Consider the following 288,358-nt stretch of genomic DNA (forward strand, 5'->3'; position numbering starts at 1 on the left):
AGTGAACCAAATGCTACTGAGAATTCAAAATGAAAACAGAAGTACTAGAAGTACTCATTGGTGACCCTCACAAGAATGGTTTCAGTGGAGAGTGGTGGAAAAAGAATCAGGATTGGAGTAAACCAAAGAGTGAATATTGAGAGAGACAGAGACAGCATGTATAACAACTATTTTACAGATGTTCTGCTAAGACAGGGGCAGAGAAATAGAGCAGTAGGAGGAGGGGCATGGAATGGGTCAAGAAGATGGGAAATACTAGAGTATGTTCCTGTTGTGATGGGGATGACCCAGTAGAGAAGAGATTTGTGAAGCATATAAAAAGGAGGAAACCAAAGGGTGGGAGACCTTGAGTGGATGAGGGCAGAAGAAACCCAGAACACAAAGGGAGGGTCGGCCTTTGGTAGGTGGAGGGGCAGGGTCTCCATTTTAGCAGAAGAAATGGGGAGAGATGCGGGTTGACTTTTAGGGAAAGGTATAGGAAGACAAGTGAGTTCACACCAATGGTGTTTACTTTTCTTAATGAAGTTTGAAGTGAAGTCATCTGCTCAGCAGGAGGGAAGATAAAGGGGTATAGGGAGTTTGAACAGAGAGAAAGGAATCTTAAGGAGTGGGAAATCAGAAAAACTCTCCAAAATGAGTGAGCAATACTGAGTGCCTGTTAAAAGTCAGAAGTAAAGTCAGCTCAGGTATGTGAATTTCTCTAGCAGCACCCACCTTCTCCAGAACTGGCATGATTAGGTTCATCCTTGAGTTTGCCAGACAAGAAGGACAGAGGAAAAAGACAGGCACTGAAGTTAGGGATATTTGCAAGGGAGTGCATGTAACAGTGGACCGTGGAGTCTAAATTGTACGGCATCCACCACAGTGGCTGGTGCACAATGGACCATAATGAACAAATAGAAAGCATACATCTCTCCTGACAGGACTTCCACAATTCATTTATGTTTCCTTAACAAGGTTACAAAGTGTAAGTTTGTGAATGGAGAGAGTATTTCCACAGAAACTGAGGTTCTGTAAATTCTTGAGTCTTATCCAGTCGCAGCCATCTAATCAATTGTTCACGTTCTTTTCCCCATTATGGTATTTGATGTAGTTATATACCAAATATATATACAAATGCATGTTTTTACATATATATACACCAAGTCCCCTACATACATATAAGTTCCATTCCAAGAGCGCATTCGTTGACTCCAACAAAGTAAGCCTAGGTACCCAACTAACACAATCAGCTAGTACTGTATTGTAATAGGTTTATAACACTTTTCACATAAATAATCCATGGAAACAAACACAAAAAATAAAACATTTTTAATCTTACAGGACGGCACTGTGAAAAGTACAATAGCGCCGGTCACATCATCACTGCTTTTACTGATTGCTTCTGGACATTCTGGCCTTGAAATAAAGATACTGAACTACTGTCCTCTATACAGTTCTGTACTAAAGTACACAAAAGCCCAGCCACTTGTAGATGATCCATGTACCTAACAATGTACACCAGACACATGAACCTGCTTATGTGATTGGACATGAGAATGCATGTTCACAAGTTTAAAAGTTTGTAACTTGAAGGTTCATGTTACATATACATATATATACACACATACACTCACACAAGAGACAAATAAAGGACATTTTTTACTTCTGTGAGGCCTTTGCTTAAATGGCTTCCTTGAGGGATTTAAGGTCTAATAAGGGTCACATATATCATAAGCTGCTTGTTAAGAGCTATAATAAAATAATGTGAAAAATATTAATACTTGGAAGCATAACAGAAGGAGCAATTTGATTTTGTTTGGTGGGTGGGGATGTCTTCACAGAGAAATTGACACATGAGCTCAAACTTAAAAGTCAAAAGGTTTCACTTAAGCTTTGACTATTCACTAGAAACTCACTTTTGTTGTTGTTGCTGTCTAGTTGGCAACCCTATGGACTGCATCATGCAAAGCGTCCCTGACTTTCACTATCTCCTGGAGTTTGCTCAAATTCACGTCCATTGAACTGGTGATGCCATCCAACCATCTCATCCTCTGCTGCTCTCTTCTCCTTTTGCCTTCAATCTTTCCCAGCGTCAGGGTCTTTTCCAACGAGTCGGCTCTTCACATCAGGTGGCTAAAGTATTGGAGCTTCAGCGTCAGCAGCAGTCCTTCCAGTGATTATTCAGGCTTGCTTTCCTTTAGGATTGACTGGTTTGATAGCCTTGCTGTCCAAGGGACTCTTTTTTTTTCTCATTTTACACATCACTCTATTTTCAAATTAATTGTTCATATGTCTCCCTGCAAGGGACTCTTAAGAGTCTTTTTCAGCACCACAATTCAAAAGCATCAATTCTTTGGCGTTCAGCCTTCTTTATGGTCCAGCTCTCACATCTGTACACAATTACTGGAAAAACCATGCCTTTGATTATACAGACCTTTGGCAGCAAAGTGATATCTCTGTTTTCTAATATGCTGTCTAGGTTTGTCATAGCTTTTCCTCCAAGGAGTAAGTGTCTTTTAATTTTGTGGCTGCATCACCATCCACAGTGATTTTGGAGCCCAAGAAAATAAAATCAGTCACTGTTTCCACTTTTTCTGCATCTATTTGCCATGAAGTGATGGCACCGGATGCAGTGATCTTTGTTTTTTGAATGTTGAGTTGTTTTTTTTTCCATTTATTTTTGTTAGTTGGAGGCTAATTACTTAACAATATTGTAGTGGTTTTTGTCATACATTGACATGAATCAGCCATGGATTTACATGTATTCCCCATCCTGATCCCCCCTCCCACCTCCCTCTCTACCCGATCCCTCTGGGTCTTCCCAGTTCACCGGGCCCAAGCACTTGTCTCATGCATCCAACCTGGGCTGGTGATCTGTTTCACCCTAGATAATACACATGTTAAGGAAGCTGTGGTACATATACACCATGGAATATTACTCAGCCGTTAAAAAGAATGTTGAGTTTTAAGCCAGCTTTTTCACGCTCTTCTTTCACCCTCACACCCTCACTTGCTTGCCACTAGACTGGTATCATCTGTTTGTCTGAGGTTGATGATATTTCTCCTAGCAGTCTTGATTCCAGCTTGTGCTTCATCCAGCCTGGCATTTTGTATGATGTACTCTATGAATAAGTTATGGAGCTATTAGCAATTGCCCTCCACTCTTCCCCAGTAGCATATTGGACACCTTTTGACCTGGGGAGTAGGGGCTTATCTTCCAGTGTCATCTCTTTTTTCCTTTTCATACTGTTCATGGGGTTCTCACGGTAAGAATACTGGAGCAGTTTTCCATTCTGTCCCGCAGTGAACTGTGTTTTGTCAGAACTCTACTATGACCCATCCGTCTTGGGTGGCCCTCCATGGCATGGCTCATAGCTTCATTGAGTTACGCAAGCCCCTTTGCCATGACAAGGCTGTGACCCATGAAAGGGAGAAATTCACTTAAGAGAATAGGAAGAACTTATAATAATAGCTAACATTTATTGAGTGTTTACTATGTCTGAGACACTGAGCACATCACACATTTTAGCCATTTAATCTATTAATAGGTTCTGTCTTTATCCCTATTTTTCTAGTGAGGATTAGGGAGGTTGATTATTGTGCTATTGAGAGGTGCAAACAGGATTCACATTTGGGTGTCTATGATGTTCAAGCCCAGGAAGAAGGATTAGCACTAGCAAAGGCCCAGGGAATGTGAAAGAGATGCCCATGAAAGACAGCAAACTGGATGGGGTCGGGGGAGAAGAGAGGAGCATGGCAGAGGCAGAGGTAGGAAGAACCATGGAAGGTGAGCCAGAAAAACCAGGTTATGCCGATTCTAGTCCTCAACTAGTAGTGAGTTCCAGTTATCTATTTCTCTGCAACAAACTATCCCAAACTTAGTGGCATAGAGCAACCAGACCACGTGAACACAACAAATTTGCTCATGGATTTGGGGGTAAGGAATTCAGAGAAGACACAACACAGTGAATGACTCATCTCTGCTCCATGACGCGTGGAGCTACGGTTAGAAATACTCAAAGCCTGGGGGACTGGAATCATGTGAAGATGTACTCACTCACACGTCTGGTAGGTGACGTAGTTATCTGAGACCTTAGCCAGGGTTGTTGGCCAGGTCTGTGGGGATACCCTCCTATGAACTCTCTGTGTGCCTCCACTGGCTTCCTCACAGCATGGCTGCTAGGCTGTCAACACACATGTCCCAAGAGAGCATCGAGTAAACGTGGCATTTTACTGCTGGTTGAGGCAGTCCCAAAGGCCCATCCAGGTCCTAGGAGAGAGGGTGTAGACCCCACCACTCAGTGGAAGGAAGGTCAAAGGATTTGTAGCCTCTTTGTTTTTCATCATCTTCAACCATTTGATAAAGGTACAGTTCAGGTTTGTTATTGTTTTTTTTTTTAATATTTATTTACTTGGCTGTGTCAGGTCTTAAGGTGGCATGAGAAGCCTTCGTTGTGGCTCTTGGGTTCTCTGTTTTGGCTTGCTGGCTTCTCTGTAGTTGTGGCAGGCTCAGGGGCTAAGTTGCCCTGTGGCATGTGGGATCCTAGCTCCCCAGTGATGGATCAAACCAGCATCCTCTGCCCTGAAAGGCAGACTTCTAACCACTGGACCACCAGGGAAGTCCCTGTAGCCTGTTTTAAACCTACCAAAGCATCAGTAAATCAGGTCATTAAATAAGGAGAGACCTTTAATTTTGTGGAATGCCAGTCTACTAGCACTAAGGTGATGTCTATTGCAATACAACTTTTACATGTAAAATGTATGGAATTACACTACCTGCTCTTCCAGAGTTCTCCCTGAATCCTTCTTTTGCTCATTTTGTTTTCCATTTCTGTAGTCTATCTTACTTCCTTTGTTTACAATTTTACAGGAGAAAAGTCAAGTTTAAATGAGTCATATGAAAGTACCTCAAAGATTTTTATTTTTAAAATTTTTATTTATTTATTTTTAAAATAATGACTAATACTGGTTTATTTATTTACCTCTGCAGTGGAAGTTTGGAATCTTAACCACTGGACAACCAGGGAAGATCAATTGAAGATTTTTAGACAAAACTAGCTCTAAACTTCTAACAAATAAGTAACAAGAAATGTTTGTATTCAAGAGAATTACCTTCCTAGTGCCTTAATAGTTGGCTGAATTTTTTGAATTAACCTTATGTACAATTTAATTGCACTCAGTGTTATTTTAAAATTGGTGTCATTTTTTAAAATGACGTATTCACAGAGTTCAGTGGAGCCTCCAGAGGTAGGTGAGCAACTAAACCTTTCAAAACAGATGGATACCTATGAGCGATATTTAATCTTAAAGGAAAGCCAAGTTTACCTATGACAAGCTCCTGGCTTGGAAGCAATGCTTACTGTGATACAACTTTGCTGAGCTAAACATTTACAGAGAATAGAGAACAACAGGGCAGCCAAGTAGCTGCTTTATTGTGAGCCCAAAATAAACATGCCTCGGAATATTTAAAACATGCCTCAGAAAACTTGATTAAATATTTTTATGCACCCTCAATTGAGTCTCCAAGTGGTTCTTTGGAGTATAACTCAATAATACAATTAGTAGTTGAATTATGTTATAATATTATTAATTAATTCATTTATTCCATCAATTTTGTTGATGAACTATCACGGCCAACTCTTGAGCTAGTTACTGAGTGTTATCAGCACACTATAGATCTAGAAGAAGTATGTCAATTTTAAAGAGATTCCCCTTTTAAATGATTAATCCTTACTGGAGAAAAATGACTTGAACATGCATAAAATTTATCTTCAGAAGCTAAATGAGTAAATGCGCGAAAAGCTAAGAATAATATGTGGCTCTTAGCAAGACCTCATTGCAAGTTTAGCTACTATTATTAAGCTCACTAAAATTATCTCAGTTCCCGTATCTATTCACACAATATTTCTTGCATGAAGTCAGAGATTAGTAAAAATTCCAAGATCTCTCATGAACATAGGTGCAAATACTCAACAAAATACTAGCAAATCAAATCTCACAACATACAAAAAGAATTATATTATACACCTGGTCTACTCCAGGTATGTAAGGCTGGTCTAACATTTAAAAATCAATTAATGTAGTTTTCATTGTATGGCTCTTTCATATCCTTGGTTAAATTTACTTCTAAGTGTTTTATTATTTTTGGTGCTATTGTGAATGGGATAGTTTTATTTTTTTCAGATATTTCATTGCTAGTGTATAGAAACACAACTGATTTCTGTGTGATTTTATATTCTGCAACATTAATGCATTTGTTGATTAGTTCTAACAGTTTTTTTGGTTGAGTCTTAGGAGTTTCTATGTATCAGTTAAGTTCAGTTCAGTCAATCTGTCACCTCCGACTCTTTGCGACCCCATGGACTGCAGCAAACCAGGCCTCCCTTTCCATCACCAACTCCCGGAGCTTGCTCAAACTCATGACCATCAAGTCAGTGATGCCATCCAACCATCTCATCCTCTCATCCCCTTCTCCTCCTGCCTTCAGTCTTCCCCAGCATCAGGGTCTTTTCCAATGAGTCAATTCTTCACATCAGGTGGCCAAAGTATTGGAGTTTCAGCTTCAGCATCAGTCCTTCCAATGAATATTCAGGACTGATTTCCTTTAGGATTGACTGGTTTGATCTCCTTGCAGTCCAAGGGACTCTCAAGAGTCTTCTCCAACACCATAGTTCAAAAGCATCAATTTTTCGGTGCTCAGCTTTCTTTATGGTCCAACTCACATTCGCACATAACTATTGGAAAAACTATAGCTTTGACTAGACGGACCTTTGTCAGCAAAGTAATGTCTCTGCTTTTTAATATGCTGTCTAGGTTAGTCATAGCTTTTCTTCCAAGGAGCAAACAACTTTTAATTTCATGGCTTTTAATTTTCTATGTATATGATCATATTATCTGCAAATAATGACAATTTTACTTCTTCCTTTCCAATTTTGTTGCCTTTATTTTGAATGATTGTTTTAGCTAGGACTTCTAATATTGTGTTGAATGAGAGAATGGGTACCCAACTTTTCATTGTTGATATAATATTAGCTGTAGGTGTATCATTTTTATTTATTTTATTATATTTATTTATTATATTGAGATATGTTCCTTACATGCCCAATTTGTTGAGGGTTTTTATAATGAAAGACATACTTTATCAAATGCTCTTTTTTGCATCTATTGAGATGATCATATGATTTTTATCTTTCATTCTATTAATATGATCTAACACATTTATTGATTTGCATATGGTGAACCATCCTTGCATCTCAGGTGTAAATCCCACTTCATCTTTGTGTATGATCCTTTTAATGTGCTGTTGAATTCAGTTTGTTAATATATTGTTGAGAATTTTTGCATCTATATTTGGCATGGATACCGGTCTATAGTTTTCTTTCCTTGTAGTAAGCATCCTTAACTGACTTAGGTACCAAGGCAATTCTGGCCTTGTAAAATAAGTCTGGGAGTGTTCCCTCCTCCTCACATTTTTTGAGAAGGATTGTCATTAATTCTTTTTTAAATATTTGATAGCATTCAACAGTGAAAATTTGTGGTCCTGGGCCTTTTGTGTTGGGGATTTTTGGTTACTAATTCAACCTCCTTGTTGGTCTGTTCAGATTCTCTGTTTATTCATCATTCAGCCTTGGTAGGTTATATATATCTAGGAGTTTATCCATTTTATGGGGGATAAATTTATCAAATTTGTTGGCACATAATTGTTCATAGTAGTACTCTTGCCTGGAAAATCCCGTGGATGGAGGAGCCTGGTAGGCTGCAGTCCCTGGAGTCGCTAAGAGTCAGACACGACTGAGTGACTCCACTTTCAGTTTTCACTTTCACGCACTGGAGAAGGAAATGGCAACCCACTCCAGTGTTCTTGCCTGGAGAATCCCAGGGACGGCGGAGCCTGGTGGGCTGCCGTCTATGGGATCACACAGAATCAGACACGACTGAAGTGACTTAGGAGCAGCAGCAGCAGTCCTTTATGATCCTGTGTATTTTTGTTTTATCTGTTGCAATATGTCCTCTTTCATTTATGATTTTAGTTATCTGTGTCTTCATTCATTTTTTTCTTGCTCAAACCAGCTGAAGCTTTGCCCATTTTGTCTATCTTTTCAAAAAAATCAGACTTTAGTTTTCTTGATCTATTGTTTTTATGGACTCTATTTCACTTATTTCTTCTCTGATCTTTGTTATTTCTTTCCTTCTGCTAAATTTGGGCTTAGCTTGTTATTCTTTTGATAATTCCTTGAGGTGTAAAGTTAGGTTATTTACTTGAGATCTTTCTGATTTCTTGAATATGCATTATCACTATAAACTCCTTGTAAGAATTGCCACAGGTGTTAGTGTACTGTGTTTTAATTTTCATTTATTTTAAGATATTTTAAATTTTTTTTCTTTGACTCATTAGTTATTTAGGCTGTGTTCTTTAGTTTACACATGTTTGTAAAATTTCCAGTTTTCTCCTTGTTGATTTCTAGTTTCATATAATTGTAATTAGACTTGGCATGAGTTCAGTCTTAAATTTGCTAAGACTTGTTTTGTGGCAAAGAAATCTATAAGAGGTGATGAAAGAAACTGAAGAAGATACACAAAAAATGCAAAGATATCCTGGGTTCAAGAATCAAAAGAGTTAATATTGCTAAATGTCCATATTACCCAAAGCCGTCTGTAGATTCAACTCAATCACTTGAAATTCCAGTGTCATTTTTCACAGAAACAGAAAAAAAAGTCTTAATATTTGTATGGAATCACAAAAGACGGAATAGCCAAAGCAATTTCAAAAAGAAAAAACAAAGCTGGAGGCATCACAAGTCCTGATTTCAAACTATATTTCAAAGCTATAATAATTAAATCTTTTTCTATAACTTACCAAAACTGATGCAAGGAGAGTAGCAAAAGTTGAATAATGCCTAACTATGAAATAAACTGAATCTGTAATTTAAAACTTTTTATATAAAATATTCTAGGTCAAAATGACTTCATCAGAGAACTCAAACAATCATCTAAGAAATAAATAATGCCAATATTACACAAATTTTTGCAGGGAATAGAAAAAGAGAGAGTACTTTTCAATTAATTTTATCAGACCAATGAGAAAAAGACAGACAAACTCAGCAGAAAAAAAAGGGCCTGTACTGTTCATGAAGAAGAATATCAATTGGCCAATAAACATAGGAAAAGATACTCAACCTCCTTATCACTGTGTGATCAGTTGCTTTAGTTGTGTCCACCTCTTTGAGACTCCATGGACTGTACTCTGCCAGACTCCTTTCTCCATGGGATTTTCCCAGCAAAAATACTAGAGTGAGTTGCCATGCACTCTTCCAAGGGATCTTCCCAACCCAGGGATCAAACCCGCATCTTCTGTGTCTCCTGCATTGCAGGTGGATTCTTTACCGCTGAGCCATCAGGGAAGCCCTCTTTATCATTAAGAAAATGCAAATTAAGCCAAAATAAGATACTACTATATGATCATCAAAATGGTTAAAATCAAAAAGATGGGCAATACCAAGTATTGATGAAGATGTGGAACAAATGTAATTCTCATACACTGCTGTCGGAATTGTAAATTGGCACAACTACTTTGGAAAAATGTTTGGTAGTGTTTTCTAAAGCAGCACTGTCCAATATTGTAGTAGTAGTAGTGGTTAGTACCACATTCGTTTATTGAACACTTGAGCTGTGGCTAGTCCAAACTGCAATACATGTAAAATACACATTGAATTTTGGCAATTGAAAATGTGAAAAGAATGCAAAATATCTAATTAACAATTGTGATATTGATGACATGTTAAAATGACAATAGCTCGGACACATTAAAACAAAAAAGTCAATGATTAATATTCATTTTTTAAACTTTTTAATGTGGCTACTAGAAAATTTTAAATTACAGATGTGACTTGACTTGCACTATATTTCTATTAGACAGTGCTGATCTAAAGCTGTGACCCATCCATTTTATTCCTGAGTATATTCCCAAAGAAATGGGTATGTATGTGCACTAAAAATCAAGTACAAGAATGTTCACAGCAGCATTATGCATAATAATAAAAAATTTGAAACAACCCAAACATCCTTCAATAGTGAATGGATAAATAAATTATAGTGGCTCATCATATGAAATACCATTTAGCAACAAAGATTTTATTCAGCTATTTGAAAAAATGTAGAAGATTCACAACGTCAAGTGAAGGAAGTCACCTCGTTTGATTTCATTTATATAAAGTTTGGGCTTCCCAGGTGGTGCTAGTTAGTGGTAAAGAACCTGCCTGCCAATGCAGGAGATGCAAGAGACATGGATTCAATCCCTGGGTCAGGAAGATCCCCTGGAGGAGGGCATGGAAACCCACTCCAGTATTCTTGCCTGGAGAATCCCTTGGACAGAGGAGCCTGGTGGGGTAGAGTCCACAGGGTCACAAAGAGTTGGACATGACTAAAGCCACTTAGCACACACATACAAAGTGTAAAAACAGGAAAAAATAAGCTACAATATTAGAAGGATAGTCAGTAACTTTAGGGAGAATGGTGGATGTAGTGACTGGGGGAAGACTGGGAAACTGGCCTTGTACTATGACTCGACAGGCTGGTGGTTATATGGGCTTTTGCTTTATGATAATTCATTGAACTGTTCATATATGTACACTGTGTATGTGCAGTTTTCTGTGTGTAAATCATACATACAGAAATATAAAAACTAAGAGGGTTTAGTGAAGTTTCCAGCAATTTGAAGCAAACAATCTTAATAAAGGTAAAGCTTCCTTGATAATTAAGCTTCTTACAACTGATCCATTTATGTTCATCTCAGGAAAGCAAACTGAATTTTTTAAAAAAACTATATTCTGTCCAGTAAAAAAATCTTGATACTTTCTAAATAGTTCTAGATATGAGTCTCTAGTTTAAAATAAAAGTATCCCTGCTCTTTGCTTGGTCACTGAGCTTGGCATGACAGTTCATTTTCTGACAGAGACATCAATGATGTCGACAAAAATAAAATACAGAATCTCAGAACTGCAGAATTTAAAGCTATAACGTAGCCTATAAGTTTTTTGGGTAGTGATTTCTTTGGGAATCTTATGGAAACTATGGCACTTCCGCTTGAAAATACATATATGTAAAATATTCTATATATTCACCATGGCAGCTTATTCAATTCAGGTTATCTGATAGATAAAGCTCTAAGGCAGAAATAGAGCAAGTGACAAGGCTGGTTAGTGTAAAAACCAGGACTAGTATTGCAAACTTTCAATTTCTAAACCAGCTGTTATTCTTTCAAGGGAAGCAGTAGCTTTTCTCTTCCCCTCTGTTCCCATCTGTGTACTGATGTTGTTCACACTGAATTCCCATATGATTCTGTCCTTATCCTTTGCCTACTTGGGAGAGGTCTTTAGCTAAGAAGATGACTCCCTAACCCACCCTCCTTTTAAAATGATAGATATTTAACTGTCCTTTACCACTGTTATTTGGGTATAAGCATTATCTTCCAACTACATTTTAGGAACAATGCCGTATCCATCTTTGTTTTCCCCACACCACCTAGCTAGATGCAAGACATATATCCATTACAAAATAACCAGTTATTGAATTAGAAGAGCATGCAAAAATCTGACTGAAACTTCTTGTTGAATTACATCTCATCACTGCAGTGTTACTGTGTACTCAGATTCTGGTGTCAGACTGACCTAAAAATGTATGAAGCCTCTGTCATTGACTAGCTGTATATTATTAGGTATATCATTTCTCTAGAGTCTTAACTGGCAAATCTGCTGGCACCAAATGTACTTCATAAAAATCACTGTGAGGATTAAAGGAAATAATCTATGTGAAATAGCTTCAGCATGTTCGGCACATAATAAAAACTCAAGAAGTAGCTATGATTATTGTTATGGCATACTCAGTTTTGAAATAAAGAACTGGTTGGAGGACCATAGACTTAGAACCTTAGAATTTGATTGGTTAACCAGTCCAACTGATCCAGGAATTATTATTATTATTATTACTATTTTTACTTTTTCTTGGCTGCACTGCATGGCATGTGGAATCTTAGTTCCCCAACCAGGGACTGAACCCATGTCCCTTGGATTGGAAGTGCAGAGTCTTAACCACTGGACTGCCAGGGAAGTCCTGATACAGGAATTATAGCAGAATTCTCCTTTGCCTAACCTATCCAAGTAACAGGGAACTCATTGGAATGAATTCCAAAAGCAATCCAATTCTTCGAAAGTTCATTCTTATTATTAGCTTGAACCATATGAAATTGTCATTTGTAGGTCAAAACGATCAAATTACCAACACTTTCTAATAAAATGACCATCTTTCTGTTACATCCTCTCATTTAACTTCCCTGTCCGCCATCTCTTTGCATATAACAGTCCTTTAGAGATAATGGGGAAACCAGGATGAACACAACGGATCTATCTCCTACCTTCATGGAGGCTTAAGTGCTTGTCAAGGAGACAAGAAAATAAGCAGTTAAATATCATTTTCAGTCTCAAGGAGGTAGAAGAAGAATGTCTGAAGCAAAGGGCTTAGCAGAGCAAATTCTCACAGAACATAAACATGAGGGATTGAGAAAGGGGTAGAGCAGCACTAACAGACCTTCTGTGATCATGAAAATGGTCTCTGTGGGCGCTGTCCAATATGTCAGCCCCAGCCACACACAGCCACGAAGGTTTTGAAATGCGGCTAGTGTCATGTGACTTATGAAATGCGATTTTAATTAATTTAAATAACCACACGTGGCTAGTGCCTATCAGATTGAACAGGGCATGGACAGAATTAGAACAGAGAGAGAACAACATGATCACACATGAGGTTTTTTTAAAAATTAATAGATGTCCTGTGTGGGCTCTCCAGTTGTGGTGTATGGTCTTAGCTGCCCTGAGGCATGTAGGATCTTAGTTCTCCTACCAGGGACTGAACTCACATTGGAAAGCTGATTCTTAACTACTGGACTACCAGGGAAGTCCCTACACATGAGTTTTAGAAAGATAATTTTGTCTATCTTGTGGAGACAGACAAGGGATGGGTAGAGACATTGATCTTGTCTTTAGGAGTATGCTCTACAAGGGGAGAGAAGGGAATGAAAGAAAAGTGAGTCAAGGACATCTCAAAGAAGCAAAGTATATATGGTCATCTCTTGGTACCCACAGGGGATTGTTCCAGGCTCTTCCTAGATATCAAAATTCACAGATGCTCAAGTCTCTTATAGAAAATGGTGTAGTACCTGCATATAACCTGTACATATCCTCCCATATACTTTAAGTCATTTCTAGATTACTTATAACACCTAGGACAATGTAGCTGCTATGTAAATGGTTGAATATGATATACATGTAAATATCATGTAAATAGTTGTCTTCTCCAAGGCGGTCTAACCCAGATCTCATGCACTGTAGGTAGATTCTTTACCGTCTGAGCCACCAGGAAAGCCCAAATAGTTGTCTACACACAGCAAATTCAAGTTTTACTTTTTGGAATTTTCTTTTTTTTCTGAATATTTTCTATCTGCAATTGGTTGAATCTGTGGATATGGAATCCCTGGGTTACGAAGGGCTGACTGTAACTAATCACACCCAATCTTATACAGTATTCATATATGCATTTATATACACTGCATGCAGTATTTGTGAGCAATAATGACCCCACATTTCTTGCCTTTTCCCCTAGTTGCTAATAGGACATCTAACTTCTTAAGTTTCTCTGAGTGTTCCCAAGGGTACCTAAGCTCACAAGTATGCCTATCAGTAAAGCATCCATGCAGTATCCACCTTGCTCTTTCTCCTCTGTGCATATTTCACTCAGTTCTTCTCATGGTCCTTGTCACTGAAACTACTAGATGTTGGTCATGTCAATGGTCCTAATACTTTCAAAGCCATTCACCCTATGGTGCCAGAAAGACCCTCTGTGCTCTGCAGAAGGAGGAAACTGCCCCCCCCCCCGCCCCGCCCCACAGTTTCTTGGCTCACCCTCTCCTTGACCTTCAGAACATCTTCTTTAATCAACTCTTTTCCGGCCCCTCTCTTAATTCCCCTAAGGCTTACCTATGGGATAAGTCAAAACAAAACAAAATAAGAGAAGTAAGTCCCCAGGAATTGCCACCAAGTCCCTTGCAAAGAATTTTGTCTTCCCCACTCTATGAACCAATAAATACCCATGTATGCACATCACAACCCCTTACCTGCTCCCTAGCACACACTACAAGAAAACACACACACCTTATGCATGAAGATCTTGTCAACTCCTAGCTCTTCAGCTAAAATATCCCTAAAAGACTGAATTCTCTGCAGTCTTTTAGGGATGGTGCTTTCAGCCAGCACCATCCCTATTCTTGCAAAAGAAATGGTCAAATAAGTACATAAACCATCACAGCCCAACAGTCAGATATAATGGGTATAGAGCTGGAGCAGTAGTATAGCATAATGTGAAGTGCGGGCACTACGCTTTGGTGCCAGACTGACCTGAATTCCGATCTCAGTCTGGTCACTTTTACTAATTGCCTCGGGTAGATCAGTTTACCTTTGTGAATTTCAGTTTTCAATTCTGTAAAATACCTACTTTGGGAAGGTCATAAAAAATCGGAAATAGCTTATAAACAGTCCCTGGTATCTAGAAAGGGCTCAGTAAGTGAAAGATGCAATCACTATATTGGTGTTGGAGCGCCGAAACCTCAGGATGCCGCAGACCTTGCGACAAGGACACGAAATAAAGGTCAGAGTGCTACCACATCCTTACACAAAAGCATCTTGGGACAGTATTAGATTACAGCCTAGAGCTCGCGAGTAGGGACACTGAAGACATAGAAAGGAGGGGAACCGATCAGGGTCACCCGTAAACTAGTGACAGAATCAGGACAAGATTCTAGCTGAGTCTGGAAACTTTCGGCTTGCTGCCCCTTTCTGTAAGAGAGCAGCCTCTCAGAGTCCCGGGCTCGGCTCTGACTTGCCCCTATTCCACTCTGATGCGACAATTTGTACTCCTCCTTTGCACCCAGGGTTTCCCCCCATGACGGGTAAGAGAAAAAGCAGATGATGAAGTGTGTTTCTAGTGTCGCGGCCGGCCGCGACATCCCCGTTGCCACAGCAACCTCAGCTTGGTCCGGGAGGACCTGCTCCTCCGGTGCCCCCTCCCATTCACGCAGCGGACGTGACACGTGCGGCGGGGTCACGTGTTGTTGTTGGGCCCGGAAAGCTGCTTCCGGGTCAATGCAGGACACAGGGCTCCGGCGGCCGGAGTGGGGGACGAGGTGAAGCGGAGCCGGTCCGGGGCCGGCCGGGAGCAGGCCCGAGGCTGAGCGGCGGCCACGGCGGCGGCCGGGAGGGGGGAGGAGAGGCGCAGGCTGAGGAGCCGCCGCAGCAGCTCCTCCGCCTCCCGGGCTGAGGGGTGAGTGGAGCCCGGGCCTGCCGGCTCCGCCGGGTTGTCGAGGCCCGAGGGGCTCCCCTCTGGAGCCAGGGTGCGGTGCGAGGAAATAGTGGGAAGAAGTAGGAGCGGGACGAGGCCGGCCTGGGCGAAGGGGAGGATGGGACACCTGCCGGGGCGGGAGGGAGGATGGGGCCGGGCCTGCGCTGCGGCGGCGCGGGGAGGGCCTGGGATGGGAGAGGGGCCTGAGTCGGAGGGGGCCGTCTGAGGGAGCTGTCGGAGTTCCTGGGAGAATCAGGGCTTCCCGCTGTGCCCCGGGGCCTGGGGGACGAGGAGCTGCCGCTTGGCTGGTAGGAGATGAAGGTTGGAGATGTCTGGGGCTGCTGGGGCAATAGGAAACTTGCTCTGAACTACTGAATTAAAAAAAAAAAAAGAGTACGTGTCCCAGGGAGGTTCGGTTGGGTTAAGAGCTCCTGGGACACCAGGCCTGCTCCTTTCGGGGCCCGTAGAAGCAAGCGGCAGTTTAAAAAGGGCTTTTGAGAGAATCGTTTTGCCCCCAGGACAACTAACTGACTATGAGGCGGTTGGAGTAAGATGGGACCTGGGAGGAGGGTACCCTGTCCGGAGATCTGGGAGAGGAGAAAGGTCAGGATCTGTGAGGAGCTTCATTCTCTGTTGAGTTCGAGATCCTCTTCTAGGAAGACATACTGGGAATTGGTGAAGCGAGAAGGAGAGTGATACTGTCTTGGGGCACAGTGATTCTGGAAGTTGTAATTCCGGAAAGTTGGTTGGAAGAGTAAACTTGTTTCTAGTCAGGGAGGGAGGAGGAGCTCTCTGAAGGTTGCTAAGTTACCAGAAGCTTGTAGGCACCGCCTAGGGCTGATGTTTGGGGAAGTTAGTTCTTTCAGGTCCAAATTCGGGCTTAGTTACGGCGTGTCCTCATTCTTTTTTGGCTGCCCGGAGCTCTTCAATTGGTTTCCACGAGCCCATCTTGAGCTAAGAGATTGTGTAGGTGCTGAGGGCTGATGAATGTCTTTGGGTCCAGAGACATTTGACCTAAATCTCTAGGTTAGGAGTTTTCAAACTTTTGAAAAAATCATGCTTCATATTAAGAAGAACGTTTTTCATTATCGTCTAGTACATACATACCCACATAGGAACAAGAAGTTTCACAAAGCAGTACTCACTCTTATTACTAATGATGCATACTGATAATGGTTATTATATTTCATTCTTTTTATTTAAGAAATACTAACTAAATGCACTAAATTGATACACGGGTCATAACTTGCAGTTTGACAAACTGTCTCCAGGGCACATTTTTTTGGCTTCGATTAGTGTCTTCCTGTATGTTTCTAGAGAACAAGGATGATAATAAGGAGATGGGTAGGGAGGGAGAGTGGAAACCCCCTGGTGCAATTGATTACTTCTTTTGTTTACATATTTAGAAGGTGTAGCAAATTATACCATAATCTTTGATGTCTTAATTTGCCTGATCAGTTGATGAAATTTTGAAATAAGTATGTGCTTTTAATTCTCTCTGTTCTTTGCTGGATCTGAGAAATATGAGAGGCCTAGTTCCATAGAGTTGATTCATCCCTACAACATCTTTAAGGTAATTTTATTTTAATGTTACAATGTTATACACTAATTTGCCTTTCTGCAGTGTAAAAAATCTCAAGCTGAAACCCATACTCTTCCTACTCCAATAATTAATGTATGGTATGCTTTTTCTGCATGATTTAAGGTGTAGGTTCTTGGCTTTAGTAACTTAATCATAAACTTAAAGATATCTTTCAGTCAATTAACATCTTAATTCTCCCCATGAAAATGACATTTTCATCTGTTTTTGAAACAGATAAGGTCCTTGTGTGAGTAATATTATAATAGATGTTAATGAGTATTGGTGACCAAAGTGAGAAGGCTTCATGTGTTGCCATGTTTAATGTCCTTTTAAAAGTGTCACATGGCCTGTTGTTACAGGACATTGAGTGTCAAATGATGCTGCCTGATTTCAGTAGGTACATATTTATAGTTTATATTTAAGACCAGTTCAATCATTGTAATTTTTGTTGAAGATGCCTTCATATTATTTGAAACCTGGAATTCAAAAGCACAGCCATCAGGAAAATATTGCCTGAAGTTTACCAATGGGGCCACATTCTTGAGTAGATACTTTATGAAAGCATTCTTATTATCTTCAAACTTAGTATATTATAAAATACATCTTTCTTACCTTTGTTTTTTGACTATCTATTGGTTGCTCTGCCTGCATGTATCAGCCATCCTTTAAATGTTACCTTTTACTCAGGTAAAAATTTGTTTTAAAATGTTTAAAAGTTTTCTTTGTGTGGTAGATGTTTGGGACATTAAGGAAGATTCTCATTAATTCCATTTTTTCTGGGAATCATGTGTATCTGTCAATAAACAGTTGTGGAGAATTTACCCTGAGTGATTCTGTGTGCTTTTTTTTTTTATAGTTTTCATTTCTGTTCTTCAGCTTCTTCCACCTGTCTGTAGCAGGCTCTTTTACACTTCTAATTTTTGTTTCTGAATTGCTGTGGGTTTGGAAATTAGATGCTTATCTTTGTTAGAACTTTGAGTAAAATGAGATTATATGGCTCTTAATAATGTTCTTTCATTTATATATATTATATATTAAGTATAATATATATACGTCTACTTTTTTTTTTTTTAGTGTATGAACTATGTGACATGTATTTTGCAGGCGTCATGGGCTGTGTTTTGAATAAGTGAACTCTGTATTTTGGAGCTTAGTTGGTTGTGTAAGAAAATGTTGTAAAAAGTAACATGAAACTGGTCAGAATACAACTTGGACTTAGGGGTGAAGAAATCATTTGTTAATAGCTGTGATTATTGCCTTTGCCCCACATGCAGTTCATTGTCAAGAGGTACCATTCTTCCCTTTTTCATCTTTTCCAGTACCATGTTCTAGCTTTTATTTTTTTGAGATTGGAACGCTCCCAGCCTAACTATTCCCATTGTTGTTCTCGATATACTTGATTTTGCATAACTTCATCAGAGTACTCTTCCAAAGAATATTGCTGTGATTTATCATTTCCGTCCTCAAAAACCATTAGCAATTTCCCAGAGCCAGCACTGAATAAAACCCATAGTGTTTAGGTTGACATAGAGAGAATTCTACACCCTCTGCTTTCACTGACATTATTTTTCCATCCCTAAATGCAGATCCTCTGTTCCTGCCAAGCTGTCTGCTTTTCGATCCTTCCTTTGCATGTAGCATTATTCCTGAAAGTCTGCAGGACTTCATGAAATCCTTGCTCATCTTCATTTCATTACAGCTGATCCCTCTTCCTTGAAGTCTTTCTTGCTGTTTTGTTGATACTACTTCTCCTGTATCACTGTATATTTACCAGTTGTGTGTCTGATTTCTATCCCTTTTAGTGTAAGCTGATTGAGACAGGAGGCTCATACATCCTCAAACCTGTAGAACACCCTGCACAGAGTTGAGGATAGTTCATGGACCAAGACAGTTAAAATTGCAGATCTCTGGAAATTCCACCCTAGACTTACTGAATCAGAATCTAGGAATCTGCCCAGGTGATTCTAATGTACAGTAATGTTTAAGAATTGCTGACCTAGCATGATGCATAAAATTACAGTAGATACACATACAGTTTTTTAGCAAATAATTTAAGTGAATCGAGCAATATCAGCTCAGCAGATGGTTTAATTTTGGGGCTTTGCAGTCGGGCAGCCTAGATTTGAGTCTTTCACTCGTTAGCCATCTGACTAGCCTCTCTTTGCTTCAGTTTTCTGATGTGTAAAATAGGGTTGGTAACAGTGCCTCTGATAAAGGTGTCGTGAGAACTGAGTAATAGCATGTATAAAACAACACAGTACCAAGCACATAGTGAGCTCAATAGGTGTTATGTGCTGTTGTCATGTTGATCATAACAGGGGTCATCAAAGTAATGAAATGAGAATAGACTTTATGTCAGTTCTTGTGAATACACAAATTACTCATGTTTCTAACAATTCCAGCTTAAGATTCATTTTCCATTGTAGACTGACAGTTGATGGATCTGTGTGGTGTATAAAGTCATAAAAACGTGTTTTTTCCTTCTTTAGAATGATTGATGCCAAATTAGCGTGTTAGATTTTTTCTCCCCCTTAATCTCCCTGAAAGAGAGTGCAAACTTCTGTGTGTACACACATACACACACACAAAAACACACCCCTGGGTCAGGAAGATCCCCTGGAAAAGGGAATGGCAACCCACTCCAGTATTCTTGCCTGGAGAATTCTATGGACAGGGGCGTTTGGTTGACTGCATAGTCCTTGGGATCGCAAAGAATCGGACATGATTGAGGGACACACTTTCACAGACACATAGTGTTCAAAATTCCTTTCCATCTGTAATACTTCTCATTGGTGTTCTTGATTTTTATATCACTGTCAGAAAGTACTACTTCATGTTTATTCAAAGTAAAGTTCACTGTTTTATTCATCCAACAAATATTTGTTGCCACTTACCTGACACTGCTTTGTACTACACTGAACTGAACTGGCAGATCCCTGCTTTTGTGGGACTTGGGTTCTGGTGGAATTTACTGCTAAATTAACAGATAGTGATAAGTGCTGTAAAGAATGAAACAGGGTGAAGTGATAAGTGCTTGCTGGTGGCAGTGTTGCCATATTTAATGAGGTGGTCAGAGGCAACTTGATTAAGAAGGTAGCATTTGTGCTTAAATTTATTTGAGATTTAAATGCTGAGATGAAGCCAGCTAAGCCAAGAGCCAGGAAAAGGGCATTCCTGTAAAAGCTTTAAGAGGGGGAATCAACTTGGCAGGTTTGAGAAGTAGAAAGCCGAGCCAGCTGAAACCTAGTGGGCTAGGAAAAGGGTGGGAGGAGGTAAGCACAGAACAGGTAAAATGAAGCCCTGAAGGCTGTAGTAAAGACTGAATTTTATTCTGATTGTGAAGAGAAGCCTTTGGAGAGTTTAAAGGACATGACTTACATTTTGAAAAGATCACTTGGATGATCTTGGAGAATAACTTATACAGTCATGAGAGGCTTAAGAGAAAGCTATTGCCACAGTCCTAGCGAGAGATTAATGAAGGCTTAACCCAGAGTAAAGTAGAGGAAATGGAAAGAATTGGGCAGAATTGGAGTGTTAGTGGCTCAGTAGGTAAAGAATTCGGCCCGCAATGCAGAAGACCCGGGTTCGATCCCTGGAGAGGGAAGATCACCTGGAGGAGGAAATGGCAACCCACTCCAGTATTCTTGCCTGGAGGATCCCATGGACAGAGGAACCTGGTGGGCTACAGTCCATGGGATCACAAAGAGTCAGACATGACTGAGTGACTAACACACAGAGGTTGATTAATTACAGGGGGTGTGAGAGGAAGAGAAAAATATAACTCTGCCGGTGGGAACTAGTGGAGGAGGAGCAGATTTGAGGAAATTAGGAATTCTGATTTTGTTTCCTATGTGCCTCTCCTTGGTTATTCATCCCCACTGTCCAAGGATACCATAATTCTGAATTTTTTGTTTATTATTCTCTAACTTTTCTTTACAGTTATCACCTGTGCATGTAACCCTGAACAATGCAATGATTAATTTTCTATGTTTTGAATTTTAAGTGGAATTATTCTGTATGTATTCTTGTGATCGGTTATTTTATCCATTTAACAGTGTTTTTAAAAGTCATTTGTGTTGCTAAGGAAGCAGTCATGATGAGTGACCAATTATTAATTCCATTGCTGTGTAGACATTTTATGAATGTAACGGAGTTTATCCAGCTGCCTATTCTTGGATATAAGGGCATTTTTTTCACCAGGGTTTTTGTAATTTCAAACAGTACTGTTGTTGTGGACACTTGTACTTTTCTCTTGGTACACATTACAAGTTCCTGTAAAGTTACACTGAGAATTGCTGTGTCATAGGAAATGTGCATATTCAGCTTCACTAGATGATGATGAGTGGTTTCCCAAGGTATTTGTATTCCTACTAGCAGTGGAAGAGTTCCTGTTCTTCCACATTTTCTACAACACTTGGTATTGTCAGAGTTTTTAAGTTTTGCTAGTTTTTGTAAAATGATAGTTCATTGAGATTTTAATTTCTGTCTTTGAATATTATTGAACATCTTTTACATATATTTATTAGTATTTTGAATTTTATCTTCTGTTAAATACTTGTTCATATCTTTTGTCTGTTTTTCTATTGCGTCATTTGCCTTTTTCTTACTGGTTTTAGTTCTCTGTATTAATTACATGTGTTGCAAGTATCTTTTTCCAGTTTCTAGCTAATCTTTTTCTGTGTTTAATATCTTTTGATGATCAAAAGTTTTTCATTTTATTTTTCCTTTATGGGTTCTTTTTGTGTTTTGCTTATGAAATAGTTCCCTCAATCAAGATCTTAGAGCTGTTTTCCTATTTTAAAAAAATACCAATTTTTTTCTCATTGGGGTAAAGCTAGAATGCTTTCAACATTCTAGCTGGGGTAAAGTTTGCTTTCAACATTGAACCTTTCTGTGTTGTGAGATGAGGAATTCCCCTTTCATTTTCCCAGATCTGTATTCACTTGTCCTGGGGCAGTTCTTGTGTAGTTTAACTTTTTCCTGCTAATCTCTATGCTGCCTGCAGCCAGGTTTACATAGACCTGTTTCTGGACTATCCACTGAAGTCCATTGATCCATTTTTTTTCTCTCCAGAGTTTTCTTTACAAAGTACAGTTGATTCTTGTTATTCATGGTACTTATGTAAAGTTGCCATAAATACCAAATTAGTAAATTTGTAACCATTGTTCCCAGGGGAAATGTAGGGTTAGGGTACTGCCAGTCTTTGTTCACATTTTCATTAAGTGATTAATACCTAACCTTGTTTAATATGTGTTTCTGTTTAAAGACACTATATTCCGTATATACTGTTGATTCATTAACTTTGGATTCATAGTGATCAGTTCTGTAGTTCATGCCTGAATAAATCTTATCTAACACCTGTTTTTTCCATAAGGTACATCAAAATCTTCTTGTTTTTAGGCACACAGCAATGTGCTGAGGGGCCTTTTCCTATAGTAAAATCAACAGAAAAGCACAAAAATATAAAAAACCTGGCACCAAATAGTTCCTGAGAAGGATGCTTGTTTACAGTATGAGAGCTGAAACAAGAAGGCAGAGTGACGCCTTTTTTCTGTCTCAGCTGGAAACATACTGTCAGGTGACTCATTTTTTCTTGCTCTTAGAGTATATGCAAATGACCATGAAAATGCTCCAAGTATTGATTTTGGAGTTACAAATTAATCTGAGTTGGTGAATTTGCAAATAAAGAATTTGCTAATAATGAGGCTCTACTATATTATGAAATCTGGGGAGACAGTTTTTCAGCAACTTTAGCACTTTCCCTTTTCTCTTATGCTTACACATATATTTATAATATTTTATTGTAAAAGAATGACATAATGCAATGATTCTCTCATATACTGAGTTGTAGTTGACAGATGCCATTAGCTCAATGGGCTTCCCTGGTGGCTCGGATGGTAAAGAATGCAATGCGGGAGACCTGGGTTCGATCCCTGGGTTGGGAAGATCTGCTGGAGGAGGGCATGGCAACCCAATCCAGTATTGTTGCCTGGAGAATCCCCATGAACAGAGGAACCTGGCGGGCTGCAGTCCATGGGGTCACAAAGAGTCGGACACAACTGAGCAACTAAGCACAGCATTATCTCGATGAAGATAGTTCATTTTTGAGGATATTTTTTATTATTATTACATTGTTATTTAATTCATAGGTAAATGAATAGAGAATTTTAGGAAAGAATTGTGACCTTTAAAATGTTGGAAACAAGTCTAGATTATTAAACCATATTATTATGTCTTACATGAGGATGATATTTCCTCATAGGTACTATTAGTAACTTAAGGCATACATTTTATAAAGGCAAGTCCCTTTGGAGATTGTAATTTAAATGTTATCTCTATTAATCCTTCATCCATTAGTGACATTTTCCCATGTGAACATCAGTAAAGGAGTCCAAAAAAAAGATACGATTGTGTACGTTATAAATCATCTCTGTTAGAAATGCGTTTATTGAGACTTGGCTAATTTATCCCTCACTCAGTATTGAAGATCCTTAAGTGAATTGTTGGCATCAGTTTGGTAAGTATGCTGAGAGAGTAAGAACCAGACAGTTTAGACTTGACCTGTATTCATCTTTTTTTAAAAGTATATTTTATTTATTCCTTGATTTTTGAAATTTTATTGTGGTAAAATATATATAACATGTACCATTTTAACCATTTTTAAGTGTACATATCAGTGGCAGTAAGTACGTTCACATTGTTGTACAACCATCCCCACCATCCCTCTCCAGAGCTTTTTCATGTCTCTAGACTGAAACTCCCCATTACCCACTCTCCCCAGCCCCTGGCCACCATCATTCTATTACACTGCTATCTCTGTGAACGTGACTACTCTAGACACTTTGTGTAAGTGGAATTATATAGTAGTAGTTCTTCAGTGTTTAGTTTATTTCACTTAGGTTTATGTCTTCAAGGTTTGTTCATATTGAAGTATGTGTCAGAATTGCCTTCCTTTTCAAAGCTGAATAATTCTCCACTTTGTATACATTCTATGTTTTCCTTATCCATTTATCTGCCCAAGGATGTTTAAGTAATTTCCATCCTTGGCTATTGTGAATAATGCCGCTATGAATATTGGTGTACAAATACCTGTTCAAGTCCCTGCTTTCAATTCTTTTGATATATACTCAGAAATGGGATTGCTGGATCATATGTAATTCCATGTTTAATTTTTTTGAGAAACTACCATACTGTTATCTGTAGCAAGTACACCATTTTACATTTTCACCAGCAATGCACATATATTCATTTTTAGTTACTATGCTGTGCCTGTTGTTCTGAAGAATGGCATAAATTATTAAATCTTTTTTTTAATTATTAAATCTTACATATGAGATATACAGTATAGTATGGATACCAAAATCGTATATTCAATATTAAATCTACTGTGGCCATAGTTTTTGTGGAAGAATTCAACTTGTGCTTGGAAGCAAGAATTTTTTATTCTGCTACTGATTCATTGCTCTATCATGTGTTGTCTTATTTTTGAAATCCCCATGGAGAGGTAGACATAATTAGTATTTCAGTGGTAGCTAAGAAGCATTTTCATAACTAATCTGTTTGTTACATCCCTGCCTTTCATATTTTAAAAAATATATTTGATATGAAAAATCAGAAGTGATTAAAAAACTCATCTATTACCATATTTATTGAGTGTGGATTATGCACAAAATTCCAGTCCATGATAGAAAGAAGCATTGTGATACGGTTCTTAGCCTCAAGAACTATACTGACTTAGGATTTAAAACATAAACACATGAAAATGACAATACTATGCATTAGTTAATAATGGGAGAAAAGCAAAAAGAATCCATGCCAATGTGTGATTAATTACCCACTGAATATTTTAGGTAATGGATAGGCTGAGCTCAGCTCAAAAGAAGCATCATTATGTCGGGAGGTATCTGAAAAGTCTTCATCTCCAAGTATTCTGAGTAGGTCTTTGAAGAATGAGTAAAACTTAAGACAGGTGGAGAAGGGAAGACCTTCTAGTTAAGGAGGAATGACATTATAAATGCCAGACATTCATTAATTGGCATTAATTAGCATTGACCTGGAGAAGGCAATGGCACCGCATTCCAGTACTCTTGCCTGGAAAATCCCATGGATGGAGGAGCCTGGTGGGCTGCGGTCCATGAGGTTGCTAAGACTTCACTTTCACTTTTCACTTTCATGCATTGGGGAAGGAAATGGCAACCCACTCCAGTGTTCTTGCCTGGAGAATCCCAGGGACGGGGGAGCCTGGTGGGCTGCCGTCTATGGGGGTCACACAGGGTCGGGCACCACTGAAGCAACTTAGCAGCAGCAGCAGCATTGACCTGGGACCAAAAAATATTAGATCAAAACTATTTAATTGTAAATAAGTCCACCAACCCTACATTAATGTTTCCATGAATGGTAATGAGAGTAATAATTGGAATAGCAGGAGGAGTAATAGTAAGCCAATATTAAGTGCTCTTCCTGTGCAAGGCAATGTGCTAAACATGTGTTACCCATATTACCTCCATTCATTCAGCAAGCCCGTGAACTAGGAGTTAGGGGCTATCTTTTACCCCTTTTATGAATGAGGAGACTTATTAATAGAAGCCGAAGTAACTTGCTGACATGCAGAGTGGTGGAATGAGGCATGATTTCATCCAGGCAGTTTGGTCGCCCTCATTACCACCAGGCGATACCACCACAGGGCAATAACACTGCTATAGCACAAGGCATGGCAAGGGATAGCGAGTTTTTAACATAAGCTGTAAACTTTTGCAACTTCTCTGTGTGACTGTTCACAAGAATGCTTTGTAAACTAGAAGGCTGCAGAGTGATGAGCTAGTCGTCCATTCCTAACGAGACCTTGCTTTAACTTGATAGGTAGGTACACACAAGTAGAGATGATGGGGTAATCTGTTCTGTAAACAGCTGAGTAGTGACCTTAAGCTTTGTGTATTCACAACTAAAAGATAGTATGCATATATAATTTTCTTGTAATGAAAACTGGTACATTGAACAAACGAATATTTAGTGCTTTTTGGGAGGGAAGGGAAGTTAAGAATATTTTCTCCCCTTTGGTGACTAGACCAATCAGCATAACTGCTTAGTTTGTGGTTCAGTTACTTTGATGTAGTTACAAGAGGTATTTTGGGTGTGATGATTTGCTTATATTTTAATAAGTTGGATTTCTATGATTTGTGCATGATGCATATACTATTGACATGCACTTTTTTTTTTTTTTTTGTAGTGAAGACAGCATGGCTCAACAGATTAGGAATACAGAAAGTATGACTTAGCATCCTGGTTGGGCCACAGAAACCTGAGCAGTTCACCTCAGTTTCATGTCCTGTGTAAATAGAGATAAGTTTCAGTCAGTCTGTTTGAGAAGGTGCCTGTGGAAAATTACTAGGCTTTAAAATGATTGTTAATCTCAGTGTTGGGACACTCAGCTTTTGGGGAGCATCGATTCAAGAGTAAATTTTTCTACTCGTGAATTTTGAGTAAGTGCAACATAAAAGTCTTAAGATTTTTTTCTGGTCCATGTGGAAAGGTAGGGGTTGTTGGAGATTTGTTTGTAAAGGAGTTGAAAAGTGGGGACTAAGGGTGGAATCCTTGAAATTGATTGAAGTAAGGGGTGAGGTGAACATTAAACTTTTTGTTGTTCTTGTGATTGCTGAAAGTTGATGTAAAGTGCTTTTCTGTATTCTAAAATGCCTAATTTAGTAGGGATGTAGATAATTGGTGTAAGCCAACATTTCTCACAGAAGCTGTGGGAATCGAGAAAGTTCTTAGAAGTAGATTCATACAAAGAGATGCTTACATCTAAGTAGCATTTCCTTAATCTTTTTCCTCTCAAGTACTTTCTCATCAAAATAATAAAGTTCTTGGACTAGTTCATTTGGATCAGAAATTTCGAGTGCTGCACAGAACAGGCTACCAGCATGAGAGTCAATCCTGGTTACTAATATGCAGCTGTAGATGAGAAAACTTTGTCTTTTGTCCAATATCAAATGTGCCCTGTGTGCAGTATGGTTCTTTAGTAAAAAAAAACACAGACAAATTTGAGGCTGTACTCACTGATAACATAGAGTCACAGTTTTAGATGTCTCTGGTGCCACTAATATAATTACATAAAGAATTTGGGTTAGATATTTTTATACCTGTGGTCCTTTTAAGGAGAATGAACCGTGCTGTGATAAGTGAAAAGGGTAGCAGTGCCCTACTAATAGTCCAATTCAGAGGCTGACCAGGAGTCTGAATTCACATTTCATTCGGCAGTGTTGGATTTTTTGAAAAAATCTTCTACCAAGAAAAGTTGATGTGCCACATTATTATACTTGGGTGTAGCTTAGTATACAGCTGAGAAGGAGACTTTGAGAAATAGGGTGGTTCATAGTAGGGTGTGAGGTTATGGTGTGTTGTGATAATGGATTTATCAGCTGCACTCAAGTTTTGCACTTGGCATGCTCAGAGTCAATTGGTGAATTGGTAAGCCATAATTCTTGAGAAGAGCTCTGAAAGGCTCTTAGAGTTAGTTTATTTTCCTTACTTTTCATCCCAAGAAGGCATCTGCTTGGGTATATTACATAATGTTCAAGGAGGCAACTGAGGTAGAGTTGCCTGTATATGTACCTTATGATAAGGGAAAGTAGAAGTGCCATACAGAATGAGACTGTCTAGCCTAAGTATGTTGACTTGGACGATATCTTTAATGTGTTTCTGTGGGAGAGATCACTGTCATTCATGAATTCAGCAGCAAAAGCTTGTTAATGGAATGTTCTACAGACCTTAAAAAGGATTATATGGGTATTTATTTATGGATATAGAAAGTTTTTCATAGGCTATTTAGTGAAAAGGCAGGTTACAGAGCTATATATCTAAAAGTAATTTAATCTTTGTGTGAAAAGCATGTATCTACATAGCGTGGAAAAAATGGTCTGAAAAAAAATACACCCCATAAGGTGCATCCTCAGGCTTTTAATCTACTTTCTAAATCTGTCAACCAAAGCTTCCTGGTATGGCTATGGCTGTAAATATGAATAAGAAAAGCTTTTTGATAACACTTATTTACATGCTTAGCTGGTGAAAAGTGAAACTCCATCTACATGACATAACAATTTTTTGGCTTATTTTCAATTGGTAATTTTTAAAAATTCAGAGTGTATATCACTAGTATTTTTAAAGCAGTTTTTTTAGAAAAAGCTTATCAGTAGACTCTTTTCTCTTTATTTTTTAATGTAATTTTTAATTGAAGTATAGTTGATTCACAACATTGGGCTAATTTCTGCTGTATATTCTTCTATAATACCCTTTTCCACTATGGTTTATCTCAGGAGATTAGAGATGGTTCCCTGTGCTATACGGTAGAACCTTGTTTATCCATTCTAAATGTAATAGTTTGCATCTACTAACCCCAAATTCCTAGTCAATCCCACCTCCACTTGGCTACCACAAGTCAGTTCTCTATGTCTGTGAGTCTGTTTCTGTTTTGTAAATAGGTTCATTTGTGCCATATTTTAGATTTCACATGTAAGTGATATCATATGGTATTTGTCTTTCTCTTTCTGACCAGCTTCACTTAGTATGATAATCTCTAATTGCACCCATGTTGTTGCAGATGGCATTATTCTGTTTGTTTTGGCTGAATAGTATTCCATTGTATATATGTATCACATCTTCTTTATCCATTCCTTTGTTGTTCTTTCTTTTAATCTTTCCTGAAGGTAAAAATATGTAAAATACGCATATGCTTTCCTAGAGTAATTATGTTTTATTGGGGTACACTCTTGCTGAGGATCAGAAAGACTTAGGAAACAAAACAACAAGCTAAAGTCCCAGCTACCTAAAATGTCTGAGAATCTGACAGAGTTCGGATACAATGGGGATCTTTCAAAACAGTAAGCTTTCTGGGAATGAGGTTAGGAATCCCAAAGTAAAAGCTAAATGGGCTTTGAGAAAAACTTCCAAAAATTAAGAAAGCTGGCAGTCCTAGGAGATTCTGTGACACGACTCAGGTTTTCCTCCTGAGCTTTGTTGTGTTAGTTTTTTTGACCTCCATGCTATTACTGCCCACACCCCCAAACTCATCCTATAAATTCCTCTCTCAAGATATAACAGCTCTCTATCTCTGAACACGTCACTTTTCTTCATTAACTGTCCCATCTCTTCTGTTTTCATCTGAGCATCTCAAAGGCATGGTCTCTACTTAACTCTCTTCACTTATTTATTTCCTTAACTCCCTAAACTATGGTTTTTATCCCCTTGTCTGTACCGAAGATGCTTCCTCTAAGGTGAACAAACTCCTACTTACCCAGTCCTTTTAGGGTTTTAAAAATTATCATTTTTGACCTCTTGATAGTCTTCATAAAGATGGGTAACCCCGTCCTTGCAATATTCACAGCAATCTGTTAAAACTTCTCTTTTATCTCTATAGGATAAAGTCAAACTGAGCAAGGTCAGGCATGAGCTGACTACCATCCACTTTTTGGTCTGCTCCCTATGCAAATTTTATGCTGTAGCAAAACCACCTAATGGGTCTTGTGAGGTTTATCTTAAGTTGTTTCCTGTGCCTGGAATGCTCTTCATTGCCATTAGCCTAATCTTTGTCATCTTTCAAAATGGCTGAGGATTCACCTCCTACTTCCTTAATTATACTTCCAAAAGTTCATCACTTCTTGTATTTGAATTCACTATTTTTGGGTGCCCTGTTTGAGGTACATATTATCTCCCTGAATTTCCCTCTAGGTTGTGGATGCCATACGGGCAGAGTTTATATTTTATTTTCTCACTTTCTTTTTGTTTGGCACAGATTCGGTGTCTGGTTCATGTTTGTTGAATGGAACTACCTGAGACTATAAACTTTGTGAGGCACACATTTTATAAATAAATGAGTAAATAAGTCTAATTGGGACCACTTGATAACGTGCAAAAAAGAGATAGTGAAAACTGGATGTATTTGTTTGTTGTCTCCATTTTTATTAAACAAATGGTGAAGAAATTCTTATTCTCAGATTGTCTTGTAAAGGAAGTAGGTACCCGAGAAGAGAAAAATCCCTGGAGTGAAATGTCATCTGACCAATGGAACCCAAAGGTGAAATTGTGGAGCCTTTGGCCAAAATGTTTAACCTAAATTTTATTTTCACATATTTGGTAGCAAAATATTAGCAGGTAGCTCTAAAGTGTGTTTTTCTCCTGCCCTTCTCTGATGGATAGATAAGATGGGTTAGTTGTAAATTGTATATAAATGCTGCTGCTGCTTCTGCTGCAAAGTCACTTCAGTCGTGTCCGACTCTGTGCGACTCCATGGACGGCAGCCCACCAGGCTTTGCCGCCCCTGGGATTCTCCAGGCAAGGAACACTGGAGTGGGTTGCCATTTCCTTCTCCAGTGCTTGAAAGTGAAAAGTGAAAGTGAAGTCGCTCAGTGGTGTCTGACTCTTGGTGACCCCATGGACTGCAGCCTACCAGGCTCCTCCATCCATGGGGTCTGTATCAAATGGCTGAAAATAATTTTAAGCTACTTGGGAGTGCTTCCCTCTTCTTTATTATTTTTATGCTGTGAAAACTCTTCCTGAATGTTTAGCTTCATCCTACATTAATGCATGTTTTGAATTATTGTGATTTATTATTGAGAACTGTAAGTCAGTTCGCCACTATTTGTTATTCCAGTAATTTGCATCTTGTAGGAAGCCCCAGTCTTTAGTTCATCTCCACAGCAGGAGGCAACTGGGAGGCCTGAAGCTCCGAAGCACCCTTAGGCCATGGCTTTGTAACCTCTGCCTCCTGGATCTCTTGTGGTTCCTAGGTCAGTGGTTTGGGTACCATTTGGATAACTTACTAACATATTTACTCGGTTAGCAAAAGAGATGACACTTGAGACCTGCGGGTGTCCTTCCCCTACTCTGCACATGCCACAGTCATCTTCCCGCTTCGTCTCAACCCAGCCTCTCCTCCTGACTGTAGTTTAGTTCTGAGGCTCAGATGTGTTTTGTTCTGCTTTCTTTTTTGTTGTTGAGTCGCTCAATCTGTGTCCGACTCTTTTGCAACTGCATGGACTGTAGCCCTCCAGGTTCCTCTTGTCTATGGGTTTTCACAGGAAAGAATATTGGAATGGGTTGCTGTTTTCTTCAGGAGATCTACTTGACCCAGGGATTGGACCTGCTTCTCCTGCATTGCAGGCAGATTCCTTACCTCTGAGCCACCAGGGAAGCCCTTTCTTTTTCTTTATCAATGCTCCTTTACAAAAATATTTCCATTTGGCCACCATTTTATTTCTTTTCTTCCTCAATTCCCAGTTCCTTTAAAACTTATTATTATTTCTTTTAAAATTATATATTCCACATAGTCGAGTTTGGCATTTTTTTTTTTCACAGACAGTTGACAGTAATGAGGGCTTAAAAAACACTTTGACAGATCAGGTCAGTCCCAGATATTATCACTTAAAAATGTTTTGTATTTTGAAAAGATAATATATGGGAAAAGAAAGGGTGATGTATGCATCTGGTGAGTTCAGGTGGTTCAGACAGGGGCACAGTAAAAACCAATCTCCTTCTCACTTTGTTCCTCATTTCCTCTCTTTGGAGTCAACCACAGGCATGAATTTTACTAATTTCTGTTTTATCCTTCTGGATATTCTACCTCCTGGAGTCTTGTATATGTATATATAGTCTATACACCATAGACAGATAAACCTATTTTTTAATAAAACTTAAAATGTCTGTTTTGGGACTTTGGGATAGTTTTGGAAGTTGTGAATGAGGCTGGTATTAATAGTGTTTATATAAAATGTAGTATTCTACCATAAAAATTTTTGGTGAAGTAAATATTGGTTCTTGCATACCAGCATAACACTATTGTGTGTAGTGGTCAGATATGGCCTGTTCTCTGTTTCCAATTGTGTTGAGTTTCATACTAATTGTGACCTGATCTTAAGTCAAATTGATAGCAGTTGAGGTTACTTAGGTAACTGGGTGTCCTGTTCTGATATTAATCTATTTGGCAAAAGTGTTCTGAGCTCCTTATCCTTGCACTTTCACAAGGGGCTTATAAAAAGACCATATAGCATAGTCAGAATTTGAGGCACAAAGGGGTTAGGATTTTCACAGGTACACTCCATGACTTGGTAAGGGAACCAAGCAACGTCACCCCCAGATTCCTGGTTTCCTGGTTTGAAGCACCAATTCAGAACTCTTTTATAAATTTATTAGAACTCTGCAACTGTAGAAGGTAATCAGATGTAATTTGACACCAGTTCTTTCCACAGTCATAGATTATCATTCCACCTCCAAAAATCCCTTTAAAAGGCTCCAGTTAGAGGTCTTTTTCCATCCTGTATTTCCTCATTTTTCAGTCTACTTGGTTTTCAGTTTTCCTTTCCCACCTACTGTTCTTCCTCCAAGTGCCCCAACAGATTTTGAGTAGATTTATGTTACTGATCCATTTTGCAATCTTAGTGTTCCAATTCAAAACCTGTGTATTAATGCGTACACTATCTGCATTCATGGAAAGCTGTTCCAATAGAGTATCCTGGAAAATAACCAGTGAAGGTGCCTGACATTGCTTTTTAGTCTTTAGAGAGAAAAAAAAAACAGACTACTTAGAAAAACTTAAAGCATGGGGCCATGAGGAATAACTTTTAAGTTCCCACAGTTGCTTGCTTACCAGCACTCACTTTAACTTGTATATGTTTCTAACCTTACCATCTTCATATCAGTTTTAATAGTATAAAGCAAGATACTTAACTAGCGAAAGCCAGTTTATTCGGGAATAGCCAGAGGATTTACAATGTGAGGTATGCAAACTATGGCAGACCATAGGCAGATCCAAGGAAGGGGAACTTGCTTTTATAGGGAAAATGAGGGGAGCTGAAAAGGGTGGTGGTTTATAATCAAAGAGTCCATTGGAGGAAGCTAGGAGTCCAAAGTATGGAGGTTGGTTGGGCTGTTTTCAGTCTCTGGCTGGGTTGTCACTGGGCAGAGTGTTTTTTTCTTCCTGCTGGCTAGTAATGTAAGCAGCATCTTCCTGTCATAGATGAAGGCCTGCATCTCTTCCTGTTTGGAGTAATTAATGTCGCATGGCAGGGATGAAAGCTCTGCCTACTGCCCTGTCCAGACTCCAGTTTTAGCCAAGGTTTCTTTAATTCCACTCTCAGCTTATCTATATTTAAATTGTGATTAAGATTATTGTCCTCGAATGAAGAGGTTTAGGATTAAGTGAATGTGAAGCTTCCAGTTAAAAGATGCTATTTAATCTCGGTGACTATTATTTTGGCACTGACAGTTCAGCACCCTCCCACACAGTTTTTATTCTTTTGAACTGCCAGTTGTATGGAAGATAGCAATGTAACTTCTTTGACTTTCTGTTAAACATTTCTGGAAAGTCTCTTGGCATTCTGCTTGAGACAGGTCTTTGATCAGAACTGTGGTGCCTATCACTAGTGGCGTAGCACCTGCTCTGTGTTGCCTGCTGTTGGTGATGAGTTTACGTTGAGAAAGAACCTTTCCACCTGGAGGTTTCTGGAGTCATCGATGAAAATGCAGAGTTTGGTTCTGACACAGTGCTTGGACAGAGGACAATAGCATGTACTTACCACTCGGTGTGGATAGAAAGAACAAGCTCTCTTGTACTAAAACAGACCCTGTTCTTAAGTTCCCAAATGATAACTGTGACAGAGGGCAGCCCTATGTTTTCAAGTTACTTGTAGTATACTTGTTATGAAATGCGTTTCCACTTTCTAAACTTTGATAGATCGTGCAGATAAAACTTGTGGACATGTGGTCAATGAGTGTGTACTCTGTGCTCTAGGTGTTTGTAAATTGATTTCATAAAGTACGGAAGACATGGTCCTGGTAGTAATCTAGAAAATGGGTCAGGTTTAAAGACCACTTTTATATTCATGTCATTTTTACATTCCTACTGCAAATACAAGAGGAAAATTTTAGCTCATCCATAGTGTGAAAATTTGAAGTAGAAAGAGATTAGATAACTAGTTTATGTTTTACCCAGCTAGCAATTGACAGAGTCGAAGTTTTCTATGTTTATGTGCTTTTTACCATATTACAAATTCCTTTTATAATTAGTAACAGTTCTGTATTTTAGAGATTTACAAGAGCCCTGTAATCTAAATAGCACATTTGTACATTTCAGAGCTCTATGGTGACCCTGAACTCCAAGTAGTATAGGTATTAATATTGTCTTTTACAGAAAGGTCATTTAAGCCCCAGAGAAATACAATGTCTTGCCCAATGGCACAAAAGTATTAAGTGGTAGAACTGGGTGGGACTTATATCTGCTCCTGATCTTGAATCCTCTGCTCTTTCTACTTGGCATACTGAAAGCTAGTTATTTTATTAATAGTACTCAGCGACATTTATTGAGCCGTGACTGTGTGTAGAGTACTGTGCTAGGTGCTGTGAATCAATACTGGAGAAGCAGAATTGCATAGCATTGCTCACCTTTATAATGCCATGGTGGAGCCAGGACAGTCACATGAGGAAAATACCTAACATCAGTGTAATTAGACTGTGAAAGCAAAAGCAAACCCAGTGCAGCATAATGAAGTAAATAGATCACTGCCAGTGGTGAACAGTTTGGAGTGTTACCTGACTAGTACCCAACAGCCTTCTAGACGTTTTTAATGCTCATTCCTGCTGGTTTTTCCTAGGACCAGGTACCAGTAGTCATTTTCATACTCTCCAGCTCTACTTGCTGCCTCTCCATAATCTAAACTGTGTCAGGTCTCTCCTATTTTAAGAGGAAAAATCTTGGCACTTGCTCCCCTGACCCCTACTCTGTCCTCTTCCTGCCTTCCTTATCAGCTCATCTTCTTCCTCACCTTCTCATCAGAACTTCTCAAAATGTTAGCTATACACTCCACTCTCTGTTCCTTTTTGCTTTCCTTCATGATGTTGCTTCCTCTACCTGGATCTTAAATATCAGTGTCCTGGAGAGTTCTGTCATCTGACTGTCCTTATTCATAATATTTCCTAATGAGGACCAAATCCTCGCCTCCAGCTCACCTTTCTCACCCAAATTCAGACTGTTTCCCTGAATCAGATGCCTCATGTTGAACATGTGTAAAATAGAATTCATCATTTTCCTCCTTAAAACTAGATCTTTCTGCATTCTCTTCTTACTTACTTATCACCAGTGACCTAGTCACCTGGACTAGAAACCTGGGAGTCAGCCTTGACTCCATCTTCCCCTCAGCCCCTAAAACTCCTGAAAAGCTTGCTTCCTAAGTAGATGTTGAATCTATTTGTACTACCACTGTGTCACTGGGCTCTCATCATGTCACCCCTGTACTTTGCAGCATCTAACTCTTCTCCCAAACAGGATCTCCTCTGTCTGAGATTCCTGTTTAGGTGATCCTGATGCCCTCTGTTGTTAGATCTCTTCTGGTTACTCCTTTATACCATTGTGCATTCTCTCTGCTCTGTTTAAGTACTCAGTACTCTTCTTTGAGTACTTTTTATCCTTCTTCCTTTTTTTTCTGATTATTTTAGTAAAAAGCTTAGTAGCTAATAGACAGAACTACAGAGGACAATTAGTGGCCCATATTTTGATTTATGTTTAATAGAGATCAAAAGCCAGTTCCTCAAGATAATGGTAAGCAGGCCCACACTGTTTGATGTTACCTTTTTTAACCTATGCATGAGTATGTTTGTATGGGAGTATGCAGGAGTATGTACCCTTAGCTGAGGTTAGACTTGACCTTGACAGTACTAATACTAATACGTTAGTGCTAATGATACTCTGACTTAGTTAGGATTAGGCTCATTTTTAAGTAACTGAAAAATTGAGGACAGTGGCTCAAATAAAACAAAGTTATTCCTCTTCCACTGAAATTTCCAGAGATGAGCACTCAGCAGCATTATGGCAGCTCAGTTCCATGACATCCCTTAGGTTCCTTTCAGCTGTTTGTTTCACCTTTCTTAGGCTGTGTCTCTTGGCCTCATAGAGCAAGGATCTGTTTCTAGGCAGTAGAACTGAGGAGGAGACAGGGAAGGAAGACAAAGGGCACACTGGCTATCTTTTAAGGATTATTCCCAGAAACCTCCATAGAATTCTTTATTTTTATCCCAACTAGAACCTGTGTACTCATTCCTCAGTAGAAGTAGCTGTGGAAGAAGAAGAGAGGATTTTAAGTGACAAATGTCAATTAAATGTCAAAGTATTTATCCCAATTCTTTAGTCTGATGTTTAATCTGTACTTTCCTATTTGGCCCCCTTTCCTACTACCACATGAACCTATCCACCAGCCAAAAGTCTTCCTGTTACACGTGGTTGATGGCCTTCTCTTCTAAATCTTGTAGCTCTTTTCATCTGTATTGCAGTTATAAGCTGAACTATATTGCTGCCATTTGTCTGCCTGTGTAGTGTCCCTAAATCATGAGATCTCACCGCAGTGTAAGTTCCTGGGGTCAGCGTCCGTCTCTTCTGTGTTGGCAATGCCTTGCTTAGTACCTTGTAAATAATTGATTCTCAATAAATATTTCCTGTGTTAATAAATAGACAAATTTTTATGATTTCTGGTTTCTTATAGAATTTTAGGAGAGGAAGATGGATCAACCTAGCGGGAGGAGTTTTATGCAAGTATTATGTGAAAAATACAGTCCTGAAAACTTTCCTTATCGCCGTGGTCCTGGGATGGGAGTCCATGTCCCAGCCACACCTCAGGGCTCTCCTATGAAAGGTAAGAAACATGGGACATAAAACATTTGTTTACTGGAACTTGCTTAGGACATTAAACCAGACTATTGCCTTATTTGCAAATGATTCCCTTTATTTTGAATTATGAATTGAATAACCTTTCTCCCTTTCTATGATTTTAGTTTCTTGGAAAACCTGAAAGGATTTATCTTCCTCCAGATTGGCCAAAAGGCATTTTAGTTGCACTCATAGGGCAAAAGCAATATTTGAATGAGAGTATTTCAAAGAACTTGGAAGGTAGAAGATAGTACAAGCCTGGCCTGTGCCCTCAATGACCTCACAGCCTATTGGATTACAAGATACTCACATTTATAAAAATATATAATAACACAAGGTAGTTTATATTGAATCAAATGAATGGCACACTGATTGGGAAAGAAATTTAGGGAGTGAGTTAATACGAGCAGGAAAGAGTTCAAAATTGTGAGATTTGAACTAATCCTTCAAGAAAGTAAAATTTGGTTAGAGAGGGGATAAAAACATTCTAGGAGGGGGCTTATGTGAGCAATCATCTACAGCTGGAAACATGCAATGTGTGTTTTTGGTTTGCATTTTAACTTAATGTTGTAATTAACTGTTCTTGGAAATAGTTCTTTATCATTATTGGATGTTAATATTAAACAGTGTTTTAAAGTTCCTATGTCTGAAGGTTACTAAATGTTTTTTACTTCTCAATACCACTATCTTACCACTCCATATAAACTGGAACAGCAGAAAGAAGTGGACTTCTTACTTGACCATTTTTTTTAGGATCTACTTCCATCCTGAGAAAATTAATTTTGTAAAAAGCACTAAGTTGAAAAATCATATTAATTGAGGCCTCCATTCATAAAATATACTTTCATGAGTCTTTGGTTTATACCAAATAGAAAAAGAGTGGCTGAATTCTCATATTGATCCTTTTTATTAGAGATAGGAAGAGTAATTTTATTGGCATATTTTTTGAACAAGCAGTAGTTTGACTGAATTCATTGAGTGGTTTAAGACTATGAAACATGTTCTCTTATATATTTTTGAAAGTCTCATTTTTGTAAGTGACAAATTCTATGTGGATATGAAAGGGGGTTGACTGATGGACAAGTATGGGAGAAAGATGTAGATTTTTAAATGGATTCATGTAGGTGAGGAAGATTCCTTGAGTTGATATGAACTTGAAGAACAGAATTGATTTAGCCGATATACTATCTAATGGTCTGAGATAATTTTCAAAGGCAAAAAGAGGTGAAAATACAAATCAGTCTGACTGAGAAAAGAGCTAACCAGAGTGATACTTTTGAACTAAATTTTAAAAAGAAAGAATTGAAGCCAGTTAGAAGACAGTGGTAGCCCTGACGTGAATCATGTGGATCTAATGTCAGATGATAAGGTGACAGTATGGATGATGGTTCTGTTGTTGGTAGTTGAGCTAAACAGTCCTGCCAGGAAGTAGAGCCTGCAGGACTTTTCAGTCCAGTACTTCTAATCTCCTCCTGGGTCATATTTGGCTATCTCCCCCTTGAAATTCAATACCCTTGGATTCCATCATATCCTGTATTTTCAGGGCCTTGTGTAATTTCACATAATTTGATTTTGATTCCTGGCAGTTCAATGTATGTAGACAAGAATTAGGCTGACATAGAACATGTTTCATTTCCCTTATGATTCAGATCGCCTCAACCTCCCAAGTGTACTGGTGTTGAACAGCTGTGGAATTACCTGTGCAGGAGATGAGAAAGAAATTGCTGCCTTCTGTGCTCACGTGTCAGAACTAGATCTCTCTGACAACAAACTTGAAGACTGGCACGAGGTAAAGCTTTCATGGTGCTGAGTCTGGGTGAAGGGCAGCGATGACTCACTGTATTATTGTCTGTGTTGCTGTGTATGCTGCTGAATTCTGGCTCTCGGGATTCTTGTCTGTATGTCTCAAGAGAAACAACTGACTGCTCCAACTGGTTCTGTAGTGATTTTTCAGTTAACCTTGTTATTGCTTATTTGTTTTTCATTAATGTGAAAAACACTGAGAAACTTTATTCTAGGCATCGAGAGGTTAATAAGACCACAGAGGTTTAGACTGCTAACAGTGCATTAAATTCTCTACTGTTTCACTAGTTTACATATCCTGTGTTCATTCTCTGCTACTACTTCAATATTTGTTACCATAAATTGACATAAAAATTGTTGGAGCTCAAAACTAAGGTTATAAAAATATTTTTTCTTGATACTGAAATTTATTCCAAATATTTTAGAACTTTTCCTTATTTTATTAAGTCTTATTGGTGATTTGACATAACTGATGCCTTTGACCTCAGAGTAACTCTAAATTGCACAAATAAAAGTATTATGACATTCTCTCTTGTTATTGTATATAACATTACTACCTGATTATGACATGACCTGATAGAAGGTATCTTTAAGAGAAAAATAGTTCTTCCTGCTTGATTTTTTGCCTTAATTTAGGTTCTTATTTCTTATTTGAACTGCTGGAAAAGTGTCTTAATGAGTTTTCTGCGTCTGGTTTTACTCTGCTTCCTCTAAGCTACCTCTGCTGTGCTACCAGACTTCTTTAAATAATGAAATGTGATTATGAAACTCAAGCTTCAAGTCCCTCTGCTGATTTTCACTGCCTGCAAACAATGCTTTGAACTCTCTAAGTGTGACCCTCCATCATGTGACCCTTTGCTATTTCCAGAGTCTTTTCTCTACCTTTAGCTATGTGCTTTTCTGTAGTTCATGATAAATCTTGACAAGGAAAACTTCCCTGCTTTTATTTATTCTGAATCTACTGTTCTCTTTCTCCTCTGTCTACCCAGCTGCTTCCTGTATCTTTCAAGATTTGGCCCAAATTGTTGTTCCTCTCTGAAACTTTCCCTGACACTCACTCAGGCAGAATTAGATTATCCTAACACACACACACACACACACACACACACACACACATATAAACACACACACACATACATGAACCGTGAACTTCGAGATGTTCAAGCTGGTTTTAGAAAAGGCAGAGGAACCAGAGATCAAATTGCCAATATCCACTGGATCATCGAAAAAGCAAGAGAGTTGCAGAAAAACATCTATTTCTGCTTTATTCACTATGCCAAAGCCTTGACTGTGTGGATCACAATAAACTGGAAAATTCTGAAAGAGATGGGCATACCAGACCACCTGACCTGCCTCTTGAGAAACCTGTATGCAGGTCAGGAAGCAACAGTTAGAACTGGACATGGAACAACAGACTGGTTCCAAATAGGAAAAGGAGTACGTCAAGGCGGTATATTGTCACCCTGCTTATTTAACTTATATGCAGAGTACATCATGAGAAACACTGGGTTGGATGAAGCACAAGCTGGAATCAAGATTGCTGGGAGAAATATCAATAACCTCAGATATGCAGATGACACCACCCTCATGGCAGAGAGTGAAGAGGAACTAAAAAGCCTCTTGATGAAAGTGAAAGAGGAGAGTGAAAAAGTTGGCTTAAACCTCAACATTCAGAAAACTAAGATCATAGCATCTGGTCCCATCACTTCATGGGAAATAGATGGGGAAACAGTGGAAACAGTGTCAGACTTTATTTTTTGGGCTCCAAAATCACTGCAGATGGTGACTGCAGCCATGAAATTAAAAGATGCTTACTGCTTGGAAGGAAAGTTATGACCAACCTAGACAGCATATTAAAAAGCAGAGACATTACTTTGCCAACAAAGGTCCGTCTAGTCAAGGCTATGGTTTTTCCAGTGGTTATGTATGGATGTGAGAGTTGGACTATGAAGAAAGCTGAGCACTGAAAAATTGATGCTTTTGAACTGTGGTGTTGGAGAAGACTCTTGAGAGTCCCTTGGACTGCAGGGAGATCCAACCAGTCCATCCTAAAGGAGATCAGTTCTAGGTGTTCATTGGAAGGACTGATGCTGAAGCTGAAACTCCAGTACTTTGGCCACCTCATGCAAAGAGTTGACTCATTGGAAAAAACGCTGATGCTGGGAGGGATTGGGGGCAGGAGGAGAAGGGGATGACAGAAGATGAGATGGCTGGATGGCATCACCGACTCGATGGATATGAGTTTGAGTAGACTCCGGGAGTTGGTGATGGACAGGGAGGCCTGGCATGCTGTGATTCATGGGGTCGCAAAGAGTCGGACACGACTGAGCGACTGAACTGAACTGAACACCTGTATCATGCTGCTGTGAAAGAATTCATCACAGTGTAGTGCAGTCACTGGCTTACCTGACAGTTTTCTGCTAGACCATGAGCTTTTTCAGGGCTTTCTTTTTTATCATCAGCACTAGCATTCTAGGCTGGAAAAGGAAATGGCAGTACACTCCAGTATTCTTGCCTGGGAAATCCCATGGACAGACGAGCCTGGCGGGCTATAGTTCATGGGGTCACAAAGTATAGGACATGACTTAGTGACTAAACAGCAAACAGCAGCATTCTAGGCATTCATATGTTTCCTGAGTTCATTAAAGAATTAATGATTGTATCTTGAGGTTTGATCAGGCCCAGTTGCTCTAACTTTTCCTGTAATCTTAAGAAATTCATGTATTCCTTTATCATCTGTAAGATAAGGCTACTGATAAAATTAATTATCAAGACACCTGGTAGATACTAAATGTGATACAAATTCTAAGACAGCTTTCTTGTTAAAGAAATATCTATCTATAACTTACTTTTCTTTCGCTTTTCTTATACTCATCCATTTCATAGTCTTATTTAATTTGTTATCTGTGCTCCCCATTATATTTCCTACTTTTATTAAGATATTTGCCAAAATTCTTTGAGATGTACGTCACTTGATTTCTAAATCATGTGTTAATATATGCAGATTTACCTGGCTGTTTCCAAGAAACAATCTCTACTTATCCATGTATTTATTGATTGGTTCACTTACACAAACAACTCTTACCGTTCACTGCTCAACAAGTTACAATATGTGCCTTCGGGGTCCTTTGAGATGCTTAATTGACATGCATGCTCTGTCCACATTGTACAGATGCAAAAAGAACTACCTTGTTAATCCTCCTTCTCCAGGAGTCCCACAGCAGTCCTTCTGCTGAATCTCTGGTGAGATTTTTGACCTGCGTGGATGACAAGTCAGACCAACTCTTACGCTGAATCATTTCAGCTCATATGTTCACAGGCTGATTCCCCTAAATTTATTTCTTTGGCAGTAAAAATTTCACAGAGGTGTTGTACTTTGTGCTTTGACCACATACATAAGCTTTTGCTAACTGATGGAAACAGTTTAATAGAGATATAACTGCTACCTCAGAAGGATGATTTGTGTCAACATGGATGAGAACACAGAATTTATACTCGGTAATTTAGCCTTTTCTCTGCTTAGACAGAGATCTACACTGAACATTTTTCCAACCCATATTGACAGATAGAGCCAGAGGGTCACATGTTTGGGCTTTCCAGGCGGCGCTGGTGATAAAGAATCCACCTGCCAATGCAGGAGACGCAGGAGAGGTGGGTTCAATCCCTAAGTTGGGAAGATCCCTGGAGTAGGAAATGGCACTTCACTCCAGTATTCTTGCCTGGAAAATTCCATGGAGAGAGGAGCCTGGTGGGCTACAGTCCATGGAGTCTGAGAGTTGGACAGGACTGAGCTCACAGCTGAGAGGACACTCAGGGCCACGTGGTTATTTGGACTCCCTGGTGCTCAGTTTGTATGTTCCTGTAAGTGCCTGTAGTCTGATTGCAGGCAGTGTCCAAATGAGTGTTTGCTGCTACCCTTCAGGTTTCCATTTTCCAGTTTATTTTTGTTTTCATCTTTCCTTTATATTTTGTCCTTCCCCTTAACTGTAGTTCATCCCAGTCTTTTAGAATATATATCAGAACACAGAGATATGGGAGAAATACTGACAGTGGAAGAATATTGATTTTTTTTTAGAATTGATTAAACTCTTTGCCAAGCTACAGAAGGCCTCCTAGGTCACAGTTTTAAGATATTACATTCCAACCCATTGCAACACATGTATTTGATTACCAAAAAAGATCATTTGTCCCTGGCCGTTAACTAAGTTTATTTCAGCCAGTATTTGATATAGCAATATGGAACAGAATAATCTAGTTTGTCCTTTCAGTGTTTTTGAATGGTCATTAATGTTATAAGTAGCTTCTTTTATACTTTAAACAGGCTGCTATCTATTAAGAGGCTAATATAAATATGAGAGAGAAGTGTAACACTTGGAGGAGAGGCAAAGATTTGTCTCCAGCCCTCCTAAAACTAGGCGTCTGTATGTATAAAAAAAGAGATGCATTTTTTAGCCTTTGATTTGAATATTTGGCTAAGTAGATTTTTGTCTGACCTTTCCCAAAGTATCTCTTTTATCCTCCTCTTCTTATCAAAACCATTTTATAAAGGAAATTAAACTAAGCAGTTCAGAGGAGGGAGGAATCCCCCACTCGGGTGAAGTAGAGAATAGCTTAGGTATAAATTACAGATTGTTATCTTATAACCCTTTCCCATTTTTCTTAAAACCTTAGTTTCTTCCTTTTCAAAAGTAGAGGGTCCCCTGTTAAGTCACAGAGCTGTGGAGACCAAAGAGGTGGTCTGAGTTCATCTCCATGTTCTGCATATGAGTATCCTGAACTCATTTCAGATCACTGGGTCTTGTTTTCTAGTTTTAGAATTTAAAAAAGAGAAGCCTGAGATACTCACTGAATATCAGCCTTTACTATTAAGACATTTTTCTGCCATGAATAAACCTACCTGTGTAATGACTACAATATTTTCCAGAATATTGTTAATCTAAGGTGACCCAAAATCCTTTTAAATTTTAAACTTTTAAAGAAGATAATTATTTCTAACATGTATTATTTTCCAAATAATATTTGGATTGTTCAGTTGTAGTCCAATGTTATGTTTTTTAGGATATTCTAGGGCTGAGTCATTATTTTTAAAATTAATTAATTAATTGGAGGATAATTACTTTACAGTACTATAATGGCCTTTGCCATATAACAACATGAATTGGCCATAGGCATACATGTGTCCCTTCCCTTCTGAACCCTCCTCCCACGTCCCTCCCCACCCCATCCCTCCTGGTTTTCACAGAGCAAAGGAGATATAGACATAAAGAACAGACTTTTGGATACAGTGGGAGAAGGAAAGGGTGGGATGATTTGAGAGAATAGCACTGAAACATATACATTACCATATGTAAAATAGATAGCCAGTGGGTGATGTATGATGAGTCATTATTTCAAATCTTTATTCTCATTAGATAGTAGTACAGATGCAAACTATGATGAAGATCACATCAGGTATCTGCTAGTCTTGGAAATTCAGAAATTGCTTCAACAACTCTGAGAGTATCCATTTTGAGAAAGTTTTCTTCTTTATTATAAAAATAAAATATGAAGGGTGGTGGTTAGCAAAGGGTGTATGTTTTGTTTATTTAACTGGGGCTGTACTTAAATTAGAACTTATCCTTCATGCTATAGTTGGAAACAGTTCCTTTTCACTTTTTTTTTTTTTTTTTGCCCTTAACGCATAGCTAGTCATCATCTTTGGAGAAGGTAATGGCAACCCACTCCAGTACTCTTGCCTGGAAAATCCCGTGGATGGAGGAGCCTGGTGGGCTGCAGTCCATGGGGTTGCTAAGAGTTGGACACAACTGAGCGACTTCACTTTCATGCATTGGAGAAGGAAATGGCAACCCACTCCAGTGTTCTTGCCTGGAGAATCCCAGGGATGGGGGAGCCTGGTGGGCTGCCGTCTATGGGGTCGCACAGAGTCGGACACGACTGACGCGACTTAGCAGCAGCAGCAGCGGTCATCATCTTCTGTGTGGAAGGCCTTTGTATCATTGGTATCCAGGTGGTAGAATGCAGTAAAGGATTGGTCCATGTGTGGACTATTCAGCTGTGTTGTGGCCACACACTAAACTCCAAATCTTAGACATATGTCACCGAAATCCTTGGTACCATTTGATCACAAAAGATATCAAACAGGAGAATATATGCCAACTGGTATGAATCTCTTGCATTTTAAACTGAAGCCTAGTGTGCTGTGCTCAGTTGTGTCCGACTCTTTGCAACCCCATGGATTGCAGCCTGCCAGGCTCCTTTGTCCATGGAGATTCTCCAGGCGGGAATACTGGAGTGGGTAGCCAGTCCTTCTCCAGGGAAACGTCCCAACCCAGGAATTGAACCAGGGTCTCCTGCATTGCAGTGGATTCTCTACCACTGGAGCTACCCAGGAAGCCCTAAAAAACCTAGTACAGTGCTTAGTGAATAGTTAAGATCAGTAATCAATGAAGCGCATTTCCTTTTTTTTTTCTTTCTTATGTACCAAGTTACTCGCTAAATCATTAAGTTGATGATCATGTTTTCTCTTTTGTAATGTAGTCACAAATGCTTTTTATTTTTGAGTAAATATAGTTTAAAGTTTGGTGCATCTTTGGACCAAGCTGGAAGTGTTTTCTAAACGATTACATAATTAATTTTGAATACCTGAATTGTTACCATGTGGTCTTCAATAAACCTTTAATTAGCCTTAATATTGTTCTGAGGATGGAAGGAAGAGATATTCAAAGAGAATTACTTGTACATGACCCAATCTCAGCTCTTTAGAAAATGTTATCTAAATGATCTTTTCTCCAAAATATCATATAGTGGTATCAAAGAGAATATTATACAGAGCAGAATCAAAAACTTTGCCAAAGGCAATATAGAAAATTTTTCTTTTATACCATTAATTTTCAGTGATGCTATAGAAAGGAATTAAATCATTTGCCATGATTTGTTGAAATTATTTCTGCCTCTCTGTGCATACCATCTCTAAATAGGACTCTACAATATAAATGGCATTTTGCCTGGAGACCCACTCACTTAGGTTTTCTTGACTATGATTGCTGTTTAAAAGCTCTGATTACTGCTTAATATGCTTTTCTTTTTTTTTCTCCATAGGTCAGTAAAATTGTGTCAAATGTTCCCCAGTTGGAGTTTCTAAACCTGAGTTCCAACCCTCTGAATTTATCAGTTTTAGAAAGAACATGTGCTGGGTCCTTCTCTGGGGTTCGAAAACTTGTCCTCAACAACAGCAAAGCTTCTTGGGAGACAGTCCACACGATACTGCAGGAGTTACCAGAGTAAGCCCAAAGGGCATGATGGAGAGGGAACTATGTTGCCGTCTGTGTTAGTACCTAGAATTACTGCTGGCCTCCCACCTCAGAAATACTAGAACTGCAGATTGAATGGAGAATGAGGTTAGAAAAATGAAGTAATTAAATGAGGGTGTGAGGGTAATCTAGTAGCATTTTCACTGGAATACTTGTACAGTGTTGAGTAGCACCAAGACATAGGATATGTCATCCTTTGGCTAGAAAATATCCCTGAGAAGCACTTATCATTTCAAGATCAACCCAGCCTTTCTCCATTTTAATCTTCTGATTACCCTGATTCCAGAATTTTGCCTTGGCCCTTTTCTTTGGGAGGAAAGAATCATAGTGTCTCTAAAATATATTAACACTCAGATGATTAAGTAAGTGCCTAGCTGGCATGATGGGAAAATGGACCTCATATTCTTTTCAATAATTTAAGCAGGAAATTATACTTCTGTTTGTCAGTTTAGAAATGTTTTGTTATGTTTTGTTTATATCTATCTTTGTATATGCACATAAATATTCAAAGAAAATAGTTTAAAGAAATATATGAAGCTGTAGTCTCCTTGATTGTCTAAATACAGAAATTATTAAAGCCTTTCAGAATCTGGTCTCAGCTCACTTATTCCATCTTAGTTTCTCACTCTCCCTCTAATGAGATTGGTTTTCTCACTGCATGCAACATTTAGCATAGCATGGAATGAGCTTTAAATCACAGTTCCACTTCCTAACCATATGACCTTTGATAAGCTTATTAATCTCTTGTCTATAAAGTGAGCATAATTAAAATTTCAGAAGTGGAAGTATGGTATATAAAGCACCTGCACAGGGCCTGATACAAGGTAGGAATTCAATAAATGATAGCTATTATTTCTATTTCTAAACACCATTCATGTTGTTTCTAGAATTTTCTTTTATCTCCTCTCAATTTACCCAATTCTGCCCCTTCTTCAAAGCCATGCATCCTTTCCTGACTGTTCCAACTACAATTTCAGTTCCATTCATATATGAAGTGGTATTGCACTTAAGTGCTGCTTCATTTAGCATTTATTTATTTAAGCATAAAATTACTTTAGTACTGGGTTCTATCATTCTCTGCTCTTTTATGTATTTTAGGTTTGTCTTCCCAACTATATTTTAAACTTCAGAAAGACATCTTTATATTTTTTCTACTATACCTAGCAGAGTCTCATATGTAGTAGATGTTTATTTACTGAGTGACTAAAAATAGGTGCAAAGTAGAAACTTGACTACTTTAAACAATGAAATATTTCCTTTTTTCTCTGCAGTTTGGAAGAACTCTTCCTGTGCCTTAATGACTATGAAACAGTGTCTTGTCCTTCTATTCGCTGTCATTCTCTTAAGCTACTACATATAACAGACAATAATCTCCAAGACTGGACTGAAATACGCAAGTTAGGAGTTATGTTTCCCTCACTGGATACCCTTGTCCTGGCCAACAACCATTTGAACGCTATCGAGGAGCCTGATGATTCATTGGCCAGATTGTTCCCTAATCTGCGATCCATCAGCCTCCACAAGTCAGGTGAGGGACATGCTTGTTCTCATTCTACATGCAAATTGATCTGCACTTATGCATGAAATACAGTGAAAGTGTATTTCTTTCCATCATAGCTCTGCCTTCTTACAGGATGATTTTACAAAGTGACATGTAGATGCCTATTGATTAGCTAAATTTAAGGCATTCATTTTCATAAATGTTCTGGTAAAGATCAATATTTCTCAAATATTCACTTGGCATAGTGTTATGTTAGCTGCTATTAATATTTTATATATTAAAGGGGCCATGCTATGAAAGAAGTGAAATGAAATTGATGAATTGGGTAGTAAAAGGAAGAGTAAAAGAGTACAAAAAGTTACAAATAAGATGGTTTTGTCTGGATTTAGGTTAAGGAATCCCAGTCCTTTCAAATTCTCACTTATCTTTTCTAGTATTTACATATAATTGATTATCAGTTTGTTGCCATTTGATTCAGCATATAACAGGGATAAATATTTTAGCCTAATTTTAAAAATAAGTAAAAGTTATTATTTGGAGTCAATATTCACAGCAAAATTGAGCAGAGAGTACATAGAGTTCCCATATACTCCCTGTCCCTACTCATGCAAAACCTCCCCTTCTATCAACATCCCAGCACCAAAGTGATACATTCAGTTTACCTACATTGACATCATCCAAAGTCCAGAGTTTACACTCTTGGTGTTATTCTTTGTGTGGGTTTGGACAAATGTGTAGTGACACACATCTACCATTGTAGTATTGCACATCATGGTTTACTGCCTAACTGTCCTCCATTCTCTGCCTGTTTATCCCTTCTGCCTCCCTGATCCCTGGCAACCACTGATGTTTTTGCTGTCTCCATAGTTTTGCCTCTTCCAGAATGTCATATAGTTGGAATCATACAGTGTGTAGCCTTTTCAGATTGGCTTTTTTAACTGAGTAATTCACTTCTTTCTCTTAGTTTAAATTCCCTCATGTCTTTTCATGACTTGATAGCTCATTTCATTTTTAGTGGTAAATAATATTCCATTATCTGCATATACCACAGTTTACTTATCTACTCACAAACTGAAGAATATCTTGGTTTCTTCCACATTTTGGCTTAATTAATAAAGCTGCAAACCTCCATGTGTAGGTTTTTTTTGTTGTTGTTAATAAACTAGAATAACGTTTATTCATGTGTAGGTTTTTGTGTGGACATGTTTTCAGTTCATTTGGGCGAATAACAAAGCACAGTTGCTGATGATATAGTAAGAGTATGTGCAGTTCCGTGAGAAGTTGCGGAGCTCCCTTCTGAAGCGGCTGTACCAATTGCGCTGCGCCAGGAATGAATGAGAGTTCCTGTTGCTCCACATCCTTTCTCAGCATTTGGCTTTTGGCCATTCTAACAGGTGTATAGTGGTATCCCATTGTTTTAATTTGCATCTTCCCGATGGCATATGGTGTGGGACATCGTCTCATAGTTTACTTGCTGTCTATTTCTTTGCTGAGATGTCTGTTCAGGTTTTCTGCCCATTTTTTAATCAGGTTGTTATTTCTCCTATTGTTGAGTTTTAGGAGTTCTTTGTATATTTTGCATAATAAGCCTTTATCCATGTGCCTTTAGCAAATATATTTTCCCAATCTGTGGATTTTCTTCTCATCTCTTGGCATTGTCTTTCTGCCTTTTTTTTTTTTAAGAAACCAGCTATATAAGGAAAAATAATTCTGACCTGTAACTGAAAAACCACACAATTTATTTCACCATGGAGATTTTAAGGATGGGAATTAAGTCTTAAAAACAAGTGATTATAAAGCCATTATCTTCCAATTAAAATTTTTTAAAAAACAAGTGATTTGCATAAGGAAACTGTTTACTTCACAACTGACACCGCTTGAGCTAACGCCATTCTTCCTCCTAGATAGAATGCTGTTCTGAAGAGGACAGCAGTGACCTGGGTTGGTTATGCACCAGTGTATTGCTCCTCTGCCTTTACCCTTGCTGAAGGCTGATGGAAATAGGAAGAGAAGAAAGGGACTACGTTGTTCTCTACAATGGATTTAATTAATGTGTTGTAAAACTGACCAGGAATATTTTTCCTACCACTGCCAAGTACAGACTTGGGTGCTACATTTGTTCACAGCCATAGGAAGAGTTTCCTTTTAGGACTGACCAGTCTTAATTTGTTGCCTATTTTCCTGCCCAAGGGGTTCACGTTTTTTGTGTCTCAATTTGTTTGTTTTAAATTTCGAATCTGTTTTCCCTATCCCCAAAATGGAGATAGTTGAAAGATAATATTTAGTTTCTGGTTCTGTGGACCTTGCCCATTTTAGTACTTGTTAAGTAAAAATTTAGTCTAGCAGTATCCACTCTTAGATTCTGTGAGTCTGTATTTGATGAAAGAGTTGATCACATCACTTTTAAAATTTTGTAATCATGGCATCCATCCTGCTTATTAAACCACCGGTGGTCCCCTTTCCCAGCCTTTTGGGTAGAGAATCAGTAGATGAGTGAATGTTGGAAAGTAAAGGGGATCCCTTGAACACTGGGGTCATGGAGAAAGGAGAGGCTGTAGGGAAGTTTTATGGTGTTTTATTCCATTCTTTTCTTGGATAAAGAAAAATTTCAGGATCTAGAACTAACTTTTGTGATCATTTTAGCATTTCATAACTTATTAATGGAAATAATTTGTTTGGTGACGTTTATCTTCTCATTTGTATGCTTTTCTGGGTTTACTTAAACAATATATTTCTCAAATTAGGTTTGCAGTCCTGGGAAGACATTGACAAACTAAACTCATTCCCTAAACTTGAAGAAGTGAGATTGTTAGGAATTCCTCTTCTGCAGCCATACACCACCGAGGAGCGAAGGAAGCTGGTAATAGCCAGGTCTGTTGTCCTGATTACTCTGCTTTCTTTCCTCGGCGCTTTGTTGTTCCATTAAAGGGATTATGCACTATTGGAAGGTGGGGGGAAGTCCACTGCTTGTTTATCCATCTCTAGAACAGACTGTGCTAGAGCTTCTGCAGCTCCAAATTCTAGAAGAAAAGGAATGTAATATGATATGAAAAAATGTGAAGTATAATTCATCTGCCAAGACCACTGAAAAATTTCCTCACAAGTCTATTCCATTTTTATACTTTTTGATATTTACCATATTTGAAATCTTGTTTTGGGTCAGGAGGAAAAAGTAAGTATAACTGGGAATCAATTCCTTGTTTTCTCTGTTAACATAGAAGTCATTTACAGTGTAAATCCCTGGAAATTGGGCTGTTTGTTAGTGTAAAACTCAAGAGAGCAGTATCTGTGGTTTTTTTCTTCCATTTAGATTGACCTAAACTTGACCACCATGTTGTTACCTTCTTCTTCCAACTGTCCTGCCTTTCATGTCTCAGCCTCTGCTTCCCTCAGACTACTGAAATGTTCCATGAGGGTTTATTTTTGTATGTATGTGTCTTTAACAGTGTTAAGGTTTGGCTAAGATGTAAAGGGCCGTGGAGCTTTGCTCTGTTCTCTTGTGTATATACATAGTAGTTTAACAGGGTAACAGTAATCTTTAAGATTCCCTAAAGAAGAGTGATTCTGTAAACTGCTTTGATCTTTCTGACCAGCTAATACCTAGCAGGTCTTTACTGCTTTCCAGTTGTTAACGTACACGTTAATAGCATACTGAGGAAATAAATTTCAGCATGCTTTTCTTCTAAGAAGAGTAAGTCTTGCATGCCTTGTGCTTGGTTTTCTTTACACGATTCTTTTGTAAATATAATGAATGATTCCTGAACCACGTGACCGAATTGTACTGACTGCCCTGTAGACCTGTGCTGTTCAGGGTGGTCCCATCAAGCCGTGTGTGACTTGGGAACACTTGAGATCATGGCTAGTCTGAATCGAAATGTACTGTAAATGAAAAAAGACATACTAGATTTCAAATACTTTATATGAACAAAACGAACATGAAGTATCTTAGTTATCTTTTAGTGTCGATTATAGGTTGAAATATATCCTAGATATATTAGATTAAATATAATGTAGTATTAAAATTAATCTCATTTGTTTACTTTTTACTTTTTTAAAATATAGATCCTAGAGAATTTAAATTACATGTGTGGGTTGCATCATATTTAAGTTTGGACAGTGCCCTATAGAATCTTACTTTGAAAGGTGAGGTATGGTTATAAAAGGTCAGTGTTACTTCCAAAAATGCAACTTTAGAGATATTTTTGGTCTGTTTATTTTCTATCATGTTAGTTCATGTAAGTAGTTGTACACAAGCGGAGCTACATCAAATACATCCTTTCAAGAGAATAAGACTGGGCCTCAAGCCAATCATTTTATTGTATCTTTTGCTCTGTATTTATAGATTGCCATCGGTCTCCAAACTTAATGGCAGTGTTGTTACTGATGGTGAGCGAGAAGACTCCGAGAGATTTTTTATCCGTTACTATGTGGATGTCCCACAGGAAGAAGTGCCATTCAGGTAAAAACCCTCATCAGCTTAGCAACACTTTAGCAAGTATTGAGGCAGCTTAAGAACTATTGCTTTAGAGCAAAATCTACTAACTTGTTATTGGACCTTCTTAGAAGACTGGTGATAGGTTTAAAAAATAAAGGAAGAAACACAAAAAGCAAACCTGCTTTATGTCGTTTTCCATAGTGTGTTTCTTCTAGCCTTGCACTTGTATTAGGAATGTTTGGGTAAGTATTTGATTGCTTCCAGTAGTTCCCACTGCATTTCCATATCATCGATTCCTTTTTGTTCCTTTCCTCCAGGAGTGCGTTTTCACCCACCCCCAAAACTGGTCTCTTTGTTCAAATTGCATCTGCTTTTAAGCTCCACTATGTTCTACAGTTTGGAAGGCTTGGCAAATGTACATGAGGTTTAGTGATTATGAGAAAGGGACTAGAAAATAGACTCCTTAAGTAGGGAATATTAAAGAAATGAGGATGTTGAGTCGGAAGAGAAATGCTGACGCCTGAATATGAAGGGTTAATACATATTGTTTGGTGAGAAACTAATATTCTATAAATGTAAAGGAAATGTAGCAGATTTTATATAGGTAAACATAAAGGGAAAAAGACTCCCTAAACAGGTTTCAGACAACAAGATGCAAGTTAAGACTGAATGTGAGTCAAACCACATTCTGTTTACAAATTTCTGTGATTCTAATTCATTCCTGGCATCTGGCACATAACACGCAGTCGTGTCTGACTCTTTGTGACCGTCTGTACTGTAGCCCGTCAGGCTTCTCTGTCCAAGGGATTCTCCAGGCAAGAAATCTGGAGTAGGTTGCCATTCCCTTCTCCAGAGAATCATCCCGACCCAGAGATCGAACCCAGGTCTCCTGCATTGCAGGCAGATTCTTTACCATTCGAGCTACAAGGAAGTCCTAATTCATTCCTACTGAACATTTTTTTCCCCAGAGTTCTCCGTTATTTACAGACTTTAAGAGAGTTTCCATACTGCAAGGCTCAACCAGGGCTGTGTAAGAGATTTGTGCTATTAGCAGTAGAATTTTAATGCTTAAATGTTTAAAATGTTAGACAATTAAGTAAGGATTTTGAAGATAAACTTTTAAGATTAGCTAAGAACAGCTAGTTAGGAAGAAATACGGCTATGCCTTTAGCACAAACCAGAAATATTAAGTTAAACCATGTAAAAAAAAATTTTAGGTTAAGAAAACTATAGTCTGATATCTGTAGTTTCATTTGATTCAATCTAATGTGTTATTAGAAGAGGTAAATATTCTGGCTTTAGGCGTAAGTCTGTCATGACAGGTTACTTAGCTTCTAGTCTGCTACAGGAAGTAGTATATATGTGGCAGTGAATTGTTTCTGTCCCTGACGGCGTCATTTTCCTAAAGTGCTTTTATGCCTCTGTGGTAATCAGTATCTTGAATGCATGTCATAGAAATCATCTTTATCCAGGGGAGGACTTTATTGGAAGGATATTGAGAAACTGAAAGAATTGCTAGATGGTCTAGAGAACCTGGTTTAGACAGGAACCAAGGAAGGCAAGGATAGCCAAGGTTCCCTCCTACAGTCTTCTTTATAGATTTCCGTTGGCACACTGTGCTGGACTTCATCACTGAACACTTGCTGCGGTGTCATGGACTTCTGATTTCCCCATTAGTGCTGAAAATAATTTGTTACTGACCTTTGCTTCATTCCCTAAGTTCAGACCTATGCATCTGACCAATTGATTGGCTGTGTTTAAGGCATGTGCCCACACTCTGTCTCCCCAGAGATAAGAAGTGAGTTTATCTGTTCCTTTTTGGCTTCTGCAGTGAGAAGTAATAATCTTGCTTCCCCTAATCTTGGGACTTCTTCCCTTGTAGGAGCAATTCAGCGAAAAGAACATTTACTATAGTCTGGCACAGAGATTATTTTGATTAACATCTAGATATATACCTTTTCTCTGAAGTTATGTATTAAACATTTCTTTTCTTATCTACCCTAATAAATTTATTATACAAATGAAAACACATTTCTTTCTCCTTGTAATGAGAGAACCTATTCCAATCCTATGTAGACTGTGATCAATTACCTACTACCAAAGATTGATGCAGTCAAGCTATTTTAGTTACCACTCTGGCCTTGATGCCTTTTTTTGTGATTATGCCTCTTTTCTCACTCACTAGTAGTAAGTAGTTACAGTTAGTAGTAGTATTTCTCACTCACTAGTAGTAAGTAGTTACAGTTAGTAGTAGTATTTCTCACTCACTAGTAGTAAGTAGTTACAGTTAGTAGTAGTAGCTCGATGCTACCGCCTGGTCTCTTCCTTCCTTCCTGATACTGAAATATTGAAATGGGCAACCAGATTTCAGTGTCTCCCAGCATCCCTGGCCTATACAATGTTTTCCAAGATGTGTGTGCTCTGCTCATTAACGTATTTTGCAAGGCCTTGGGGAAGGAAGTATCTCTGGGTCTTTGTAGGGTTCGTGGATGGAGAATGGGTGAAGTGGTAGCAGGGTGACAGTAATTTCCTTCATCCCTGTGTCTTGAAGTTTCTGAATTCCTCCTTCCACATTAGCTCAAAGAATTTTTGACATTTCAACTTGTTTTAGCATAGACCACCACCATTGAGTCCAATTTCCACTCAGCCAGCTTAGAACCACTCTAAATAATTCTAAACCACTGAAGCTAGCCACTAGGTTTTTTAAAATTCAAAACCTTTGGTAATATGCCTACACAAAATCAGCCAGATCTAGAATTGCTTTTTTTCCCCTTGGTTAACACAACTTATTTCTTATATTACCTATATTCATTTCCCATATGTTTGTCCATATAAATGACCAAAGACTTGTAAATGTTTTGATGTTTTTGTAATTGATCCCACAGACAACGCTGTGATTTGATTGATGGTGGTGCAGTAGAGTATGTATGTGGAGTTCAGTTCAGTTCAGTCACTCAGTCGTGTCTGACTCTTTGCGACCCCATGAATCGCAGCATGCCAGGCTTCCCTGTCCATCATCAACTCCCGGAGTTTAGTCAAACTCATGCCTATCGAGTCGGTGATGCCATCTAGCCATCTCATCCTCTGTCTCCCCCTTCTCCTCCTGCCCCCAATCCCTCCCAGCATCAGGGTCTTTTCCAATGAGTCAACTCTTCACATGAAGTGGCCAAAGTACTGGGGTTTCAGCTTCAGCATCAGTCCTTCCAGTGAACACCCAGAACTGATCTCCTTTAGGATGGACTGGTTGGATCTCCTTGCAGCCCAAGGGACTCTCAAGAGTCTTCTCCAACACCACAGTTCAAGAGCATCAATTTTTCGGCACTCACCTTTCTTCACAGTCCAACTCTCACATCCACACATGACCACTGGAAAAACTATAGCCTTGACTAGATGGACCTTTGTTGGCAAAGTAATGTCTCTGCTTTTTAATATGCTGTCTAGGTTGGTCATAACTTTCCTTCCAAGCAGTAAGCGTCTTTTAATTTCATGGCTGCAGTCACCATCCGCAGTGATTTTGGAGCCCAAAAAAATAAAGTCTGACACTGTTTCCACTGTCTCCCCATCTATTTCCCACGAGGTGATGGGACCAGATGCCATGATCTTAGTTTTCTGAATGTTGAGGTTTAAGCCAACTTTTTCACTCTCCTCTTTCACTTTCATCAAGAGGCTTTTTAGTTCCTCTTCACTCTCTGCCATAAGGGTGGTGTCATCTGCATATCTGAGGTTATTCATATTGCTCCCGGCAATCTTGATTCCAGCTTGTGCTTCTTCCAGCCCAGCATTTCTCATGATGTACTCTGCATTTAAGTTAAATAAGCAGGATGACAATATACAGCCTTGATGTACTCCTTTTCCTATTTGGAACCAGTCTGTTGTTCCATGTCCAGTTCTAACTGTTGCTTCCTGACCTGCATACAGGTTTCTCAAGAGGCAGGTCAGGTGGTCTGGTATTCCCATCTCTTACAGAATTTTCCACAGTTTATTGTGATCCACACAGTCGAAGGCTTTGGCGTAGTCAATAAAGCAGAAATAGATGTTTTTCTGCAACTCTCTTGCTTTTTCGATGATCCAGCGGATATTGGCAATTTGATCTCTGGTTCCTCTGCCTTTTCTAAAACCAGCTTGAACATCTGGAAGTTCTCGGTTCACGTATTGCTGAAGCCTGGCTTGGGGAATTTTGAGCATTACTTTACTAGCAGGTGAGATGAGTACAATTGTGCGGTAGTTTGAGCATTCTTTGGCATTGCCTTTCTTAGGGATTGGAATGAAAACTGACCTTTTCCAGTCCTGTGGCCACTGCTGAGTTTTCCAAATTTGCTGGCATATTGAGTGCAGCACTTTCACAGCATCATCTTTCAGGATTTGAAATAGTTCAACTGGAATTCCATCACCTCCACTAGCTTTGTTCGTAGTGATGCTTTCTAAGCCCACTTGACTTCACATTCCAGGATGTCTGGCTCTAGGTGAGTGATCACACCATCGTGATTATCTGGGTCGTGAAGATCTTTTTTGTACAGTTCTGTGTATTCTTGTCACGTCTTCTTAATATCTCTGTTTTTGTTAGGTCCATACCATTTCTGTCCTTTGTCGAATCCATCTTTGCATGAAATGTTCCCTTGGTATCTCTAATTTTCTTGAAGAGATTTCTAGTCTTTCCCATTCTGTTGTTTTCCTCTATTTCTTTGCATTGATCACTGAGGAAGGCTTTCTTATCTCTCCTTGCTATTCTTTGGAACTCTGCATTCAAATGCGAATATCCTTCCTTTTCTCCTTTGCTTTTCGCTTCTCTTCTTTTCACAGCTATTTGTAAGGCCTCCTTAGACAACCATTTAGACTTTTTGCATTTCTTTTCCATGGGGATGGTCTTGATCCCTGTCTCCTGTACAATGTCACAAACCTCTGTCCATAGTTCATCAGGCTTTCTATCAGATCTAGTATGTGGAAGGAGGAGGCAAATGGGGAATTAGTTTACGCTCGCAAGGTAATTCCCTCAGGCAAGGGGATTTTACTGCCTTTTCAAGCCACAGAGGAACAGTCTTTATTTGGACCCAGTGAGGATTTAAGGATTCAGGATATTCCCAAGTCCTCAGAGTCCTTCCTTATATATCCTTCCATTCCAATATATACTCTGTGTCTCTCCCATCAGTGCTCCAACTTTCATAGGATAGTTCCAATGTGGATGCAAAATGACCTATAATTTAGCAACCTAGAGCATAAAATCTTGTATATTTGTTTTTATAGCTACTTCAGCTCTGTTGTAAGACAGCGAAGATCCTTTATAGGAATTTGACATTAACATTCTCTATTTTGTACCCTTAGAATAGCAGGTGCTCATAGTCTTGAATTGTTCATTCCCTTCATGTGTTTTATTCTTGGCAGCACTCTCTCCGTCTCCTAGAGCATTTCATGTGAACTCAAGTGATAATTAGTTATTTCACCACTTCATGGCAAGGACTTGTAGAATCCCTCCCATGAATATTGTGATGTCTACTGGCCTCTGCTCGGCCAGGAACCAATCCCAAATCACCTTTAATTACCTGAGGTACTATTGCTGGGAATCTACTCCCTGGTAGCAGGCCCTTAGGGCACAGAACAGAAATCAACTCTAGCCAACCTAAGTAGAACAGGAATTTAGTAAAAGAATAATGAATACTATGTAGGGCTCAGAATTGATAAGATTAGAGAATTAGGCTTGGGCAGGGTTGAGGGGAAGGCAAGCACAGCCCAGATTTCTGTAGATCTCACTGTATAAACAGTATCCTTCTTACACTGGTCACTGGACAGTCATCAGTAAGTTGCTAGACTGTACTGCCTTCAGACATTTTGCATCCATGCTTTTGAATGCTTGACTCTTCCTTATCTGCTGTGAGTAATCTCATGTCCTTGTATTTCATCTTAGGATTTAAAATTCCAGCTATAGTTAGACAGGTTTATGTCACCTTCCCAGGTTCTAGCTTCCAGGGGAGAAAGAGAATATCTACTCTTTAGCTTCTGTAGTGGGACGTGGTTTCTGCCTCTCATTTATCTTAGGTTTCCCTCAAATCAGAAGGGCATTCTGATACCAAAGTTGACATGTATCCACTGTGGTACACATTCCTTAGTAGTTTTCTTATAAATCTCCTGGTGGACTGATTTTTGAGCCACTATAATATGCCAGGAGCTGTGTTAGCCATTTTTAAAAGAATATAATAGCATTCATGCTGATGCAAGATGAAATGGTGAATAACAGAGAGGAATTTATATTAAAATGCATTCATTATGAATTAAGAGTGATGTATAAACAGGGCATTAGTACTATACTTACCATCTCTTTAATTGTCTTCCAAGTTATATGCGTAATTTCTCCCTAAAACACCAATGAATAGTGAATAGCACAGTGCATAGTTAGTAAAAGATAAAAATTTGACTTCATGGATAATTTCATGTTTCATACAGAATCACATTTAAGCTTTAGTTTCCTGGTGGGATTGAGGTATCTATTTATTTTGAAGAAAACATTCCTTTTCACTTGACCATGGGTTTTCTAAATCTTGATTTCCCTATAAATCCTGACTTTCCCAGCATCCTTCCCCAGTTTTTAGGCTCCGCAGTCTTCTCCTCTCATTTTCCTGTCTTGTGTCATTAATCACCAAATACCTCTGCTCAACTTAGACGTAAGTAGAAAAGTTAGCCAAAATGTCTTTTGAGAGCTTGAATAAAAGGCCATTATGATCCGTTCAGTGTCCTTTATGGTAGCAAAGTTATTTTGTGAGTCAGCCGGATTATTCACACACATCTGTTTCCATATGATTAGTCATTTTGGCAACAGAAGACTTTAAAGATGATACAGAAATTTACATATTCCTTTTTTCTATCTCAGAATAAAATATAAGCTCCAGTTACCTGTATCACTTCAGTTTTTTATAATGAACAGAATAAAATGTTTAGAGGACTGAAGGGAGACATTAAGAGTGTTATAATTCCTTACAGGTGCTCCCCTTCTACTGGTAGGTGGACCTGGAAGCTTAGCCTCTCTACTGTGTCTGTTTGTGGTAATTATGGACTGACACACACACAAAAAGCAGAGGAGTTGCCCATATGTTTCATATTTATTTATTTTGTAAAACAATAGAAGATGAAAAATTTCTATTTCATGATTCTTGGTCTTTAAACATCATAGTGTTTGCTTTTCCAATCAGTAGATTTTCTTTTAGAGTCTTCATCTCTGCCTGATCTCTTCATGGCTTTTATGGCAGTGGTGTGCTATTTCAGAATCAGTTCAGTGGGTGCTGCCAGTGGTTGAAAAGATGTCCTCACTGGGTTGGTCATATTTCAGTCATTGGATTCTCATATTTTACCAGGAGACCTTATAGGAAATAACTCTAGATTCTAGATGGGTTTCAAAGGGCAGTTTAATTTATTTACTGAATATCTACTATGAACTGAGAGGCACTGAGCCAGAAGCAGCAGATAAGACAAAGAGTAGTATCTATTCTTAAGAAGGTTGCCATCTGGACTAAGCTAGAGATATATTTCCTTTGCTGGAGGCTCCTCATGTTCCCAACTTCTAAAAATCCAGTTATCTCAGGATTTCATCTTTGCATCTCTTCTCTTCTGTACTCATCCCATAGGTACTTTTATCTAGTCCTGTGGCTTTCCACACCTTTTGATTTCAAATAATTGCCAAATTTATTCAGCTCTGATCTGCCCCTAAATTCCAAACTAATGTTTCCAGATATCTACCTGACATCTCTATCTGGATGTTTAACCCTAATGTGTCCAGAATCAAACTTTTGGTCCCTTCTTTACTTTTCCTTGGCCCCTCGCCTTCCCTGCTTTATCTGCTGCTGTGCACATTTTCCTCCATCTCTTCATTCTTCCAGTTGCTCAAGATTAAGAGTTGGGCATCATCCCTGATTTCTTTCTCCTATACCCCACAACTAGTCCATTTTGTTTTTTTCAATTCTGCTTTCAAAAATATATAGAATCTTACTACTTCTTAGGATCGTTTTAGTTCAAGCCTTCCTCCTCTCTTACCTGTATTATTATAGTTGCCTTCCAGTTGTGTTACCAACTCTAAGCTTGCACTATTTACTGCACAGCAGGCCAGTAAATCAAGAGACAAGTTGTTAGGACAAGGAAGAGCTACTTTATTTTGAAGGCCAGCAGACTGAGAAGATGGTGGATTAGCATCCCAAAGAATCATCTTACTTGAGTTAGAATTCAGGCTTTTTTTATATTAAAAGGGGAGGGAATTTGGTTTGTTTTTGCAAACTTCTTGTTGCGGTAATCCTTTGTTCTTGCAGTTGGCTGAGTAGGTCAGGTCACTGATGTCCCTGTAAACCTCCAAGGAGAGAAGTGCTGCTATTCTCTGTCCTGAAGCTTTTTTATCTCATATCTTAACCAGTGAAAAGTGTTGCACTTTTAAAGGTCAGAGTCATGAGAATGTATTATAATTCAGGCTATAGGCAACATTCTTAACTTGAAGCGAAACAATAGAAGACAAAGGTTAAGTAAAATATAACAGATCTAATATGGAGTCAGATTTGTTCTTTCCTATTACAGTTGGCCACCCTTGCCCCATATTCTCCACATGCTGTGCTTAGTCTCTCTATCTCTCCATTCTTGGAGATCTGTGTCCGACTCTTTGGAGATTTGTGTCTGACTCTTTGCGACCCCATGAGCTGTAGCCTGCCAGGTTCCTTTGTTCATGGGGATTCTCCAGGCAAGAATACTGGAGTGGATTGCCATGCCCTCCTCCAGGGGATCTTCCCAACTCAAGATTCAAACCCAGGTCTCCCTCATTGCAGGCAGATTCTTTACCATCTGAGCCACCTGGGAAGCCCAGTTCTCCCCATGGCAGCCAGTTTATAAGAACTCAAATACTTGGGGAAAAAAAATCCTTGCGGTTCATCAGACACACCAAGCAGACTCCGCCTCAGGCCTTTGCGTTGTTTCCCCTGTTCAGAATGTAGCACATCAGCTGCGGGGCTTTCTCTCTGATTCCTCATCAGAGACTCCCTTCCTGACCAAGCTAGCTAAAACAGCTCACCTCTGTCTCCTGTCATTCTCTTAACCTACCGTTATTTGTATTGATCAACACCTAACTTACATTTCTTACGACTGAGTTAATCTGGTGAAGATGAGGGGGAGAATATTCCAGACAGAAGGGAGTTTGTGGGAAGTTAAGGCACAGAGGTATGAAATAAGTCTTTAGTTCCAGTATGACTTAATGATAAGCCAATTAAATGGGAAGTTGTGGCGGATAACAGTGGGGAGGAAGGTAGAAACCAGGGCAGGCCATTTAAGACCTTGGTATGCCATGCCAGTAGACTAGGACTTTTTCTTGTGGGCCGTGGGAAATCACTGAAAGGCTTCAAGTGGGAAAGTTATGTGGGCAGATTTAGGTTTGTGTTCAGAAGGAGAAGCTGAGAGAGACCTAGAGACCTAGTTAATAACTGAGACTTGAGTAAAGGGGCATATGTGTACCAGTGGTCCTTTATTTCTCTTTACAGAGGTACATGTTAGGACTGAATTTCACTGTAGAATTGAAGCCATTTTTAGAAAATACCTTGTGAAATTCTATGTGTTTTCTGGCATTTATAGGTCTGATTTCTCTCAGGGTATAAAAGTACCATTTAGAAAGAAAAAACTCCACGTTTATGAATCTGGTACATGTTAAAATGTACCTATTTATTATTTTTTGCCTTGCCGTTTATCAGACCTCTCTCTACATTGCCTGTATTTATCAATTTTTCCTTTATTTTATATTTTCTTTATCTCTTAATTTCCTGAGAGATTGAATTTAAGTTACTTACTTCCTACTTGACTAATACACAGCTCCCCTGTGTTTAGTTTTAAACAGAAAAAGAAAAACCATGTTAACTTTTCTTTTAGAAAGCAACATATCATGTATCTTTTGGGGGGGGGGGTCCAATGGTTTCTATTTATTTTTAAAGACAGGGAAAGTAAATGCATTGATTTGGGGTGTCTTTTTTAGACTTTAGAATTTTGTTTTTCATAAAAGGGAGTTATGAGAGGCATAGCTCCCATGAGCAATTATTTGATAGGAAGAAATGCTGTTGTCAGAGATAGAGTGGTAGAACCAGAAATAAAGTTTTCTTAAAGACTTTTCTTTTTGCTTTTATCCTCCTTTAGTATCTCACTTTAGGTTTGTCCCAAGGAGTCCCTAAACTGTGCCCTGGGAAATCCTTATTTATGTCAGGGATTATAGTAGGCATTCCTCAAATGTTTATTGGATTGTCATTAGTGGTAACCAGCTTTTTAAAGTATGGAGAGCGTGTTTTTTCCTGCTGAAGACTAATGGCTTTTCTAAATGGAGCTGATTGTATCTTCATGTTACTGTGAGAGCAGGGCAGCATGTTGTGTTTGGACCCCACCTCAATGAGGGCTTATTTTGCCCTGGGTGCTGGAGAAATCCTAGTGTGCCGTGTCGTTCCCTCATATCCCTTCCAGACAGAGGACCTGCTGTTGTGAGGGAACATTCCTCCGTTGGACAGAGTCTCCTGGGCTTCTCCATACTGCCAGGCTCCATCATCCTCTGACAAGGGCCGTGACACAGCACTCCTCACATTCAGCTGCAAGTCTGATGAGAAACAAAAGGGGCTTTCTGCTTGGCGCACCATGGAGAGCCTCTGAAATGTTAGCTTTCCCTGTTGCTTACAGCTTTTGTCATTCCAATTACCTTGGACTTGATTGTGACTTCTTTCCACTTTCCCAGCAGAGCAGAAGATAGGCTGCCTTCCTAATCTGGATTAGAGTTATATATGAGAATTTGAACATAGCTGCAAAGGAGAGAAAGAATGAGAACCAGCCCTCCCAAATCATGGTCTGGGGGAAATTTTCTTTGTTGTCTAAACTTTTTGTTTTGGCCAGGGCATGGGGCCAGTTTTATCTTTTATTGTTTTTGTTTGCTTTTTGAGAATTAAAGTAAAATACTGAGAATAATATATAAATACGTTCACATGGTTCAGAACTGATGATTTTTAGTATTTTACTTGATTATTTTTTCATTGAAATACATAATATTACAGATAAAACTGGAGTACCTTTTGGTCTCTGTTCTTAGTCCTATTTCTTACTCCAAGAAGTAACCAACCACTGACAAGAATTTGATGTATATAGTTGATGGCTACTTATTATATTTTATATATCTATTCAAGTATAAAGTAGGATCTTCTAATACTTTGTCAGTATGTGTTGCGGTTTCTTCTTGTGTAGCTTTTCAATCTGATATTTTCAGTTTGTATTTTGTTAAAAAGACATTTTAAAAATTTACTGTAACATGTATCAGTCCTTTGTTCTATGGTGTATTTTTTTTTAAATTTTTGGCCACACTGTACAGTGTGTGGGATCTTAGTTCCCCGACCAGGGATCAAAACCCACACCCTATGCAGTGGAAGCATGGAGTCTTAAACCACTGGACTGCCAGGGAAGTCCCTCTGTGGTTTATTCTTACTCCATCTTGGTCAAGAAATCATTTCTTTTCCAAAGATGACTGAACATAATCTTGTGGGCTTTTTTCTAAAAGTGCTTTCACATTTATGGCTTTGATCTGTCTGGAATCTATTTTTGTGTTTAGTCTCTAATAGCAGTCTAAGACTTTGTTTTTTCCTCCACATTGATAATTGGTATTCACCATTGATCTGTAATACCAGTTCAGTTATATACCTAGTTTTTTATGCACATTCGTGATTCTTTGTCAGAGTCCTATTCTATTCCATTGATGTATAGTCCATTCCTATACCATTACAAAATTGCTCTATTACATTGTTAAATTATAGTAAGTCTGAATTCCCAGTAAGAATATGTTTCCTCACTTAATTGTTCTTTTTTTAGATTCAGGTTAACTGAATCTAATTCAGATTAGATATTTTGGATCCTTTTCCCTATAATTTTAGGATTGGCTTATCAAGTTTCACAAAAATCCTGCTATAATTTGGATTCCAATTACAAGAATTCATTGACTAATTTGGGAGAATTGACATCTTGATGCTGTTACATCTTATCTGTGAGCATAACATGTCTTTCCATTTAATTCAGAGAATCTTTTATATACTTCAGCAATGTTTCTAACTCTCTTACAATGTACTTGCACAGCTTTGTTAAATTTATTTCTGGACATCTTATACATTTTATTGCTATTAAAATGAAATCTTTTTTTTTCTGTCACTGCTTTCTAATTTGCAGTTTGTGTTTAGGAATACTATTTAATTTTATATGTTGATCATGTGTCCATCAGTTTTACTAATGTATAGAATAGCTAATATTTGCTTTCTTTTGGATTTCTAGGTAGGCAATCATATCTGCAAATATTTTTGTATCTCTTTTTTCTGTTTCTTTTCTTTTTTTCTGTTTCTTAGATTGGACCTCCTCCAGTATAATATTTTAAATGAACAATAAAAGAGGGCATTTTCCTTTATCTTGTTCCTCACTTTAAAGAGAGTACTTCCAAAGTTTCAGTGTGAAGTGTTCTGATATTTTTTTTTCCAAAGGTTTTATAGTTTTAAATTGTACATTTAAATCCATAATCTGTTTTGGGTTAATTTTGGTACAGTGTGAGAGGTTTAGGTTGAGGTTCATTTTTTTGGCCTGTGGTTGTCCAGTTGCTTCAGCATCATTGTTGAGAAGATTGTCTCCCTCTATTGCATTGCTTTTGTAACTTTTAAAAAATTGAAAGAGCCTATTTTGTTTCAGTACATTTTGGGGTTTTCTAATTTGTTCCACTGATCTATGTGTCTTATTGTCCTACCAATACCAGGTACTGAAGCCACATAATAAGTTTTAATATCACATAGAATGACTCTTCTCTTTGCTTAAGATTATTTTAGCTATTCTTGGGCCTTTGCTTTTCTGATATATGAATCTTAGACTAAACTTGTTTCTGTTTACAAATAGTCTTTCTGGGATTTTGAAAGAAATTTTATTAAACTTACATCACATGAGGAAGATTCACATATTTACTATACTGGATCTTCCAGTGCATGAACACAGTGTTTCTCTCCATTTATTTAGACATTCTTTGATTTCTTCCGTAAACATTTTATAATTTTTAACATACCTTTTCAATCTTTTGTTGGATTTACACCTAAGTATTTCATGTCATTTGTAAATATGAAAAATTTTATTTCTGATTTTCCAGTGTACAAGACTGTTTCTTTTTCTTACTTTATTGCAGTGGCTATAGCATCTAGTACCTATATTGCATAAGAGTGCTTTGCTCCCAATCTTAGGAAAAGCATTCAGTCTTTTACCACTAAGTATGATGTTAGCTATAGGCTTTTTATAGATAGTCTGTTTCAGGTAGTTCCCCTCTGTTTCTAACATGCTGAGAGTCTTTATCAAAAATAAATTTTTTTTTCAAATGCTTTTTCTGTATCAATAAATGTTAAATGATTTTTCTTCCTTCTCAAGTTGATATGGGAGCTGTACTGATTGATTTTCAAGTGTTGAAACAGACTTTGCATCAGTTCAGTTCAGTCGCTCAGTCATGTCCGACTCTTTGCAACCCCATGAATCACAGCATGCCAGGCCTCCCTGTCCATCACCAAATCCCGGAGTTTACCCAATCTCATGTCCATTGAGTTGGTGATGCCATCCAACCATCTCATCCTCTGTTGTCCCCGTCTCCTCCCACTTTCAGTCTTTCCCAGCATCAGGGTCTTTTCAGATGAGTCAGTTCTTCGCATCAGGTGGCCAAAGTATTGGAGTTTCAGCTGCAACATCAGTCCTTCCATTGGAAGTCATTGGAAAGACTGATTGGAAGGCTTTGCATACCTAGAATAAATTCCACTTGGTCACAGTGTATATGTATATCTTTCTCTACATTGTTGGATTTAGTTTGCTAATATTTTGTTGAGGATTTTTGTGTCTGGGATCATGAGATATATTAGTATGTAGCATCCTTTTTTGAAAAGCTGTATTTATGTGCTTTTCGTATCAGAGTAACACTGGCTTCATAAAATGAGTTGGTAAGTTTCTCCTCCCCTTTTGTTTTCTAGATAAGATTGTGTAAAGGTCTTAATTTTCATTTTTTATCATGTAATGCAATTTAAAACTTTTAAATTGTATTAAAATACATATGACAAAGTTTATCACCTTAACCATTTTTTTAAATTGTGGTAAAATATATGCAACATAACATTTATCTTCTTAACCATTTTTAAGTGTACAGTTCAGTAGTGTTAAGTACATTTACATTGTTGTACAACAAATCTCTAGAACATTTTTTACTTTTGCAAAACTGAAACTATATTTATAAAATATCAGCTGCTCCTCAGTCCCTCCCTCCAGCTCCTTGCAACCACCTGACAACCATCATTCTACTTTCTGTCTCTATGAGTTTGACTACTCTAGATACTTTATATAAAAAGAATCGTATAGTCTTTTTGCGACTGACTTATTTCACTTAGCATAATATCTTCAGGTTTCATCCATGCTGTAGCATGTCACAGAATTCCCTTCCTTTTTAAGGCTGAATAATATTCCATTGTATGTATATGCCACATCTATCAGAAGACATTTGGTTTGCTTCCATCTCTTGGCTACTCTGAATAGTGCTGCTATGAACGAGGATGTGCAGATATCTCTCCAAGACCCAGCTTTCAGTTCTTTTGAATCCCAGAAGTGGATTGTTGAATCATGTGGTAATTCTCTTTTTAAGTCTTGAAGAATTACCATACTGTTTTTCATAGTGGTTGTGTCATTTTACAACAGTGCACCATTTTCTCCACCAACCAACACTTGTTATCTTGTGTTTTTTAAATGATATCCATCCTAATGGGTGTGAGGTGGTATCTCATAGTGATTTTGATTTGTATTTCTTTGATGATTAGTGATGTTAAGCATCTTTTTGTATGCTTTTTGTCATTTGTATGTCATCTTTGGAAAAATGTCTGTTTGAGTGCTTTACCCATTTTTAAATCTGTTTTTATATTTTTTGTTGTTGAATTGTAGGATATCTCTATACATTTTGGATATTAACCCCTTATCAGATATGTGATTTGCAGGTATTTTCTCCCATTTGGTAATTTGCGTTTTAGCTCTGTTAATTGTATCCTTTGATGTAAAAAAGCTTTTTAGGTCTGATATAGTCTCATAAGTCTATTTTTGCTTTTATGTCTCTGGTTTTGTTGTAGTATCTAAGAAATCATTGCCAAATCCAGTGTCATAAAGCTTCCCCCTGTGTTTTCTTCTATGAATTTTATAGTTTTAGATGTTACATTTAGGTCTTTAATACATTTTTAGTTCATTTATGTATATAATGAAGGTAAGGGTCCACTTTCTTTTCTTTTTTGCATGTGTATATCCAATTTTCCCAGCACCATTTGTTGAAGAAACTGTCTTTTCACTGTTGGGTGGTCTTCACAGCTTTATGGGTCATTTAACCATATATGTGAGTTTTATTGCTGCCCTTTCTGTTCTATTCCATTGGCCTGTCTTTATGCCAGTCCCGTGCTATTTTGATTACTGTAGCTTAGTAATATGTTTTGAAATAAGGAAAATGTGAGTCCTCTAATTTTATTCTTCCCTTCGAAAATTGTTTTGGCTAATCAGGATCCTTTGGGATTCCATATAAATTTGAGGATTATTTTTCCTGTATATGCAAAAAAAAAATGCTACTGAGATATTGATAGGAATTGTGTTAAATTTGTAGATTGCTTTCAGTAGTATAGACATTTTAATAATGTGAAGTATTTCAATCCATGAACATGGGTTATCTTTCTACTTATTTATGTCCTCATTAATTTCTTCCAACAATGTTTTGTAGTTTTCAGTGTTTTCCTTTAAAAAAAAAACAAAACACATTGATTTCTGATTATTTCCTTCCTTTTGCTTGATTTGCTCTTTTCCTAGTTTTTGACATAGGGCTATAAATTCTTAATTTGAGGACTTTCTAATAAACATTTAAGTGCTATAAATTTCACTGTCTGCACTGCTGGCATCCCACGTGTTTTAATGTGTTATATTTTAATTCCCATTCAGTTTTGTTTTTAAAAATTATTATTTTATTTGAGTCTTCCTGTTTGACTCATGGTTTATTTAGAAGTTTAATTTCCAAGTGTTTAGGCATTTTCCTCTTATCTTTCCAATATTGATTTCTACTTTTGTTCCATTATGGTCAGAAAACATACTTTGTATAATATCAGTTCTTTTAAATTTGCTAAAGTGTGTCTTATGCCCACCTTGGTGATTATTCCATGGGTGCTTGAAAATTGTGTATTCCACTGTTGTAAAGTGGAGTGTTCTATGTATGTCAATTAGACACTGTTGATTGATTGTTTTGTTCAGATCTCTGTTCTTGCTGATTTTCTATCTAGTAACTCTATCCTTTTCTAAAAGGAGATGTAGGTAGCTTTTTGAATCTGGTTTCTTTTGCTTAACATAATGCATTTGAGATTCATCTTGTATGTATGTATGTAGGTATATCCTTTTTACTGTTCAGTAGGACATGGTTTATTTAGACATTTATCAGCTGAAGTACATTCTGGTTGTTTACCCTTTTCGGCAATTTATTAAGAAAGCTATTATAACCACTCACAGGTTTGTGTGTGAATATAAATTCTTATTTCTCTTCAGTAAATACAGAGAAGTGGAATTGCTGAGTCATATGGGAAGTTTATGTTTAACCTGTCAAGCTGTTTTCCAGAGTGACTGTACCATTTTGCTTTCCCATCAGCAACATATGAGAGTTCTGTTGCTCTAAATCCTCACCACCATGGTATTTTCAGTTTTCTTGTTTCTGTCTTAAATTTTAGCCATTCTAATAGATACATAGTGGTTTTAATTTGTGTTTACCTGGTGACTAATGGTATAGAGCATCTTCTCATGTGCTTATTTGCTACCCAGATGCCTTCTTTGGTGAAATATCTGTTAAAATATTTTGCCCATTTTTGTACTGGGTTCTTGTTATTGAATTCTGAGAGTTATTTATATATTCCATATATATATATACATATATATATGGAATACATATATATATATATATATATCCCTTAACAGACAATTGTTTGGTAAATATTTTCTCTCAGTCCGGCTTGTTATTTTATTTTTTATCAGTTTCTTTCAAATAGCAGACATTTTAAATTTTGATGGCATTAAACTTACTGATTTTTTTCTTTTATGGATTATGTTTTTGGCATTATATCAAATAAATCTTAGATCAACTTAGATCAGAGAGATTTCTTATGTTTTCTAGACATTTTATAGTTTTAGGTTTTACATTTAAGCACATTGATTCATTTGAGTTAATTTTTGTATATGATCTAGGATATGAATTAATTTTTTGTTCTGTTTTCATTTAAAAATATGAATGCCATTGTTGTATTCATTGATAAGACTATCTTTTTTCTATTTAATTAAGTTTACACCTTTGTTGAAAAAACAATTAACTGTATAGGTAGACTCCATTTCTGGATTCTCTCTTGTTTTCCACTGGTCTATGTGTCTGTCCTTTTTATGCTATATTGATTACTATAGCTTTAAAATAAGTCTTAAGATCCAGGCAGTATGGATTTCAACTTTGATTTTCTTTTAAAAGTTATTTTGGCTGTTCTAATTCCTTTGCCTTTACATATAAATATTAGGATAAGTTATTGACTTTTAGAAAAAAAATTCCTGCTGGAATTTTGCTTGATATTTTGTTGAATCTGTAGAACAAATTGGGTAGAATTGACATCTTAATAATATTGAGTCTTCCTATCCATGAACCAATATATCTCTCCATTTATTTAAGTTTTCTATGATTTCTTTAAGTAATTGGTGTTTCGTATTTTGCCACATATATCCTGCCCATATTTTACTACATTTTTACTTAAGGATTTCATGTATCTAAGCCCTATTATAAATAGTACTATTTTTAACTTCAGTTTTCAATTGTTCATTGCTAGGATAGAACTACAATTAGTTTTTGTATATTGACCTGTACCTTGTACCTCTCAACCTTGCTAGATTTATTGCCTCTAGTAGTTCTTTGGTAAATTCATTGTAGGCAGTCATGTTGTGTGTGACAGGGCACAGTGTATATCTTCTTTTCCAGTCTGTATGACTTATACTTCTCTTTTATTTTTCTTTTATTCCCCCTCTTTTCCTGCATCTCTTAAGAAACTCATGTAGTTTTTTTTAATTTATTGTGCCATTACAGAATTATATTAACTGTTTTTTTTTTAATGTTTTCAGTTCAGTTCAGTTCAGTCACTCGGTCGTGTCCGACTCTTTGCGACCCCATGAATCACAGCACGCCAGGCCTCCCTGTCCATCACCAACTCCCGGAGTTTACTCAAACTCATGCCCATCGAGTTGGTGATGCCATCCAGCCATCTCATCCTCTGTCGTCCCCTTCTCCTCCTGCCCCCAATCCCTCCCAGCATCAGGGTCTTTTCTGATGAGTCAACTCTTCGCCTAAGGTGGCCAAAGTTTCAGCTTCAGCATCAGTCCTTCCAGTGAACACCCAGGACTGATCTCCTTTAGGATGGACTGACTGGATCTCCTTGCAGTCCAAGAGGCTCTCAAGAGTCTTCTCCAACACCAACCAGCCTTAAATTCCCAGAATAAATCTCACTTGGCTATACTATAATGTTAATCTTTTTACATATTGGAAGATTTTCTTGCTAATATTTTGTTGAGAATTTTTGTGTCTATATTCATGAGGATTATTTTTATATATCTGTAGTTTTCTTTTTCTTAATGTCTTTGTCTTGTTTTAATACTAGAATTTTAGGATAGTGCTGGCCTCATAAAATGGGTTTATGAGTGTTCTTTCTTCTTCCCTTTTCTGAAAGAGTTTGTGTAGAATATTATTTCTTTCTTAAATATTTTGTAGAATTTGTCAATGAGGCCATCTGTGCCTGATATATACTGTAGGTTTTAACTATGATTAAATTTATTTAATAGATATAGCTTGATTCAAGTTGTTCCTTCTTGAATGAGCTTTGATAGTTTGTGTCTTTTGAAGGAATTCATCCATTTTATCTTATGTATTGAATTTATGAGCATAAAGTTGTTCATAATATTCATTTATTATAAACCTTTGATGTTTTAGAGTCTGTAGTGATGCCTCATCTTTTAATCCTGATATTAGTATCTTCTTTTTGTGATCAATCCGGCTAGAAGCTTATCCAATTCACTAACCTTAAGGACCAGCTTAGGGTTTTATGGGTTTTTTCTTGGTTTTCTGCTTTCTGTTTCACTTATTTCTGCTCATATCTTAATTAATTTCTTCCTTCTTGGTTTGAGTTTAGTTTGCTCATCTTTTTCTAGTTTCTTAAGGTGGAAGCTTAAATTATTGATTTGAGAACTTTTTTCTTTGTAAACATTTAATTGTATAAATTTCTCTTTAAACACTGCTTTAGCTACATTCTATAATTTTTGATATATTGTATTTTTACTGAATTTAGAAATTTTTCTAATTTTTCTTGTGACTTTCTCTTTGACCCATGAGTTATTTACACATGTGTTGTGTATTTTCCAAATTCTTGGGGATTTTCCAGTTATATTTCTGTTAACGATTTATAATTTAATTTTGTTATAGTCAGATAACATATCTTGTATTATTTCAATTATTTTAAACCTAGTAAAGGTATATTTTGAGCCTAGAATATGGTCTGTTTTGGACAAAGTTCCATATGTACTAGGTAAAAAACATGTTTTCTGATGTTGCTAGAAAATATGTATTAAAAATGTCAGGTCAAGTTTGTAGTGTTGGCCAGGTCTTTATATTGCTCACAATTTTCTGTATTCTTACTCTGTTAATTACTGAGAAAGGAGTGCTAAAGTCTTCAACTATAACTGTGGATTTGTCTATTTCAGCTTTCAGTTCTACCAGTTTTTGCTTCATTGTCTTGAAGCTCTCTTGTTAGATATATACACACTGAGGATTGCTACTTACATATATAGTTATTTATATATATCTTTTGAGCTTACCTCTCCCTTTCTAATGGTTTTTGCAGTTATCTCTAACCAGCTCCCTAGACTCTTGATCTAGAACCAGCTCTTATAATGGACTTTGAAAACCCTGTCCCACTGAAATTTAATTACTGAGTTAGTGTAAATCTAGTCACCTAAGCAGCAGGTGTGTGTGTGTGTTCTCAGTCGCTCAGTCATGTCCATTTCTTTTTAACTCCATGGACTATAGCCCAGTAGGCTCCTCTGTCTGGAATTTTCCAGGCAAGAATACAGGAGTGGGTTGCCATTTCCTACTCCAGTGGACTTCTTGACCCAGGGATCAAACCCACATCTCTTACATCTCTTGCGTTGGGAGGCAGATTCTTTACCTCTGTGCCACCTGGGAAACTCCAAGCAGTAGGTGATTTGATTCAATTCCTTTTGGAAGAGTTATCTTTTTACTTCTTTTACCTAGACCCATTGGTCAAAAGAGGTAGCCTGAGGAAGTGGATCTGCAGCAGCTTTTTGCCTCCTTATTTCATGCCCAGCCTCACATTACCCTACTGATACCCTACATACCCTACCCTCACATAACTCGACTGATACTTCAGGCAGTGATCCTGGCTCGCTTTGAACTTGGAGTCCAGTGGTCCTGTGGTTTCAGTTGTATGCTTTGTATTTCTGTTCAGTTTCTGGTCCATGGAGATGTCTCTTATTTTTGAGCCTGGGCCATGTATTCTTGCAGTTCAACCCTTTCATATTTTATCCATTTTATTCTGCTTTTGGAGCAGAAATGCATTAAAATGTGAATTTATGGAGCCACTTTGTTCAGGGTTTTAATCATACTGATAAATGTATATCAAATAATTACTTATCTGCTATATAGTATTCTATTATATGACTAGGTGTCTGTCCATTTACTAGGCAACTTTGACAGTACTTGAATTTAAGAAATAGTGAATTGAAACAAAATTCCAAGTCTTTATGGAAAACTATATGGAAAGTACTAAATTCAATTCCAGACACTTTGCTTTGTGTGAATGATGAGAATAAGTAATTCTGGATGTAGGTGAATTACGGAAGCTTGAGGAAGACAAGTGGGAAGCATCTGTGGCTTCATTTAAGTGAGAGAATGAGCTCCATGATGGAAGATCACAGAGAGAAAAGGGATGAGAACTGGGAGTGAATTTTGAGTACTACCCAAGTGTAGATGGTAAAAAAAGAACCTATTAAAAGAGATTGTAATGTAGTGTAAAAGGAGAAGAGAATTTCTAGAACAATATTCATTATTGCAGCAAATCATTAAGATGGTGATAACTGAGAAAGAATGATGGTCTGAGAACAAGACCTGAATTCTACTTCCTACCTTTTATTCTTGCATAGCAAACTGGCCCTAAATTCAGTTACGTATCTGTAAAGTATGTAGTAGATGATCTCTGTGATCTTTTCTGCTTCTGAAAAGTGATGTTTTATGTGTTTTAAAAGATGTTGGTGACTTTGAGGAAACTGTTTAAGTAGAGTGCAAAATCCCAACTGTAGACTGCTGTGGCAACTTCCTTGATATGCCGTGATATGCGTGCATGTGTGTATGCTCGGTCATGTCTGATTCTTTGCGACCCCATGGACTGTTGCCTGCCAGGCTTCTCTGTCCATGGCATTTTTCTAGCAAGAATACCAGAGTGGGTTGCCATTTCCTCTCCCATGCCATGGTATGATACCATGTCAAAAAAGAGAGAAAGCATACCATACAAGAGAGATTAAATAACAGCAATCAGATGTTTGAAATGTATTTTGAATCCTTTGCAATACCTTGGGAAACAAAGTAAACTATGCAAATAGTTTTCTTCTAGTTATACTTAATGATTTTGTTCAACCAAGTGAAGCATAAGGGATTTTTCATGTTTTGTTTATTGCATTCCTTAAAGAGACAGATGTCTGTGTTAGGGATTTCAATTCAGTTTAGTCGTTCAGTCGAGTCCGACTCTTTGTGACCCCAGGGACTGCAGCACGCCAGACTTCCCTGTCCATCACCAACTCCTGGAGCTTGCTCAAACTCATGTCCATCGAGTCGGTGATGCCATCCGACCGTCTCATCCTCCGTCGTCCCTTCTCCTGCCTTCAATCTTTCCCAGCATCAGGGTCTTTTCTAAGGAGTCAGTTCTTCGCATCAGGTCGCCAAAATATTGGAGTTTCAGCATCAGTCCTTCCAATGAATATTCAGGACTGATTTCCTTTAAGATGGACTGGTTTGATCTCCTTACAGTTCAAGGGATTTATTTTGAACTGAAAGTGAAAGTCACTCAGTCGTGTCCAACTTTTTGCAGCCCCATGGATTATACAGTTTATGTAATTCTCTAGGCTAGAATACTGGAGTGGGTAGGCGTTCCCTTCTCCAGGGGATCTTCCCAACCCAGGGATCGAACCCAGGTCTCCTGCATTGCAGGTGGATTCTTTACCAGCTGAGCCATAAGGGAAGACCTTATTTTGAAGTAAAACAGCTTTATTTAGGATAAAGACTCCGGTTGATTCAGTATGACTCTGCCCTTGAGAGTCAGTAGAGTAGTAGAATTGTTAGCTTGCCACTGCTGCACAGGTCCCCGTGAGCACACCTCCCGGTAGTTCTAAAGGGGGGTTGGAGCACTTCTGGGGTACCCATAATGCCACTGTGGTGATGCACTTGCATTTTATGTGAAACTCATCATGTTTCTCTAGGATGCTCCTTGAGATTGTGAGCAGCTGCTTTTATGGATTTGGAGACATGAGGTCCAAATGTGGGAGCTTTCTGCCAGCTTAAAATCTTTGCTTCTAGGCCTCCTTTAGTCTTCCATGTTCCTAAAAATTATATAAAATATTATGTTCACATTGCTTAGGATAGTTTATAAGACTGCAAGGTAACCTTTGTCTCTGTTCATCTTTGGGGATTAGGTTTTTTCATAAATTCTCCCTCAGACTAAGATTTGTGGTAGGAACCTACAGTCTTTTTCAAGTAGTGTGCCAGGTCTCTATTCTAGCTTCATAGACCAGTGACTGAATTGTAATTGAGGAAATGCTCCTAGCTATCTTAGGGATCAAGAGTGAAAATGGGCAGTAAGGAGAAAGGGACATACCTCTCCCAACCTGACCATCACGCTACTAAAATATGCTCATGTGTCTGTCACATTAGGCAGGTGTGCCGTGGCCCAGGAGCCCCTCATGTGTGAAGGCGTGTTTATGTGCATTGGGAGTGGACTGCCCAACGCCAGCGCCACTGAGCGTGGCTTCATTCTCTAGTCCCCGCCTTAGTGCCTCCCGCAACGCCACTTTACAAGTAACTAATTTCTCACTCCTCACCATTCACTCTTAAAGTTGAAAGAAGCTTTTCTCTCTGTGGGTGTTTTTATTTAATAAGAAGGAGGAAGAAGCACAATGCCAGTTTGTCTGTGGGTAGTGTTCTTCACAAGGTTGCAGCTAGCATTTGGCTTCCATTTATCATTTTCAGTCACCCATGTGGCCATGCTGGCCTTTATGCTGTGTGTAGTAAATTTTGTTTCTCTTGTGATTGGTCATTTTCTGTTGGAAAGCCATGGGGGAATGGTATTCAGAACTCCTGAACACAAACACAGTATATATTACATTTTAGCATTTGCTTATTACAGTATATCCTTGTCAGTAGTATCTTCCAAGGTAGGCCTATAGCATTTTGCCCACTTCAGAAGTGAGACTCACCAATATTAAACACTTTTTAATAGCCAGATAGAAGTACTGATTGGTAGACTATAAATTGAGATCATTCATCTTGAAGACTACTTAATCATCAGAAATCATACAGCTTTGGGAAGAAAAAAGCCATTTACCTCTTATGGCTATAGCTTTGGGCTGATGCTAAGAAAAGCTCAGATAATACAGAATATGCAGGTATAGTTCTGTTTAGATGAACTTTTGAATAATGAATAAAATATCTAAGCCGGTAGACCAAGAAATTGGTTTCTAAAATTTACTGGGCATTTTGTAAAATCATGATTTTTTTGTATCTACTTATTTGCCCTGCTTAACAATAATCCAAAATAAAGATTTGGGGATAAACATATTATCTAAAAATTATGATTTTCACTTATGTAATTTTAGGGGTACATATTCAGTGTATGTAGTAGTTCTTGTGAGTCACAACTCTAATATTTTTTCTTCATTTTTATAGCATAAAGAGTCAGTATTTGTTATAGTCTATATCCAAGCTTTTGTCCATGTACAAAACTCTGCTGACTTTACCTCAAAATCAATAAATAAACCTTGATTTTAAGATTAAATAAGTAGAAAACAGGTATAGGATGTGGTTATATTGATGATACAAGATAAGTTTGGAGAGTTACATGGGAATGAAATCATGAAGCCACCTATATAATCAAAGTATTAGTTTTCTATTGCTGCTATAACTAATTGCTATAAACTTCGTGGCTTAAAACAATGTCTGCTTATTATGTTACAGTTTTTATGGGTCAGAAGTGTGAGCACAGGATGGCTTAACTGAGTTCTCTGCTTATGGTCTCACAAGACCAAAATCAAGGAGTCAACTGGGCTGTATTCCTCACTGGAGGTTCTGGAGAGGCGTCACCTTTCAGGCTTGTTCAGGATGGCAGCTTAATTCTGTTTCTTCTCTTGCTTTGCATGTGCCTCCCTTCATCTTCAAGCCAGCAGTGTCATGTCAGGTCCTTCTCATGCTTGGACTCTCCCTGATTTCCTCTTCTGTTGTTAGCTGGAGAAGTTTCTCTGCTTTTAGAGGCTCATGTGATTAGATTAGGCCCCACCCAGTTAATGGGCTTCCCAGGTGGCACTAGTAGTAAAGAATCCTCCTGCCAATGCATGAGACATAAGAGACGTAGGTTCAATCCCTGGGTTGGGAAGATTCCCCTGGAGGAAGGCATGGCAACCCACTCTAATATTCTTGCCTGGGGAATCCCTTGGACAGAGGAGCCTGGTGGGCTATGGTCCATAAGGTTGCAAAGAGTCAGACACAACTGAAGCGACTGAGCAGGCATCCAGTTAATCTCCCTATTTTAGGATCAACTGTGCCACATAACATGATATAATCTTGAGAATAACACCAGGATATGGAGCTGACTGGGGAGGGAAAAATTCTGCCCATCTTAATCATATTAAAGACTTAAGACTTTATTCTCTGTGTCTTGTGTGATTTTAAGAGAAGAGTGTTGTGGTCAAATTTGTGTTTTATAACAATGACTTTGGCTGTAATATAGACAAGGGTCATTGGGGAGTCACTCTGAGGTTGTGGGAAACCATTGACAGGAATATCATTTGAGATTCAGGTAAGAGGAGCCACATGAGCTATTTTAAGAAGAAAGGGATTTAATGCAATGAATAAGATGTTATAGAATCTGAGGAAGGCTGCCTCCCTAGCATTATCTCTAGAGTAGTGCTGCAGAACTAGACCACCAAGGGCACTGCTTCCTCCACTAGCACCAGATGAGGGGAGACTCAGGAAGCTGCTGTCCCTGGGTGTGGACCACACCACCTTAGCTGTGACCTGGAGACCAGCGAGCTGCTGCCAGGGGAGCTGACTGCAGGAACACACTATGTGAACACCATCTGATCACTGCTGCTGCTGAGTCGCTTCAGTCGTCTCCGACTCTGTGCGCCCCCATAGACGGCAGCCCACCAGGCTCCCCCATCCCTGGGATTTTTCCAAGCAAGAGTACTGGAGTGGGGTGCCATTGCCTTCTCCATCTGATCATTAGGAAGCCTCTAACCAAGCTGTTCCCACCCACGTCTGCTAGAGCCACTCTCTCTCTCCCCAGGGCTGTTGAATGAGATTGATGAAAGTTAAATCTCACCTGAAAAGAAGGGTGGTAAATGTAGTTTCCATCTTTGCAGTATAGAAAGGCATTCTAGGATGAGGTTGGAACAAATACTGAGGAGACTCACCCAGCTTATGCATCCAAAGAAAGCTGTGGCAATCTGTGTTATTAATGATAGTGGCTTGAATTTACAAGACAAGTGGGCAAAAAGATGCAGATAGACTCATGAAATATTTAGGAATAGAATTAGTATGACACAGCAATTGATTGAGTGGGAGAAGTGGAGAAAAGAGATAGGAAGGAATCTGGATGACTATTCAGTTTCTGGCTGGTATGATTAGATAGTTTCTGGTGCCATTTACTGAGATAAGAAAGACTAGAAGAGAAGGTTGGGGAGCAACAATGAATTATCTCTGGACATGTTGAGTTTGAGAAAACTATAAGACCTTAGAGTGTCCTAATTTATAGGTCATTTAATTTGTAGATAAACTTGACTGGTTATAACAAATAGGCTAATTTCTGCACATGGGCCATACTTTTGTGTACAAATATGTTTATGCTTGAGATAAATTCAGTTGACTATAATGTCAAGTATAAATAAGTATAGGACTATACAGCTATAATATTAACTTTTAGTTTTATATTTAAATAGATTCAGGGCTTACCACTAGTTCTTTAATCTCATTGTTGACTAGTGTTTTTCTTTTTCAAAAAGACTCAAGGGTGCCTTATTCCCTAAGTTTCCTTGTTAAGTTTATTTCTGGGAAATAAACAAAACAAAACTTGGTGAGGTATAATATTCCTGGGTCATGCTTTTTCTAATTTATTTATTTGGTAGGAAATGTGTTATTTTGCTTAGTCTCTTTCACTGGTGCTGAAATCTCACTTTTCATCTCATTCTGCTGCTTATCCTTTATCTTTGAGCTCCCGTTTTATTATATTAATGCACTCATTAATTTCTGCACCTTGGAGTATCTGTGGGGCATTTTCATTTAATTGAGACATTTTCTTTGAGATCGAGTTCCCCTCTGCCTTTTACTTATGTGTTTCTCTCTTTTGTTCCTTTTGCTGTGTGGTATGTGCTTAGTTGCCTCTTTGTCTTATCTTCTTGCTTATGCTTAAAAGTGAGTCTCTCTCTCTAGGCCGTGTCTTTGCTGAAACATGGTGTAAGTAAACTCCTTGACCCCCTCACCGCTGTTTCTTTTGTCCCTCCTGGACAGAGTCTGAGAGTCTGGGGTGTTACAATTCTATCTACTTTCCTGTAATCTGAAAGGAAAACATCTGTAGAACTGGGTTCAGCTTTTATTTGACCCCTGGGTTCTGCTATCTTTCCCAAGATTTTGTTAAATTATCATAACCTATTTTCACTTACTTGAAGTCATATACTAGGAGACTGGGCAACAGAAAGAAACCCTTGGACTTTGAGTCATTTTGCTTTTTCAGTTTGGAGCCTTGGAAAATTTCAAGTCCTGGTGCTTTTGTTTTTTGTTTGTGTGGACTATTGTGTTTTGTTTTGTTTCCCCTTGCTACGATCCTGACATCCTGGCAGTGGGGTGTAGAACCTTCTGATCCCTGAGGGATGGCCTTAGTCTTCCTCCCAGAGGACTCCATTCTCCTTCAGCCCCATTTGCTCTAAATTAAAAAGTGTTGATCAGTACACTCAAGGTACTGACCTTGGTAAGGATTCTGTTTCCTTACCTTCTTTTTCCATAATGTCTTCCAGGGGTCGAATTAGGATCCTTGCTTATTAACAAAACCACATAGCACAAAGCTTTTGGTTCCCTTTAAAAGGCTATTTCAATAAGACTGTTCCCTCTTTTTCTGTATTAGTTGCTGCTGGTAATATTTTACCCTTAAAAAATATTTTTGGGGGTCCAAGACCTGGGAGAAATTTCTGCAATGTGTTTCATCATACCACCACCTTTTCTAAGAAGTCCTTACTAAGTAGATTTCAGTCATACATTTTTTAAAGGGTGTTTGTGTTTTAATAATATAAGTCCCAGACAGCAGGAATGGAGTCTTAATACTTATTTGTATATGGACTTAGAATTTACAAGTTCTTACTCATTTGTTATTTTGTATGATCCTCACAACTGTCTTATAAGGTAGGAAGACCAGACTTATTATCCCAGTTTAACTAGTGAGGAATCTGAGAGATGAAAGGTTTGAGTGAGTTGCTAAGTCACACAACTAATTATAAGTCAAGACTCTGACATCAGATCTTCTGACTCCAAGGCCGGTGCTATATTTTACCTGGTCCCCCGCTTCATGGCAATGATTGCCTTCATCCCTGACCACAGAGGTCTCACTGCAGCTTCAGTGTTCTACCAACCTAGTTACGACACTTATTTAAACTGAGTTAAAACTCCAGGAGTTTGTGATGGACAGGGAGGCCTGGCGTGCTGCAGTTCATGGGGTCGCAAAGAGTCGGACACGACTGAGTGACTGAACTGAACTGAACTGAAAGCCAAAGTAGGGTGGAAAACATGGGGGAGTAGTAAGTTTATGACCAACTGTATTCTGATCCAGAATTAACCTCAGTATATCTTGGTTATAGTAAAGCTAATATGAGATCTTTTTTAGCACTTTTCCCCTCTCTGGTTTGTAGAAAACTGCTCAGCTTCCTCAGGGAGATCAAACCTACATCCTCCAAAGCTGGCAGATGAGACAAGATTTTCCACATGGGAAACTTGTCCTTTTAGCCCTGGTCCCACCTGCATAATTCACTTTTCTCCTAGTATCTTTGGCTCTTTAATTCCTACCTTGATCAGGGAACTTGTATCCCTCATTTACCACTTTTTTATAGGAACACATTCTTGATTCTTCCACGAACTCCTTGTATTACTGTCAACTAGGCTAGGCAGAACCATTCAAACACAACATCACTGAAAAATCAGAGTTAATAGATAATATACAACTATTTTTGACAACAGTGTTTTTGTTTGTAAGTTATGGCTTCTCTGGGGTCAGAAACTGCTGGTCTATGTCCATCTTTCCAGCTATTACCAAAAAACATGGTCTTAGATATCTATACCTCTTGATGATGACGCCCAAGCAAGTAGGTTCTACAGAGTGACTGGACTTCTGTCTGTAACCTTTGTAGTGTCTACCTTTTTAGGTTCTCCTCTCCTCTCTGAGCCTATTCTTTCATTAATTGTTAGGTTCTCCTCTCCTCTCTAAGCCTATTCTTCCATAATTATTAGCAGCAGGCACGATAGCCATCTTTAGAAGAAACCCCCTGTCTGCAAGGATGGGGTTTTACTGAGATTTCAGGGAGACAACCATATCAGATCACAGATTCCACATCATCACAGTAGATAGGTAGGTAGGTAAGCAGATATAATATTAGAGTAGGATATTAGAAAGATGTTGAGAATACCAGTAGTTTACCTGTAGTTCTGAAGAAGTCAGTAGTTCATGCGCTAGTAGTTTAGGCTGTCACTGTTTTGCTTTTTTTTCCCTTCTAGGTATCATGAACTAATCACAAAATATGGGAAGTTGGAGCCTTTGGCAGAAGTGGACCTGAGACCCCAGAGCAGTGCGAAAGTAGAAGTCCACTTTAAGGACCAGGTGGAAGAGATGAGCATTCGTCTGGACCAAACAGTAGCAGAACTAAAGAAACAGCTAAAAACTCTAGTTCAGTTACCCACGAGCAACATGCTTCTCTACTATTTTGACCATGAAGCGCCCTTTGGCCCAGAGGAAATGAAGTACAGCTCTCGAGCCTTGCATTCTTTTGGCATTAGGGATGGAGACAAAATTTTTGTGGAATCCAAGACAAAATAACCTCCGCCAGCCTTGTGAGAACATACACATTAGGACTTGCAGGGCATTTGTTCCATGAGGTTTTCTTCAGGAGGGAGAAGGTTGTTTTGTTTAGTTTTGTTTTGTTTAGGCTTTGGGGGATTTTGTATATTTCCCTCTAAAATGGGTCAGGGGGCTGTTTTTGGTATTTTCTACCGCCGATTCCTTCAGCTCTGCCACCAGAATTGGCCACATGCCCAGCCCCTGTGTCCACCCTCACGAGAGATGACCGGGCAGCACCGACTTCCAACTGTGCTCACAGGCATCTGTCCACCACTTGGTCGTCATGACCACCCAGGTGCGCTTGTGGCGCTGGTGTGAGCAGTGAGGCCCCCAGAAGGGCCTCTGCGCTTAAATCAGGAGACGAGGAATCTTTCCAGGAAGGCCCGGCATGCCTCTCTCTCAGCTCCTCCATTTCCCCTCCCTCTCTCCTTTCCTTCTTGAGTTCCGTTTTTCCTTATGACTCCTGTCTGCAGGTTTGCCCAATAGTTTTATTCTGTCCATAACTAACTTCTCATTGCTCAACTTGGGTAAGTTTGTTCTTCATTTCTCCCTTTTGAAATAATTTCACGTGTTTCAAGCGTTTCTCAACCTGATTGTGATCTCAGGTACTCAGTTGGAACCTTTAGTTCTGTTAGGGTCTGGAAGAAGAGTCCGTGAAGGAACGCCGGCTGCTGGAAGCGCAGGCACGAGCAGTCTGAGCTCTGTGTGTGTGACTGTCCCGGTCTTAATGTTCCTCCCCCAGTAGATCACCCATTACTGACATGAAATAGGTCAAATCCCAGAGTTCTTTGCTTTTTGCTTTTTGAATGTATTTTTTTCATGTCTGTCTCTTTCATTACTTTATTGGGAATGGAGGCCTGACTTTATGAAGAATCCAATAGTGCAATGGATATACATGCCAGGAGAGCTAAGAGTTACCTAATATACTCTTGGTAGTATGTGTGAGGGAGTCACATAGAGGGGATATGGGAGAAAGTGTTTCGTGACTTTCCTGCCTGGCATCATTTGAAGTCTTTGCTCTCGCACTTTGCGTTAGAAGTGGGAAATTTTCATCAAAGGGATCTTTGATTCCCAGTTCTTCCCTGAGATTTTGTGATGTCATAATTAAACAATTCTTTTTGTTTTATGTTTCAACTTAGTTGCCCCTACAGGAGAACAGCTCTGACTAATCTCTGAGTAAAGTATAAGTGTCAAAACTTCAGATTTGCCTCCAAGTTATGTTTTATGCACAATCATATTTAAAGCACTTTCCTTTAAAAGGTAGTCCTTACCTGCTCTGACATCTTTTGGTTTGTTCTTCTGTTCCTTTGTTAGTCAATGTAGTCTCTTTCTTTGATATGTTTTTCTGGATCCACCGTGTTTACCGAAGGGAGACTTGAGAAGGACTTAGTGCCACTGGGGCAGAAAATGTGCACATGAAGTATTTTTCAAAGAATGTAATTGTTATCTGATTGCATTTGACCTTTTGACCTTGGTTACATGATTCCATCGCTTCTACAAACTTAATTTCTTATGAAATTTTTAGATGACTCTTGTAAACCCTTCTCTGATACAAAGTTGTGTTTATTATTGCTACTTTTTCAGTCATCCTAGGCCACAATAGCAGATATTTATTCTCTTAATGCACTTCAGGTTCAGTATCTGTAAAGCCTTTGACCCAGGCTTGCTGAGTCAAATCTACATTCACTGTAACGTTGAAGGTAGAAACCAAAGGGTTTAGGAAGATGAATGAGGCCAGCTCTCCTTCTGCTGCAGACTTTATCTTTCAAAATCATAAAAATGAACAATGGAGATCCAGGTGGGGTATAGACAAGAATAATTATTTTGCGATCACATTTTCCTGACAGATTTTTGGAGGTGGGAAAAAGTGTGGCAACAGTGTCATGACAATTAAAACTGTGGGTGCTTTGTGTACGTGCGTGTGAGTGCAGACGAGTATGAGAGAGAAACAGTGTAATTGAGCCCGTCGCTTTTGTCAGCCTGGGAAACAGATGAGCTCTTATTTTTTAAGGCTGTCTGACCCACGACTGTCTCACAGCAAAAAGCAGAGCGAACACCTGTGTTACGCTTTAATCATCAGTGAAATAGTAACAATTAATAAGATATTTTATATATGACAAAGTTTTATGAAAATGCTTTTTTACTATTGGAGACTTGTTCCTTCTGCTACTACAGAACACAGTGCCCATCAGCTGCAGGCATAATTCTCCGATTACACAGTTGCATGTCAAGGGAACTTTTCATTTAATTCAATGGCCATGGGTATTTGGGGGACATTGTAATTGATGGTTCTAATAATTGCTAAATGATTTTTGATTGAGACAAGATCTAATGCAATTATCAGTCTTTTAGAGTTACAGAACAGAAGTAAATAAGAAAAGCTGTTTGAGCATGTATACATGTAGACTTATTTGGGTGGCCGAGTAAAGATGCTGCTCTTGAAATAAAATTGGTGCTGTGTAGACACTTGTAACCAAAATTATTTTTATAACAGGCCAAAAAGAAGGAGAAGAGAGACTGGATTTTTGAGTCAACAAGTTATGCATAATTGATTGTAGCTTATCTGTTTTAATGTTAACTTCATCCAGATTCAGCGAGAGCATATCATTGACATTTATGAAGCAAAATTCTGTCATAGCCAGTATTACAGATAATGTTGCTACAGGCACAGTGTATAGAACATATCCTTTCTAAAATAGAAATTCTTTTCAGTTATGAAAAAGGAAAGGAGTAATAAAAGAAAACCAAGTCAAAACTGAGGCATCCTTTTCATGTGGGCATGGAGCTGCTGAAACCACAGTGGAAATAAATTTTTGAATTTGAATTGTTGAAATATCCCACATTGCTTTAAAAAAAAAAGTTCAGAGTCATGTATCTTTTTTTCTTACTGAAAGTTTCTATTGTTTCTGTAACCTATTGCCACCATGACTGTAAATACCTAAGAAAGCAGATATTATGTAACCCTTGTTCCTTTAAGACCTTTTGGTGAAAATAAGCCCAAAACATGAGCTGTATGTAACAAAGCCAAATGTTATGATGCTATGTTTTAAAAGTTTGTTTCCTTGAAAAGAAAGTTCAGTTCTAAGCAAATATTTCAGCTATGTTGCTAAATCAGCAGTGTTATGAACAGGGAAGACATGTTACACCAGTAACTTGTCACTGTTTGAGGCACGCAGGTGACAGCTTTTAGGAGCCCGTGTGTTGAGGGTGGCTTGCTCCATGGGAGGTGCTAGGTTCCAGGGCAAATAAAACAGAATGCAGAATAATAGATTGTTCTAAGCAATGTCCTTTCCATTGAGGAATTTGACTTTTCCCCTCATTTCATGTTGGATTGCAAATGCAAACCAACTGCTTCCAAGAACACCCAGAAGCTCTCTGTGTTACCAGGTGTGTTGTGAACACTCTATTTTTCATAGGTGCTTCCTTCGAATATGTGTCCATTGTAGTGATGGAGAGGGACTGGACTCTCTCAGGCTCTTTACTTGCCAGTTGTCTCCTGCAGTTAATGGAAATATATATATTTTATTTTAGAATATAATTTAAACATGAAGGTCTATTCTTTGCACTTTTTATTAATATATATATAGAGAGATAATCTTTAAAAAAATTAAAAATCCAAGTCCACTTTCTCTTTGTGTTCTGATTTTTTTTTCTGGAGTTGTGTCGTCAAAGTACATGTTTATTTTTATATAACAAAAAGTCGACAATAGTGCTCTGGTTGAGTCCTCTGGGGAACTGGGCCTAAGTTGGTAAGAATCTGATCAGCTTAAGAAATTTACTTGGCATGTTGTCAAAGTTAGAGATTAAAGCTGCAAAACAAAATATGATAGGAAATACTACTTTTTTGTTAGCAAAGTTTTATACTTCTAACATGCTCTTTTAAAAATAAAAACCCCACCTTTGAGATATTTGGCATCCCCCTTTTTGAGTAAGAATCTCATTTAGATGAATTAAGATTTTGTGACAGTGTTCCAAGTGACACTTATTTCCTTTGAAAATAATTTGGTATAAGAATTAGCGTTTGGGGGACTGAACCATATCTGCTTATCAATAATTTCTCAATGATCTGTTATAAATGAACCTTGTACCAAGAACTGAAGTCCAAGAACTATGTATACTTTGTTACAGTATTTAGAAGACAGTACCTATTAAATTTTTTCTCATTTTTTCTCAGTTCTTCAGAAATGCAGAAGTATCATGATCTGTTTAAATTTAAGATTATTTCTACCTCATATTCAAATTTCAGAAAATTGTAGTTTTAACCTCTGTGCTAAGTTCTATTTAACTAGTATTTATTATGAGCTTCTCTGAGTTTTTGCACGGTATTCATATATCAAGACACCCATTACCCCACTGGACTGAACAGCACTATACCTTCTAACAGTTGTTAGAATACATGTAAAACAGGAAGGATAACCTTTGAAGTCATGCTTGTCTTTCCAACTCTTCTCTGGAAAAGAAGTTATCTGTGTTCTCCAACTTAGAATTTCAGGATTCAAATTTAGCCAGATAACCTTTAAAAACATAGGTCATGATAAATATTAACATAAGTCATTTCATCTAATGTTAAGTTTTTAGTGTAACTTGAGATTTAGGAATTGAGTTAATACATGAAGGGGATAACATATTATATTTCCTTAAAATATAATGAATTTCTATATCCCTCAAAAATTTGAGAATAACCCTAAAAATGTTTGTTTTTTTTTTTTTAGTTGATCTACTGAAGTGTTCAAATAAGTGTATTTGACTAGACCTATGAGTGTAATATACGTGAACATCTTATGCTTTTCTTCAGTGTGGTTTAGGCCCCTGAGCAGTTTGCATTCTATTTTAAGGCGCACATATCAAGAGAGGAGTAACAAACTCATAATCCAAGAGGAAGATAAGACAAAAGTAGAAGTCCTGGTTGTGTTAATCAGTGCCACGGATCCAGGGTTATAATTTTCATCCTCGTGTTTCTTCTAAACACTAACAATGAGCATTTATTTATCAACCAGGGCCCAACCTAGATGGTCTACCTATATTAAACCCTTTTGGTGTTCATGAAATCCCTTTGGTTTAGCACTATTATCTCCATGTTCTTACTCATGAGGCACAGAGAGGCTGAGTAACTTGCTGAAAGTCACACCGTTGATAAAGGACACCAGAGCCGGGATTCAAACCCCAGAAATCTGACTGCAGTTGACAGCAGTACTACAGTACTTGGCACTGAAGTTCTCCTTCATATCCCTCCACACACACACACCGTTATTGTTAGTCTTTATGTTTCACTAAAACACTAAAATGAGATGTCCCTCAATATTCATTTACTAAATTGAGTTGCTCTGTATCAAAAATCACTGATGTGGCTGGTGGCTCTAAGTCCAAATTGGAACTTGTCCTCACGCCCCTTCCAGAATTGTGACACTGTGATTGGTATGTTCCTATGGCCTCCTTGCTCTTCTGGGAGGAGCCACAGTGAACACTCGTCCTGGGTGCTATTGACAAGCACAGTATGATGCTGGACACTGATCATTTGCTTTTCAAGCTGAGGACATTCGAGAGCCTTAAAACTTTGTTTCAGTGAACAACCCAAGGTAAAACAAGTCACTCAGTTTTGACTTAGACTTTTATGAAGGAGGCATCCATGTTCAAACGAACTTAAACTTGATGTTTGTGGGTGTGGGGGGAGGGGGAGAAACAGTAATCTAATGGAGTTTGCATCAAATGTTTTGTTACGGGAAAGGAAGAGGCTGTCACTGCTATTGTTCCTCTCAAATTAAAGACAGAACCTTGTGAGGAATATAAATATTTCTTACAAAATAGAGGAGGCAGTTTATTATGATCTGTGAGATCTAGATCTGCCCAAAAATTGTAACCCAATTTCCGTTTACCGAGTCTTTCACAGACTCTTCATCCTTGAATGCTTCTTAAGTCACTATAACACAATTAAGGTGTTAAATAAATAAGAATGAGCACCAGAGGAGGCAGACATTAAAGAATATAGAGTAGAGAGGAAAAAAATTTTTCTGAACTACCTGGTACATTTGAGAGCAGATGTAAACTTTATTCCACTATTAGAGAATACAACTAGGACTTTATGAATAGCTGTGCTTGTGTTAAAATTTTATTTGGTGTATATTTCAATGTTTAGAAAAATACATCTGTTAAAAGTCATTTATATTTCATTTTTAAATAGAAAACATTCACATGATTCAAAAGTCAAGCAATACAAAGAAAGCATACATTGGAAAATTCCACTCTAACCCCTGTTCTCCATCTTTTATTAGTTTCTTATGTGTCTTTGCAGAGTTAACACAAATAATGGCAAATGAGAATATTGATTCCTTTTTATCCAGCAAAGTTAGCATATACCATCATGAACCTTGCTTTTTTTCACTTAAAATCTATCTTGGCAATCTCTCTCTAACACCATATACAAAATGATCTTATGCTTTGTTTATATTATATCATCAACCCATTCCAGTCTTCTTGCCTGAAAAATCCCATGGACAGAGGAGCCTTGTGGGCTACAGTCCATGGGGTCACAAAGAGTCGGACAGGACAGAGCATAGAACGCATATAGTATTCTATTTTAGATGTGATTTATAATTTATTTGACCACACCTTATTTTTACAATTTTTGGATGTGCCATGTAGCATGCGGGATCTCAGTTCCCCAACCAAGAATTGAACCCTCACCCCCTGCTTTGGAAGCACTAAGTCTTAACCACTGGACCACTAAGGAAGTTCCTGATCAATTCCTTATTGTTAGAATTTCAGTCTTTCTTTACTCTTTCTCCCAGTCTCCCTCTCTCCCTCTCTCTCTTTTCTACTTTTTCCAGTTTGCTGCGGTAAAAAGCATACATTCTTTTACATGTTCGAAATAAAACTGTAGAATACATTCCCCGAAGTGGGATTGCTAAATCAAAGGTCAGAAAGTGAAAAAGTGAAAGTCTCTCAGTCGTGTCTGACTCTTTGCGACCCCATGGACTAAGTCCATGGAATTCTACAGGCCAGGATACTGGAGTGGGTAGCCTTTCCCTTCTCCAGGTGATTTTCCCAACCAAAAGTCAGAGTGTTTGTAATTTTGGTGTGTGTGTTTAGTCACTCAGTCATGTCTGACTCTTTCGACCCATAGATTGTAGCCCGCCAGGCTCCTCTGTCCATGGAATTCTCCAGGCAAGAGTACAGGAGTGGGTTGCCATTTCCTTCTCCAGGGGATCTTCCCGACCCAGGGATCAAACCCAGGTCTCCTGCACTGCACTCAGACTCTTTAATGACTGAGCTCAGAGTAATTTTGATGGATGTCATCAAATTGTTCTCCACTGGAGTTACAAAAAAGAACATTTTTTTTTTTTTTTCTGATTTTATTACTTGTCACCTCCCTGCAAAATCAAAGATTTTACTGATCTTGGGCTTGATAGTAATTCCTGGTTAGGGCAATCAAGATGGGATTCTTCCCAATTAGGCATGCAGATCCAGCCACTTGAATTCTACACACAAAGGATTTGCATGAGCCATACAAATTGTCTGTCTTAGGAGCTATCTTTCCTTGGAATCTGCAATTGTTAAAACACTGGTGAGTGAGGTTTCACTTCTACTGGAGAAGGTATATGTACTATTCATCCTTAACAATGTACCAGCATTTGTTTCAGCCGAGTGCCCTTGAAAAGTGATAGACAAATAGCCCTGAAACCCTCTGTTTATTGTCTGCAGTAAGCTTTAATCAGAACTGCTTCTTTCCAACCAGTGAAATTCTTCTAAGAACTACTTGGTGAATAGGGAATACAAAGTGTCTTTCCCCAACTCCTTTTCATCTTTATTGCTAATGTACTAGCAAGGATGTTAGAATACGACTCGTTGAGGGGTTTTTTGGTTATGTTGGTGTGCTTAGAATTAGCTATTACAAACCCCTTGCCTAGAGGTAAATTCTAGAGTTAATTTCAGAAAATATCTGAGTCCTTGTTTAAGTTTCAGAGCTGAACATCTTTTATTATTGAGATCTTAGATCTAGAAAGTCTTGCTAGTTAGCTAATAAACATTAATGTTATTCAATGTGATCTTCCAAGAGTCAATGCCTTTTTTCTCATAATTAAGAGTTCAGTGTCTAGACTAAGATCAGCACAAAAAGAAAAATGTTACTGTTTAGTCACTAAGTGGTGTTCAACTGTTTTGCAAGCCCATAGACTGTAGCCCGCCAGGCTCCTCTGTTCATGGGATTTCCCAGGCAAGAATGCTGGAGTGAGTTGCATTTCCTTCTCCCGGGGATCTTCCTGACCCAGGGATCGAATACCAGTCTCCTGCTTGGCAGATGGATTCTTTACCTCTGAGCCACCAGGGAAACCCCCCCCACCAAAAAAAGAAAATTACTTGGAGGTAAATAATATTAATTCTTTAAAAAGACAGGTCCTAGAGCATCTGTGTTACAATTTAAACTCCTAATGCTTCCAGCTTACTGTTACAAAATGATTACCATGATACTACTAAATATGAAAAATTTTAGGAATATGACATCAGGTTTTTAAACATTTTGCTCTTAAGACGGAAAAACTAACAGACTGCATGAGGACCATTTTATGAAAGTTAACCCAGGTGTATAAGAACAAAGATTCCAAGACAGCAAGAGAAACAAACTTAGAGATGCAGCTCTCTTGAGAACTTTTCATTGTGAACATCTTTACTATTTAAGAGGTCTTCATGAGCATAATTGCATTTTCTATATCAGCTCATCCATTTCAAGGACTCTGCTATGACTAACCACCATTTTCGGGGAGAACGCTAAGCATAACATTAGATGAAGAGACTTCCCTGCTGGTCCAGTGGTTAAGAATCTGCCTTGTAATGCAGGGAATGCAGGTTCAGTCCCTGGTCAGGGAACTAAGATCCCCACATGCCAAGGAGCAACTAAGCCCACGTGCCATGACTAAGACCCGGCCCAGCCAAATAAATACATAACCTTAGATGTAATCACTTTGTCGAGCTAGATCTAGGAAGTTGAACATTAATCAACTGATGGATAAGTGGTAGAAACAAATGCACTACAGAAATATGTGGCATCTTCATGGCAGATTATACAACGAGGCAGAATGATCAGTTGCAGAGGGCTGGTATATTTATCCAAGACATCAGATTCAGCTGTCACAGATTCAGCTGTCTGGGAAGCAGATGCTAAGGTGGAGGAAGGAGTGCAAAAGGCTTATTGGGGAATTATACCTGTGAAGGAAAGGGGGAAAAAGAAGGATGGGGCAACAGAGGGCATCATACTGTGCCATAGACCTGACAAGGTCTGCAAACCCAATAAGATGCTCTGGAGCAAAGATTGCCTGTGAGTCTCACTTAGGTCCTTTATACCAAAGCTTTTCTCAGTCATGGGTGGAGGAACACAAGAACGTAACCTCAGCTTGAACACGGATGCAGACACCAGAGGAGCCAGCCATTGGAAGCTGTCAGCTAACCATACTCTGGGGCTTCAGAGCATCCTTTTCTGTAGGGTGGATCTGAGTGGTGCACATCTGTACGGACCACAGTCCACCCCATGCCGTGTGTAGATGCAGCTCTCCATCCATGATCAGGGCCAGCTCTTCCAGGGCTCTGGTGGACTTCCCTTCCCTAGGGGACCCTCAGAAAGGGGAGGTTAGAGGAGTGCACTATGGCCCCTGCAGTTGGCTTCAGGCCCCTGACTGGAACCCATCATCCCCCTCTCCCACCATCCGTTCCATCACCTCTGTGGCTCTCGATGGTGTACCTTGTGGTTTCTGAGCAGTCTGAATCCCCGGTAACCATACGCTGCTCAGGCTAGGTTGCTGTGCTTGTCCATCACAGTCACAATCAGCTGAGGTAGTATCAAGAGCTGCCGTAATGTGTCACCTGCATTCCACACACCTTACCCCTTGCAGCTGTATATGCAACAGCAGCGCCACCGCCTCCTGCTCGTCAGAGTCAGGGGTTCCTGATGGGATGGTGGCTCATCTTTCCTGCTAGTCTCTGCCACAGGGAGCCCGGGGTGCCCAGACCGTCACAGCCACAGCTTGCAGCTCAGCAGGACTCTTGTCATGTCCTCTGGTGAGAGTACGCCCTCTTGGGAACCAGGGTGTCAAACTCTGCGCAACCTGGAGATGAGGGGTTAGGGAGCCAAAGTCTCTCGATAATCCTTGGGAGTGATCACAAGTGGGGCTACTCCTGCTTCCACACCTTGGTACCTGGACCCGTGGATTTCTCCTCTCGGGGTGCTGCTCCAACCTGTGGCTCCTACTGTAATTTTGGGCATGCTGTCACATCCCTTTTGTCATAAAGTAGGTTCTCTAGTCAGATGCTGTTTTTACCTAGAATTCTATGCCTGTGGACATCCAACACGTTCATTCTTCTGAGACTTTTAATTCCTTCTTCTGCCATCTGTCCCAGTAATTTGGGCATTTCAACCTCTCTCTCTCCCCCCACCCATATATATATATATATATATATATATATATATATATATACACACATATGTATATGTATATGTATATGTATGTATGTATGTATATGAATTCTTGTTGCTCAGAAATGTCTGACTCTTTGTTACCCCATGGACTCTAGACCACCAGCTCTGTCCATGGAATTTTCCAGGCAAGAATACTGGAGTGGATAGCCATTCCCTTCTAGAGAGGATCTTCCTGGCCCAGGGATCGAACCTGGGTCTCCTGCACTGCAGGCAGATTCTTTAACATCTGAGCCACCAGGGCAGCCCAGTTATTTATATATAAAATCCTAATACATAAAATTATATACACAAGTGCAAGGTTTTCTCAATTAGACCCTGATTTGGGCATAATAGAGCTGCCTCAGTTGAAGGCTTGACACAGTCTTTGTCACCTCAGCTAGGTTCTCTAGAGCAAAAATTGCCCAATAGAGGAGTCCTTCTTTGGGTGGAAAGTGACGAGGCCATTGTACCACCCCGTGGTCCGGTCGCTGGGAGGCTCTCCCTTGGCTCCAGCAGTGAGGCTGAGCCTGATTGAGGAGCTCACAGCTTGAGGCTTGCAGCCTACCACACTTCTCACTGCATCATTTCAAACTAGCTCAAATCTATTTCTTTCACAAAAGGCATAAGAAACGGAAGAAAACAAAACAAAAACAATCAGTATATAAGGCTGACTTTGTTTTTAGGGAATTAGATTTTTTGTTTTGTTTTGTTTGTTTGAACTCTCTTTCCTCCTGCCTAAAAAGCAGCATCCATCTATGCCGTCTTTGTAAAACACAGAGTCTTGGGTTACTGGCTCCAAGCCACTCCCACACCACCTTAGGTCTAAATCTTGTCGAATCTTGGCTCACATCACCCCTTCAACAAAATAAGTCCTCCTGCCGACATGGCATAAAAAGAGATTTTCGTCACTTGTTCTCTTCTGTGACCACTGAGTGTGCACTTGAAGTACACACTCACCAACTGGCCTCCCAGCCCAACCAGCGATACATCAGCCCGTCTGCTCTCAGGCACCTGGCACTTGATCACACCCAGAACCAGCCATTCTGAGCCATGGACACGGCCATCTCGTGTATCTTGTTAAACCCAGGTGGCGTGTATCCCAGGAGCAGTCCTGCCTCAAGAAGGATGAAGCGCTTAATATGATCAAACGGCTGAGTACAAATGTCCGTGAGTGCACGAAGAAAGAAGACCAAAGCAGTTATTATACCACTAGGAGTTGTTAAAGTAGAACCAACTATTTTGCTTCATGGCATTTAGGTTGACTACAGGACTAACACCTTAATAAAGACTGGGCAAGGAAAATGCTTTTCAAGGTGAGTCTTGTATTTGAGTTGAATTTTATTTGGAACAGACACCCCCAAAGTCAGACTTTCTGTTATATAAATATGTGCCTCTCAGAGGAAGATAAATAGTTATTTGACACATCTAAAAGTAAATATATATAGAGGGTAGGGTAAAAACCCTACTGAATTACCACAGGATTTTGGAAAAAAAAATTATTGACTAATTTAGACTGAAAAATCAGTTCCCCAAACCTCTTGTCCATTTTAGGACAACGTACTCAAAACTGGAGTTATGTCTTTTGACACAGTTGACGTTTAAATATCTGGTCAGAGATAAATTTGGAGCAATTTTTAAATTCCTATTAATTTACAGAGAGTTTTTCCCTGCTACATTTGAATGATTTCCTTTTTTTTAAAAACAAGTCTCACTTTAATAATTTTGGATAATAAACTTCGTTTCTGCCTTAGCCAATGTTTCTCATTCTGCATCCACAGAACTGGAAACGGTTTTAGCCTTGTTCATGATGTTTAAATACCTAGAGCAAAATTTATCAGGAGGGGTTCTATCTCCCCCACACCCTCCGAGGACCCTCGCTGGGCATCTGTGGAGGTGTTCAGAGCCTTTGATTTTTCCCTTGTGAAAGATCATGCCTCACGCTGCTTACCTGTTCCCTGGCCTAATCCTCTGCCTTGAGGTGAATCAGAGACTGGCAGGAATAAAACCTAGAAACTTTTGAGAGCATTTCTTTAAATACTTCATGCATACCTGTGAAAAAACAGAGCAGAGTGTATCAGTGGCAACTGTTCAAAACCAGAGAGACAAAAAAAGACTTTAGTAGCAAACCAACTTCATTTAAATGTTGGAGGCACAGCTTTGTTTGGAGTTTTAATCCTTCGCTGGTGGATGCTAATTTTGTAACGTTATACAGTTCCCTTTTTTGGTACAAAGGTAGAAGTGGAGGCGGGGGGGGGGGGGGGGGGGGGGGGGGTTCTTTTATGTTTTCAGTGCAAAGAGATTCTGATCAGAAAGGACCAAGGTTTCAGCTCCAAGTAACTGACATTTCCATCTGAATCTACTTTTTTTTAAGGGGTGGGAGTGGGGAGGGGGGAGAAAAAGGTCTAGTTTTTCAGGAAAAGAACCTCTCTACGCAATCCTGAAACTGATCTTTAGATTTACTTTTCCTTAATCAATAGGAAAAAAACTTGATTGCAACTCAACACTTATCTGACTCTAGCACAGGACTAACTGAATTTTTGGTTTTAAGAGTAGGGGATTCAGACATCATTTCAGAAATCAGAAATAATTGGCAGCAAGTGGGGGAGAACTGACATGAATTCTTGTTTTACCTAATTTTTTCCGGGTTTACCAAGATTTGGCTTAATATTTCCGACTCAATTCCTCCAGTCCCTGCCGAACAGGTTAGTGACATTTTTCATAAATACAAATATTTAAATGAATCCTTCCTGCTCTCTGAACTGTTCCCCTAAGGACTTCAGTCTTAAACCTGCCTGACATCTCCTTCTGCTAAAAACTGTGTGTGATCTCTGCTGAAGTCTTAGTCACGTTTTCAGCAAAACTGACGAATATTTATGATGTGCTTGAGATTTCAATGCGTGTGCTTGACAGCTGAAGATTTACAATAAAACTTACAGAGGAGGTTCACTGATTTTTCCTTGGAAGTTTGGCTGATGAATTGTGATAGCTTCCAATAATAAGGGAAGGATTTTAAGAATGCTGCCGGGAGCAAGCTTCAGGGTTTCCTCTGCACTCGCTTCGGTTCCAGATGTATGTATAACTGGGAGCTTGCATTTTAGCTCTACATAGCAGCACAGACTGTCCAAGGGTAAAGCCACTGATTCAACGGATTGTAACTAAAATGAAAACAAGTTCATTTTTGTGATGTTCTTTCTCTAACTAATTTGCTGCGACTAATGACTTGCTTTTGTACTGGAATCTATTTGTATTGTAATTTCAAGGAACCATCCTGACATGATTCTTTTTTTGTTATGTGTCTATTATTTATTTCACGTTTGAATGGTCAGTGGACAGAGTCTTATACTGCCTGTGACTTTGGTCAGCACTTCAAAATGATGGCCTGGCTCCATACTTTAGTAAAGGGGATGTGTGTGCATACTCAGCCATGTCTGATTCTTTGCAACCCCCATGGAGCTCGCCAGGCTCCTCTGTCCATGGAATTTTCCAGGCAAGAATACTGGAGTAGGTTGCCATTTTCTCCTCCAGGGTATCTTCCCAACCCAGGGATCGAACCCGAGTCTGCAGCGTCTCTTGCATTGGCAGGCGGATCCTTTACCACTGAGCCACCTGGGAAGCCCTTAGAGGAGGGGACAGCAAACTCTAAATCCTCCTACCTGTAGGACCACATGTACTTTAACTGACTTTTACTGGATCTTGAATGAAAGCTGTGAAAATTAGATAGCCTGGTCTCACAGAGGATGGATGTCTGTTCTAGAGACACACCAGGCATCTTTAGAGTGAGGTGCTGGTTTTCAGGGCTGTAGTAGCTGGAGCTGAGATGCCTTTCCTTGACTGGTTGTTTGCTCATTGATTCTATATAATTTCCTGACAACTTAAGTGATTCATTACACTTCCAAACTGCTTCTCATGGGGGAATCTAATTTGTCCACAAAGAATTGAACTTAAGAGGCCCTACCAGCATCCAGGGCACTTCAGCCTGACTCAGAACTGTTGATGCTGCTATGTGAATGCTCTGTGATGGTTGTGATGTGTCTTGGGATTTGCCACCAAATGCACCTGGTGTTCTGTTTACTCTGGCAAGCTGGGGATTTTTTTCTTTTTCTTTTTAAAATTCCAGGATGAATTATTCATCATTACTTAGAATTTGGGTCTCTTTCATCTTCGCACTTGTATGGCACCAAGGTGAGTACTACAAAATTCCATAAAGCTCGTGATTAGCACTCTCTTGAATTTATAAAGAGATGCTTTTGTTGGAGCCATAATTGTCAGGGCAGGTGTACATGTGTCTACTGCTGTAACAAGAAAAATGTAAATTAAATTTGGTTGTCAAGGGCAAAATATATTAACTTTGAATGATGTTCACTTACGTCCCTACTTTTTCTTATTTCACTTCGAACACAATTTGCGTATACCAGGTTGCCCCATGTAAATGGAGTTGGTCTTTAAGATAATGCGAATTATTTTCATTAAAAGTACACAAGGCTGGTGCGTGTGCACCCTGATGACTGATTCCAATGAAGGCATCGAACTGGTGGCACAAACTTAAAAAAAAAATACACTTATTTAAGCCAAAATCAGGAAGGTTCAATGACGTTAATGTCGGTGACTTGAGTCTCAGTGACCATTTCCAATGGCCAAAAATCTAAAACTGCCAAGTGAAATAAGAAAATTATTCCCCTCTGTGATTTCTCTTTTTTCTTTCTGTAGCATTGCCTGGGGTAGGTAAAAGATTGCATGGATTTCTTTCTACAGTTTTTGAATTTTAGACAAGAAAGGTAGAAAAGTTTATATTGATTTGAAACTTTCCTGGCCAAAATTCTAGAGCATCTTTCTTGATTTTGTTTGTTTAGTTGAATGGACACATGATCACAAGTCTGAGGGAACAGATGTATGAGGCATGTGGAGCCCTGCCATTTTTCTAGGGTTAGATAAATTTAAGCAGCTATATCGGGCAGGTCGTGGTATGAAACCCCACAATAATGAGTCCCTCTGCCCCTCACCTACTGCTGCACTAAGAAAGTATGTCTTATTTGTTGGGGGAAAAAAACGTCTGGAAACATAGTTATGTTTACTGTAAATTCCCTGCTGAAGATCAGCATGAATAAGGAGTTTTCTTTTAACTCTGATGCTATCAATAAGCCATGCTGTTAACAAGTCATATTTTTATAATGGTAATGACTACTAAAGTGAAAATTACCATAGTTTAAACTTTCTCTCTTTTATCTTTTATTAAACATCTCTTTTTTTTCATTCAACAAGTATTTGCTACATACTTGCAATATTAGATATCCTGATTCTTTGTATTCTTATTTTTTCTTTCTTTGTATTCTTATATTGAAAATTTTTGATTGTTCATTCTTTTCCTGTCCAAAATCATGAACTAGTTAGGATCACTCATGAAGAAAGGACTCTTGCAAATTTGCATTGCCTTTGGAGCAGAGAGAGAAGTTAGAGACGGTCTCTCTGACCATCATTCTCTGTCTCCTCCAAGAGGGGTGACGAGTTTCCATTTCCTTGGCAGCTTGGTCAGTGCTGCCCTGAATACAAATTAATCTCTCCATTCAAATGATTACAATTCAGCATGAATCAGGCCCTTATTTACACTTGGGCATCACTCCTAAATAGTTCCCTATGAAGGATAAATCCATAGCAAGATTTGATTTATTATTATTATTAATTTGAGAAAGCTCATTACCCTTCAAATTTAATAAGTACCTGTATAGAATACTATGATAAAAATAACAAAGAAATTTTTTTAAAAAATTCCTCCCTTCTAGGAATTTGGAGTTTGTTACGTCTATGTAATTATGACTGTTAGAGAAGAATCCTTTCTTGTCTACTGATTGTGACACTAAATAAAGCACGTGGGCTGAGAGCTCCTGTGATGAAATTAATTATAGCACCTCTGAAAGCTCCTCCCTTTGGCTAGCTTTGCAGAGACTTCTGCAGGCTGGCTTGTTCACTAAAGACCAGACTCCTTTTCCCCGCTTTCCTCTGATATTAACCCTTGGCAAAAGAGGAGCTCTTCCTCCAGGCAGACCTCCTGGAATTCCCTTCTTCAGGAGGAGAGAAGCTGGCACCTGGCCCTGCTGAGTGGCTTTCTGGTCACTCTGTTGCGCTCTTCCATGAAATGCCATCTGCTCACTAAAAGACTCCCAGAGGAGCTTGCTCACTAGCCTATCGGCTCTATCAACACCGAGCAGGGACTTTTCCAAGGAGGGCCCCCCTCCACCCAACCTGAGAATGGGGTGTCAGCCTCTGGATTGTGGCAATTAGGTACCTCATGAACTGTCAGCAGAAGCCCCAGATGGATGCACCGCTGTCCCTGGAAACTAACACACAGTTTTAGAACATGGAAGAAAAGATGATGTCCTATTGCTTTATTTTCATCCAAGAAGAGAAAGGATACCGGCAGAGAAAAAGTATTAGTGGAATGTAATTAATTAATGTAATGTAATCCCAAATGTAGATTAGTTCACACAACCCATTGGACCTGAGCACTGGTAATGAAGACCCTAGAGAAGCTTTCTAATTTCTACGAACTGGGCCACCCTTTGCAAGAGTTTGGATGAGAAGCTTTTGAGAAATAAGCCAAGTTGCCAAGAGAGATGGTGACAGGGTTGCAGGAGGTGAGGTGTATGTATCTGTGTGATGACTCTCACCTTTGACCAGGGAGATAAATCAGATCCCCGAGCCTCCTCTCCAAAGAGCTCACAGAGGCCCAACCTCCTGTGCCCCAGAGTATCCCATGTCTGTCTTTGTATACAGGAGCCGGGCAGAGAGCCTTCTCACGGGGCTGGAGCTCAATCAAGGTCATTCACGGGCCACTTACTACAAACCCTCTCCTCCCACCCTTGTCCCAGATCCAACTACTGTCTGTTTCCTCTGGGATCTGCTATCTTTTCCTATTGTGCAGTGGGAAGAAGGGGACTCCTTTCAGGAAGAGCCTTGATAGTAGAATTCTTGAGCTAGGAGGGAATTTCACAGCCACTGGCCACATTCTCTGTGCTGCCTTCTGATCAAGGATCAAGCAGGCTAAGCCCCGCCACAGCCAGAGGCACCGCTCAGTGCTCTGAGAGCTCCAGGCAGGGTCAATTTCACAGCCTTCCAGCCAGTGATAACCACTGCCGTCTCCTAAATGTATGAAAATATAGAATGAAGCAGGAAGTGATTTCTCTTAAGGAGAAACATCATCACTTCCATGCTCCTCTTTCCAGAGGCAGGAGATCACACACTGTGTCCAGCTGAGGTTTAGGATAAATGCAAAGCCCATTTGACATGCGCGCCATTTGTAACTTACTGGAAAAAGTGGGCTCTAGTGGGTGGGAGGGAAGCAGCTTGCCTAATGGAGAGGGGATCTGCCGTCTACCTAACCACCCTCTCTCTTGACAGTTCAGCCCAGGGAACTCATGTATCCATTTTGGCAGAATGACACCAAAACCCCTAAAGTGGACGATGGAAGCTCATCTGAGATTAAGCTAGCCATTCCCGTCTTCTTCTTCGGCGTTCCTTACCGTACTGTCTACGTAAGTGAGAAACGACTTAGCTTTTGCTCTATGGCTCCCCCCCACCCTTGTTTGTCATTAAGGAAAAGTATTTTAAATACCTTTTTCCAGGGCTCTGGGAATGGAGGATTTATTGGCAGCCCAGATGACGAGTTCTGAGATTTCATGAGCTGACAGGTTTTATGATTAAGGAAGTCAAAGGTATATTTAATGGCTAATGTTCATAGTAGAGGAGTATACAGGGCAATAAATTGCTTTTGTGGGTGATTAAACACCAAAGAGACACAGAGGCCCCAATGCCAGGAACATTATTTCTGCCACTAGACAAGATAAAAAGATACAGTGAACCACCAATAGGAGTAATCTCATTTTTCTTTCCCTTCTGGGGGTGTGAAAAGTTTAAGCATCTGCTCTTCTTGGACTTCCTACCAATTTGGAGCAGAGGCAGAGCAGAGGAGAGGGGTAATCCACTATTATTTAATGTTGTTTATAGAATCAGCCACCCTCAAAGGGTCTGGGATCTGCCATAAGGTTTCACTATCAAAGCTGCATGAAGAAATGGTATCATTTGCTGTCAGAGCTCTCCTGGGCCCCTGTGTTCTCAGGTTATTTTTTATTTTTTACCATTGGAATTGTTGCTAGTGAGACTACTGCACATTGATGAAAAGGTTCAGAGCAATCAAACCTGTCTTTATCTTTGGTCTTAAAGAATTGAGTGAAGAAAATGTATTATATTACATTCCAATTTTTCCTATGCTCTGCCCCGGAGGAAGAAATCAAACTCGGAACACCTCCATCTCTGGTCATCTCTGTGTCTGGGACTTCTGACTTCTCTGCTTTTTTATTGATAAGTCAGGGCTGAGTCCCACCAGAAAACAGTTTCCTCTTCTATTACATCATCCATGGTCCTTGAACTTGCAGCTTTAGTACCACCTGAGCACTTGATTGAAATGTCACTTATCAGGCCCCACCCCAGACCTATGGAATCTGGGAGGTGGGCAGCAATCTGTGTTTTAATTAGCCCTCCAAGGGATTCTGATGCCCGCCAAAGTTTGAGAACCACTGCCTTTAACTATAGAAGATAATCGAAACACATCTGAGTCATCACAAACTTCCTCTGCTAGTTTGTGTGTTTTCATTACACCATTATTTCCTAGAAAACACATTGCTCTGGCATCTTGAATTGCCCTTTATGCTCTACTTACTGTATAGCCTCCTTGGTCTGTAACAGGTGATGGTAAGTTTCTGAATATATCGACCTGATTTTGGAGATGAGAGGTATTCTCAGGGCTTCCATTCTGGAAGCCTTGGTCTCCTAGACCACTAGCCAAAACACGTGTATTTAGTTAAACGCCTCTTTCTCCTTCACTGTATTGTGTGACATGGATTCTGAAGAATTCTTGCTTTTGCAGAAGGAGGGTCCTTAATTAGGGGCAGACTTATTTGAGGGCAAATTGTTCCCTGAGTTTCCAGAGTCATGTAGTCTTGCTCAAGATTCTGGGTTGTTTGCTGACTTGCAGACAGTGGACTCTCAATGTCTTTGTAGTTAGGTCTCCAGCTTCCTTTTCAAACCACACACCCTTGCTTCCAAAATAGGTTGCCGTACCTGTGGCTCAGATACTGATAACTAACCTCTGGGATCTGGATCACCATTAATGTCCATAATATTTCTAATTAATATAAACCTAATAATAGAGTATTTCTGTATTGAGGAATTGGAAGGATTCCCTTCACTGACATTCGTGCTGTTGAAACTGTACAAGCCCTTGAGTTATATGAGCTTCATGGACCAACTTATTGAGCTGCAGACACAGACAGAGGCAAATTTTTTACAGATCCTGCTTATGAGTATGCATTATGGCTTGTTACTTGCAGTAAGGTTAAGTAATTTAGTAAGCTTACTAAGCCATTTACAAATCATGAAGAAATCATTGTAAGATAGTCATTTACATATACAATGTAAAGCTTTCATGTCTCCATTTTGTGCAGAGATTACACAAAGAAGTCCCCAGACTACAAGAGCTATAATGGAATTGGGCTCATCTGTAGATTATTACTTTGTCCCTTTTCTGTGTTCAGAGTGGTTGTGACATCAATAGAAATCCTTTAAATGTCTTAGAGTGGGATATGGTTCATCTGAGATCTGAGTTTGATGATGGAGTATTTGATCTATCTTTTACTGACACTCCTCTCTTGTCATATAATAGGAATCAAGGTCTAATACAGAGTTCTTTAATTTTTAAATTTAACCATTTGCTTCCATGTTGTTTTTTTCTGTCAGTTTGCATCTGTAACTCTAGACCTTCTTTATTGTCCACATAAGCTGCTGCCTAACTCAATACATACACACACACACACACACAATCCAATAGTGTTTGATAAGTGTAAACAAAGACAGGAATAGAGAACATGAAAATGAGGCTGATTATTAAAGAAATGACGCTGACTACAAATTGAAAGTGAAAGGAAATTGATGAGTTTGTCTGGAAGCAAACGAACCTCCTAGTTGAGCAATGGAAGCTGCTGTCTGGAGGTTCTAATTCAGTGGTTTAAAAGTTGTTTCCATTCACATGATTAGGTAAACGTCTGTTTTGGTTTATGACTCTGAAATTGTCACAGTCTCAGATCCACTGTGCAAAACCTCTCCTATTTTTGTAGGTCAATAACAACGGAGTTGTCTCCTTCAACGTGCTCGTGAGCCAGTTCACACCTGAATCTTTTCCCCTGACGGATGGGAGGGCCTTCATTGCTCCCTTTTGGGCAGATGTGCACAATGGGATTCGAGGCGAGATCTATTACAGAGAGACCATGGACCCTGTCATCTTGAGGAGAGCCACCAAGGACATCAGGAAGTACTTCAAAGACATGGCAACCTTCTCTGCCACTTGGGTTTTCATTGTGACCTGGGAGGAAGTCACATTTTACGGAGGGAGCAGCACCACGCCTGTAATCATTCATATTTTCCATTTTCCACTTCATGTCCTGACACCTAATTCTTATCCATCTTCACTACTCTCAAGGAGCCTAATTGTTAGAGCTGAAGAATGTCGGTTTCCTTGAGTTAAACTGAGGAGTCTTGCCAACTCACTTTTTAGGAAACAGAGGGAGCCATCACACCTAACCAGTCTGGTCGGCTGTGATAATGTTTCAGAAGCTGTGTCATCTCTGTCACAAATCATCACAAATGTCTAAAAAGAAGCCCTCCTCACTTCCCTTGTAGTGGGTAGCATTTCTGTTTTGCAGGAGAGTGACTGAGGCACTGAGACCCCTTATGATTAGGGAACAATCAGGAAACCAAAGGTCCCTTTCTCTTACCAGAGGCACAAAAGCCTCTCTCCATCAGCTAATTTCATTTTTTTACCCTTTTTCCACAAAACCTGATAGGAAAAGGAAAATAGGGTGCCACTTTTGGGCCAAATGATCTGGCTCATTTTATTATGTTATGACCTTCTTTAAAAAAGTTGTGACCGGGGCTAGAATTATTCATCTTTGATGCTAATTGGAGTGGGCAGTTAAAGTGTTTTCATGAATAAAGTTTAAACATCTGCTCAGAAACCCCAAATGAGCAATCAAATAAAAGTCAAATAAGAAAGATTATCACTGGCATTATTATAGAGATAATCAACTTTCTATATAAAAGGACAGAACAGAGTTTTCAGGAAAGCTTGCCATTTGTTTGGGTGACTTTGGCAATGGAGATCTTTGAAGTAGCAGATGGGTCTTCGATGTATAATTTCCAGTAAGCAAAGACACTCAAAAATCTGCCCTTCGCTTTCTTAGGATTGTTTCCAATTCCATCTGTTTTCCAATTTCCTTGGCGATGAGTCAGTTGTTTAAGGGTGGAACAAAAACTACTGAGTTAGAGAGAGAGAGGGAGAGAGGGAGAGAGGGAGAGAGTGAGGGAGAGAGGGAGAGAGTGAGGGAGAGAGGGAGAGAGTGAGGGAGAGAGGGAGAGAATGAGGGAGAGAGGGAGAGAGGGAGAGAGAGGGAGAGAGAGGGAGAGAGAGGGAGAGAGAGGGAGAGAGAGGGAGAGGCGAAAAAGCTGCGTTTGCAGTTTGTAGCTGCCAGGCAGTGAGCACCCTCTTTGCACCTCCTGACGGTAGCGTCGCTACCGTATCGCTAAGATGTTCTGGACCACAGAAAGAAACAAGTTTAAACAAGGGATGCATTGGCTAGAAATAACCTCTAAAGAAGCATACATTTCCCTCTGTCATGTTATGGATTGCTAACAACTCCTCGGGTGATGTTTTATGTCCTCAACTCTCATACCTTACAGTGTTAGAATGCAGGATGCCAGCGATCAATAAATTTTAGTGTCAGTGGGAGAAAAAAAAGAGAAAAAAATGCCCATCAAATGCTGACCACCTTTAAAAAAAAAAAAAGAAAAAAACTTCCATTGGCAGTAAAAATGGCAAGATAATTTAGATACTTTCTGGTTTGTACTTTGGAGTAAATTTCTAGACTAGGTGAGGACTCTTTCCATGAGGATGAATGAGGTAACATCTAAGTGCTTTGAGCTCCTGGGAGAGAAAGATGATAAAAATCCTCCAGAGCTGCAGGAGTGTCTATCCATCCTTATCTTTGAAATCTGCCCCCTCTCCTGTTTACCCTTATCCCAGGCCTCCCCTTCTTTAGAAGAACACATATCAACAGGCCAGTTAAACATAGGACATGAGATATCTTTTAGAAGTCCAGTAGAAAGTCAAGGGGATGGGGACCTGTTTACTTTAAGGAAGGAAAACTAATATTTATTGAGGCTGGCCATGAACCCCGGTCTGTATTAGGCTATGCCTGCAAATCATTTAGCCCTATCTTTGCAAATCATTGACCCGTGGAAGCTCGCCTTCCACTTTAAAGGTGAGGGAACAGGCCCAGAGAGGTTAAGTAACTTGCCCAAGGGTCAAGAAAAGGGATTTGAACCTTATACAAGGCAGAGCAGGGTGCAAACCAAGTCTCGTATCTCCAAATCCTAACCTCTTTCCTCTGTTGCCCCCGCTATGTAGCATTAAAAGTCCTTTGAAGTATCATAAGGGCTTCCCTGGTGGCTCAGTGGTAAAGCATCTGCCTGCCAATGCAGGAGACGCAGGTTCAACCCTTGTGTCAGGAAGATCCCCTGGAGGAGGAAATGTCAACCCACTCTAGCATTCTTGCCTGGAAAACCCCATGGACAGAGGAGCCTGGTGGGCTACAGTCCATGAGGTCACAAAGAGTCAGACAGGACTGAATCGACTTAGCACGAACACGAAGTAGCACAAAAGGGCTTTTCAAGAATTGAAAACATGGTTTTACAAAAACAGATCCAGAAGAGTCTTAAACGCAGGTTGTAAAATTACCTGTGTGTGTGTGTTGGGGGGAGGGGTGTGTGTGAGAGTAAGTGAGAAGGTGCCTGAGGGTGAGGCAGCTTCTGGAACGTTCTTAAGCATGATTAGTTGGTTATGAGCTGACTTCTGGGGTCAGACATGTGTTGCTTTCAAGACCTGCTTGGATACAAGATATTTCCAAATTTATTTCAGAAAGAATTCACATCCTGAAGGAGCATCCTGGTCTGAAGGAGGGTTTAGCCTTGGTCTTTGCATGACCTTGATTTTATGCCTGTCTCTTGAACCCGACCCCACAGCGGCATGAGGCTGACTGCTTGGTCCCCTCTGTGTCCCACTTTGATCCTTTGTCGCGCGAGGCCAGAGAAGGAGGTATATACCTGGGCGGCTCTATCGTAAACGCCATCGGCCGTGGCAAGCGCAGAGCGCAAGGAGAAAGTTCTCGGTTACAAAAACGGCTTTTCTTTACTTGCACCTCTTCTCCCTCCCTGGGACTGTCTAGGATGGGAGATTTGGGGCTTCCAAGATCCTCTCGCCCAGTTTGATTACACAGGATAAGGATGTGGGTGTTCCTCTGCGTCTGACAGATTGTTAACCAGGATGGTATCAGGCAGCTGGGAAAATGCTGGGTTTGAATGGGAAAGGTCAAAGCAGTCTCTCCTTTCATCTCTAGTTTTACTTGAATTTCCTGAAAACACACATCAAGGGGTAGGGATTAGCAAAGGAAAGAAGTAAAGGACAGAGTTTGCTACAGCTTCTTTCTGGAAACTGTTTGCAGGGCTGGTTTGAATTTGTATAACATCTCTGTCCTTAAAAGTTGAAAATTAAGACAGTATATAATACAGTGCACTCGGAGATCAGACTGGGAGCTCTGGGTCCGTCCCGTTTTCTGTTGTTGGGTAATTGTGGCAAGTCCAGCAATTTGTTTCACTTAGCCCTCAGTTTTCCTTCTTTAAAAAAAAAAAAAAATTATTTTGGCTGCACTGGGTCTTCATTGCAGCATGCACAGGCTCAGTAATTGTAGCTCCAGGGCTTAGTTGCCCTGCAACATGTGGGATCGTAGCTCCCCAACCGGGGACTGAACCCGGGTCCCTTGCCTTGGAAAGTAGATTTTTAGCCACTGGACCTCAAGGGAAGTCCTAGCCCTCAGCTTTCTTAGCTCCTGAGATGTGAATGGGCCAAAAAAAACTGCCCATCTTAATATTGGATGAGGTACAGATGGGAAGGGGGGCACGGTGAGAATTTTGCAGATATAAAGTGCTGCATGAATGCTCCATTAGAGGAGTAATTTCTCCCCACAACGTGCTTTTTTTTTTTTTTTTTTACAACGTGCTTTTTAAAAAGCACTTTCCAAGCTTCACCTAAGAGAGGGGAAGACATCTCACCAAGGTTAGCCGTGTTTTCCAGGGAGCCAGAGAAAAGGGCCCATGCCACCGCTGGAGTCACACCGACTGGCATTTGCATGCCCTGCTCCCCCTCCCCCAGCCCACCCCACAGTTCTGGGAACAGGTGCTCACTGCCCTCTCCCTGACCTGACGGCTTCCTATAGTTTATTCCCATGCTGCCATCTATAGGTACTCAGGATTATCACACGCTGAGCCGGCCTCTGACTTTCCTTTCTGGTACCACTCAGAGATGTTAAGAGGGGCACTGAGTCAGCCTGTAGGTAATTCTCAGGCAATTTCTCCTCTGGATGCACAGCCCCACATGTCTTGCTTTTCCCACTGGAGGCAAGAACGTATTTGGAGAGAAGGCAGAGCAAGAGGGGCCTGGCAGCCGCTCTGGGCAGCTTGGGGGTGGGGAGAGGGGAGGGTGAAGGAAGCTGCGACTGGGGAGATGGTGGGGAACGCGAGTCATGAGACCCCCGCACCCACCCATTCTCATCCTGCAGGTGAACACCTTCCAAGCCGTCCTGGTATCTGATGGCTCCTACACATTTACGCTCTTCAATTATTATGAGATCAACTGGACCACTGGGACTGCGAGTGGTGGCGATCCCCTGACAGGTCTTGGGGGAGTGATGGCGCAAGTAGGTGGTACTCTGGGGCATTCTTTACGTGTTTCTGAAGCATTGCACTCTCTGCCTACGCTCTCAGCATCCAGCGGTGGGTGGGGAGGGATCTTGCTTTGAACTGGAGAAGCACGTCTGGTCTAGCAGGTGCGCTGAGGGATTAGTCTCGCCTATCTTTGCTACCTTGATCCAGGAAGTGGCATGAACTAATGGGCCTTTGTCATCTGGAATGGTGGCCCCAGGGGCTTCAGGAAAAGTTAAATTTTGTCTCTTGATTTCAGGTTGTGCTGGGCTCTGAGAATAAGACATTGGGCAAGTAAACCAAATGGGGATGGTGTGTATGCTCAGAAGTCTGCTCTTTCTTTTGTGCTCTAGGCAGGATTTAATGGTGGAAACCTCACCAATTTCTTCAGCCTGCCGGGGTCAAGAACCCCTGATATTGTGAACATCCAAGAGACAACAAACGTCAATGTGCCAGGTCGCTGGGCATTTAAAGTTGACGGGAAGGAAATTGACCCAGCCAACGGCTGCACCTCCAGAGGTAAAGGCATTTCCTCTTCTCTGAGGCAGAGCAGGGTTTGTTTAGTTTAGATTGACAGGCAGGCTTTTAAGCCACGGGGGCGGACTCATTGCTGATGCCTTACTCTTTTGACACCGCTCGGCTGGATAATGGAGATCAAGGTAATTTTAGCATGCACATTCATCACTCCAGGAGCTGAAGCCTGCATTGGCCATACTGCGATTTCTGAAGTCTTTGCCTGGGGTGTGAACACAGCTCCCCATTGGGAACTACTGCAAAGTGCATGAGGCTCTTGAATGATTTCTCAGCCAGAGGGACAGAAGGGAGCCCTCCTGTTTAACATTATTTTTGTTGTTGTTGTTGTTGCCATTTCCCCCTTTAAATTTTCCTTCTCATCTTTACTCCTCTGCCATCTGCACTTTGTAGATCCACAGGAGTGGGCGAACTTGAAGCATCGCCAAGTCTCTACAAGGGTAAATCAGTGCTTCCTAGTATGATTAGAAACAAAGGGGAAAAAATGTCATAGTCTTTAGGGTAGCTTCTCCTAAAATCCTTGAAGCAGTGGCAAAACATGCAGGATTTTAGGGAGAATCAAAGCTGGCTTTACATCTGTGTGAACAAGCTATAAGTTAACCTCAGTGGGTTTTGTTTACATTGGCATTCGAAGTTTGGAGCCTTCTCTGAAATATCAAAACCTCTTTGGAGGTGCAAAACAGCCCAGGACTCTCACAGGAACGTCCTGGTTTATAGATTCCTGCTTCTTATATGTCTAAAAGTATTCAGAAAACAGGATTTCTGTTCATATTTCTGCTTCTAGAAGTGGAGGCTATAGCAACCAGAATTAGTAAATCAGCCATCCATCTCTCTACCTATCCACTCACCCACTTACCTACCCACCCAACTACCCATCCATCCATTCAGCCATCCAACCACTACATCTTTCCAAATGAGACGCTAGCCATTCTCTTAGGTGCTGAAGATGAAGTTGCTCTGGACTCCTCTGACCCTTCAGTAGAGAAGACAGCCGTGGACTCAGTGATGAAACGGTGCAAAACCTATCACAAGAGATGCGAGTGTAGGGTGCTGTGTAGGCACAGATGATCCAGGGAAATGCACCCAGATGCATAAGAAGGTTATGGTTTGGGATGGAGCTTTCAGGAGGTCTCTTTCTGTCCTTCCATTGAAAGGATGGCCAGGGGACCTATGTGTCTCGGCAGCCCTGGGGGCTTCAATTTGTGTAATAATCAGAAGAGCCATAGTCACCTTCCCTGGTAGCTCAGCTGGTAAAGAATCCTGCAATGCAGGAGACCCCAGTTCAATTCCTGGGTCAGGAAGATCCAGTGGAGAAGGGATAGGCTACCCACTCCAGTATTGTCAGGCTTCCCTTGTAGCTCTGATGGTAAAGAATCCTCCTGCAATGCGGGAGACCTGGGTTCGATCCCTGGGTTGGAAAGTTCCCCTGGAGAAGGAAATGGCTACCCACTGCAGGATTCTGGCCTGGAGAATCCAGGGACTATATAGTCCATGGGGTAGGAAAGAGTCGGACACGACTGAGCGACTTGCACCTTCACTTTCACATTCACCTGGCCTGAAATGCCCACACCCCCTGCCCCCCTCTGCCCGCCTCTGCCCCCATCCCCTGTGCTGCAGTCACACTTACCAACCTCTGCCTTGGCTCTGAGGGAAGGTCGTGGGTGAAGGTGGCCTGCCTGGGCATCCTTGCCTCTGTGGGCACTGTCAAGTCCTCCATGTTCTGAACAGCAAATAAAGGCTTAGAGCTAAGCCAGTATTAAGCTGGACAGAAAAGAACCTAGCTCCAAAGCTCACCAGGATTTCAAAGACTGCACTCTCCTCCCTTACACAGTGTAAGCACAGCTTCATCTGAGGTCTGTGAAAGACACCAAACCACTGCCCCATTCTCTCTCTACCCTTTGTGGCCCGGACTGGGGACCGACCTAATGCCTCTTCCCTTTGTCCAAGTGTCACAGAGCTGACTGTCTGTGGCCATGCTGCCTAAGGGCCGGGTAACACCTCTCCTTGGGTCCCGGGAGTGAAATGCTGTGATAACGGGAAAATACAGACTCACAGAGCTGTGGAGTTGGCCAGATGCCAGCCATGCACAAAGTCCTCACTTTGACTTCATTCTTTCCCCCACTGAGTGATGGCTGTGGGTTTCATCTACAGGACAAATCCAATCTCCTTATACAGACTGCTGTGCATTTTAATGTGCCACTGGACATATATCAATCTAATGAGATGGGGATTTGGCCTGGGTGATAACAGGGGAAGTGTTGCATAGAGCGGGTTTATTATATCATCATTTTGCAAACAAAATTATCTCAGAGAGTCTACCTTTTGGTCCAAGCCTCCTCTATTCAAAGGCATTTCCCCCTCATTTATTGGAAGGCTGAGAAAGCAGAAACTGGAAATTATACTGAGTGGAGGCTGTTACAATATATGCAGCCTGGGTTAGTGCCAAAGAGCACTGAGGTTGGAAGGGCCTGTTTTCAAGGCTGATGCATATGACCTACTGGGAATGTGAATACGTCTATTATCTCATTCAGGGGCCATATTCCCAACAGGTATGAAACAGAACTGCCCGCTGAGACCTAATTGTTCCTGTTGGGCAGATAGTGAAAGGACTGTCACGGGGTAGCCCTGCCTTTTGCCTCGGCTCATCTGGCAGCCTTGCTCTCTGCATTAGGTATTCGAGTTTTTTTTTAATTTTATTTATTTATTTATTTTGGACAGAGTCAGATCTCAGTTGCAGAATGTGGGATCTTTGGTTGCAGTTTATGACCTTCTCTCTCGTTAAGCTGTACGGGCTCAGTTTCTCTGCGGCATGTGGGATCTTAGTTCACCAACCAGGGGTTGAACCCATATTCCCTGCATTTGAAGATGGATTCTTAACCACTGAACCACCAGGGAAGTCCCTAGGTATTCAGTTTTACAAACATTTGAGAAATCTTTTCCAACTACAGTTTCAAACTATAGTTATTTTCCTGGCATATGATATTGTTTACACTTCTTAACATTGCATCTTTGATATTTTCCTTTTCAGACATTCTCAATGTACAGATGCTTCTACCTTATCAACCTGTGCCAGCTTTTTCTAGTGTCTCTGTTCCCCAGGAGGCAGAGATGAGAACGTAGTCTTATCTACTTTCTCCAGGGTGGAGCACTGAGACAGGAGGAAGTTAGGTCGGCGGTCTGGGCAGTGGATGGCAGACTTGTGACCACTGCTCGGTTCTCTTGACTCCGACCCCTGACCAAGGACTGGATCACAACCCCCAGCCCAGAGGTGCTCCCATGTCCATTGAAGGTTGATATGAAGAACTGGCAGATTTCAAGGGTTTTGGTGGGGGGAAATCATTCATTTAGGGAAATGGTTTTAAAGACTGAGCACCTTCCAAATAAAGAGAAGTAAGTATTTTAAAAATGAGCACTTCCCAGTTGTGTCAGGACGGGAAGTATATGGAAACTCTCAGTATTTTGCACTCAATTTTTCTGTGAACTTAAAACTGCTCTAAAAATAAAGTTTATTAATTTTTTTAAAAAACTAGAAAAAAGAATTAGCACATTGCTTAGAACCATTCCCCTCCCCACCTCTTTCTCCTCCTGACCCAGATTTTGTCAAGAAGTTCTGTCCAGTGGATAAAGAGTGAGGAGGGCTAGACTTAGACAGGGCCTAGGGTGGGTCAGGAAGATCTTTTGGAGAAGGAAATGGCAACCCACTCCAGGTTTGGGAATCCCATGGACAGAGGAGCCTGGTGGTTGCAAAGAGAGGTACACGACCGAGTATGGAGCAAAAAGCTGAGGGGAGAAGGTAACTCATGTAGATGTAAGTTCTGCTTGAGTAGTGTCTGCAGGATTTGTGAGCCCACGATGGTGCCGAGTCAGAGGTCAGCCCTTTCCAGCATCTTCCCAGGGAGCCTGGGACTGAATTCTGTGGGCCTGCCTTCTGATTCTTTTCTGGCACCTACTTGTTACCGGAAGGTATGTGTATGTGGGTCTGGCTGCTCACCGCTCAAAAGACAAGAGACAGGCCAGGTTGGTAGAAAGGAACATTTGCTTTATTTCAGATACCAGCAACTGGGGGGGGGTGGGGCAGACACCTGTCCAAAGGTTGATTACCCCCTTCCCTGCTGCCGACAAGCAGCGGGTGAGAGCCTTATAGACAGAGTTGGGGTTGGAGGGTTACTTACAGAAACAGCACAGTCATCCTAAGAGGCATCTTCAAACTGGTCATCAGTGATCTGACCAGCACCATCTTGATTGTTTTAGGTACAATTAATCTTCAGTTCCAGGGTCCATTTGTTCCCATTTCTTTGTGGTTCAGTTCTCGGAATTGTAGCAACTCCTGTCCTTGGTATAATCTGGTCATCACGTGGTTAACTTTTCCACCTGCTGTTTCAGTATCTATAAGACAGCTCACAGGATATGGCTCAGAATATTATCTATAGCCCTTGAGAAAGAACTAAAGGTCCCTGATTATGTTTAATGACTACATTATTATTGTTTAGCCTCCTTTGACTGTTTTCCTTTGTTTCCACATTTCTCGCTTCTCTGATTAAACTCATTCTTTGACTGAAGTTTTCCACAGACAAAGGCAGGCGGGAGACATGGTGGACTAGGGGCAAGGACCATGGGGTTCTGCTCCGTCTCACAGTGAGTCCCCAACAACTGCTCGTTGAATGAGCGGATGAGTGAATGAAGGAACACATTGGCAAATGAACCAACAGTGTTGCTGAGTTACCTGAGGGGGCTGGGCCTTCTTTCTGAACACCCTTCCTCTTAATGTCAAAAGGAAGGCAGGGCAGCTGTGTGTCCTGGCCTTTCCTGTGGAGTGGAACAACGTGTCTTTTCTTGAATGAGAGTGTGCTCACCAGCCGCGGAGACAGTGTTGCCAAGAGCTTAGCCTGGATTCACACACTTTTGGCTTGGAATCCCAGCTTCACCCTTGAGTTGCTGAGTGATTGAGATGAATCGTCTAACTCCTCTTCAGCCTCAGTTTCCTCACTTGACAACAGAAAGCAGCACTTCGAATCTAACAGGGGTTTCTGTTGTGGGTTAAATGGTACAAGGCAAGTAAAGCTTTTAGCCTGATGCCCAGCATAGAAGGTAAATGGTCAATAAATGTTAGTTCTGCTGTCCTTACTCCGCAGGACAGTTCCTTCGGCGAGGGGAGGTGTTCTGGGATGACCTGAACTGCACCATCAAGTGCCGCTGTCTGGATTTCAACAATGAGATCTACTGCCAGGATGCCTCCTGCAGCCCCTACGAGGTGTGCGAACCCAAAGGCAAATTCTTCTACTGCAGCCCAGTGGAGACCAGCACGTGTGTGGTGTTCGGGGAGCCGCACTACCACACGTTTGATGGCTTCCTCTTCCACTTCCAAGGCTCTTGTGCCTACCTATTGGCCCGACAATGTTTGCAGACCTCCAGCCTCCCCTTCTTCAGCGTGGAGGCCAAGAACGAGCACCGGGGGGGATCAGCCGTCTCCTGGGTGAAGGAGCTCTCGGTGGAGGTGAATGGCTACAAGATTCTCATCCCCAAAGGAAGCTATGGAAAAGTCAAGGTGAGACCCTCTCCATCCTCCATGGGGAGATGGGGAAGCTGGAGATGCTTCATCCTTGGGAAGACCTTCCCAGATCTACTAGTTCTGCTGTTTGCTGTTGGTACCAAAGACTTGCATGGCTCTTCCTGCCTTGCAAATACCTTGTAAAATTTTTCATGAGGCTAAAGTTTGTTTGTGCAAGAGCTAAGCTTTCTCTTGGACACATCTATCTGCTGGGTATCTTAATGTACATTTAAGTTCTTAGTTTTCTTATACACACACACACACACACACACACACACACACAAACACATGTACATCCAAGCTCAGAAGTAACTGGGAATAGAGGTAAATTTAGTTTCTCATAGACCTGGCTTGAAACAGTGGTAGCCACATGGCCATGCCCTGGAGTCAATGTAAACACAACATACAAACCCATAATTCACTACAGTCTTTGATTAATAATCCTTACCCCACCCACTCATTCTGTTTGCCAAAGAGCTGTGGCTTCATTCTCAGAGACACCCCTAAATTGATTGGTGTGTCCACAGGCACTGTCTGTCCAGACAGCTAGAGTGGGCTGGGTGACTTCTTTAGTGAAACCTGGATGGAAAGTTACAGTAATTGCCCAAATGCTCCTTTAACACACCCCCCCACTCCTGCCTGGAATGTGAGAGAACACAATCTCTATGGTTTGGTTCGGTTTGGTTTGTTTAACCTATGCAAATGATTCTCGTCCCCAACCACCTGGATATCAGGACAGGGCACTGACAAAAGAGAGAGAACAAAAAACCACTAGCAATTACTCAATTTGTGGAGGCCCCAGTTTTCATGATGTTAATGAAGACCCTGTGACAGCCGTGTATTTATTCAAGCAGTAATAACCAGGACCACAAGGGGCTGATTGCTGCAACCCCATGGAGTCCTTAATCCCCTAGCACGGAGGTCATCGCAGAGATTACAAACCAGAACACAGGATGCCAACACAGGGAGGTCTTTCTTTTTATTTTAAATTACGTTTTGTAGTTTTAATTGATGCAGTGTACCCAACAAAAGGCAGGACGGAGGAACTAATTCCACTTTTTCTGGCTCTGCCCCTCCTAGGTCTGTGCAGCGTATCAGTGTCATAATTAGAAAAGTAGGCTATTACTGTGGTTGAAATGCCATTTTGCTTGTTATTTGGTTAGTCTCCCTAGAGACAGCTCTGTAAATCAAATCAAAGGTAAGAATTCGGCTGCGGAAGTTTGGAGTTTTTCCCTTTTAAATTTCTCTTGTGCTGTCGAGCAGGACATTTGTCCTTGCGGATAGATGCTAACATTTCCAGCTAGAAAAATGCTCACTAGCTCTCCCCTACCCCCTTGTCTTGTGGGGATCATGTGTACAATATCTGTAGTTGAAAAAGAAAGCTTCATGCTTTATTCCTATTTTCCATTTTGATTAAAATTCTTTTCCCCTCACAGTCAGACTCCTTTTTTTTTCAGAAGGAAAGGGGCACCACCAGCGCTTTCAGGCCCAGCAGCTCTGCTAATTTTGTGTGGCTCTCTTCCATCGTCCGAGTGGAGGGCACGGATTCCTCAATTTTCTGTAGCGACAGGGAGGTGTGGATGTGAATGTAAATGTTTCAGAAAGAAAAGGTTATGTGATTCCAACTGCAGGCGAACAATGGCTCCCTTTTCCTTTTGCCAAATGGCTTCCAAGCGTCTCTGAATACACCTGCTCTGCCGGGGGAGGGCGGCTCCGTGGATGGCAGCGCCCCCACCCAGGGTGACGTGGGGACAGGCAAGGAGGGGGTGTGAGGCAAGAAGGAGCCTGATTTGCCTGCGAGGCAGCCGACTTCCAGACATGCCAGGCCGGCAAACAGATCTTAGGAACAGATCGCCTTTCTCCATAAGCTGGGGTTAGGAACTGGGTTCTGAATATGCATTTGCCCCCTTTGAAATATTCTTAAGTGACAAAATAAACAATTTAGGATTGTATATGTTAATAGGGGCAAAAAACCCCAAAAACCCCAGCTAGCACCCATATATAGAAAATGCCTCCTTCTAGCTAATACTTATCAGTTTTCACCTTTCTCCCTCAGATAAAACTGAGTGGTTTAGGGTGCACCAGGGAGAAGAGGGCCGATGCCAAATAGCTCGTGGTGACAAAGAGATCAGGCTCTGGGGTCAGACCTACTCAAGTCCTGTGCCACCACGCCAGCTGAGAGGCCTCTCTGAACCTCACTATGTCCATCTATAAAATGGGGTCATTGTGTTGTGTCTGGAAGGCAGGGCTCTTGGCTATAGTTTGGACTTGACTCCCTCTATTGAGCCCCAGACAGAGGCAGCAGGGAATAGTCGAAAGTGGGAGGGTCCTGTCACCCGCAAATTATGCAAGCCTCGAACCTCAGTTTCTCCATCTGCAAAGCAGGGAGATTATAAAGACCTTATTAGATTTTTCTGAGGATGAAATAGGACAGCCACATGTGTGACAGCTGGTACCAAGCCTGGCACATAGTAGGCACTCTCTACACACTTGTTCCCACACTGCCATTCCCACCAAAATCTATTCTCACCTAAGACCTGTCCTTCTACAATGCTACCTCTCCCTCCTCTTCTGGGAGAAATATGGTTGGGGTGTGTGTGTGGGGGGGGGGGGGGCTGTTGCCTGGAAAACAGGGAGAGGAAGAGACCCAAACAGGGAGACTCATCAACATTGGCTCATCGGAAGCTGAGGACTGGGACACCAGGAACGAAATAAGAAGCCATGTGATGGAAAGAGTCCCTGGAGCTCCTACCCTGAGCTCTGTGGGGTACAAGCATAGGACTCTAACATGTGGTTGAAACTGAGACAAGTATGAGAGAGGAAGGAGGCACAATGACCACTTATGTCAGGAAAAATACCTAGGCAACAGTGATGGTCAGCGTAGGGCCACAGGTATTCTGAGTGGGACAAGATCAGCTGCAGAGAAACCAGGGGGGCAGTAGCAAATCCAGGCACAGTCCCCGCTCTGTGGCTGCTGCTCGGAGACGCAATAATTGTCCTTTTTTGAGCAGAAGCTGAGTGAGAGGACAGGAGGACATTCAGCGAGGGAGGTATTTGGCATTTACGATTATACCACCTTGGAGAAGATGTCCCTCCCTACGTCTCAGCACAGAACAATACACAATAATCACCCAGCGCTCTTGCTGGGTGACCTCCCTTAGAGCATGGCTCTTCTCCTCTTTGCGGGCTAACTTGCTACCTGGGAGATAAGGATGAATCAGTCAATTCTAGAGGATTTTTTTCCTACTTCTAACTCTCATTGGATGGCTTACATCTCAAGCCTTTTTTTTGTCCCCTCCCCCCCATTAAGTCTTACTAATCTCTAGGGACAGAGAATTGCAATTGGCATTGGCATGGTAAACCTTGGGAGCAATGCCCAGTCAGTTTGTTGTCTCAGATCCTAGACAACCTAGAGAGTAGCAGCAATGGCAGTACTAAAGACCCTTGATGTTTCCATGTGCCATAAACCAGGACAGGTCAGGGCAGCCTGGACAAGCAGTTATGGTCAGCCCACCCAGGACTGTTCTAGGACTAACCGTCTATCCCAGCCCTCAGAAAGTGATGTCTGGAGGTGCCAGGCAGGTAAGTGTGAGAAAGAAGAAAACAAACTCTACTGAAGGCTTATCAAGCCACTTACGGGATTCACTCTTGATTCTTTGCCCATTTCTCACCCACCTCACACCCCACACACACCCTGCAAAAAGCCCCAGGCCCTGTGGAGTATCCTCCACCAGCTGGCCCTTCTCCACGTCTGTGGGCAGGTCAGGCCTTGCCCTCCATTGCCCCTGGCCCCCAACACCAGTTACCTGCCTGATTTTTCTGTTTTTAATCTCCACTTGGGCTTCCCAGGCAGCTCAGTGGTAAAGAATCCACTTGCAAGAGATGTGGGTTCAAAAAAAAAAAAGAGATGTGGGTTCAATCCGTGGGTTGGGAAGATCCCCTGAAGAAGGAAATAGCAACCCACTCCAATATTCTTACCTGAAAAATCCGATGGACAGAGGAGCCTGGCGGGCTATAGTCCACAGGGTCGCAAAGAGTTGGACTCAACTGAGCGACTGAGCAAGCACGCCATCTCTACCTACTTCAATACATCCTTCCCACTGGCCAGAATGGACTTCCTCAAATGCAAGTCTGACCATGTCATTCCCTTGCTTAAAACTTTTCAGAGCTCTTGCTACAGAAAAGAAATCCAAGTTGTTTTTTGCTTTAGTGGGGTTTCGTTTTGTCTTAAAAACAGACTTTTTTTCTGAGATCTGTTCCCAACACAGAAGCCAGAGCAATTCTCCCAAAACGGAAGTCAGATCTTGTCCATCTTTTGCTCTGCACGCCCTCTCGGCTTCCCTCAGAGACACAGCCAAAGTCTTTACAATGGCCAACAAGGCCCTGCCTGTTCTGGCTGCCCTTATCTCTCTGACCTCACTGACCACTGCCCTCTCCTGGCTCTCCACTCCAGCCACATGGCCCATGTGTCCCCAGTGTGCCCAGCACGCTCCACCCCAGGGCCTGGCTGTACTCTCTGCCCAAGCCACTCACCCCAGGTAATGGCATGAATTCCTCCTCATCTCAAAGGTCTCCTTCCCCAGGGGGCCTTCCCTGAAACTCCTATTTAAAATCAAAAACTTTTTAGCACTTTGGACCCACATTCCCAGCTTTATTTTCCTGCAGAACAGTTTCCTGATGTTGTTATCTATTTTCCTTATTGGTTTTGTTTGTTGTTGGTCTCCTGAAGGGAAACAGATGTTCTAAGAAGCACATTTTTGTCCCCAACTCTTAGAACAGAGCTGGACACACAGAAAGGGCTATGTTGTTGACATCTGTTGAATGAACAGACCCTGCTTGTGTCTCCACCTTCTTCTCCAGCCACCCCTTCCCTCTGCAGTCCAGCAACACCCAATGACTGTCCTCATATTCATGTAGCTCTGTCTAAGCATGCAACTTCATTCTCTTGTCCTGGAATTCTCTGAGCCCTACTCTTCCTTCAGCCACTTCTGTTTATCTCTGAAGACTTGGGTCAGACTTGATTGCCCCTAAAAAGCTGATATGAATGCCCCCTCCCCAGGCTGGATCAGTGGTCAGGTACCCCTCTCTCACTGCATCACTGCATCACCTATGAATGCATATTTTAACTGGTAAATTAAAACAATTGATATCTGTGTCTCTCTTCCTCAGGAGACCAAGAATTCATCAGGGGCAGGGACAATTACTTTTTAAGATTCTTTTTTCTCAACACCTAACATAGTGCTTGGTACCTAGTAGGTGTTCAAATTTGTTGTGTTGAATGATGACATGACAAAGTCCTGGTATCAGGAAGTGACAGGGTGAAATACTCAGAAAATAACACCAGGGCAGCCTCAAAGCTTGATGGTGTGGGACGGTTTATAGTGCCCCTGCCTGCTGGGAGGAGTGTCCAGGGGTGCCAAAGGCAGCGCAGGAATCATGGAAAGTATGTGATTTGAGCTGAGACTTAAAGAATGGACTTCGAGGAGAAAAGAGGAAAAGCCAGGTAACTAGTTTTTCGAGAAAAGACTTGAAGCTGGCCTGAGAGCCAGGTTTCCCAGGGGGTGCAGTGGTAAAGAATCTGCCCACCCATGCAGGAAATACAGGACATACGGGTTCGATCCCTGAGTCAGGAAGATCCCCTGGAGGAGGAAATGGCAACCCACTCCAGTATTCTTGCCTGGAAAATCCCATGGATAGAGGAGCCTGGGGGGCTACAGTCCATGGGGTTGCAAAGAGTCAGACATGACTGAGCATGCACACGTGCCTTGAGAGCCAGGCAGGAAGTGTTGACCACCAGCTGGTCCCCAGAGGGGTCTAGAGTGGCATTAAGCAGTGCATATCTGTCACAACTCAAATGCCAAGGGTCGCGGGGGCCTCCGCCTTCCTGGGAGGCAAGCCCCGCCCTCTGGTGCCTGAGCAGCTTGGGGGCCACGCACTCTGGGGCCCTGAGTTGCTCCTCCTCCTTTTCCTGACCTCAGCTGGACCTGCTTCCCTGGCCTCCGCTCACCTGCCTTTTCACTATTGCTGTTGTTGGCAGGTTAATGACCTAGTGGCTTCTTTGCCCGTCACCTTAGAATTGGGGGCGGTGAAAATCTACCAGAGTGGCATGTCTACTGCCGTGGAAACGGATTTTGGGCTCTTAGTGACATTTGACGGCCAGCACTACGCCTCCATCTCCATCCCAGGCTCCTACATCAACTCCACGTGCGGACTCTGTGGGAACTACAACAAAAACCCTCTGGATGACTTCCTGCGCCCTGACGGCAGGCCGGCCATGTCAGTCCTGGACCTGGGAGAGAGCTGGCGGGTCTACCACGCCGAGTGGAAGTGCGACTCGGGCTGCGTGGACAACTGCACTCAGTGCGACATGGCCACCGAGGCCCTCTACTTTGGTCCCGACTACTGCGGCTTCCTCAACAGGACGGACGGCCCCCTGTGGGAGTGTGGCACTGTTGTGGACCCCACGGCCTTCGTGCATAGCTGCGTGTACGACTTGTGCAGTGTGAGGGACAACGGGACGCTCCTATGTCAGGCCATCCAGGCCTATGCCCTCGTGTGCCAAGGCCTGGGCATTCCAATCGGAGACTGGCGCATCCAGGCTGGGTGTGGTAAGCTGGCATCCCGTCCACATGGAAAGCCGCTCGTGTGCAGGGGGGCTGGGAGAGGGTTTCCAGGCTCCTCAGAGAGCTCCGTCTTAAGACACATTTCCTGAGGGTCAGGTTGAGGTTGAAGTATCGCAAATGATAAAGAATGAACTATAAAAGGATCTTGACTTTCTCCCCATCCAAAATGGTGATCAGAAAACAGGAAACCAGTAATAAGCATCTGTGGTCTGGAGACAGGCAATGTGTGGCCAGAGTAGGGCCATTAGCAGTAGTGGCCAAGGCAAGGTTGAGGGGGGCGGTCCAAGCTGGAGGTGTCTACCTCCAAGGCCATTGCAGAAATGTGGACGCTGGCCTGGGGAATCAAGACCAGATTTGGGGGAAAGAATGCACCATCCAGATATTTATATAGAAACCACGGCATTTTTGCCTTTGGCTCTTCTTCATTTGCAGTCCCTTCAGGTTCTATGACTCCTGCTTTGGAGCATTTCAGCTGTCAGAGAAGGGGCAGTAGGCAGGGCAGGTAGAGGCTTTCCAAAATGCTGGGTGGTGAGGAAAAGCCCCGACAGTGTGGGAAACCCTCCTGTCCCCTTGGAATTACACTTTTGGATTGAGTGTTTGGAACCATTTAGCTGTTTTATGGTTTCCTCCTATGCAACTTTCTCTCTGTAACTACTCTTCCTAGTAATGTAAATGTTAAAAGCCAGCAAACAAAAAAACCAAATCACCTGTTGGAATTTTGTTTCTTTCCTAGTCCTTGGTTTTCTCCACAAGAGTAAGTAGAAAATTATACCCCATGCATTTGAGAGTGCTATTACGGAGGTGAGATTTTTAAAGTTTCTTTCAATTCCAAGGCCAGAGGGCAATTTTTTCCTATCAGTTTTCATTGGCTTCGTAGAAATTAATATGCATCAGAATCAATTCTTTCAGAATTAATCAAGCTATTAAAAGACAATATATTTAAGTTTTGTTTTTTATTTTTTTGTTCTGGGGACTGGCCAGCCTCTATAACGCCTGAAGTATCCAAATGCTGATTCAAGCTGAGACTCACTATGACTTCTCTTTAATCCTTGTATAATCTAAGAGCATCCAATTGCCTAAATTTTTGCCTATCATGGCTAATTTTTTCCAGTGGTACTGCTTTCCTACCCTCCACATTACTCTCTCTCTCTCTTTCACTTCAGTGGGATGAATTAGATTTAATTCAGAGAACTAGTCTACCAGGCTCTTGAGCACCCGCCTGTTGGATTCAACCAGACCCAAACCAGAGTCAGGTGTTCTTAAAATAAGAATTGAATGCTTCGAAGGCAAGAAGGGCCTTTGGAAGTCATCTAGTTCCAATCTAGTCTCCTGGGGGAACGGGCACACAGGTTCTTTTCAGATAGCCAAGATTCTTTCTTATTTTTCAAATCCCAGAGAATTCATTTTCTGTCTCCTTCGGTCCCTGTTCAAAAATTCACTTTTCAAATTCCTCCTCTAAGAGTTACCTTTTTCATGTCTCCTGCAAGTTGGATTTATTTCCTTCTAAGAATGGGGCGTGCTCTTTAAAATCAGACCAACTTATACGCCCATCAGCTGAATATCTTACACCTTCTCCCTGGTTGTAGATCACTCAATACTAAACCTGTATTGAATAATGGGTCAAATCTAGTTAGGATAGTAACCTGAAGTTTTCTTCCAGTCTTTCTTCCATCCTTTTTGTTTTTCTTCCATCTTTCTTCCAAGATGATCAAATGAGGTTCTAATCCATCTCGCAGCTCAGTAGTTATTACCAAAGGAGCTGAGCTCCTCACTACAGACACAAGCTCAGTCTCCCTTCCCCCAGCGAATGCCGGCTAGACCCTCCTCCAGGAACCAACCGGTCCGGAAGGGGCGTTCTTCCTCCAGGCCACCCGCGTCGCCCTCCGTGCGTGGTGGAGCTGGCCGGTCAGCCCCCGGGTCATTCACCTTGTCACACTCTCTCCTCTCCCCCACATCAGTGTCCACCGTGCAGTGCCCGAGCTTCAGCCACTACTCCGTGTGCACCAGCAGCTGCCCAGACACGTGCTCGGACCTGACGGCCTCGCAGAACTGCGTCACGCCCTGCACGGAGGGCTGCGAGTGCAACGAAGGCTTTGTCCTCAGCACCAGCCAGTGCGTCCCGCTGCACAAGTGTGGCTGTGACTTCGACGGCCACTACTACGCCATGGGCGAGTTCTTCTGGGCCACGGCCAACTGCACGGTACAGTGCCTGTGCGAGGAGGGCGGCGACGTGTACTGCTTCAACAAGACGTGCCGCGGCGGCGAGGTGTGCGCCGTGGAGGACGGCTATCAGGGCTGCTTCCCCAAGCGGGAGACCGTGTGCCTGCTCAGCCAGAGTCAAGTACTGCACACCTTCGACGGCGCCGCCTACGCCTTCCCCGCCGAGTTCTCCTACACGCTCCTCAAAACCTGCCCCGAGCGCCCGGAGTACTTGGAAATCGACATCAACAAGAAGAAGCCGGAGGCGGGGCCCGCCTGGCTGCGGGGTGTCCGGATCCTGGTGGCCGACCAAGAGGTCAAGATAGGAGGCATCGGGGCTTCGGAGGTCAAGGTAAGACTCCTGTGGCCTTGGAGAGTTTTCCGATGAGTCCCGCGGTGGAGCCGCGTTCTTCAGGCTTGCCTCGCTGCCTCTGACCGTGAGCGGATTCTAGGGCCGCAATGACTCTGAAATGGGAGAGCTTTCAAACTGTCAACACCAAGTATGCATCAAGTGGAGACGTGTAGTGAAGCTGGGATTCCTCAAATGGAGGAGGACCAGCTCCCCAGAGTAGCAGATATTTACAGGACGCCTCCTATGTGCCAAGCACTATCCTGAACAGTATGGCATTTCATCCTGGGTCATAGATAACATTATTCTCATTTTACAGATGAGAAAACTGACGCACAAAGAGGTTAAGTGACTCCTCTAAAGACACACAGCCCTAAAATGAGATTCAAGGCTGGGTCAGCTGGCTCCAGAGTCTGTACTCTTTACCCTGTACTATGCTGGATCTTCTATTTATAGATGGAAATCGATGTGATGCTAGGGTGCCTGCCGTGGTGCCTCCTGTCCCTCTGTTCTGGTCTAAAATACCCAATACTACACATACAGGCTCATAGATAATTAGTTCTAGAAGGAATTTTTGGAAATCATCTAGTGCAACTCCTCATTTTCATAGGAGAATCCCAAAAAGGCTAAGTGAGGGCCCTGGGCCTGACAACTGGATGGTGGCAGAACTGAGATGAGGGAGGGTGGGGGAAGGGCGGTTCACCCTCCTTCCAATAGTACATGCATTTCATAATATCACATGACATCTAATCTAGAAAGCAAAAGTCAATCCAGTAAATAAAACATCCATCCACAAACTGAAAGGGCTGTGCTTTTATTCCCACTGACATGCTGGCAGAAATTAATTTATTGAACTAGTGTTAGGTAGATAGGCAGATGGACAGCTGGATAATTAGATATATATACCGTGTGCTTCCAAGGGGCTGAGACACAGTAAGAGTAAGATTTGAAGAGCGAGGAAGGGAGAGGAAGGAGGTGGGAGGTCGGGCGCAGGAGTAAGTCACATATCTCCAATGACTGTTGCTCACACTTCAATGTTTGGAACTAGCTCAGGGTCTCTCTCTCTCTCTCTCTCTCTCTCTCTCTCTCACACACACACACACACACACACACACACACACACAGCAAATGTGTTGGATCAGAGGAGCCTGGAAAAAAAGCAGCAAAGATGCCCATGAAAAAACAGTTGACATCTCTGTGGTTTCCACAGACTGTCAGCTTCTCGACATTTCTCCAAGGGCTAGTCATGGGGCAGAACCGTGTCTTTATTCACAGCCTAGGAAACTGTGGGCACTCTGTGTGTATCTGGGATGAATGACAGTGATTTAACTTTTCAGGTGAATGGTCAGGAAGTGGAACTGCCTTTTTTCCATCCTTCGGGAAAGCTGGAAATCTATCGAAACAGAAACAGCACGACGGTGGAGTCCAAGGGTGTGCTGACCGTGCAGTACTCAGACGTGGGTCTGCTCTACATCCGACTCTCCACGGCCTACTTCAACTGCACGGGGGGCTTGTGCGGCTTCTTCAATGCCAATGCCAGCGACGAGTTCTGTCTCCCCACTGGCAAGTGCACGGACAACCTGGCAGTGTTCCTGGAGAGCTGGACCACTTTCGAGGAGATCTGCAATGGGGAGTGCGGGGACCTGCTGAAGGCCTGCAACAACGACTCGGAGCTGCTGAAGTTCTACCGCGGCCGCTCCAGGTGCGGCATCATCAACGACCCCTCCAACAGCTCCTTCCTGGAGTGTCACGGTGTGGTCAACGTCACCGCCTACTACCGCACCTGCCTCTTCCGCCTGTGTCAGAGCGGGGGCAACGAGTCGGAGCTCTGCGACTCCGTGGCCCGGTACGCAAGTGCCTGCAAGAACGCCGATGTGGAGGTGGGCCCCTGGAGAACCCACGACTTCTGCCGTGAGTTGGGGCTGCGTTATGGGGGAGGCCAGCAGGGATGACGGGCGGGGCAAGAGCTGAGACATCCCATGGGATCTTCTTCTCTTCCTGGTGGAATCCTGCACTCTAGGACAATCTAATTACCTTGTAGACTTTCCTTGGGTGTCCTCTGGAAGGCCTGTCCCCCCAGACCAGACTGTTTCTCACCTTTATTTTTGTTTCTCATCACACAGTCCCTCTTCGCCTTAGAACAGTTAGCTCTTGACCCTTGGTTTTATCTAGTGGAGGAGACACATGTCAAAGCACCAGAAATCTTTGTGACAGCTCAGTGGATGCCTTCTCTCTTGGCAGCAGGACCCCGTTCATTTCAACAGAAAGTGATCAGTTGGGGTACCTTCTCCTGAGTAGAGATTAGCCCTATTCCCAAGGACAACTTGACAATGGTTATGAAGAGCCCCACATAGCTGACTTTTCATTTTGTCCCCAGAGTGTCTCACCCCTCTTGGCACTACAGTAATTAGAATAATTGCTGGGAAGAGGAGATAGAGAACCTCCTCGGCTACGGGGGAGCCCAGTAAGTGTAAGGAAGCATTAGTCACTCAGTCGTGCCCGACTCTTTGCAACCCCATGGACTGCAGCCCACCAGGCTCCTCTGTCCATGAGATTTTTCAGGCAGGGATACTGGAGTGGGTTTCCATTTCCTTCTCCAGGGGATCTTCCCAACCTGGGCATCAAACCCAGGTCTCCTGCACTGCAGGCAGATTCTTTACTGACTGAGCTACAAGGGAGGGAGATGGGGGAGCCCAAAGGAAGGAGTAAGTGGAAAGTTAGAAGGAGGGCTGACTGAGGAGGTGGGACCCAGGCCTGGAACCAGGACTGACCCACCTGGACTACATCTCCTTATCTCTTCCCTACCAAGAAGGTCAGACCTCACCAAGACCAGCTCCACCATTGAGAATTCCATCCCTCACGTCTGATTATCTCTTTCCCATTGTATTTCTTCCTATTTAACTTTTTATTTTGAAATAACTTGAAAGTTACAGGGAAGGCACAAGCCTATTTATAAAGCTTTCACCCAGGTGAATCTACTAGCATTTTGCCCCACTGGGCTTGTCATTCCCTCTCACCGTCTCTCTGTTTGAAAAGAAGTTGCAGAGATCATATCGCTTGGCCCCTAAATACATAAGTCTGTATTTCCTTAGAATCAGGACACTCATTCATAGCATAGTACAGTTACTGACCTTAGGAAACTTAACATTGATGTGATAACTTAACATCTGTATTTCAATTTTGCCAGTTGACCCAGTGATGTCCTTTATGGCTTTAGCCCTCTCTCAATACAGATCTAGTCTTAGGATCCCACGTGGCATTGAGTTGTCATGTCTCTTTGTTCTCCTTAAACCTGGGACAATTCTTTAGCTTTCTTTGTCTCTAATGATCTTGTCATTTTTAAAGAAAGAGTCTCTCCCCTTTTGAAATAGAATGGCCCCCCGTTTGGGTTGGATGTATCCCCATGACGGGGTAACACTGTACATTGCACCAAGCTTCCTGCTTAGGAGATGCCTGTTTTCCTCCTGGTATCAGGTCACATGGGTGGCATCCTGTGTAGAGCCTCCTCTCATTAGGGATGGGCATGTCGATCCCCTGGTCAGGAGTTGTCAAATGTCTTCACTCTGTGTCACTATGGGGTTTCTCCCGTGCAACTAATGAGCACTCTGTGGGGAAATACTTTAAGACCATGCAGTGTCCTGCTTGTCCTCAGAGTCCCCTCCTCGATTTAGTGCCCACCGATGACTTATGCTCGTATTGATCTTCAGCATGATGATTACAAGCTGACAATTTCCAGCTCCTGTACTCTCTCCACTAGTACCCGTCAGCAGATGTTATTTTGCTGAGCCCTCGCTTCTCTTCTGTCTGCCTGTCACCTGTCTATCATTTATCCATCCATCCACCTATTTATTTATCTCAATCATCTATCTGTCTTTTGAGGGAGCATACCATGCAGCTTGTGGGATCTAGTTCCCTGACCAAAGGTCAAACCTATGCCCCCTGCTTTGGAAACGTGGAGTCCTAACCACTGGACCTCCAGGGAAGTCCTTCATCTATCTTATCAATATGGACACGTAGATTCCTGTTTGTTTTTTTTTTTTTTTTTTCAGTTATTTGTGTTTCCTATTGCTCACGCTCATGCTCAGTCACTAAGTCATGTCCAACTCTTTTTGACCCCATGGACTGTAGCCTGCCAGACTTCTCTGTCCTTGGAATTTCCCAGGCAGGAATACTGCAGTGGGTTGCCATTTCCTCCTCCAAGGGCTCTTCCTGACCCAGGGATCAAATCCACAGCTCCTGCTTGGCAGGCGGATTCTTTACCACTGAACCACTGGGGATATATTACATTTGTTAATTATTTTGGCATTAAAATTGTTTCAAATTTGGCCCGTGGGAGCCCCATCAAGTTGCCTCCTACCTCCTCTTCATAGGCTTCTGTCATTTTATTTCTTTTTTTAAAGTTAATTTGTTTTTAATTGGAGGATAATTGCTTTACAATGCTGTGTTGGTTTCTGCCTTACATTAACACGGATCAGCCGTAAGTATACACATATCCCCTCCTTCTTGAAGCTCCCTCCCACCCATTTTCTTACTTTCTAGATTAACTAGATGCTCCACATCATCTTTTAGCCTTCCCTTCCCCAGCCTAGAATCAACCATTACTCCAAGAAGCCCAGGTTCCTTTTGGTGGAGAGTGTTATTAGAAGTTAAGGTCTGGGTACTTCCCTGGTGGTTCAGTGGTTAAGACTCCATGCTTCCAGTGCAGGGGACATGGATTCAATCCCTGCTCAGGAAACTAAGAGACATTGCAACAGGGCCAAAAGATTAAAAAAAAAGAAGAAGCAGCCAAGGTCTGGGTGAGGCTTACCTGTCACTACTGGAGTATCCTTACTTTGCCTCTAAGCCCTTAAGTAGAAAATTCTTAGACAGAACTAAGACACACACACACACACACACACTCATCTTTATTTTATAATAATGCCCTTGTTTCTGAGCATCAAAAATCCAAAATCCAAAGGAGTGTCATCCCAGAGATAGGCGGTTTTGTCCCTGGTGACCCTGACCACACTGGGGAGGGTTTAATGGCAGAGGCTGTGAATCCTGGAGCTGGAATTCTGGGAATGCTCCTTTCAGAAATTCACCTAAAGGGAGGGAGGCTCCAAGGTTTCTAACTACCACCATACCTACTGGGACCTCAGAATGCCTTCCCAAGGCCTTCTCATTAACCCATCTCCCACATCCTCTTCTGCCCTACTTCTAGCTTGTCTGCAATGATCTCCATTCCTCCCCCTGCACTCAGCTTTGTAGTTATAGTTCATTCATGTTACAGGATTACAGAGTCTGTCCATACCCAACCCATGTTGTTGCCAAGCTGTATCTGTGTCATCTGTTTAGACTATGAGCTCCTACCCAGCAGGAAATGTCACTGTATTGTTTTTGTACTGCACCAAGCACAGTTTGGTGGCATTGTTCATGTGAAGTAAGTGTGGGGCATGGAATGATGCTTTCTTTTCCTGGTTGCAATGCCTGCTGAGAATTGCTTCTCCCCATGCTTCATCAGTGGTTCTATGAAGACCTAAAGACCTAGAACTAACACCAAAAAAAAAAAAAAAAAAAATGCCCTTTTCCTCATAGCAGACAGGAATGCAAAAGTAGGAAATCAAGAGATACCTGGAGTAACAGGCAAGTTTGGCCTTGGAGTACAAAATGAAGCAGGGCAAAAGCTAACAGAGTTTTGCCAAGAGAATGCACTGGTCATAGCAAACACCCTCTTCCAACAACACAAGAGAAGACTCTACACATGGACATCAATAGATGGTCAATCCTGAAATCAGATTGATTATATTCTTTGCAGCCGAAGATGGAGAAGCTCTATACAGTCAGCAAAAACAAGACCAGGAGCTGACTGTGGCTCAGATCGTGAACTCATTGCCAAATTCAAACTTAAATTGAAGAAAGTAGGGAAAACCAGTAGACCATGCAGGTATGACCTAAATCAAATCCCTTAATGATTATACAGAGAAAGTGACAAATAGATTCAAGGCATTAGATCTGATAGACAGAGAGCCTGAAGAACTATGGATGGAGGTTCGTGACATTGTACAGGAGGCAGTGATCAAGACCATCCCCAAGAGCAAGAAATGCGAAAAGGCAAAATGGTTGTCTGAGGAGGCCTTACAAATAGCTGAGGAAAGAAGAGAAGCTAAAGGCAAAGGACAAAAGGAAAGATATACCATCTGAATGCAGAGTTCCAAAGAATAGCAACGAGAGGTAAGAAAACCTTCCTCACTGATCAATGTAAAAAAAATAGAGGGGGAAAGATTAGATAGAATAGAATAGAAATAGAATGGGAAAGACTAAAAATCTCTTCAAGAAAATTAGAGATATCAAGGGAACACTGTATGCAGTGATGGGCACAATAAAGGACAGAAACAGTATGGACCTTAGAGAAGCAGAAGATATTAAGAAGAGGTGGCAGGAATACACAGAACTATACAAAAAAGGTCTTAATGACCCAGATGACCATGATGGTGTGATCACTCACCTAGAGCCAGACAGCCTGAAATGCAAAGTGAAGTGGGCCTTAGGCAGCATCACTATGAACAAAGCCAGCAGAGGTGATGGAGTTCCAGTTGAGCTATTTCAGATCCTAAAAGATGATGCTGTTAGAGTGCTGCACTCAATATGGCAGAAATTTGGAAAACTCAGCAGTGGCCACAGGGATGGAAAAGGTCAGTTTTCATTGCAGTCCCAAAGAAAGGCAATGCCAAGGAAAGTTCAGACTACCGCACAATTACACTCATCTCATATGCTAGCAAAGTAATGCTCAAAATTCCCCAAGCCAGGCTTCAACAGTACATGAACTGAGAATTTCCAGATGTTCAAGCTGGATTTAGAAAAGGCAGAGGAACCAGAGATCAAATTTCCAACATCTGTTGGATCATTGAAAAAGCAAGAGAATTCCAGAATAGCATCTACTTCTGCTATATTGACTATGCCAGAACCTTTGACTGTGTGGATGACAGCAAACTCTAGACAATTCTTAAAGAGATGGGAATACCAGACCACCTTACCTGTATTCTGAGAAATCTGTATGCAGGTCAAGAAGCAACAGTTAGAACCGGACATGGAACAACAGACTGTTTCCAAATTGGGAAAGGAGTACATCAAGGCTGTATATTGTCACCATGCTTCATCATGTATGTTGTCACTCATGTTATCATGAGAAATGCCAGACTGGATGAAGCACAAGCTGGGATCAAGATTGCTGGAAAAAATATCAATAACCTCAGATATGCAGATGACACCACCCTTAGGGCAGAAAGCAATGAGGAACTGAAGAGCCTCTTGGTGAAAGTTAAGATGAGAGTGAAAAAGCTGTCTTAAAACTCAGCATTCAAAAAACTAAGATCATGGCATCCGGTCACATCACCTCTTGGTAAATAGATGGGGAAACAACGGAAACAGTGAAAGACTATTTTCTCGGGCTCCAAAATGACTGCAGATGGTGACAGCAGCCATGAAATTTAAAAGACACTTGCTCCTTGAAAGAAAAGCTATGACCAACCTAGACAGCATATTAAAAAGCAGAGACATTACATTGCTGACAAAGGTCCATCTAGTAAAAGCTATGGTTTTTCCAATAGTCATGTATGGATGTGAGAGCTGGACTATAAAGGAAGCTGAGTGCCGAAGAATTGATGCTTTTGAACTGTGGCGTTGGAGAAGACTCTTGAGCATCCCTTGAACTATGAGGAGATCAAACCAGTCAATCCTAAAGGAAATTAGTCCTTAATATTCATTGGAAGGACTGATGCTGAAGCTGAAGCTCCAATACTTTGGCCACCTGATGGAAAGAATTGACTCACTGGAAAAGATTCTGATGCTGGGAAAGATTTAAGGTGGGAAAAGAAGGGGATGACAGAGGATGAGATGGTTGGATGGCATTACTGACTCAATAGACATGAGTTTGAGCAAGCTCTGGGAGCTGGTATGGACAGGGAAGCCTGGCTTGCTGCAGTCCATGGGGGTCAAAGATTTGGACATGACTGAGTGACTGAACTGAACTGAATCCTTCATCAGGGCCTGCAGAGCTGGAGCAAGTACTTTTAAGTACCTCTTTTAGAGGGAGGCACGTGGACAGCAGCAGCCACGTAGAGCCTGGCTTCCCTCTGGTGGAAGGTCACGGCACGCACTTGAGAATGCCCTAGGATGCGTGGATGGGTCTGGCGAGGTGGTCCAGAGCACACACACTTGATAATCAAGCCTCTGGTTGCTAAGAGGTTAATCTGGCCGGGATCTTGCAGAGTGGGGGTTGGATTGCATGACAACTGCAAATCAGGAACACAATCTTCTCTGGGCCTGGAGAGAGACAACCACTGCTTCTGTGTTCAGATATTTTTTTAACCAGCGCTCACTGGCAGAGTCAGGCTGCCCAATTAAGTAATTTCAGAGGCATTTTGGGGGCCAGGAGAAGTTTTATTACTTCATTTCTGTATATGCCAGACTTTCAGACACATTCAGACAACACAATAAGTCATAAAACGGGAGCCATTTAAATAAGTCATGTTATTTGCTATCATCATAAACCTGCAGTCACTGTTAGAACATTCATAATTTAGAGACAAATGTGAAAATCCCTCTCTACAGACATATTTTATCAGTGCTGAACTAGCCTTCAACTAGTCAATGGACATGGAGACAACCCCTTCGCCCAGAGGGAAGAAAAAGATTGGCTTTCAGTCCGCAGTGCAGAACTGTGGAGTTGGTACTCGTCGGCAGAGCTATTACTGCCAGGCGCTTTATTTCTCTATAGTGTCCTTTGTGTCCTTGGATTAAAAAACCCTCTTAAGGAGGGACAGTGTACATAATACCTAAAGAGAGCCTTAAAGGCAAGATCTTAAACTCCCAGGAGGTGGTGGGTGAGGACCTTCACAGATCTTCAGACAACACAGACCTGCAGATAGATTTCTTCTCTGCTCCTGGACTCACCCTGGCTCATATCAAATTCTGACAAACAAAAATAATAAAGAGAAATGGGAAGGTCACGCAGAACCCCACGGTGAGCGATGTATGCTTTTCTTTTATGTGCTGCGCTAGTGACTCGGAGACTTAATCCATCAAGGAAGGCTTCTAGACAGAAGCACAACCTGAAGTGGAGTTGGACGATGGGTAGCATTTCGCTCGGAGAGGGCCATGCCGGTGGGGCCAAGGGCGTGGGCAGAGGAGGTGGGAGTGACCATTTCTGAAGTCAGTGACGGAAGGGGTCAGAAGGCACAGGAGCAGAGAGACGAAAGACCCAGGGTGAGACCGGTTTGTAGAGTGGTGGCACCTCCCTGAAGCCTGTCTGTGATGGGGGGAAGTATAAGAGGGGAAGAGCATAGGGTTTACTGACGCTCTACTGTGGACTTGGCATATTAGGTTCTCAGAACAGCGGTCCTAGTTAAGTGTTGTCCTTATTTAATAAAAGAAGAAACTGAAGCTCAGAGACGGTACCCCAGGTCTCTGTGGCCTCAAAGCATTTGTTCCTTCCAGGATTCTCTTTCCAGAGTCTTTGAGTTTGGAGACTTAGATTTAGGAAACACATGTTCGAATCTCTCTCCAGTACTTACCAGCGGGGTGAAGTCACTGAACTTTAGTTTCCTCACCTATAAGACAGGGGTGATTCGACTTTCCTTACCATCCAGATTGTTGGGAAAATCACATTAAAATGCCTAGAACAGTGCCTGGCATGTTGCCAGTGCTCAGAACAGGCCCGTCCTCCCAGAATCTTCTATGTGAAAAGTCAAGTGCACTACAGGGGCACATGCAAAGGCTCACATAATCTCGGATGGATCACCCCCAGTGAAGCTGGCGGCGTGCTGATCACTTGGCATTCGCTGAGCCCACTGTGCTGGACAAATAAGAGTCACATGCAGCATATGCACATGCATGCACACACAGGCACACACGTGCATTGCACACACCCATGCGTGCACACACATGCACATATACATGTGCATACACCCGTGAATGCACACGCACTCGTGCATGCTGATGAATGTACACAAACTCTGTCTCTGCTCTCTGTCCCTTTCTCAAGCCCCTCTTCTCCTTGCCCACCCTCAGCTCTGGAGTGTCCGGAGAACAGCCATTTTGAGGAGTGCATGACGTGTACGGAGACCTGTGAGACCCTGGCCCTGGGCCCCATCTGTGTGGACACCTGCTCTGAGGGGTGTCAGTGTGACGAGGGCTACGCCCTGCAAGGCAGCCAGTGCGTCACCCGGAGCGAGTGTGGCTGCAACTTCGAAGGGCACCAGCTTGCCACCAATGAGACCTTCTGGGTGGACCTGGACTGTCAGATCTTCTGCTACTGCAACGGCACGGACAACAGCGTCCACTGTGAGAGCGTCCCCTGCAAGGACGACGAGTACTGCATGGAGGAGGGTGGCCTCTACTACTGCCAGGCCCGCACAGATGCCTCCTGCGTCGTCTCGGGCTACGGCCACTACCTGACCTTTGACGGCTTCCCCTTTGACTTCCAGACCAGCTGCCCGCTCATCCTGTGCACCACAGGAAGCAGGCCGAACTCAGACACGTTCCCCAAGTTCGTCGTCACAGCCAAGAACGAGGACCGAGATCCGTCGCTGGCGCTGTGGGTCAAGCAGGTGGACGTGAGCGTGTGGGGCTACAGCATCGTGATTCACAGGGCCTACAAGCACACGGTGCTGGTGAGTGGGTGCAGGGCCCCAGCAGGGGCGCCGTGGGGATGTGAGCACAGGGCTCCCGGGCCAGCAAGCCAGGCTACAGCTGAACCAGGCCGGCCCAGGACCCAAAGGAAAGCAGAGGATGTCAGGGCAGAGAGGGGCCCTGCAGATTGCCTGTCACTTTATCTTACAGATAAGGAATGGAGCCCTCAGACAGGAAAATACCCAGGTCACTGGCACCGAATTAGGAACAGAGCCAGCTCTAGGGACTCAGCCTTTCATTCACAGCAGAGCGTGCTAGGCACGGCACAGACCTAGATGGAGTCCCGGCTCGACTACTGCCACGTGGCCTCAGGCAGTTGCTGTCTAAGTAGGAGAAGGCAGGCCTCGTACAGGCTAGGCATCTGCAAGTGTACTGTTGTTTAATCCATCTCTTTGCCTTTTATTTTATTTGTTTCTGGCTGCACTGGGTCTTCGCTGCTGTGTGCAGGCTTCCTCTAGTGTGGCGAGTGGGGGCTACTCCCTAGTTACATTGCACAGGTTGCTCATCGTGCTGGCTTCTCTTCTGGAGCACAGGCTTTAAGGTGCACGGGCTCAGTACTTGTGGTTCACGAGCTTAGTTGCCCCGCAGCAGGTGGGATCTTTACAGACCAGGGATCAAACCCGTGTCTCCTACATTGGCAGGTGAATTCATAACCACTGGACCATCAGAGAAGCCCCTCCTTCTCTTTTTTGAGATAAAAACATTTGCCTGCTTGGGTCTCCTTCTGCCTCTTCCAGTCTCCCTTTGGTTCCCAGGGAACCCGGGAGTTCAAGAGTCTTGCCCACATTTGGAGCACTTGGGGGCTCCCTTATAATCTTCTTACTTTTTCCCACATTTTCACTCCATCAACTGTGAAGACAGGAGCAGGTAGGGGTCGAGGAGTTTCGTGCACTCCAAAGTCCAGCCTGTGGACATAGGCTCCAGCAAAAGCCCGGCCACCCCTTCTTCAAGGGCCCACCCTAAGTAGAACCTGGGACACTAACAAGCCATTACTTTAGCATTTTGGAGGAGCTGACTCAGGATGTCAGCCTTCTAACACTACCTTCCCAGGTCTGTGGGTAATACATCTCTAAGGAGGTGCTTCTTCCTCTTGTATATGTTCCCTTTCAATTCCTGACTTAAAGACTTCCTTGGGCAGCTCTGCTGATATCTTTCCTTTCTTAGGATTTCCTTTAAACCCCTTCTCTGACAAATAGAGGTTTATGAGCTTTTTTTTATTGTCATAAAAGTCACATAATATAAAACATACTATTTTAAACATATTTAACTGTACAGTTTGAGACTTCCCTGTAGTTCATACAGTAAAGAATCTGCCTGCAATGAAGGAGACTCAGGTTCGATCGCTGGATCGGGAAGATCCTGTGGAGTAGAAAATGGCAACCCACACTAGGATTCTTGCCTGGAGAATCCCATGGACAGAGGAGTCTGGCAGGCCGCAGTCCTTGGGGTTGCGAAGGGTCGGACACAGCTGGGTGACTAACATTACAAACTGTATAATTCAGTGGCAGTAAGTACATTCACACTGTTGTGCAATTCTCATCATTTTCCACTCCCGAATTTTTCACCTTCCTAAACCGAAACTCTGTCCCCATGAAACACTAACTCCCCATCTCCCCTCCCCACCCAAGCCTCTGGCATCTACCAGTGTACTTTCTGACTCTATGAGTTTGACTGTTCTAGGTTCCTCATGTAAGTGGAATCAAATAGTATTTGTCTTTGTGCTTAGCCGCTCAGTCGTGTCTGACTCTTTGTGACCCCATGGACTGTTGCTTGCCAGGCTCCTCTGTCCATGGGATTTCCCAGGCAAGAATACTGGAATGGGTTGCCATTTCTGCCTCCAAGGGATCTTCCTGACCCAGGGATTGAAGCTGTGTCTCCTGTAGCTCCTGAACTGTAGGTGGATTCTTTACCCCTGAGCCACCTGGGAAGCCCCAAATACTGGAGAGGGTTGCCATTCTCTTCTCCAGGGGATCTCCCCAATCCAGGGATCAAACTCAAGTGTTCTGCATTGGCAAGCAGATTCTTTACCGCTAAGCCACCAGGGAAGCACATATTTGTCTGTACTCTCTGTATATTGGAATGCATTCTTAAGGTTAGCTTAATATATGTCCTAAAAACACATTGTACTTTTTTTTCCCCTGTGCTTTACAATAGGCTCTCACCAGCCATCTGCTTCTTAAACTGTCTTCTCTTTCACGTTTACTGGAAAATGTGCCTTTTTAACACCTAAGATGAAAGTCTCACTATGGACATTCCTCTTCTTTCTTGGATATTTTACCCAAACCCCCTACTGTTTCCCTATGTGTTTCCTTCTAACAGTTGGTTCCTCAGTCATTGAAGGCATTAATCATAGTGCCTTTTTCCATGATGTTTGTGTCTGGCTCACTCAATACTCATTGTGGGTCTCTTGAGGGTGGGAACCACACCTAATCCATCTTTATGTAAAATGAATATACTGTGTGCCATGACACTCAAAACGTTTGTCGAATAAAGGAAGCAGATGACATAATAAGCCCTTTCTTCCAAGGTTCTTATGACTTTCATTTTGCCGCTGGTCACTTCTTTAGCAATTGGGAAGATTGAATTGCTACCCAGGCAAGTTAGGAATATATCAGATGCCTTGCTTTTAGCCACATAAGTTTTCCAACAGATGTCTGGATAGTCAAAGTCACTCATTACAATAACTTCTCCCCTTCACTTTCATCAATTGTGTTAAAACAAAGACATCAATCATTTTGTCCATGTGGCTGCATCCTATTTGTACTTTGCTCCTCCTCTGATATTTTTCTACCCTTAGATTTATAAATTTTGATGTCATTCCTTCTCTCTGTGACATTTAAAACTCTTCCACCTTTCTACTTTACAGGTTGTTCTCTTCTTTTAAAATACAATCTATTTGTAAGCCCTATCTCATCCAATGTCCTATGAAATCATATTTTCTGCCTTGCATTACACCACACTCTCAAGGTTTAGTTACATGGACATCTGAGGTTACCAATGTTTTCTGACCCAGTTACCTTCACATATGGACACCAGATCCTCATGGACACTTGTTCTTTTTTCTGCCCTCCCTTCTCTTCTCCCCAGTGGCTAATTCCCCACTCTCACTGGGTGTTCCCTCTCTTTGGGTCAGCTCACCTTCCAGGCACATGTCTCTTGAGATGCACTCATGGCTGAAGTCAAGAGCCATGAGAACCAAACTGCTGGTCTCTTCCTCTCAGAAAGAGATGAAGAGGGGAGAGTATATTAGTTCTCAGGGCTCCCATCACAAAGCATCACAGACCAGGTGGTCTAAAACAGCAGAAACTTACTCTCTTACAGCTGTGGAGGCCAGGAGTCTGAAATCAAAGTGTTAGCAGGGCCCCCTGGTCCCTCTGGGGTGCTAGGGACGCATCTATTCCAGGCTTTCTCCCAGCTTCTGGTGGTTGTAGGTGACCCTTGCCTTGGGGCCTCATACCTCCAGTCTCTGCCTCCGTCTTTTCATGGCTTTCTTCCCCCTGCACCAAATCCGTCTCCTTTTAAGACCACTCGTCATTGGATTTAGGGTCCACCCTTTCACAGCGTGATCTGATCTTAACTTGATTAAGATCTACAAAGACCCTATTTCCGAGCAAGACCACATTCACATGTCTTGGAGGTTAAGACTTCAGTGTATCTTTTGGGGGGACACAACTCGGTCTATAACAGAGAGTAATTAGAGAGTCATGGGCAGCAAAGAGGAACTGATTAACACGGTGGGGGGACACTTTCCACAGCCTGCCTTTCTATGTCCCCAGATATCCTCAGATGCCCAAGCTGGGAATAGAGCATGTAGCTTTCCAATTTCTGACAGGAAGATCAAGCTCAGGATGCTTGAAGGTTCTTTCCTTCCGGGGCCTGGGGGATAGATTTAGCATTTACTTTGAATTATTAATATGCACTACAGGATCTGCTTGTTCAATGATTTGCATTTGTTTTTCCCATGATGTTATTATTAGTCACCATCTCTCCCTGAGAAGAATAACGGCCGTCATAATGACAGCGCACAGTCGAGCGCCGGGCAAAACACAGCAGCGGAGCCGGGTCACTGCCGGCGCACACAGAACCAGAGGGGGCCTGGGGGGACTCCTGGGGACGCCAGGCCCCTCTGTGACTCTCTTTCCCTGCAGAACTGAGGATATGGGGAAATCCACTAAGCCGAGGAAAATTAGAAATAAACATGCTGTGTGTGTACCAGGCAGGGTGTGGGGTGAGCAGGAGAGGGGAGCCGCGCCCAGGCATCGCACAGCCCAAGCGTCAGCTGTCCACAGCCTGAGCTCCACAGAGATGGCCCCTGTCCTCTGTCTCCCGCAGGCTCAACACAGCCGGGTCCTGAGTGGTCCAGGCTGAGGGGAAGGCTTTCAGGACCCTCACAGCCAGCGTCTTTATCACTGACTGCTCATCCCGTGGGCAGCAGGGAAGAGAGGACCTTTGAACATCATTCTGGCTCAGTTGTGTTTGACGGGCTTGTCTGTCTTGTGCCAAACCCTGAGGGTAGAAACAAGAGTCAAACAGGGCTCCTGTGCTAAGGGAACTCAGGGTCTAGTAGGTGAGACAGACATGTTTGCAGGTAACTTTAACATGATGTGAAATCCCAGAAAAATGTGATGTGTGGGCGGGAAGGTGGGTGTCATGAGAGAACAGGTTGCCTGGGCTACCTGGGGGTGGAGAAGGAAGGCTTTCTGGAAGAGATGACCCGGAGCTGAGCCCTGAAGCTATCCATTGGCCAGGCCCAGAAGGAGGACCAGGAATCGTCCATGGAGATCCAGATGGGCAGCAAGGTGGGGGACTGTGAGGGGACCTCAGAGCAGCTGAAGAGGCAGCAGCAGGTCCGGGCCAGCTGTCTAAAGGAAAGCTCTCCACTGAAAAGCAAGTTTGTGGTCTTATTTCCGATGCTCAGATTAAAAACAAATAGCCCCACACTGATCCCCGCGCCCTGTCCCCGTCCTCCTTTATGCCCACCTCCTCCATCCATCAGGCACTGCTTCCTTACTGACCCCTTCCTTCCTCGGCCTCCTTCCTTCCCTCCGTTTCTCACCCTCAAGGACAGACAGGGCAGGGATGTAGGGATGGAGGCGGCATTCACGGGGCTTCAGAGACGGGAGAAGCCAAGCAGTCCTGTTTATGTTGAGGCCTTGCTTTCCCAGGTTCTCCTGGGCAATGACAGGACTGGAAGCCTCTCAGTTGTGATCCAGGTACAAGACCTCCGCTAGGTATCGCCTCCTGCTTGACATCCAGTAGCCGGGAACAGAGGATGTGGAGAAACGCCAGCCGGCACCTGTGAGCCATTTGGTGCACAGCCCTTCGTTTATTCCTGTGTGTTGTCAAGGCTGGTGGGGGGCCCTCCGGCCTCTGTGTCTCTTGGTGACCTTGCATACCTGTATTATGGGTCTGCATGGAACCTATGTCACCTGAGCTCTGGGCCTCCCTATTGAGAGAATTGTGCCTACCAGATGTGATCTCCCTCCTCCACCTTCCTCCTCCACCCTGTCAGTGAAATGACCCATCACCACATCATCTTCACCTCCTCTCCTTGTTCCAGAGAATGAGGCCACTATCCCCCTCCATGGCCACTACCTGCCTGCACCATCTCTATCTTGCCTTCTCAAGCTCTTGCCCATCTGTCATCTCCTCCCCCTCCCATGTCTTAGGTCCTTCTCTTCAACCCATAAACATATTTATTCTAAGACAAACCTTGACCCCAAGTCAACCCAATCCCTTTTCTATCTAATCCCTCTCCTCCCCTTTCTTACCAAACTCCTGGAGTCACATCTGCTTCCATATCCCCTGTCTGCTGTTTAATTTCTATAGTCTAACCTCTGGTTTCATCATGCTACTGAAATTCTTTTACTAAGATCACTGGTGACTTTTTTGCAAAATGAATGAGTCTCTTTCAAGCTTGATCTCATGGGACACGACATACGTGGCTCTCCATGGTCCAGGAACCTCCCATCACTCCATCTTTATCTCCCATCATCCCCGAGGTCACATTTTATGCTCCAGCATCATTAAATTGCTGTAATTCCTCATATGTTATGAGGCCGTTCCTCTCCTCTTGGCCTTGACTTAGGCTACACCCTCGTCTTGGGATTTCCTTTTACTCACTCTCATTCCTTCTTTTTTGTTGTTTTGTTCTGCTTTTAATTTTTATTGAAATATAGTTGATTTATAGTGTTGTGTTAGTTTCAGGTGTACAACAAAGTAGCTCAGTTCTACATATAGATATATCCACTCTTTTCTAGACTCTTCTCCCATACAGGCCATTACAGAGTATTGAGTAGAGTTCCCTATGCTAATCAATAGATCCTAACTAGTTATCGAGTATGTATATATTGTAATCCCAAACTCTTAACTTGTCTTGACTGGCCAACACTACTCACTGTTCAGAGCTGGGTGTGTGCACCATCTTCTGTAGGTATCCTTGATTCTGTTCCCAGGCTGAGTCTGGGTCCTGTGCCTCTACTGTTCCTGTGCCTTTATCTCTACTGTTAACTTTCATCAGACAATGTATTTTTACCTGCTTATGTGCTTGTCTCGGCCACACACCTATGAGCTCCTAGGGAAAGAGCCTTGTGCTTTATCCCAGCATTTAGCAGGGTGGCTGGTGCATGGTAGTACCAGACTGATGGCTACTGGGTGAGTGAGTGAGTCCCACCTAGACAAAGATTCACAGAGAAGGAGATAGCTGAGCTGAAATTTGAAGGGTGAATATTGCCCCAGAGAGTAGGAGGATGGGGTAAGGGCATCAATGCTGTCTTAGGTTTGGTCCCCTAGAGGCAGAATCTGAGAAGGTGGTTCCTGAAAGTGAGCGATGTACCAGGAGCAGAGAGCTTAGTGAAGATGTGACCTGAGCTGGTCACCAGCTTCAGCCACCGGGAACTCTAGTGCATGACCCGTACATAGAATTGGTCCCCTGTGTTGGTCAGCTGGAATAGGAGGGCATAATCTCCTAGGCCAAGACCAACTGTGAGTTACCACTAGCCCACATTCACAACTGTTGAGGATGATCCCCTGGAGGGACTCAGAAGCACCACCACACTCACAGCAAAAGGGGTACCACGTGGAGCGGTGTGACTCAGTCCATTTGGGGAGCAGGTGAAAGGTTGTTGCTGAACCACGAAAAGACGCCACGATTCTTGGCCTCCGGAGGAGAAAAATTCAATCCAGGGCCAGAGACGAGGCTTGATCACTCAGAGCTTTTGTGTAATAAAGTTTTATTAAGGTATAAAGGAGATAGAGAAAGCTTCTGACATAGACATCAGAAGGGGTAGAAAGAGTACCCCCTTGCTAGTGTTAGCAGTGGAGTTATATACTCTCCAATGAATCAAAAGAAAGTCTGGGGGTTGTAAAGACCTCACCAGGCCTACTCCCATAATTTACGTTTTAAGATAACAGGATTAGCCAGAAGGTTTAATGTGGAGACTGTCCTCAGGCAGGATACATTATTGTCATATAATCCTTGTAAAGACCTACTCCCATATTTTAGATAACAGGATTAGCCAGAAGGTTTAATCCAGAGACTGTCCTCAGGCAGGATACATTATTATTATATAATCCTAAGGAATGTAGAAGGAAAAAAAAGTTAGTTCTTCCTTCCTCCTTGAGAATTCCAGACCCCTCTCTCCTTGGGGACCCCTAGACTTCTCATCAACCTGCCTAGGAAACGACTCTCACAGTGAAGTGCTGGGTGTGGCTGGGGTGCAGGAAATGAGTGAGTTGGGTCTGAGAGGCAGGGGCCAGCTCCTGGAGAGCCCTGTCAGATGTGCTCAGCGTATCCCCCATTTCATTCTCACTGCAGAGAGGGTTTTAAGTATTAATTGCATTAAAAATTATTGGAGAGGCAGTGAAGAGTGAATGGAGGAGAGGGGAGGACCGGGGCAGGGAAACCAGTAGTGGGTATATTTAAGAGTCAAGGTGGAAGGTGATGAGAGTCTGAATTAAGGTGGTTGGGCTGGGGATGGGGGCATCAGATGAGAAAGAGATTAAGGAGGTCAGAAGGGAGGTATTTCCAGTCAGAGAGCAACCTCAGACCACCCCAAAGGGCAGCCACCTTCCTCTCACACCAGGAAGATCAGCTTTCTCTTCGTGCTCACAACAGTCTCTGTTTTCCAGCACGCACTCACCCAGCCGTGAGCTGTAGGATTTAACTATCTGAACCAAAATGGTGCAAGGGCCATACCATTCTGGAGTTTGAAGCTCAGGGATTTCCTTGTTTTCTCAACTTAAAATATACCGGAGGAAACATGTGTCAAGTACCCTCTTCATGTTAGGCATTGTGGTGGGCGCCCAGCAGGGAACGAGGGGGAGGTGGATGCATAGATGGATAAAAATGTGGTCCCTCCTCTCAAGTCGCTCTTGTAGATGAGATCTAATCCTGTAGATGAGACAGACGTGTAGACAACCAGCTGTAATATGAGGCTGATGTCATGTATGCTTCAGTAGCAGGTACGTGTGCCTGATCTTGGCCAAAGGTGCAGAAGAACAGGAGAGAAGTATAAATAACTTGTTCTGGTTGCCCAGACGAGGGAGTGATTCATTCTGACCACGGGCTCCAAAAATCTTGCCTTATAGAAGAGCTGGCATTTGAGCAGGGTCTGGGGGATGAGAAGGATGTTGACGGGTAAAGAATAGCATCCTTGGCAGAGGGACCAGCAAAGTCAAGTCATTCTTCAGGAAAAAGAAGATCCTAAAGGATTTAATAAATTGAGGCTTGTCTAAGATAAATCCACAGAAGAGCTGGAAATAGCAACATAAGAGTTGTAGGTTTGGATATTTTAGTCTAAACTTTAATTGAATTCTTATTACCCTCTCATTACCTTGGAGAAAACAATTTGAACTCCTGGGGGAAATAACGCTATAAGCAGAAGGCACTGAAATAAATAGGTGTATTAGTGTACGAAGGATAGTCATTTAAGTCTGTTCAAATCCTAATAATAATAGTTGAGTGACAGAAACGACACTAAATGCAAAGATTGGATTCAACCTGCGCCAGCCCCCCTCTGGGGCTGCCTCTCGGAGGCTAATCATTAAAAGAGCAGTGGCGGGCGGGAGTGGGGGGAATGTCTGGGTCACCTGGATTTGTCTATGCCGACCCGCTTCCTCTTGCAGGTCAACAATGAGCGGCTCTATCTGCCCCTGAAGTTGGGACAAGGGAAGATAAACATCTTTTCTTTTGGTTTCCACGTGGTGGTGGAAACTGACTTTGGGCTAAAGGTGGTCTATGACTGGAAGACCTTCCTGTCCGTCACGGTTCCTCGGAGCATGCAGAACAGCACCTACGGCCTGTGTGGCCGCTACAACGGCAACCCCGACGACGACCTGGAGATGCCCATGGGTCTGCTGGCCTCCAGCATCAATGAGTTTGGACAGAGCTGGGTGAAGAGGGACACCTTCTGCCAGGTTGGCTGTGGTGACCGCTGCCCATCCTGTGCCAAGGTGGAAGGTTTCTCCAAAGTGCAGCAGCTCTGCAGCCTGATCCCCAGCCAGAATGCGGGCTTCACCAAGTGCCACAGCAAGGTCAACCCCACCTTCTTCTACAAGAACTGCCTCTTTGACTCTTGCATTGATGGGGGCGCTGTGCAGACCGCCTGCAGCTGGCTGCAGAACTACGCCAGCACCTGCCAGACCCAGGGGATCGCGGTGACCGGCTGGAGGAACTACACGTCCTGCTGTGAGTCCTCCCTGTGGGCACTCCTCACCTCTTGATTGGCGTGGGCGGGCCAGTCACCCAGTAAGAGTCAGAGCGAATCCAGTGGGGCCACTTCAGGACATGCACTCTGGGTTTGGTGGGTTTGTTTGGCCGTGCCACATGGCGTGCAGGATCTTAGTTCCCTGACCCAGCAATTGAACCTAGGCCCCTAGCAGTGGAAGCATGGAGTCTTAACCACTGGACCACCAGGGATGTCCCAGGATATGCACTTTTTGGGGGTGAGGGGATATACCCTTTGGAATTGAGTTTGCTCTCTGAAGCAAGAACTCAAATCTCCAAGAACCTCTGTCTTCTTATCTATAAAATGGGGCTAATACCACTTACTTCCTTTATATTCCTCTGAAGATGAATCAAAATGTACATAAAGCAGAGAGCAGCCCACATGGCATTTGGGCTCAGCAAGGACACAGTAAGAGTCTAACAAAAGACAAATGAAGGGAGAATGAGATAGTAGGTTGCTTAGTTCATAGTTCTAGAACCTCACTGACTCATCACTGTACTGATAATTTATATGCTTTCACTTAGTATTTTTTTTCTATTTGACTCATATATGTCATTTATCAGGGGCACTAGTGGTAAAGAACCTGCTTTACCAATGCAGGACATGTAGAGACACAGGTTCAATCCCTGGATCAGGAAGATCCCCTGGAGGAGGGCATGGCAACCCATTCCAGTATTCTTGCCTGGAGAGTCCCATGGACAGAGGAGCCTGTCAGGCTACATTTCAAAGGTCACAAAGAGTCAGACGCAACTGAAGCGATTTAGCATGCACGCATGTCATGTATCAGTCTTTGCATTGATGAAATATAGCAGACTGTTAAAAACATTGGAAAAAGAATTAGATACACCTGAGATTATCATTAATATTGCACAGCGATTATGTCAATGAAAAAAGAAAGAAAAAAGCAAAAGAACTAAAGCGCCTGGATTCTAGCCTTGCTCTGTCCGTGAGGATGGCTGTGACCTTGAAGCATTTCACTTTTCCTCCCTGGTTCTTTGTCCCCTCCACTCCCCGATAATGCTGCTGCCTGCACTCTTTATGCTACAGAAACGTCAGGAGGATCAAATTAGATAATTGAAAGCCTAGCACACTCCATGCATGTTAAGTGGTATTGTTGTTACATTCCTGGCTTGCTTTGAGCCAAGTCCAGTGCTAAACACTTTATCAACATTATCTCCTCAATCAACCAATTAGTCAGGGAGAAACTGAGACTCAGAGGAGTTAACTAACTTGCCTAAGGTCCTATGATCTCAGTGGCAAAGTCAGAGTTTGACCTTCCAGCCTCAAAGCTCCTGCTCTCAGCCCATAGACTACATAGTGGAATAATTTGTCTGCATTTAGCACATCACAATAGGAAAAAATGGGGAAGAGAAACGGCTATTGGTCTTTGGCCAAACTGCCTGGGTCTGTTTTCCCATCTCAATCTCATTAGCTACAGCAAATTTCTTTTAGGTCTAACTATATGAGAAAGGCTACAAATGGATGCTGAACGCAAAGAGCTCCAAATAAGCGATACAGCAGGGGTCCTGGAGAATAAAACCCCTTTTCATCCTGGTAAAGGGAGATTCGGATGAAAAACCAGAAACAGTGTTGTCGTTTAATGCTCACACTGTTCGTTTACATTCCACATAATTGGATTCATGTAGATTGGGAGGGGAGGGTGGGAGGAGGTGGGGAGGGGAAGGGAGAAGATGCCATGTTAGCCAGGTTCAGTACCTGAGTGGGGGGTTACGGGGAGCAATGCCAGTGGGGGCCTCTAGTGACTTTAGTAAAATAAATACGCCCATAAAAAAGTCAGACTGTGGATGAACCTCCAGAGCTCCTCTGGATTCACTGAGGTGAGCTCACTGGGGCGAGAGTGCTTCGTTGTCAGCATGCTCAGTTGCTCAGTCGTTTCAGACTCTTTGTGACCCCACAGACCATAGCCTGCCAGGCTCTTCTGCTCATGGGGTTTCCAAGGCAAGAATACTAGAGTAGGTTGCCATTTCCTCCTCTGGGCTATCTTCCTGACCCAGGGATCGAACCCAAGTCACTTGCCTCTCTTGCATTGGCAGGCGGATTCTTTACCACTGTGCCACCTAGGAAGCCCTTCCTCTAAATCAGAAGACTGGCCTCTGAAGCCAGGGGCCACACCACAGTGCAGGATGGGGAGAGAGTTTTAGGAAGGAGACCCTACCTGCTGCCTCTTGAGACCCGCTGCAGAGCAGTCCCTCTTTTCATGTAGCTATGCCGTGGTGGCTGCTGTTTTGTCTGGTGTTGCTGGGACATGGGGCAGAGAATGGTGTCTGTCCACGTCCATTACCTCTAGCTGCAATGAGCAGTGAAGAATTGTTTTTAAAGGAGGCTAATACCAGGAACTCTCACCTGAAATTATGGATATCAAATTTTGTCACTCATGGGAAAGAAAAAGAAGCAAGTTAGCATGCACTTATGGCCTTACCTTTGAGGAGGAAGTTCCCCTATTTCTAGGGAGCTTGGACCCATAGGGCTGAAACTGGTGCAGGATGGGGAAACGGTTTGGAAAAGGGAGACCATTCCTAAAGGCTATGAAGACTATTTTTCTCGTCCTCCTGTCCCCTCAACCAGCATTCTTTCCTCTCCCCCGCTCAGAGTTCTGTCCAGACATTGGTGGCCTCCTCTACACATAGTCACAGGGAGCTCCATACAAGTCAGAGCAGAGTCTGTCCTGCGCACCCTTGACCATGAGCCCCATATCTGTCTGGACTGCTGCCTGCCAGCAAAGGCCTAGGCCAGCTGTCCTCGCCATGGTGGGGATAGTCCTTCCCTCACCTTGGCATTTCAGGACAGGGGCCAAGATCTAAAAGAAAGCTCCTGAAGAGGTGGTGGTGGTGACTGGCAAAAAAGAAAAGCTAAAATAAGAGAAAAAAAATTACACTTTAGAGACGGCGTGTGGGTGGAGATGGGGGGTGTGCGGACACAGTTGGAGGCAGCTTAGTTTTCCATTTTGAATTTCAGAAGCAGAGAAAAGGTGTGGGAGCCTGAGTCCTAACTCAGCCATTCAATCTGAAAGATCAGTGAACACAGGCTGGCTTGAATATGATTGTTTGTAACCAAGTTCGGGGCTTGCCTGGTGGCTCAGTGGTAAAGAACCCGCCTGCCAATGCGGGAGGTGTGGGTTCGATCCCTGGGTTGGAAGATCCCCTGGAGAAGGAAATGGCAACTCACTCTAGTATTCTTACCTGGGAAATCCTATGGACAGAGGAGCGTGGTGGGCTACAGTCCATGGGGTCACAAAAGAGCAGACACAACTTAGCGACTAAACAACCAAATCTGACATGACGTTAACCTCTGAGACACGAGGGCAGGAATAGCATCCCCCTGTCTCCCTCCCTGGGGTGTCTCAGGTGTCACTAGTGGTAAAAAATGCACCTGGCAATGCAGGAGACATGAGACATGGATTCGATCCCTGGGTCGGGAAGATTCCCTGGAGAAGGACAGGGCAACCCACTCCAGTATTCTTGCCTGGAGAATCCCCACGGACATAGGAGCCTGATGGGCTGTAGTCTATAGTGTTGCAAAGAGTTGAACACAACTGAGCGATTTAGCACACATGCATGTCCCACTCCTCTCTTCTACTAAGAATTCATCCATTTTAACACTCACATGTTGAGAAATGAGAATGCTGTTTTCAGGAGAAAAAGGGTTAAGCCAGAATTGCCCATTAATTGGGCGATTAATGTATGCTTGATTGGTAACAAGGTAGGATGCTGTTGGTTATCAATGATATTGGCTGTTCCTATCAATGGGATAATTTATTACTGAATTACCCTTTTTGCAAATACATTGGGAAACTCCTTCACCCAAGTTGAACAGATAGGCTTAGAGAGGGTAGGGGAGGCCAGTTGTCTTTATTGCTAACCCCTTCTTAAAATTCTTTCAGCTGCATCTGTCATTCATTCAGTCCTTTAATGGAGAACTTAAATTAGAGCACTTGATGGTGAGGATACAGTAAGAGAAGAAAATAATAAATTCATTGCAGGTACTTAGCTCTGACCATGTGCCAGGCACTCTTCTCAGTGCTGAGTCCTCAATCATTGACTCCTATGACTTTACAGCAACCCTATAAAGTAGGCCCTGTTTTTAAAATTTTATTTATTTTTAATTGAAGGATAATTGCTTTACAGTGTTGTGTTGGTTTCTGCCATATGAATAGTCCCACTTTCTAGAGGAGGAAACCGAAGCTCTGAGTACTTCAGTGACTTTGCCGAGGAAACGGGCTTGGGGTGAATTGGAAGGTGGCTCCAGAGACTGTGCTCGCTGGCTGTAGGGTGCTGCTGCTCTTATCTGGTCAGGCCAGGAAGCCTGGGGGGTGGGGAGCTCCTGGGTACCACCGAGGATGCAGAGCTCTGTAGAACCAGGTCTGGGGAGGCATCTTCCAACCTCAGGGGGCCATCATGAGAATTAAATGTGATAATGGCTCATACACAAGGCTGTTGGGTGCCTGACCAGCCAACGTTGAGTATCATTTTCTCTTTTATCAGAGGCAGATTTTGCTACTTCAAAGTTCTTGGTCGGAAGTCTGATAATTAGGCGTTTTCCTATATCTTTCTCTGAAAACTCAATAAATTCTAATTGAGGGACTCCCCTAGTGATCCGGTGGTTAAGAATCCACCTTGCAATGGCATGGGACACAGGTTTGATCCCTGTCAGGGAAACTAAGATCCCACATGCCAAGGACCAACTGGGCCCATGTGCTGCAGCTACTGATCCCACACTCTCTGGAACCTTTGCACCATAACTAGAGAAGCTGCACGGAAGAGCCTGGAGCTATAACAAAGACCCAGCACGATTAAAAAAAAAAAAATTGTAGTAGAATAACTTTAAAAATTCCTATTGTTACTACTACAATTGCTCCTACTATTAGTAACAGAAACTTTCATTGAAGTACCAGGCACTGTACAAAATTGCACTTCATTTTATCTTAACAATGATTAATATTTGATGAGGGAGATATTATCTCTGTTTTACAGATGAGGAAGCAGAGGAGCCAGGGTTTAGAGAGAGTATATAACCTGCCCAAGGTGGCACTGCTAGTTAGTCACAAAGGCCAAGACTCAAGCCAGGTCAGCCTGATTCCAGAGCCTTTATCAGTTCTATTTCATTGCTGCATTGCTCTTCCCCTGCATCCTGCCCACCAAGGGCACAAAGGCTGTATCAGTCCACTGGTTACAACAAGAGATACATTTGTGACCACAATAGAAATCCAGGTGTAGAACCATCATCACTTTCAGCTCTCAGTACTTCATTTGTGTGGAGAACACCAGAATTAGGAATTTGAAGATTGTTTTCAAGAATCAAATATTTATTAATCACTTGTCACATTCTCAGCACTGTTTGGGGGACCACAAAAAATCAGAAGTATGAAATATGGAATATATTGCCTTGGTGGGGAAATAGGACCAGTATACTTGAAACAACAGTAGACATTTCTAAATTGGTAGTTATGCCTTCCCTTCTATATACTGTAGAGTTTCAATGCTAAGTCACTTCAATTGTATCCGATTCTTTTCTTCCTGTGGACTGTAGCCTGCCAGGCTCCTTGTCCATGGGATTTGCCAGGCAACAAGTCGATAGTGGCACATGCACAGAAAAACCAACCAGTGGACCGATGAGAAAGTCCAGAAATAGGCCCAAACACCAAAGAGAAATTAGTATATAGTAAAGCTGGCGTTTCCAATCACTGGGGGAAATGTATTACTCAATAAAGGACAAACTAGCAGGGGGGAAAATAATTAAATCCTTCATTTCCTCACTCAAAAATAAAACCCAGAGAGAACCAAGATGAAATGTGAAAATTCAAATCATAAAACTACCAGAAGGGTTTCCCTGGTGGTTCAGTGGTAAAGAATCTACCTGCCCATGCAGGAGACATGGGTTCGATCCCTCATCTGGGAAGGTCCCACATGCCATGGATCGTCTAAGCCTGTGCACAATTATTGAGCCTGTGCTCTGGAGCCTGTGAGCCAAAGCTGCAGAGCGCCTGTGCTGCAACTATTGAAGCCCTGCGCCCTAGAGCCCTGGCTCTGCTCCGAGGAGCCCCTGCAGTGAGAAGCCCATGCACTGCAACTGGAGAGTAGCCCCTGCTCTCCAAAACTAGAGAAAAGCCCGTGCAGCAGCGAAGACCCAGCACACAGAATAAATAAAGTTAAAACAAACTACTAAAAGAGAACAAAGGCATATTTTTGGTAATCTAGGAGTAAAGAGGGCCTTTCTAAGCAAAACACCTAAAGCCACAAGGGAAAACATGATAAATTTGACCACTTTAAATTTTTATATTTCCATATGGCAAAACCATCATCAAGATCACAAACCAATGTACCAAAAAAAAAAAAAAAACGAAAAGGAAGAAGCAGCAGCAAAATCAAAAAACAATTGATAAATATTTTTAACATGTGACAAACAAAAATATATTTTAATTTACAAAGAGCTTTTATAATTTAATAAGAAAAAATTCAACAAACAAAATGTGTAAAGGACATGGGAAGGCAATTCACAGAAGAAGATACACAAATAGATTATAAACAAAGGAAAAAGATGATCAGTCTCACAAAGAATGCAAATGAAATGAGGATATAGCATTAATTTCTTATTGTGGTAAAATGCACATAGCAAAACTTACTATCGTAATCTTTTTAAGGGTGTAGTTCAGTGTTACGAAGTACATTCATATTGTTGTGCAGCCACCACCCTCCACCTCCAGAATGCTTTTCATTTTGCTCAATTGAAACTCTGCACCCATTAAACACTAACTCTCCATTCCTCTCCCCTTCCAGAGTCCCCTGAAACCACTGTTCTACTTCCTGTCTTAACTACTTTAGATACCTCACATAAGTGGAATCATGCAGTATTCATCTTTTTGTGGACAGTTTTTCTCACTTACCATAATGTCTCAAGTTGCAGAATCTCCTTCCTTTTTCAGGCTCAGTGATATTCCATTGTATATATAGACTACATTTTGCTTATCCATTCATCCATTGGTGGACATTTGTATTGCTTCCACGATTTAGCTATAATGAATAATGCTGCTATGACAACAGTGTCTAAATATGTCTTAGCGATATTTCTTTCAAATTTTTAAGTATACACCCAGGAATGGAATTGCTGGGCCCATAGGATAATTCTATTTTCAATTCTTTGAGAAACTACCCTACTCTTTCCCACAGCAGCTGTACCATTTTACATTCTTACCAACAGGGCAAAGGGTTCCAATTTCTCCACATCTTTACCAATATTTGTTATTTTCTGGGTGTTTTTTTATAGTAGCCGTCTTAATGGGTATGAGGTGATATTACATTATAGTTTTGATTTCCCTGATGATTAGTGATGTTGATTTTCACATGCTTATTGGCCATTCATGTATCTTCTTTGCAGAAAGGTCTATTCAAATTCCTCTCTCATTTTTGTATCAGATTGTTTGGTTTTTTGGTTGTTGAATTTTAGAAGTTCCTTCATATTCTGGATAGTGATCCCTTATAGGTATAGCATGTAGTTTTTCCCAAGGACCAGAAAGTTTGGGGATAAACAATCAGTGAGGGTAAGGGAAAAATAAATCTCATCAAGCCCTGGGAGGAGGATAAATTGATACAGCCTCTTTAGAGGGCAATTCAGTTGCATCCATCAAAAGCTTAAATGCACATACCCTCTGACTCAGTTATTCCACTTCCAGGAACTTATTGTAGAGATTTATTTACTCATGAGGGCAGGGATAAATGTACAAGCATGCAGCATCATTATAAACACATAAAATACACACAGCAGTGCAAAAACAATGATTCAAGGCTAAGTGATATGGAGTAGAAATTCCCACATAAGAGTAGTTGTACTTTTTTGTATTGTTATTTTTGTTGTTTAGTTGATAAGTCATGTCAGTTCTTTTCCAACCTGATGGACTGTAGCCCATGAGGCTCCTCTATTCATGACATTTCCCAGGCAAGAACACTGGAGCAGGTTGCCATTTCCTTCTCCATGGGATCTTCCCAACTCAGGGTTTAAACCCACGTCTCCTGCATTGGCAGGAGGGTTCTTTACCTCTTTTTTTTTTGGTATACATTGACTAAAAATGCCAGTTTCTGTAAAACTTTTAAGCAGACCTATCTTTAATGATTGGTTACCACTTACTGAACACTTAGGTGCTTATTGCCGCTGTTGTTCGGCTGCTAAGTCGTGTCTGACTCTTTGCAGCCCCACAGGCTGCAGCACTTAGGTGCTTGGCACTGGTCCAAGTACACAGACTCACTCATTCCCTCCCAAAGAGCCATGAAGTGCTGCCCTGGGTAACTGCATAGTACACATAAGGAGCTGAAACCCAGAGAGAGTAGGTAATGGCTCCAGTCTCTCAGAGCTGATTCCAGAGCCCACGCTCTTCACTAAGACCCCAGTTGCCTTCTAGGAAAGCATCTACATACATTTAAATACCATAGAACATAGTTGACATGGATTGGTCTCTATACACAAGCACACACACCATGTAAGTTTGCCTTCTCAGAAATCAAGGGGCTCAAGCGCCTATTAACTATTGGCTTAGAAAAGGGTTCTGGAAGTTCTAAGTTAGTGAAAGAATAGGGAATTTTGCAGACAAGTTGGGACTCTACCTGGGGCCTGAAGAATGAGGGATCTGGGGACTCCCCGTGGCCGTCCAGTGGTTAAGACTCCGTATTGCCAATGCAGGGGATACAATTCAGTACTGGCTCAGGGAACTAAGCTCTCACATGCCATGGACCATGGCCAAAAGATTAAAACAAATAAAATAAAATATTACCACATTATGTGGACTCTAGAAAAATTGTTCAGATGAACCTGTTTCCAGGGGAGGAATAAAGATGAATATGTAGAAAATGGACATGTGGACACTGCGGCAAAGGGGTGGGTGGAATGAATTGGGAAAATAGGATTGACATATATACACCACACTGCCAATATGCAAAGGGCTTCCCTGCTGGCTCAGACGGTAAAGAATCTGCCTGCAATGCAAGAGGCCCGGATTCAATCCCTGGTTCAGGAAGATCCCCTGAAGAAGGGAGTAGCTACCCACTTCAGTGTTCTCAGCCCGGAGTATTCCATGGACAGAGGAGCCTGGCAGGCCACAGTCCACTAGGTCAAAAAGAGTCTGACACGACTAACTAACACATATATACACCATGTGGAAGATAGACAGGTAGTGGGAACTTGCCATAAAGTACTGGGAGCTCAGCTCAGTTCTCTGTGATGACCTAGATGGGTGGGATGGTGGGGAAGGGGGTGGGAGGGAGGTCGAAGAGGGAAGGGATATACATATAGGTATAGCTGATTCACTTCATTTCCCAGCAAAAACTAACACAAAATGGTAAAGCCATTATACTCCAATAAGAAAATGAAAAATGGGGTATTTGGAGACACTGGGAGGATGAAGAAGTGGGTGGGGGAAGGGAGATGAACACCAGACGGGGAGTGTGGGGCGCCCCCAGGAGACCATCCAGTGAATCACTGGAGTCAAGATGCCTGTTGGGTAGTGGGTTTGAGGCAACAGGTTGGAGAGAACCTCGGGGAAAACAAGACTGAGGAGAGGAGTAAGAGGTGTGAGGAGCCGGGTCTGCTCTCCTGTCCATGTTTCTGCAGTGCTGAGCCCGATAGAGGCGTTCCATCAGCAGAGAGAGGAGGAAAGCGGGCGGCGGGCAGAGCTTCCTCCCCACCAGGCCTCCACCCCCCGAGCGGTGAGGGATGGCCGGCAGGAAGGCGCTGGCAGCCTGGGGACGGCCCGTGCTGACCCGCGTCTCCCGTTGCAGCCGTCGCCTGCCCTGCCAACAGCCACTACGACAGCTGCGTGAGCGTGTGCCAACCCCGCTGCGCCGCCATCCGCCTCAAGAGCGACTGCAACCACTACTGCGTGGAGGGCTGCCAGTGCGACCCCGGCTACGTGCTCAGCGGCAGGAGCTGCATCCTGCCGCACAGCTGCGGCTGCTACTCCGACGGCAAGTACTACGAGGTAGGGGCGCCCGCCCGCCCGCCTCCCCTGATGGGGCAGCAGAGCCCTCTCCCCGCCAGGAGGAGGATGGGTCACGGCGAACCCATCTTCCCTTCCGATGAGGAGAAGATGGTGCCGCGGATTCGCAGGGAGGCGGCGAGGGGGACCGTCGGGGCGAGAGGTCAAGGACAGGGCAGAGGAGGCTCCGGATTCGGACACGCGCTTGGGTCTCACTCTGCCCGCCTCCTCGCTAGCATTGTCCGTGCCGCTCTCTCTCCTCCGTGCCTTTCTCTAAGCCCTTCTGATTTTCTCTCCTGTAAATCTTAGTCTGAAAGCTTCTGACGTGGCTGCTGTTTGGAAACAGGAAGGCAGTGAATCTGACATTTATACCTGTCTTAGCTGAGGGCAGTTTTAACTGAAAAATATTGGAGCTCGAGGCTGGAGGAGTGGCTTTCTCTCTTCTGTCTATTGCAGCTCCACGAGAAGAGGAGTGAAGGCTGCCATCTCTTCTTGTGTCGTTTGTCCCTCTAGGACCGTCCCCAGAGAGTTCTGTCTGGAATGCTTAATGTCCTGTTTTCCACATCCTACCCTCTGCTTCTCTCTCTTTGGGGGCTTCACATAGAGCTGATGAAGATGCCCTTCTTAGAGGTCACTGATTAAAACATATGAGCTTGCGAAATCATTTACACTTCCACCCTGTAATCTTTCTTTATGTTCTGGAATACTAAGCTTAAAAAGATCTTGCTTGGAGAGGGTATTTAGCCCTGGGTTCTGCCTCTAGCCCATTCTCTGTTTAAACAATATCAATACCTGACATTGGTGAGTAGACAGTTAACAACAGCATCTGTGCAATAGCTGCTATGCGCAGATCTCTGTGCGCGTGGTATTGTTGGGGATGATAAAGCATGTTCCCTGCCTTAAGGAACTTAAAAATCTATTCAGAAGAGGGGGAAAAAAATGCACTTTGTAAAAACAAGAGGACAGTTACAAAATAACATATCAGCAAGTGAAAAATAACACCCTACAGAACTAATCAATTTTAAAATGAAAAAGAATCGAAGCATTAAAAAAAAAACCCTAATTGAAGTGTCTAAATTGAAAACAAACTAGGGAAAAAAGAAACATTGCTTTCTTTCTGTAAAGAAGTATTGTTCTTGTTCAAGAACAACTAAGTTGGCTTTACTTTTAGAAATAGAAAGAGATGAATATGGACATTACCTTCAGTCTCATTTTCAGCGGGAAATTTGTTTAAACGTTATATGAGAAAGATGAGGGAAAGTAGAGTAAAATAGCAGAATTGATCAAAGAAGACTTCTTGGCAGAGGTGAGTTTTGAAGTTAGCTCTTAGAGGTATTGATTATTTGAAAGGACGAGGCAAAACATATGGGAGAAAATAATAAGAGATTCCATTTTCCCACAATCTGGGAGAAGAGATAACCAGGCTCAACACTGAAAAACACTATTTCAATCTCTGCTCCCCTGTCCAGAGGTTTACTGAGATGTATCCATTTATCAAGTGTGCCATGCTTCCCTCAACAGACATCCTGAGTGTCTGTGACATAATGGATGGAGATTTGGACTTGATCCTAGCTGAACCAACACCGGTGATGTGACACTGAACAAACCGTATCATTTCTCTGAGCTTCTGTGGCCTTATCTGCAAAACATTACTAATAATACCAACTCAGTATGGTCGTTGTATAATCTATGCAGGTGCCTTAGTATCTGGCACCTAGCAGTTCAATAATTGGTAGCTGCTTATTGTTTTGTTAATTCTCTTAAGAGGCATTTTATAAATTAAAAAAATCCAGGCATGTTAATGAAATGATGCATATAAAAGCCCTTGGAGCTCTCAGGAAAAGCACAATACAGCTCTCGGCAGCTATTAGCACTATCAACATTAGTATCCACTTTTCATCAGAAAGTCAGTGGGTTTTGACAACAGCTTATATCTGGGAAGTAGCAAATTCACAGAATAATCCACATCTACTTGCCACAGTTCAAGCAAGCTTGGAGGCTTGTTTATATGACAGATTTCTTTGGAAATAAAAAGAGAACACATCTAGCCATTAGCATGTAGGGTAATTACCCAGCTGTCCTTATCAGGTCTAATTAAGGTTGAGCAAGCAGCACTGGGCCAGTCTGTTTACTAGGATGCTACTTTCATGATCAAGTTCTCCTGTGGGATGAGTTATGGACCCTTGATCATATCCACATACATCAGGTTATTTTTCTCTCTCCACCCATGCAATGTCTGACTTCTTATCTGAGAGAGGCCAGACCGTCCACTCAATTATTCTGCAAATCTGATAAGAGAAAGGAAGCCAATTTGTGAAGCTGCTGGCACCCAGAATACTTCACGGGTCTAGAAAGAGGTTCCAGGAACTACTTTTTACTCCATTTTAGGGGTGAAAGAATCAGCAATGGTTTTCTTGAGAAAACTCTTCCTGGAAGATCTCACCCTCTTCCTGTTTACCCTTGGATCTGAGTCAGATCTCTATTTGATATCCAGGGTTTTGATAAGTCTATCGTTAATGCAGAAAATTGTGACCAGACAGTAGCATAGGCCCTTTTTGTGCCATTAAACATCTTCTCTGGAAAGCACTGTTTTAGAAAATTGAATTCATGCCTTGAGTGCCCTCATCTCTATGAAGTAAACCACTCATTGGGACCACACTCCACTTGAACAATCATGACCAATTTCCAACAGTTCCCTGGAATTCTTAGTCTAGAACAGGTACAAGATCAAGAGCAGAGACTCTACAAGTACAGCTGTGTCTACAGATTGTAGAAAGAGTGAAAAATAATAGCTGCCACCAATTGATGATACACTTCGTTGCAGGTATTTAATATAAATTTTTATAATTCCCCACTATCTGAAAGAGGATGAGTGGTTCTTCTCTGGTAATAACAGCAGCTATTATTTATTGAGTACCTACTGTCAGCCGGGAAATGTGCATCACACGTCTTATTGAATTTAATCTTCACAACTGCCTTGCAAGACATTATTATTAACTTCAATTTAGAGAAAGCAAACCAACACTCTGAGGAGCTGAAAGAGCCTCTCAGGGTGGCATGTGTAGGGTGGCAGAGCTGGGATCGAAACCCAGGTGTTCGGATCCCAAAGCTTTCCCTTCATGGAACCTAATTGTTATCTAGGTTTCTCACTTCAGGATATAGAAATAGAGGTATCTGCAACAGAAGTAAATTAGAAGTAGATTATTTACAAGAAAAGAAGTTTGGAACAGTGAGTATTGTGAAATGTTGAAACTGTCAGCTACAAATTGGCACTTGCCATTGGCACTTGCCATCTACCTCTACGGGGATTAAAACATGTGCTGCTTCAGCTGCTTATTTTTCAACATTGCCTGAAAAGAGTTCAGGGTGAAGAGCAGAAATCAGGCATTCTGTGCTCTGGGGAAAACTGGCAGGTTAGGTCTTCAAATAGATATTTTTAGGAGCCGATTTTATGTGCCCAATTCTTGTAGCTCCTCATATCTAGAAAAGCACTAAAATCCTTCATGGTCACAACTGCTTCTCATGACTGTTAGAAACCTTCTGCGAAAAATAAGTACTTGACTGCATATATTTTCCCTTCACCAAAATCACATACATACTGACCCACCCCCTTGCCTCTTTGGAGCAGTTTCTCAGAGCTATCTGAAATGCAGTCTCCTGGGCTATAGTTCTTATTTTGCCCCCAATAAAACTTAGCATGCAACTCTTACATTGTGCATTTTTAAAGGCGACAAAAATGGTTCAGCCTAAGAACTGGTTCTCCCTTTCTTTAACCTAGTTAAGATTGAAGGGTGGGGTTTATCATTATTGAGTGAATTTAAATTTGTTCCTTCAAGTAGAGTTGATACTTGTTAGATTAATTCCTTAACAAGTATTTTCCTCTTCACCTAGTTCCTTGACCTGCTTCCCATTCTGGTTGGTTGGCTGTGATTAGCTCTACAACCCACCGTGAAGATCCCCAAATTCTTGATTGAAACCAGTAGAGCCTAGGTAGCATATTGTTTGGCATCTGAGTTACCAGGAAGGCAGGTACTGTTTGACTTGAACCAGCCTCCCTTGTTGCAAATTCCAGCCCCATTACTGATAGGCCAGCCCAGCCCAGAAAGGGTCCAGGTAGACTGGGCTTTGGGGTCCCCAACCTTGACCACCACCAGAGTTTCATGCAAAGGGCGCCTCTCTTCCAGCCCAAGCAGCTGTTCTGGAACAGCGACTGCACGCGGCGGTGCCGCTGTTTCCGGCGCAACCTGATCCAGTGCGACCCGCGCCAGTGCAAGTCGGACGAGGAGTGCGCGCTGCGCAGCGGGGTGCGCGGCTGCTTCAGCACCAAGACCTCCTACTGCCTGGCGGCCGGCGGCGGCGTCTTCCGCACCTTCGACGGCGCCTTCCTCCGCTTCCCAGCCAACTGCGCCTTCGTGCTCTCCACTATCTGCCAGAAGCTCCCCGACATCTCCTTCCAGCTCATCATCAACTTCGACAAGTGGTCGGCCCCCAATCTCACCATCATTTCGCCCGTCTATTTCTACATTAACGAAGAGCAGATTCTCATCAGCGACCGGAACACAGTCAAGGTGACGAGCCTGTCCTTGATTCTTAAGAAATGTGCCCTGGAATGAGGGCCGATCTAGGGGGCTGTTTACTATGGTTTTCCCGGATAATGACTTTAACAGGCTGTTTATTTCATACATACCGTACACAGATAACCAGATTTTAGAGAGTTGAAAGTGTAAAGATTTTACAGGCGTAAGCAAGGGTCCCATTTAGCCCTTCACGTACCAGTGGTGAAGAATCCACCTGCCAATGCCCAAGACATAAGAGATGTGGGTTCAGTTACGGGGTGGGGAAGATCCCCTGGAGGAAGACAAGGCAACCCACTCCAGTATTCTTGCCTGGAGAATCCCATGGACAGAGGACCCTGGCGGGCCACGGTCCATAGAGTCACAAAGAGTTGGACACAACTGAAATGACTTAGCACATACGATTCCAAAGGCCTTGCAGGATATGTACAGTATCTCGAGGACATAAGGTCAGCGTGTATGCTAATAAAGCTTCCGGTGATAAAATGGTAGATAAGTCAGCTTTTAATCTGAATTAATTTCCAAAAAGATTCTCATTTGTTTATAAGAGTTTAAAATTATTCTTGGCTCTGCCACCTGAATGAAGACCGACTCTTTCATCTCTGCCATCCTTTCTAGAAAAATGAAAGACAGCAAGCGTTTGCCTGTAAACACAACTACTTAAATCAAAACGGGTGGGAGGGATCGTCCCTCACTATGAGAGCGCCCCCTAATGACACGCCGAGGGAAAGAGCACAGAGGAGACAGATGGTGGATTTCTCTTAGGGTTGGCTCTTCTCTAGGAGAGTTGCCGGGTTTCTTGTGAATGTTACAACGGTATATAAATAAATGTGAATCTCCAACCCATCCCCATAAACTAATGCACCACTCCGACCTGGATTCCTCCCATCCTTCCATCTGAGAAGATAATCTGCTCTGAAGTAGTGGTAGTGACTCCCAGTCACTCAGCTAAACCAGTCTGCCCACAGCAGGCGGACTGGAACCATGGAGTCCGGCGCCCGCCCCGCCACGTGTTGCAGATTCCAGCTAGAGAGGGCCAGGGAGAGAGCCAGCACAGGCATATTAATGTTTTTGGAATTGAGTGGTACTGTATCTGCCTTCCACCACTGGCTCAGATAATCATGCACTGGGAGTATCTTTATTTAAATAGTCATCGAATAGCTTAGTATCCAGCATTAGGCAAAAGACTGGTAGGGTTTTGCAAGCTTAAAAGGAAGAGTCTGGATTTTAATACTGGTTTTTAACTTCAATGAAAGTTAATCTGCTACTGTTTTTGACACTCTAATTCCTTTTGCAAATTGGCCCACATGGACATGACTGCGTGGGCCCAGAATATATCAGCAAGAAAGCAAAAAGGGATCACCTGAGAGCAGAACTGACATTGTGCTAAATAAAATACTCCCAGCCACCAAAATAGTAAACAATCATATTTTTTATAAGGCTTCTGCTATGTTTTTTAAAGCAACAAAAGTTACTGATAACCTAGGGGGGGAAAAAGAACAATTTCTTTGGTAAGTACAGGAAAGGCATGTTATGTTCTATCCTAAGGGCTAAGAAAAGAAACTGTTTTAAAGCAAGAAAATGACAACTGGAGAAAATACCGTGCCTATAGGACCTCTGGGAGGGCATCTCCTGTTCGAACATTATAAAATAAGAAAACAATAAACATAGCAATGATCCCCAGATTCATTTTAACCATTGTTAGACTCTCCTTAGCGCAGGATTGGGATTTTGTTTTCAGTAATTGGTTTATGCTGGAGAAAGTTTTATACAAAAATCTAGCCACTTCTTGTGCATTATACCTTTCCATCATTTTTATTTTAATCTCTCTGCCACCATAGTTTGCTTCTTTGGGAGGAACTGTGGACAGTAAGATGAGTGAGCACTCAAATTCCTGGGTAGGCATCAGCAAAATCTGAAATTCGGCCAAATCTCCTTGCTGCCTGTTCTTGTAAATAAAGCTTTAGTGGAACACAGACTTGCTCATTTAGTTACTTTTGTCTGTGGCTGCTTTTTTTGCCACGAGGATAGATCATATGGGCTGCAAAGCCTAAAATGTTTACTCAGGACTTTTACAGTAAATATTTGCCAATCTCTGCTTTGGGGGTCATTTACTTCTTTCTCCTTTAACAGGTGAATGGCACACAAGTGAATGTTCCGTTCATAACTGGCCTGGCAACCAAAATCTACAGCAGTGAGGGGTTCCTGGTGATTGACACCAGCCCCGACATCCAGATCTACTACAACGGTTACAATGTCATAAAAATCAGCATCAGTGAGAGGCTGCAGAACAAAGTGTGTGGCCTTTGTGGCAACTTCAATGGGGACTTAAGTGATGATTACGTGACCTTGCGGGGGAAGCCAGTGGTGAGCAGCGTGGTGCTGGCCCAGAGCTGGAAAACCAATGGCATGCAGAAGAGGTGAGAGTCTCTAGTCACTAGATTCAGTGGTCCCAGTCCTCCTGTGTCTATGACAGATGTTGATGAGAAAGGCACTTCATATAGCACCACCCTTCCTCTCCTACAAAGAGCTAAGCCCAAGATCTTTGGAGTTTTCATCATACAAACAGGCACAGTAATTTCTTGAACAGCAGAGGAAGTAACTAGGTTTAGATGATAAGTCTAAATTTTTGTGTCATCCAGCCCTTGGCCAAACAGAAGAGTGTTCCCAGGATTAGAACTCTAAAGCCTTGACCAGCTGGCCAACTGGTCAAGTTTAATTTAACTGCAACTGGGCATCCTTGCTGAGGGTGGGATTAAGAGTTAACACAGGAGAAGAGGGTCATACCTTGCTCCCTAGTGCTGAGACTTCATGTCTGCTCATGCTAAGTCACTTCAGTCATATAACCTGCCAGCCTCCTCTGTCCATGGAATTCTCCAGGCAAGACTACTGCTGTGGGTCACCATGCCCTTCTCCAGGCGCTCTTCCTGACCCAGGGATTGAGCCTGCGTCTCTTATGTCTCCTGCATTGGCAGGCAGGTACTTTACTACCAGTGCTATCTGTACCTCTTACCAGAGGCTTGGTTGCGTAGGCAGAAGTTGGTGGGAGTCTAGAAAGCCCAAGAAAACAAGAAAGTAGAAGTCACTGAGGTTATTATCAGGCCCCTCTCTGGCCAGCTGAGATAGAAGGAGCTAAGCAAGTTATTTCAAAGGTGTTAAACTTAAGAGTCCTTCTGGACTGCCCAATCATGTTAATTCCTCTCAAGTTCTAGAGATACACTTCTCTTTCGTGGCATTTCTTTGCTTGTATAATGATTCTGTCCCCTTGAGCTTTAACATGCCAAACATCAGCTGAATTCCCAGATGTGGGAATGAAGCTCTCAACCCTCTTTGACTTTTCTGCAGGTGTAGACTGAAAAATGTGCCATAAATTAGACCATCCTGTGAATTGTGGGACCCAGAGCTGGAAAGAACCTTGGGCACAATCTGGTCCAGTCTCTTCCTTTTCTAGGTGCAGCGGAGGCTAGAGTGGAATGATTTAGATGAGGGGGCACAGTAAGTGGCAAAGCCTGGATTAGATTTCAGAATTCCTAATGTGATGCTTTCTCTAAAATGTCACTTCTGGGACCCACAGTTAGAAAAATGACTCCTTTGCACATTATACTATTCTGGGGCTTCCAAAGATGAGCAAGATTCAGCTCCTCCTTAGGAATCATCATTCTGTTTGAGTTTCCTTTCCTTTCTTATTTCCTTTTTTTCTTCTTTTATAAATGGTTTTAGCCTGACACCAATTTTCTTGTGAAGATTTTCCTTATGGTCTCTGGTAACTAAACTGGAAGTGGTTTAGAAGCTCCTGGATGTCCTTTCAAATCTTTTATTTTAACAACAGTTATTACTTTTATTTTTGATTAATAATAATGTAATTATCATTATTGTTATTGGTTATTATAGCAATATCTGTTAATAGTTATTGCATCAATCATATCAGTCAATTATATCAAAGGTGGTTGTTATAGTTGCTAAACAACAGAGTTGATGGTGTCCAACTCGGTGACCCCATAGACTGTAGCCCTCCAGGCTCCTCTGTCCATGGAATTTTCCAGGAGGCAAGGATAAGGATAAAAGGCAACCCAGTGGAGTGGGTTGCCTTTTCCTTCCCTAGGGGATCTTCCCAACCCAGGGGTCGAAGCTGCATATCTTGCATTGGCAGGCGGGTTTTTTTTTTTTTACCACTGAGCCACCAGGGAAGCCCACGTCAATGGTTAATGGTTATTATATCAATATCTACCCTTGCCTGCCACATTGGCTACTATCATTTTGTTTTACCCTCGCTCATCCCAGTGGTGTAACAGGAGAAATTACCTTGGCTTTCGAATCCTAGCCTGGGTTAAGCTTGGGGTCAGCACCCATACTCACTTCTGGGTGAGCTGAAGAGGTCACCACTGTGGTCTCCCCTCCCCCCACCCGCACTCCCACCCCCACTGGCCATCTCAGATGCCTGGTGTTGCCTCCTAGTCTGACCACGTCTTTCACCCCCAGCTGCAACGAGCTGCAGTTCTCACAGTACGCAGCCATGTGCGACAACGTGCACATCCAGAACATGCAGGGAGACGGCTACTGCCTGAAGCTCACGGACATGAAGGGCTTCTTCCAGCCCTGCTACGGGCTGCTCGACCCCCTCCCCTTCTACGAGTCCTGCTACCTGGACGGCTGCTACAACCTCAAGAAGTTCCAGCTGTGTGGCTCCCTGGCCGCCTACGGGGAGTCCTGCCGCTCCTTCGGAATCCTCAGCACCGAGTGGATTGAGAAGGAGAATTGCTGTAAGGGAATTATTTTATTTCTGCAGACTCTTCTCTGAGTCAGAAAGCACAGCTTGGCCAGTGGCGTCACTTTGTCCAGGCCTCGCCGGCTGGTCTCCATCTCAACCTATAGATCTGCTTTGGGGGTTGAAGGGTGGAGAGATGTGGGCTGCAGGAGATTCTGTGAGGGGGCACTTTCAGTGGAGCTTGACTCCCCCCTAGGTCCAGTTATGGAATTCAGAATATCAACTGAGGAAGGTGGGGTTCTCTGGGTTGGAAGAGCACCAGTGTAGTGACTTCTAAGATAGCAGGACAGAGCATGGGACTCCTAATTGATTTCAGTGCCCCAAATTCAGCTCTCCAAAGGCTCCTTTCACATGAGTCAGAGCCCAGATCACAAAGAGAAGGCAGGTGGCAAATGGCAGATTGAGCTGGCTGTATCTGCCTGATTGCAAGGAAGCCATGATTAGCTTTATAAAGGGATTATACGTGTGCTATTGATAAAATAAAAATCTATAGACTCTTGCATTTTTTTCTGTAGTAAGAAAACTATTTTGATGTCCATTATCCATTATTCTCTTTGTTTTCTTGCCATGTTAATCAGATAGATGGAGCAAGTAAGTGTGTGCCTAAATGCACATAAATTTGTCATATCTGTGTATGTGTGTCCATGTACAGAAATGGTCACTCTGTCCCATGAATGCAGTGTGACATTGCAGTGTGTGCTTGTCCCTCAAGTCACACCACCACGTGCATATGGGTACCGCCGTGAAAACTGGCCCTGTTTGCTTCAAGACGGAGTGTTCTCATCAGTTTTTCTGCACGCCACACCTGACAAGAGTAGGAATACACAACTCAGAACCTAAAAACAATGTCAATAATTAAAATATGCACTCAGTGATTTCAGAAACTCTTAAGCAAATGGAGTAGTTTCTGTTGGCAATCAATAGAAATGTTTTGTTTGATAGCTTTAATATTTCACCCTCTTCTGTTAATAAGCAATACTTTAAAGAGCCTAAACTGTTTTGAACTTCAGAAATTGTCTGGAATTTTTAAAAAAAATGTCAGTTTTTGTTTTTAACCTCAAAACTTACCTCTGTGTTGGGCATGCTGTATTTGCCAAGTAGTAAATGGCCCACTCTGTTTGTAAGTGAGGTTTTCGCCTTCTCGGGAGCTGTAACCTCCACACGTTTTCCCCCTCATTCTCCTGGGTGGTTTGCATATTGTGTTAATCAACCAGCACAGTCATTGGGTGGCTGCTGTGTGCTTAGCACTGTCTTAGGTGCTGAACACACTCGGTGGTAAATGGGTCTTTAGAAAAAGAAGCTTTTAAGAAATAAGTATATTTGGTGGAATATTACTTAGCCCTAAAAAGAAATAATGCCACTTGTAGCAACAAGGGTGGACCTAGAGAGTCTCATACTGAATGAAGTAAGTCAGACAGAGGATAAGAAATATCCTATGGCATCCCTTATGTGTGGAGTCTGAAAAGAAATTATACAAGTGAACTTATTTACAAAACAGAAAGAGCTTCACTGGTTTAGAGCACAAACTGATGGTTGCAGGGAGGAAGGATGGGAGAAGGGATGGTTAGGGAATTTGGAATGGTCATGTACATACTGCCAAATGTGAAATGGATAACCAACAAAGGGCTACTGTATAGCCCAGGGGACTCTGCTTGATGTTGTGGCAGCCTGGACGGAAGGGGAGTTTGGGGGAGAATGGATACATGTACATGTATGGTTGGGTCCCTTCATTGTTCACCTGAAACTATGACAACACTGTTAATTGGCCATTCCTCTATACAAAATAAGAAGTTTAAACTGCAAAAATAATAAGTAAGTGTATTTAACTGATGGTGAGGGCTCTACTTTAGACACCTTTCTAGGAATTAAGACAGACGGATGTGACTCCATTCCTGTCCTCTCACCTGTCATAATAGCTATTTAGCAGAAGGTCAGGAGAAGCATCTGCAGTTACGGGACAGCTTGAGGGGTTTGTTTTGTTTTGTTTTTAAACTCTTGAAGCTAACTTGGCTCATGCTGGAGTTGAATCATGGCTGTTTCTTTAACACTTACTGTTAGAAACCATGACAACGAGGAAGATTATTACACCTGGATAGGGAGCAAGCGTCTTTAAATAAAGAAATGAGTGTCTAAAAGAAAGTGTTTTCCATTAGTGGTTCTCAAACTGAGATGTTAATGAGCTTGCAGGTGGCCTATGGGCTCATCTGCTACAGAAATACTGTTTGTAATCTGTTGGTGATGACACTTCACATACATTTGTATTTTACTTAGAGTTTTCCCTGTTTTGGCAAAAAAAGTGCCATTAATCTCAGTCAATGCTGGCGAGTTGTGTGTAGAGTTTTGTTTGTCTGTTTTTACAAAATTAAGTAGAAGCATGTGGACCATGAATCAGGAACAAAAAAAAAAAGACTAAGAAATCCTGGTTTAAGGGACCTCTCTGGGACCTTACTGGCCCTGAAATCTTCATTCTTGACAACTACTTGTTGAACATCTACTGTGAGGTGGCCAGGTATTGGGAATATAGAGGTAAATGATTTGGACTCTACAGCTTATATAAATGTAAAGATTCTGATGCACACAATGGTGGTACAGAGCAGTAAGTGCAGGAATCTTGGGACATGCTGGTAGTTCAGCTTGTTTGTGTCTCCCATCCTCCTCACTTACCTTCACTTGTGTGTGACTTTGGGTACATTTCAGCTGTGATGCCAAGTTATACTAGTTAGCTGGCAGAGATTGTAAGGGTTGGAAGAGATAATGCCACCAAAGCATGAAACACATAGCAAAGACCCAATTATTAGCTATCGTCATTACTTCCTGGAAGGCTGCCCTATCTGTGAATTTGTGCCATCTGACCATCACCAGGTCCATTGGAGTGGCAAGTTCAGAATATGACCACATGCTGCTGGGCATTGGAGTGAAAATCAGGTTGTGTGTGTTTCTGTTTGTTTTCCTTTTTAGCAGGAGTGGTTGAAGATCCTTGTGTGGGGGTGGACTGTCCCAACCGAACCTGTGAGCTGGAAAATGGAGGGGAGCTGTGTGGCTGCATTGAACCCCCTCCCTATGGAAACAGTGAGTGATACCTGTCGCCCCACCCCCAAGACAGGCCCAATGGGAGACGCCTGGCAGCCCTGTAGGAAAGCTCCCGGATGGGAGACCGTGTGTCCCACACTGTGGGTCAGAAACCCAAATGACGAAGTTTTCATGAGCATTTAAGCAGAACAAGAAAGGAACCCGACCTCTTCAAAGTAGGCTAATGTTCATTTCCTTGTAGCTACATCCCTTTCTTCAATAAATGATAAATGTAAATTTGTACATTCATAGAAGCAGTCAGCTCCGTCTGAGGCCACGTTCAACCTCAGAGAGATCCAAATTGATCTTTTAGACTCACAGAGAGATAGGGTGGTTTTGCGAAAACATGAAACAATCAGGACGAGAGTGCCAGGTACTTAAATACGTGTTTAAAGCCAGCTTACCTTCCCTGAAGCTTTTCAGCAGGTCCCAAAGGAAACTGAAATGTTGACGCAAACTGCAAGCAATTAGGGCTCCACGTCCTGTTCTTAACCACAGCCCCCTTAAAGTAGCAATGACCTTGTCCCTGGCCCAGAGCACACCTGTTTTGTCAGCTTGAAGGGGAGCTGCTTTGCTTCCCAGCTCCGTGCCCTTGGTTGAACCAGGGAACTCAGGAGGCATGTGCTACGTTTAGCATCATCAAATGAAAGCCTGGTTGACCAGAAGGCTCCGCAGGAGGGGATCACGTGAGCTGTTCAAAGGTTTCACCAGGGCAGATGAAAGTGTTTCTCTCTGTTTCTTTACTGCTTGTTAGCCTGTGTTTGTGCACTCATGGAAAATGCCCATTGGTGCATCCCATGACAAAAAACAAGAGCTCCTAGTGCTGGCCTGGGTACCAGCTGGGCTGTAGGGCATCCTGCCTAGGGCTGCCCTCACTTGAATCATGTTTTTTAGCCAGGCCACAGCAAGCTAGACACGGTATGGAGCTTACAAGAGTAGCTACTACCAGAGTGGAACAGGAATCCTGGGTTTAAGAAGAAAGGACCAAAGATGCTTTGTATAGCATTTACGTCTTTTAAAAAAAGTCTCTAGCATTGCTCAGGTTATTGCTTTGAATGACTTCATACACTCATTGAGATTGATCAGAGCTCTGTTAGATATGCCAAAGCCTCCGTGTGAAGATCATCAGCCTATTCTGACGAGGACAGGGTACCACGCCCACTCCCGCAGCAAGGGGAGCTCACAGTGACTCACCTGTCATAATACCTGTGTCCCCACAGACTCCCACGACATCATTGATGCAGAGGTGACCTGCAAGGCGTCTCAGATGGAAGTGTCCATATCTAAGTGCAAGCTCTTCCAGCTCGGCTTCGAGAGGGAGGGCGTGCGGGTCAATGACAGGCAGTGTACCGGCATTGAGGGCGAGGACTTTATCTCCTTTCAGATCAACAACACCAAAGGGAACTGTGGCAACATTGTGCAGGTGAGCAGCGGGGGCCAGAAGGAGCACCCGGCCTTGGTGGTGGCAGCTCTGGGCGTTTGCGCATTGATCGTCCTTAAGCCAGCTTCAGGGGTCTAACTTAGAAACATGCTCCTTGGAAGACAGCAAAAGACACCCATCATTGAGTGCTAAGTGGTTGGTTGAAGTGAAAGCAAGATAAGTGACAGACTTCCTTCCCTGCTTTGCCCTGTCTGCTGTCATCCTTTGCCCTGAACGTTGACACATGTTTTTATCTCTTTCGTGCTTTTATTGTTCTTCCAGGTAAAGACAGCTGGCTTCAGCTATTTTGAGGGGCAAGGGTGTCCCAGACATCATTTAACAGTTGGCTGCAGAAATATAGCAAGGTCACAACTTTTTGTCTTGGGCTGTCCAGTTTCTAGGTTAGCAAAGCATCTCACTTCTCTTCCTCCTGTGCCTTCCCGCCATCTTTTTTTTTTTAATTTTTTTATTGAAAAATATTTGCTTTACGATATTGTGCTGGTTTCTGCCAGTCATTGACATGAATCAGCCACAGGTATACATATGTCCCCTCCCTCTCGAAACTTCCTCCCACCTTCCGCTCCCTGCCCCTCCGGGTTGTCATGGAACACTGGGTTGAGCTCCCTGTGTCACACAGAAAATTCCCACTGGCTATCTATTTTACATATGGTAATATATATTTTGTTAACTATATATTTTGTTCATTAACACTTTTTAATCAGCGAGCGAAAGGAGCAAGATGGTAAAACATGCATGTATCCATTTTGGAACTTGTGGGCGTGCCTGGTACAAGATTTGACAGAGAGGGGATTTTGAATTAAGAATTGAAAGATGATATGTATATTACCTCGGGATGGCAATACTTCATGCTGTCCCCAGCTTGGGTTCCCACAGATAACTGGGGGCTGGTAGTACTTAGAATTCAGTGGTACATGAAATCACCCTTGTTGGGCATTCAGAGTTATCAGACTGAAGGGTGCTGTTGCCATCCATTTAATACTTTTTTCTTACTTACTAAATGCTGAGACTAACTCCATCCTGATTTATACTGGCCTCTGGGTTATGTATGGAATGAAGCCATTTATCCACTTTCAGGCCCATGGATTTAAAATGCAAGCCACATACTCACACCCAGATTTAATGATTTCTGACCTTCCTTTGCTCTGCAGTCCAATGGCACTCATATCATGTATAAAAACACTATTTGGATCGAAAGTGCCAACAATACTGGCAACATCATCACCAGGGACAGGACAATCAATGTGGAATTTTCATGTGCTTATGAGCTGGATATCAAGATCTCCTTGGACTCCGTTGTGAAGCCTATGCTAAGGTAGAGAATCTCACGGGCTGTGCACATCGCTCTGTCTTTTCCTTGACAGTTAAGGTTAGCCTAATCAAAATTGCTAGCATCTGTCTTTGAAGCACTAGGAAAGAATAATTCATGTTTTCTGAACTCAGATGTCTTACACCAGTGCTGTTCGATAGAACTTTCTACAGGGATGGAAATGTCCCATATCTGTACTGCCCAATGCAATAGCTGTATGTGGGCATTGAGCACTTGAAATGTGCCAGGGGAGAGGGGCACTGAGGAAGTGAATTTTTAGTTTAATTTTAATGGCCATTAGACTTTAATTCTCTCTTCCTTGGCTTTCCCTCTGCATTTTCAGCTTGGAAAATGGTAGGTAATTAGATCGATAACATCGTTCGGGGTTCCCTACTCATGACTGTGAGAACCGGAATATTTCCTGCCATGTCAGTAAACAAAGGATGTCACAGTCATCAGTGATGGCAGCCACCATGAATGGTGAGCTGATGAGACTTGAGGCAACTCAGGAAGGAAAGAATACCTGCCATCTAGCAGCCACCAGACTGTAGCCACTCCCTAAGTTCAGCCCTGAGAAAAAGAAGCTTAAGATGTGAAAACAGGATACTGGCCCCAGATAGCTGAGGTGCATATCCAAGGAATGATTTCAGTGAGCCCAGACTCTTGCATCTTCCCATACATAGAAAAGCACTAAATTCCTTAACTTGGGATATCTGGTTTTCTTTAATTAACAATAATTTTTGGATGTTCAGATTACTGGCCCTTTGTTGCAAAACTTCTATATAACCTGGCCCCTCCCCTCCCATTCTTGGAGCAGTTCTGTCAGGGTCACTTGAAGTCCTACAATTTCCCACCAAATAAAACATAACTCTCAACTTTTAGGTTGTGAATATTTTTTTAAGTCCACAACTTTTTCCCTTATAGTGTCATTAACCTGACGGTTCCAACTCAAGAAGGCAGCTTCACCACCAAGATGGCACTCTACAAAAACGCCTCCTACAAACATCCTTACCGCCAGGGTGAAGTTGTGCTGACAACTCGAGATGTGCTGTACGTTGGGGTCTTTGTGGTCGGAGCTGATGCCACACATCTCATTCTGACGCTGAACAAATGCTACGCCACCCCATCCCGTGACAGCAACGACAAGCTCCGATACTTCATCATTGAAGGAGGGTGGGTAGCCTCTTCTCGAAGGACAGTCTCAGAGCCTTTAGTGTTAGATTTGTCTACATCTTTTTTAGGGAAGAGAATGGTAACTAACATTTGTTGACTATTACACGACCAGCATTTTGGACCCAAGAACTATCTAATCCTCACGACAATATATGAAGTAAATATGATAAGCTCCTTTTTTATAGACGGGAAGGCTGAGGCTTAATGAGATCAAGCAATTCTTGAAGTCACACAACAATTTAGTGGTAGATCACCAGTTTTCTGTGGTATTAACTATAAAATGCTCTATTCTCAATGTGATCAAACAGGGCATTTTGTCCTGCCTACTTTGAATTTCAATCTGAGTTGAATGTGGATTATCTACAAATGAAAGGAGGTAATGAGAATTACTAAAGTTGGTGAATAATGCATCTATCAAAATTTAAAAGGAATTGGATGAATAGCCTGTAGGTGAGTTTTTCTACTCACCAGTATGTGCCCAGCACCTAGTATATTTCCTGAAAAATAGTGGTTATGCAACAAAATTATTGAATGAATGAATGGGTGAATGAAAAAGAAGAAAAGACTATGAACCAATCAACAATCATGATAATTATCTTTATTTTTTAAAAACACTTAGTGGTTTTGTCCAGCAACAATAATTTCTTAACAGGTTTATTGCATACATAATTTATGTGCAGTAAAACACATTTGCTCTAAGTGTAAAATTCAACAATTTTTGGTAAATTTACAGAGAAGTGCAACCATCACCATAGTCTAATTTGGGAACATTTCCATCACCCTAGTACATGAATTCTTAAAAGCAGATGACTGTATTAATCAAAATTCTTTCTTTTATAAGTGGTAGAGATCATTTCAAAAAAGTTTATGCAAAAACAAAGTACTTAACGTTTACAAAACCGAATCACATAAGTAGATGTGGCTTCAGGAATAATTGGGTTCAGGGGGCCAGTTGCTGTCAACACTCCCTCCCTCCCTCTATCCCTTGTCTCTCTGTTTCTATCATTGTCTCTGTCTTTCTCATTGTCCTCATTAGACACCGGCATTTTTTCAGCATTGTAAACCCCAGGGATGAGCATTCCTTCTAATCCCAATTCAGGGAATCCCTGGGAAGGAGTATGATTAGCTTTTCTTAGATGGATTCCCTCTTCTTCGTTTGGAGAAGATGCAACATTAAAGTGCCTAGTGTCGAGGAGGACAGTTTTTTTGACCCTCTTAGGGTTCCTGGCTGGGTCTGAAAATTATATGGACAAAGATTAACAGGAGAAAAGCATACACATTTATTTAATATAAATTTTACATGACATGGGAGTCTTCATACGGAAATGGAGACTCTAAGAAATCGTTTAAACTGAGTATCGTTTTGCCCCGTTTGACAAAGAGTGGACAGTTGTGGATATGATAGGTCAATCGTGTGTGGTCACTGTAGTGAACTGAGGGAAATCTCAGCCAGACTCTTCAGACTCTTCTCAGCACCCCCTTGACTTTGGAGATAAGAATGCTCCTTTCCTTTAGTGTACCTCTCACAGGAGAGTTTTATGGCCTCTTTCAGGGGAGAAGAGTCAGCTTCCTGATTCTGTCATTTTTCTCAAACTCCTTCAGTTGAAAATATTCAAGGTTAAAAAAAAAAAAAAATATTCAAGGTGCCAGATTTGGGAATAGTGTTTCTTGAACCCTATCTCAGGCCTGAGTCAGCATCCTTCTCTGGGGTGCTATGGATAGGGTATAATTAGCCATGAAATTGGGGAGGGAAGGAATAATCCCCCCAAAGAAGACTATGCTTCTAGGCAGACAAATAATAAACATCCACTATTTTGCAGATGAACAGGCTCAGAGCCTGAATACAGCTCACCCAAGGCTACCTAACCAGCTAGGGGCAGAGGAAGAATCTTTCAGGTACCAAGATGCATCAACTCCCTACCTGGCCAGGTGTGGCTTGTGGCCTGGGTTGCTAAGGCGTCAAATGGGATTTTTGGCAAAGGCCTCATTAAGGCACTACCTTTCTGGGTTGAGTTTTAGCCTCCCTGGAGGCGGAGGGAAGGGCTTGAGGATTACATGGTATCTTGCAGATCCAGATGCTCAGGCTAATGTAACAGGTCTCTTTCTCCATGTGTTCCCTTGCTCTCCACCCCATCATGGTCTTTTCTCCCAAAGTAAAAGGGCTACAATTTGAGCCACTGTACAAACCCTGGTGGGTGGGCTCGGACCGCCTTTGAAGGACACTGTGGCATTTAGCATTTTTTAAATAGTATTTAATAGAGTTGACCCAGAGAGGGAGAGTAAGTGAGCACGTTCATAAATCTCAGCTTCCCCCAGGGTCTGGATGAAGGTCTTCAAATTAAACTGTTGTTGGGTGAGAAGTAATTTCATCATGTGAGAGAATTTTAATTCATGAGTCCTTTTGACCTTTCTTGGGGGAATGTGGTTATTGTTTTTTCTTTTTTTTTCCAGTGAGCTTATGGAAAAACTGATGATCAGTGCAGAATGACTGAGCAACAGAATGGTTCTGCATTGGAATTTGGGGGTGGGGGGTCAGCTGCTTCTCTCCAGCTATACAGGGTGGGGGTGCAGAGATGCCACCACTGTCTACCAGTGATGCAAAGGTCTGAGCACATGAAAGTCACTTCTCTGTTCTCTTTGTATGCCCAGACGGAGGAAAGGACACTGTCCTTCCGATTGTGGACAAAGGATCCTAGTGTTCAGTTTGTTAGCCCCCTAAGGCAACATCCAGACAGCCTGTCCCTGCTTCCCGAGGCCCCTTCCTTGTGCTTCCTGTTTTTCTGACACTTAAATCTCAAATCATCTCTCTGGGGGTTGGGGGTCTAGTTAAGAGGGAAGGTATGGGGACTTTCCTGGTGGTCCAGTGGCTAAGATTCTGCATTCTCAGTGCAGGGGGCCTGGGTTCCATCCCTTGTCAGGGAACTGGATCTCACATGCCGGAACTAAAGATCCTGCATGCTGAGAGGAAGGTAGAAGATCCCACGTGCTGCAACTAAGACCTGACACAGACAAACAAATATTTTTTTTAAAAAGGAGGGAGGAGCTCCATGAAGACCAGAGGGCTGAGAACATTGTAGAATCCTTGAACCAATTTAGATTATTCAGATGAGTCACAGTGACAAGGAAAAGTATGGCTAGTAAGTTTTTGTTTCAAAGCTTTTAGGAAACTATTACCTTACAGACTGAATTACCAAACTGAGCAGGTGTGGGGATCCTGAAGAATAACATCAATTTAAAATTTTCCTTATCACTAAATGATTGAATTCTGTGGGCCAGGGTAAGAAAACATAAGGAGAAGAACTACCCTTTTTATCTTGATTAGATTTTTTTAAAGAGCTTCTTGGCTGCCATGGGCCAGCCTTGGCCATGGAAGCACAATTCATTCATTCATTCACTGATTATTTCCAGAGTTTTTTGGGGGTCTAAAAATTAAATATAATGTTTTATACTTAACACCCACATTTCAAAGAAAACAGTTCTGAGAGTTAATACTGTAATGTTCCAAAAGTAAAAATACAATTTATGTATAACTGTGTATACACACACACACACACACACACACACAGAGAAACGTTCCCTTGGAGTTAAAAGAAGTGTCATAGCTTTTATTTTTCAGGCAAATATTTGTATAAGTTTGACTACACAACATCTAAATATTCTTTTTTATTTAAAAATTTTATTTATTTTTTACAGTAGGTCCTTGTTGGTTATGTATTTTAAATATAGCAGTGTGTACATGTCAACCCCAAACTCCCAATCTCTCCCTTCCCCCCACCCTACCCATTTGGTAACCATAAGTTCTTTTTTTAAGTCTGTGAGTCAACTTACGTTTTATCATTTTTTTTTCAGATTCCTCATATTAGCGATATCATATGATATTTGTCTTTCTTTGACTGATTTAGTTTGATAATCTCCAGGTCCATCCATTTGTGCAAATGGCATTATTCCATTCTTTTTAATGTCTGAGTAATATTCCATTGTATATATGTACCACCTCTTCTTTTGAAATACTTACTGCATGCCCATCAGTGTGTTGGAGACACAGTGACAATTACACCTTGGTTCATATTCCCCAGGGGCTCAGCAGGGTGTTGTCGGCAAATTCAGGCAAGGTTACTTGTTCCTGCCTGGTCAGGGCATACTTATACTGGAGGGGGAACCAGAGATGGGCATTGGAGAAAGAGCAGGGTTAGTTAGACGTGCAGAAAGGCTTCCAGGTGGGGAAACAGCATGTGAAAAGACCCTGGGCATAGGAGACTGCGGTCCATTTGGGAAAGCCAGCAAGTGGAGGCAGATACCTTCATCCCTCGCCTATTGGCCCAGGACTGCAAAGAGGGGAGGAGGGTGGTCCCTTCAGCTGTCTGTCTTCTCCAGCTCCCACGCGCTCTCACTCATAGGGAGACTTCCCAATAGAGCTTGAAAAAGGGGCCCCTCCCCAAATTGTTAATTAACTGAGAAAGTACAGAAGATGTAGGGGCTCATCTTGTGTTTGTTTAACTGATATCCGTAAAACACAGCATTCTGAAGGAGAGGGATGGGAAACTGACGTGTTGGGAAATTGAGTACAGGCCCTCCGGTCATTTTGTCTTTAGTTGCAGTTAAGATGCTAATTTGAGGCGCTATTTGACGCTTTTCCAACAAACTATGAAACTGTAAGGGAGTCCTAACAAATGACAAGCCTACACACTCCAGAGGTCACTTTCAAACTCAAAGGCATTTTTACTGTGCCTGATGGTTTTGTGTGGGACATGAACGTGTGAAGCTGAGAGTCCCTTTCTTTCTGAACAGGTGTCAGAACATTAAAGACAACACCATTGGCATCGAGGAGAATGGCGTCTCCCTCACCTGCCGCTTCCACGTCACGGTCTTTAAGTTCATTGGGGACTATGATGAAGTCCACCTACACTGCGCCGTGTCCCTCTGCGATTCAGAAAAGTACTCCTGTAAAATAGTAAGTGAGGGTGTGGAAATTCAACGTGCATCTTTATTTCTCACGGCCTCAGATTTCCCCACATGGGGATGGTGAACGCCAAGTTCTGTCACTCTTTAGAGTTTCTTTTTTAGGGCTCAAGGTACCTGGTGGTGGCTGAATAACAACCATCTTCAGATGCCCAGGAGTGATAGCCATCTGCTGGAACAATAAGAGAGCAGGGTAGAGTGATGACCGTTTACTCTTCTCTCTCTCTGAAATGTCAGTCTGTTGTTGGTGTCACACTAGGCCAGGGTTTCTTAAACCTCAGCGCTACTGACATTTTGGACCAAATGATTCTTTGCTGTGGGGCTGCCCTGTGCTCTGTTGACTGTTCAGCACATCTCTGACCTCCACCCACTAGACACCTCTTACAACAGCTGAAATGCCTCCTGGAATTGCCCAGTGTCCCCTCGGTGAAAAACTGGCCCTATTTGAGAACTACTATGCCAGAACCTCAAGGAGCCAAGTCACCTGCTTCTGAAGTGAAGGCTGGGGGCAAGCTCTCCTCCACTTGGAAGCAAACTCCCAGGCTCAGTATGTACTTTATCCAGGTCTCCTTTAGACAGGGACTATCCCACAGATTATCCAGATCCATGCTCTGGGCCTGGGGCTCTGAGGGACTCGCAGATGAGGTGACAAACTCATCATCTGGTCCACACCAGGCTTATATCTCCACCATGTACAGCTATGTCCCTAAGGTTTTACTGCGCTGGTCCCTGGCCCCTAACCCTTAACATTGCAGCTTTACCCTCACCTCATGTTGACAGATGGCTTCCCAGGTGGCTCAGTGGTAAAATACCTGCTTGCCCATGCAGGAGACGAGGGTTTCATCCATGGGTTGGGAAGATCCGCTGGAGGAGGAAATGGCAAGATACCCACTCCAGTGTTCTTGCCTGAAAAATCCCATGGACAGAGGAGCCTGAAAGTCTACGGGGTCGCAAAAAAGAGTCAGACGTGACTGAGCTACTGAACAGCAACATGTTGGCAGAATTGAGATGTAGGCGATGGCCCGAGCTGCTTACCGATGCTGGTCTATACATTACTATCTGATCTGATACAGGATCCTCCTTCCTAGGAAGGGAGCCTCTTTGAATCTAATTCTAGTGTAGAGAATATATTAAATTCTGTTCAACATAAAGCCCCAAGTCCCAGGGGGTTCAATGATCAAGAATACATTGCTTCTAATTAATCTGAGCTGCAATAGAGCTCCAGGCTGAGCCCCTGCCTCTTTTGGAGGTGAGGATGTGGTGAAGAATAAGTTATCAGCTTAATTGTGTGAAATGTTCCCTTTGGTGTTCTGTCTTTCAGACTTGCCCTCAAAATTCCAGGACTGCCACAGATTATACCAAGGAACCTAAAGAACAGATCATTTCAGTGGGACCTATTAGGAGAAAAAGTATGTATGTTCCCTAAAACACTATAAATGATTCAAACAAAGGGATTTGAAGATTCAGGCTGGCTCTGGGGTGTGTTGTGCTTATGACATGGACCTGGTGAACCAGGAGCTTGAGGACGCCTGTTTGGGGTCCCCAGTTTGCAAAGGCTGCCGTAATCACAGGTGTCCATAGTGACATCCTTTCATGGACTACTAAAAACGCATGACAGTACTAGGCCTTTTCCCTTGCCACTCCTCTCTGTAAAGCCTTGCCCGTAGATATGAGTTGAAGAGCTAGACTGTCTGCAGGTAACTTGTCCAGGGCTGTCTTTCAGGGCTGGACTGGTGTGAGGACAACGGAGGATGTGAGCAGATTTGCACGAGCCGGGTGGATGGGCCCCTGTGCAGCTGCGTGACCGGCGCCCTGCAGGAGGATGGCAAGAGCTGCCGAGGTGAGCACACAGCCCTGGGCAGGCAGCCGGGGGCACAGGACGTTCTTGACTTCAAGAGGAGACGTTCCAATGCAAGGCCCAGTGGGTCAGCAGCTGACCTGTGAGACTTCCAGGAAGTAAGAAGGAAAGACGAAGCAAACACCCAAAGAATTTATTGTTGTTGTTGCATCACTAAGTCATGTCTGATGCACCTCCATGGACTGTAGCCTTCCAGGCGCCTCTCTCCATGGGATTTCCCAGGCCAGAATACTAAATGGGTTGCCATTTCCTTCTCCAGGGGATTTTTTTTGACCCAGGGATTGAACCCACGTCTCCTGCATTGGCAGGTACATTCTTTACCGCTGAGCCTCCATGGAAGCCCACTCAAGGAATATGAGGATCTTTTTGTTTTTAAACCTGATCTTTTATCTAAAAGATGGAATTTTTTTTTTTTTAAAAGAAAGTTATCCAGCCATTTAATAGGGCTTCCCTATAATAGGTGGTGCTAGTGGCAAAAAATCTGCCTGCCAATGTGGGAGACACGGAAATCGAGGGTTCGATCCCTGGGTCAGGAAGATCCCCTGGAGGAGGAAATGGCAACCCACTTCAGTATTCTTGCCTGACAAATCCCATGAACAGAGGAGCCTGGAGGGCGATAGTCCATGGGGTCGCAAAGAGTCAGACACGACTGAGCGACTGAACACACACACACATCCAGGCATTTAAGAATCAAGCATTGACCTTAAATCTGACCCCCAAGTCTAAGACTGGGGTGCGTGATCCATCAAACACACTTTACTGCAGTAGCCTTAGCTACCAGGTTTCCCTGGTACCCTTTGAATTAGTAGGATTCATCTAGAGGTTGAGTTAATTTCACTTCCTTGCTGCCACAGTCAAGTCCATTTGGAGAAAGTGGGTTCTTGGCATTGAAGAAAGCAGGTGCCTTTATTTGAATCCACCAGGATGGCTGATCCATGTCAAGCAGGTACATTTTTTCATAGGACTTACCATGTCTCTCTTTCTGTTCACAGCCTCTAATTCTTCCATCGAACTTCAAGTTTGGATGCTGCTTCTCGTCATGACCCAGATTTCATTATGGCATTTTGTCTATAAGTCAGGCACGACCTCATAATTCACTCAAGGTTATATATAAAGTACTGTAATTTACTTACTTTGACCCCCTGTAGGCGATAAGGTGTGTGCCCTTAAGTCAGAACCTATTTGAAATTGTCCACAGTCTCAAAGTGATACCATCTCCCCCATATGGTCAGAATTCCAGAAAAGAGGGAAAAGCCACCCCCCCCCCGCCACTTTCAGAGTATGCAACCCGGCTTATAAAAGTCAGCTGTGGAAAACATGTATCTTGCCTAATATTTCCAAACAGTTGTCACTAGGAACCTTGGGTTCACAGGAAAATCCAGTAAAGGAAAAAATTCTAGTGAGAAAATTCTACCTGGAAATCTAACCAGAGAAATCTACCCCACCAGTAGATCCAGCGCTGTGTCTGGATCACAGTTTTTACAGAGGGCGGGCCTGGTGGAATGATAGTGAACATTGAGAAGCAGTGGTTGGAAGGCTTGACTCCCTCTGAGGGGGTCCCTCCGATGTTTGGAAGTGTCTGACCTCCCATGATCCTGCGTTCTCCCCACCCTGCCCTCGAGTCCGCCAGTCCTGCCAGGGCCGAGTGTCCACTTCGTATATTGTTTGCTGACCTGGGGAACCCCACCCCCCATCCTTCCCTTCAGACCCAGACTCTTCTCTTTTACAAATCAACCGAATAATTTTTAATATGTTTTATGCTTAAATAAACTCTGTGTTCAATTATTCTCATTATTCGGTGGCCAGAATCATTCATATCAATGTTAAGCTTTGCACACCAAATAACATCCTCTGATATAAACAAAGAGGCAGCTAGAGCAGCAGGGGTTGGAGCAGGTCGGCCCTGCTGGCCGGAGCTCCTATGCGTTTTGTTATGTGGCTGTTTGTTCTGACAGAGCATTAGCGGGGCGTTCAGTAAGGTGCTGAGTAGGAGAGAAGCAGGCAGTGGCCTCTTTTGTACATGATACAAAAACCCACATTTACCCTAATTAACTACAAAGTGGAGGGCCTGGTAAATACATCCCTGGGGTGCCTCTCTTTTTAAGGTTAAAAACAAAGTAAACACCACTTCCAGTTCATTTTGAAGTTGTTTTGGATTGAAGCTGAGGGTATTTCTGCCATTGCCTGGGACCTCTGGGAAACACTGAGCAGAAATCCTAGTGTCCTTGGCTCTGAGTGTGAGGATGATCCCTGTTGTCTTGCCTATAAAAGGCTGATCGCTGTCACTGGACTGAAGAAGTGGGGTGTAGACTGAGTCTGGGCCGAGCGGCTTTGTTCTCTCAGCCCCCAGGAGGGTCTGCAGGCTCTAGCTTGGCAGCCATAGCTGCTGGGCAGCCAGGAAGACAAGTGGTATTGATGGAGAAAAATAGGCGTCTGCTTCAACTTGGACATTTTAGGATCTTCTGGGAAAATGCTGAACATTGAGATGGATTAAGGAATGAACTGCCCATTCGAGGTGAGATGCAGTACTTCTTCCTCACCGTAATGGAAATTGATGTTATGCACATGTTCTTTTTTCACATGAAAATCCTCAGCTCCAGAGTTCCCCCACTTCAAGATCGGCAGCTTCAGAGCTAATGTTCAATTCTCATTTCCAGAGTCTAAGGTGTAGGTTTTCACAATCAGATTCTGAGTTGAACACAGTAACATTTATTTATTTCTACCTGATTGGGCTTTCCTAGTGGCTCAGACAGTAAAGAATCCACCTGCAATGCAGGAGACCAGGTTCAATCCCTGGGTCAGGAAGATCCCCTGGAGAAGGGAACAGATTCCCCTGGGGAATCCCATGGACAGAGAAGCCTGGAAGGCTACAGTCCATGGGTCACAAGCAACTAACACATGATTTCCTTACACAAATTTTAAAGTGAAGATATATAAGGAGGAAATATTTTCCCATGTAATAACTTCTCTTTATTGATCTGCATATCAAAGTCACTAGAAATTTCTAAATTAAAGACTATAATTGTTTTTTTTATATTTTTAATTAAATCCTTTCTGGCCACACTTTGATTCTTGGCCTCTGGTTTTCTCACAGAGGGTTAACATCCTCACTTGTCATCAGGATAAGGTAGGTATGGAGGCCTGATGGAAAACCCCAGAGTCTAAGTGGCTTAAACAACAAAGGTTTCTCTCTTGCTCACGTCAGGGGGCTCTGATCCTTAATTCCATCCTGGGAGGTGGTGGTGGATGGAGATTTCATTAGCTTTTTCTCCCTCTCATTTTTACTGAGCAACGTATTCTGTCTTCATAGGACCGCGGTACCACCTTTAGCATAAATCAGCTTTAGTCTCTGAGGTTCTGTGACCTCTTGATTCTCTTCCATTGGTCATTTTTCTGTTCCTGTGTCAGAATCGCGTTTTTACAGAGATATAATTGACATCTAACATTATGTTAGTTTCAGGTGTACACTGTAATGATTCAGTATATGTATATACCAGGAAATGATCATCACTAAGCCTAGTTAACATCCATCACCATTCATAGTTGCAATTTTTATCTTATGACGAGAACTTTTAAGATCTACTCTTCTAACTTTCCAATATAAAATACAGTTATTCACTATAGCTACCATGCTGTACATTAGTACATCCCCAGGACATAATTATTTTGTAACTGGAAGTTTATATATTTTGACCCTCTTCAACCATTTCACTCTGTCTCTGGGAGCCACCAGTCTGTTCTATGTTTTTTTGTTTTGTTATGTTTTTTAGGTTCCCCAATAAATGAGACCATACTATTGGTTGGCTAAAAAGTTCCAGTTTTCCATGAGATGTTATGGAAAATGTACTTTTCAGCTAACCCAATATATTTGTCCTTCACTGTCTGACTTATTTCATTTAGCATAATCCCTCAAGGTCTATCCATGTTATTGCAAATGGCAGGATTTCTTCCTTTATTATAGCCGAATAATATTCCATTGTGTGCGTGTGTATATTCAATAACTCAGTCGTGTCCGACTGTATGTGTATGTACCACACCTCCTTTATCCATTCTTCCACTGATGGATATTTAGTTGTTTCCACATCTTGGCTTTTGTAAATAATGCTGCAATGAACATAGGGGTGCAGATATCTTTTCAAGTTAGTCTTCTCATCTCCTTTGGATAAATGCCCAGAAGTTGAATTGCTGGATCCTGTGGTGGTTCTATTTTTAGTTTATGGAGGAATCACCATACTATTTTCCAAAGTGGCTACACCGATTTACATTCCTAACAGCCAGGGGTTCCCTTTCCCCCACATCCTTGCCAACACTTGTTATTTCTCGATATTTTATTACCTTTTGTTGCTGCCAGCTCGATAGGAGACTTTGGGGCTCACCTCCGCAAGGGGAGAGAGTGTAGGAAACCACACCTCATAAGAGACACAACATGTCTATTCCCATTTCACTGACCAAAGTAAGTTACATGGCCAGAACTAACGTTCAGAGAGAGGGCATTGTGAACTTCCTGTGGCCTGGGAGGGAGAAGAACTGGAAATCTGTGGTGATGGCTGCCAAGTAGTCTTCGAACCAATCATGCCTATCTGTATTAAAGAGAAACATTTATCTATGGAACTAAAAACGAACTGGTCCCTTAGCTGACTGTCTGCAAGAAGAGCTGGGAGATGGTCGTGACCCTTCTACAATGCTAATTTAATTCTCTGCTTGAAACAAATCATTCCATATCACAATACCTTAACTTTCCTCTCTATAAAATGAGAACTGTAAGCTTCTTTTAAAATATTCTTAGAAAATGACAGGATACAAACATAAACCGTATGATAGCATATATTTAGAGAACTCCAGAACATTGTCTTCTCCTGCCACTCAAAAAGATTTGCCTCAAGAAAGCTCAAGAAACGGGGGGTGAAAGAAAGCACATGCTTAGCAAAGGTGAAAAGGGAAGCTAATTAGGAATCTTATTAACTTGGTATTTCTCTGATATCAAAAGAAACAACATCCTGGGGTCTGGCATTTCTGACAATTGGGAATTCTATAATTAGTTTCTTAACCAGTAGTAAGTATGCGCTCTATTCAAAACCCTAATGCCAAACCTTGAGCACGAATTGTTTCACATTGTCTAATATTCTAGCTATTTTTAGAACATTTGACATTTAGTTAGAGCTTGAAGTCTAATAAAATTTCTTTCAACCAAGAAAATTAAGTAATTATTAAAAAAATGACAATCATACAGAGTTAGAGTAATAAAGAATTACTTCTTTACTAATTCTGAATTAATTTAGCATCTACACCATTCTGAACCTTCTGGCCTCTCTCCTTGAACTCGGGGATGTCTACATCTTGTATTGCACTACAATTTGGTCCTGGCTAGGAGAACACGATGGCATTTTTCAGTGCCCTGAATCACGGGCATCTGCGGCACACCTCGGTGAGAAAGAAGATCAAACAGCACCCTCTAGTGTCTGCTTTTTTTTTTTTCGCATGAAACACGAACGTACATTGAATGACACCAATCAAAATATGATTTCTCCCTCTCCTTGAAGTCTTAGACGTGGGACATTACCAGAATGTAGCTTTAGAGAACACATCAAATGCCAAGGACATTTCTGGAGAACAGTATGATATTTATTCTTATGCACCCAGGAAGCATCATTCCAGGAAAAAAAATAGCCGCTCTTGGCATCCCATGCAAATTTTGTCCTTAATATCCATTTCTCTTAACGTGTTGACAAAAATAGCTGTCGAGAAAAATTAAGTATCTCTTTAAAATGTTGAGAAATAAACAATCTGATCTGGAAAAAGCCATGAAATATTTAGTGGTCTTTCTTTCCCCACAGCAGACTGAAATACTTTCTTATGCGTCTAAAGCACGACAACCATAACTCTGGTCTGACTAATGGAAGACTCTGTTTGTGATGGTTTAATTATGTTTGCTGAAATATGACTCTCATATAAGACAACGTCTTCGTGGCAGAGGGACAGATCTCTGTGCCTATTGGTAGAAATAAAACACAAAAGACTCATCGTTTCATGTATAACTCGGCAATCAAATTCTGTTTGTTAAGAAAACAAATGGAGGAAAAATGTTCACTGTACATTTTGCTGTGTGTTTCTGTTTGCATGTGGCCTCTAGGTTAGCTACTATTTTATTCATTAGCGTAAAATATTGATGATGACACAGTTTTAAAACTCAGACATTCTCTCATTAGATGAAATAACAGTACTTTGTGCTCATGGAGCATCTTTCATAACGAATGCTTTCCCACCTGTATTTACTATTACTCAATCCTAAATCACGCAGCATTTTGACATAGAAATCAGAGGGAAAGCATTAGGTTGAAGTTATAATAGCATTAAGTACCAGCTAAAGAAAAATGCAAGCCCACTCATATATGCGTGCTTGTAGGTTTATGTAGTTATTTCCAACTTCTAATGAGACACATGAGAATGATAGCAGTTTTTTCAGCCTTTTAAGAAGAAACAAACTGTGACACACAATTCTTGATTTCTCCCCCAAACTCTGTAATTTCTTTGTGGAATAGTTCAGGGTACAAAAATCCACTGATATCACCGTATTTTTAATTGGGCAAAAATATGTGATTTTACATATAAATGTTACATGTTACAGATAACATAGGTAATTACTTTAGAACTTGACAAACATTTACATTGAATTTCTGTAGACCTCATAGATTTTTTCTGATTTTAACACTATTCACAGACATATGCTATTAATTATATGCTCATCAAAGACAAGAATGCAGGGCTCCTAATGTTTTCCTCTTACCTGACATGAAAATTCTCAGTACAACCCGCTGTCCTGGTCCTTGACTGTAGTTTACATATCTATGTGGATCGTTCAGATCAAGGAGTTACAAGTGTATATTCAATGATGTTCTTCCTGAGTCCCAGAGTTCATAACTGCAAAATGCTGCATCCTTGCAAAGGAGGGAGTCTGCTCTCTTGAAGAGTCCTGCTCAGAAAGTAATTTGGCAAAGTAATTCCATGAGGGAAAATGATGGAACATATAATTTAAAAGTGTCCAGGTGTCGTAGCAGAATAGTCAAGGCATAGAATGAGAGGCATTGTGGATGGCACAGAACAAATTTTTTTTTTCTTTTAACAAAGCCCCAGATCCTAAATACTTACTGTTAATCTCCAAAATAGAAGTGGAAATATTCTAAATTTTATTTCCAGATTAGCAAGATCTAGAGATGCTTGGCCCCTGTAGATTTTATTCACATCTCCCATGCGCTAACATTTACTAATTGTACTTTTGCCCTTTTGATCCTTTTCATAAACAATTCCTTTCATTAGTTAACTTTAAGTGGAAATCAAGAACTAAGTCAACAGAGGGAGAGAAATCTTACCTCCTTTATCTTAAAAACCCACCACCACCTTGGACCACAGTGAACAATTTAGCGAATGATTGCAATCAGTTTAAATGCACACTATTTAGGCAAATTGCCCTGAAAACACAGGCTGCCTAAATCTGAGAGAAACGCATCTTCACATATAACTCCAAATACTTTTAATTTTAAGAAAGTAGTTTATGACAGTCACAACAAATGAGGACTTTGTTGGGATTCCAGGTGTTACACTCCAGAAACACAAATTCATAAATGTCAGTTTTCCTGGTAAATCTCCATCTGTGACTCCTAGAAGCCTAGAGACCTCACAGTTACGTTGGTATGAACTCCTCATATCTTCTCTGCCTTGGAGTCTTCCATACTGTGTTGGTAGCTTGAAACTATGGGCTTCCCTGGTGGCTCAGATGGTAAAGAATCTGTCTGCAGTACAGGAAACCCAAGTTAAAGTTCAATCCCTGGGTCAGGAAGATCCCCTGGAGAAGGGAATGGCAACCCACTGCAGTACTCTTGCCTGGAGAATTCCACAGACAGAAGAGTCTGACAGGCTACAATCCATGGGATCTTGAAACTATAGAACTTAAAACGTGGATGGTGACTACAAATTTTCCATAATAAAATGTTGCAAAATGTATGGGTGTATTTCTAAGTCTTCTACCAAAAAGTGTCATTTTGATGTACTCAAATATTACAAAAACCACAAAATGTCTCATCTTTTAGTCTACTCTTAGAAGTGAGTCCCTTAAATGCCACCTCCAAAACAACTCCTACGGCAGTTTTGTTTTTATAAGCAACTTGAAAATGCAAGCATTTTCACCAATTCCTACATTAATTATTCCAATCCTATTCTGGATTTTTCCTTCTCACTGCATTCATTCAGGCTAAGTCGCTTCAGTCATGTCCAACTTTTTGTGACCCTGTGGACTGTAGCCCGCCAGGCTTCTCTGTCCATGGGATTCTCCACGCAAGAATACTGGAATGGTTTGCCAAGGCCTCCTCCAGAGGATCTTTCTGACCCAGGGATCAAACCCAAATCTCTTGTGTCTCCTGCATTGGCAGTCAGGTTCTTTACCACTAGCGCCACCTGGGAAGTGCTATGTGAATGCAAAATGAGAGTGGCATAATCCTTCAGTTTTTAAAGGTAGGACAAGGAGAGTTCACTTTAAAATGTAAGAAGGTGCAGCTGAGGATGGCAGAGAGAACACAAACGGATCAGGCTTGGCCCTTCTCCTGGGACCTCAAGAGAACCAAGTTGACTGGACCACCATCAAAGGTAACTCATGTCCCCTTCCAAAAATGTCACAAAAAGGAAAGTTCACTTTTAGTAAAACTCCTAAGCAGATTTCATTAAAAGGTAGGAGAAAATTATCTTAATTTTCTTTCTGATGTATTTAGAAATACCCTAAGAAGGATAACTGTGACTCACTCACATTTAATTCAGTGAGTAAAAATCTAATGGAAACCAGATCCAAGAAATGAAATGGAGAGACAAGATTACCATGAGGAAGAAAGTTTGAATCGAATAAAATATTCCTTGTAGAAACTAAGCAATGTAAGGAAAAGAAAAAAGTGTCTTGATACAATTACCTTTGGAACAAATGCATATTTTAAAACAACACTAAACTGATTGAAGAGCAAGTAAATAAATTTAAAGCCCAATCCATAAGACACATAAGAAATACCAATAACTTCCCCCTTGAACATTGTAAAACTATTAATATTTCCTTGGCCGATCTCTTTTGTCCAAGTCCCAGTCATTAAGATAGCTAGGTGAAGTCGCTCAGTCGTGTCCGACTCTTTGCGACCCCATGGACTGTAGCCTACCAGGCTTCTCCGTCCATGGGATCATCCAGGCAAGAGTACTGGAGTGGGTTGCCATTTCCTTCTCCAGGGGATCTTCCTGACCCAGGGATCGAACCTAGGTCTCCCGCATTGTAGGCAGACGCCTTACCATCTGTGCCACGAGGGAAGTCTCTTTAGGATAGCTAAGGTTCCATTTATTTCTATAGTTGTGTGTGTGCGTATATAAATGTAAGGCTCCAGAGTGAGTTGTAAGGAAAGACTCTCATTATGGTGAATCTTAAAATTTGTAATATTTAGCACTGAGCTTTCACTTCCCCCACCCCCCGCCCCCCGGCCCGCACCCTGAGCAGCAAATGGGATCTTCGTTTCCTGACCAGGGATTAAACCTGTGCCCTCTGTGGTGGAAGCACGGATTCTTAACTGCTGGATCCCCAGGGAAGTCCCGTGAGTTTTTAAAAAATATTTAGCCAAAGTTCTATTTAATTTCTCTGGAGTTAGATGAGGAATCTGTCATTCAAAATTCATTCAACTGCATTTGCTGTTTTCAGATTCTCAAAAAATTCCGTGGCTCCCTCTGCCAGCTTGTCTAGTTTTGTCACAATAACATCCAAAACCTGAGAGACAGAAAAGAAATTCTGAGGTTTTTTTTCTTCTGAAAGAAATATGGTCCTCTCAAACTGATTTCAAAGAAAAATGAGACCCAAGACGTTCATTAAAACATTAAATAGAGCAGTTGGCAAATACTGGAAAGCAAAGCCCTCTGACGCCTATAAAAAGGAAAAAAGGAAAGAGAAGAAAAATTCCGGTTCCTAAATATCAGTGTGTGTCTGTCTGTTCTTGTTCTAGGCAGAATCAATGAACTGACTCAAACATCTCTTTAAAAATAATTTGGGGGCTTTCCTGGTGGCTCAGTGGTAAAGAATCCGCCTGCCAATGCAGGAGTCATGGGTTTGATCCCTGATCTGGGAAGATCCCACATGCCACAGAGCAACTAAGGCTGTGGGCCACAACTACTGAGCCCCGGTCCCACAACTACTGAGATCCGTGCGTCCTAGAGCCGGCGCTTCACAACAAGAGAAGCTGCTGCAATGGGAAGCCTGCAAACCACAACTAGAGGCTAGCCCCTGCTTGCTGCAACTATAGAAAAGCCCAGAGAGCCGCAAAGACCCAGCATAGCCAAAAATAAATGAATGCATAAATAAAATTATTTTAAAGTATTTTGGAAAAAAACATATATGTTGCTCTCTTCTGGCATATTCCTCAAAGCTTTATGGGAAATGTAAGCTCATGAACCAAACACAACTTCCAAGAATGGCACTGACTTCAAAACTGTGACTGTAGCTGTCCTTTGCCATAAAGTGTAAACTCAGTGGAAATTTAGAAGCCAGTTCATGGAGACTTAGAAGCTTCCTGTGGATATCTTGGGTCCCCCTGAAGAGGCAGTTCTCTTGCCAATTTTCTCCAGCTATTATTAGTCTTTGATCACTTGGCATGTCAATCCAACTCATCCAAAAAAAAAAAAAAGGAATCTTGTTTAGTTAACCCTGAAGATTAGAGTTTTTCAGTCAACAGAAGAAGTAAGACTTTTTTTAAAGAAACGCAGTTATTATTTACTAACTGTATATCAATCCTGTGGTGAGAGTTTTTCATCTATTTCCTTTATTCCTCCTAAATGAGCCTGTGAAATCATTATTTTCCTGTTTTATAGATGCTGGTCTAGAGAGGTTAAGTAACTTGCCCAAAGTCATGTTATTTGACTTTCCAAAATATTTGACAGAGTTGAAAGAGTTATTGCAAGGGATCTTGTCTGGCATCTTAGTAAGCAAAATGCCAAATATGACAGGTATACTTTATGTTATCCAGCATCACTAAGATACAGGTCAATCAAGTACTCTATTATCCTTGGAGGGTTGTCATATGGATGATCAAATTTTAAAAGAATTGCCGATTTTTTGTTCTAAAATGAAATTTTACACTAAAATTCCCCTGAACATGAGCTGATTTTACTCCTAGCATAAGAGTTCAGAACACAGATTCTAGAGTCAGACAGATTCTGGGTTTGAGTCCTAGTTTCACCACTTACTAACCAGATGTACTTCATTTATTCATTTATATTTTCAACTATTTATAAATTGTTTTCCTTGTACCAGGGCTTCCCTGGTGGCTCAGATAGTAAAGAATCTGGCTGCAGTGGAGGAGATCTGGGCTCGATCCCTGGGTTAGGAAGATCCCCTGGAGAAGGGAATGGCAACCCACTCCAGTTTTCTTTCCTGAGAAATCGAATGAACAGAGGAGTCTGGCGGGCTACCGTCCATGGAGTCACAAACAGTTGGACACAACTGAACGACTAACACACACTCACACACTTTCCTTGTACTGGGTATTGGTCTACGGTGATAAATGAAAACTGATAAAGATGTAATTTCCAATGAAGAAAAGTCCTATGAAAAAAGCAAACAGGTTGTTATGGGAGGAAGTGAGGGTGGAAAACTCATTTAGATACAGTGGTCAGGTAGGCCCTCTTTCAGCTGAGATTTGAGGGAAAAGAAGGAAACAAGTGGGCATTAAGGAGGGCATGTCTGGGGAGGCTTTTTGAACAAAGGCCAAAGCACCAGCAAGGTCTTGAGGCTTGAGAATGCCATTTGCAGGGATAAGGAGGAGCTAGGGTGCTACATGCTAGGCCTGGGGAGGTAGACAGTGGTCTTGTCAACCAGGAGAAGGCATCTGAATTTTATGTTAAGAGTAATAGTAAGCCACTAGAAGATTTTAAAGACAGTGGTATCATCCAATTTACTTTTTAAGAAGAACTTTATTTTTTAGAGCAGTTTTTGGTTCATAGCAAAATTGAGCAGAAGCTACACAGATTTCTCAAATATCCACTGCCCACACACATGTATAACTTTCCCCACCATCAACATCTCACACCAAGTGGTACTGATACATTTGTTACAATCAGTGAACCTACATTGACACCTCACCGTACAGAGTCCATTTACATTAGGGTTCATTCTTGGTGGTATACATTTTTGGCAAAAGTGTGGTGACACATACCCCTTATATCTATAGTATCATACAGAATACTTCTATTGCCCCAAAAATCCTCTGTGCTCTGCCTGCTTATTCCTACCAATTTACATTAAAATAACTCCAAATACTACATAGAGAATGGATTTGTAAAGAGCAAGTGAGGAAGCAGGAAGAGTTAGTGACTCTTGTACAGGGCTGGGTGGTTGGCAAAAGCCCAGGGACGGAGCCGATGGGAAGAAACAGATGACTCTGCGCTATATTTTGGAGGAAGATGCTTTGGGACGAAGTCCCATCCATTGGGTTTGAAGATAGGGGAAAGATAGAAATCAAAACTGTTTCTGATTTGTACAACAGGATGGATGATGATGTCATTTACTGAGATGGAAAAAAGCGAGAAATAGTTTCAGGGAGAAAATCAACTGTTCAGTTTGGTACACGTTGAGCAAGCAATGTCTGTAAGAGATCCAAGAGGAGGTGTCAAGTAGGCAGAAGATATATGACAGGAGCTTGTCAGACTAGACTAGGGTGGTGATAAGCCATATATAGGACTCTTATACATTTAGATGGCATTTAAGCAGAGGACAGAGTTTGAGAGAGAAAGAAGGGGTCCCACTCTCAGGGGACCTGAGAATCTGCAGGATCAAAATCTGGAAGTAGGAAGAGAGGGAGATGTGACCAAAGGAAGCTGAGGAATAGCCTGAAAAAGCCAAGGAAAACTCAGGAGGAAGTGGGACTGATACCAGAGAAAGAGAAGATTTCAAGCATAACAGAGTGGCCAATTGTGTTGAGAGTAAGAAGATGTTAAGCAAGTTTTTTAATCTTTCTCGGAACCTGTGTGTGTATGTGCTCAGTTGCGTCCAACTTTTTGCAACTCCATGGGCTGTGGACTGCCAGGCTCCTCTGTCCTAGCAAGAATACCAGAGTGGGTTGCCATTTCCTACTCCAGGGGATCTTCCCAACCCAGGGATCAAACCCATGTCTCTTGCATCTCCTGCATTGGCAGGCGATTCTTTACCACTGTGCCACCTGGGAAGCCCCTTCTGACAACCTACAAATCTATAAAATAGGGATAATATTACTTATTCCCTCTGCTTGCTCAGAGAACTTAGGGAAATGATAAATCTAAGCTACTTAGTATGGGACTCTGTATATAAATAGTGTACAGTAGGTTTGTTTTTTCAATCTTCATTATCTCAGTGTTACCTATTGTCGTTGTGTTGTGTGGAAGAGAAGTTAGTCGAGGACTGTGTTTATAAGACTGCCAATTAAACTAGCTTTTAGTATTTATCTTTCCTTATTGACATTACAGATCATTAAAAAGGTATAAGAATAAATTTCTTCTTATAGTAGAACACTGCTTTTCAGCATCAGTGAGAGAGTATACCATTAATTAGTTCAAAACTTGTTTTATTTGTTTACCATTCCCTAATATCTTTTCACTGCCCTGTAAAGTATGAGTATCTTTTTTCCCCCAATTAATTTTAACTGCAACTTGCACAGGGACCAATCAGCAATGTTATTAACATCTTAAGAATACTAGCTCACTTACTGTAAAAGCATTCATATAGATATCCCTTATGGGAATATTCTCTAAAAAGCTTGCTGGTGTTTCTGAATGCTGAAGTACTGTCGAAAAAGGAAAATTATCAAGCATGCAAGCTTTGCAAAAAGGCATGAGACATTAAAAGCTATTAAAAACAGTGAAGCATTAATGAAAAGAAAATGAGCAGCTTTCATTTATTAAAAATTATGTAAACACAGTCATTTCAGATCCATTATTATTGCACTTGGATATTTTTCCTAAATGTTATCAGCAGGTAGAAATAGAAGATGAAAAATTGCTCTTAACTAGAACTTAAAAATAGAAACTTCTCATAATCTTGATCCTCACAAAGTCCTACTAAGACTTGTTAGACTGATAACAATTCCATGAGCCTATGAAAATTCAGCCAATTAAAAATTAAAGCTTGGAATACATCTTCTAAGAATACAAGAGAAATTAAAGAAGGATTGCTCCTCTATCATTCTCCAAGTCGAACATTTGGAAAGATTCCCCAATTAATAAAGATGCATCTCAAACCTTGTATGATACAATGGAGACCAGTCTATAAGCAAAAATAACCAATAATTCTCTATAAAGAACTGATTAATTTGTTAGTATTTACCCAAAATAGAATTAGTGGATAAATATCCATGAAAGAGAAAGAGAAATATCCACGTAATATTAATTGGATACTTGAGTGCTGCCCAGTGCTCAGTCGTATCTGGCTCTTTGCTACCCCCGTGGACTGTAGCCCGCCAGGCTCCTCTGTCCATGGGATTTCTCAGGCGAGAATACTGGAGTGAGTTGCCATTTCCTCCTCCAGGGGATCTTCCCTACCTAGGGATCAAACCCATGTCTCCTGCGTTGCAGGTGAATTCTTTACCCGCTGAGCCATCTGGGAATACTAATTCTGATTATTGCTCCAGGGCGTGAATAAGCTTGAGCTTATTCTAGTTGCTCACTTTTTTTCCTCTTCTCATCTGTGCTCCTACTCACGCATTCCCTCTTCTTTCCCTTCCTCTTGCTCTATTCCAACATCTCTCTAAGACAATAGAGATGTTGTCTATTTAAGATGTTGTCTTTATTTAAGACAATAACAAGAATATAGAAATAACCCCGAACTGCATTATTTAGAAGCAGGTAAGAAAAACGGGTAAGAACATAAAATAGTATAAAAACGTACATGCTTTTTTGCCTATCAAGAAATTCTGTACAGACACTAAGGAAGAGCCACTAATTTGGTTCTAAGCTGCCTGGGAAACAACACAAAGTCACTCAAGGGAGTGTCTATAGAATAAAAACAGACTGCTTAAGATAAGTGGTAAGTGAGAGAGGAAAAATAGATATAATCATTTTGTAAGTCCAACCGATGACTCACTTCTCTCTTGGAATCTATACAATTGTGGGAGGTATCTTTTGTCAGCTATGACAGCCATTTAATCCAGTATCAAAATAAATTGAACTAAGCAGCAGACTGTCAAATTGCTGTATTATAAAGAATAGCATAATTATTCCCTATACTTAGAGCAGAAAGAACTCGCTCCTAAGTGCTCTCATAAGCAGAATTAACACATAATACAGAATTACAACATAAGAAGTCACCATTTATTGAGTATGCACTCTGTACTGGGCTTTATGATCTGCCCCCTCCATACACTATAACGTCAATTACAGCTTCATCCCAGGTGTTGGCATGAATTTAAAAGGCCATTTCCTTCTGACAGAGCCCCTCCATGGCATCACGCCAAAGTTCAATTCAGTCAAAGTCGCTCTGCACAGTCTCAGGACATAGATTCCTAAAGATGTGGCTGGATTGTTGTCTACACTTAGAGCAAAGCTGTGGCAGGTGAACTAATATCAGAACAGCCTGCTAAGTCGTTTCAGTCATGTCTGACTCTTTGCGACCCAATGGACTATAGCCTGCCAGTCTCCTCTGCCCATGGGATTCTCCAGGCAAGAATACTGGAGTGGGTTGCCATGTGCTCCTCCAGGGGATCTTCCGGACCCAGGGATCTATCGAATTTGCATCTCTTACATCTCCTGCATTGGCAGATGGTTTCTTTACCACTAGCACCGCTTGAGAAGCCGAACATCCTGGAGTGCATATTAAAAATGAATGTTCCTGAGCCCTCTTCATACTAACTTAACAGAATCCTGGGGGTACGTCCAGGAGACAGCATTTTAAACATGTGCCAGGGTGACTCTAAGGCACCCTTGGTTACAGGGGTGCTGCCAAACGGTTTCTTGAGCAGTGGTCTCCAAATGTTTTCATTAATCACTAAGTAAGAAAATTTTTGAGCATGCCCAGTATAATATTTATGCTTATGCACAAGTTAGATATCCAGCTTCCCAGATTCTTTTACCAGGTGGCTCAGTAGTAAAAGAATCCGCCTGCCAATGCAGGAGATGCAGGAGACGTGGGTTTGATCCCTGGGTAGAGAAGATATCCTGGAAGAGGAAATGGTAATCCATTCCACTATTTTCGCCTGGGAAATCCCATAGACAGGGGAGCCTGGAGGGCTACAGTTCATGGGCTTGCAGAGTGGGACATGACTGAGCACGCAAGCACACGCAAGTTAGATATCAGTACTAGTTTACTAATATATTATGTAGATTATAAAGCATATACATATATTTTTAAAGATCAGGTTTTATATAATTATTATGTAGGAATATCTTAGTAGGAACAAAGTATAGAATAAGTCTTGTTATTTTTAAAAATTTTTGATACTTACCCAGAATTCTGTAATCATCAGGCACATACCAGCAAATTAATTGGGTTTTCTAGTGTTAATGTTATTTTTGCTTACAAATGTGATTTCTACTTTATTAGAAAGCTTTGAGTAATATGTTTATAAATAGTCAAAGAAAATGTCCAAATATTCACTCTGCAGAACTGTAAATGTTTAATTAAAATTTTTGTTGTGAAATAGATTATATATACAAGAGGGTGTATAAAGATAAACAGACAATCATAATAAGCTGAACACTCACTCACATGCCAACCTCATTGGTCAGAAAATAGAATATTACCAGTACATACCCTGAAACCTCCTTGCATGACTCCCCAACCAAATCTATGCACATAATCCTTCTCAAAGTAACCATTATCTTTTAAATCATTCATCTTTTTCTCCTTTTAATTGTACCACATATATTGTGTGTGTGTGTATGTGTGTGTGTGTGTTAGTCACGCAATCGTGTCTGATTCTTTGCAAACCCATGGACTATAGCTCGCCAGGCTCCTATGTCCATGGAATTCTCCAGGTGAGAATACTGGAGTGGGTAGCCATTCCCTTTTCCAGGGAATCTTCTTGACCTGAGGATCAAACCTGGGTCTCCAGCATTGCAAGCAGATTCTTTACCATTTGAATCACTAGGGAAGCCCACATGTATATGTAGCCCCAAAGAATATGTTACTTCCCTTTTCCTTTGTTCAAACTGTGTATAAAATAGATCATAGTGTATGTATTTATGCTTTTTTTCATTCAGCAACATCATTTTGAGATTCATCCATGCTAACGTGATTAAAGATGCTTGTTCCTTGGAAGAAAAGCTATGACAAACCTAGACAGCATATTAAAAAGCAGAAATACCACTTTGTCGACAAAGGTCTGTACAGTCAAAGCTATGGTTTTTCCAATAGTCATGTATGGATGTGAGAGCTGGACCATAAAGAAAGCTGAGCTCTGAAGAATTGATGCTTTCAAACTATGGTGCTAGAGAAGACTCTTGAGAGCGCTTTGGACTGCAAGGAGATCAAACTAGTCAATCCTAAAAGAAATCAACTCTGAATATTCATTGGAAGGACTGATGCTGAAGCTGAAGCTCCAATACTTTAGCCACTTAATGCAAAGAGCTGACTCATTGGAAAAGACTCTGATGCTGGGAAAAATTGAAGGCAGGAGGAGAAGAGGGCCACAGAGGATGAGATGGTTGGATGGCATCACCAACTCAATGGATATGAATCTGAGCAAACTCTGGGAGATAGTGAAGGACAGGAAAGCCTGGCATACTGCAGTCCATGGGATCACAAAGAGTTGGACATGACTTAGGGACTGAACAAAAACAGCAGCATGAGTAGCTCCAGTTCATTCATTTCTACTTCTGTATGTAGCCATTCTTGATATCCGCAGAGAATTGGTTACAGGACCCCTTTCAGATAAAAAAATCCACAGAAGCTCCAGTGCCTTATATAAAATGGTGCAGTATTTGCATATAACCTACACACTTTCTTCCCCCACTCTCCGTGTACTTTAAGTCACTTCTAGGTTACTTATGATACCTAATAAAATGTAAATGCTGTGTAAACAGTTGTCAGCCCACAGCAAACTCAAGTTTTGCCTTTTGGAACTTTCTGGAATTTTTCCCCCAAATATTTTCAATCTGTGATTGATTGAATCTGCAAATGTATTATACTAGCTAAGGATACAGAGGGCTGACTGTAGTACTCCATTATAGGAATAAGCCATAATTTATTTATGATTATATTACAGAAGGACATTTGAATTGCACCATGTTTCTTTTACTGTTATTACCAACAGTGCTACCACATACATTTTTGCTTCCCAAGGTATATATATATCCAGGAGTGAATTTGCTGGGTACTAGGGGATATTCAAATTTACAAAGTAATGCTAACAGTTTCCCAAAGTAATTGTATGTATTCATTCTCTGAACCTCATGCATGAGAGTCCATTTTTTGGCCTCCTTGCCCAAATTTGGTTTTGTAAAGCTTTTTTTATTTTTGTCAATCTGTTGAGTGTGAAACCGTATATCATATTTTTGACTTAAATTTTCTAGATGACTATTAAGGTTAAGAATCTTTACATGGATTCGTGAGTCATTTTTGTTTCTTCTGTGCCATCTGTTTATGTCTTTTGCTCATTTTTTTCTGATAAATTTTCATTCATACTGATTCACAGAATTCCTTTACATTCTGAACCCTCATCTTTATGATTACATATGTTGAAAATATCTTCTCCTCATTCATGATCTGTTTTTACTCTCTACTGTTTTTGTGAGGAATATACATTTTTAATTTAAATATAGTTGATTTATCAATCAGTGATAAGTGGCATATGCCTGTGTGTGTTTTTAAAAATCTCTTCTTACCTCAAGTTCATAAAGCTCTTTTCTTAAAAGTTTTAAAATTTCAATTTTAATTTCAATTCAAAATTTTCAACTTTTAGGTCTTTAATCTACCAGGATGATTTTTGTATGAGATTGGAGTGCACTTCTTCTTTTCGTTTGGTAACAAATAGCCCAAGCACCATTTGTAGAATTATCCTTCGGATAATTATTTCTCAGTGCCTGCTTTGTGTGTACAGATTATTTCTGAGCTCTATCTATGTTATCCATTGGCCAATCTGTTTATCCCTGACCTAAAACCACACTATCTTGATTACTTGTGGCTTTATATCTTGATACCTAAAAGGACACATCCTTCTTTTTTTTTTTTTTTTAGGTAAAACAACCTTTATTTATTTTTTTTTCTTTTTTTTAAAAATTATTATTATTATTATTATTTTGTCATACATTGATATGAATCAGCCATAGATTTACACATATTCCCCATCCCGATCCCCCCTCCCACCTCCCTCTCCACCCGATTCCTCTGGGTCTTCCCAGTGCACCAGGTCCGAGCACTTGTCTCATGCATCCCACCTGGGCTGGTGATCTGTTTCACCATAGATAGTATACATGCTGTTCTTTTGAAATATCCCACCCTCACATTCTCCCACAGAGTTCAAAAGTCTGTTCTGTATTTCTGTGCCTCTTTTTCTGTTTTGCATATAGGGTTATCGTTACCATCTTTCTAAATTCCATATATATGTGTTAGTATGCTGTAATGTTCTTTATCTTTCTGGCTTACTTCACTCTGTATAAGGGGCTCCAGTTTCATCCATCTCATTAGGACTGGTTCAAATGAATTCTTTTTAACGGCTGAGTAATATTCCATGGTGTATATGTACCACAGCTTTCTTATCCATTCATCTGCTGATGGGCATCTAGGTTGCTTTCATGTCCTGGCTATTATAAACAGTGCTGCGATGAACATTGGGGTGCACGTGTCTCTTTCAGATCTGGTTTCCTCAGTGTGTATGCCCAGAAGTGGGATTGCTGGGTCATATGGCAGTTCTATTTCCAGTTTTTTAAGAAATCTCCACACTGTTTTCCATAGCGGCTGTACTAGTTTGCAAGGACACATCCTTCTATTTTGCTTTTTTATCAAGAATGATGAGGGAGAAGATATATGTATACTTTTCGCCAATTCACGTGGATGTACAGCAGGAACCAACACACCATTGTAAGGCAATTATCCTCCAATTTAAAAAATTGATTTAATAAAATTAAATAAATAATGAAAAAAAGAATGATGGCTATTCTTAGGCATTTGCTCTTCCACGTAAATTTCAGCATAATATAACGTGCTCTTCCATATAAATTCACACAAACAAAAGTTACAAATTTCCCAACATCAAACAGCACACAAAAAAGCCTGTTGGTGTTTTGATTGGGACTGCACTGAATCCAAAAATCCATTTGCAAACGAACATCTTTATAACGTTGAGATTTCCTAATTATTGTCCATTTACATTTTTAATAATTCTGAATATTTGCAATTTTTCTTCCCAAAGTTTTATATATATTTTTAAATATTCCTAGGTATTTGGTTACTGTTAAGTAAATAGTATTTGTTTCTGAATACATTATCTAACTGATGCTAATGTGTTGAAACAGTTGCCTTTTCTATATTGAGTTTCTCCTAGTGATTTCTAGAAGGTCCCTAAATAACAGATCATTTATCTGTAGAGTCTTTGGGTGTTCCAGATATATAGCATATAATCTGAAAACAATAATTTTGTTCTTTTCATTTCCATTTTTATATCTTTTACTTTTTTCTTTTTTTTTTTTTGCCACTCCATGAGACATCACAGGAGACCCATGTTCGACCCCTGGGTTGGAGAAGGGGAAAGCTACCCACTCCAGTATTCTGGCCTAGAGAATTCTGTGGACTGTGTAGTCCATGGAGTCGCAAAGAGCTGGACACGACTGAGCGTCTTTCACTTCACTTCACTTCACTTCCATGTGACATGTGGAATCTTCCCTGACCAGGATCAAACCTGTGTCCCCTGAACTGGGAGCACAGAATCTTAACCACTGGACCACCAAGGAAGTCCACTTTTTTCTTTTCTTACTGTGTTGGTAGGATATCAGGGATTTTCTTTAATATGAATGATGGTAGCTGCTTTTGTCTTAATACTGATTACAAACAAAAATTTTCAATGTGTCTCCACTAAGTATTATCTTTTCTTTCAAACTTTTTGTGAATGTTCTTTATAAGTTTATGAAAGCTCCCTTCTATTTTTACTTTGTTAATAGTTTTCACTATGAATGGATGCTGTATTTTCTCAAATGGTTTCCCAGCATCTATGGAGCTGATCATATGATTTTTTTCTCCTTTAATTTATGAATGTGGTGAATTGCTTAATTGATTTTCTAATACTGAAAAGATAACATCTTGCATTCCTAGGATATATACAACTTGCTTGTGAAATATCAACCTTTTGTCCATTGTTGGATTGATATTAATTAGTTTATATTGGCCTATAGTTTTTTTTTCTTATGCTGACCTTATTGGAATTTTATATCAAAATTATGCTATATTCATAAAATTAGTTCCAGCATATTTCTTATTTTAAAAATTTTTTGCAATTGTTTTTGGAAGGTTAAAATTGCTTTATCTTTGGATGTTTTGTAAAATACATGTAGCCCCAGAGTTTTCTTTATGGAACAATATTTAACCACTGACTCAGTATCCTTAATAATTCCTAACTATTGCAGTTCTCTATTTCTTTGACCCAGTTTTATTTTTAATAAAATATTTTAATAAAACTTTAATATTAATTATGATAATCATTATAAATTATAAAGTAAATAATTATTAATATTTTTAATAAAACCAGATTTTTACAGTTATACTTTTTCAGGGATTTTTTTTCTAGTCTTTTAAAATTTTAAGTGTTACTGGCATTAAGTTGATTTTTTATTATCTTTCTGATATCTGTAACGTCTCCACTAATCCCCTGACTCCCTTGTTTTCATTCCTAGTACTGATCATTTGGGCCTTCTCTATTTTTTCTTCATCAGTCTTGGCAAAGTGTTGTGTTTGTTGCTCAGTTGTGTCCGACTTTTTGCCACCCCAGGGACTGTAGTCCACCAGGTTCCTCTTTCCATGGAGCATTTAAAGTTATAAATTTCTTTATAAGAATTATGTTAGTTTGATTCTAAAATTTTTATATGTATTTTTATTGTCACTTCTTTAAAATATTTTCTAATTTACTGCAACATTTAGTATTAAGTTTAGTGAAATGTTATAAACTGTGCAGAATATTGCATGACTCCAAAGTTCAATTAAAATTGTATGGATGTTTTCATATTATAGATGCTTGCTTTTAATCTAATTACTGTGTGTGCTTATGTTTACAATGTTGCTATTATATTTTATCAATGCTTTTTTTATAGGAGTCTTTTTTGTAGGCAATGTTCATCTGAAACGCATAAATTCCACTTAAAGTTGGTGTAAATGGCCTAAGTCACAATGTGAAGAAAGGTAACAAATGAAAGAGCCACGGTGATGCTGTCCACATTATTATGGTCCCAATCTTTCCTCAGAATATTCAGGTAACTGACTCAGAAATCAAGTGACAGTATCAGTGGTGTCAGCGTTGACTAACTTATTAATTATTATTAAGGTTTAATGTGTTTGTCTTGGTAACTAGAAATAGTCACATAAATATAATTTTCGTGTTTTCTACCCCCCCCCTCCCCCACCAACAACACGTCTAGAGCTATAATTCTCATCCCTGGGAGATAGGAGCAGGACCTAATCTTTCAATGGAGACATATCAGTCTTCTAGTGTGGAATAAAAAAGCGTATTTAAAATTATATTACACTTACATATTTGGAAAACAACAAAAGCATTTGTTTCTTTTATAATACAAACCACACAAAAGATTGACATCTCTGCTGGTGAAAATTTGCAAAAAAAAAATGCTGTGATCCTCAAGGGAATGCGTATTACAGTGTCTGGGAGGGCAGAGAGATTTTTTTTATCTTTATCATAGGAGGCCTTGGTATCAAAAAGATTAAAAAACATTGATCTGCTTTGAAAAATGATTAGACTATGTACCTTTTGTCTCTGCTCTGCAAAAGTGCTTTCTCCCTACGGAACTATTGACAGATACTGTCTGATAGATATCTGGAGGTCAGCAAGGGTTGGTTGCCAAGCAGAAAGAGAAAAATGACTTTTACACATATTTGAGCTGAGAATAAGTCTTATAATATATATTCTCAGTACACCTTGGCCTTGATACTTCCCTTCTCCACTACAGTTCCCAAATCTCCACTGCTCTATTCTTTTTTACATCTAAATTAAAAATTGAGAAAGGGTTTGAGGAAGCCAAGGACACAATGACACCCCAAGGGTCAGGAGGCACTGACCAAGAAATGGCTTTGATTTTTCAATATCTCATTCTCTAAAATGAATGTCATAGAAAATAATTTAAATTATTGATGTTAGCAAATGTTTATGAGGTATGAAAAAATATCCTCTTACAGAAAGAAATACCATATAAAATACATATAAGTATATTTAAGTTATGCATGCTCTCACTTTTCTAATTCAGTGCCCACCAGTGAAAAATGATGCCTGAATGATTCATTCCAGAAAACATAGTCTCATGCATTTTAATCACTCCTACCAAGTGTTTCAAAAGAAACATATCAATAAGTTGTTTACCAGCAAATATGATAACCCACACGATAGGCCAGTCATTCTAATTACACTTTAAAAGGAACAGAAATGAAAACCCACTTATAGGAACTTTTCTTATTACTGTTCTTGCTGCTCAAGCATTGGAAACAAGAATTCTCCTTTCCACATCTGCTTGTACAAAAGGTCATGCTTCCTGGCTTGCCAGAAACTTGTCTTAGTTCTTGGAATAGTAAATGATATTAAAAGACAGAACTGAACTTCAGACTCAATGACAAGATTATTTTGTGATATAAAGTTAACCACGAAGCAACCAAAAAAGTTAAGCACAAGCAAATACAACCTAAAACCTACCAAACCGTCCTTAGGTTGTCTTCTAAGTGAGAGTGTATTTTTCATTTTGAACGTAGGTGTCATCTTCTTGAGAAAGCCTTCTCTGAGCCCAGAGATGTGACAGGTTCCCTAGCACCTCGTACTTAGCTCTATTAGAGGGCTCTTCACCCTGTATTGTAACTGCCTGGTTACTGGTCTGTCCTGCACTAAAATGTAATCCTTCTCAAGAGGATACAGTAGAGTTAATCTATTTCACTCTCAACATTTAGCATAGTGTTTGTTTGGCCCATAGTAGAAATTCAATAAATAAATGTTAAATTAAATCTCAAAAATTTCACAAGATGACAGTGAATATAGATTGTTTCATCAAAGATGAATCCCTGGTGTTATGGAGTAACCAACCACTCCACATATTCTCCTCTCTAATTATAGTGGCTTGCAAAGTGGCCCCAGACCAGCAGCAGCAGCACCCAGAACTTGTTAGAAATGCACACTTTCAAGGCAACCCTCCTACGCTGTTAGTAGGAATGTAAGTTGGTGCGGTCACTATGGACAGCAGTATGGATGTTCTGACCCAGCAATCCCACTCTTGGACATATATCCAGAGAAAACTGTAATTCAAAAAGATACATGTACCTCGATGTTCACTGCAGCACTACTGGTAATAGCCAGGACATGCAAGCAACTGAAATGTCCATCAACAAATGAATAAAGAAGTCATGGTATATATATGTATATATATACCACAATACCATATATGTATATGGCTTCCCTGGTGGCTCAGATGGTAAAGAATCTGCCTGCAACGTGGGAGACCTGGATTTGATCTCTGGGTAGGAAATAGCCCCTAAAGAAGAGAATGGCTACCCACTCCAGTATCCTTGCCTGGAGAATTCCATGGACAGCGGAGCCTGGCAGGCTACAGTCCATGTGGGTTGCAAAGAGTTGGACACAACTGAGTGACTAATACTTTCACTTTTTCATATATATATATGTGTGTGTGTGTGTGTGTGTGTGTGTGTGTATGTGTCTCCTGCATTGGCAGGCAGATTCTTTATCACTGAGCCACCTGGGAAGCATATATATATAGATACATCATACATACAAAGAGCGAATACTACTCAACCGTGAAAAAGAATGAAATAATGCCATTTGCAGCAGCATGGATGTACCTAGAGATTGTCATGCTAACTGAAGTAAGTCAGAAAGAGAAAGACAAATACCATATGATACCACTTATATGTGGAATCTAAAATATGACACAAATGAAACAGAAGCAGAATTAGGGGCACAGAGGTAGACTGGCGGTTGCCAAGGGAGAGAGTACAGGAGAGGGTTACATTGGGAATCTGAGATTAGCAGATGCAAACTGGTATACATAGACTGGATAAGCAACAAGGTCCTACTGTATAGCACAGGGAATTATCCTGTGATAAACTGTAATGGAAAAGGATATGAAAAAGAATGTGTGTGTACATATATACACACATACATATATATAAATAACAATAACTTTGCTATACAGTAGAAATGAACATAATATTGTAAATCAACTATAATAAAACTTGTTTTAAAAGAGACCACATATTATATGAAATGTCCGAAACAGACAAATCTGTAGAGACAAAGCAAATTGGTGGTTGCCTAGGGCTGAGGGTTGGAAGGAAACTGGGAGTGACCGCTAATGGATACAAGGTTTCTTTGGGGAGTGATAAAAATTGATTCTAAAATTGATTGTGGTGATGGTTGCAAAATTCTATAGATATACTAAAAGCCATTGAATTGTATACTTTGAAAGGATTCATAATATGGTATCTGAATTATATCAAATGGTTTTTAAAAAAAAAAAATAAAAGCACATTTTCAGATGTTATCCAAGTCCTACCAAATCAGAAACTCTGATAGTGGGGCCCAGAAATCTGTGATTTAACAAGGCCTTCAGGTAATACTGATGTTTTTTAAAGCTTGAAAGTCACCACCCTGTAAGGTTTTACTCTCCAAATGGGTGTACTGAACTCCCAAGGCAGATAATTTCCTAAACACATACACTGATGAAATTGCTAATTAAGCTCACAGCCTTGCATAATGCAGAAGGGTCACCTTCTATGCTGTTTTTTTTTTTTCAAGACATACAAGTTAGGAACTTCCCTGATCCAGTGGCTAATAATCTGTGCTCCCACTGCAGGACCCCTGGGTTTGATCCCTGGTAAGGGAACTAAATCCCACATGCCACAACTAACAGATCCCCCAAATCACAACAAAAGGATACCTCATGCCACAATTAAGGACCAGTGCAGCCAAAAAAATATTAATAAATTAAAAAGAAAAAATGACATAAAAGCTAGGTTGGACATTGGACTTTGTTTTACATGCTCATATGTTGCCAAGAAAGAGAACATTGGTATTGCAAGAGCATGACCAGACTACAGGATTTCCAACTGTCTTCCTTGGATGCCTAGAATTCCTTATGACTCTATAAGTGCTGCTGCAGACAGAAAAGATGGGACTTCAGACCTGCCATCTGACCTCCCATCTATTTGCACAGACCTATAGAGCATCTGTTTGTTACTGTTTTCTGCACTGGGGTTCTTCATATGATTTCAAGTGATAAAGGATTCCATCTCTAAAACCAAAAAGGCTTCTGGATTACTGACATGTCCTGAATGAATAGAAAAACTTACTCAATGTTTAGTATTTGTTGTTGTTGTTTAGTCGTTAAGTTGTATCTCACTCTTCTGTGACCCCCATGGACTGTAACCCATCAGGCTCCTCTGTCCATGGGATTTCTCAGGCAAGAATACTGATATGAGTTGTCATTTCCCTCTCCAGGGCATATTCCTGACCCAGAGATCGAACCTGCACCTCCTGCTTTGCAGGCGGATTCTTTACCAATGAGCCACCTGGGAAGCCCAGTAGTTTTATTTATGTAACTCTAAATCCTTCAAGAGTTACATAACTCTGATTTATGTAACTCTAAATCATTTTAAGCAATCAAGTGCAAGGTGAGTCAGAGTGATCTGTTGCAAACAAAAGAGTGTCCACTCTAAGAAGCAGGTTTGGTCCTTTATATATGTGATCTCAGGTGTCTTCACAGTGGCCTTATGACATAGGCACCATTATGTCCACTTGATGGATGACGATGCTGAAGGACAGAGGTTAACTTGCCAGAGGATCACACTGCTAGCACATAATGAAGTCAGGTTCTATCCTACACAATCTGGCTGCATAGACTATGAACCAAAACAAGATGTTAGGTTGTTTTTAGCTAAAGTACTGAAATTTCCAAACGGTTTACTTTAATATGTATGTATGTGTGTATATTGGAGAAGGGATAGGCTACCCACTCCAGTATTCTGGACAGAGAATCCCATGGACAGAGGAGTCTGGCAGGCTACAGTCCACAGTGTTGCAAAGAGTTGGACATGACTGAGCAACTAATACCACACGTGTATATATATTCCTATAAATATATACAACTATGAATTTTGGGAGACAAGGGAGTGACATTGTAGCCAGAATGCTGGGACTGTCCTGCCATACAGCCCAAGTTTATCTCCGCCGTGGGTCACAAAGAGCCTCTGCTACAGATGGGCAGTTAACTGTTCTGATGATTACAAATTACCACAACACATGACTTCTAAATTTGAGATGTTTGTCCAAATATGAATGTGCCCTTGATAATATTTCCCACATAAAAGAATCATTCATCAAGCATGTCATGGCAGCATAAAGGCTGAGAATTGACCATTGCTTTAGAGGGTATATATTGCTGTTCTGTGCTGATTTTAATTATCTACCGGCCAGAGGATGATGTGACCTAGTACACCTTTTAAAGAATCTAAAATGTCTGAAAGCTCATAGTCTGGCAAAGAGACAAAAATGTTTGAGAGATTTGGTTGTATGAGTTGTAAAGTCATTTGTTGGGAAAGCAAGAAAACACAAAAATTAAAAAGCAAGAGACTGTTTTTCATGAAGATGCCGCCAAAGGCAAAGAAGGAAGCTGCTGCCCTTCCAGAGTCAAAGCCAAAGCAAAGGCTTTGAAGGCAAGTAAAGCAGTCCACAGACTGCTTTTGAAAGATGTCCGCAACCACAGAAAAAGAAGATCTGAGCATCACCCACCTTCCAGTGGCCCAAAGCACAGCGGCTCAGGAGGCAGCCCAGACATCCTTGGAAGAGCACCCCTGGGAGAAAGCAGCTTGATCACTATGCCATCATTAAGTCCCCCTCACCACTGAGTCAGCCACGAGGAACATAGAAGACAGCAACACACTGGTGTTCATTGTGGATGTCAAGGCCAACAAGCACCAAATTAATCAGGCTGTGGAGAGGCTCTATGACACCTACTGTACGCATGATGTGTATATATGTCAGTGCTACGTTCTCAGCTTGTCTCACCCTCAGCTGAGTCCACAAGTCCCTTCTCTACTAGGTTCATGAGTGGGAAGTTGCTATATAACACAGGGAGCCCAGCCAGGGGCGCTGTGATGACCTAGAGGGGTGGGGTGGGGGGAGGGGAGTGAGGCTCAAAAGGGAGACGATACATATATAATTATGACTGATTCACATTGTTGTATGGCAGAAACCAACACAATATTGTAAAGCAATTTTCCACCAATTAAAAAGTATTTTTAAAAGAAGCTCTACGCCCTTGAGCCTGGCGTGCTGCAGTCCACGGGGTTGCAAAGAGTCAGACATAGCTTTGCAACTGAACAACAACAATGACATTGACATGACTAAGGTCAACACCCTGATCAGGACTGATGGAGAGAAGAAGGCATATGTTCAACTGGCTCCTGACTATGATGCTTTGGATGTTGCCAACAAAATTAGGATCATCTAAACTGAGTCCAGCTGGCTAATTCCAAATATAAAACTTTCCGCTATATAAAAAATACTGAGAGATGGACCTCAAATGCTTAGGGGAACTAGGAGCTGAACTTTCCAGAACAAAATATCCCTCAATCGTCTTTAGCATAGCCATCCAAGCCACCTCAATTCCTAACAATATTCCCAATGTTTTATTAATAAATCTTGAGGAAGGTGGGTAATTTATTTCTTGAGTTAATTCATTTAAGGCATAAATAAACCTCTCCTCAAGCTGATATTTACATGCAGCACCTAGCCATATAGATCACTTACAGAATCAGGATGCAAGTCAAACTCATCATAACCTCTCTGTCTTTTCATCAGCATTTCATTACACAATAAAATATTTGGCTGTTGGAACCTCTACATCCACATTCTTTGTATACAGTGTACTCTTTCTCAGTACTTAAAACACATTTGACAATGAGCGACAATGTGGCTGCATGTTAATATCAACTTGAGGAGAGTTTTATTTATGTATGAAATGAATTAAATCTAGAAATAAATTATCCATTTTCCTCAAGATTTATTAATAAAACACTGGAAATATTGTTAGGAGTTAAGTTTTAAAATCTAAGCTTAAGAAGGCTGTAAGGGTGATATTAATAAAAATACAGAACGCATGCATGCATGCTAAGACTCTTCAGTCGTGTCCGACTTTTTGCGACCCCACAGACTGTAGCCCGCCAGGCTCAGGCCCTCTAAAAATCCTCTACTCTATAAAGAAATGAGGCTGGCAAAAACTGTCATGATCAACTTTTTGTAACTTTTCTGGAAAGTAATCAAACCCTATAATCCGTCAGGGAACATTTTTTCAAGAAAAAAGGCTGAGTTTTGGTAAAGAACAATGAGCCTGTGGCATTTTTAATTTGCCCTATTCCCATCCCCCTCTCACTCTATGATAATCATGAAAATCAACAGCCCACAATTACAGTTGAAAACTGCAGCCTGGGGAGCTTTCCTGGTGGTCCAATGGCTAAGACTCCACACTCCCAATGCAGGGGGCCTGGGTTTGATCCCTGGTCAGGGAATAAGATCCCATGTGCTTCAGTGAAGATCAAAGATCCTGCATGCCGCAACTAAGACCCAGCACAGCCAAACAAATAAATAAATAGAATAAATATTTAACGAAAACCAAAAAATTAAAAAAACAAAACAAAACACAGCAGCCTGGCAACCACTGAAAGTAGCAAAAGGGGCTGATATTCATGCAAGACACAGTAGGATAACCAAAAAACTGGGGGTAAATAAAAAGTTAAGGAATAAGATATTTATGTGGGGCTTTGCAATTATCTGACATATTCCTGGGAATCTAGAGGGCCATGTAGTTGCATAATAGAGTGTAAGTGGTGCATATGTTCTGACCACTTCCATTTAACATTGTAAGGAAGGCCCCCGGCAAGAAAGGAAGAAGCAAAAGTATTTCTATTTGCAGATGTCATGATTTTATATTTATAAAACCTTATGAAAAAAAAATAAAACCTTATGGATTTATAAGAAATCCATATATACAGAAAACCAGTTGGATCTAGTAATCAGGTTCAACAAGGCTGTAGACATGAGAAACAACTGTATTTCCATTCAACCCAAGAATAAAAAAATTTAAAGTTTATTTACAATAGCATCAATAGAACAAAAGCCTTAGGAATAAATTTAACAAAAGAAGTGAAAGACAAATACACTGAAAATTGTAAAACATTATTGAGAGAAATTAAAGATCTAAATAAACAGAAACACAAACCAGGCTCATGGGTTGGAAGATTTAATGATGTTTAGATTGTGTCTGGGTTTCCCAGGTGGCGCTAGTGGTAAAAGAAACCGCCTGCCAATGCAGGAGATGCGGGAGACCACAGGTTCCATCCCTGGGTTGGGAAGATCCCCTGGAGAAGGGAATGGCAATCCACTCCTTCTTGCCTGGGAAATCCCATGGACAGAGGGGCCTGGTGGGCTACAGTCCATGGGGTCGCAAAGAGTCAGACACAACTGAACACCGCATACAGATTCACTAGAGTTTCTTACAACTGCTGTAACAAATGACCACAGAGTGGGTAGCCTAAAACACAGAAATCTATTCTCTCCCACAGCTGTGAAGGTCAGAAGTCTGAACTCAAGGTGTCATCAAGGATGTGCTCCCTCAGAATCTTTCCTGGCCTGTTCCACCTTCTGGTGGCTCCAGGCACCTGTTGATTTGGGGTTGCATGAATCCCATCTCTGCCTCCGTCTTTATATGGCCTTCTCCTCTGTGTGTCTAAGTCTTAAAATCTCCCTCTACCTTTACCTTAGAAGAACAACTGTCATTGGATTTAGGGCTCACTGTAAATCCAGGATCTTATTTTGAAACAATTACACCTATAAAAAGTCGATTTCCAGAAAAATTCACATTCGCAGGTTTCAGAGTTTAGGATGTAATATATCCTTTTGGGACCATCATTCAATCCATTACAGGTGGAAGGATTTTCCAAATTGATCCACAGAATCAAAATGCAATTCTTATCAAAATTCCAGCTGCCCTTTCCCCCCAACAAATTGAGATGTTGACCCTAAAGTATTGATACATAAGAATATGCAAGGGACCTAGACTGCCAAAATGATCCAACAAAAAATAACAAAGTTGGATGGCTTTCATTCTCCAAGTTCAAAACTTAATATAAGTTCACTTTAGTCTCTCAGTCATGTCCAACTCTTTACAACCCCATGGACTGCAACACACCAGGGTTCCCTGTCCATCACCAACTCCCAGAGCTTGCTCAAACTCATGTCCACCGAGTTGGCGATGCCATTCAATCATTTCATCCTATGTTGTCTCCTTCTCCTCCTGCCTTCAATCTTTCCCAGCATCAGGGTCTTTTCCAATGAGTTGACTCTTTGCATCAGGTGGCCAAAGTATTTCAGCTTCAGCATCAGTCCTTCCAATTAATATTCAGGACTGATTTCCTTTAGGATTGACTTAATATAAAGCTTTTTAATAATATATACTTAATATAAAGCTTTACAAAGCTCAATATAAAGCTACAGTAATTAAGACTATATGGTTCAGTTCAGTTCAGTTCAGTTCAGTCACTCAGTCATGTCCAACTCTTTGTGACCCCATGGACTACAGCATGCCAGGCTTCCCTTCCTATCACCAACTCCTGGAGCTTGCTCAAACTCATGTCCATCAAGCTGGTAATGCCATCCAAGCATCTCATCCTCTGTTGTTCCCTTCTCTTCCTGCCTTCAATCATTCCTAGCATCAGTGTCTTTTCCAGTGAGTCAGTTCTTTCCATCAAGTGGCCAAAATATTGGAGTCTCAGCTTCAGCATCAGTCCTTTCAAATGAATATTCAGGGCTGATCTCCTTCAGGATGGACTGGTTGGATCTCCTTGCAGTCCAAGGGACTCTCAAGAGTCTTCTCCAACACCACAGTTCAAAAGCATCAATTCTTTGGTGCTCAGCTTTCTTTATAGTCCAACTCTCACATCCATACATGACTACTGGAAAAACCATGGCTTTGACTAGACAAACCTTTGTCAGCAAAGTAATGTCTCTGCTTTTTAATATGCTGTCTAGGTGAGTCATAGTTTTTCTTCTAAGGAGCAAGTGTCTTAATTTCATGGCTGCAGTCATCATCTGCAGTGATTTTAGAGCCCAAGAAAATAAAGTCTGTGACTGTTTCCATTGTTTCCCCATCTATTTGCCATGAAGTGATGGGACCAGATGCCATGATCTTAGTTTTTTGAATGTTGAGTTTTAAGCCAGCGTTTTCACTCTCCTCTTTCACTTTCATCAAGAGGCTCTTTAGTTCCTCTTCACTTTCTGCCATAAGGGTGGTATCATCTGCATATCTGAGGTTATTGATATTTCTCCTGGCAATCTTCATCCCAGCTTGTGCTTCATTCAGCCTGGCATTTTGCACATGGTACTGGCATACAAATAGACATTGAGAGTCCAGAAATAAACCTATACATTCCAAGTTCAATGCTTTTTGGCAGAGGGGTCAAGACAAGTCAATGGGGAAAGAATAGTCATTTCAACAAATGGTGCTGGGGCAACTAGATATCCACATGCAAAACAGTGAAGTTGGTTCTTCCCTCACAATATACACAAAAATTAATTCAAAATGAATTATAAACCTAAAAAGCTAAAATGCACATTTCTTGAGTAAACTCTTACATAAATATTTATTCCTTTAGATTAGGCAATGGTTTCTTAGCTATGACACTAAAAGCAAAATATAGACAAATTTGATTTAAAATTAAAAACTTTTGCTCTGAAATGACACCATCAAGAAGGTGAAAAAACAACCCACAAAATAGGAGAAGGTATTTGCAACTCATATGTCTGATAAAGGACTTGTGTCTAGAATATGTAATGAACCCTAACAACTCAATAATAAAAAAAAAATCCAATTTTTCAATGGGAAAATTATCTGAAGAGATATTTTTCCAAAGAAGATATACAAATGACCATAAGGACTTGCAAAGATGCTCTGCATTGCGACTGCCCTTGTAGCTTTCACTGCAGGGGGCACAGGTTCAATCTCTGGTTGAAGAACTAAGATCCTGCATGCCACCAGCAGGGCCAAATACACATACACACACACACACACACACACAAACACACACACACACACACACACATATATATATATACTCAGCATCATGAGTCCTCGGAAAAATGCAAATCCAAACCACGATGGGGTAAACATGTTACTTCTTCACTAAGATGCTTAGAATAAAAAAGACAGAATTTAACAAGTATTGCTAAGAAATATATTAAGAAATTGGAAAACTCATACATTGCTGTGGGAATGTAAAATGGTGTAGCACCTTTGCAAAACATTCTGGCAGTTCCTCAAAATGTTAAACACAGAACTAACACATGATCCAGCAATGCTGCTCCTAAGTATACATCCAAAAGTGTTGAAAACACATGGCCACACAAAACCTTGTTCACTAGTGTTCACAGCAGTATTATTCACAATAGCCAAAAAACCCGGAAACAACCCAAATATCTTTCCACTGATGAATAAAATATGATATATCCCTACAATGAAATATTTTTCAGCATTTAAAAGGAATGAAGTACTTAAACATGCTACCACATGAACAAACCCTGAAAACATCATGAGTCACAAAAGGCTACATACTATATAATTCCTTTAATAGGAAATGTCCAGAATAATCAAATCTACAGGGACAAAAAGTAGAGTAATGGTTGGCAAGGCTGAGAGAAAATGGAGAGTGATTGCCAATGGGTTTGAACTTGAAGTGATGAAAATGTTCTAAATTGTGGTGATGACCGCACAACTCTGAATATGTTGAAAACTACTGGATTGTACACTTTCAACAGGTGACTTGAATAAAACCATTTGTACAAATTAGAAAATACAGTAAGAAAACAAGAAGGAAAGATATACTATCCATACCTGACCTTTACAAGTAATTCTATTAATATTTTGATATGTCTATTTCCAGAGTTTTATCTTTCAATTTTTTAATAAGATTACAATATACATATATTTGATGATATTAAAAATTTTTAATATAATTACAATATACATGAGTTTTGGAGTTTTTTTTTTTTTTTTTTTCTTCATCCTTATGACATACATCTATAATAATATTTGTAATGGCTACTGAGCATTTTATTACCACAATTTATTTAACCAATCTCCTAATTTGTACATTTAGATTGCTTTAAATTTTATTATTTTCAACACTTTTAATGAATATTCTTGTACATAAATTACTGTATACTCAAGATTACATACTCTGGATTGATTCCTAGAAAGGAAGGTGCTGGATAATGGATATGTACATTTCCTCCAAAATGTTCCCACCAATCATGTATGTGACTGTCTGTTTCTTCACATTACTTCTCAAACTCCCCAGCTTACTATCATTTTTTTAATAATTTTACTTAATTCTATTTTATTTTTGGCTGTGCTGGGTCTTCATCGCTGAGCAGGCTTGTATCTAGTTGCAGAGAGTGGGGGCACTCTCTGGGTGTGGTGCGTGGATTTCTCTTGTTGCAGAGCACGGGCCCTAGGGTGCGTGAGCTTCAGTAGTCGCAGCCCGTGGGCTCAGTAGTTGCAGCTCGCAGGGTCTGGAGCACAGGCTCAATGGTTGTGGTGCACAGGCCTCGTCACAGTATGTGGGATCTTCCTGGGTTAGGGGTCGAACTTGTGCCTCCTGCATTGGCAGGCGGATTTTTTACCACTGAGCCAGCAGGGAAGCCCCTTACATCATTTTTGAATTTTTGCAATTTCATGGGTGGAACACAAATTCTTTTAATTTAATTTGTCTGATTATTAGTGAGGCTGAACTTCCTTCCTTCTTTCAGCCATAGATATGTTTTCTTCATGAATTGGCTATCAGTTAATTTCGTAATTGGGAGTTTGTCTTTTACTATGGATTTATAAGATATTGACGATTTACCTTAAATATATATATATATATGTACATTGCAAAGTTTATTCTCGGGTTATTCACTTTTTAATTTGTGTGAGAGGGTTTTAAAAATCTACACAATTTAAAATTTTATTGTCCGAGGTTTCTCTGATGTCATATTTAGAAATACTTCCTTACATAGTTCCTCATAAAATTTATGATTTTTTTCATGCCTTTTTCCATAAAATGATTCTACTTTCTCTGGCACTGTTTATAACGCTCACTAGCTTTCTATGTTTATATATCTCCAAACACATCCAGTGTCTCTTCTATTTCCATTACTGGTATCACCAGCAGTAGCCAGATTTGTCAATTCTTCCATTAAAATTTAGCTCATGTTTCTCCTTTCCTTTTCCATGGTCCCTAGTTAAATCTCCCTAGAGTCATTCTCCTTCCAAATTGTCCTTCACATAGTTCTTTTTCAAAATAATATTGCAGCACTGTTCAGAACCTCCGATGACCTGCTTGTTGATTTAAAATAACATCAAATCCCTAGACCCTGTGCTCAATATCCTCCCCAGTCAGGTCACTGTAACTGCCCAGCTCTTGAAAACCTTTGGGAAGTTGGCTCATCAACGTCCCTGTGCAAAGTCAAGTGCAGGCAGTGGGAGTGACGTGCCCCAGGGAAACTGAAGCTTACAGGCTTCAGATGCCACTTTCAAAACATTTTATTTTACACTTTTATTCTGGTGGGAAAAAAAAAAAACCACATATCACAAAATCTGCTAAACATTTGTTTTGGAATAATTTCAGACTTACAAAATGGTTTAAAAATAGTTCAAAAAATTCTCTGATGCCTTATGAGATAAATGTTATGCCTCTTCCCAGATTCCCCAAATGCTAACATACTTGACAAATACACATGCTTGATCTACCATTCTCTCCATGTCCCTCTCTCCACGTTTGGACACAATGCTCCTCGTGCTGGGGATGTGCTCCTATCCTCTTACTGCCTGCTGTTGGCTATGACTCATTTTTTCAGGAGTCTCTACCCAATCTGCATGAAAAGTCCCAACCCAGGGGCTTTTAGCACTGAACCTGAGGAAGAGTTAGGCGTCTCCTACTAGAAAGATATCCTTGTCAAATCCAAGAGCTGGTGGTCTGTTTCCTGCCTGGGGAGTGGAATGTGGGGGTGGGCAGACCATGGGGGAGAGGTGGCTATGGCAAAGTGGGGAGGGCAATCCCTCAGAGAAGTCAGAGGGAGTCTGGGACAGAAACCCCCACCTATGTTTACTCCGGCTGGAGTTCTTAGAAAACTTCATAAAAAATCATTGAGGTAGGGGTGGGAAGAATTGGGTGATTGGGATTGATGCATATACACCACTGATTCTATGGACAAAATAGAGAACAAAAGAGGACCCACTGTGTAGCACAGGGAACTCAACTCAGTGCTCTGTGGTGAGCTGAACAGGAAGGAAATCCAAAAAAGAAGGGGTCTATGCACATGAATAGCTGATTCACTTTGCCGGATGGCAGGAACTAACACCACACTGTAAAGCAGAGGATTCCCTGACAGCCCAGCGGCTTAGACTCCACACTCTGAGTGCAGGGGGCCTGGGGTTAATCCCTGGTCAGGGAACTAGATCCTATATTCTGCAAATAAGAGTCTGCACACCACAACTAAAGACTTCACATGCCACATCAGAGACTGAAGACCCCACGTGCCACAGGTGAGGCCCGGCACAGCTAAATAATTAACATAGAGACCTGATGACACTTGTTATAAGGGCGGGGGAGAAGCAAAAAAAAAAAAAAAATATTCTCTAACAAGTGAAAATGGAATCAACATTCGACCAAAGATGAGATGGTTGGATGGCATCACCGACTCAATGGACAGGAATTTGAGCAAACTTCGGGAGGGAATGGAGAACAGAGAGCCTGGCTGCAGTCCACAGGGTCCCAAAGAGTCAGGCATGACTTAACAAAAATAGATATACACACAGAATGTTTATTCAGCCTTTAAAAAGAAGGAATGCTTGCCATTCTTGACAACATAAAAGGACTTTGCGGGCATTATGCTAAATAAAATAGAGGAAGTCAAATGCTATATGAAATCACTTATATTAATAGCTAACTCTAAAATAGCTGAATTCATAGACGCAAAGGATAGAACTATTTCCAGGGGTTGGGAATGGGAAAAGAGATGTTGGTCAAAGAGTACAAACTTCAAATGCAGAAATTTGAGTACAAACTTCAAAAGACAAATAAGTTTGAGAGATTTAATGAACAGTGTGGTGACTAGAGTTAACAACATTGTATTGTATACTTGAAAGGGAGAAGTGATAAGGTTAGATTTTAAATGTTCTCACAATAGCAGCAGTGGTAATTGTGTGAGGTGAAGGATGTGCTAACTAACCTTATTGTGGTTAACATTTTGCAATATATATGTGTATCAAATCATGACATTGTATACCTAAAACTTACACAATGTTATATGTCAATTATATCTCATTAAACCTGAGTTGTGGTGGTGGTGGTAGTGGTTTAATCATTAAGTCGAGTCTGACTCTTGTGACCCCATGAAGTGTAGCCCTCCAGGCTCCTCTGTTCATTGTATTTCCCAAGCAAGAATACTGGAGTGAGTTGTCATTTCCTTCCCCAGGGGATTGAACCTGAGTCTCCTGCATTGCAGGCATATTCTTAACCAACCGAGTCACCAGGAGAATAATTAAACTGTAAATTTCTTAAATTATAAAGTTTGAGTCTTATGCTAATTTTATTTCTAGTTGTGAGCTCAGTGTTTCGTAGATCTTAGGCATAGTAGATGAAGAAGTACAACTTCACGGGATCTCAATCCCAAATCCCCTAATGTCAGTATTAAGCAACATTTCTGAATTTAAAGTACTATTCTCTAGGGACATACAAATCATACAACACCCATGTCTGGTTCAAACCAATGTAGATCGCTGGGCATACTTCTTACCAAATGATGCTATTAAAATATTTATTTATACTTTCCCTACTTTGGATAAATGGGTGTAAATGAATGGGAGGCTATTTTGACATGATCGGATCATTTAGGATAAACGTTCTACTTACACAAATACAAATCACTGTTATTATTGTTTCACCTCACTCTCGGGACCTGACCCAGCTTTAAAAATTTTATATATAAATTTGTTCACAAACTGGTAGGCCAAATAGATAAAGCAAAGGCAGTGAGCCAGGAAAATTTGCATCTGGATTCTCTGTAGGACTCTGGGAAAGTGTTGCCTTGCAGTTTCGGAGACAAATTTATTTGTGTAGTACAGATGGTTGCCTCAAGAACAGTTTGTAATACAAATTGCTATTATAGTGTATCATTCTCATTAATTTAGAATCAGATCAGTTTTACCTCAGTTACAAGTGAATAAAAAGTCTGTCAGTTTCAAACTTTCAATTATATATACACATATATGAAAATATAATATATGGAATAAAGTAAAATAATATATATGAAATAAAACATAATAAAATGAAAAAATATAATAATGTTATAAATATATAGGGATAAATATATCTACTTTAACTCAGGAGGTAAGATAAGGATATGTGAATATTTTTTTAATAAGGATTTTTTTTAAAAACATGTATTTGAGTTGACTCATTGGAAAAGACCCTGATGCTGGGAGGGATTGGGGGCAGGAGGAGAAGGATGGCATCACCGACTCGATGGGCATGAGTTTGAGTAAGCTCCAGGAGTTGGTGATGGACAGGGAGGCCTGGCGTGCTGCGATTCATGGGGTCGCAGAGAGTTGGACATGACTGAGAGACTGAACTGAACTGAACTGATTTGCTTATTTTACTTATTTAGCTGTTCCAGGTCTTAGTTGTGGCATGTGGGATCCAGTTCCTGACCAGGGATTGAACCCAGGCCCTCTACATTGGAAGGGTGAAGTCTTAGCCACTGGACCACCAGGGAAGTCCCTGTGTGAATGATTTTAATCCACTTGTCTGCCTCCTTTTTAATTTTTTTAATTTATCTTTTTGATTGAACTATAGTTGATTTACGAAGTCACATAATTTCTGTTGTACAGCAAAGTGATTCAGTTATACATATACATACATTCTTTTTTATATATTCTTTTCCATTATGGTTTATCACAGATTTTTTTATTTAAAATAATAGTTTAATAACACTGCTATTTTGTTTATTTCAAATACATAGTTTTTTTTTTTTTAATTGGAAAAAAATTGCTCTACAATGCTGTGTTGGTTTCTGCCATACAACAATGGGAATCAGCCATAACTATATATATGTATACATCCCCTCCCAGGTGAGCCTCCCTCCCCTCCCCCGGGCCACCCATCCGGGTCAACACAGAGTGGCAGGCCGCTCTCCCTGCGTTATATAGCAGCTTCCCACTAGCTATCTGTTTCACATGTGGTAGTGTATACATGTCAATGCTACTCTTACTTCATCCCACCCTCTGCTTCCCCTGCTGTGTCCTCAGGTCCATTCTCTATGTCTGTGTCTCCATCCCTCACCTCCAAATAGATTCATCAGTACCATTTTTTTCTAGATTCCATATATGTATGTAAATATATGATATTTGTCTTTCTCTTTCTGACTTATTTCACTCTGTATAATAGGCTCTAGGTTCATCCACCTCACTAGAAATGGCTCAAATCCATTCTTCTTTATGGCTGAGTAACATTCCATTGTATGTATGCACCACATCTTTCTTATCCATTCATCTACCGATGGACATCTAGGTTGCTCCCATGTCCTGGTAACTGTAGATCACAGGATATTGAATATAGTTCCCTGTGCTATACAGCAGGACCTTGTCATTTATCTATCCCATGCAGACTAGTTTGCATCTGCTAATGCCTCCCTTTCTTGAGGGAACATTTTCCTCTAGCATATTTAGGGGTTGGTGCTAGTTTGACTCCTGAGTCAGTCCTTGTTACACCTGCTACTTCATCTTCTCTTTGGTTTTCCGCTCACTTCATATCTGATCATTACTCAGACTAACTTCTCCTGATATAAAGCTGTTATGCAGCAAAGAGGGTTTCCCTGGAGTTGTGTTCATGTGGACACAGTTCAATGGAGAAGATCATTAGAAAGCTTCTCAGAGGAATTTTCTCTTGAGTCATTTTTTAGGGTGCAGTGGAATAAGCTAGACAAGTTAAAGTGCTTTCCAAGAAGGGGACAGCATCATGTGCTTATGTGTTCAGGCAAAAGGCTGAATTTGAAGCTGAAAGGCAATACTGATCATCAGCACCTATAGACACACAAATTGTTTGCTTGGCTGGAGTTAAGGGATAAGCCTGCAGATCATGAAGGACTAGAGGACATAATGAGCATGATTTTGCAGATACAGGCACTGTTTGCAGATTTAGTGTGGTTGACAGCTATTTCCCTTTACTTCACATTTTTTTTTTTTTTCTATCTGAGTTGAATCCACTTCAGTCTTTCTGGCATGGGTGACCCAGCAATCTAGTTCTGTCTCACCTAGTTTGCATGTTCTTGAGAGTGTAATTAAGTGCCCTCCAGCTTTGTCTCACATTCTCCCAGTCTCATTCCCTAACAACTGCCTGATTTGCTCACTATTTCTAAAATGAAACAAATAAGAGTGAGAATTTAGATCATTCGTCTCTTCTCTAGCAGAGCTTTCCAAGACAGACCACATCATAAGCTACTAGCCTGACTTTGGATGGGCAGCCCTTAGGTGAGACCCCAGCCCTGGTGGTGGTACCTGGGCCAGTTGAGGTAAAGATGCAGAAATCACAGAATGTGCTACAGAGGCTTTCCCTCGGCAGGATTATGAGCCGGGCCTGTCTGTTTGACCAGGCAGGCCCTGGGTGTGGCAGGCACGGTACCAGGAGAAGGTCAAGGCTCAGCTCCAGCACTCACTGGCTATACTGCCTTGAATAAGTGACTTCATCTCAAAGAGCATCTGGACCCAGATTCTCGAAACGGAAAAGTAGTTAACTTGCAGAATGATTATGAGATTTGGAAATAAAGTATCTGCTTCATAGCTAGTGCTCAATAAATGGTGATACACAGACACCAAACTCTAGTTGTTGTTGTTTTTTAATGATTCAATTATTTTTTAATTTATTGGCTGTGCTGGGTCTTCGCTGCTGCACTGTCTTTTCTCTAGTTGCAGAGGGCGGGGGCTACCCTCTAGTTGTGGTGCGTGGGCTTCTCATTGCAGTGGCTTCTCTCGTTGAGGAGCACAGTCTCTAGGCAAGCGGGCTTCAGTAGTTGCAGCATATGGGCTCAGTAGTTGTGGCTCACAGGCTTAGTCGCGCCTGACATGTGGGATTGAAGAAGGAATTCATAGGACCTGGGCTCCACCTCAGGCCTGTCCATGCTGACCATGCTCAGCCACCTCTCCAGTGGGCTCTGAACTCTGTGTTTAGTGTCTGTGGAAACAACAACAGAAGGGTAAGACTCCCTCTGGACAGGGGAATCTTGAAGATCATATCCAGGTTACTCATCGCCTAAGAGAACACATACACTAATCACCCCTTCCTCCAGACAGGCCATAAATTTTTCTGTACCTGTCAGAGTGTAACCTCGTGCTTATTGATTATTGGCTAATTGTTTAACTGTCTGAGCACATGGCACATGAGTGATGGGGTTACTGGGATTGTATTTACCCTTCCTTAGTTTACGTAAGTCTCAAGGAATTTGGGGTGGTAGGTTCGGACACGTACACATTGGGTATAAAAGATTTTCACAAATGCTGGTCGGGGTCCTTGGCTAAGAGGAGACTCTGCCTTGGGCCCGCTGGTGTAATAAACTGCACTCCACTATCTGCATTGTCCCTCTGAGTGAGTTTGTTTCCCGGAAAGCGTGGCTACAACATTTGGTGCATTGGCCAGGAAACTCCTCACTTTGAGGAGACAAGTCCCATTTGGGACCACTCTGAGGCCTTGTGGCTTGAATCTTCTAGAGGTAGGAAGGCGCCTCACCCTTCTGGAAGGATTCTGCTTCTCAAAGCCCGGACCTTTCACCTTAGCAGGTAGTGGATGGCAGCAGGGGAACTGAGCGCTCAGGTGAGGAGGAACCCACCCGGCAGGGTGGAAGAAGGGGCCTGATCACCCCCCTGGGAGGGGCTAGAAGGAGCGGAGACCCACAGGAGCCTGGAATAGGCAGGTGGCGATTGCTTGGTACACAGGTCGACGAGCGTGCTAGGGTTTAGGAAGGAAATTTGTGAAGGTTATTTAGGAGGTGTGTCCATGTCATCTCAGGGAAAATTATTACCAGCGATCGCCAGGGGATTTTTAGGACAGGAAACTGGTCCTTGTCTGCTCGTATTCTGCCCTCCCCTAGGAGGTGTCATCTGCTGTGAAATTCTTGAGCCCCCTCGGAATTGTCAGGCTAGAAGGAGGGGGATACATAAGTGAGTATGAATTAGCTTTTCCGGAGATGGCCTGGGACATGGGATATTTAACCCATCTGTGTTTTCATCTGCACCTGATCAAGCCCACCAAGGCAGAATGGACTTTAAGGGAGAAACAGTCTTGGACCACGTGGTGTTCTGGTTTGGCTGTGCTAACCGGCAGGTGAAGACATGCAGATCGCCCTTCTTCCTCTGGGATCTGGCAGGTAAGGCTCTTCTCACCCCTATTAGGAAGGAGGCAGAATGGCAATTTAAGTGTCATTGAGTGGAAATATCAGAAGTACATAGGGTACTGAGAACATCATAGACAGAACGAAAAGAAAAGTAGAAGAAGGTCTGAGAAGGTAAGCAAGATGGGGTGAAGTGAATCTAAAGCAACTGTATTGGAGTGCATGATTAAACATTTAAAGAAGGGATTAGGAGGAGACTATGGTGTGAAGATGAAGCCTAACCAGCTCCACAGACTCTGTGAGGTCGAATGGCCACCTATGGGAGTAGGACGGCCACCAGAGAACACCATGAACTCAAAAATAGTGGAAGCAGTCTATACAGTAGTCACAGGAGAGCCAGGACACCTGGATCAATATCCATATATTGACTCATGGCTAGGGTTAGCTAAAGACCCTCCTGCTTGGACAAGGTTCTGTATCCAGAAGGGAAAGGGAAAAATATTAATGGCACAAAAATGGACTGATGATAAAAAAGGAAATTCTACAGGATTTGGGCGGGGATGACCTGACCCCTCCCCTATGCTGGATAATGACGCGCCTGCCTCCCAGTGCTCCACCAGGACCGGAGGCCGCCTTAAGGCCCGATCCAGGGCCAGGTGAAGTTCCTGCAGCAGCCGCTGCTCTTCCGCCAGCTTTCCCGGAGTTCGTAGAGCTGCCGTTCTGGCAGGCCCCCATCCCGGTGAGAGAAGCCTCTGGCCAACACTTCCAGGATCCGGCTCCAGCCGAACCGCCCAAGCTATACCTGCCTCTCCCGGTGAGTACTGACAAGAAGGGGAAAGAGATATTGGAATTAAACAGAGACTGCGCTCTTCCAGAGAGCTGGAGGGAAGGAAAGAGAATAGACAAGAGACTTACAGTGCTAGCTGCTGCTCTGGGAAAGTCTATATCAGGCCCTCCGGAAAACCTCCTCTGCCCCAGGGACAGGACAGTCCTTCAACTGGTCCCAAGGGAGGCCCCGGTCCCCGTTACAGCCAAACCAGTGTGCCCGATACTGAGCTTTTGGCCACTGGAAGAATGTATGCCCTAAGGCAAGGAAGGAAGAGGAAGCTCCCGCAGTTGTGGGGCTTGCTGACTTGGAAATTAACTAGGGCTGCCAGGGCTCAGAGATATCAGGTCCCCGGAGCTCATGGTAACCGTAAAAGTGGGGGACCAAAACATTGACTGGATACAGGAGCAGAACTGTCGGTAGTAACAAAACCTGTGGCACCACTGTCCAAAAAGGCTACCGCTGTAACTGGGGTATCGGGAGAAGAGATGATTAAATCATTTTGCCAGCCCAGAAAATGTCAGATGGAGGGGGAGGGCACCAAGTGATTCATGAATTCCTCTACATTCCTGAGTGCCCGTACCCCTGTTGGGAAGAGACTTGCTCTCCAAACTAGGAGCACAAGTGACTTTCTCCCCTGAGGAGAGGCCCACCTTCCGGATGGACACTATGACTTATTTGCTCTCTCTCTCATCTCCAAGATGAGTGGAGGTTGCATGAGCCTTGGAAGGAAGAACCGGGTGGGCCGGAAGAGCATGAGAGAGAGCTAACTCAATTATTCCCTGAGGTCTGGGCGGAAGACCACCCCCTCTCCCCCCAGGCTGGCTAAACATCACGCCCCAGTGATAAGAGAACTCAAACCAGGCACCATCCCGGTTAGAAAGCACCAGTACCCACTACCAATAGAGGCCTGGGCCTGCATACTGCCCCACATCAATAGATTGAAACAAGCAGGCATTCTAATAGAGTGCCAGTCGGCTTGGAATACGCCAATCCTGCCAGTCAAAAAGGAAGGAGGACAGGACTATAGGCCTGTACAAGATCTCAGGCTAGTCAACTAGGCTACTGTGACTCTACACCCCACTGCTCCAAACCCCTATACCTTACTTAGCCTCCTTCCACCGAGGACTAAAGTTTACACTTGCCTAGTTCTCAAGGATGTCTTCTTCTGCGTATGCCTCGCCCCAGCATCACAGCCCATCTTTGCCTTTGAATGGGAAGATCCAGTAGGGAGCACTGAACAACAGCTCATCTGGACTCCCCCACAAGGGTTTAAGAACTCCCCAGCAATCTTTGGGGAAGCCTTGGCTTCCGACCTGGACTCATTCCATCCGGAAGAGTATGGATGTTGGCTCCTACAATACGTGGATGACCGGCTGCTGGCTGCCAAGACCAAGGAAAAATGTTGGGAAGGGACAAAAGCACTGCTCCAGCTGCTGATGGAAGTAGGTTACTGGGTGTTGAAGAAGAAGGCACAGATCTGCAAGAAGGAGGTAAGGTATCTGGGGTTTGTTTTAAAGAAGGGCACAAGGTCCCAGACCCTAATTGAGTCCTATATACTGATGGCACTAGCCTGATAAAACAAGCTAACCTGCTGTCAGGTTAGCCAAAGTGGAAGGGACCATCAAGACTGAAAAGAGATGGTGGGAATTGCCAAGTGGCAAATTATTGGTACTGGAGGAGCTGGCACACACTCTGGTAAGCCAAACACACCAAGCGACCCACCTAGGCCATGCTGCCTGCTCACAGGTTAATGCTGCCTCTTGGGTATTCAGACAAAAACCTCCGGGTATTCAGCTGAAAGGCACGCTGCCCTTTGAACACCTGGGAGTGGACTTCACTGAAATGAAACCTCACCGACACTACCTTTACCTGCTGGTCATAGTGTGTACGTTCTCGGGATGGGTAGAAGCTTTTCCTACCTGGACTGAAAGGGCACCAGAAGTAGCCCAGTGTCTGCTTAGGGAAATAATTCCCAAATTTGGACTTCCTACCAGCATTGGTTCAGGCAATGGCCCGGCCTTTGTAGCTGATTTAGTACAACAAGTAAGCAAAACTTCAAACATCAAATGGAAACTGCACACTGCATATAGGCCCAGAGTTCTGAGATGGTGGAATGAACCAACTGGACACATAAAGAGACTCTCCAAGTGGATCATAGAGACTGACTGATCCTGGATGGACTTGCTTCCGACGGCTCTGCTCAGACTGAGGATGACCCCACAATCCCAAGGCTATTCTCCATACAAAATTGTGTATGGGAGTCCTCCTCCCATAATAAAACAGGAGTCAACAAATTTGCCTCAGGTAAAGGGGGATAGGGATAGGATTTCACAGCAGATGGAACTGGGTAAGGTAATAAATCAGGTAACTAAGTTTGTACAAGAAAGGGTGCCGTTACCCTTTGGGGGAACAGATTCATAAGTTTATGATTAGTGACCAAGTATGGGTCAAAGATTGGAAACATGATTTGCTAGCCCCTTAGTGAAAGGGCCCTTATGTTATTCTAACTACCCCTGCTGCAGTTAAAGTTGAAGGTATTGTCCCTTGGATCCATCATAGGAGGGTGAAGAGGACATACCACTCAGACCGAGAAAACGCTGAGTGGACTGCACAGAGGGACCCCGCTGACCCTCGAGAGACTAAGACCATCCTTAAGAAGAAGGAAAAGAAGATCCTGGACGAGCCCCTTCAGGATGAAGTTGCACAATCAACTCCTGCTGCTTGGCCTCATCAACATGATTTTGAATTTAACGTCAGTTTCAACTCAGGACAGTATTTTCATCTCATGGGCACATTCCTATGCAGACTTCCACAACACCTCCAACTGCTGGGTACATGGGGCTATGCCTCTGTCAGTGATGGATGGACTTCCTTGGTGGGTGTCACCACTCTGCCAAGGAGATTTTAAACCACTCTGCTCTTTTCTGGGATGACAAAAAGAGACATTCCTCTCTCTTGTCAATGATAACCTCTCCTTGCTCTCTTGGTGTAAGACCTACAGTCAATAGACTCAGGTCATGGGGTTACATTTGATATACATGCCAGTGTAACAAAAGCCTAACGTACAACAAGCCCCGGTAAATCTACCTTATTTACATGCTAGGTGGACAAAATCTGTGTTTCAATGGTATGAGTATATTGCTGCCTTATTCGTACCCTCTATAGGGACAACAGATATTATGATTAAAGTAGAGGCCTTGACTAATTTCACAAAACAGGCCCTCCTAGATAGAACAAAAGCCATCCAAGCCTTAAACGAAGAGCAAATCCAAATGAGAAAAGCGGTAATTCACAATAGAATGGCTTTGGACATACTCCCAGCGGCTCAAGGAGGGACCTGTGCTATAATTAAGGTTGAATGTTGTGTATGCATTCCTGACTTATCTGGCAATGTATTGACTGCTTTAGATGACATGAAAAACCAGGTAAAAGCAATGTCAAATGAAAACATTCCTTTCTGGACTTCGGTCCTATCTTGGGTGAAGGGCGATTGGTGGAAAACTATATTTACCACTGTTATAGTTGCCTTGATAGTTCTGCTTTGTGGATCCTGAATTTTACAATGTATTAGGAATTTTGTAACCCAGAGGTTGATAGCGTTCTCTCATGTGGGTGGCCGGAGGGCTAGGGTACAATATATCACAATAAATGATGCTCATTACAGAAACTAGGAGCATCACGAGGTGGGAATGAAGAAGGAATTCATAGGGCCTGGACTCCATCTCAGGCCTGTTCATGCTGATCATGCTCGGCCACCTCTCCAGTGGGCTCTGAACTCTGTGTTTAGTGTCTATGGAAACGACAACAGAAGGATAAGACTCCCTCCGGACAGGGGAACCTTGAAGATCGTATCCAGGTTACTCATCGCCTAAGAGAACACATACACTAATCACCCCTTCCTCCAGACAGGCCATAAATTTTTTTGTACCTGTCGGAGTGTAACCTCGTGCTTATTGATTATTGGCTAATTGTTTAACTGTCTGAGCACATGGCACATGAGTGATGGGGTTATTGGGACTGTATTTACCCTTCCTTAGTTTATGTAAGTCTCAAGGAATTTGGGGTGGTGGGTTCGGACACGTGCACATGGAGTATAAAAGATTTTCACAAATGCTGGTCGGGGTCCTTGGCTAAGAGGAGACTCTGCCTTGGGCCCGCTGGTGTAATAAACTGCACTCCACTATGTGCATTGTCCCTCTGAGTGAGTTTGTTTCCCGGAACGCGTGCCTGCAACAGGATCTTTCTGAACCAGGAATCAAACACATGTCCACTGCCTTGCAAGGTGGGTTCTTAACCACTGGACCAGCAGGGTAGTCCTTTTATACTTCTACAATTGAAATATTCAAGAAATTCATCCTGAGAAGGGTATTCAAGATTCAGCCTAGATACTGTGTAATTTCTATGCGGTGGGGTTTTCTTACTGTTCTACTGAAATATGCACTACGATGCTTCTAACTGAAAGTAATAGAGAAACCAACCCACCCCATTTGATTCAAGGAATGAAAAACTGACCAGTTGGCATTTACACCAAGTCTAGAGATGAGGCAGGCTCCAGGGTTGGTTGTTTAAGTGACTCACTTGTGTCATCAAGAATATAGGTTCTTTCTCTTTACTCTGTAAGCGCAGGGTCTGGCTCCCCCTCTGGGTTGTGAGACAGCTGCTGGTTACATTAAGACCCACTGATTTCTTTATTTACATCCAGCAGATGACAGAAACTGCCTCTTCCTGAGCCAAGCAATGGAAAGTCTTTCTCTTCAGTCTCTGGGGGCCAGTTGACATCCCCTCATGCAACGGTAGGTCCTTGAAGCAACCCCTGGATTCCTAACCAGAGCCCATCAACGGAACTCAGGTCCGTTCCTGGAAGCTCACTGCTGCCACCCAATGGGAAAAGAGAGAAAGTGTTGAGGAAACAAGCCTTGTATCCACTAGAAGAGATCTGCTCAGAAAACACTCCTGCTTTGGCTGAAGTGATACTTGACTGCACGTTCATTTGGGAGTTTGCTATACAAAATGAATTACAGTGTTTCTCCCAATTAGCGTCCGAAGGAGATCTTTGCAAAGGTCAAGTGCCAGTCTGAGATCACTGTTAGATTTCAGGCAGTTTATAAAGTATTGAGGCTTGAACATTCATCCAGAAAAAGTACAAACTGATTTTTTTCAACATAATTGGGAAAATATGTCAGTTGTCAGATAAATCATTTACAGCTAAGGGCTGTAGCTAAATATTATGGGCAATGAATATGTCCAAAGACAGGCAGGAGAGATTTTTTTCCATCCAGGTAAGCCCATTCCCCTGAGAAATTAAAACTGCCTTACACCACAGCATTGGAGCATAACCACTAACACATAGCATCCATTAGAAAGCATCAGTGCTTTTTATCTGTAGGAAGTTATTTATCAGTGTGTAACATCTCCATAGGGTTTCCCTGGTGGCTCAGACGGTGAAGAATCCACCTGCAATGACGGAGACTTGGGTTCGATCCCTGGGTTGGGAAGATCCTCTGAAGGTGAAGGTATGGCGACCCACTCCAGTATTCTTGTCTGGAGAATTCCCGTGGACAGAGGAGCCTTTGTGGGCTACAGTCCACGGGGTAGCATAGAGTCAGACATGACTGAACGACTCAGCACAGCACAACATCTCTACACATAGAACACACTCTTTTCTCTTTAAAATCGGTCTGAGGAAGTCATACAGGCACGTTGTAGCAAAACTGAATCAGTATCAATAAACAGACAGTAAACAACCAAATTAAGTTTCTTTCTCACTTAATTTCCCCAGAGACCCCTCCCTAAAGGTTTGTCAGTTTCTTGCCTGTCCTTCCCCAGATATCCTATATATATGCATAAAACAACATATACATCCTTTAAAAAATATGAATAGGAGCGTATTTCTGTCCCCTACTCATTTTTATTTAATGATGTGTTCATACATATAAGTGGGCTTCCCTGGTGTTTCAGATGGTAAAGAATCCACCTTAAGTGCAGGAGACCTGGGGAGGAAAGCACCTGAAGTGAGTCGGGGAAATGTGCCCAGGAGGGGCAGATGTGATGCACACAAAGGAGGCTGTGGGTGTGTTGTGTTAAGTCGATTCAGTCGTGTCTGTGACCCTATGGACTATAGCCCACCAGGCTCCTTTGTCCATGGGATTTCCCAGGCAAGAATACTGGAGCGGGTTGCCATTTCCTCCTTCAGGAAGCTTAGAGGCCCTGGGCCTTGCAAATTACCTAAGGTTGATTTTAAATCTTTCAACCAGTTAGAGACAAATCAAAGAATTTTACCATGTATCTGAAGTCAAAGAGTTATTCACTCAATTAATAAAAATTTTTTTTTCTACTTGTGTACATGGTTTTCGAATGATATTTTTTAGTAAAAGCTTTATATCCAGTGTATTTCTTCAGCTGGAATATCCTTATATTTGAGATTCTCTAATTCACCACTAGATGGGCCTATTTGATATTTTGTCTTTCCAGAAACAGAATTGTTTTCTGTGCAGTGAGTCCTTCCTAGCAAGGATTTTTTCCCCAGCTGTTCTGATAAACTTTTTTTTAAAAATTTTTTTATTTTATTTTTTATTGGCATATAATTGCTTTACAATGTTGTGATTTTAGGCCATAGATCTTGACACAAGAAACTCAAACCTTTTTTTAAAATAATTTTTAGTTAAAAATTCATTCATACAAAATAATGAATAAACTATACTCATATACTTAAATAATGTTAATAAAAACAAATATGTTAAACCTCCTGGCTTAAGAAATTAGTGAAGTGAGGTGAAATGAAGTGAAAGTCACTCAGCTGTGTCTCTTTGTGACCCCATGAACTATACAGTCCATGGAATTCTCCAGGCCAGAACACTGGAGTGAGTAGCCTTTCCCTCCTCCATAAGAAATGAAACACAACCCAAAAATCTTTTAAGCTCACTATGCCGGCTCTCTGAGCTTTTACCTCCCCTTTCCATCTATATGAAACCAACATTCTGGATTATAAATTACCAGCTACTTTAAAAAATAGTTTATAATATATAATGTATCTCTAAATAATAGGATATTTAATTTTTCCAGGTTTTGGAACTTATATAAAAGAACTCATATGTATTTTTTAAAGTTTTCTGACTCATCATTCCATTTCTGAGATTCCCCCATCTTCATATGCATATCTCTAGTTCATTTTTTAAACTGCTCTATGATATTTGTGGTATAAGTAGTTGAAAATTAATTTAGCTATTTTACTGATTTGGGACTTGGTTTTTGTTGTTGTTGTTCAACACTGTGATTTTAAGATTCTCATTTTCATTCAAGCAGCTTAAATTTAAATAGATAAATATTCTTGCTTTGTAGTCTAATAATTCTAATATCAATCTTGGGAGTCTGATACTTCAGTTTCTTACATTTTTTTCTGGTGCCTTTTGTTTATTTGGGCTTGTTTCTTCATGTGTCTTAGTAATTTTTTTAAAAATTGTGAATGCATGCTCCTTTGGTGGAAATTCCCTGAAAATAATGGCTTATTTTTGATTTCTCCTCTAGGCTACTACATCTTTAATAAGCCACAAGGAGCTCTCCACTCCTCTGCTCTGGAAATCATTTCACCCTTTGCTCTGTTTGGCTAATAGTCTCTCTGTCTTCAGCCATGATGAGGCAAGTACTCTTTCTTAGGCACAGGGAAATTCATGGTTTGCTCTTTCTCCAATGATGAATATGTTGGGAAAGCCTGGGACAAAACTACTGCTGTTAGCTTCCCATACATGAGGCATTCAAGTCAGGTTCCTTCTCTCTTTGTGTGTAGGTGTGTGTGTGTGTATACAGGTGATGCGATCAATTTGTCCCAGATTACTCCTTCCTGTCAACATACATAGACTAGCCAAACTTGATGAAATAGCTAACTGATTTGGTCTAGCTGCAAATCAATTCAGAAGATATTCAAAAAGATCCTCCTTATTTCACAGAACTTTTATGTGGCCTCCTCAGACCCAATTTGATGAACAATTTGGGTCACAGATCAAATGGAAATTTCCACCACTCTTGTCAATGTCAATGACATCCATGAAACTGGCAGGGTACCTTACGTCAGATGGCAACCTGCCCTCAATCTTAAGGAACCATGTGGGCAGATCTTCTTTATTTTCTCTCCTGCTCTGACACACCTGTGTCTGTTCCTTAGTAAAAGGCTTCCCTGGTGGCTCAGAGGTAAAGGTATCTGCCTCCAATGGGGAAGACCCAGGTTCGATCCCTGGGTTTGATCCCTGGGTCGGGAAGATCCCCTGGAGAAGGAAATGGCAACCCACTCCAGTATTCTTGCCTAGAGAATCCCATGGACAGAGGAGCCTGGTGGGCTATAGTCCATGGGGTCGCAAAGAGTCAGACATGACTGAGAGACTTTATTGAATGGTCAAGTGGTCTTCCCTACTTTCTTCAATTTAAGTCTGAATTTTGCAATAAGGAGTTCATGATCTGAGCCACAGTCAGCTCCCAGTCTTGTTTTTGCTGACTGTATAGAGCTTTTCCATCTTTGGCAGCAAAGAATATAATCAATCTGATTTTAGTACCGACCATCTGGTGATGTCCCTGTGTAGAGTCGTCTCTTATGCTGTTGGAAGATAGTATTTGCTATGACCAATATCATAGCAATGTCTGTTGGCAAAACTCTGTTAGCCTTTGCCCTGCTTCATTTTGTACTCCAAGGCTAAACTTGCCTGTTATTCCAGGTATCTCTTGACTTCCTACTTTTGCATTTCAGTCCCCTATGATGAAAAGCACATCTTTTTGGGGTGTTAGTTCTAAAATGTCTTGTAGGTCTTTGTAGAGCCGTTCAACTTCAGCTTCTTCAGCATTAGTGGTTGAGGCATAGACTTGGATTACTGTGATATTGAATGGTTTGCCTTGGAAATGAGCAGAGGTCATTCTGTTGTTTTTGAGATTGCACCCAAGTAATGCAAGACTGTGTAGGTAGCATGAATTATGTCCCCAAATCAGCAAGAGTGTCGGCTTATGGTTCAAAATTCTCAAAGAAGATCTTTTCTTCCTTTCATTCATTTTATTTTAATTTTTGGCCACACCACACAGCATATGGGATCTTAGTTTTCCAACCAGGTATCAAATCCATGCCCCTTGCATTGGAAGCACAGTCTTAACCACTGGACCACCAGGGAAATCCCTCTTTCTTTCATTCATTCTTTCTTTCCTTCTTCCCTCCCTTCTTTCCTCCTTCTTTCCATCTCTCCCTCCCTCCTTTCTTCCTTCCTTCTCTGCTTTCTTTCTTCTTTTCTCCTTCCTTTCTTTCCCTGCTTATCCTAGAGCAAAACCCAAACACACAAACCTCCTTTGGAAACGCCATTTTCTACATCAACCTTTCCTAGAGTTCTGGCTTATGCTAGAATCTTGGATTTTGCTTCCCACCCTTCTTCAGATCCAGACTTTGTCTCCTATTCATTAGAAGCCATTAAAATTCAAGGACTTCTAAGTTTAAGTCACAAGGGCAGTTGCCACTAACCTAACAATAACAACAAACCAGAGAAGCTACAAAATCATTTTTAAGCCCACCAGAGACCTGAGGATAGAGTTAAATCTAACTAAGTGACAATCTAGAACGTGAAGAAGACTTCCTTTAAGAGTAGAGACCTGTAGCTATTTTTATTCTAGCAGAGCACCTGAAAGAGGAAAGAATGCATCATAGTAGATAATAAGGAGAAACCGTATTTTAATGAATTTATAAAGACCACATGTGAGCTAGCAAGATGCATTAGAATCCCATGGAACCCCAACCACAGAAAGAGTATGCACCTAGCTGCCAAATGTTTCCCACAGGCCTTCATCAAGGGCACACAGATAGGATGCCGAAGGCCGGGAGGAGAGCAGAATAGCTTCCAAAGATCCCGTACAAGGTGTTCAGACCTTTTCCAAGTTGAGACAATGGCCCACTGCAGAGAAGGGGCAAGGCAGAAAGAGGAGAAGACAAATCTCTCTGCAGCACTTGGACTTATTCTGAGTGCAAAGCAGTGACTGCCAGACTGAAACCCATTCCAGGATAGTAGAACATAGAGAGATCTTCTTAGGTATAAAAAGGTAGGGATGGAACTGAAGGACGAAGAAGTATTTCCAGCAACTCAAAAAGCTAGAGTCCAGGCTATGAAACAGGAATATCTCATGATTCAGAAAGATGGAAACAAATAAAGAAACTTCTGATGTCTTACTGGTGCTTACTTGGTGTTCTGCAGAGCTAGGGATTCTTACCATCCTGACAGAAGTAGGGCTGAGCAATTTTCTGGGGGAAATATTATTTACTTCAGCCTCGACTATTCTTTTATACACTATGTCCAATGTACAAGGCAAACTATAAGACAAACAAAGAACCAAGGAAATGGAAATCATGATCATGGGAGGGAGGAATCGGACTAGGAAATGTACCAGATATAGGAATTATGAGATGGGGACTTAAAAATAACTATGAAAATGTGTTAAAGGACCTAATGGAAAAGATGGAGAAGTGGAAAAGTTTGGACATTCACAAACATATGGGGAATGTCAGCAGAGAGATGGAAATGATAAAAATGGATCACATGGAAGTGCTAGAAATGAAAAATATATCATAAGTGCAGAATTCATTTGATTAGATTAGAAGCAGCCTGGACACAGAGAAAGAAAAAGATCTATACACTTAAAGGCAATCGAAATTATATCAACTGAAATGCAAGAATAAAAACAACAGAAAAACAGTAAAATATCTGAGCTCTATAGGACACATAGATGTAATCGTTAGAGTATGAGAGAGAATGGCGCAGAAGAAATTGTGGAAAAGATAATGGCTGAGAACTGTCCAAAACCTTTGAAAGATTTCTATTAGCAAACTCTGAGAAAGAGAAGCATGTGTGTATGGCTACACACACACACACACAACATACACATACACAGAACACAGCACACCTAGGCACATCAGACTCAAACTGCTGAAAACCAAGATAAAGAGGAAATCTTAAAAGCAGCTGATTCTTTGCAACCCCGTGGACTATATATAGCCTCTGTCCATGGAATTCTCTAGGGAAGAATACTGAAGTAGGCTGTCTTTCTGTTCTCCAGGGGACCTTCCTGACTAAGGGATTGAACTTGGGTCTCCTGCACTGCAGGCAGATTCTTTACTGTCTGAGCCACAAGGGAAGCCACGAGGGAAGTTACATACAAGGAAACAACAATAAGAATTATCGCTGCTTCTTACTAGAAACAAGGTGGGCCAGAGACAATGAAAAGACAACTTTTAAGCACTTGAAGGAAAAAAAAGACAACTTACCATTCTACATATGGCAAAATATATCCTGCAAAAGCACTGGTAAAATAAAGACATTTTCAGACAGACAGAAGTGAAGCCATTTCACCTCCAAAAGAGTTACACTACAAGGAATGATAAAAGAATTACTCAGGCTAAACGGAAAGAATACCTGATGAAAACTTAGAGCTGAAGCAAGGAATGAAGAACACAAGAAAATAGGTGGGTAGATTAAAAAAGACCACTTTCATTATGTTTAAAAGCTAGACATCCTTTTATATCTAAATGGCTTTAAAACACTATGGAGAGTGAAAAAGTTGGCTTAGAGCTCAACATTCAGAAAACTAAGATCATGGCATCTGGTCCCATCACTTCATGGCAAATAGATGGGGAAACATTGGAAACAGTGTCAGACTTTATTTTTCGGGGCTCCAAAATCACTGCAGATAGTGATTGCAGCCATGAAATTAAAAGACGCTTACTCCTTGGAAGGAAAGTTATGACCAACCTAGACAGCATATTAAAAAGCAGAGACATTATTTTGACAACAAAGGTCCGTCTAGTCAAGGCTATGGTTTTTCCAATGGTCATGTATGGATGTGAGAGTTGGACTGTGAAGAAAGCTGAGCACCGAAAAATTGATGCTTTTGAACTGTAATGTTGGAGAAGACTCTTTAGAGTCCCTTGGACTGCAAGGAGATCCAACCAGTCCATCCTAAGGGAGATCAGTCCTCGGTGTTCATTGGAAGGACTAACACTGAAGCTGAAACTCCAATACTTTGGCCACCTCATGCGAAGAGTTGACTCATTGGGAAAGACCCTGATGCTGGGAGGGATTGGGGGCAGGAGGAGAAGGGGACGACAGAGGATGAGATGGCTGGATGGCATCATCGACTCAATGGACATGAGCATGAGTAAACTCTGGGAGTTGGTGATGGACAGGGAGGGCTGGCGTGCTGTGATTCATGGGATCGCAAAGAGTCGGACACAACTGAGCGACTGAACTGAACTGAACTGAACTTAAAACACTATGGACTAGGTAAAGCAGAAACAGTAACAATGTTTTGTGGTGTTTATAGCATGTGTGGTAAAATACACAACAGAAGACAAAAGAAGAGGGGACATATGGCAGTTCTATTTCCAGTTTTTTAAGAAATCTCCACACTGTTTTCCATAGCGGCTGTACTAGTTTGCATTCCCACCAACAGTGTAAGAGGGTTCCCTTTTCTCCACACCCTCTCCAGCATTTATTGCTTGTAGACTTTTGGATAGCAGCCATCCTGACTGGCGTGTAATGGTACCTCATTGTGGTTTTGATTTGCATTTCTCTAATAATGAGTGATGTTGAACATCTTTTCATGTGTTTGTTAGCCATCTGTATGTCTTCTTTGGAGAAATGTCTGTTTAGTTCTTTGGCCCATTTTTTGATTGGGTCATTTATTTTTCTGGAATTGAGCTGCAGGAGTTGCTTGTATATTTTTGAGATTAATCCTTTGTCTGTTTCTTCATTTGCTATTATTTTCTCCCAATCTGAGGGCTGTCTTTTCACCTTACTTATAGTTTCCTTTGTAGTGCAAAAGCTTTTAAGTTTCATTAGGTCCCATTTGTTTAGTTTTGCTTTTATTTCCAATATTCTGGGAGGTGGGTCATAGAGGATCTTGCTGTGATTTATGTCGGAGAGTGTTTTGCCTGACCCAGCAATCCCACTTCTGGGCATACACACTGAGGAAACCAGATCTGAAAGAGACACATGCACCCCAATGTTCATCGCAGCACTGTTTATAATAGCCAGGACATGGAAGCAACCTAGATGCCCATCAGCAGATGAATGGATAAGGAAGCTGTGGTACATATACACCATGGAATATTACTCAGCCATTAAAAAGAATTCATTTGAACCAGTCCTAATGAGATGGATGAAGCTGGAGCCCCTTATACAGAGTGAAGTAAGCCAGAAAGATAAAGAACATTACAGCATACTAACACATATATATGGAATTTAGAAAGATGGTAACGATAACCCTATATGCAAAACAGAAAAAGAGACACAGAAATACAGAACAGACTTTTGAACTCTGTGGGAGAATGTGAGGGTGGGATATTTCAAAAGAACAGCATGTATACTATCTATGGTGAAACAGATCACCAGCCCAGGTGGGATGCATGAGACAAGTGCTCCAGCCTGGTGCACTGGGAGGACCCGGGGGAATCGGGTGGAGAGGGAGGTGGGAGCGGGGATCGGGATGGGGAATACGTGTAAATCCATGGTTGATTCATATCAATGTATGACAAAACCCACTGAAATGTTGTGAAGTGATTGGCCTCCAACTAATAAAAAATAAATAAAAAAAAAAAAGAAGAGGGGACAAATAGAACCATATTATTGTAAGGTTCTTGTATAGCTCACAAAGTAGTATACTACTATTTGAAAATAAACTATGATACTTTAAAGATATATATTGTAATTTTAAAAACACCACTTAAAAAATTCCTCAAATAGGAATAGCTGGAGGAGGTAAGATGGAATTTCAAAGAATATCCAGTTCACTTTATAAAAGGGTAAGTCTTCCCAGGCAGTCCAGTGGTTAAGAATCCACCTGTCAAGGCAGGGGACACAACTTTGAGCCCTGGTCTGGGAAGATTCCACACGCCATGAGGCAATTAAGCCTGTGCACAACTACTGAGTCTGCGCTCTACTGCCTGTGCTCACGACAAGAGAAACTACTGCAATGAGAAGCCCATTCACTGCAAGGAAGAGTAGACCGCACTTGCCCCAACTAGAGAAAACCCACATGCAGCAGTGAAGACCCAGAACAGCCAATGAATAAAATAAAATTTAAAAATTTTTTTGAAAAAAAAAAAAAACAGTAGAAAGGCCTCGATCAGCTGTGGAGCAGTGCGTGGGTCAGTGGATGATGAGTGGGGGCTGGGTGCAGTGGCCAGGCTGGTTCAGGGTCTGGAGGTAGACAGAGTACCGCTAACCCCCAAGATCTAGCAGACTGTTCAACTTATTGTCAGGTAGCAGGGTGTTGGGGACTAGTAGAACCTGGGGTGACTATATATGCAGAAATTGAGTATCCCAGGGCAAGCTGAGGTCCTTCATAGGGAAGAGGAGCTCCCAGAACATCCGACTTTGAAGGCTTGCAGAGAAGAGTTGGAGGGCCATAAGAAAAAGAGATTCCATTTGTAAATGGCTCATGCAAAAATTCATGTGCTCTGAGATCCCATACAGAGTTATGGGATCTGCGGTTATTTGAAAACTCCTAGGTCAGACTCACTTATTGATCATGGAGAGCTTCTTGGAGAAACAGAAGACAAACAGGGTTTCCCCTGGGGACACAGATCCTGGAAGCAGTCATTTTTGAGAGGCCATTCTACCACAAGGACACAGGTGCTGGCAAGTGCTATTTTGGAGTCCTCCCTCTAGCCTTAGCACCAGGGATTGCCTGCCCACCAGACAGTCAGCACCAGTACTAGGACATACCCAGGCTGTACAACCAGCTACCCTAAGACCTGGCCTCACCCATCAGCAGCTCACAGGCTCCAAACCAGGCAAACCCTGGCAGCCAACAGGGCCAGGGACCAGCCCCACTTACCAGCGTGTCTACAGTAGTTGCCCCATCACAACAGAAGGGCACATGCAGCCCACATAGTGGGTACTTTAAGAGTATAAAGCTCAAGGAAACAGTGGGGAGTGTGCTGCTAGACACCATAGGATGTCTCCTACATAAACTCACTTTTCCATGATCAGGAAATGTAACCAACCTATTTGGGCTTTCCCAGTGGCACACTGGCAAAGAATTGGCCTGCAATGCAGGAGACAAGGAAGATGCGGCTTTGATCCTCAAGTCAGGAAGATCCCTGGAGGAGGGAATGGCAACCCACTCCAGTATTCTTGCCTAGAGAACCCCATAGACAGAGGAGCCTAGTGGGCTACAGTCCACGGGGTCACAAAGAGTCAGACATGACTGAAGTGACTGGGCACGCATGCACACAACAAATCTATTCAATACACACACATAAACTTGGAGAATTAGGTTAAATGAAGCTACATAGGAATATGTTGCAAACAAAAGAATCAGATAAAATTCCAGAAGATGAACTAAGCAAAGTGAAGATAAGCAATTTACCTAACAAAGAGTTCAAGATAACGATCATAAAGATGTTTGTTCAACAAGCCTAGGAGAAGAAAAAAATGTACACAGTGAGAAGTTTCACAAAAACTTAGAAAATATGAACAAGAAGATCCAAACAGAGCTGAAGAGTACGATGTCTGAAAAATTACACTAGAAGGAATCAACAAATTAGATGATACAGAGGAACAAACCAGTGAACTGGAAGATAGTAGAGTCAAAATTACCCAAGCTAAGCAGACAAAAGATGAAAACATTGTTCTAAATGAGAATAATTTAAAAGACTTCCTTGACACCATCAAGCACACTAATAGTAACAAGCTCCCAGAAACAAAAGCACAAGAGAAATGGGCAGAGAATTTATTTGAAGAGATAAAAGCTTAAAACTTCCCTATCCTGACAAAGAAAGCAGGCATCCAGATCCAGGAAGTACAATGCCAAACAAAATTAACCCAGAAGGGAAAGCACCAAAACACATTGTAATTGAAATGGTAACACTTGAAGACCCTTAAAAGCAGTAAGGGAAAAGCAACTAGTTGCATAAAAGGGAACTTTCATAAGACTGCCAACTGACTGTCACTAGACAGTTTCAGTAGAAACTTGGCAGGTCAGAAGAGATTCACATCATATAATCATGGTTAAGAAAGGAAAAAACCTACAACCAAGAATAACCACCAAGGCTATCAATCAGATGGAAAGAGTTTTACAGACAAGCAAAAGCACCACTAAATTGACTTTACAAGAAATGTTAAAGGGACTTCTCTAAGTGGACAAGAAAAGACCACAGCTAGAAACATGAACATTACAAAAAGGAAAATCTCATTGGTAAAAACATTGGTAAAGGTAATAGATTAGCCACTTTTAAAGCTTAAAGGTTAAAATAAAAATTAAAACATAAAAGTAGTAAATCATCTACCTCCATAATAAATAGCTAAGAGATACACAAAATTAAAAGATGCAAAATACGAAGTCAAAAAAATTAAACATGAGAGGGGAAATAAACTTGCAGGTTTTTTAAAAAATGAATTTGAATTTAAGAGATCATTAACTTAAAAAAATTCTTGTTATAAACCTCATGGTAGCCACAAACCAAAAACGTATAATATATACATACAAAAAAAAAGAAAGAGGAATCCAAACATAAAACTAAAGATGGTCATCAGATCATAAAAGAAAAGAACAAAAGAAAAAAAAGAACAAAAACTATAAAATAACCAGAAAACAATTAACAAAATGGTAATAAGTACATACATATCGATGATTACTTTAAATGTAAATTGACCAAAGGCTTCAATCAAAATACATGGAGTGAATGAATAAAAAACAACACCCATATATAGACTGCATATAAGAAACTCACTTGAGATGTAGAGAAAAACTGAAAGTGAGGGGATGGAAAAAGGTATCCATGCAAATGGAAGCAGAAAAAAGCTGGGGTAACAACACTTACATCAGACAAAATAAACTCTCAAAGGGAGATTGTAACAAGAGACAAAGAAGGACATTACATTATGCTAAAGGGATCAAGCCAACAAGAATATATAATAACTGTAAACATAAATACACCCAATCTATGAACATGTAAATACATATAGCAAATATTAATAAACTTTATGTTTATGGGGGAAACTGATATTAACACCACAAAGACAGCATCACCTGGATACCAAAACCAGACAAGGGCTCCACAAAAGAAAAATTTCAGGCCAATATCACTGATGAACAAAGGTGCACAAAGAAATCCTCAACAAAATATTAAAAAAAAATTCACCAACACATTGAAAGGGTTATTCACCATGGTCAATTGGGATCTATCCCAGAGATACAACAATTGTTGAATATTTGCAAATCAATCAAATGTGATGCACCACATGAATGAATGGAAGAATAAAAATCATGTGATCATCTCAATAGAAAAAACCTTTGACAAAATTCAGTGTCCATTTATTATAAAATCTCTAGGGAACATACCTCAACAATAAAGACTGTATATGACAAGCCCACAGCTAATACCATACTTAATCATCAAAAGCTGAAAGCATTTCCTCTAAGATCAGGAACAAAAGAAGAATGTCCACTCTCACCACTTTTATTCAACCTGGTACTGGAAGTCCTAGCCATAGCAACCAAAAAAGGAAAACAAATTAGTGACATCAAAATTGGAAGGGAAAAAATAAAATCATCACTGTTTACAGATGACATGATGCAATACATGCAAATCCTAAAGATGCCTCCAAAAAGCTATTAAATACAATAAATAAATTCAGCAAAGTTGCAGGATATAAGATTAATATACAGAAATCAGTTGCATTTCTATACACTACTTACAAACTCTAAGGAAGAGAATTTTTTTATAAATCAACTATACTTCAATTTTAAAAAAAGAGAGAAAAACCAAACCCTGAGAATCATCTCATTTGAAATAGCACAACAATCATCAAATACCTAGAAATAAATTGAACAAAATATGTATATCAAAAAATATTGTCCTTCCCTGGTGGTCCAGTTATTAAGAAACTGCCTGTCAATAGAGGACTTGGGTTTGATCCCTGCTCTGGGAAGATTCCACATGCCATGGGGCAACTAAGCCCATGTTCCACAACTACTGAGCCTTCACCCTGGAGCCTGTGTGCCACAACTACTGAAGCCCATGTGCCCTAACGCCTGTGCTACACAACAAGAGAAGCCACTGAAATGAAAAGTCCATGCTCCCCAACTAGAGAGTAGCTCCCGCTAGCCACAACTAGAGAGAACCCATGTGCAGCAACATAGACCCAGCAGAGAAAAAAAAAAAAAAGATGTCATTAAGACAAACAAAATTCAAACGACAGTTTGGGAGAAAATATCAGCAATACATTGAAAAATTATATATCCAGAACATATAAATATAGGCTACAGGGTAATATTTTTTAATGTAGACAATTCAGTAGCAAATATAGTGGTAAAATGTCAGAATAGGCACATCAACAAAGTAGATATTCAAAAATGGCCAATAAGCATGAAAATGTTAGTCAATGAAGCAGTTTAAATGAACACCAGTATCTGTGTAAAATTCCATTACAGGATAGTTATAATTTAATAGACTGATAATATCCTACACTTGGTATTGCAAAAGAATCTAGAGCCTGCGTGCCACAGCAAGAGAAACCACTGCAATGAAAATTGGTGCACCTTAACTGGAGAGTAGCCCCCGCTCACTGCAACTAGAGAAAGCCTGTGAGCAGCAACAATGACCCAGTGCAGCCAGAAATTAATTAATTAATTAATTAATTTTAAAAAGAATGTGACATTTTTGGAAATAGGGTTGTTGTAGATAAATATTCACTAAAATGAGGTCATGATGGGGTAGGGGGGACCCTTAATTCCATACGGCTGATGTCCCTTAATAAGAAGAGGGGAATTGGGGCAGACACACAGGAGAACATCATGTAATACCAGAGACTGAGGGTGCTTGCAAAGCAAGCAACACCAAGGATTGATGGCCTCTATCTGAAGCTAGGAAGAGGCATGAAAGCTCTTCCCTAGAGGTTTCAGAAGGCACGTGGCTCTGCCAGCACCTTGATTTTTGGACTTCCAGCCTCCAGAACTGTTAGACTATACATTTCTATTGTTTTAAGCCACCCAATGTCTGGTACTTTGTTAGGGCAGGCATAGAAAATGAACACAATATGAATCAGTGTTCTGTTTTTACATAGGAGGCAATTGAAGTCTTATGTCACTAAACTAGGGGCCAGAGGACTTCCCAAGTGGCACTAGTGGTAAAGAACATGCCTCCCAATACAGGTAGATGTAAGAGACACAGGTTTGATCCCTGGGTTGGGAAAGATTCGCTGGAGGAGGGCATAGCAACTCATTCCAGTATTCTTTTTTTTCCTCCCCAATATATGTAGAGTATGTTTCTTTTCTTTTTTTTTTTAATGTTATTCATTTATTTTAATTGGAGGATAATTACAATAATGTGGAGCCTGGCAGGCTGCAGTCCAGGGTCACAGAGTCAGACACTACTGAAGCGACTTAGCATGCATGCACTAGGGGCCGGACTAAAAATTAGCTCTGGCATTTAAAGTCTATTCATTGGTGGGACTTCCCTGGTGGTCCAGTGGCTAAGACTCTGCCTTTCAATACAGGGGACACAGGTTGGATCCCTGGTCCAGGAGGATTCCACATGTCGCTGGGCAACTAAGTCTGTAGGTCACAACTACTGAGCCTGAACTCTGGAACCCTTGAGCCACAAAAAGAGAAGCCACCACAATGAGGAGCCCGTGCACTGCAACTAGAGAGTAGCCCCCTCTCCCCACAACTAGAGAAAGCCCTTGTGCAGCAATGCTGACCCAACACAGCCAAAAAAGAAAAACAAATGAAGTCCATTGGTGACAAGCAAGGCAATGAGTAAATAAAAGATGTTTGGGGGATAAAGTCCAGCTCACTGACATTTGGACCAGTCATTCTATTTCTTTCCTTTCCTCAACATTTTCTAAAGCAAAGATATTTGGAAATAGCTTACTCATTATGTAAAAATGCCAGTAAATAAAATGCCGGCCTCTTTTATCAGAAAGGTAATTTTCATTCTGTTTCTGATTACTTGGTGATATAGGTATCTGGATGTCTACTTCTTCACAAAAATCTCTCTCCCCACCCCACTCCAGCAGACACCAAAGGAATTACTCTAGCAAAAAGGGAAGATATTGCCAATGAGAATTTAGAACTGAAAGTCAGGTTTCACACCAATTTCTTGTCATCTTGGTGGTCTTAAACACCTCAAAATGAGAGTTTCAATTAGAGTGATCTTGGATTAGTAGAATCCCCAGAAGCAAATTAAACTCCTCCACGGTGAAACTCTTCCCAGACCTCAAAGAATTCCAACAGAACTCATGTGATCAGTCCATCCTCCTTCTGTCTTGTTTATAAAACAATTCTCGGGTTTTCAGCAGCTGAAGAACTAGGCAGGTGGCTCGGAGGACGTCGGATGTCATTGTCCTCCCAGCTTTTCAGTCTTCCCCCGAAGCCCCTCAATAAAACGGTTTGATTCCAAAAAAAAAAAAAAAAAACAAAACAATTCTCGGGACTTCCCTCATGGTCGAGGGGTAAAGGATCTGCCTTCCAATGTTAGGGACTCGGGTTCGACCCCTGGTCGGTGAACTAAGATCCCACATGCCCCAGGGGCATCTAGGCCTGGTGCCACAACGAAGACTCAGCATGGTCAAAAAAAAACGACTCTCAGCTTTAGCCACACGATAGTCCCACTTTTCCCCAGAACGAGCTGCACGCTGTGATTTGTCACCCATTGCAGAGGCAGCTCCCTTCTCTTTCTAGTGCATCCACCACCTGACTCTGGTGAACTCCCATAAGCTGCTTTGCATTCCTTAAACAGTAAGTCAGTGTTCTCTCTGTGCTCCGACTCTAGTTGAGTCAAAATTTATATTTACAGCTCAGATATCTTCAGGCCCCAGCAGTCCACACTTGGATGAATGCCAACACCTCAACATGAGTAGTCCATATGTCACAGATTAATTGTTCTGTAATTACCTGTGGGTAATTTCTTGGTTATTTCTGGGAACTTCTGGGCATGATGGTTATGTTTCACAGTGGCATGGCCTACCTGGTGTTTGTTTACCAAACATTTGCTTTTCCATGTCCACATGAATTGCCTTCCTCTCTTCTGAAGTCCGAAAACCACTACCTCCAGCATCCTCTTTTGTCTGCAGTTGAGGATGGTATTCAAGGTGAGGACTTTAGCCATTTTGGTGAGTTACTGGGCCTCTCCCATGTATACGTGTTATTAAACTGGTGTTTGATGTTCCCTTGTTAATCTGTCTCATGTCAGCTTAATTCTTAGACCAGCCAGAGGAAATCAGAAGGGTAGAGGAAAATCTCTTCCTTTGCAATAGCCTGGTTTTATCACCTAGTTCTGAAGAGGCATTGCTTCTGCTCCCTGTAATTCACAGGGGTCTTCATGGACACTGCTCCTTCCTTGTTAAAAAAATCAAAATTCAACCTGGTAAATTTGAAGATCTACTTAACTTATCAAGCAATTCACAGATTTGGGCAGCAGCTCATCTGACCAGCTGAGATGGGAGTGATGTCAAGGTTGCCCATAGGCGTCTTCACTGGAATCCACCCTGGCTGAGAGATGTGTGAGCACATGGGAGAATCCTTGCTGTTGTTGTTCAGTTGCCAAGTAGTGTCCAACTCTTTATGACCCCATGGGCTGCAACACACCAGGTTTCCCTGTCCCTCAGCATCTTCTGGAGTTTGCCCAAGTCCATGTCTATTGAATCAATGGGAGGATCCTGAGATATACCAAATACAGACTCTGAACCAGGCAAATCAAAATGACTGGCCAAAAGAAATCCAGAAGAAATCCTCTCCCATATATGTGAATTAAACTACTATAAGGGTGCAACCCTCTGAGTCTGCCTGTGTGTCTATCCACAAGTGGTGGTGGTGGTGGTTTAGTCACTAAATCGTATCTGACTCTTTCGACCCTAGGGATTGTAGTCCACCAGGCTCCTCTGTCCATGGGATTCTCCAGGCAAGAATTCTGGAATGGGTTTCCATTTCTTCCTCCAGGGGATCTTGCAACCCAGAGACTGAACCTGTGTCTCCTGCTCTGCAGGATTCTTTACTGCTGAGCCACCAGGGAAGTCCTTTGTTCACAAGCACTGTATTCTTTTTCCTCCTAATAAACACTACTTGTTTCACTACTTTCCATCTTTGTGGGGTTTCTTCTCTACAAAATCACTGGTCTAGTGGTTAGGATTCAGCTCTCACAGTCGTGACCCCACTTCAGTCTCTGGCCGGGAACTAAAAATTCTGCTTCAAGCTGCTACAGGTCAAGGCCACCTGAGGTCATTTTAAATATATTTCTACTTTACTTTGAAATATTTGCCAAACTAATTATTATAGTACTTCATAATATTTGAAATGTTAAATGACTGCTTAGCATTAGAAGAAAACAGTGTCCCTAAATTCTTAAACAGCAGCAAATGTGGTTGCTTGTATAAAGCCTCATGATAATTTTTAGACTAACTTCCATAGTGCCCTATTGGCATTAGCACCACCTTTGTACCCCGCTGCCAATAAACAATCTAAGGCATTTATCAACTGTTGATACAAATGTCAGTCCCTAACCACTGTTTAGGGGTCTTCTCAGGTGGCCCTAGCAATAAAGAACCCATCTGCCAATGCAGGAGACATAAGAGATCATGGTTTGATTCCTGTGTGGGAAAGGTCACCTGGAGGAGGGCATAGCAACACACTCCAGTATTCTTGCCTGGAGAATCCCAAGGACAGAAGAGCCTAGTCAGCTATAGTCCACAGGGTTGCAAATATTCAGATATGACTGAAGCAACTTAGCACTCATGCACAACTACTTTTCCTATGTTCTAAATTTTTTAAATTCAAATGAACCTGCCATACATAAAATAAGCCTTCCATTTTGTTTTGGTTGTTATTGTTTGTTTTATAAAATAAATGCTAGAGTATAAAACAAACAACAATAAAAACACAATGGAAAGTTTTTATAGGTAGAAAGAGGGTGGGACAAGGAAGTTAAAAGAGTGGGTTTTTCAGGCAAGGGGGAAGACAGGGGGCCTTAAGCAGACTAGCTCACTAGTCCTGACCAGGAAACCTCAGACTGATTGATTTAGAATTCCATCCTGGGAGAGGTTGCAACAGCAATTCCTTCTTGGCTTACATTTTTCCCCACAAGTGACTCCACCTTGAGCCATCCATGAAGAAAGAAGAACAAAGAGCATTACTCATCACCCATATGTCAAGAAACCAGTCTCTATGCCAATAGCCAAAGAGGACATATTGGTTGCTGATGGCCCTGTGGGTGACCTTATAAGCAGAACTTTTGAGGTTGCTGACAGTCAATTGAGTGAGGCTGGAAGGGATCCTCCCCAAATACAGCCTTGAGATGATGGCAGCCCTGGCTGATACCTTGACAGGAACTTCTGAGAGATCCAGAGCCAGAGACTCCAGCCAAGCTGCATCCAGATTCTCCACCCACAGAAGCCATGAAGCAAAGGTTTATTGTTCTCTGCCCCTATGTTTGGGGGTGATTTGTTACAAAGCAATAGATAACTATTTCAGTGATGGAAATCTGATTTTAGCTGAACAAATAGATTACCGGAATATCAAGACTGTATTTCTCAGCCTCACTAATAGTTAGATGTGGTCATATGACTGAGTTGTAGTCTAGAGAATATGAGAGGAGTTTTTAGACCAAATTTTTAAAAAGTGGTTATGCATGATTCATACCTTCTTTCCTACTTCTCCAGTTAACATACAGCAAGCTATGATAATGACAGAGCTAAAAGATGTGAAAAGCTGGCTTAAAATTCAACATTCAGAAAACTAAGTTCATGGCTTCTGGTCCCACCACTTCATGGCAAATAGATGGGGAAAAAGTAGAAAGAGTGGTGTATTTTCTTTTCCTGGGCTCCAAAATCACTGTGGTCAGTGACTGCAGCCATGAAATTAAAAGATGCTTCCTCCTTGGAAGAAAAGCTATGACAAACCTAGACAGCATATTAAAAAGCAGAGACAGCACTTTGCTGACAAAGGTCTGTCTAGTCAAAGCTATGGTTTTTCCAGTAGTCATGTATGGATGTGAGAGTTGGACCATGAAGAAGGCTGAGTGCCAAAGAATTGATGCTCTTGAACTGTGGTGCTTGAAGACTCTTGAGAGTCCCTTGAACTACAAGGAAATCAAACCAGTCAATAGTAAGAGCATTCAACCTTGAATATTCATTGGGAGGACTGATGCTGAAGCTCCAATACTTTGGCCACCTGGTATGAAGAACTGACTCACTTGAAAAGAACCTGATGCTGGGAAAGATTGAGGGCAGGAGGAGAAGAGGGCAACAGAGGATGAGATGTTTGGATGGCATCACCGACACAATGGATATGAGTTTGAGCAAACTCCAGGAGATGGTGAAGGACAGGGAAGCCTGGCATGCTGCAGTCCATAGGGTTACAAAGAGTCTGACAACTTGGTGACTGAACAACAACAAGATGGAAAAGCCTAGATCCCAAAATCTTTATGTGGAGGAGGGCTACCCACTGACCAAGATCATCCACTTGACTTGTTACATGAGTGAAAATAAATAAATATTTAGAATTTAAAACAAAATTCTTAAGGTGGTATACGCATTGATAAGAATGTAAGCTAGGCTTCATGTTACAGATACCCAAAATATTAGAGATTTATTCCAGAGAAAAGCTTATTTTCCTTTCACACAAAGGTGTTAATAAGCATAGTTAACTTTATATTCTAGATATTCCCCATTCATTAAGGACCTTCTTTTGAGTATAGTTCTGACTGGAGTTCTGAGCAGTCTTTCTTATATACACTATACCTCTAGCGCTTTGCATTGGATTTCCTGCTTCAGTTTGTTCAAAGTTGAGACAAATGAAGACACTTATAAAGCAGATTGAATGCAGACTCCTACTAGATTTGAGGGCTCTAAAACACTTTTCTGGGTTTCCCTGGTGACTCAGAAGGTAAAGAATATGCCTGCAATGCAGGGACTGAACCTGGGTTCAGTCCCTGCATTGGGAAGATCCTCTGGAGAAGGAAATGGCAACCCACTCCAGTATTCTTGCCTGGAGAATTCCATGGCCAGGGAAGCCTGGCGTGCTGCAGTCCATGGGGTTGCAAAGAGTCAGACACAACTGAGCAACTGAACTGCAGTCTGCTCATCAATGAATTTGGTTAAGTTGCAGAATACAAAATTAATAGACAGAAATCTGTTGCATCTCTATACACTAACAATGAAATATCAGAAAGAGAAATCAAGGAAACAATCCCATTTACAATTGCATCAAAAAGAATAAAACACCTAGGAATAAATCTAACTAAGGAGGTAAAAGACCTGTACTTGGAAAACTATAAGACACTGATAAAAGAAATTAAAGACAACAAACAGAAAGAAAGAGACACACAGTGTTGATGGACTAGAAGAATTAATATTGTTAAAACAATCATACTACCCAAAGCAATCTATAGATTCAATGCGATCTCTTTCAAAATACTAATGGCATTTTTCAAAGAACTAGAACAAGTAATTTAAAATTTGCATAGAAACACAAAAGATCCCAAATAGATAAAACCATCTTGAGAAAGAAGAAGCTAGAGGTATCATGTTCCTTGACTTCAGGCTACACTACAAATCTACAGTAATCAAAACAATGTAGGGGACTTCCCTAGCAGTCCAGTGGTTAAGACTCTGCACTTTGACTGAAAGAGCCATGGGTTCCATCCCTGGGCAGGGAACTAAGATCCTGAAAGCCATGTGCAGCCAAAGACAAACAAACAAAACCCCTATATCACTGGCACACAAAAAAAAGGGGGGCACATAGATCAATGGAACAAAGTAGCAAGCCCAGAAATAAATGCACACTGCAATGGTCAATTAATATATGACAAAGGAGAAAAGAACATACAATGGAGGAAAGATAGCCTCTTCAATAAATGGTGCTGGGAAAACTGTACAGCTATATGTAAAAGAGTGAAATTAGAATATTCTCTAATGCTTTATACAAAAATAAACTCAAAATGAATTAAATCCCTACATGTAAGACCAGAAATCATAAAATTTCTAGGAGAAAACACTGCTAGAACACTCTTTGACATAAATCATAGCAATATATTTTTTGGATCTGTCTCCTAAGGCAAAGGAAACAAAAGCAGAAATAAACAAATGGGACCTAATTAAACTTAAAAAATTTTGCACTGCAAAGAAAACCATCAACAAAATGAAAAGACAACCTCTTGAATGGGAGAACACATTTGCAAAGAATACAACCAATATGGGGTTAATATCTAAAATAATATTATCTAATAATATCTAAAATAACAGTTCAGACAACTCAATATCAAAAACAAGCAACCTAGTTAAAATCAGGCAAAAGACCCTGAATAGATTTTTTTCTAAAAAAGGCATACAGATAGCCAAGAGGCACATGAAAAGATGCTTAACAGTGCTAATCATCAGAGAAATGCCTAAGAAAGAAAGAGAAGCCGCTCATTCGTGCAACCCCATATAGCCCACCAGGCTCCTCTGTCCAGGCAAGAATACTGGAGTGGGTTGCAGTTTCCCTCTCCAATACATGTCAAAACAACAGTGAGATACCATCTCATACCCGGCTATCATCAAAAAGGCCACAAACAACAAATGTTCACAAGACAGCAGAGAAAGGGAACTCTTAAGCACAACTGGTAGAAATGTAAATTGATGCAGCTACTTGGAAAACAGTATAGAGGTTCCTCAAACAGCTAAAAATAAAATGACCATTCCACTCCTGGATATAAATCTGAAGAAGACAAAAACATTAATTCAAAAAGATACATGTGTACCAGTGTTCACAGAAGCATTATTTACAACAACCAAGATGTGGAAGCAACCTAAATGTCCACTAGCAGATGAATGGATAAAGAAGATATGATGTGCGCACACACACACACATACACAACGGGATAATACTCAGCCATAAAAAGGAATGACATTTTCCCATTTGCAACAACATAGATGGACCTGAAAGGTATTTCGCTTAGTGAAATAAGCCAGAAAAAGACAAAAACTGTATGTTATCACTTAAAAAAAAAAAAAAAAAAACTAGTGGATTTAACAAAAAAAGAAACAGACTGTTAAAAGGAACAAACTAGAGGTTACCAGTGGAAAGAAGAAAGAGGGAGGGGCAAGATAGGGTTATGGGATTAACAGGTACAAACTACTATATACAAAACAAGACGTTACAAGGATATATTGTACAGCATAGGGAATATAGCCAGTATTCCATGACTTTAAATGGAACATAATCTATAAAAATTTTGAATCATCATGTGGTATACCTGAAGCTAATATAACACTGGGGATCTTGTATATTACCACTACAGCAGCAGTGCTGTTGTAAACCACTATTACATTATTAACATAAATGAAATGCACCTCAGTTTTAAGAAACTGACACAAGGATTAGAATTAGCAAACAAGAACATTAAAGTAGTCATTGTAACTCTATCGCTCACACACACACACACACACAAGGAAGGTAGAGACATGGAAGATAAACAGTGCTGCCCAACAGACCTTCCTGTGACAATGGAAATGTCTGCTACTATGGGATCCGTATGATAGCCAAGAGCCACAAATGGCCAGTGAGCCCTTGAAATCTGCCCACTGCAACCAACAAGCTGAATTTAAAAAAATTTTTTAACTTACTCAAATTTAACTACAGGCTTCCCTGGTGGCTCAGATGGTAAAGAATCTGCCCACAATGCAGGGGACCTGGGTTTGATCCCTGGGTTGGGAAGATCCCCTGGAGAAGGGAATGGCTACCCACTCCAGTATTCTTGCCTGGAGAATTCCATGGACAGAGGAGCTTGGCAGGCTATATAGTCCATGGGGTCACTATACATACCTAGCCTCTATCATACTGGATATCACAATGTTGGAAGATCTAGGAAAAGGACATCACTGTAGGGAGACTTTCTGTGAAATAATGGTTACTTGTCTTCTTACATTAGGATGATTAAATCTTATGAAATCTAAGCTTGCACAACCAAAGGTAAACTTAACCCCACTTACTCTATTTCATTTCCCAACAATCATCCTATCCACCTTTCCACTAAGCTATTCTATACATACGCTTACTGCTGCTAATATTAGTTGTTGTTGTTGCTGCTGTTTTTCCTCCACATCTTCCTCTCGGGCATAAGGAATACACACTGCAGGAAAATGAGAATTCACAGCATATATTATCCCAAGTAGTCTAGAGCTTTTGATATACTCTTAAGAGTATACTCTTATACTTCACAGAGCACTGAATACAAAGGTCTCTGCATGGCAGACATGCAAGAAATGCTTTTGACAATAAAAATCTGAGAAGATAACATCGTAGAAAAAGATTTATTCAGTAAGTAACTCTCTAGTTTCTATTTTTAATTAGGCAAAAACATTTAATTAAAAACATGAAATTGAGACATATTTTCCACTGTAAGCAACAGAAAAGTCAGGAGAAAAAACATACAAGGAATCTCTTCCTAGTAGGAAGAGATATTTCAGATACACAGAAGAAATATGTTCTGTGTATCTGATATTAAAAATTACAAGGCAGCAGAATTTCTATTATGGGAATTTTTTTTTTTTTTTTTTTTTACCACTGCATCACCTGGGAAGCTCTTTTTAAGGTCTGAAATTAAAAGTCACTCAGTCGGGTCCTTGAAACTGTAGCATGCCAGGCTCCCCTGTCCATGGAATTTTCCACGCAAGAACACTGGAATGGGTTGCCATTCCCTTCTCCAGGGGATCTTCCTGACCCAGGGATTAAAACCACATCTCCTGCATTGCAGGCAGATTCTTTACTGTCTGAGGCACCAGGAAGAGCTCTCAGTTCAGTTCAGTTGCTCAGTCGTGTCCGACTCTCTTCGATCCCATGAATCGCAGCACGCCAGCCCTCCCTGTCCATCACCAACTCCCAGAGTTTACTCAAACTCATGTCCATCGAGTCGGTGATGCCATCCAGCCATCTCATCCTCTGTCATCCCCTTCTCCTCCTGCCCCCAATCCCTCCCAGCATCAGGATCTTTTCCAATGAGTCAACTCTTCACATGAAGTGGCCAAAGTATTGGAGTTTTAGCTTCAGCATCAGTCCTTCCAATGAACACTGAGGACTGATCTCCTTTAGGATGGACTGGTTGGATCTCCTTGCAGTCCGAGGGACTCTCAAGAGTCTTCTCCAACACCACAGTTCAAAAACATCAATTTTTCAGCGCTCAGCTTTCTTCCCAGTCCAACTCTCACATCCAAACATGACCACTGGAAAAACCATAGCCTTGACTAGACGGACCTTTGTTGGCAAAGTAATGTCTCTGCTTTTTAATATGCTATCTAGGTTGGTCATAACTTTCCTTCCAAGGGGAAAGGGTCTTTTAATTTCATGGCTGCAGTCACCATCTGCACTGATTTTGGAGCCCCCAAAAATAAAGTCTGACACTGTTTCCACTGTTTCCCCATCTATTTGCCATGAAGTGATGGGACCAGATGCCATGATCTTAGCTTTCTGAATGTTGAGCTTTAAGCCAACATTTTCACTCTCCTCTTTCACTTTCAACAAGAGGCTTTTTAGTTCCTCTTCACTTTCTGCCATAAGGGTGGTGTCATCTGCATATCTGAGGTTATTGATATTTCTCCCAACAATCTTGATTCCAGCTTGTGCTTCTTCCAGCCCAACGTTTCTCATGATGTATTCTGCTTATAAGTTAAATAAGCAGGGTGACAATATACAGCCTTGATGTACTCCTTTCCCTATTTGGAACCAGTGTTGTTCCATGTTCAGTTCTAACTGTTGCTTCCTGACTTGCATACAGATTTCTCAAGAGGCAGGTCAGGTGGTCTGGTATTCCCATCTCTTGAAGAATTTTCCACAATTTGTTGTGATCCACACAGTCAAAGGCTTTGGCATAGTCAATAAAGCAGAAATAGATGTTTTTCTGAAACTCTCTTACTTTTTCGATGATCCAGCGGATGTTGGCAATTTGATCTCTGGTTCCTCTGCCTTTTCTAAAACCAGCTTGAACATCTGGAAGCTCCCGGGTCACGTATTGTTGAAGTCTGGCTTGGAGAATTTTGAGCATTACTTTACTAGTGTGTGAGATGAGTGCAATTGTGTGGTAGTTTGAGCATTCTTTGGCATTGCCTTTCTTTGGCACTGGAATGAAAACTGACCTTTTCCAGTCCTGTGGCCACTGCTGAGTTTTCCAAATTTGCTGGCATACTGAGTGCAGCACTTTCACAGCATCATTATTTAGGATTTGAAAGAGCTCAACTGGAATTCCATCACCTTCACTAGCTTTGTTCGTAGTGATGCTTCCTAAGGCCCACTTGACTTCACATTCCAGAATGTCTGGCTCTAGGTGAGCGATTACACCATCATGATTATCTGGGTCATGAAGATGTTTTTTTTATATAGCTCTTCCGTGTATTCTTGCCATCTCTTCTTAGTATCCTCTCCTTCTGTTAGGTCCATACTATTTCTGCCCTTTATCGAGCCCATCTTTGCATGAAATGTTCCCTTGGTATCTCTAATTTTCTTGAAGAGATTTCTAGTCTTTCCCATTCTGTTGTTTTCCTCTATTTCTTTGCACCGATCACTGAGGAAGGCTTTCTTATCTCTCCTTGCTATTCTTTGGAACTCTGCATTCACAGGGGAATATCTTTCCTTTTCTCCTTTGCTTTTCGCTTCTCTTCTTTTCACAGCTATCTGTAAGGCCTCCTCAGACAGCCATTTTGCTTTTTTGCATTTCTTTTCCATGGGGATGGTCTTGATCCCTGTCTCCTGTACAATGTCATGAACCTCCGTCCATAGTTCATCAGGCACTCTGTCTATCAGATCTAGTCCCTTAAATCTATTTCTCACTTCCACTGTATAATCATAAGGGATTTCGTTTAGGTCATACCTGAATGGTCTAGTGGTTTTCCCTACTTTCTTCAATTTAAGTCTGAATTAGGCAATAAGGTGTTCATGATTTGAGCCACAGTCAGCTCCCAATCTTGTTTTTGCTGACTGTACAGCTTCTCCACATTTGGTTGCAAAGAATATAATCAATCTGTAATTGGTGTCGACCATCTGGTGGTGTCCATGAGTAGAGTCTTCTCTTGTGTTGTTGGAAGACGGTGTTTGCTATGACCAGTGTGTTCTCTTGGCAAAACTCTATTAACCTTTGTCCTGCTTCATTCCGTACTCCAAAGCCAAATTTGCCTGTTACTCCAGGTGTTTCTTGGCCTCCTACTTTTACATTCCAGTCCCCTATAAAGAAAAGTACATCTTTTTTGGGTGTTAGCTCTAGAAGTCTTGTAGGTCTTTATAGAACCGTTCAACTTCAGCTTCTTCAGCATAACTGTTCAGGGGATAGACTTGGATTACTGTGATTTTGAATGGTTTGCCTTGGAAATGAACAGAGATCATTCTGTCATTTCTGAGATTGCATCCAAATACTGCATTTTGGACTCTTTTGTTGACTATGATGGCTACTCCATTTCTTCTAAGGGATTCTTGCCCAGAGTAGTAGATATAATGGTCATCTCAATTAAATTCACCCATTCCAGTCCATTTTAGCTTAGGTCAACAATGGAAAACAAATATAACTAATCCTTGATAAGCATTCCACTCAAGTGATGGAAGCAGATACACAAGGGTAAATCAAAGAGAAGGCTACTAGCTGTGAGTCTTCATTATTTTCCAGGGATATTTAAAACAATATTCATATAAAAGGTTTTCAAGATTATTGTTGTTTAGCTGCTAAGTCATGTCCTGTGCCTTTGCAACCCCATGGACCCTGCCAGGAACCCCCTGCCAGGCTCCTCTGTCCATGTGATTTCCCAAGCCAAGCCTGCTGGAGTGGGTTGCCATTTTCTTCTCCAGGGTACTTCATGACCCAGGGATGAAACCCACATCTCCTGCAATGGCAGGTGGGTTCGGGTTCGATACTATTGAGCCAGTAGGGACGCACAGCCTTTTTATCCCCTTACACTGCAGCACTTCTGATCATCCTATAAGGAAATGGAAATATCCCTTCCTTAAGGTAATCATCTCCCACTTCACATATTTTCTTCTATTTGTTACTCTGGAGGGAGCAAAATCTAAGTACTAGTCAGATTTTCTGCAAATGGACAAATTCACTAGAACAGTTCAGTCATTCAGTCATGTCTGACTCTTTGTGACCCCATGGACTACAGCACACCAGGCCTCCCTGTCCATCACCAACTCCTGGATCTTGCTCAAACTCATGTCCATCAAGTCGGTGATGCCATCTGACCATCTCATCCTCTGTCGTCCCCTTCTTCTCCTGCCTTCAATCTTTCCCAGCATCAGGGTCTTTCCCATGAATCAGTTCTTCACATCAGGCGGCCAAAGTATTGGAGTTTCAGCTTCAGTATCAGTCCTTCCAATGGACTGATCAGCATCAGTCCTTCCAATGAACATTCAGGACTGATTTCCTTTAGGATTCACTGGTTGGATCTCCTTGCTATCCAAGTGACTCTCAAGAGTCTTCTCCAACATTACAGTTCAAAAGCATCAATTCTTCTGTGCTCAGCATTCTTTATGGTCCAACTGTAACATCCATATATTATTACTGGAAAAAAACATAGCTTTGACTAGATGGACCTTTGTTGGTAAAATAATGCCACTGCTTTTCAATATGCTGTCTAGGTGGATCATAGCTTTTCTTCCAAGCAAGTGTCTTTTAATTTCATGGCTGCAGTCACCATCTGCAGTGATCTTGGAGCCCAAGAAAGTAAAGTCTGTCACTGTTTACATTGTTTCCCCATCTATTTGCCATGAAGTGATGGGACCAGATGCCATGATCTTGGTGTTTTTTTTAAATTAATTTATTTTTTCATTGAAGGATTTACAGAATTTTGTTGTTTTCTGTCAAACCTCAACATGAATCAGCTGTAGGTATACATATATCCCCTCCCTTTTGAGTGTCCCTCCCATACCCCTCCCCATCCCACCCATCTAGGTGGATACACAGCCCCTGTTTGAGTTTCCTGAGCCATACAGTAAATTCCCACTGGCTATCTATTTTATACATGATAACATAAGTTTCTATGATCTTAGTTTTTTGAATGTTGAGTTTTAAGCCAATTTTTTCACTCTCCTCTTTCCCTTTCATCAAAAGGCTCTTTAGTTTTTCTTCACTTTCTGCAATAAGGGTGGTATCATCTGCATATCTGAGGCTATTGATATTTCTCCCGGCAATCTTGATTCCAGCTTGTGCTTCATCCAGTCTGGCATTTCACATGATGTACTCTACATATAAATTAAGTAAGCAGAATGACAATATATAGCCTTCATGTACTCCTTTCCCAATTTGGAACCGGTCTGTTGTTCCATGTCCAGTTCAAACTGTTGCTTCTTGACTTGCATACAGATTTCTCAGGAGGCAGGCAAGGTGGCCTGGTATCCCCATCTCTTTAAGAATTTTCCACAATTTGTTGTGATCGACACAGTCAAAGGCTTTGGCATAGTCAATAAAGCAGAAATAGATGTTTTTCTGGAACTGTCTTGTTTTTTCAATGATCCAGTGGATGTTGGCAATTTGATCTCTGGTTCCTCTGCCTTTTCTACAACCAGCTTGAACTTCTGGAAGTTCACAGTTCATGTTTTAAAGCCTGGCTTGAAGAATTTTGAGCAATAGTTTGCTAGAATGTCAGATGAGTGCAATTGTACGGCAGTTTAAACATGCTCTGGCAACTACAACTACAAACGTGCCACAGGACTGGAAAAGGTCAGTTTTCATTCCAATCTCAAAGAAAGGCAATGCCAATGAATGTTCAAACTACCACACAATTCACTCATCTCACATGCTAGCAAAGTAATGCTCAAAACTCTCCAAGTCAGGCTTCAACAGTACGTGAACTGTGAACTTCCAGATGTTCAAGCTGGATTTAGAAAAGGCAGAGGAACCAGAAATCAAATTGCCAACATCTGTTGGATCATCAAAAAATCAAGACAGGTCCAGAAAAACATCCACTTCAGCTTTATTGACTATGCCAAAGCCTTTGACTGTGTCGATCACAACAAACTGTCGAAAATTTTTAAAGAGATGGGGATACCAGATCACCTTACCTGCTTCCTGAGAAATCTGTATGCAAGTCAAGAAGCAACAGTTAGAGCTGAACATGGAACAACAGACGGGTTCCAAATTGGGAAAGGAGTACATCAAGGCTTACACATCACCCTGCTTATTTAACTTATATGCAGAGTACATCATGCTAAAGGCCAGGCCGACTGAAGCACAAACTGGAATCAAGATTGCCAGGAGAAATATCAATAACCTCAGATATGCAGATGATACCACCCTTAGAGCAGAAAGCAAAGAAGAACTAAAGAGCCTCTTGATGAAAGCGAAAGAGGAGAGTGAAAAAGTTGGCTTAAAACAACATTCAGAAAACTAAGATCATGGCATCTGGTTCCATCACTTCATGGCAAATAGATGGGGAAACAATGGAAACAATGACAGACTATTTTGGGGGGGGCTCCAAAATCACTGCAGCCATGGTGACTGCAGCCATGAAATTAAAAGAGGCTTGCTCCTTGGAACAAAAGCTATGACCAAACTAGACAGCATATTAAAAAGCAGAGACATTACTTTGCCAACAAAAGTCCGTCTAGTCAAAGATATGGTTTCTCCAGTAGTCATGCATGGATGTGAGAGTTGGACTCAACCAGTTCATCCTAAAGGAAATCAGTCCTGAATGTTCATTGGAAGGACTGATGCTGAAGCTGAAATTTCAATACTTTGGCCACCTGATGGAAAGAACTGACTCATTGGAAAAGACCCTGATGCTGGGAAAGACTGAAGGCGGGAGGAGAAGGAGACGACAAAGGATGAGATGGTTGATAGCATCACCCACTGGATGGACATGAGTTTGAGCAAGCTCCGGGGAGTTGGTGATGGACAGGGCAGCCTGGCGTGCTGCAGTTCATGGGGTCCGACACAATTGAGCGCAGGACTGAACTGAACTGAAACCTGCTTCCTACAAGACTGCGTTACACACGCCAGCGCCAGTGAGAAAGCAAAAAACAAACAAACAAAAATCCAACCTAAAAACCCCACGCTCTGCCACCTTGATACCTAAATAGGGTCCCCGCCTCCCTTCAGCGGGACCCGGCGAAAGGGGCGTGCCCGAGCGCGCGGAACCCACGTGACCGCTGAGAACCCCCGTCAGCCAAGTCGCGCGATCTGCCGTCATATCAGCTTATGTCGCTAGCCTCTGATTGGCTGGCGGCGCCGGCAGCCCCGAGCGTGAGGTCAGGCTACGCCCTTCCCGACTTCGGCTGCTTGGCTGACCGCGGAGATCCACTAGTTGGAACTGCAGGGGCCCCGAGGAACCAAGTCGGCAGCCAGGCAGCGGGCGGCCGATTCTTTCTAGGTAAGGATGACATGGGGGCTGGGAAAGGACGCCGAATACACCTGAACGGGATGCGTGAGGAGAGGAAGAAAGGGGGGTGGTGGGGTAGAGAGACAGGCAAGACCCAGGAGGTGAGAGCGTGTCTGTCCCTCCCCTTCTCCCCCATCCCGCTGGCGTTTGTTGACTGCTTCCTGGACGTAAGGCCCTGGGCAGGAGCTGGGGCTCTGTCTGCGAAATTTGGCTCAAGGACTCCTGCGCTGACCATTGGCAGGGACGAGCAGGTAGCTGGGTGGGGGCTGTGATGGGGCGAGTGCAGGGCGCAGGGCACGCGCGCTGGCCAGGGGCTGGCGGGAGGCGAGTTGCGGCCAGAGACCTCCAGGTTAGGGGCCTCTGCCTGGCCAGAGCGCGTATTTCAGGGCACGAGGAGGCTTGGACGTGAAAGAAACAGAACATAAGAGTGGACCTGAAGAAAATGAAATGTTTGATGTTGGCTATTGCGAAAATCTATTACAAGGCAACTCCACTGAACGCTAGTAAAGCGTTTTGCGACGAATTTCTTTCTGTTCTTGGGAAATTTTTTTTTTTTCTTCAAGAGGCAAAGGAATTAGGCTGAAGAACTGGTGATTATTTGTGCAAGCCCCAGTTATTGTAGTGTAATTAAGATGACTATAGAGCCCCTGGCTTTAGGAGTGTAAACACTTTAAAATTATATGCAAAAATATGTGAGCTTCTAAGGTCATTGAGAATTTAAAATTTTAAGGAGCTGAAGAGATAGTGATGAAGAGACAGTAGAACTTGGTTAAAGTCTGTGGATTTTGCAACCAGCCTGAGGGTGATTGAATCCCAGCCCCAGCATTTGTTTACTTGATCGCTCTGGGTATCTTGTGTCCAGATTTCTTATAAGAATAATACTAGTACCTAACTTTTAGGGTGTATCTTGAAAGGGTTAAATGAGTTAATATTTACAGTACCTCATATATAGTAAATGTTGATACTAGAAATGAGCAATTTTTTAAAATCAGATAACACTTTTTTTGCCTTAGGTTAGAGTAATTTTGACTCGGCTGTAGTTCCTGTAACAGTAGTAATAATAAATAGCTCCTGTTCCTTGAGGAGGTTCCACATGTTAGATAATGCCACATCGTATACTTCATCTCTAAATCTTAGAACAGTTCTGTAACCTAACCTAGATATGCTTTCTCTATTTCATAGATGTGGGTTTGAATATAAACTTCAAAATTGAATTGCAGTTTTGAGATCATAATTGTTAGTGATTTCAAACTTTTTTTTAGATGTCAGAAATTCCAGCAATATATTTGTGAATACCTGATTACTACATCCCACAAATTCCGGAAAAAAAAACAAACAAACTTTAAAACAGGTTTCATCTCACAGTATCTCAGCTGCCTCCAGATGGTCTGAGGTACATTTCCTCCTTTCTTCTAGGTACTGGCTTACTATCATAGCAGTTATATACAGGGAATATGCAAATCAATACAACGCTCATGGTCTTCAGTTAAGAGTTTTTTTTAATAGGTAGGGACTGAGAGCTTATTAAAGTCTTTACTTACATCGAATATTAAAAGTAAAATATAAAAAAAAAAGTTAAAGAATGCTCATGGTTAATGTTTGAGTTATTTTTGGCTACACGGTACTGTTCCAGATATTATACTAAGTCCTCTACATAGGAACCTTCAAGTTTTGAACTGTGAAAGGTGTGAACGTGCATTCCGTCAGCATCAGTGAAATTGCAGCTTGCCCTCCATCTCCTATTGCTGACAGTCCTTCAGCTCTACCATCTCCCTCCTACTCTCTCCTACTGTCCCTCCTCTAGTCAATAAGTCTTATTGCCTGTTCACCCGATGCCAGCCCCTGTCTGTATACCAGCTATTGTACTGTACTACTGTACTTTTCAAGGTATTGTATGGTAAGATTAAAAATGTTTTATTTTTTGTTTGTTTTTTGTGTATTCTTTGTGTGAAAAGCATTAGAAACCTATTACAGAATAGTACTATATAGCTGATTGTGTTATTGGATACTTTGGCTGACTTCGTTGGACTTAGGAACAGAATTTATTCATATGTAGGAGACTTACTGTATGTGGAATTATGGCTGTTTGGTATTACAGGTAATATGCAAGACTCGTTCACCAACTCTTCAGTTCAGTTCAGTTCAGTCGCTCAGTCATGTCCGACTCATTGTGACCCCATGAATTACAGCACGCCAGGCCTCCCTGTCCATCACCAACTCTCGGAGTTTACTCAAACTCATGTCCATTGAGTCGGTGATGCCATCCAGCCATCTCATCCTCTGTCGTCCCCTTCTCCTCCTGCCCCCAGTCCCTCCCAGCATCAGGGTCTTTTCCAGTGAGTCAACTCTTTGAATGAGGTAGCCAAAGTATTGGAGTTTCCACTCTTACCAGCCTTTAAAGTGTGTGTGTGTATGCTAATTTGCTTTAGTCATGTCCGACTCTGTGCAGCCCTATGGACTTAGCCTCCCAGGCTCCTCTGTCCATGGGATTCTCCAGGCAAGAATACTGGCACGAGTTGCCATTTCCTTCTCCAGGTGATGTTCCCAACCCAGGGATCGAGCCCAGGTCTCCTGTTTTGCAGGCAGTTTCTTTACCGTCTGAGCCACTAGGGAAGCAGCCTTTAGTGCTATAGCAATATTCTTTTCAGTTGTTAGGTTCTTCTTAAATGTTTGTTTCTGATCTTACTTAATGTATGTGACCTGCTGCTCTGTCCTTTATGGCTTCAACTTCAGCTACAGCTAGGCTCCTTTTGATCTTCAGATTCATGTTTGCAGGTAGACTGCTGCTTTTATCCTGGAGTCCAGATGAGTCACAGCAATTAGACTTAAGACCCAAACTGAACCCATCATTCCTCGTACCTCAAAAGTTCCTGTTGCACCCAAATATACTAGCTCCACAATATTCCCTATTTTTGATAACATCCTAGGTTTCTTTTTTTAGTTGATGTATAGTTGATTTACAAAGTTTTATTAGTTTCTGATGATAGTTTTTCATACTTTTCTCCATTATGGTTTATAACAGGATATTGATTATGTTCCCTGTGCTATATAGTAGGATCTTGTTGTTTATTCTTTCTGTATAGAATAGTTGGCATCTGCTAGTCCCAAACTCCCATTAGACTTCTTAGTCTCTGTTGTCTGAGTTCAGGCAGTCATCCTCTCTAGGTTAGTCTACCACACTAGTTAGGAGCAACCAGTCTCCCTGTGTCTTATCAGTATAATACATTCCTAACACAACAGTTTTTATAAAATATGTGTCTGTTTATACCTCTTTCCTCATCGAAAGTCTTTCATGTCTTCCCTGTCATGTGTGAGGGAAAGTTCAAATTCCTTATCAGAGCACCAGATCCAATAGCAAAAGCAGTCTGACACCAGTTTCCTTTTACCAGGTTCATCTTCCAACCTTTTTTTCCCTCTGCTTCACCCTCGTCACACTGTTAAGCATCCACCTTGCCACATCCCATGAGCCATGAATGTACCATGGCCTTTCCATGGCTTTGCAGTTGTTATTTCTAATTGAGATAATTATCCCTCCCCCCCCCCCCCCGCCGCTTTTTTTTTTTTCTGGTAATGTCCTTCAAAGCCCAAATCAAAGTACTTCACTGTACAGCCTTCTGTTGTAATAGCAGATAGTTGTGTTGTCTTTTCTAATTTTGTACAGTTTGCATATATGTACCTTCATTGTAGAACTTCTGGGTGGCCTGGTGGTAAAGAATCCACCTCCCAATGCAGGAGATGCAGGTTCAATCCCTGGGTCGGAAAGATACCCTGGAGAAGGAAATGACAGCCCACTCTAGTATTCTTGCCTGGGAAATCTCATGGACAAAAGAACCTGGCAGGCTACAGTTCATGGGGTCCCAAAGGGGTCGGACACATCTTAGCAACTAAACAACAACCTTAATTGTAGTACTTGTCGTATTGATGGGACTGTTCCGTCCTATAGGTGCCTTACTTTGAAGATGGATTTAGACTGAATCTTTTTAATCTTTGAATGCTCGTCACCTGGTGTAGTTCTTGATACTTAATTGTTGTTTGAGTGCATTAACAATATATGATGAAGGATATATGTCAATATCTGGTATCTGTATTAGTTGATTGTAAATTTTTTTCCATGTCCACGTGAGAAAAAATGCTTGCAACTCATATCACAAACAAGGGGCTAAACGCCCTAATAAATAAACAACTTCTAGAATTTGATTTTAAGAGACTGAAAACTCAAAGGCAATTTTCAGACTCTTTTTTCTTATTGCTGTTGTTCAAAAGTTTTAGTTATAGATGAGGGCTGTTTAGAATACTGTGCACATTTCTCACTACCAACAGTACAGTGAAGAATGAGAAAATAGATTGTCAATGATGGAGTCAGTGATCAGCCCACAAAAGCTGACTGTGAATTTGCTGAACATTATATGCAGGATCAACTTAAGTTTTTCAAAGTTTAAGCATCTGGAAACAGGAGCTGGCCTACTTTCCTTTCAAAGGGCTAGATAATAAGCATTTTAGGCTTTGTGAGCCATGCTGTGTCCGTTACAGTGACTGAATCTTGACTTTGTAGTATAGAGAAGCAGCTATAGACTATGTAATAGACACATGTGGACATAGCTGTGTTTCAACAAAGTTTCTTTACAGAAGCAGGCACTGGGTTCAAGACCTGTGGGACCACAGTTTGCCAACCCCTGACTACTGGGGGGTGGGTGGCGGGGGCGGGGGGAGAAATGTAATCTAGTTTTCAGTGTCAAGAATACATTTTTTGTTCCATCAATGAGAGTTCGGGTCAGTCACAAAAATAGAATAGTCCCTGACTTTTTTGGTTGTGGTCACATCATAGATCCCTTTTAGGAAATTGACCTGAAGTCTCAGCACTGAAGCAAAGGTCTTTGAAATATGAATCCTTTGTGCCATTGAAACTTGTAGGGGAAGGAGAAAGCCATTTACCTAAATACCTTTGCTATTTGCATGCTAACTATTACCATGTTCTCTGGCAATAGGATATAGTGGAGGCAAACACTGAGATGCAATTAGATCTGGATTTACACCACCCATCAGCCTGGCCTTGGAGAAGAAGTTTTGTGGGCCCCAGTTTTTCTCACTGAGCTTTGGTGTCCCCATGTATAAGATGAAGAGACTGGACCCTAGTCCAGAGATGACATTGAAGACCCCTTCTGGCTCTAATGATGGCATTTACAGGATTGTAGTAGCAGCAGGCTTGTACTTCATATGCCTATGAAAGCAGGAACTTCATATATAGTTTTTCTGAAAAATTTTTGTTTTGAGAAGTGTCAACATGGGAAAGTAATTGTTGTTACTTGTTTATCCTTTAGGGGCTAAGATGGATCTTGTACTCAGTATTGCAGATTATTATTTTTTTACACCATATGTATATCCAGCCACGTGGCCAGAGGACAACATCTTCCGACAAGCCATCACTCTCCTGATTGTAACAAATCTCGGTGCTTATATACTGTATTTCTTCTTTGCAACACTGAGTTATTATTTTGTCTATGATCATTTATTAATGAAACACCCACAATTTTTAAAGGTAAGTGGTTTTCTTATCTATTGTTTAATTACTGTTACAGTAAAAATAGCAATGTGATGTATCAATATTTGTGAGATTTTCAGATTAAACTGGTTATAACCTTTAGAGTTTCTAAAACCGGCTCCAAATGGGATATTTTTGGAAGAACTAGTTCTCTCTCTCCTTTCCTTAAACAGATAAATAAACTGTACTTTTTTTTTTTTTTATCTGTAAGCCTGGTCTTGCTAGACACATAGATAAGAATTTCTTTGCTAATAGTGATGAATAAATAAATGTAGACATTTGTATAATTATTTTAATATTAAGCTTTCACAAACTGAAATATGCTTTTACTATGTATATAATTTTTGACTACATAATCCAAACTCAGCAGATATAGACCTATTTAGTGACTTTTCTGTTTCAGTTACTTGTATTTGTCAGTCACTGCAAAGAGTGGGGAAAAAAGGTAGAGAGGGTTGGGAATGGAAGTTAATTATGAAATAAATGAATATTCTGTAAATAGAAATTTGGAATAGAGATTTTGTAGGAAGGGGAAAAAAAGATTTAGAATTTAAAATATTTGTTGCATTTGCTTCCTGCAAAAGAAATGTTTTTCTTATACACCCCTGCCCAAACAGTAACATTTTAGTAGAAGCAGTTTGGAGGTAAGTGCCTTCATATAAAAGAGACGTTCAAAATCCAATCTGGAACAATTGTGTGCTAGTTTTGTTTAACATAGATTTTGCACTTTGTAAGTATTAGAAACTTCATTTTCAGAATCAAGTCTCTCGAGAGATTACGCATTCTGTCCAGTCAATGCCATGGATGAGCATCCCCACGGTTTCACTGTTCCTGCTAGAGGTGAGAGGTTACAGCAAACTCTATGACGGCATAGGAGAGTTTCCATATGGTGAGTTTCCATATATGGTATAAGAGTTTCCGCATGGAGTGTAAACTTCAGGCAGAGATGGGTTTCTTGAAGGAGTCAAATCTGCCTCTTCTTTTCTTCAAAATACTTTTAAAAATTTCAATTTGTTTTTATGTGTGCATGCTTGTTTGCTTCAGTTGTGTCTGACTCTTTGTGGCCATATTGACTGTAGCCCACCAGGCTTCTCTGTCCATGGGATTGATTCTCCAGGCAAGAATACTGGAGTGGATTGCTATGCCCTCCTCCAGGGGATCTTCCCAACCCAGGGATCAAACCCACATCTCTTATGTTTCCTGCATTGGCAGGCAGGTTCCCACTAGTGCCACCTGGGAATCCCAGTTTGTTTTCAGTATTCTACTTTAATTCATTCATGTCCTGCCACATATGTGCATTTCTTTAATTTCATCTCAGCCTTAAAGCCTTTCTTGTAGGTGAGATTGTGCCCAGGAGAAGATTGACATCATCAGAGCTAGAGCCTTGAATTTGTTTCCTATTACCTATATTTAATTCAAGCATTCCCCCCCCCAAAAAAAATAAATCTCAAGTAATCAATACTTATAGAAAAATCAGAAGACAAATTTTTTTTAAAAAATCTATCATCACTTATTTTTTTAAAAAATCCATCATTATTTATATCACAAAATTGAAACCCTTGCTATGCATGCTGGTTTGGACTCTGATTTTTTTTTTTCTTGCCAATGTTTATGCCCATATTTTCATGCCAATTAGTTTTAGAATTACATTGCATAAATATCCATTTAAATAAACTTTATTTAAATAATCTATACTTTTAGATCTTTAGATTGTTTCTTATTTTTCTATTATAAACAGTGCTACAGTGACTAAACTAAAGTTTTGTGAAATTCTGGAATTACTTCATCAAGGTACATTTCTGGAATCTAGTATTAGAAAGTAAGAGTAATACATAATTAAAATTTGTTGTTCATGTACCAGCTTTAGTTGTAAGCTTTTCACGTTTCATCACTCCCATCTTATTCTATATTAATCCTATGAGGTAGGTACTACGATATGCTCCTTTAGAGGTGAGTAAATTAAGTGTACAGAAGAGTTTCAGTAACTTGCTGAGCTCACTTGACAAGTAAGGGGTGGATCCGGGACTGAAATCCACGGTTGTTGGCATCAGCACCCCTGCTCTCCTAGTAAAAGTTTAGTTTTCAAAGGAGGAAACAAAAGTCACACACCAGGTGCTGAATTGGCTCGGCCCTGGAAGGTGGGCTGAATTATGAATAAAAGTAAAAGGAGAGCGGTTTGAGTAAAGATACAGAGGCAAGACTCTGAAGATGTTGGGAGGATGCTAAGTGAACCAGGCTGGTTAGTACATGAGTAAATGAGGTTGGAAAAGTCAGAAGGAGTTGGGTTACAGAGTAAATGCTCATAATATCATGACTTAAGGTTGTTTGTGGAAAATAAAATTCTAAGCAGAGGAGGTAAAGTATGTAAAGATATGTGTGTTATGAAGATTAATATGAAAAGAAAAATAACATTATTCTCCAGCATTTAATTAATAAAGATAACATAGGAATATACTCTTTCTGTTTCGTAAGTATCCTCATAGTTTAATTAATAAATACTTTAGGTAGGACACTTCAAGTTTTTATGAGAGGAAAATGAACAGATCCCAGAGTCAAGGGAGATGGAGGTTGTGATGCATTGAATTAACAAAGCAGATAGTTGGCAGTGTTTGGGTCTAGTATCCTGTTTTGTCTCCTTAGACGGACTTGTCAAAAGTAACCTCTGAATGAACTTATGGTTGCTGGGGAGAAGGACAGATAGTTAGGGAGTTTGGGATCAACATGTACACCCTGCTATATTTAAAATGAATAACCAACAAGGACCTGCTGTATAGCATAGGGAACTCTGCCCAGTGTTACCTGGCAGCCGGATGGGAGGGGAGTTTGGAGGAGAGTGGATACATGTGTATATATGGCTGAGTCCCTTCACTGCTCACCTGAAACTATCACAACATTGTTAATTGGCTACAACCCAATACAAAGTAAAAAGTTAAAAAATATATTAAGGAGGGGAGAAAAAGTAAACTGATCCTAGGAGCTGCATCTTGATTCTGCCATGTCCTTTTGTCTCTTGTAGGCTGGTTTCAACTCGTTGCTAGTGTCTTGTCCTTTCTCTTCTTCACTGACATGCTGATCTACTGGATTCACAGAGGCCTTCATCATAGACTTGTATATAAGGTAATAAGCTTGACTCATTTGTAGAGGAAGAGAGAAAAGACACATTTCAGCAGTGGATAGCTATAGATCCTGTCTCGTTTTCAAGAATTTCCTCTAACTTACTAAATACCTAAGTAGCCTTAGTCATGATAGGTACCAGGTACATTTTGTTTGTATCCTTTATGAATCTGCACGGACTGTGCTAAAAATCTTACTGTCTTGGGGATTTTCTAAAGTAATTTGCTAAATTCAACAGGATTTTTTCAGATAAATCATTTCCCACACCATGAGCATGAAAAACTAAGTAGAATGTCGCACTGGGTAAAGTCTGTGGCATTAACATGGTCTCTTCTTCTATAGCGCTTACACAAACCTCATCATATCTGGAAGATTCCAACTCCATTTGCAAGTCACGCTTTTCACCCTCTGGACGGCTTCCTTCAGAGTCTGCCTTACCACATATACCCTTTTATCTTCCCGTTACACAAGGTAGTTTATTTAGGCTTGTACATCTTGGTCAATATCTGGACAATTTCCATTCACGATGGTGATTTTCGTGTTCCCCAGCTCTTAAAGCCTTTTATTAATGGCTCGGCTCATCACACAGACCACCATATGCTCTTTGACTATAATTATGGGCAGTATTTCACCTTGTGGGATAGAATTGGAGGCTCTTTCAGAAATCCCTCCTCCTTTGAGGGGAATGGACCTCTTAATTATGTGAAGAAAATGGCAGAAGAAAAGCACAATAGCCATGGAGGAAGTGGTTATAAAAATGAAAAATTATTCAATGGAGAGTGTACAAAGACTGAGTAGATTATTTCCCAATTATTAAAAATTTTTAATCAAGGAAAAATAATCTACATACGTTACCATGAGGAGGCATAGCAAGTGAACAGTATCATTTGAAAAATCAGTATTGTGGGTATAGCTGAGGAATGCTCATAATGGTAGATCAAGGGAATGTGGATGTGTACCACGATTTTAACCTCGTGCTCCAAATACTGGATGTTGGTCTAAGGAACAAGCTGTGTCTTTCTAGCCAGCAGATCTGTAATTTGTATAGCCTCAACAGCAGTTTTTTACAAGATAGAGGATAAATCATTGAGGGGACTGGGCTGTGTCCTTTTGCCTTAATTTGTGCATAGTCATTAAAGTAAAATTCATTGTGCTTAATGATATCAAGACTAAATGGCATAACAAAGAAGTACTAATATGAAGATGGTTTCTCGTATCAGAAGTGATTAAGTATTTGGTACAGTAAGTTCCCTACATAAAAACAAGTTCCATTCTGAGAGCCATGTTCGTAAGTCAGATTTGTTTATAAGTCCAACAAAGTTAGCTCATCTACCCAACCAACACAATTGGCTATATAGTACTGTTTTGTAATAGATTTATAAGACTTTTCACACCAATAATACGTAAAAAACAAACACGAAAAATAAACATCTTTACTCTTAGAGTACAGTACCTTGAAAAGTACAGTAATATAGTATAGCAGATGGCACCTGGGCTGTCATCGAGTGAACAGGCGAGGAGAGTTACTAACTCAAGGAGGTGGGAGATGGAAGAGCTTCAGATCATCAGCAATAGGGGATACCAGCTACGTCACCACTGCTTTTATGCTTGCTTCAGACATCCTGGGCTTGAGATAAAAATACTGCACAGCACTGTACAGTGAAGAACACAAAAGCACAATCCCACAGTGTCACGCATGTGACAGTGTCCACTAGATATGTGAACTTAGTGATTGGACATGCGCGCGCATGTCCTCATCTTTGAAGGTTAGAAACGTGAAGGTTCGTATGTAGGGGACTTACTGTGTTGGTATGATAACTTGTGCTTTGTTCAAGTAGAAACATAGATTTGAAAAAAAATCATAATGTATTATCAGCTCAGTAACCTGATTAATAGCTGATGTTACAAGATTATTATCTTTCCACACATAGAAAACTTACTCTCTGTTGACATCGTCAGTGAACAGATACATTGGAATTTTAGAAAACATTAGTACTGCCATGATTTAATCCAGATCTGGGATTAAAGATTTTGATGGTTATTGTTTTCAATTGTTATTTAATAGGTGTAAAATGATGTGATTCTGAATATATGTAGAAAGGGAAATTTGATGCCCAGGTAATATATTTAACTCTACTGGTTTTTTAATTAAATTGATGCACTGCACTTTTGATAAGTTTCAAACTTACAATCCTGTGATTTCTATAAAAGGAAATAATTGCCAAATGTTTTAGGCCTATCACTGAAGATTAGTTTAGAAATATTATTTCAATACCCTCCTGTTTGTTTACTTCTTCCCGCTCCCTCTGTGAAAAGATTTAACAGATAACTTTGACTAAGAAATGTCATGTGTTGTAATATAAGTATGTTGGGAAAACATGGTTGGCAAAGGTATTGTCTAATCTATTTATGTAAACAATAAAAGTTGATTATGACTGTTATTAAAGTGTATCAGTTAAATATTATAAAAGCATAAAATATTCTTTGTACAAATTTTATATCACTGTGAAACCTCAGAAGTGTTGTGGATTGTCACAACTTTTAGAATATCTCCAAATGCTTGCTATCAAGGGGAGAAAGAGAGAAGGGAGTGCCACTTTCTTTTTATATTTCATATCTGTTATTAGATTCTTTTAGCAAGACACCAGTCATAAAATTTAATGCTTTGAATCCAGAAGAAAATGTTTGTTTTTTTTCCTTTCTGTTTAAGTTATTGTTACAGTGTTGCTTCACTTAAGCATACCAGTATACCATTTAGTATTTTGTAAGTGGTCAGTGCATCTAAATGCTTTTCACTAATCCCCATGGTCCCTGTTTTCCTCTCTGCCTGAGAAAAAAAAAGAAAATTAAGAAGTAAACTTTGTTTCCCGAAATGATGAAAGCTAATATTTATTGAGCTTTTATTCTTGATCAGGTAAAAGTCCTTGATGTAAGAACATGAACCCAGCTGGTAACTTTCCTGAGGTTATTTCTCTTCTCATGTAAAGTACAGCATGAGTGTTTCCGGTTGGTGAACAGATTTCCACAGTTACCTGAGACCCAGGCTCCTTCCACCTCTGGGCTCTGCTATTCTCCCAGTTTACAAAGTCTTCTCTATTGAAGGAGCCAGCAGGGGAAGAGGGTAGAGTGCCCATGTTGCTTTGGACGAAACTTAATCATGTGGCGCATCTAACTGTAAAGGATTCTGGGAAATGTGTCCAGCTGTGTTCCTGGGAGGACAGGGTCACCAGTTGTTTGACCAGGTAGCCATTTTGCCATGCTCATGTGATTTATTTTCCTCTTTTTCAGGGTCCCAATAAAGGTATTGAGGGAATGAATGAGCTCGAAAGTATTTCAAGTTATCCATTCACTGAATGTCTTAGTTCTCTTAATTCCATAACTTCAGTTATGAGTGTTAAAGTTTCCTCTAGATTCTTAATACTGTGTAGCTAATAGAAAAGAAAGAATATAATTTATGATGGAAGTTTCCTCAAAGATCTTAGTGGTAAACTAGTCTCCGCCCTGCCTCCTCTCTTAAGTTCTAATCTTATTAAGCAGTATTATGTTAAGTAATACAAACAGTGGTTTTTGTGCACAGTCACCACATCATGCTATTTTCCTTTAGATGCATTCAGAAATTGCTCATGGAAGTGAGAATCTAAATTCCTTCCCACGGGAATATCAAGTGAAAGACTTTAGAGGAGTTCAGAAATTGCTCATGGATGTGAGGATCTAAATTCCTTCCCACATGAATATTAACTGAAAGACTTGCCTTTGAAACTTTTTGTGGTTGTAAGACAGAAAATCAACGGACTTCCTTGGTGGTCCAGTGGCTTAGGCTCCACGATCCCAATACAGGGGACACAGATTCAATCCCTGGTCAGGGAACTAGAGCCTGCATGCCACAATCAGAGATCCTGCATATCACAACTAAGCCTAGGCACAACCAAATGAATGAATGAGTGAATATTTTTTTTAAAAAAGAAAAGGATCACACTTCCCCCTTTTATGGTAGGAATTGGGAAATAGATGGAGACAGTATAGAGCACGTTGCAAAACCTGAAGACATACTGAGTCGTTGTCCTTATCTCCTTGTCTCGGAATGCTGTAATTTCCCTATTCCTCACTGCCCTTTATTGTGGTATGTGTATGTGTGTTTTCGTTTCCTCTCTCATCTTCAAAAGGCAAGGATAGATGGGCAGCAAATTATGAATTCTGTTTTGGACAGGCAGAGTTTACAGTGCAAGCAGATTATTTCAACAGAGATAACATCTGAGAAGATGGAGATAGGGAGACAAATTAGAACAAAGATTTGAGATAAATTCAATGAGAAGAGAAGTTTGAGGCTATGAGGTTGCCAAGTAGAACATGGCTAAGGGATATCCGGAGAAACCAGTTTGAGGGGGAAAGAGCTTCCTTTGTCTTCCTCGCTTCAAACTCAAAACACTTGAGTGGCAGTCATATCAGCATTTATGACTTTCTATCATCTGTCATTGTTACATGTATCCAATTTATTCTAGGCTCCACCTAGATTCTTACATAAAGTGGAAACCACGTGTGAATCATCCTTATATTAAACCATATGTCCTTATTGAATGCCCAAGACCTGGCTGAGGTTTGATAAATACTTTGCTGAATGAATTAATAAAATGGTGGCAATGTCATCCTCTTCAATAATTAATGAACCCCTACTAGGTGCCAAACATGGCATTAGGTACAAATATTTAATCTGCAGGATCTTAAATGTTGACTTTTTAGCCAACCACTCATTTCTCATTTATTCATTAGCTGACATTTGGTGAGTACCTTGCAGAAGTCAGGAGAAGTAGAAAGGAATCAAAAATGGTCCCCACATCAAGGATAAACTTGCTCCTTTCTTTCTCACTCAGTCATACCTTCCACTGGAAGCAAAACCCCCCAGTACCCTGGATTCTGACCCTACGTGAATTAGTAATGTGAATACCGATTAGGGGGTTGAATGACTCTTTGGCATTATTACATAACAGTGTGCTCTGATACAAATAAAAGAAAAATTCTTCAAAATTATATTCCCTGATAGCTCAGTTGATAAAGAATCCACTTGCAATGCAGGAGACCCTGGTTCGATTCCTGGGTCAGGAAGATCCGCTGGAGAAGGGATAGGCTACCCACCCCAGATTCTTGGTCCTCTCTGGTGGCTCAGCTGATAAAGAATCGCCTGCAATGAGGGAGACCTGGGTTTGATCCCTGGGTTGGGACGATCCCCTGGAGAAGGGACTGTATAGTCCATGGGGTCACAAAGAGTTGGACATGACCAAGCAACTTTCACATCACCAAGAAGTGACAAACCTAGGAGGATATTAGCTTCAGCTAGAGTGTAATTCATCTCAGATGAATTTTAATAGATGATCTGAGCTTCTGAGTTAAATAGTTTTGAGTCCTGTCTGCCATTTGCAAATTGTATGACCTTGGTTGATGAAAGTACTGCCTACCTAATACAATTAAACAAGTTAGAAACACTCAATTAAATGTTAACAGAGCCTATTATTCGTGTAAATTGTGCTGAATGCCTCTTTCTAGGTTCGATGATTATTGTCATTGTACCTAGGATAACCTTTCACATATTTTGCCTTCAGTCTTTCTCAGTCTAATTCAGATGCTTAATAAATAGAGGTTTTTCATTCTTCCTTTGTGTCAGTTTTGATACACCATTTTCAAGAAAAAGAACCGACTGCTGACTTTGTCAGTTTTTCTCTATTCATTGATTGTCTTCCATATCATTAATTTCTGCCTCTTTTTATTCCCTTTTGTTGGTTTTGGGTTTATCCCTTTTTTGCCCCCTAACTTCTTAAGGTAAAAACTCATGTCATTGATTTCTTTTTTCTTTACAAATATAAACATTTAAAGCTACAAAATTCCATCTAAGGCCTGCTATGACTGTATCTCACAAATTTCGATAGATTGTGTTTTCATTATTACTCAGTTCAAATTATTTTCTGTTTTCAAGGAGATTGAGTAATGACTTTGTCAATACCTAGTACACAGCCCTTTAAACGCATTATCTTGTTTAATTTTTGCCCGATAGGCACCATTCCCAGATGCCACCGGCCAGGCAGCTAGCTGGGTGGGGACATGACGCCACCTCCCAGCAGTCCAGCTGCCTTAGAATCCCTTGAGCCTCCGGCTGCCCTGGGACTCAGCCCAGACCACCATGCGGCCCAGGACCTGGCCCCAACCACCAGCAAGCCAACACTAGCCCTGGGACCCAGACTCAACCACCAGGGAGTGGACACCATCACCAGAAGCCCCTGGGCCACATCCTCCTCTCTCCCACCCCCCACCTAGGAGTGGGCTGACACCAGCCCTGGGACCATCGTGGCTCTGTCCAGCTTTGTCAGGCCCCAATGTACTCACCAGTGGGGCACCAGTCCCAGGACTCGCTGGGCCCTAGCCCTGCCCAACTGCAGCCAGCTCCAACCCCAGAACCCAAGGGCCCTGGCGCCAGAGACTGGGATCTGGCTCCACCCGCCACAGGGTCAGTGCTCACCCTGTGTCCCCTTGGGCCCCAGTGGGTGGACACTAGCTCTGGGCCCCCCTCCCAGCAGCCAAAGACCCCAGGACCCAGTTCTGGACCCTTGATCTCACCCGCTAGTGGGTGGGTACCAGCCTCAGGACTATGTGGCTCTGGCCCCACTCACCAGATGCAGAACTATCATGGCCCTGTAGCAGTCTTGTTAATTAAGAATCAGGAAAAAAAAAAAAAAAGAATCAGGCCCACCCAGCAGCAAACCAGCAACAAAAGTGGGATTCCTTCAGCTGTGCAGCCAGAGCCACCAGGATCTGGCCCTGCCCAGCAGAGACCAGCCCAAACCAGACCAGGGACCTGCTACACCTGCCAGCGTGCCTACAATAGGCAGCCAGTCACAAGGGCAGAACCCACGCAGCCCACGTAGAAGGCACCTGTAAAGCACAGAGCTCTGGTGACCAGAGGGGACGGCACTGCTGGGCCTCATTGGACATTTCCTATAGATGTCACTTCTCCAACATTGGGGAATACAACCCACCTACAAATAAAGACAGTGAATTAGGCAAAATGTGGTGACAGGTAAGTATGTTGCAAACAAAGGAACAAAAGAAAACTGCAGAAGAACTCGGTGAAGTAAAGGTAGGCCATCTACCTGACAGATACTAATCATAAAATGCTCAAAGAACTGGGTGGGGGTTGGGTGGGGAGATGAATGTATCAACAGGGTGGAAGTTAGAAGTTTTTAACAAAAAGTTAGAAAATATAAAGATGACCCAAATAGAACTGAACAATAACTGAAATTAAAAATACACTAGAAGGAATCAATACTAGATTAGATGATACAGAGGAATGGATCAGTGAACTCGAAGACAGACAAGTGAAAATCACTGAAGCTAAACATAAAAAAGGAAATAGAATTTAAAAACTTGAGGACAGTCTAATAAGAGAAAAGGACGACATCAAGTTTATGAACATTCACATTATAGGGATCCAGAAGGAGAAGAAAGGGGCAGAGAATGTGTGTGTGTGTGTGTGTGTGTACACATACATATATAACACCTGACCTGCCTCCTGAGAAATCTATATGCAGGTCAAGAAGCAACAGTTAGAACTGAACATGGAGCAACAGACTGGTTCCAAATAGGAAAAGGAGTACGTCAAGGCTGTATATTGTCACACTGCTTATTTAACTTATATGCAGAGTACATCATGAGAAACGCTGGGCTGGATGAAGCACAAGCTGTAATCAAGATCCAGGGAGAAATATCAATAACCTCAGATATGCAGATGACACCACCCTTATGGCAGAAAGTGAAGAGGAACTAAAGAGCCTCTAGTTGAAGGTGAAAGAGGAGAGTGAAAAAGTTGGCTTAAAACTCAACATTCAAAAATGTTAATCATGGCATCTGGTCCCATCCCTTCATGGCAAATAGATGGGGAAACAATGGCAACAGTGATAGACTATTTTCTTGGGCACCAAAATCACTGCAGATGGTGATGCAGCCATGAAATTAAAAGACGCTTGCTCCTTAGAAGAAAAGTTATGACCAACCTAGATAGCATATTAAGGAACAGAGACATTACTTTGCCAACAAAGGTCCATCTAGTCAAAGCTATGGTTTTTCCAATGGTCATGTATGGATGTGAGAGTTGGACTATCAAGCAAGCTGAGTGTCGAAGAACTGATGGTTTTGAACTGTGGTATTGGAGAAGACTTAAGCATCCCTTGGACTGCAAGGAGATCAAACCAGTCAATCCTAAAGGAAATCAGTCCTGCGTATTCATAGGAAGGACTGATGCTGAAGCTGAAACTCCAATACTTTGGCCACCTGATGCTAAGAACTGACTTGGAAAAGACCGTGATGCTGGGAAAGATTGGAGGCAGGAGGAGAAGGGGATGAGAGAGGATGAGAGGATTGGATGGCATCACTGACTGGACGAGTTTGAGTAAGCTCTGGGAGTTGGTGATAGACAGGGAAGCCTGGCATGCTGCAGTCCATGGGGTCACAAAGAGTCGGACATGACTGAGTGACTGAACTGAACTGATATATAAAACTTATTCTTTTAAATTTTTTATTTATTTTATTTTTGTCTGTGCTGGGTCTTTGTTGCTGGATGAGGGCTTTCTCTAGTTGTGGTGAGCAGGGGCTTCTCTCTAGTTATGGTGCTTGAGCTTCTCATTGTGGTGGCTTCTCTTGTTGTGGAGCATGGGTTCAAGGGCATGCTGGCTTCAGTAGTTGTGTTTCATGAGCTCTAGAGTACAAGCTCAGTGGTTGTGTTACACGGGATTAGTGGCTTCACAGCCTGTGGGACCTTACTTCCTGGACCAGGGATTGAACCGTGTCCCCTGCATTAGCAGGTGGATTCTTAGCCACTGAACCACCAGGGAAGTCCCAGATAACATATATTGAAGTCTTCCCTCACCTGGGAAAGGAAACATCCAGGTCCAGGAAGCACAGAAAGTTCCATGCAGGATCACCCCAAAGAGGACCACATCAAGACATACCGTAATTAAAATGGCAAAAAGTAAAGCTAAAGAGAAAATATTATAAGCAGCAAAGGGGAAAGCAACAAGTTACAAACAAGGAAACTCCCATAGGGCTATCAGCTGACTTTTCAGCAGGAATTCTGGAGGCCACAGGGGAGCGGCAGGTTATAGTTAAAGTGATAACAAGGAAAAACCTACAACCAAGAATACCTGGCAGGGCTTTCAATCAGATTTGCAAGAGAGATCAAAGGTTTTACAGATAAGCAAAAGCTAAGAGGTCAGCACCACCAACCAGCTCTACAAGAAAGGTTAAAGGGACTTACCTAAGTGGAAAATAAAAGGTCACACCTAGAAAATATCAAAAATACAAAAATATAAGGTAAGTGATTCAATGTCACACTGAGAGTTTGTAGGCTGGAATGATAACTTGGGTGAGAAGGTTAAGAGACAAAATATCATCAACTGGATATTCAGATTCTCTCTAAAGCAACTATGCTAGAGATATTGCTCCAATTGTAAGCTTTTTATGTGTGGTGAGGCAGTTGTAGAAAAAATAATGCCTTGATGTATTTATTTGGCAGTTATGCATAGCTCTTAGAAAATTCCATCATTTGGAGTCCCATCCTATAGTAAGTTGAGGCATTTGCTCGTCAGAGTTCTGAGTAAGAGCTGGCCTGGGAAGTTCCCACCTTCTTTGGGGTGCTAGGTTTCCAGCTGCTTGAGTCACAATTAGGAATTAGGTGCTGCTTCTCCTGTGTCCGGAGCAGCACTCTTCACAATAGCCAGGGCATGGAAGCAACCTCAACGTCCATCAACAGATTAAATGGATGAAGAAGATGTGGTACATACATGCAGTGGAATATTACCCAGCCATAAAAATGAATGAAACAATGACATTTACTGCCACATGGAAGGACCTCGACATTATCATACTAAATAAGTCTGATAAAGACAAATAGCATATGATATCACTTATATGTGGAATCTAAACTATGACACAAATGAATTTATCTATGAAACAGGCAGACTCACAGACATAGAGGACTTATATGGTTGCCAGCAGGGAGGGAAGGTAGAGGAGGGATGGAGTAGGAGTCTGGGGTTAGCAGATGCACACTTGTATATATAGGATGGATAAACAACAAGGTCCCACTAGGTAGCACAGGGAACTATTGATATATTCAATATCCTGTGATAAACCATAATGGAAAAAATATGAAAAAGAATATTTATATAACTGAATCACTTTGCTGTACAGAAAAAATTAAAGCAATGTGAATCAGCTATACCTGATGCAAAGAGCTGACTTATTGGAAAAGACCCTGATGCTGGGGAAAAAGAAAGAAAAGACCCTGATGCTGGGAAAGATTGAGGGCAGAAGGAGAAGGGTGCAGCAGAGGATGAGATGGTTGGATGGTATCACCAACTCAATGGACATGAATTTGAGCAAACTCTGGGAGATAGTGGAGGACAGAGGAGCCTGGAGTGCTGCAGTCCATGGGGTAGCAAAGAGTCGGACATGACTTAGCCTCTGAAAAACAACAAAAATCAATAAATAAAAATTCAAAAAATAAAATGGAATAGGGGGAAGAAAAGAAAATTAGGTGCTTCTTGATAGAGAAACATGTAAGATGTAGGGCCCAACCTTAGAACTTGGTCAGGATGAAGAATGAGGATTCAAAAGGATATTCTCTTTGAAGGGAAGGATTTTCTCTCTTCCTCTTCCCCTTTCCCAGCAATTTAGTCCTGCCACCATCAGGTAGGGTCAAGGAGGGAAGACCGCATGCCAGAGACAGTCTGGTGGCAGGTGCTGGATTTCCAGAAGTTTAAGGAGTGCTTTGTGGTCCCTGTAAGGTTCAATATGTTCATTTTATTTCAAAATAAAGACTCAAAGTATATTTGACTGATGGCTTAAAAATGAGTGAAGAACTCACTATTTTAAGGAATGTGGTTAAGGGAGGTCTCGGCAAGGAGGTGACTATTGGGGTAGTGTTTAATTTCCTCAGTTCTGTCCTGCCACAGCAAATATTTGAAATGCTGGACCAGTGTTCCAGCTTGGTTACAGCTCAGAGTTTTATTCGGCAGACAAAGGATAGTCCACCCTCAAGGCATGAGGGCGAGCTGACCCCAAAGGAGAGGCCTCAATCCTCTTTTCATATGTTCTGTCGCCTCCCCTCTGAGCCCGCCCTATGCAAATTGGGCTAGCCAAGAAGGGGGCATATTTGTTTCACCTAAAATTCTCCCTTCAGTCTGCAGATTTTCTTTTGTTCTGTTTTCACAGGCTTTTCTCTTTCTTGGTCTTTCAACTGCTGCCCTCTTGGACTCCTTTTTCCTATTCTAACTACCTAACAGTGACGTTTGAAGAGACCTGAGTGGAGAGAGAGAGAGAAATAGCAGAGTCATGTGGTGTCTGGAGAAGAGTGTTCAGGGCAGGTCTTTAGTGTGACCTGAGCCTGGTAAGAGCTGACAAGCTTATGGAATTGCATGGAAGTTTATAAGGGCAGAGGTAAGGAAGTGAGGAGGCCAGAGGAGGGACAAGGTGCCTGCAGGTTGCCTGAAATGCAGAGGCGTGAGGACCAGGGCCTAAGGATGAAAGGAGAAAGAATCTGAGGTATAATGTTTGATGACAGCACTGCAGTGTTGGATCAGTCTCAGAAGGAGAGAACTCGTCACACCACTGTCTTATCAAACACCTGGGTCTTAGTCACTGAATAACCATGGTCATCTAACTTAATCTGTCCAGGTCTTTGTTCTTCACTTGTCAAAGGAAGGGCCAAACTTTCAGTCTCTCCCTTTTCTCGTGAAATGGTCTTACATATTCGGTTCAGTTCAGTTGCTCAATCGTGTCCGACTCTCTGCGACCCCATGAACCGCAGCACACTAGGCCTCCCGGTCCATCACCAATTCCTGGAGTCCACCCAAACCTACGTCCATCGAGTCGGTAGATTAGGCATTAAGTATATGAATGAATGTTGATAACTATGCAAAACACAGAATCTGGAAGTTACTGTCTCTCTGAAAGCCTGGACTAAGTGTGAATATAATTTGGGGAGAATATTGTTTGTAACAGACTCTGGAACTGTGTTCTCAGTGGGTTTTTTCTCCCCTGTTTTGTTTGTGATTTCGTTGTTTTTTTTTCTGGCTGAGGTTGAGTAGTTTCTGCGATGTGACTGTAGGTGGAGCAGTCACACTTTTCCCCATGTTACCACAGAAAAAGCAGGAGCACCCACCCTTCATGTCTAGACAGAGGACGTGCATGCAATCATAAAATCTTTGGATGAGAGGGCTCTGGAAAGGTCATCTACTCCCTCTTGTGTCTTTAGAAAATCTTGCTGCTCAGCCAGGCTGGCGACGATGTACCCTCCCTGCTACTTCCCTTTTAACTGCCTTTAAAGCTCCACTGTTCCATCCCTAAGCACGTATTTTAGAATCAACAATGAAATACACCAAACAGTGTAGGTTTATATATGAGGGAATAATAATAAATAGATATTATTTATGTATATATTTACCCAATGTGTCCTGCTGGAGAGCAGAGTGGTTCTCTACACTCTGATGGTTCAGTAAATGTCATCTCTGGATTCTCATCAAACATTTTCTTTATCCTAGACTGAGATTTCTCAGTTTTTGGGGTCCTGCTATAGACAGGGAAAACATCAGGCAAATATATATTTATATATATATACACATATATATTTAATTCAGGCAAATATATTTACAAAATGACAGGACTGAAAATCAGTAGGGCAAGATCCGGACAGAAGCTGCATCCCTGTGGCCCCAGGAAGACTGTATTCCATCACCTGTTGCTCACCCAGAAGCAGGTACATGAAAAGATTTTTTTCAGTTATATGAAACTAGTATACATCAACCCCGAATATTCATGGGAAGGACGGATGCTGAAGCTGGAACTCTAACACTTTGACCACCTGATGCAAAGCGCTGACTCATTGGAGATGACTCTGATGCTGGGAAAGACTGAAGGCAAAAGGGGTATGGGCAGAGGACGAGATGGTTGAATAGCATCACTGACTCAATGGACATGAGTTTGAGCAAACTCCAGGAGATAGTGAAGGACAGGGAAGCCTGGCATGCTGCAGTTCATAGGGTCACAAAGAGTCGGACAAGACTTAGTGACTGGACAACAACAGGTATCCGTCTAGAAGTTTTTCTACGATGTTAATGTCTACATGTCTAATCCTATTTCTTCATTAGAAATCACAGTGTTTCCCCTGCTTTGAAAAAATCCAGGTCTCAGAGTTAATACAGCCACATTTAAAGATGGATTAAATATTTCTTCAAATATTTATATATTTGGCTGTACTGGCTCTTTGTTGCAGCCTGTGGGATCTTTAGCTGTGGCACAAGAACTCTTAGTTGCAGCATGTGGCATCTAGTTCCCTGACCAGGGATTGAACCTGGGCCACCTGCATTGGAAGCATGGAGTCTGTGCCACTGGACCACCAGGGAAGGACCTAAATATTTTTTAAATATTTAAAGGACAATGTTTTCATGATCACTGTTAATCATAATACTGCAAGTAGGTTACAGAGCATATGTGCAAACCTCCCAGCAAGGGAAAGAAGGCCAGGAGTTATTTGAATCAGATGTTAGACACCTTCTCAATTAAACTCTCACCCAGTTTTCTGCAGCAGGAGAGTAGCTCAGCTGCCTTTGGTGTTGCTGCCTCTTCTGCCCCAGTTTTACACAAATGCTTAATTATTTTGCATGAACAGGTTGGTTTGGAAGCACAGTTTGATTCACAGATGGGAGAACACAAGGACCATCTTCCTGAAGGGATGTGGAAATTCTCAAATATGTAGGGATAATGCTATTATCATTTAGATAAACTTGTTCATTCAACTAGAACATAGCTGTGAGCACCTAATGCATACTGGGCGTTGGGCTAGGAGCTGGGAGAGAAGAATGAACAATTAAACATGAATATCAAAAAGGTGTAGTGAATATTTTCATAGGAAATGTACAGAAATCAGCAGGACCTAACCCGGAGGTGACGACAGCTCTCTTGAAGGATGCTATTCTTGACCAGAGGCCTGAAGGTGACATATGAGTGGCCCATTAGAGGAGGATTCCAAGTAGAAAGAATTGATAGAGGAAAGTTAAGAGTTGGAAGAGCATGGACCATGAGAGACAGTGAAGGTCTAGCAGGGCTGGAATGTAGAATTCCAGAAGGAGACTGGAAAGAGACTGAGGCTGGAGTGCCAGGTAAGACCAAATCCTTGGGAAGGCAGAGCTTTTTTTTTTTTAATTTTATCAGCAAAGAGGTTTGGTTTTGTCCTAAAAGCAAAGGAATGAGTGCATTCAGAGAAGTGACAAGAGATCTGTGTGTGACAAAACATCGTGCTGCCTGCTGTGTGGATGAATGGGCGGTGGGGAGATACAGATTTGAAGCAGCCTATAGATGCTCATAAAAGCCATGAGAGAGGTAGCCCAGAGAGCGGGTGCTGAGTCAGAAAAAAGCCAAGGACAGAATCCTGAAGGATATTTGAAGGACAAGTCAAAGAAGAAGAGGAAAAAGAAGGAGGACTGGGAATGGGAGCTGAAGGAGGAGGAAAGAGAGGAGGAGAAAGAAGAGGAAGAGGGAGGAGAGGAGGAGAGGGAGAGAAGGAAGAGAAAGGGCAGAGGGAGGAGGAAGGGGAGGAGGAGCAGAGGAGGATGACCACTAACAAAGGAACTCGGAAGGAGCCAGAGACACAAGGTTATCCAGGAGAACGTTGCTTTGCAGGAGCCAAGGTAAGAGCCTGCTTCAAAAAGGAGGGAATCAAAGCTGGTGACGAATGCTGCCCAGCAGCCTAGCACAGTGAGGACTGGGCATTTAGCACGGGGAGGTTGGGGAGGTTGTGGGCAAGGTCACGGCCGCCAGCTGATGAAGGGTGGTGGAAGCGTAGGTAGGTGACAGTAGATACCAAACGAACAGTCGGGAAGGACATGCACTTCAGGAAGTGAAGCTCCAAATTTGGGGGGGAAACTAGAGCCAGTCGTGGATGGTAGGGGACTGGGTCAAGGTGGGGGGTGGTTTATAAATATGAGTAATTTGGAGGGTGATGAATGGACTGATGGGATTAAGCTCCAGGCTGGAGCTTACTGAGAAGGCTGGAGAGGCTGAGATTAGGGGACAGGTAGGACAGTAGCTGAGAGGGGGAGGAGGAAGGACCCTCTGCTGTCACAGGAGGCCAAAGGAGGGGCGAATGGGCTTGGACCTGGGACGACTGTGTGTTCCATGACAAGAATTTGAGAGAGTTCGAGTCTGGTGAGTCATTTTCTCTGTGAGGGAAAAAAGGAGTAAGGGTACCTTTTTTGATACACCCGTTGCGCAAGTTTAAAATCCTAGCTGAAGAGGACTTTTTTGTTTGTTTTGTTTTTGCCACGCTGTGGGGGTTGTGGGATCGACCAGGGATTGAACCTGGATCCCTGGATCCCTGGTAGTGAGAGCTTGAAGTCTGAACCAGCAGACCACCAGGGAATTTCCATGAAGAGGGCGTTTTTTTATAAAAGGCGAAAGATTTATACGATCTGAAGAGAAACCAGAGTATAGAGGGTGTTTTTTTTTAAAGTATCCCTAAAACAAAAGGTATTATTGAAGTTGAGAGAGAGAGAGAAAATTCTTAAAAAACAAACAGTATTATTTATTTAGTATTGTATTTAAAAAGAAAAACAAATTTAGACAAATGTAATTCAGTCGAGACCGAGTTTGAAGCTAAGAAACACTGTGAAATTCTGCTTATATCAGTTGATGGTGGGTACACTAAAGATATGAAGTCAAACTAAAATGGTGTCTCTTCCTCTAATAAACATTTTATGATCAAACCTAATGGCTAGTTGCATTCAAGCAATTCACCTTACACATCTGGGATTTAATGCGTTTTCTCTGAGCAGTTGAATGACTACATAATCACTACTTGCAGTAGGATTATATTAAAATCAGATAGCTTAATAAACGTTATAGAACTGGATAATTAACACAAGAACCTGAACTTAATTAGATACTCATAGAAAATGCTGGCAATAAGCAAGTGCCTTCTTTAATATCCACTAAAATGCACTTTAAGTGCATACTAAATAGCACAGCACAGTCCAAGAAGAAAATACACATATAGAGTCAATGAAGTTTGAAGAAACTAGAATAAATGACTTATACTTTTATTCATATGGAGCCCACCCTGGGGGAGGGAGAGAAGCTATGTAGGGAGGCCTTGAAAATTTGTTGCTTCCTTGTCTTATCATTTTGCAGAATCCACTGTTCCAAGCCATTAAAGAGTTAATTGTCCTAACTGAAGCTGAGATCTTTGTGGTATCAATTTTGAGAGAAGGAAGCCCTTGTCCTCTAGAAAGGACCTACAAAGCATCAGGAAGTCCCCTGAAGAGCAGGAACCAATGTTCCTTTTGTTATAACGAAACCTACAATTTTGTCTATCTTCAACCGAGGTGCACAGACAGGAAAATTCCCCCAAGTAATCACTATGAGATTTCTTCCCATCTGAGCATCTTCAGTCTCGTCTCTACAAAAAGTGACCGCGTATTAATTGTCCTCTATAACAAGGTGTGAAGGGTAACTTGAAATCCAGTGGTACAAAAGCACAGAAGCTCCCTGCCCCACTCAAAATATATTTATGACTTCAGATTTGGTACAGCCGTACTAGAAGCCATTCTCCTACAGGCTGTACTCCAGAGAAGATGCCAGGAACTGCTGACGTCATCCTCCTGTCCCTTGGCCACACTGGAGTGAGTGATTCACAACAGCAGAGGAGAAAAAGATTCACTCGTTTCCTGAAACTCACCACCCTCATTCCTCAAGCGGAGAAGGCAATGGCACCCCACTCCAGTACTCTTGCCTGGAAAATCCCATGGACGGAGGAGCCTGGCGGGCTGCAGTCCATGGGGTCGCTACGAGTTGGACACGACTGAGCGACTTGACTTTCACTTTTCACTTTCATGCATTGGAGGAGGCAATGGCAACCCACTCCAGTGTTCTTGGCTGGAGAATCCCAGGAACAGGGGAGGCTGTTTGTCTATATATATATATATATATATATATATATATATATATATATATATATATATAACAGGTAGGCTGCCGTCTATGGGGTCGTGCAGAGTCGGACACGACTGAAGTGACTTAGCAGCAGCAGCAGCATTCCTCAAGAATCTTGAAGCTTGTAGGTGCCTCGAATCCCTAGGCCAATAGTGCTATGCCAAGACAAGTAATTAATATCTTGGTCATCCTTTCCATCCTTCCTGGCTCTATTTCAGGCCAGGACCCCAAGGCCATACAGCTAATAGTGATGAAAGGGCCAGGAGTGATCACTAAGGAAGCCCCACTAGTGTGCTTCCTTCCTTCATTCCTCTCTCTCTTTTAAAATCTAGTGAATGGCATGTATCTTCTAGAAAGTCTCTCCAATTAGCCCCATCTACCCCTGTCATTTCATTCTCCTGTCCACCAAGAATGTAACCACTAGGAAATGTAAGGCTTGCCCTAGCTTGGTGCGTTTAGGGATTTTTTTTTTTTTTTTTTTTTTTTTTTTTGTATATGTTGTGATGATGTGTTCTAAGGAAGGGATCCTGGGCAACTCTTTTTAAATTTTAATATTTATTTGGCTGCACCAGATCTTAGTTGTAGCATGCAGGATCTTTAGTTGTGGCATGTGGGATCTAGTTCCCTGACCAGGGATCAAACTGGGCCCCCTGCACTGGGAGTGTGGAGTCTTAGCCACTGGCCCGCCAGGGAAGTCCCTCTTTTTCTTTTCTTGTTTCCTAGGATGCTTACTCCTGGTTCTGGGTAGTGCAGGCTCAGACAATGCTATTTACAATTGGAGTGTTTATTTGTAATAGGGTTGAATTCATGAGTCTCAGCATTGAACAGACATGGCTTTGAATCCTGCCTGTTTTCACTTGCTAAGTTTGGAGCCTGGGGAAAGTTATTTAGCTTCTCTGGGTCTCATTTCATCAATATGAAAATGAGAATCATTATGGCAAGTACTACTGTAGGGTATCCACAGACACAATAATCCAGCTGTTACTGAGAGTCTGAGCTTTTGTGGATGGATGTAGAGTCTGTTACACAGTGAAATAAGTCAGAAAGAGAAAAACAAATATTGTATATTAATGCATATGTGTGGAGTTAGAAAAATGATACAGATGAACTTATTTGGAGGGCAAAAATAGAGATGCAGATATAGAGAACAGACATGTAATGATGGAAGGGGAAAGGGGAGTGGGATGAATTGGGAGATTGGGGTTAACATACATACACTACAATGTGTAAAATGCATAGCTGGTGGCAATTTGGTGTATAGCACACGGACCCCAGCTCAGGGCTCTGTGATTACCTAGAGGGGTGCGATGGGGGTGGGGTGGGAAGGAGGCCCAGGTGGGAGGGGATATATGAATACACAGAGCAGATTCAGCAGAAATTAACACAACTATAAAGCAACTAGACTCCAAGTTTAAAAAAAAAATCTGAGATTTGACCTTTACCATTCACAGTTTTGTAAAGAAAGAAAGGGACTGTGGTTTTTTTGGTCCCCATACTGAATAAGATATTGCTTTGTAGATACTAAGGGCCCAGGTAAGGGCATTTTCATTCCTCTTTTAAAAGGTAAGAAGAAAAATCACCAGCTGCTCAATGGAGATGAGCCTTAAATCAAACTGTATTAACTTGGATAATACATCATGACAATCTTACTCTGAGTCTTGAGTAGCCCAAGGTCAAATGGCACCCATTCTCAGCTAAATAAGCTGTGAAAATTTCCTACAGAGATCTGAGGACACAGCTGAAAAAGGGCTCATGCTTTAGTATATTTTCCGTGAGTGCATGATAAATAAAAAGGAAACATGGGATGGGGGGGTGGGGGGGATATATGTATACATACAGCTGGTTCACTTTGTTGTACCGCAGAAGCTAACACAACATTGTAAAGCAATTTTGTCATTGTTTAGTCACTAAGTCACGTTCAACTCTTTTGTGACTCCATGGATTGTAGCCCATCAGGGTCCTCTGTCCATGGGATTTCCCAGGCAAGAATACTGGAGTAGGTTGCCATTTCCATCTCCAGGAATCTTCCTCACCCAGGGATCAAACCTGAGTCTCCTCCATTGGCAGGCATATTCTTTACCACTGAGGCACCAGGGGAGCCCAAAGCAATTATACTTCCAATTTTAAAAAAAAGAAGAAGAAAGAAAGAAAAGGGAAAACGGGGGTAAAAGGGAGCAGTAACTTTCATTCCTCTCACTTAACCAGTGTTTCTTGGGCTTCTTTGGATGAGGTGATGATCACTGTGATAGATGTTAGTCCTAGCATGGCCCTGTTCACCTGCTCTTGTGGACCTTAGAGTTGTAGGAGATCCCACTGACAAGGAAACGAACAAATAAAAGAAGCTGTTGTGGCCACAGAACAACGAGCCCACTGTAAGCTGGAGTCATAGTAGGGGTTCCATGCTGGTCAGTAAAGGCCTGTAGAAGGGTGATAGTTAATCCTGAACTTAAAGGATAAGAAGCCAACAACCAAGAGGATGGGAAGGGAGAAACTGTCACCTAAAGAGGAAACAGCAGGACTTCTCTGATGGTTCAGTGGTTAAGACCTTGTGCTCCCAGTATAGGGGACATGAGTTTGATCCCCAGTTGGGGAACTAAGATCCCACATGCCATGTAGCACCGTCCCTCCAAAAAAGAGGAAGAATCAGGTGGAAGGAATTACAGTTGGAAAATCTTAGGTGTGGATTTAGGAGCTGAAGGAATAAAATTGTCGAGAGCTGGAAATGGGAGGACTTTCTCAGAAGGTAATCCTGTTCCTCCTGTTGCCTCCCTGAATATTTCAGAAACCCATTCAAAAATGCTTTCAGTGAAATGCATATCAAAACTACAGTGAGGTATCAGCTCGTTCCAGTCAAAATGTCCATCATCAAAAAGTCTATAAATAAATGCTGGAGAGGGTGTGGAGAAAAGGGGACCCTCCCACACTATTGGTGGGAATGTAAATTGGTACAGCCATTATGGAAAATAGAATGACGATTCCTTAAAAAGCTAAAAATAGGACTACCATGTGATCCAGCAATCCCATTCTTGGACTTATATCTGAAAAAGACGAAAGCTCTAATTTGAAAAGATACACGCACCCCATTGTTCATAGCAGCACTATTTATAATAGCCAAGACATGGAAGCAACATAATGCCCACCGACAGATGAGCTGGTGAAGAAGATGTGGTTCATAGATACACTGGAATATTACTCAGCCATAAAAAGAATGAAATAATGCCATCTGCAGCAACATGGATGGGCCTAGAGATTATCATACTAAGTAAAGTTAAGTCACACAAAGACATATAGGGTATCACTTATATGTGGGATCTAAAAAAACAGTACAAATGCACTTATTTGCAAAACAGAAACAGACTGACATAGAAAACCAACTTATGGTTACTGAAGGAGAAGGGGATGGAGGGATATATATTAGGAGTAGGGCGTGAAAAGATACAGATTAATATATATAAATAGATAAACAACAAGGATTTACTGAATAGCACAGGAAACTATGTTCAATATTTTGTAATATACTAAGGGAATAGAATTTTTAAAAGAATATATATATATAAAAAACCAAATCACGTTGCTGAACACCTGAAGCTAACACAGTATTGTAAATCAACTATATTTCACTAAAAAGAAAAAATGTTCTCAAAAAGTACCTACCTACATATTTCACAAGTTAAAAATTATTAGCATGTTATTAAAACAAATCAGAAGTTTTAATAGAGCATCACAATTTATGAAAAGACATTTAGGGCTCGGGAACCTGAACTGGTAACTGGTAACAGGAATTGCATTATTACGTTCAATGGTCCATCTCCAACTTCTAGTACAAAAATGATTACACCTCACATTCTTTTGTGTCAGGAACCATCTGGATTTGCAGTCACTACAGCCTTATCATGGAGCAGATTTCTCTTTTACGATGAGTTGCAATATAGTCGTGTTTCCAAAATTTTCTTCTGTTCAATTTTCTTTAGTGTCTTTGAGAATCATCATTACACATTTTTTTTTACAATGAAAAAAAAACCATCTGTGAGCTAAATGCAAATATTTTGGGAGCACTTTGACAAGACTATTAATGCCATTGTTAGGCTCTAATCAAGCTTCTTCTTGGTTGGGTCAGTTTGACCTGCTGTGAGGTTTTTACAGCTTGAAAACACAGCCCCCTCCCTCCCTTCCACATTCACTTCTGGAGAGATGGGTTGTCACAAATCACAGAAACTGAGTGACATGACCCCAAAGTTGCACACCATCCCGATGCCCCTCCCTGCCCACGCCACTGCCCTGCTGAGAGCAAGTCTGCACTCAGGCCTGAGCCATAACACAGCAAACAGCCTCCCTCACTCGCTGCTCCCCTATCCTTCCTCTCTCAGTCCATTTCTCCTTTCTCTTTAGCTCTGTGAACTTCAACCATTCATCTTGTCGTAGAAGCATCTCACTGTCACAACAAGTAACAGACCCTTCAAGAAAAAAAGCACCCTTTCACCTTCTTTCATAGGCCTTAAAAATGGTCTTTGTGGGACTTCCCTGGCCAGTGGTTGGGACTCTATGTTTCCTCTGCTGGGGGCTTGGGTTTGATCCCTGGTCAGGGAACTGAGATCCCAAATGCCATGTGGCCAAAAAAATGTATATATAAATAATGAGAAAAGATTATCACAATGATAATGAAAGGAATAACCTCCTCCATGATTTACTATTAAATGAACTAACATATGTAAAGTACTTAATGCCTGGCATATATTCAATGAGTGATATATATTAAGTACTACCTATTATCTTTATCATCATTCTCATGGACTAACACACCAAGTTTCAGGGTGGTATATTGAATCCTTTCGGAGCTAAATCTCATTTAATGGTTGCAAGAACTTCACAGAATGGACTTTATAGCTGTTTTGTTTAATTATTTTAAAAGTTGGAGCATTTTTTAAAAATTGAAATATAGTTGATGTATAATATTGTATAAATTATAGTTGTGCAATATAGTGATTCGCAATTTTTAGAGGCTATCCTCCATTTATGTGCTCAATCATGTGCCCAATTATGTGTCTGATTCTTTGTGACCTCATGGAATGTAGCCTTCCAGGCTTCCCTGTCCATGAATTTTTCCAGACAGGAATACTAGAGCAGGTTGCTATTTCCTACTCCAGGGGATCTTCCTGACCCAGGGATCAAACCTGAGTCTCTTGTGTCTCCTGCATTGGCAGGCAGATTCTTTACCACTGTGCCATCTTGGAAGCCCAATACTCCATTTGTAGTAATTATAAAATACTGACTGTACTCCCCATGTTGTATAATATATCCTTGTAGCTTATTTCATACCTAGTAGTTCGTATCTCTTAATCCCCGACATCTATTTTGCCTTCCCCCCTCCCCTCTCCCTACTGGTAACCACTAGTTTGTTCTCTGTATCTGTGAGTCTGCTTCTTTTTTTGGTAAAATCACTAGTTTGTCACACATTTTAAGTTCCATATATAAGTGATATCATACAATATTTGATAAGTGATATCATACAGTATTTCTCTGGCTTATTTCACTTAGCATAATGCCTTCCAAGTCCATGTTGCTGCAAATCACAAAATGTAATTCTTTTTTATGGCTAATATTCAATTGTGTATATTTACCACATCTTTTTTAATCCATAAATCTGTTGATCGATACTTAGATTGCTTCCACATCTTGGCAATTTTACATCTATTTTACGGATGAGGAAACAAAGACAGTGAGAGGTCAGGTGCCCAAATTCACACTATTGATTCATTTTAGAGCTGGATTCGAACCTAATCTCCACAGACTGTGTAGTCTGTCTTCTAAGTCGACTGTAGTTATGTTCTAGGGAACATAGATCTAGGGAACAGATCTAGGGAACGATCTAGGGACAGACTTAAAAAAAGATCATCAAGAAATCATCAAGCTGAAAGTTTCTCTTTAAAATTCTATAGTGAAGACTTAGACGGTTTATTAAACTTGAAATGCATCTGGGTGGGGTGGAGAGAGGAATAGAAGAAAAGAAGAACAGAAGAATCATTCATTGAGTGTATATTTGTACATTTATAGTGCTCCAGTTCCACAAATGCTGCACTTCAAGTGCTTTAATAATACATTCATATTTTCCACTAAGACACTAAAACCCCCAAGGAGGTTAGGGAAGTATTAATAGCTTCTTCAGAGTATGGTCAGAGAAAAAGCTAGACAGTTGCATTTGGGGAATGATCTTTCAACACAAAAGGACACAGAGGTGTGAAGATGAATGAGCTGACCTCACAGGTCCTCTCCATTCCTGGAGCTCCAGAATTTATTTGCCAATGAAAATGTCAGGTTTTTTTTCTTCCATAAAATGATGTATGATGGTCTGAGTATATTCCCCACTCTCACCCCCACCTCTTTGTATCTGATTAAAAAGCAAAGATTAAATCAGCAGAAGCAATGGAAAGGAAGATTTTCTCCGGGAGTGATGAGGTTTCCCTGATACAAGGAAACAGGAGGAAGAGAGGGAGTAAAAAGGAAAACAGTGGTCTAGGAGGCACAAGCTGATCCAGGCTTGGGAAGAGAGTGGGAGGATGGGGCAAAAGACAAATGTGGTTGAATTATGAGGGCCATCACTTTGCATTAATCAACAGACATAAAGGGTACACCAGCTCTCTACTTTTGAAAAGAATATACTCCAGTTAAACAAACCAAATTAACACATATGAAACCAATTTGAGAACTGTTCATTTTTAACCAGGAGGTAAGAGGTCAGCCTTGAATTAGAACTCCTCCACTCAACATATGTTCATTGTTTCCTCTGTACCAGACACTGTTCTGGGAATGAGGGATATAGAAATGACCCAAGTGGTTCTAATTCACTACTCTACTGGGGGAGACAGAAAAGAAACAAGATCAATAAGTAAGATATCTAGTATTCTAGTCAGCATTTGAGGTCTAAGTAAAAAATAAAGTGGGGAGGGAATTCCCTGGCAATCCAGTGGTTAGAACTCCATGCTTCCACTGCCAGGGGCACAGGTTCCATCCCCAGACAGGAAACTAAGGTCCGGCAAGTCGTGTGGTGCAGCCAAAAATAAAAATAAAAGGGTTATAAGAAGGGTTATAAAGGGGGACGTAGCTGAGTAAGAGAGCTGAGGGTGAAAAGGAGAGGGTGGTGATGAAATCTGGTGGAGGACTCCAGGGAAGGAATAGCAATGCAAGGTCCTGGGGTGAGTGGACTTGGTGTGTAAGAAACAGTGAGGACGCCAATGTAATTGAGTAGAAGGTAGAATCAGAAGCTCACAGGGGCTAGATCATGTAGGGCACTGAATGCACATGAAAAGATTTGGGCCTTCACATTGGGTGAGCTGGGAGACACTGAGCAGAGGAACATCATCTGACCTGCATGCTGACAGGACCGCTCCGGCACTGTGCTAGGAATGGGTTGCACCCTGGGAAGGGTAAAGCAGGGAAACCAGTTAGGACATTGTTGCAATAATCCAGGCAAGGGATGCTGTTCAGGGACTTCCCTGGTGGTCCAGTGGCTAAGACTCTACGCCCCCAATGCAGGGGGCCTGGGTTCTATCCCTGTTCAGGGAACTGACTTACAACTGGTGGGATGCCGTCTATGGGGTCGCACAGAGTCACCCACGACTGAAGTGACTTAGCAGCAGCAGCAGCAGCTACCCATGGGCGTCTTGTTCCATCCATACTCCCCTTTCCTTTATCAGTTCACTCTCTTGTGTTCTATTAGTTCATTGCCCTCAGCCTATAAATACATCAAGATTCACCTTTTGAGGAGAAAGTCTCTCTTGACACCCCCTTGACCTCTCAGTCAGGCATCTTGAAAATAGCCCCAGTAATTGGGGTCTTCACTTCTTCACCCACTGCCACCTGACTTCTGACCAGACTATTCAATTCAAACCACTTTCAAAAACATCACCTCCAGGGATTTCCCTAGTGGTCCAGTGGCTAAGATTCCTCACTCCCAATGCAGGGAATCTGGGTTTGATTCCTGGTCATGGAAATAGATTCTGCCTGCCATAGCTAAGAGTGTGCATGCCAAAAGTAAGACATGATGCAGCCAAATTAATTAATTATTTTTTTTTAAAGGGAAAAAACAACAAAAATCCTCAAAAAGCATCACCTCCAGATTGCCAATGCCACTGGACACTCCCCATCTAAGTCTACTTGGGCCATCCTACTGTGTTTGACACTATTTCTCATTCAATTCTTTCTGAAATTCTCTACTTCTTTGACATCTCTTGTGAGTCTCCTCCTACATCTCTGATCATTGCTTTTTATCCTGTTTCACAGTCTTCCTTGTCTGCCAACTTCTTAAACTTTTGGACCCCCACTCCCCACAAGTGGGATGTTGCTTTCTCTCCCACTCTTTCATTGTCCTACACTATCCAAAACAGTCATGAATTTAATGTTCCCTTCCCTTTGTTGATGACTTCCAAATTCAAATCTCCAATACTGACATTACTGCTGAACTTGAGACTCATAGCCAATTCCAATCTGTAGCCATCTCACCTGGAGATCTCAGACACAAAAATCAATGTGGTCCAAAATAAATCATTACTGCCTCACTTGCCCTAGATTGGATCCTTTTCTTGTGTTTACTTTCGTGATAAGTGAAATTACAAATCAGTTGGCTACTGAAGT

The 288,358-nt window shown here is 41.4% G+C and overlaps 3 protein-coding genes and 1 non-coding gene across 7 annotated transcripts; 3 read left to right on the top strand and 1 right to left on the bottom strand.

Annotated features, from left to right (window-relative positions):
* Nucleotides 1-15,211: 15,211 nt before the first annotated feature.
* On the top strand, nucleotides 15,212-84,785 carry TBCEL (tubulin folding cofactor E like). Of its 4 annotated transcripts, none has more exons than XM_061146182.1 (8): nucleotides 15,212-15,348; nucleotides 36,469-36,618; nucleotides 38,282-38,421; nucleotides 45,534-45,715; nucleotides 47,017-47,273; nucleotides 49,991-50,117; nucleotides 51,589-51,705; nucleotides 80,819-84,785. In XM_061146182.1, the coding sequence occupies exons 2-8, from the start codon at nucleotides 36,486-36,488 to the stop codon at nucleotides 81,135-81,137; spliced, it is 1,275 nt and encodes a 424-aa protein (XP_061002165.1). In that variant the 5' UTR covers nucleotides 15,212-15,348; nucleotides 36,469-36,485; the 3' UTR covers nucleotides 81,138-84,785. The 4 variants fall into 4 exon arrangements, with proteins under 4 accessions (XP_061002165.1, XP_061002171.1, XP_061002150.1 ...); XM_061146188.1 differs by having other exon boundaries at nucleotides 15,269-15,348; nucleotides 36,477-36,618; XM_061146167.1 differs by lacking the exon at nucleotides 15,212-15,348 and adding an exon at nucleotides 15,501-16,939.
* A 10,932-nt stretch (nucleotides 84,786-95,717) lies between these two features.
* On the top strand, nucleotides 95,718-176,951 carry TECTA (tectorin alpha). The gene is given in 23 exon segments (XM_061146158.1): nucleotides 95,718-95,781; nucleotides 98,992-99,125; nucleotides 101,763-102,050; nucleotides 106,314-106,451; nucleotides 106,809-106,974; nucleotides 112,119-112,531; nucleotides 118,572-119,142; nucleotides 121,116-121,708; nucleotides 123,043-123,616; nucleotides 131,753-132,354; nucleotides 141,500-142,061; nucleotides 151,884-152,083; nucleotides 156,265-156,648; nucleotides 158,788-159,080; nucleotides 161,110-161,414; nucleotides 164,378-164,488; nucleotides 165,709-165,911; nucleotides 167,078-167,241; nucleotides 168,160-168,408; nucleotides 173,197-173,359; nucleotides 174,689-174,776; nucleotides 175,091-175,207; nucleotides 176,218-176,951. Coding segments are annotated over 23 exon segments (6,483 nt in total). The 3' UTR covers nucleotides 176,319-176,951.
* Nucleotides 176,952-253,907: 76,956 nt separating this feature from the next.
* On the top strand, nucleotides 253,908-265,151 carry SC5D (sterol-C5-desaturase). Its single transcript, XM_061146197.1, has 5 exons — nucleotides 253,908-254,043; nucleotides 259,371-259,588; nucleotides 260,348-260,480; nucleotides 262,608-262,708; nucleotides 263,048-265,151. Exons 2-5 carry the CDS (start codon nucleotides 259,379-259,381, stop codon nucleotides 263,501-263,503), a joined length of 900 nt encoding a protein of 299 aa, XP_061002180.1. The 5' UTR covers nucleotides 253,908-254,043; nucleotides 259,371-259,378; the 3' UTR covers nucleotides 263,504-265,151.
* A 10,923-nt stretch (nucleotides 265,152-276,074) lies between these two features.
* On the bottom strand, nucleotides 276,075-276,147 carry TRNAW-CCA (transfer RNA tryptophan (anticodon CCA)). Its single transcript has one exon. It is a non-coding gene; the product is annotated as a tRNA-Trp (tRNA).
* Between the last annotated feature and the right edge of the window lie 12,211 nt (nucleotides 276,148-288,358).

The sequence above is a fragment of the Dama dama genome, chromosome 1 (assembly GCF_033118175.1).
Source record: "Dama dama isolate Ldn47 chromosome 1, ASM3311817v1, whole genome shotgun sequence".
NCBI classification, from domain to species: Eukaryota; Metazoa; Chordata; class Mammalia; order Artiodactyla; family Cervidae; genus Dama; species Dama dama.

Excerpts from the sequence above, each read along its gene's own strand:
- SC5D (XM_061146197.1), top strand. The coding sequence starts at position 259,379 with ATGGATCTTGTACTCAGTATTGCAGATTATTATTTTTTTACACCATAT. Across the intron at positions 260,481-262,607 it reads CATAGGAGAGTTTCCATATG|GCTGGTTTCAACTCGTTGCT; the intron begins GTGAGTTTCCAT and ends TGTCTCTTGTAG. Across the intron at positions 262,709-263,047 it reads ATCATAGACTTGTATATAAG|CGCTTACACAAACCTCATCA; the intron begins GTAATAAGCTTG and ends CTTCTTCTATAG.
- TBCEL (XM_061146182.1), top strand. The coding sequence starts at position 36,486 with ATGGATCAACCTAGCGGGAGGAGTTTTATGCAAGTATTATGTGAAAAA. Across the intron at positions 36,619-38,281 it reads TCAGGGCTCTCCTATGAAAG|ATCGCCTCAACCTCCCAAGT; the intron begins GTAAGAAACATG and ends CTTATGATTCAG. Across the intron at positions 50,118-51,588 it reads AGGAAGCTGGTAATAGCCAG|ATTGCCATCGGTCTCCAAAC; the intron begins GTCTGTTGTCCT and ends CTGTATTTATAG.